The sequence below is a fragment of the Bacillus rossius genome, chromosome 1 (assembly GCF_032445375.1).
Source record: "Bacillus rossius redtenbacheri isolate Brsri chromosome 1, Brsri_v3, whole genome shotgun sequence".
Taxonomy (NCBI): Eukaryota; Metazoa; Arthropoda; class Insecta; order Phasmatodea; family Bacillidae; genus Bacillus; species Bacillus rossius.
In genome coordinates this window covers 34,125,490-34,348,825 of record NC_086330.1, presented here as the reverse complement: position 1 = coordinate 34,348,825, position 223,336 = coordinate 34,125,490, and the positions used below count along the sequence as shown (strand labels likewise).

The window sequence follows — 223,336 nt, the reverse complement described above, 5'->3', positions numbered from 1 at the left end:
GACTATGGAAAATGATTGTACACGAATTGGTGAGAATTACATTTAATTTAGGAGCTTCACCGGGGATCCGCGTGGGTACTCGGTACGCTCTACACGTTCGCTCCGCAGTTCAGTCCCACTACAAAAACACTCACCAACACTTGGCGACGTCTAGTGGTTACACAATTAACAAAAAAACACAACACTACGCGACACTGAAATGGTAACCGCGGAAGTCTCGCGGGACGTGGGTCGATGCTCGCTGGAGACTGCCAGTGCCGAAAATTAATGGGCGCAGGGGGGAAGGCTCGATGAGCGGGCTCCTAAGTTCGGCGAAACACTTACGTGAGTGATACGATACGCAGCGCGGTATTACAATAAAGACAGTCGGGATAGGCCCGGTTCTGCAAAATACGCATCGAGTCGACGTGGGCAGCTGTGAATTAATAAAAAGATTTAAATTTGAAGTAATAGTGCAGAATAGAAATAATCAGTGAAACTAACTTAAATGCTGCCCACGGACACACGTCTGTTCCCGGCGCGGAGTGGTTGGAGACTGCCGAACATGGCCGCCTCGCAAGGAAGAGAAACTTTCTCTTCTTTGTGAGTCGGCACCAAAAACTTATAATAATTTAATTTGTTATATGATGAGTAAAAACATACTCCAGGTGCTTGATTAAAACTTTGCACCTGGTAAATAGTTGCCTTAGGCTTAACAGTTATTTTAATTGATTTATTAATTTAAAAAGCGGCACCAAGTTGGCGACTGTAAATTTAACTCCAAATTGTCTCAATGAGCACTGTTTGGGTTTAAATTCCCTTAGTTTGGCTAGACCACTATCATAGGCCAATTCATTAAGGCAAGTAGCCGCTGTGGCTAGTAACGAGGATTGTTTTCTGTTCCGTGCGTGCCGCGCATGCACGGAGTCTCTACGACGCACTTGCTCACTGCTTGTGATTAATTAATTTCGTCCTAGTGCCTCGTTTGGGAATTGTTTTCTGTAATCGAGCCCCCGGGGTTTCGTGTTCTGATGTTTAATTCAGTTAATTGAGGTCACGCCCGGGGCGGTCGCTTGACTCAATCCGGCTGGGCAAGGGGCGCGCTCCGAAAAAGGGATATGATACTGGCGGTGCGGAGCACGGGCTTAACGGCCATGGTCGGTACGGCGTCATATATTATTAAATTGTTAGATACATTAAGTCTTAATGTTCAACTTGCACAGTAAAGACAAAAGTATAGCAAGTTTTTAATAGAAGGTGTGCATCTTTGTGGTTGTAAAACACCTGTTTTTCCAGGTGTGATTCAAGAGTATTAAAACAATAAAAAAGCTTTCTCACCTCAACGTACAAACACAATTCAAATTCTGGGGTTTCAGTGCTCTGTGTAAAAAGTAGCAGAATATTTAACGAACGAGTGAAGTCGGCAAGGTTCGTATATGCTCGTGTCTTTTCGGCTGTCTTAAGCGAATTTTTCGTCAAGCTAATTTGCTAATTCAAAATGGTCCGAAGCACGCAGGAGTAGGTTTGGCTCCCGGGAGTTCACTGCCTGTTGTGTTAGGGCTGACTCCCTATGTCCGATGGGCATGGCCCGCCTGGCAGGGTACACCTCCAGTGCTAGTTGTGTTTCTGAAAAACATGTGATTTTGAATTGCAAGCTTGCAACAAATATCAAAATGCGAATAGGTCTTGACTTAATTCAACTTGACGCCGTCCCCGCTGCCTGTCCTTAAATTACGTTAATTAAAATGTTAGAACGGAAATTTAGTCTCAAGGGCGGGTTCCTGGTTTCGTGGCTGCAGGCAGGGACGCGTCGACAAAGGGCCCCCTGGGCTGTTAAGGCCTCCCAGGACGCCGTATTAGTGAAATACACACGTGACTTTGATTGTTTTATTTTGGTAACATACGTTACAGAACTTATAGTCGCACAAGGCACTGTCACGCGGCTGGCCGTATCGTCGTCAACCTTCACTCCGCCCACACGGCCCTCGAATGGCGGCACTGATTAACGTCTCGCAGTGTTCCGAAGACTACCCCAGCGAGGGGTGCAGGCTATCCTAAATTACGGTGACGGCGGGTCGTGACGCGGCAAGACTGATGCCTGGCATGTGATAGTCCGAAATACACTTACATGAGAATCCGCTAGTGTTTGAACGAGTTTACAAATAACACTGAATTGAGTACAGATGTAATGATGATGGTACACACTAATCTTAACACGACAATTAACACTAAATAATTATGAGCGCATCCCGGGCTCGGAATGGATTCGGCATGTGGACCTCTGATGGTCACGTGACGCGAGACTGGTTCTCGCAGTGGCATGGGCCACGTTTAAACTGGGAACAGGCGTGACGGGACCCAGCGTGGTCTCTCGTTCATGTCCGTTGCACGTCCCAGGGATTGTGGCGTTCGTAAGTTGAGTTACGCGTTTGGCGCAATGCTGCCCTGCGTGGGCAAAGTTCTAACTCCCTGTGGGGAGATCTTGAGGCGTGAGGTGCAGGCACCTCGACGGGCTGCCTTGAAACACAATAATTAAGTAGTACGTTAAAAGACCCGTAGTCGGGTCGCACGACAATTCGTACGGCCGGTTAGGGCCGACCGGGGAGCTGTAGAAAGAAGATTCGGAGATAATTACCTATTGATGCTAAACATGGATATTGGCGCGAAAGTTGGATGCTCCCCGTGCGCGGGGCTGCCGGCCCTGGCGAGTGCTGGATGGCGACTGACGACTCTCCCTGGCAAACGGGCCAGGGAGGGGAGGAAAACCCGCGGGAAAAACGACGGAGCACGGGAAGGCGATGCCGGCCAGTTTTGTGAGCGGAAATATTTGACACAACCATTAATTAATTAAAGACAATTTTTATACTTATTAAAAGTTTTAGTTTCTGTTTGATAATTGATTTATATGTGCACTAGTCACCTGATGCGCATTGCCACACCCGGCCGGGCGCTTTGGGCATTAAGCTGGCCGTGACTGACGTCACGCCGTTCGAGGCGCTGCACTAAGACACACGCGCGGGCGTGTTCGTAGCACTAGCAATGGCTCAGGTGTTGAGGACACATAGCGGCCCTTGCTCTCAGAGGGAGCACCGACGGCGGCGTCAACCTGTAACTTTATACACTGACAGTTCCTCTATATTTAACTAGTAGTATAGAAGTAAATAAAAGAGATTTATAAATTAGTAATAAGTCCTAGCTACTAAATAATAGTCATCAAAAATATATATTTCTAAAATAATAATAAAAAATAAAATTAAAATAAAAAAATAAAAAATATTTATACTTATTATTTTAGTTTTATCTTAAGCATTGCACGTCCATCCCTGAGTTGGGTGTTGGCATATTTCTTAACGAAATGCCTAGTTTGTAAGTTATTTGTCTTTTTTCTGTCTTAGTTTTTTAGTGTTTTAGGTGCTGATTGGCGGCGGAGTGAGTGGTCAGTGTAACCACTCACCACCAGGGGCGCTTGCATCCCTGGTCAAATATTTCAGATACAAATAAAATTCAAAGCGGACCACGAGTCCAAGTGCCCAACCCCCGCATGGTAGACTCTTTTTCTACTCTGTCCAACACTTCATCTAGACCATCCTCTGTCTCCTGTAAATTCCTTTACGTAATGCATGCCAATTTGCATCCTGCATGAATGTGCCCAGGGTTTTCCCTGTGTCTATGCAGGTTTTACCTGGGCCCAACCTTTCTCTAGTTATAGTCTAGATTTAAGAATGAGAGGAGTTAGCCATGGCGCCAATCGCTGCCTTGTCTGGCGAATCCCCTCCTAGCACACAATGCATGAAACCCTCTCTCAGCATGGCTAATCCCAGCATGACTTGGCGTATAGGCTACGGCCTGAGACACATCTAGGTCCCTCCCTAACCCGGACCCCTCCAAAATACACTTAGTTTTAGTTAGGTTAGAAAAAAAATCTACGTCAAGCCTGAAGTTCGTCAAACAAGCTCTTGCTTGAGCACGGAGATTTCATGAAGAAAATCTCGTTCACGGACTACGAAACATGAATATTGTAATAGCTGCCTTGAGAAACAAGACAGTCTTCGCCAAGATGGACTCAAGAGAATGCTCAAGCACGAATATTAATACCAACCTTATAGGCTTGATGTGTCGTTCGTAGATGGATAATCTTTGATATGTCCCACGGTGTTTATTTAAACTGCCGTCACCCGACCTATGTGAAAGGCCCCGGGGGTACCTGACGGGCGCTACGGGCATCGCGGTGCTCTTGCTGTCCGGAGGGGCGCCAGGCTAACGGGCTGCTAGGCCGTTGGTGTTGGGTCGTGGGTACTCTGCCCCCGCGTGCCCCGCCAGGTACACGGCTTGAATCTACCCTGAATGGCTCTCCCTTGACTGTGAAGGCCGCTCGGCCGTGTGGAGGACGGGAGACTCTGGAAAATTAGTGTACACGAGTTGGTGAGGATTACCTTATTACCTTTAATCTAGTCCCGCTACAAAACACTCTTACCAACACTTGGCGACGTCTAGCTGTTACACAATTAACACAGAAAAAACATAACACTACGCGACACTAATGGTTACCGCGGCAGTCTCGCGGGACGCGGTTCGATGCTCGCTGGAGACGGCCAGCGCCGAACATTAACGGGTGCAGGGGGGGCTCTATGAGCGGGCTCCTAGATTCGGCGAAACACTTATGTGAGTGATACGATCTGCAGCGTGGTATCACGATGAAGACGGTCGGGATAGGCCCGGTTCCGTAAAATACGCGCCGAGCCGACGTGGGCAGCTATGAACAGTGGCGTAGCGTGCCATCTCGGCGCCTGGGGCGGGAGACCCATTTTGCCGCCCCCATTCTATAGGTGCTTACTTAAAATTAAATTTCACATGCAATGAGGTACCTTTTATTGAAGTTAAAATAGGATGAGCGGTTTTACAAGCGGATTCTACGGGCCTTATGAGCAGCGAAGTCAGAAATAACTTTGTCAAAATCAATATTAGCAGCCAATTTTTGTTCAATCGACAATATAGCCAAGTTTGATAGTCAAGCGGAGCTCATAGTAGATCTGAGGTAATTTTTTATTAGCTTCAACTTCGAAAAACTTCTCTCACAACTTGCAACACTAATCGCCAAAGTCAAATATATACGAATCAAGATGACTATATTTGGAACCGAAATTCCGAGATTCAGTTTTTGAATGAACTGGAGGAGCTCCAATGGTCCATTACCACTTATATGTTCCTCTGATTCAGAACAGGCAACAACAACAAACTGCTAAAGACGCTTCCGCTACATCTGAAACTCGTCCTTCTCGATGTCTTCTAATACATGGGAAAGATCACACTCGAACTTGCTGTCCAAAAGTTTCGCTGGCATCAAAAATCCGAACTTGTCCGATATTTCTTGAATTTGCTGGAATCGAGTCGTCATTTCTTGAATGATCTTGTCGAATGATGCGGTAATCTCTCGACGGATTTCCTGTTCGTGAGACAAAGCTGCATCTTCAGAAGATTCATCGCCATGCATGCGTTTTTTCCTGCGAATTCTTCTCGTTTTCAGTTCGATTCCGAGTTTTTCGCAGAGAGTCTTAGCAAAGTCAATTGCTTCTTGCACGAAACAGTCTCTACTTTCCACTAAGAGGGTTTTCAAAGCGCAGAGTTTCTGAGCACACTTATCCACACTTAGTCCTCGTTGCTGCAGGTAAATCTGTGCGTCATCTACTTCAGGTAGCACTGCAGCCCAAAAGCCAAGAAAAGTTAGGAAGTTAAATGACTGCATGGCTGTCAGGAGAAGACTGGCTCCCGATCTTGTTTCGGAAGTTTGAGATGAATCTGTTAATTGTTCCAGTACCTCAAGAACTACCTCAAACTTATTTTTAAGCATCTTGACAGCTACATGTCTAGCGCTCCAGCGCGTTTCAGTGACTCGTTTTAATGCTTGACCTGTGACGGCAACCAAAAGCGTTCCATCGAACAGTTGATGCGGAAAAGAAGGCAAACAGCTTCTCCAGAGTTCCAAAAAATGTCACGGAATCCACTGATTCAGAAGCAGCGTGTACCCCAGCCAAGTTTAGTGAGTGGTTTGTGCATGCAACGAATATAGCTTTCGGATTCGGTGCTTTAATCCGGGCTTGAACTCCATTGTGGATCCCTGACATTCTGGCAGCATTGTCATAAGCCTGTCCTCTCAGATTCTGTATGTCCAGTCCGTCTAATGTTATCTTCACGATTATATCGTTGCTGAGATCTTCTGCATTTTTTCCTTTTGGTTCGAAGAAGTCAATGAAAGATTCTACCACGGCGACTTTTTCTCCTTCGATATGTACGTATCGCAGAACTTGGCTCATTTGGTCATTGTGGGAGATGACTGGTGTGCTGTCGAAGATTACGCAATAATATTTAGCTTCTTGAATACGACGGATGATGGTGGATCGAACTTGCTGTCCCAGTAAGTTTATAAATTCATTCTGGGTTTCTGGAGATAGATACGAAACTGAGACTCTTGCTCCCAGCTTTATCTTTGTCAGGTGTTCCATTAGAAGAGGGTCGTATTTAGCTAGGAGGTGCACTAACTCCAGAAAGTTCCCGCGATTGCCACTATCATCTCCTCGAATGTCTTCTCGATGTCCTCTGAAGGCCAGATTCTGTTTGGCTAAGAACTGGATAATATTCAGCAACCTGTACAGTACATCCCTCCACTTCTTCTCCTCACTTTCGAAAACTTCTTGTTGTTTCTGATCGATGGTTGCTTTACAGTTCAGGCGAACTTCCAACTCCTTCCATTTCAAGAAGCTCTGTTCATGGCCCAGGCTATTTTCATGGTCTTCTATTCTTGGATTTAGCTTCCACCATTTGTTGAATCCTTCTTCAGATGCGAAGTTAGAGCCGGAATTGCCAAACAGCTTGCAAGAAAAACAATACAATGATTGCTTCAAAGGCGAGTACACCATCCATGTTCGGAGAACCTTTTCGCCGTTAGATAATGGTTTGTAGAACCACTCTTTGGTTAGTTTTCGGGTACCGCCTTTCGTTGAAGTCCCTGAGCGAACAGCATCGGCAAATTTGGAATCGATGTGCTGTACTGAGTCAGATCCGCGACATACTAGAAGCGTTCTTACTTCGTCGGTCATAGGAGAAGGCCAGCAACCTACATCGTCGAGATTCACATCTTTGATTTCGGCAGGAGCAGAAGGCACGATTTAAATTATGTCTTCTTTGGCAACATTCACTTTTTCTGCAGGCTTATGACTAGATGCTTGAGGTACTTTTAATGAGTCGACTTCGTCTTGACCCTGCTCTGTGGTGGGACCAGAACTACTTCCAACTGCGACGGCAGGTACGTCTTCTTCTTGTACCTGTAAAATAAGTTATGTATTCCCATGAATATTGGCCGGAGGACACGTTCGAATTTCAAATAAGTATTTTATCTATCACAAAACAAAAGTGGTTTTGGTGACGGCGCGGTTTGCCGGGCTTATAGGAAAATTTACAAACAAAATTGATTTTGTATGGCAGCTACCTTTTTTAGAGTTTCCCGGTAAAAACTGACTGAGTAAACCATGTTATAGATGTTATTAAAAGATAAAATGACGAGAAATTTGAGAAAAATCGTTGGCGCCATTTTTGAGCTAAATAAAAAATTATGTTTTCTTTGTATGACAGGTACCATAAATAATCAAGATATCCAAAAACAAAAAAAAAATATATTCCTAGACTACTACTAGATTTACAAAACATCCCCTATTGAAGTTTTAAATTCAAGTAGCAGGACAAAATTCAGTCGTAAACTTAAAAAGATGTACCTTAACTCAATGTAATTTATGTTAATATACTCCATACTTTGACGCCGACCGCCAATGCTCCTCTGTCGCATAGACCGCTATGCCTCATCAACGTCTCGCAAAAGCGTGTGCACCGAACGTGCCCGTGCGCGCAGCAAAGTGCAGTTCGTGCGACGAGGCGAACGCCATACAACGAGTGCTACACCGGCGCAAGGATCCGGCCGGGTGTGGCATATCCTTCCGCCGCACTACAACAAATTGTTATAATTATGTTTTTCCACAGGATTTTATTAAACATTATTTTTTATTAATTAATAATTAAGTCTTTGCAAAATCATGTTTCAATGTGCGATTTGTCCCGAACCTGGCCGGTTCAGTTTCCCGCGAAATTCACACGTTTCCGCGGGAGGGCTGGCGGGCGAGGGGGGTCGTGCGCGGCGACACCTGCAGTGTCCTTCGAGAGCTCAACCAGGCCGGCAGCCTGCGCGCAACGCGGAACCTTCAACCTTTGCATTCACCGACATGTAGTTTTCCATAGTGTAATTTCTTTTCAACCTTTTGTATAGTTCCGCGGTCGGCCTAAATTTACCATGAGGTACTTAACTTAATTCAATCAGTGCTCCGAGATGAGTGTTTTACGTCATACGTAAGTACTGTGGGGAGAGTATGTGTTTGTACGTCGGCGCTTCACGCCCAACCTAGCCTACAGGCTACTTAGTTTTGGCCCGCACGGGGCAGCCAGCAGGCAACACGTGCCATCCAACTTAATAACGATTCAGTCCCTGGGACACACCTAGTCACCACGTAGAGTCGCCGGAGACACGGGCCTACGTGTTGCTAGCCCAGTTTATCAAGTGTAATGTGTTAGTGGAATAGTTGTTCGCCTAAGTGTAATTCGTCATGTCAGGGCTTATGTATCACCGTCGTACGGCAGTGCGCCACCAAACTTAATAACGATTCAGTCCCTGGGACACACCTAGTCGCCACGTAGAGTCGCCGGAGACACGGGCCTACGTGTTGCTAGCCCAGTTTATCCAGAGCTAGGTATTAGTGTAGTGTATTGTGCTTCAAAATATCGTGTGCCATGTCAGTGTCTTTTGTAACTTTCGCGTCACGTATACGAGTCTGCCCCTCACGCGCATAAGAATCGTGAGCCGCCACTGAGGAAGTGAGCTGCGCGTGTGACTAGTCGCGTCGGGCAAACCGTTACGGCCAGAACGGGCAGCACCATGTATTGGGCTGTGCTGTATTAAATTCACCAACTATCTGAAGAGGTTTTGTGTTATTATTCAGGCGTCCCGAGTGGCCTCAACAGCTCGGGGGGCCCTACTGCGTTGACCCCTACCTCTAGCCACAAGGCCGAACCTTCCCTGAGAACACGAACCTAACAAAATCACGTCTATATAATCGGAGGTAGCGGAGACGGCGTCAAATTGGCGCCCGACTAGTGTGGCTTTCATTTTCTAAAAATTAATTTCCAAATTTTGTTTAAAATTTTTCAAATTTTTTCTCAAATTTTTCAAATTTTATACTTCAAATTAGTGTACCAGTAAGGGCTCGCGTAGGAAGTCGGGAATCGCGCGGAAACGGACGCGACGCGCAGACAGCCAAAGGAGCGGGCACCTGGCGATAGGCGCGCGTCAAGTTACACGCCAGACGCGCATCAAGTTACGCGCCAGGCGAGATAACGGCTGTGGGAGCGGAAGTCCGCGCGCCTCGCACACGGATCAGGTGGCGCAGCTGCGCAGCTGCTACGCGCCGAACAGGAGCACGAACATGAGCCGTGACGGAGCGGTAAAGATAGACATGGAAGGGGTATGCCACGCATGCCTTCTGCCAGGGTTGCCAATAAATCATGCCGCGGCAGGGGTTTACGCCACCTGTACCTGCGACACAGATAGGAAGCACAAAACAGACTTTGACGACAGAAAATCAGGGCCGACGTCTACAATTCAGTGCGGCGCGAGGGGATGTCATCGGCGGCCTGATGAGGTGGCGTTCTGCCACCAGTGCGGCACCGTGAGGCACCGCTCGTGCACCGAGGCCCGGGAGTTCCTTAACTTCCGGAATGGGCTATTCATGTGCCACGCGTGCGAGCTCGCGCTGGACAGACCGTCAGCGACGCCGGCGGCCCCTGTCGCACCGCGCCCCGGCGGCACCCTCAAGCTGCCGGAGTTCGGAGGGCAGGAGCACTAGGACCCCGCAAAGTTCCTGCGGACATGCCGAGACAGGCTGGCACGATACGCGGTGCCTACAGATGAGTGGACAGAGAAGGCGTGCGATCAGCTGAGGGGGTGTGCCCTTGACTGGTGGACCACAGCCGGAGAATACGGCATGGAGTGGGGTGACTTCGCCAACGGACTGGAGGAGCGTTTCAACGACGCCCGTGCCCGGGCCCGGTGTCAACAGTCACTGTTCTGCCGGCCTCAGGAGGCGGGGGAGAGCGCGGAGGCCTTCATCAGGTCTAAGGCGCGGCTCCACCGACGGCTGGCGGAAGGGGAGGACGACAGCAGCATGCTAGGGGTAGTCGTCCAGCTGATGCTGCCCGAACTGCGGCCATTCCTTAGGGCCGCCACCGACAAGGGACTGGAGACGTTCGTGCGGTTGGCGAACGAGGTGGAGCGCGACGTGCAAGTTGTCCGTCGCAGCCGCGAGCCGCCCACCTGACGGCCAGGTGCGTCGCCACCGATGTTGGCGGCCCCCGAGGTCTCCAGGGCTCTGGTACCGTACGTGGAGCCAGTGCCGAGGCAACAGGGGGAGCAGCCGTCCCGACGTACCGCACCCAGGGAGAACACCGGGGCACCAAACTAGGGGGCTCCGCGCTGCAAGTACTGCCGTGAGGAGCGGTACCACTGGCACGACGTCTGTCCCACGCGGGCAGCTGTCTGGCAAGCCCGTGGGGCGGGCGGCCCCACGTCGGGAAACGCCCGCTAGGGGGTAGTGCCATGGCTGGCCACTGTCCCTGGAACCCTAGCCCGGCCTCCAATGTCACCCCGGCGCGCCCCGTCAGGACGGACGGGCGCGGCGCACCCGACTCGTCAGCGGCCTGCACCGGGTCGTCGGCGAGCCGCACCGGACACCAGGTGGCCCCGGCGACACCGGCAGCACCTGCGGTGTCCGCGGACACACCGGCACGCCCCGTCAGGACGGACGGGCGCGGCGCACCCGACTCGTCAGCGGCCTGCACCGGGTCGTCGTCGAGCCGCACCGGACACCAGGTGGCCCCGGCGACACCGGCAGCACCTGCGGTGTCCGCTGACACACCGGCATGCCCCGTCAGGACGGACGGGCGCGGTGCACCCGACTCGTCAGCGGCCTGCACCGGGTCGTCGGCGAGCCGCACCGTACACCAGGTGGCCCCGGCGACACCGGCAGCACCTGCGGTGTCTGCTGACACACCGGCACGCCCCGTCAGGACGGACGGGCGCGGTGCACCCGACTCGTCAGCGGCCTGCACCGGGTCGTCGGCGAGCCGCACCGGACACCAGGTGGCCCCGGCGACACCGGCACCACCTGCGGTGTCCGCTGACACACCGACACGCCCCGTCAGGACGGACGGGCGCGGCGCACCCGACTCGTCAGCGGCCTGCACCGGGTCGTCGGCGAGCCGCACCGGACACCAGGTGGCCCCGGTAACACCGGCAGCACCTGCGGTGTCCGCTGACACACCGGCACGCCCCATCAGGACGGACGGGCGCGGTGCACCCGACTCGTCAGCGGCCTGCACCGGGTCGTCGGCGAGCCGCACCGGACACCAGGTGGCCCCGGCGACACCGGCAGCACCTGCGGTGTCCGCTGACACACCGGCACGCCCCGTCAGGACGGACGGGCGCGGCGCACCCGACTCGTCAGCGGCCTGCACCGGGTCGTCGGCGAGCCGCACCGGACACCAGGTGGCCCCGGCGACACCGGCAGCACCTGCGGTGTCCGCTGACACACCGGCACGCCCCGTCAGGACGGACGGGCGTGGTGCACCCGACTCGTCAGCGGCCTGCACCGGGTCGTCGGCGAGCCGCACCGGACACCAGGTGGCCCCGGCGACACCGGCAGCACCTGCGGTGTTCGCTGACACACCGGCACGCCCCGTCAGGACGGACGGGTGCGGCGCACCCGACTCGTCAGCGGCCTGCACCGGGTCGTCGGCGAGCCGCACCGGACACCAGGTGGCCCCGGCGACACCGGCAGCACCTGCGGTGTCCGCTGACACACCGGCACGCCCCGTCAGGACGGACGGGCGCGGCGCACCCGACTCGTCAGCGGCCTGCACCGGGTCGTCGGCGAGCCGCACCGGACACCAGGTGGCCCCGGCGACACCGGCAGCACCTGCGGTGTCCGCTGACACACCGGCACGCCCCGTCAGGACGGACGGGCGCGGCGCACCCGACTCGTCAGTGGCCTGCACCGGGTCGTCGGCGAGCAGTACCGGACACAAGGTGACCCCGGCGACACCGGCAGCACCTGCGGACCGCCTGACGGCAGCGGCAGCGCCCCGGGAGCAGTGTGGTGAGTCGTTCCAATTAGGGCAGTTGGGACATGGGGCGGGGCATTTACTCCGGATTCCCGTCAGGATGGATGGACAGCCGGTGCATGCTCTTGTCGACACGGCCGCCAGCCACACGTATGTGTCGGCTCAATGCTCGAGCGTACGGGACATTGACTCAGGGGCGGAGGAGGTACAGTTAGCGACGCAGGGGGCGACAGCGCGTATTGTCGGCCGCTCGAACATCACCCTCTCCATCAGGGACCATGTTAGTCACACAACAGCACTAGTAGTAGAGGGACTACGGGAGACGCTGATCCTAGGTCTGCCTTGGCTGGCGCAGGAGGACGCCACTGTGGAAGTCAGGGAGGGGAGGTTGCACGTTGGCCACCACGAGCGGCGCACAGTTTACAGCCTGGGCTATCGGCCACCCGCCGAGCAGGGGACACCCATCACGCTCGCGGACTTGAGGAACGGTGTGCCCGCTGCCCATGTAGAGCTCATAAACAATGTCTTGTCTCAACAGCCACAGGTGTTTGCGGCCACAGATATGCTCCGCCGTACCACAACCACGGAACACACCATCCCCACCCGACCTCACCAACCCCAGTTCGTAAAACCATACGGGTTCGGACCCACTGAAAGGCACGTCATCCAGACCCAGATCACGGAAATGTTACGCGATGGAGTCATCGAACCCAGTGAGTCGCCATACAACTGCCAGATTGTCATGGCGAACAAGAAAGATGGCTCCATGCGTTTTTGTGTGAATTTGAAACCAGTCAATTCAGTAACCATACCCGCCCCACCACCGCTCATCAACATAACAGACGCTTTGGCGGGGCTGGGCGACGCCCGCATCTTCACGTCCCTGGACCTCAAGTCCGGGTACTGGCAGGTGCCGGTACGTCCAGAGGACCGCCTGAAGACCACGTTCACTGCCCCTGACGGCCGGCGTTTCCAGTTCTGTGCCATGCCGTTCGGGCTGATGGACGCCCCCACGACCTTCCAGGCCATGATGGTGCGTGTGTTAGACGGGTACGCGGGCGAGTTCGCCGCCGCGTACCTGGATGACGTCATCATCTGGTCACGGTCGTGGGAGGACCACGCCCGGCACCTCGGCCTGGTCCTTGAGCGGCTGGCCAGACACGGCCTCACGTGTGCCCCCCAGAAATGCCACGTGGGCGCGGCTGAACTGGAGTACCTAGGGCACATGGTGGACGCGGAGGGTTGCCGCCCTCTGCCAAAGCACCTGAACCTTATTGAGTCCAAACCCGCCCCTCGAACCCGCAAGCAGCTGCAGAAGTTGATGGGCCTTCTCAACTGGCTGCGCTCGTTCATTCCGCATTTTGCCAGCGTCACCGCCCCGATGACGGACTTGCTGTCACCCAAGCTCCGGTTTCAGTGGACCAGCGAAGCGGACGCCGCCCTGGATGCGGTGAAACGGCAGTTCCGCGAGTGCCACCAGCTCGCCCGTCTGCAGCCTGACCTTCCCCTGTTCCTTCAGACAGACGCCAGTCAGGAGGGGATGGGGGCTGTCCTATACCAGGTGGGGGACAAAGGCCTGCGCCGGGTGGTGGAGTACGCCAGCGCCAAGTTCGGCCAGCCCGAACGGCGGTACCATGTGAACGAGCAGGAGTGCATGGCCGTCGTTTGGGCTATGCGCCGCTACCGCCACCACCTGGAGGGCCGCCGGTTCACGCTGCGGACGGACAGCCAGTGTCTCCGCTGGCTGGACTCCGCCCAGGGCCCCAAGTCGAAGTTTACGAGGTGGGCGTTGATGCTCCAGAACTTCGACTTCGCGGTCGAGCACGTCCCTGGACGGGACAACCAGTTCGCCGACGAGTTGTCGCGCCATCCCGACCCACACAACACGTTTCAGGATGACCAGGACTGGGAGGGGCTGTTGCCGCCAGGGGGAGTCGCGCCGCCGGTCACTCCAGGGGAGGCGCCCGCAACTTTATTCCACATCCCAAGGGCCCCCGATCATCCCGCCGTCTTGCCTGTGGAGACCCTGAGCGGATTAGTGGAATTCGTGAAACAGGCCCAGCGGACAGACGACCCCACACAGGCCGAGGTGCGGTCATGTGGGGAGCAGGTTCACCCCTACCACAGGTGCGTGGACGGGGTGTTGGAGACCCGGGTACCAGGGGACATGGACGCCTGGCGCCTTCATGTGCCGCTCGGTGCCCGCGAGCAGGTCATGGGCTTCCACCACACGCACGAGCTGGCGGGACACCCAGGTGCGCACCAAACCCAGTTAGACATCCGTAAGACCTTCCATTGGCCGGGGGTGACGCGGGACGTACGGGACCTGGTGCGGCGCTGCCAGCAGTGCCAGCAGAGGAAGACGAGGCGGTCTGACGGGGTGGAGCAGCAGCGCCCCCGACGGCCCCGCGACCCGTTTCACACCCTGGCCCTGGACATAATGGGGCCCTACCCGCGGACCACCCGGGGAAGGAGGTTCTTGGTCGTCATCACAGACATTTTCACCCGGTGGGTCGAGGCCTTCCCGGTGTCCAACGTGCGCGCCGGAACCATAGCCGCCCTGCTGGACCACGAGATATTCCCGCGGTATGGTTTCGCGCGCGTGCTGTTGACGGACAATGGCTGTCAGTTCAGCGGGAGGCGCTGGAGAGCTGACTGTCGCCGTTGGGGTCTCGACCACCACACCACCCCCATTTACCATCCCCAGGCCAACCCCACTGAGAGGCGGAACCAGGAGGTCAAGGCGCAGCTGCGGCTGAGGTTGGGGGACGACCACTCCAAATGGGACGTCCACCTGCCGAAGCTGTTGTATTGCCTCCGGCGCCGCACCAACGCTGTCACCGGTCATTCCCCTGCCGAGCTTCTGTACGGGAAGAACTTGGCTTAGCCAGGGGAAAGCAGGGTGGCCGATGTTGCCATGGGCACGGTGGCGCGCCCCAATCATGAGGAGGGGAGGGAGCACACCAGACAACGGCAGGCCCAATTCCTGGCGGCCCACACGCCCATGACTAGTCACCCCCCACCCCCCATCCAGCCAGGTCAGCTGGTATATGTCAGGCAGCACCACTTGTCGTCCGGGGCGCGTAACTTTTGTGCGTGGTTGGCGCCCCGATGGTCGGAGCCGCGGGAGGTCCTGTGGAGGACGGGCCCCTCATCCTATGCGGTCCGGACGCCAAGGGGGCGGCCCGCTAAAGTGCACCGGGACGACCTGCGCGTAGTCGCGCACGGGGTCAGAGTTGGCCCAACGACCCCCTCTTCACCATCCCCCACACTCCAGGAAGCCACAGATACGCCGCGGGAAGGAGCAGCACCTGAACCCACCACCCGGGGGGACATGCACACGGGCGACACAGACGTGGGTAGCCCTGATCAGGCACATGAGTGCAACCAACCCGACCTCCGGGACACCCCGAGCAGGTCCCCGGTGCCGCTGGCCACAGTTCCGCACGTCCCCGAGGAGGTGGGGAATCCGTTGGTCTGGTTTCCTGACGAGGAGGGGGAGGAGGTCTGTGAGGAGGAGGACGACGAGCCACTGTGGCCGCTGGACCTCAGCCTGGCGGACGCCACGTTCCGGGTATCCGTGGACGAGCCCGAGGAGGGGGAGGAGGAGCCGGACAGTAGGGATAGGCGCCCCACCCGCAGACGTCGGGCCCCGGTCAGGACGTACTGCGCGGACGACAGCGAGCCGGTAGAGTTCGCTCCTGTCCCCGCCGTGGAGGCGAGCTGCCCGACCACCCAACCGGACACGAGGGGACCTACCACACTCTGCACAGTGGAGACCCCTACCAGCACAGTCCCCACCACACGACCACAGAGGGCCCGCCGACCCCCGGCCTACCTGGCGGATTACGAGTGGTCCAGGTCCCCGTCGAGCTACTCCACCCGGGCGCGGCCCGTAAGGGGCGATCCAGGTGTGCCAACACTCGTGGCCGGACCCCTATCATTCCCCCCGCCCACGTCATCCATTCCACCACCCTGCCACACCCCGACCACACTGACCCCCCCACCCACTTGTCACCATATTGAGCTAGAAGAGGCGCACGTCGCTGCCCAGTCCCAGGGGGGGAAAGGACACGGGTCAGGGCGTAACCCCTTATCATTCATTGAGTGGGAGAGGTATTCAGGGCAGAATGTTTACATCACAACACACCACCACTCCGCCGCGTAGTGTAGGGCTCGCAGTGCGGCGAACGTCAGTGAAGTGCTCAGTGTGTGAAGCGAGGCGTTGATGCACATAGCGGTCTCAGAGAAGGGGGGGCATTTGACGCCGACCGCCAATGCTCCTCTGTCGCATAGACCGCTATGCCTCATCAACGTCTCGCAAAAGCGTGTGCACCGAACGTGCCCGTGCGCGCAGCAAAGTGCAGTTCGTGCGACGAGGCGAACGCCATACAACGAGTGCTACACCGGCGCAAGGATCCGGCCGGGTGTGGCATATCCTTCCGCCGCACTACAACAAATTGTTATAATTATGTTTTTCCACAGGATTTTATTAAACATTATTTTTTATTAATTAATAATTAAGTCTTTGCAAAATCATGTTTCAATGTGCGATTTGTCCCGAACCTGGCCGGTTCAGTTTCCCGCGAAATTCACACGTTTCCGCGAGAGGGCTGGCGGGCGAGGGGGGTCGTGCGCGGCGACACCTGCAGTGTCCTTCGAGAGCTCAACCAGGCCGGCAGTCTGCGCGCAACGCGGAACCTTCAACCTTTGCATTCACCGACATGTAGTTTTCCATAGTGTAATTTCTTTTCAACCTTTTGTATAGTTCCGCGGTCGGCCTAAATTTACCATGAGGTACTTAACTTAATTCAATCAGTGCTCCGAGATGAGTGTTTTACGTCATACGTAAGTACTGTGGGGAGAGTATGTGTTTGTACGTCGGCGCTTCACGCCCAACCTAGCCTACAGGCTACTTAGTTTTGGCCCGCACGGGGCAGCCAGCAGGCAACACGTGCCATCCAACTTAATAACGATTCAGTCCCTGGGACACACCTAGTCACCACGTAGAGTCGCCGGAGACACGGGCCTACGTGTTGCTAGCCCAGTTTATCAAGTGTAATGTGTTAGTGGAATAGTTGTTCGCCTAAGTGTAATTCGTCATGTCAGGGCTTATGTATCACCGTCGTACGGCAGTGCGCCACCAAACTTAATAACGATTCAGTCCCTGGGACACACCTAGTCACCACGTAGAGTCGCCGGAGACACGGGCCTACGTGTTGCTAGCCCAGTTTATCCAGAGCTAGGTATTAGTGTAGTGTATTGTGCTTCAAAATATTGTGTGCCATGTCAGTGTCTTTTGTAACTTTCGCGTCACGTATACGAGTCTGCCCCTCACGCGCATAAGAATCGTGAGCCGCCACTGAGGAAGTGAGCTGCGCGTGTGACTAGTCGCGTCGGGCAAACCGTTACGGCCAGAACGGGCAGCACCATGTATTGGGCTGTGCTGTATTAAATTCACCAACTATCTGAAGAGGTTTTGTGTTATTATTCAGGCGTCCCGAGTGGCCTCAACAGCTCGGGGGGCCCTACTGCGTTGACCCCTACCTCTAGCCACAAGGCCGAACCTTCCCTGAGAACACGAACCTAACAAAATCACGTCTATATAATCGGAGGTAGCGGGGACGGCGTCAACTTTTTAAACAATAATCAATGTTCAAACAGCTATTAGAGCAATTTTAAGTGTATTATAAAATAAGATTTAATGTACGAGTGTGACTCCGTACTCGCAGACAAACCTAGGTGAATAGGTTTTGCGAGACTAATGTAAGAAATATTGTAACTTTTGTTAACAATAAATAAATAATAATAATAATAATATAGGAGTTTTACTGTGTCCCGGTTTGCGGAAGTTGTTTGGTTTGCCCTGGGTTAAGGTCAAACTTTACAGTACAATGCGTAGTACTAAATTCAATGAGTGCGAAAGAGAGCCATCGACACGGGCCGACGCGTGAAACAAAAGATTTTGTATGAGTAATTAACATAATAAGGAGTGCCGCTCAACTCGGCTCGCGCGCGCCGGGCGGCGCGGCGTGATGCGATGTTGCCGTTCGTTTGTAAACAAACAAACGTTATAAAGAGCTCTGTCAGTGATTTCGCAGTTTTTCTTTTAAATAAATATTAAAAAATAGTTGGTGCGCAAAATTTTAGATAAAAATGGAACATTATAGTGTGTCTGACACATGTAATGGATGAATCATAGATCAGATCTCAACCCGCTTCACCGGCGACCCGCCCCTGCGGGTTGCCGCCCGGGGCGGGCCGCCCCCTCCGCCCCACCCACGCTACGCCACTGGCTATGAATTAATAAGAGGTTTGAATTTAAATATTTAGTATAGAATAAAATAACCACAGAAAGAAAACTTGGATGCTGCCCACGGACACACGTCTGTTCCCGGCGCGGAGTGGTTCGAGATTGCCGGACATGGCCGCCTCGCAAGGAAGTGAAACTTTCTCTTCTTTGTGAGTCGGCGTCAAAAAACTTATATTAACTTAATTTGCTCTATTATAAGCTAAAAACACGTTCCAGGTGCTCAATTAAAAGGTAGCATCTGGTAATTGTGTGCTTAAGGCTTAACAACTGTTTTATAGTAGTATTTAATTATTTGAATTGTGGCATCAAGTTGGCGACTGTAAATTTATCAACATATTGTCTTACTGTGAGCTGTTTTAGTTGGATTTCTTCTAATCTGTCACGATCATAGTCACGGGCATTTTAATTAAGGACAGTGGCCGCGGTGACTGTTAATAAGGTTTGTTGTCTATTGGGGTCACGCCCGGGGCGCTCGCTTGACTCAATCCGGCTGGGCAAAGGGCGCGCTCCGAAAACGGGATACGGTACTGGCGGTGTGGAGCACGGGCTTAAAGGCTATGGTCGGTACGACGTCAAAACAAATATGTTATATTGTTTAATGTCAATAAATGCAAACGACTTCGGCATTTACGTGCCCAAAGAAATTCAACAGTAAAAATTACTTCGTGCAATTAAAAACAGTGTAATTATTGCAACCAAAATTGCATAAACTTTTCCAGCTATAATAAATAACCACAGCTGCAAGAATCTTGGAAAAACATACTTTCTAAATGGCTAAAATATTTTTATAGCATATGCGTTAACGTTGTATGATCAGGCCTTGCCTTTCTTATGTGCTACTTAACATGTTTCTAGTTTTCTTGATGACTTTCCTATGTTGTACTGCAATATTGGTTACATCTTCAGAGGAATATTAATTTACAATTATTTTTTTATGGTGTATGATTTGTGTTATATTAAAAAAAATTCTACAATTGTTCCTTTCGCTTTCATGAAAATTTCAATTCTTATATATTTTAATTCTCTCATAAATGAAAGGAAGTAAAGAGACGGCGATTAAAACGACATGCTATTATTTAGTTATCAATATGGCAACACTGACTTAATAATTTTTAGTAAACAATAATAAAAATGTAGATTTTATAAATCCAATACTTTGAATTGCGGTTGAAACGGGTGTTAGGTGGTTTTTGTTAATAATGGCAGATCAAGCAACGCGTGGAAGACACTAATTGTGTAAACTAGGATTTATTCGATCAAGTTGTAATGGCAGCATCTTTAGCCGATCGCTGTTGTCCAGATTCATTTGATGATGGCGAGAAAGAGCCGTATGTACAGCGGACTAAAAATCTTGGTTTTTAATAAAATATAATTTTTGGGTAGATAGTTAGCGCATTTGCCAACAATGTCTTTGATAAAGACTGTATAATTCGTTAGGTTAGTTTAGTGGGTGATTGTAGAAAACAGTTGCATCTGTAAAAAAAAAAAAAATTGAAAATGGTTTTTCTTTTTTACTGATATTATTTATAATTCTGTAAACTAATATTGTCATATTCAACTAGTTTACCATTTAAACGGTTGGTTAGGATAGATAAAACCCTGTACACAGATCAACCTAGTATTTGCGCATGAATAGTTATGATAACCTTTTACACAGCACAATACAAGTACAGCTGCCTTGCTGCAACGGCTTAAGATTTCACCACATTTTTTTATTGTGGTTATTTTATTCTTTGAGAAATTAATGCTGTTATAGTTGATGGTTATAATAAGGAAAAAATATTAATATTCACAATAACATCCACAATACCACAGGAATTTTGAAATAAAATTCAGATTTTTTTTTCTCTCTTTTGGAACGTGTGCAGTAATGTTAATGGCATAACTATCCTGCAAACATAAATAAAAAAAACATAATCTCCACTATTCTGGAATCGCTCACAATTTATAGTAATTGTTCCATATCATGTATCCAAGTTTATCCCGTGATATTGATAGCATGATCATGTAACATTGAACCTGTGTTACATGATGATTGCTATATTAATTTAGTACTTCGAAAGATCTTGGGCATAACAAAAACTTGTATAACTTACAATGAATTATGTTCGTAAAATGTATGTAAAAGAAAGAATTTTCACAAGGCTTGACATAGGCCTAATTTTTTTTGTATTGTGGTAGTCAAGTTTTTTATAAGTGCAGAATCTTTGGTTGTACCAAATTTAAAAAAAATCAGTACACATCATGTACCATGGGATCAGTGTATTCAGGTTCATGCCATTAGGTTAAAAGAATAAACTTGGATAATTGATACAGAATAATTACCTGGTGTACATATATGGATGACCAAAGAAAAATAAATACTGTCCTATTGATTTGACAACACTTGAATATGATTTGGCACTTGGTAGCAACTAGTTTTCTACCACCTACTTTTGTTTTTCAACTGCTGGACATTTCAGTTTCCTCTTGAATCCCGTTGCTTTATTTACCTCAACTACCTTACCCTCATTAGTTACATAGGCAGCTCTGCGAACATCTTCCTATGCCATTCTTCTATTCCCTTGCGATTCCTCTCGTGGTTTGCTTCTATTCCTGTCGAATCATTTCTGCATCTTGTAAACATATAGGTAGTTAACTTAAAGGCTGTTATGAAAAAAAAATTAAAATTTTTTTTTTGTTGTACCAATGTTGCAAACCATAATTTTTCATTTCCATTTGGGTTCTAAGAAACTCAAAGTGGGCAAATCTATGAACAGTAGGGAAGTTGTGGGCTAAATATCTTTAAAATAAGAAAACACGAATGAAAAACTACTTTAAATTGCTGTAATGAAAACACATAACGATGGCTTAGAATGAAAACCTCGTATCTCAATTTTTGGACGAAAATACGTTTTTTTATGTTTTTGGCTGGAAAACCTCGTATCTCACAAAATGTTTGGCTGAAAGAAATAAAATGTGCATCCTACTGCTTTCTATTGGGGGAAAAAGAAACCACGTATATCAGTAGCACGGTTTTTTTGTCTCCGCTGTAAAATTTGCATTTTATGAGATACAAGGTTTTCATTCTAAGCCATCGATAAGTACATTGAAATAACTATAATATAAAAATAAGACATTAATTGCAGTGTTACTGTTCAATAGAATTTAATTCCAAGTTATCGTGCAACATGTTAGAAGACTGAAAAAAAAGACCAAATTTTTTCTCCTTTTCCAAGTATTTAATGTTTAATTTACTTTTTTTTTAAAGATAATATGTATTTTTTTATCTTATTACTAACCACAACTCACTGTAATGAACCAAAAATAATTTTTTGTCAAAACTTTGTAATACTGTTTTGAGTACCTATAAGGAATGTTTGTGTGAAATATTAAACTATTTGAAACTTAAGAAAATATCAGTCGACTGAGTAGATTGAATGCGTAGGTATGGTGGGTGGCAGGCTGTTGGAAGTAAGAACTGACGTTGCGATGTTGCAGTTACGGACAGGGGGCGGAGGCTTTGGCTGCCCAGCCAATACCAGATGCCTTGTACAACTGGGTCAACGTTACTGAAGAGTTTTTTGCATCCGTGAAAGGTAAGTTGAAAATACACAGCTCCAACCTAAATTTACGAATGGTGGCGGCTTGTTGCTTACGGTTTGTTTACTGCTATCTAGGTACAGTTTTATAGGGATAAGACATTTTGTCTACCACCCGATATGATTACTGACTGGGCCAAATCCTTGTTTTTGTATTGTGTAAAACAAGGAGCCAAAAATTCCGGTTGCCAGGATGCCATTATGTTTAACTCGTCTTTGCCGGCGACTCGTCTGCCATGTTACCAATGTACATAGTGAATGGAAAGTCGTGCACATGAAAGTGAAGGGTGTAATATGTTGTAACTTAAGTTGTTAGTTGTAACATTCTCACTAGAAGGTCCTGTAAGTGTGTAAAGAACAAACAGTCATGGCATCTATCACACTTTGGTCAAACAATGTCTGCAGAGTACCTTGGTTTCTTGCTTGGCAAACATGGTGATTTCCTAAGAGCAGGGAGTGTTTTTTGTCGAACGCTGTTTTGCCACTCGTTCGTATGCACATTTTGCAGACAATTTTCATCGGCGGTATCCGGATACTGCAATTCCTAACAATGGGACGATAACAACATGAATAAACCGTTTTCAAGAAAGCGGATCAGTTGCGGACAAGAATAGATCAGGAAAACCACTGATTTTGACGGAGGCTAACCTGCTGAAGTGGAGAGAACCATTTGGTGGTTGTCTTCGTCTGTGGGGACTTGTCAGCTGAAACAAGCATTTTGCATGGAAGTGTTCAACAAGCATTGAAGAAATTACACCTTCATGCATATTGTGTTCACTGTGTCCGTGATAAAGCCAAATGCTTAGCTTACTGTACATGGTTTCAGTCATTTGTTGACGACCTTGGAATTGTACAGCTGGATAGGGAATTCTTTATTGACAATTTCTGGGTTCATTGAAGTGCTGTGTGAACCATCAGATCTGTCAACCCACGTGTGTTACACGTGAAGTGTTCCACGACATTGTTTCTCAGTTTATTGCACTTCTGACATAAAAGTCATTTTCATGACGTGTATCAAAGTATTGACGTGTATCAAAGTATGTCATTTTATGTGCCATTGAATGTAACAAGTCAGCTTCGTGCCTCCTTACTGATAAAAAAAAATCCCTGTCAAGGGTTGGTGCTTGAGTTGGATGCACATAGGAACTTACTTTTTTTTAAAAAAAATTGAGTTATTAATTTCCACTGTATCATTAAATCCAAATACTAAATACAGGGTCATTCCATTGTTACGGGTGTGACAAAATTGGTAGATTCTGCAATGCAAAACAGTATGTCCAGAAAAATTTTAAGTAAGCATAATTTTTTAAAGTGGATGTACTCTTCTCTAAATGATTAGTTCACAAACCAAAAGCTTAAAATATATCTAAACTCTTTATTAAGGTACCGTGGTGCTAAAATTAAAATTGTTACGGGTGTGACAAAAAATACCTCTCTTTATGAACAACTGTGTTTTTGACTGGAAATGTCTGTTAATAAAATTTTGGAAAAAATAATTTAAATTCTTAAAAAATAACTTAAGTGTATTCTGATGATTAAAATTATCTGAAAATGAATTTTAAACAAGCACAACTATTTTTTTATAATTTTTTAAAAATTTCCTACATGTTGCGGGTGTGACGTTACGGGTGTGACAAAACATTTTAATGATGATAGATTTGTAAAATCAATTCTTAAAAATTATTTATTTATTTAAAATCAAAAAAACCTACTTTAACCATCCTTTAAACTTTATTTTGACTAAAAAGAAATTATTTAAATGTAAACTGTCCACGGTTATTGACAAGTTTGGGAGGTTCACTTTTATTCACAATAACAGAAATGTCCTCAGTTGAAATGTCATTTTCTTTTGGCCAGATCCACATCTTCCCACTTGGATGCATGTATTTTAAAACTGCTTGGTTAGTTTCAATGTCAATACTAAGCACTTCAGCAAAATAGTCTTTCTGGCTAGTGGTTTTGGTCCCAAGACCCATTACATTAAGTTGCACAAATACAAAGTCGCCAACTTCAATACTGTCTGTGCCCTCTATGCTGACTGATGCAGATGGGCCTGGTTGTGGAGCATCACTAACTTCACACTCATTATATGCATTTTTCAAGTTTACAACCAAACTGTTTTCACCATAAGATGTTATAGCAACTCTAACAATGCCTTCAGTCACAGGCTGGAAGCTGTGAAGTTTTTGGAGCCTTGGAACCGGATCAACATTAACCCATCTTGAGGACACAGTTTCATACATTGAAATAATCTCAATGGCAGATGTGAAGAGGATTGTTATCCCCTTTAAGGCATTCCTAGCACAGTCAAAAAAATTTTCTGCACACTGTACAACACACTGACGTGACTTGACTAAACGCCAAACTGTACGTTTCACTGTCTCTCCTACACCGTGCCATGAGATGTAGCAAAGAAGTTCCAAGTGCAATCAATACCAAAATCTTGCTGAAAATATGTCAAAGACAGAATTATGTAACGGTTCTTAAATTGAGCTGCACTTCCATCCGAAAATATATGAACCCGTGCAAGGCTGGGAAATTCTTCTTTCAAGACAGTGATCAATTTATTTAAGAAAACCCAGACACTGTATTTGTTGTGGTTCAAGTCATCACTGACTATTACAAAACAACGTCTGCAGACACCAACCCAAGCAACTGCAGTGAAAAGTGATACTTGTTGTTTGTGCCAATGTGCACTTTGAATTTCATCTTGAAACCCTGCTGTATAGTTTTCTGCGAAGTCTATTTGAAGAACAGCAGTATTTGTTGTAACTTTTAATTTTGTAGCTTCGAAATGCTGTGCTTGCTTTCTTTTAATGTAACAGTGCAGTTTAAATTGTGGAAATTGATTCTCAATTTCTTGTATGCAGTTGTGTATTTTTCCTGTATGCTCTATGAGGTTGACATCTTTCCATTGTTGCCACTTGACATCTATGTCCATGTTGTCTTTATCAATGAGCCCAATCATAGGAAAGTGTCTACACTGGTCACAGAAATTAGCCATGCAAGGGTAATTGTCTTCATCACATACTGCAGTAACTAGAAGATCATCCATTTGACAAGGGAACGTAACAGCTTTGCTCACAGCATCAATTAATAACTGCATATTGGAATGGTATTTGCAGCCACACACATTATGTGGTGTTTCTGCTACTGGCAGAACATATGGGGGTCGCAAGGAGTAAAATTTGGATATTCAGAAATAAACAGCTCGTACGCCTCTCCTATTGTTGTAATCATAATTCTCTTTTGAAAATATTCTTTTTCACCTGTTTGAAGATTTTTAATGATTACAACATCCTTTCGACCGGTTTTTTGACAACTAACATCATCTCTTACATAAAACTCCAGTACTTTTTCTTCTGTTTCTTTGTGTAAATGTTTTCCTGTTTTAGAAATATTAGCAACTTTTTTAGCTACCTCAGGTAGTACCTCTAACAAAAGTTTCTTAACCACTGCACTTTTCTTCCTTGGACTAGACGGAAGGTGCTTTCTTACTTTATTAACAGCTCTTCCAAAAGAACGGATACAAGAATATGACTCTTTATCAGGTGTCAGTCCTGTTGAAATTGTTGCTGCTCCTCTCTTCTTTATTTTCTCTCTGTGTTTTCTTTGTCTGTCTGCATCGCTCAGCCTTTTACGTTTTAATGCTTTTTTGCTTATCTGACACATTTCTCTTACTTTGTCGCGTCTTTTTCTGTCTCTTTCCCTTTCCTTCTCCAAATGTTTTTGATGTTCTTTATTCTGGTGTAACTTTTGCCGATACTTTTTTACCCTCTCAGTAGAAGACATCTAGTCGTACTATATAGGCTATAACAAAGGAAAAAATAAGCTGTCTTAGTAACATTTTCCAGTATTGACAATCAGTCATTATCTTATAGTATATTACTGTACATGATCACTGCCATAAGCACTTTAAACTTACCAGATCATTATTAAATAGTAATAAATAATTTAAATGTAATAACTTATTAATTTAATGGAAAAAATTAGCAAGGTTATGTTAATTATAGGTTAAGTTAGCACTACCAATGTATAGATGAGTATACATGTATCAAGAAAATTATGAACTTATGGGTAGGTACTCTAAGAGTATTAAGAAACACCCAAAAAAATTCTAAGAAATGTGCAGTGTATCTAAACCAAACATGTCTGATATGCTATGTACACATTGATTATTAATGTATTGTCACACCCGTAACAGTATTTTCAGCTCTTATTAGCAGTATTACTAAAAAACATTGTGATTGAAATTTGTAGGTTATATGACTGAGCTAGTGCATATAAATTTTCAGTTCCCTATTACTTTTAGTTTCATTTGTTTCAAACTTTAAGTACTAAACAGTGTTACGGGTGTGACGTGGTACAAGTAACTTTTTAAATGTGAATAAAATGTATATATTTACCTGCAATCAACTTTTATATACTGTGGAAATATTCTTCTAGCCCTGGAGAAACCATTCCAATTGCCACCTATCAGCTGTTTGTTAAGAGTTAAATTTTCAGTGTAACCAACTTCTGGGTTATTGTCAGAGTAACACATTCAGTTAACTGTCAAAACTTTGTAAATAGACCATTGCCATCAGTTTACAAATTTAGCAATACATTTTACTTTTCACATAATCTTTGAAATACTGTTATTGAATTTATATAGAATTTAAATTTAAAAAAAAAAGAAAAAAAAAATTCTATTTAGGGTCGTTTCACATGGAATGACCCTACAGTAGAATCCCGCTGGAACGACCCCTCACGGTTCCCGAAAAAACGGTCGTACTTATGGAAGGGTCGTTCCAGAGAATTTGGGCAATTTTTGGCCAATTCCCCCCCCCCTCCCCCCCACCCAACCCCCCCCCGGCCGTTTCACGGAAAGAACCGTCCTTTATTTGGGCAGCTTTAAAATAACATCGTGCTAACGTTATGTAACATGGGTAGTTTATTTTTTATCCATTTATTGCCCCCCCCCCCCCTTCCCTCTCTTTCGGCATCACCATTCGTCCCGCCGCGCCGAATGCCTGCCAGACACGTCTCTCGGCGCCAGGCGAGCTAACTGGCGGCGGACATAATAACCAACCGACGTGAGAAGGGAAGCAGACGTCAGAGTATTTTCCCTGGGTTTTAAAAGTGTGACAGCTGAGGTTGTTATAAATAAGGGTCAGGCCAAAAAGCTATTTTACATGGTACGTAACTGGGTGGTTTGAAATATAGAGCAGCCGAAACACAAAAATGGGCCGAAGCGATGGCAACGTTTTTTTTTACAGCTTCAGATAATGATAAACAAAAAATATATTTAAGCTATATTCAAGATAACCCGAAAAATTTAATTCCAAATACACGTTTAGTTCAATAAACTATGCTTGTAAGCAGTGTAGCAGTGTATACATATATGTAACAATAACAACAAAGAACAATTAAAAAAAAAAAAACGCACCAGATTACAGTATTATCCAACATGATATATGCGGCAGCTGTTAATTAATTTTTTTTAAGCATTTTTGTTCTTCAAAGTCACACATGTTAGACACGTCGACGAGACGTAAAACAAAAAAAAACATTAACGAACATAAAAAAAATAAATACACAACACCTAACACTTTATTTATCACCTTACTTTATAAAAAAGTCCTTTATCGTTGCCTGCTTTTTTTTCAAGATGGCATTTTCCGCAAACTCTTTCAACTGCGTTAAGCAGGACCACACAGCATCACTCGCACCATGCCGCCTCAGAAGATATTCATTGACATCCCCAGCTTTGAGGACGTCTCTCGTCTTCGGCACAACTTCTGGCTCTTCTGCTTCTCCCTCCCCCTCCTCCTCCTCCTCCTCTTCATCGCTCGGCTCCTGCCCCTTGACATCATCGGAATCATCATCTTGTGTACCCCAAACTGCAACGTTGTCATCCGCTGTCACGAACTCTGCAAACGTGCAGTCTGGGGCCAATTGCTGCCACGATTCGTCGTCGCATGGCAGAGTGAAAATGTGATGCTGCGGCTTCGTCGAGGGGCCCGGCTGGGACTCGGCGTCCACTGTGGGTGGGTCATCAGGGTCGTCAGGGTTTTCAGGGTTGGTGGCAGCGAGAGGCACATCGTCGACTGGTGTGACGAAGTTGGCGTGTCGGAAACAGTTGGCGATTACTTCTGGTTTCAATCCCCTCCAGCTGATAACAATCGCTTCCGTTGCCCTATACACGTCCCACTTCTTCTTCTCTTTCCCGATGTTATGCTGCAACACCATGCTCCGCACAAGCATTTCCCGGTACTTCAGCTTCACCTGCTGGATTATCCTCTGGTCCAGAGGCTGAAGCACGCTGGTGGTGTTCTTAGGCAAGAACACCAGCTCAATATTTCTGAGGTTATCGAGCGGAGGATGCGCAGGGCAATTGTCGACGAACAGGACAACTTTCCTATTCATCACACCCATTTTCGCATCAAAGCTGCGAAGCCACTTCGTGAAAACTGCTGCATTCATCCACGCTTTTTTGTTGAAGTCGTAGTCGCAATGAAGAATGTTCCCCTTGAAACCTCTCGGTTTTTTTGACTTTCCTATTACTAGGGGCTTCATTTTGTCGCTGCCGTCAATGTTGCAGCAAAGGAGGACTGTGAGGCGCTCCTTGCTCCTCTTCGCACCCTTGCATACATCCCCTTTCACCGCAAGAGTACGGTCTGGCAAGAGGTTATAAAACATCCCCAGCTCGTCTGCGTTGTAAACGTCTCGAGGCTGGTATCGGCTGAGGATGTTCTGAAGCAAGGGCAACCACTCACTTACAGACTTCGGATCAACCGACGCACTTTCGCCGACTATCTTGTGGCTGGATATTCCATGCCGAGCCTTGAAACGATTCAGCCACCCGACTGAACGCTTGAAGTCTGTCAAACCTAACTTCAAAGCAAGTTCGTCCGCCTTTGCCAACATAATTGGCCCACTCACAGGCAAATTTTGAGCTCTCAGCTCACCAAACCACTCCAACATAGCTTCGTCCAAGTTTTCGTACGTCGCGCCCATCAAATTTTTCAGTTGCACATTGCGGCCTTGCTTCTGTACTGCATTCACAATTTCTTCTCTCTGTTTGAGAATCGTGAAGAGAGTAGACTTCGGAATGTTGTATTGCTGCGCTATCTTAGTCTTGGAAATTGTTTTCTTATCCACTTGCTGGTTGATCTCATATTTTTTCTTTAGCGAAAGTGTATTTCGCTTGGCACTCATTTTCACAAATGCGAAACGAAAATCCCAAAAAAAAAAAATCAAAATCCGTGTAAAACTGCGTGTGTCGTCAACGATCGTTCATAGAATCAAGCCAATAATTTTACCAAATCAAAATCCAAAAACAAATCCGTGTGTTGTCAACAATATACGAAATTCACAAAATCAAACCACTAACCAAATCGGCGTCCAAGAAACAAAGGGTAATAAGTCGTCAACAATAATAAAAACCAAGAAATATCCGAATCAACAAGCAAAAGAAGCGTATCCACCAGCGAGCAAGATCACACTAACAAGCCACAAGACAAAGACACGGGATCGAGACGGCAACAGAAATGCGCATGCGCAACACTGTTTACCGTTATCGCTAGGGTGGCCAGTCTGGACTCTGGAGGGGTGGTATCTATTTTTAGCCATGCGTGCGCCTGCAAACAGTACAGCGCTCGCCAAGAAAAACGTGATGCGCAGCACCGTACATTGTTTTTCATCTGATTTTACTCATATTTTTTCGAATTTTTCACGGTTCCTCGAAAACTGGTCGTTCTTACGGAATGGTCGTTCCAGAGGGGGGTCGTTCGGGAGGGATTCTACTGTATACACATTCTTATACAGTAGAATTACAGGATCGGCAATGCAATTAAACAACAAAATGAGGGTGGTCTTGTGAATGTAAAGGCTTTGTAGTGTAACCTATAAACTATAATTTCTCAGAAACCAGTAGGAATTTATAAATGCTGTATTCAGGGTAAAACAAAGAACGTCTTTAGTACTGTAAAAAACAGTTTTCGGAATTTCATTATTTTGATTGTGGAAAAGCAGTGAGATTAGAATCTAACCAGTAGGTAAGTCTTAAAATGGTCCTTTCAAACAAGAAACTTTTAAAAAATATGAAAAAGTATTTTCAGCTTAAAAAGGTATCATTTAATATGTACTTTAATATAGAAATAATATCTAAAAGTAGAACCGCTTACAAAATGTATACAAAAGTTTTTTTTTTTATCACTAGCTCTTAGCTTTGTTTGTCTGACTCCTAAACTGTCCGAGATTTTTTGTAGAGGCCTGGTGTAAAAAATGATGGAACTTGCAGTTGGGTCAGTGGGGTTTTCTTTTAGGGAACTCCATCCACCTTCTCCCCTCCTGTACGATCAGTAAAATACACCATTGTATGGCCTCACAATATTTCACTTTACAGAGTATGGCGGACAGTAAGGTCATTGGAAACGTTAACACTCGGCAGTACAATTCAGGGATCTTTTAGAACGATTCTGTCATGGCCTTTAATATGTAATGAACCCCCCCATTTTTTTCACGGAGTGATTTGGGAAAACGGAAACTAGAATGAGCGGCATTGGTCGACACGGCTTCAGGCACCGCGACCACGAGTCAGTGAGAAGGGCCGTACCTGTCCAGATCTGCAGCTGGGGGAGCTGCTGCACGATGAGCTGTTCGGCCTGTTCGAGGCGATGTCGGCCATCGAGATGATGGACCCGAAGATGGACGCGGGAATGCTGTGCAACCGTGGCAGCAAGGCCGCACTCAACTTTGACCAAGCAGTGCAGGTACCTATCGCACTCACCCTGCGGTGTGCTTCCGTGCATGTTTTTGGAGAACGGGGCGGAGTTCATCGGAGACGCACTGCTGAACTAAACTTTGCTGCTAACGTCAAGTCATGTGTTCCAGCCTATAGTCTGTCTCACGCTTAGATTGCGATACAGTGCCAATTGTGCCCTTGCCACATTGGTACTTGTCAACGTAATGAAACTTGGCTTGTTAACATAAAAATAACATAAAAATTATTATTTTGTATACTAATAATAGTTACAATAAATATTAATATTTTTTCAATTTTAATATTTATTTATTTTTCTTAGACCATAAAATAGTGTCTTTTGAAAGTATTATTACAGTAGCATACATTCTGAATAAAAAAAACACCAATTATTATTTCACAGGAGATACTATTTGTAGCAGACAGTCACTATTAATAAGACAGTCCATTAATTATTGTACTATTGTTCAAACAAAACCTTAATTTTATTATAAAATTATATAAAAAATTACGTGAAAAAAAAAAAGGTTGAAACGAAGATGGTGTCTTTCAGTTAACGTTTTCTTAGAAGCAAGAATCAAATATGTATTATCAAATGATGCTCTTGGTGAAAAACAAGGAAATCTACTTTCAAAATTCTCATTTGTGTTTAAAATTAAATTTCTTTCGTATATTTTTAAAATTTTTATTACATTATAAAGTTATATGTGTAAAAATGTTGTGCCCTGTGGCATGTATCTGGCAACAGAGCACATTGAAACAAGGACAGTGTTAGTAGCATTTTAAAGAGAGAGTAAAGCCCACCGCACATAGTACAATATTTTCTACTAGTTTGCTTACTAGAATGCTTACTGGTTTCTGTACTGTGTAGGCTACCAGCTGAAACACTAGGTGTGCTACAAGTTTCTGCTGCACACGATTCTAGCTGCCTTACTAGTTTTGTTAAGAGAATATTCTCCACAACAAATTTTTATTATGATAATTCACATTTTTTACTGCATACAAACAAGGCTCTCCTTTGTATGCATTTATTAAAACGAGGAGTTGGTCAATAGTCCACTTCTTTCCGTCCATGTTTCTCACGACATGCGCGCTTGAAAGTGTAAACAACCCCTCGTGCTGTTTTCGTGAGTTCTGATTGGCCACTCCTTAAATATTGGAACACACCAAGCAACGAAAATAGGACGCTGTCTATAACGCTGTCTATAACGCAAAACCAGCAGCCCAGCTCGTACAGCTACTAGCATCCAGTTTGAATTCGAGTGAAGAAACTAGTAGTAGAGCCAGTACGACTCCTAGCTTACAATATTGTAAGGAATATTGTACCGTGTGTGGCGGGCTTAAGTGACCAGTGGAATGCACGCTGCACTCCGAGGCTGTAGCCGCGTCACGTGCGCAGAGCGGGGCCCTGAAGCTGGACGACCTGACGCTCGCCGAGCAGATCGGCATCGTCGACTGCACCCTGGCGTGCCTGGTGTCGTGGCTGGAGGGCCACTCGCTGGCCCAGACGGTGTTCACCAACCTCTACCTGCACAAGCCGCACCAGATCGGCGACCGCTGCGTCAAGGCGTTCAGCGTCAGCGTCTTCAAGATAGTGGACATCATAAAGGACTTCGTCAACAGGTGTGTTGTCGGATTGCCGGAGGAGGGATGGATCCACTCAAGCTCGTTTTCATGTTTCATTTAACTAATACATTTGGGTGAATGCTTGCTTTTTATTTTTAGATGATTATTGCGACAATATTTCTTGTCTTTATCCTTCCTCTTGAAAAAAGTAAAAAAAAAAAAAAAAACACACTATTTGAGCTAACTAAATGTATTTATTATGAATTTATGATGTGCATATTAAAAAAAATATATTTATCAAATCAAAGTACATTACATATAAATAATATATAAAAATACAGTAAAGCATCTTGTAACTGAGTTAATGTGGAACGTGGCAACCTCGGATCAGCAAACACTCAGATAATAAGGATCTAATTAGAAAACCATCTTAGATTTCAGTTGGCCCAGTGGTATCATTTTTTTTTTGGGGTAGTGTTTTTCTAGCTTTTTTTCGGTGCAGATTCTTTCACATCACTACTAGATTCACCCTACCAGTAAATGACATTGTAAAGGTTAATTTTTTTAGGTTCTAGACAACAGTTAGATCAATTTCTTGGTCATCAGGCAAAAATTTCAACAGACTTTGCTGGTAATGGTGCTTTAGGTCTGCCCGGATAAAACGGAACCTCGTTTAATCGAAGCTCGATTTATCGAGACACTACTGTATGTGTATTGTACTAGTAATTTATAAACATACACACCTGAGGGACTATAAAAATGTTTTCTTTTATTATTTTGATTTTGTATTGGGATCTGCAGATGCTTTGTGTTGCAGAGCCCTGGTGTATGAGGAGGAAGACTTTCAGCCGCTGGTGTACGGATACCGACTGAGTCCGGACGTGTCGGAGCCACGAGCCCTCGGCATGTTGAAGGAAGTAGAAGATGAATTGCACAGGAAGATTCGTAGCTCGAGCAAGCCGGTGACGGCCGGCGTTCCTTCGGAGGTAGGTGTTTGTTGTTCGAGTTTGTACATATGTTAGTGACAGCTGTTTCACTTAACCTGTTGTATATTTATTTTAGTCTGGCTTGTATGTAAGTGAAATTTTAGTTTGTAATATTTCGAAGCAGTCTGGAAGTATTTTTGTAGGCCATTCTGACGTGAAAAAAACAGCTTGGGTTGAAAAGGTAAGTAAGTATTTACAATTTTATGTTAAAACTGGTGAGATGCTCTGCATGAAAGTCACATAGCCGAGTAAACAATTAGTAAGATACATTTGATAGCCCGCACTCTTTTGTGGTTAGTGTGTACTACGATGATAGTTATGCGTTACCATGTTTTCTGCATAATCGTCGCACATTTTATTCTAAAATCAAGTTTAAAAAGTAGGGGTGCGACGATTATGCGGAAAAAAAAATTTTGTTAGGTAAAGTTATTAAAAAAAAAAAACCCGTTCATGGAAAGTACGTTTATTTAAAAAAAAGGCGGAGTATACAAGAGTACGCCAAACAATTTATATTAATAATTCATTAAACAAAAACCTTTTTTCAACTTTAAATAGAAAACCCAAACTATAATGCGAACGCAGGCTACTTGAATCTGCAACGTGAACTAACGCGTAACTATTTCCATAGTATACATTTACCACGAAAGAATGCGGGCCATCAAATGTAGTTAACTCGGCACTCGACAGAGAGCGCGCGCTGCATGCAATTGGCGAGATATCGATATTCGACTACGTGCGCGCTCTATACTGGAAGCAACATAACCAAACAGTAATGACTGCAACGAGCACTGGCTACATGTTCATAAGCGGTACACCGCGGCGACACATATGATCAACGTTTAAAAAGTCTTTAAAAGAAAATTTACACGTCAGACAACTTCGTATTTCCGTTAATTAAATAAGTAAGTGGTAATGTCCGAATAAATATTAGATTTATACTTTAAAATACATCGTTTTATACATAAAAGATACCTACACAAAGCGCTCGGCATCTAATAGCGGGACCAAAAACATAATTCGACGTTCAAGCGAGAAGTTTTTTTATCCCAATTTTGACGGCCAAAAATATAGGTGCCACCATTACGCGCGTGCGATGATTATGCGATAAAAGAGGGTTAGTTCCGGCTCACGTTCGGGCCATGTTTTTTGTTTTTATACCTAAAGTTGAATTAAATATGTTTTTGTTGCATGAATTGTTAATTTAAATTGTGTGGCGTGCTTGAGTATGCTCTTTTTTTTTTAAATAAACGTACTTTCGATAAACAGGTTTTGTTTTTATGAATAACTTTACCGCAACAAAAATGCTTTTCTCGCAAAAAAAATTGCGCCCTGACTTTTGCAAACTTGATTTTAGTTTGAAGCGTGCGAGAGAGCCTGTGGGTTGGAGGATGCAGGAAAGTGGCGGTGAACGCGGTGTTGCAGCACGACGAAATGTCGGCCCTGCACTCGCGCATCAAGTTCACACGTCTCCTGTACCAAGTGCTGAGCTGCCTGGGCCGCCGGGAGCACCAGGCGCTGGGCGACTGCGTGCGCCTCCTCACCGGCTGCTCCGAGATGTTGGCGTCCATGCAGAGGACCGTGCAGTGCGGGGTCCAGCCCGACGCTAACTGTGAGTCCTGCACCTGATGCTTCGTCACTAGGGATGGTTTTTTTTTTTTTTTTTTTTTTGGTGGGGTTGGGATGATACCAGAATAACTCCAAAAAATCACGCTATTACACCATACAACACGAAAATACAAATCAATGGATTATAGGACTGAAAAGCAACTAAAATCATATAATAGTCAGTGTTTGGTAATGTTTAAATAAAAAACTGATAATCTTTTAATATATTAAATTTAGATGTATTTTATTGAACATGAAGTTTGCAAGAACTTGTTTAGACCAAACGAGTAGGAAAAATCAAGTTTAATTTGATTTCATTGTCCTTGCACCTTTCATTATTAATTTTTTTTTTTTTTCCATTACTGATCATTTTTCAAACTCACAAATGCTTTCCATTTTTATTTTAATATGAGGGAAATTCTGTCCTTGACGTTTTTATTAGAAATTTTTTAAAATTAAAATTTATCATGTATCACAGACAACATATTAACTTTTTCTTGGTGAAATAAGTGTTGAGAAACAATTTATTATCATATTTGTCAAATGATGCAATTTATTTATAAATAAAAGAATTCATAAAAAATAAAAACCATATTATAGAAGTCTCCAGTTTTAAAAATCAAACTGTCTTGAAAATAAAACCATTCAATCTTGTCTAGTCATTGCAGTAGACTGACTACAGACGACTTCGAGCAGTTACAGGCATATGCACACCATGCCAAGATGTACATCATCATGTTTGTGTATTTTATTAATGGAGAAATCTAAGCCAAAGTATCTTCCCCAACAGCCACATTTAACTGGGACCTATTGTACGATTATTTAAGGGTTACGTCTTGAAATCCATCAGAAGAGCTTTTTACATTTCATGTTTTTATCACAAAGTTTGTCTGCAAATAGTTACTGAGTGTTTTTTAATAGCAGTAAATAGTCATGCAAGTGTTTCTGATTGTGATAACTTAAATGGAATTTTAAAGTTCACAAATAAATTGAATATTTCATAAATTACAGTTTTATGTAGTAAAATGACATGTTTTAAATTTAAAAATGTTAATTATTTATCTAACAGGATCTAAACCTTATCAAATTTCTTTGTAATAATATGGAACTTCTTATACCACATGCAAAAAAAAAACAATAAATATTCAACCTGTAATCTACAACAATTATTGCATTGTTTCACATTTATTTTCAAGAGACAGTTTTTGTTTTTATAGCTATTAAATATTTTAAAAAAATGTTTTCTTCTATAGTTTCATTACAAAATATTTCGTGTTGCGCACAAAATTGTTTAAAACAAACTGTAGTGTTCTCGTATGGGTATAGTTTGCCACTTGCCAGTCTGCCATCTTGAAAATTTCTGATCACTGGTATAGCAGAATAGAACACATTCTATTATAATTCTAGTCAAGAAAGGGGCAAAAAAAAAGTAATCCCCAGAACCAGACATCTTTAGAAAAGTGCTGTACATGGAAGCATTCTTTGAATGGTTCTTGCAGTAGGGAAGATTGATTTAAATTGTTTTCGTTGACATATGCCATTTCTAGTTTTCACTGTATTTCAGAGATACCAAAAGAATGAACAAGAAAGATGAATACACAAACATACAGAAAGCAAGCCAAAATCATTTGATCAATGTCAGATGTTAAACATATATAGACAGCACAGAGAATTCTGTGGAAGGAATTAGTCTGAAAAATACCACAAGAACAGTAAATACAGACAAACAACAACCTTGGACAACACAATTACAAGCAGGCAAACCAATGATGATACAAAACAGATTATCCTGACAACACAATGACAGCACAGCGATGCATAGGCTTCCTAACGCAAACAGTTGCAATGTTTCGGTAACTGTAATATGCTACCTTTATCAGGCACAAACCGATGGTGGATACTGGGAAAACAGGGGTATATATTAGTGATGTGTCATCTATTTTTTCCCCCTGATTCTCTGTTTGATTCTGGTTTTTAAAATCGGTTCTCAGTTTTAGGTTGACCTCCACAATTTCAACTATACCATAGAAGATACAGTCTGTCCTAATAAATGGCGTGTATGTTTAATATGAAATATCAGCACCCAACTTTAACATAATCGACCCACTAACAAGTCACCTAGCTTCTAGGTTGCACATTTGCTCTACGTCTCACTAGGTCGCTAGAACAGCACCGTACTGACATATTTTGGCACAGCAATATGTAGCAATACATATTGTTACGATTTATTAAAACAATAATTGTTGTGGGAAAATGGGAAAACTACTGGGTTCGTAAATGTATAGCCCAATTAAAGATTTTACTACACAGTTTTATTGATTGCGAATATTTACATCACTAACAAATAATCTTCTAAAAATGCCTAATAATCAATTACACTTAAAAATATTTATTCCCCAGTCACTCGGTTTTTACACACCACACACCTCGCTGGGCCGCACCTCTGGCGCAACTGTTACCACAGCACTCCTCGTGGACCTCCATCGCGTGACTCCGTCGCCGCCGTCGCACTTCCCTTCGCCGAGGTCCGCTCGACGCTTCGCTTGGAACTTCGCTCGGGACTCGCCGCTCCCGCGGCACTCTCGCCACCCAACTATTGCCGAGAAACTCCTTGCCCAGGAACTTCGCCGCACCCGTGGCACTATCGCCCAGACTATCGCCCCGCAACTGAACTCCACTCGCCGAGGAACTCCGACACACCCGTGACACTATCGCTCCGAAACTCCGTCGCACCCACGGCACTATTGCCCGGATAAACTCCCAACTGAACTCTCGGAGGCCGGCGTCCTGGGCTTATATAGGCCCAGGCGCCACTTCTAGAATTCAGGAGTGTGGCTGGGGCCAGTCGCGTCATCCCGCGCCGACCCGACGCCAGAAATCTTGAGACATGCGTCGGCGGCTCGCGTGGCGGCCCGTGGAACTCCCCAGCTGCAAGGTGTCAGATAACGCCTCAAAGGCAGAGCGTCGTTAGGGGAGCGGTGGAAAGGAGGGGGGGAAGCGACGACCCTTGTTATCTACGAGGCGCGCACGGCACGTCTCACGTTGCGGCGGCCACGTGGCATCAGTGGCCGAGTGGGGCTGCCAGCCAGCTCCGAACCTGCACGCGCCGCGGCCCTGCTCACGTTTGTAACAATATTAACAACTATTTTGGCTGGGTCAGTATTTAATTTAGGCACACCAATAAAAAATTGAAAAATGTAATTAATTTTTCCCCCTGTATTAAGTAAATAATAAATAATGAATAGTGAAAATTAATACTGCATTAGCAAGACACTTACAGCTATAAAAACTATATTGGAAAATGACAGCACCCATCACTTATGGAACTTATCACTGTATGTGTTAACACAGTTGAATTCTACAAGCAAAGAGATGGAATGGCAATGGCAATGGTTTATTCAATCTTTCCTTTCATGGCCAATATTTTCATGGAGAATTTTAAGCGTAAGCATTGAACATAACCAACATCCCTTCTAAAATCTGACTTTATTATGCTGACTACACTTTACTTATCTGGAAACATGGACCTGAAAAGTGAGAGAAGTTTGCATATATCCTCAAATTTCACTCACACCATCTACACAGTTCACATATGAAATGGAAACCGATGGGAGTGTTTCTTTCCCAGAAGTCTTAGTCTCCAAGGAAAACTGGAAAATCACCACTAAAGTATACAGAAAACTGACTCATATAGGCCAATAACTGCACTTCAATGCCAACCATCCAACAAGCACCAAAACAGGCCTAATTCACACTTAAATTAAAATGAGGAGAAATAATTTTGTTCTGACAAGATCCTAGGTGCTGATGAACAGAATCACTTTAAAGACGAACTCCTAGCAAATGGTTACCCACCTGGCATCATAAAACAGCACATGACAACTAACAAATCCCACATTATTCTACAAGAAATGGCTGAAAAATAATTGGTATATCTGTTATTCCATATGTCCGTGGCCTCTCAGAAAAAAAAATGGGGAAACAAACATGGACTAAAAAAAAAGTTTTCAAATAAAATTCTTGCTATCTTAAAGCATGATCACCAGAGTAAAATTACCAGAGACAAGTTTCAATGCAAGAATTTGTTTATCAGATGCTACTCCACTCATACAGGAAGAACACCCAATTAAAAGGAATCTGCATTGATTGTCAGCAATGACAACATAATCACTTAATCAGTCAACAAAGTATTGAATTAAAAAATATATGGATCCCATTAATAAAATTAGAAACTAATTTAGCACAAAAAAAATGCAATTCAACAACCCTCTCAACAAAACACCAGCCAATAATATAAGTTCTTAGGAGTCCTTTACATTGCCCAGATTATCTGTTTTGTATTATCATCGTGTTCAACTGTTGGTCGTTGTGTTGGCAAAGGTTGTTTGTCTGTTATTTCTGTTCTTGTTATAGCTGTCCCATCAGCCCACTGTTCATCTGTGCTGTGATATTTTTCAGACTTATTCCTTCCATGGAATTTTTCTGTGCTGTCTATGTCTATAACATTTGGTAGAGGCTATGTTAGCTTGCTTTCTGTGTGTTTTTGTATTCATATTTCTTGTTCATTCTTGTGGTTTCTCTATGATGTACAGTGGAAACTAGAAATGGCCTATGACCATGAAAATGATTAAGTCATATGTGGAAGTAGCAATGCAGGAAAAAAATAGGCATGAAAACAGTGAAGGAACTGGGCATCGTGTGGGTCTGGCTTTTCTGAATGTCAGGCCAGTTTCTTTTCTATTCCTTTAATTTGGGTTGATGTGTGTGTGTCTCGGTTGCTAACAATTTCACTGTTGATGAGAGATTAAAAAAATGTGAATTTATTAGGTACTTGATAGAGTAAGATTTATTTAGAGATATTATAGAATCCATTGTAAATTTGAAAATCGCATTGAAATTGCTTTATTCTGTAGCTACTGTTTGTGCACAACAGTTACGTTTTCTCATCTCTGAAGTTGAAAATTATTCAATTGTTGCAGCTGATCATCCAAGCATCATGGGTTTTGATCCACTGGTGAACCAGCGACTGCTACCTCCAACATTTCCCAGATACACAAAAATAAAATCGAGGGAGGAAGCACTAGACTACTTTGATGAATTAATAAACAGACTTAAGATTGTGTGTAAGATAACCAATCAAACATCATTTCACAGTGCTCTGGTGAGTAACCTATAGTAAAGACCGTGGTATCAGATTTTTTCCTAGGATCAGTTAAAATTTTTATCTTTGTTAATATACTATGTGCAAATTTGCAGTAATTATATGTAGGTATGTAAGTTAATTAAAAAAATTATTATTGTAGATGATAGTTACCTAAAAATCAAGATATTTCCTGCTAATAGATTAAATTTTCTCTGTCTATTCAGGTAGACAATAAATGCTCAGTTTATTGTCCAAAGTATTGAGATTTTCAGTTGTATTATTATTTTTTTTGCCTTATATTTTTGCAGGATTTTTTCATAGAATTCAGTTGCCACAGCCCATGCATCTTATCACGCTCCATTCTGCAACTGCTGTATCTTCCCGTCTTCAACAAGGTGTTTGGAACCCTTAGTTTCTCTGATGTTCTCAGAGAGGCGGCCAAGAATTTCATCTTTCCACCTGCGTTGATGCCAAAATCTACTTTGCTTGCTAACACACAGGTCTGTGCCTACATTTTTTTTATTCTGAAAGAATGTTTTTTATGTTTATTTGTCAGGCCAACTAAAAATAGTTTGTCGTCACCAAGATGGGCATTGTGTGCTTTTCTGTGTTTGTCCCTTTATTTTTGAGTCAGTTTATTATGTTAAACTGGTCAGTGCAGTGAAATCCTCTCCAAAAATACCTGGGTAAGTAGTTTTCATGATTGATATATTTGATTACCAAATAATTACTTTATCTAACCGTTGAACTCACAGACCTTGACCTTGTTACCTAATGATTTTCAAAGTTCATTACATATAAACTTTCTTAACAAAGTGTTCCTATATAGTAGTTGTTTATCATATCAGGTACTTTATTTTTTTCTCTGAGCCTGTTTTGGCAACTATTAATCCCCAGGGTGTTTAAAGGTCTATAAAGTCACGGAAAAGTAACACTACTCAAGGACTGGTCATGAATAAGATTTGAAATAAACTTTAATGTCCCTGGAGGACACAGAACCTCAAATTAAAGCAGGCTTTTGCTAACTTGCAGTTTGTATTGATGTCTGACTTAAGTTTATGGTCAGAAATAGTTGGAGACTGTCCATGTAAATCATGCAGCGCTGCCAAGTATGAAGTATTTTACTTGATAATTTTTTATATAGTCATTTGGTTATGGAACTATGGAGTGTTATTTATTTTTTAGAAACAGAGAATCTTACACTTATTGTGTGTATCAGTGTTTCATATGATATATTTATGTAGCTGGTTAGCTGTTAGCTGCATACATGCAAAATAAATATGTATGGTGTTCTCTGTGCTTACGGCACCATAATTCCAATGATGTGTTTTGATAATGTTTTGGTGACTGGAAAGTTTGCAGGGGTGGCAACAGCCAAAAGTATGTTGCGGAAGAAATTGCATTTTTTTTTGTGTAACATCTTAGCTCTTGGTATACTGCATTTGGTAGGAGTAATTTTGTGAATGGAATGGAAGTTTATGGAATGGAAGTCAAATGGAACAGAAATGTGTAACCACGGTGCTGCCATCTGTGGCGGATGGCACGAACCAAAGTTCACAAAGCCAAAGGGAAACTTTATAGTATTAACCGTTGAATGAATTTTAACAAAATGGGCAGTATTTTAGTAAAATTTCTTGTCTAAAATCATGTTCCGAAGCCAGGGTTTAGTATTTTGTCTCAAGTCCTTTTTCGCTTTTATTAGAGCCGTTTCATTGTATAGTTTAAAATTTTCCTCTGCAAATCAAATGATACGATACTTGACGTAGCTACTCCGGCAACGATTTCTAGCGGTAGGTGCGGAAACTACGTGTGATTCATGTCAAGAAAGTTAGCTGGAAACACAACTTGCATATATACTATTTAATTCTACGTTAAATTTTGTGTCTGAGTTTCCTACTGAGGTTAGATGTTGCACATCTCTGGTTAGTACTGAAAGCCTTGTTCACATTTTTTTTTTATTTCATCATATGTGCCTAAAGAAACTTTGGGTTTAGCTAATGCACTATGCACATAGTAGGAGAGGGAGCACTTGGTGAAAAGCCAGGTTGACTTCTGACTAGACCAGCGGTTTCTAAATGGTGTTCCATGGAAACCTTGGGGTTCCGTGAGTCAGGATGTATGTCATATAAAGCAGGCAGCCGATGGACATTAAACCTAATTTTAGGGCTATTTTAAATCAAACTATGAAAAAAAAATTTCATTGGTTACGTGCAATAAAGGCTTTTAATGTAAAATTATAGTTTATTTTCTATTCGAACATTACAACATGCAAACAATTAGGTATCACGGGTCTTTACCAATAATAATAATGTGTAAATAAAATAAATTTCGTTGAAATGTTCACAATTATTTGTCAAATAACTTTCTTTAGAGTTGGGGTTCCGCCAAAAGAACGTCAAACATAGGGTTCCCTGGTCAAAAAAATATTGGGAATCGCTGGACTGGACCATCAAGGCACATCTGCGTGATGCACTGAGCTGTACCTACAAGAAGGAATCGTAGAATGGCAGGAGACAACGAAGAAGTGACTACTGGCGGAAGGCTCCACTGAAACTGGGAAAAGGAAAAAAAAAAAAAAAGAGTTCTGACTGAATGGTGCTGCTTCTAGGCTGCACAGAGCCTGGGACTTGAGTGAACTCGAGACACTGAGGTGAGAGAAGAGACATTGACACTTCTGTCAACATGGGATGGAATAAAACCTTCAAGTGGTGGCTGTTAATGAACCTCTTGCACTCTGAAAATGTGTTAAATGTGGTGTTTGCGTGTTCAATAATCACATAATCAGACATGTTAGGGTACCTGCAACAGGGAAAATTTGGAAAAACAGGTAAAACTCAGTGAATCGAAAAGGTATCTTCAAAACCTGGAAAACACAGGAAAATAAAAATAATTGTCAGTAAAAAAACTGGATTTGTAATTTTTAATACAGCCTGTACCTCTAATGTTTTAAACCAGTGTGTATTTTAATCACAAATTCATGTATAGTTAAAAACCCATACATTTTCAACATTAATTAAAACTAAGAGACTCATTCAATCAATGAATCAGATGTGTTATATTTTAATGTATAGAGCACATTAAAATGTTAGTAATTCACATGTTCACAATCCTTATTATATTGTTTCAAAGTTTGAATAAAAAATATTTATGTTCAGACTGGCAATGTTTGTTGCATGGAGTGGAAGGAATAGTTAGTGCAAACCGTGTATTGTACAGGAAAAACTTTATTTGATATGTTATGTGTGTTTAAAGTGTGTCTTGATAATTATTTGAGTTATTACGGTATGTTATTGTAGAAGATTGATGAGACAGGGAAATAATTTTTGGTTGGACAGGGAAAACTCAAGGAAATTTTCTAGGGGAAGTGTGTGGGAGTACTAATGTCCTTTGCTGTTTTTTTAATTAAACTAATTCCTGGTAGCACGACTCACAGATGATGGACAGGCATCCCATGACGCCAGCTTCATGTCAACCACTGACTTTGTGGGGGGCCATCAGGAGAACTTAGCTTTAACCTGCCATTTTCATATGAATGTCACTATTTACAATTCCAACATTCTGGGTGTGAGCACTTTCACAACACAATTTAAATACCTAAGGTAAGTATTGTATTAACTATTTCAGTGTCCTGTGGGTCAAGGGCTCTCTTTGAGAATATCTCTCGCTGTTCCTGTGTCAGGCGAAGGAGTACGTGGATACGTTGCTGACACACTGTGTCCGCCCGTTCGGGAACCTCATCCAGCTGTGCGGGCACAACAGGGCCAGGCAGAGGGACAAGTTGGCACACCTTCTGGAGGACTTTGCCACCCTCCAGGACGAGGTAAGAAGCCGTACTAGCCGAGTTTACTGCGCACCAACTAATCACTGCCTACAAATAATAGGTAGTTACATTTAATAAAGGATTATTTTATTTCTGTCACGTATGAGGTTTTTTAGTTTTAACTTAGGGCTGTTTGAATGATGCAAATTGCAAACATATTGCATTATTCGTAGTGTTTATAGCATGGTTAAAATTAAATTCACGCACGTATACCATTGATTACTTTTATGTTATTTGCTCACTGTAAAATTTTTGAAGTGGGACCTTCATTTAAGTTTTATATTTAAACTGTATTGTGTTATGGACATCTTCATTTTATGTGAGTAATGCGTAGAGCTAAAGCTCCATAATCTTGGTTTCAAATTATCTGTGAATATAAATAGCCGAGGTACGAATACCCAGAATGTAGTTGAGACTGAGCCTCAAGCCCTGAGTTTCCCTCATGAAATAGTTCTCACAAGTAGAGGTCACCGAACTACCAATAATGGAAGCCATGACATGATAGAATTATTAGTACGTACCAATGCTTGAAGATTCATTAACAAGGACAAGATTATATGATGAGTTGCTATAAAATCAAAATACTACCGAAAAGCATGCCAAACACCACATAACACCAGAATGCAAGTTAATGCAACATAAAGCACCGGAATGTAGGTTATATCATGGAATTAAGTAGCATTTAACCAAAACTTTAGTCAATCATAAAAGAAGTCTTTTAATGTTTGAAAATTCTGGGAATGTAATTATTTCCGGACAAATTTTTTTTATGAAAGTGCATGTATCAAAAAAAAAAATTTTTTTATTGTGCAATTTTATCAAATAAATTTTAACCCACAAATGCTGGCTATTTTATTTTTATGATTGTATCTGTTCTAGACCTAATTATTTGAATTTTAAAATGTAGAATATAAATTTTACCCCTATTTTGATGGAGTAAGCATTAAAAAAAAAAGCTTTCATAAACTGAAAACAATAACGTCGACATTGGACTAAAAGTAAAAACATAAAATCTTGTCTCTACTCATTAAAGTACAAAAAAAATATTGTCAAAATATTCTTTTGGTACTAGTATTATCAGTGTACGATACTGTAAACTGTATTGCTGGTTGGCTGTGAGGCTTGAGGATTGATGCTCGTAACGCGTTGCAGGCGGAACGAGTGGATGCGTACCTCCACAACCTGTCGCTCAAGTCGGACACTCCACGTCCGCACCTGGCGTGTTTCGGCACGTGGATCCTCTACCACACGCTCAGGATAATGATCATGTACCTGCTGTCTGGCTTTGAGCTCGAGCTGTACAGCACCCACGAGTATCACTACATCTTCTGGTGAGCATCGTCACGTCGCCTAATAAGCTGCAGATTCACTTTATTTATTTTAATTATTTGTACTGTAGCTTTTTTTTTTTTTGTAAAGCTCGTTCACTCTAAGCTTTATACTAGCAGAATTCTCATTTATCAAAAGTCTCTGTACGGCAGAATGATCTGTTCAGTCCAGTGAAAGTTGCACTAAATACTGCAGTTTTCTTAGGCAGAATAATATGAATTTTTATTTTGATATAATTATATAAAATGTATAATAATAAATATTATTAAATGGGCTTAAAATTCCTCTGTATATTTTAGATGCATACGGTTTTGCAATATTTTGTATGATTAATATATTTTATTTTATTTTAGGTATTTTAAATACGCTTTAATCAAGAAATAATGAGTTCATGACTACAACTGAGAATCATGGAGTACATTAGCATGAATGAATAACAATCAATAAAAATAAATTTTAAAACATTTTCTGCATTTTGTAAAATTGTTAAATCAATATGTATATGTTTTGACGTGATAACATCTTATAAATCGATGAACCCGGCTACAGGCACGAAAAAGCATGACTCATTGTCACGTTCCACCTGAGCCGAGCGTGCAAGAACCGGCCAACCACCGTGCGAGAAAATCTTCTATAATATCAAACAGGTTAAGGCGGGCTTTTAACTAATTGTTCGTGATTATATTTAAACAAATTATTTAAATTAAATTTGCATAAACTGTAAATAATATTTGAAAATTAAAAAGTATGTAATTTTTCATCAATGTTTTCTTATGACGTTATCACGTAAAATTATCGTCCGTAAACCGACTTTACGGACAACCCCCTTTTTTTAAATTTGGAATTATAGAAGTAATTAACTATAATGATGCTATGGATATAACTTTGTACGTACATAATTTTTTGTGTGAAATAGCCAGGCTTAGCTGTGGAAATTGTGTTGTAGGTACCTGTATGAGTTCCTGTATGGCTGGCTGGTTTCAGCGTTGTCGAGAGCTGACAGTTTTCTTTTGGAACAAGAGGCTATAGCAGAAAATCAAAAAGGGCGTGGCTCCAAGAAGAGCAAGTCAAAGAAAAAGAAGATAAGGCCGTATGGGCGAGAAATCACAGTCTACCAGGCACTGCAGAACATGTGTGGTGGTTTCTACAAGGTAATCTCTACTAATTACAATTAGTAAGTTTATTGGAAGAGAAATAACTGCAGAAATAGTCAGTACTCGTAAACAGTAAGATCTCTACTTATGAAAAGATTAATTTCTTTGCATAGATCTTGATACCAGTTTTTCTTAGGTTTAAACTATAACAAATTTAAACAATTTTTATACCTAAAAGTGAAAATTTATTTTAGGTTTTGTAATATTTTAATCAACCTCTATTCTTTGAGTAATACAATAATACTTTAGAAGGGCACACATATACAAACATGACCTTTTAAAGAAACTGACCATCAAGTGTTACTAAATTTAGCAAGTTGCACAATGATGGAGGTAGAAAACTGATTGTTTTGGGACATGCCCTGCAATGGCACAGAAAACATTATTTTGACTTTTTTTTGTGAAACTTCAAGGCTTGGTGAGTTTTGTTTTTAATTTTTTAATTTTTTTACATTTTAACACATTCCATTATGTTTTCAGTGTAAAGTCTCATTCAATGTGAACTGTGTATATCTGCCAGCCTTCCAGTAAGAACTGTGCCATTCTGTACTCAAAGTCTTGCCCCCCCCCCCTCCCCCCCTTGTTTGTTCTTTGAAACATATTATCGGTTTGCATTGAAAGTATCTCCCCTAGAAGTGCTTGTTGCCAGGGGCGCAACAACTAAATTTCCAGGGGGGGGGGGGGGGCAATATACTTTTTTTTTTTTTTATAAAGAATCATCGATCCCCCCTATTGAAGCGGGGGGTCTGCCTCCCCCCCCCCCCCCCCCCCCTCCGGGAAAATTTGTATTTCAAGGTGGAAAATGGTGCTATTTAAGCAGTTTTAATATCTAAAAATTTATTAAACAGCACTTTCTTTGCCCCCGTTTGCCCTCACTTCAAGGTTTCAGAAGGGGGGGGGGGGGGGCAAAATACCCTTGCCCCCCCCCCCCTCCTGTTGTTGCGCCCCTGCTTGTTGCGTAACGAGCAAGGGCGTTGACGATGGCACTTGGGTCGATGACGGATGTCGCAGGCCATGGTGGGGTTCCGCCTGGACGGGAAGATCAAGCTGCCGCACCCGGAGTTCGACAACGAGCAGGTCCGCTACGAGCACAGGTTTGCGCCTTTCGCCAGCCTGCTGACGCCGCCCCCGGTGCAGTACGCCGAGTTCTGCGACATGACCTCGCTGCTCCGCTACGACCAGGCCCCCAGCAGCAACAACCTGTACATGGCCGGCTGCCAGAACTTCCACAAGGCGCGGACCCTCCTCGAGAGCATCACCAGCCCTGATCAGCAGGTGGAGTACCGCTGCTTGTTTTGTCACGGTGTCTTAGTCCTTCATTGGAATTGCTCTCTCTTTGATCAATAAAATACGTAGTTTTAATAATTTGTATATTATGTTTGGGGGTCATTAATGACTAGATTTGGTATTACTGTACTTAATTTGTGTTGTAAAAAAGTTAAGGTTATATTTTCTTTAAGTTTGTGTTACCATGATTAATAACATTAAAGGATAGGTCTGTGTGAATATTAAGTTTTTTTTAGGTTGAATCAAATATGAATACCAAGTTATTCTCGAATACGAATATTGAATTTGAATAGTTACAACGAGAATTGGAATCCCGCTTCAAATATATGTATATATTTTTTTATCAGTAAAAAATAAATATGTTAGTTTAGTGGCTTATGGGAAATTAGACATTTAGTACTGAATTGAAAGGTTGGTTAGATTATGTCAGCTACAATAATTATGTGTAAAATGTTAGTTAAAATATTTTAATTAAAAAAAAAACTGCTTTTATGCTGCTAACTTAACCTAACCAGCCTTTCACTTTAGTTTTTATTTGCCGCCTTTCATAAAACCAGCTATTATACATATTAATCCAGAACAATTTTTATGAACTGCAAAATACACCAAAATTAATTTTTTTTTTTACAAAAAAAGTTAATTTTTTAAATTCTTTATTTGCAAAAGAGTAAAGTTCTTATTTACATATTCAAACCCTAGTAACTAGGACCTAGTTATTCCTGCATTTTTTTTTGTTAATGGCAGCTGTAATTTTAACTTGTAATCTGTATCTCTGTCTGTGGCACCATAGCTCCCAAACAAAAGAACTGATTTTGTTTTAGTTTTTTTGTTTTGCACAGACTTAAGAATCATAATCTGTGACTTGCTATTTGGATGCCAGGAAAATACTTTACATTTATTTATAATTTAGATTCAATTCATAAAGTCACAGAGCATCTTCCCAACTACTAACAATCTTAACAATACTTAAAAGAGGAAGGCCTGTTAGCCCATAGTTGATATGATAAGTGATTAACTGATTATAAAAATAGTACTCTGTGTAGACGATTTTGTATCAGTGGGTACACATTGCAATGTAATTCACAAAGCTCAGTCAACAGTAGAAGAATTACATACAATTTTTGACACCCCTTTTTTCCAAAACCAAAATGTGTTGGTAATTTTTTTTATAAGTTTTACATTATTTAATTCATAAACATCAAACAAAGACAGCCTTTCTAAGTTCTTAGCCACATCTTCTTGGCATGTGACACTACTGGCAAGTGAAACAAATCTTAGATTTCGGTGGTGAATCTTGGGTTCAGGTTTTTTTTAGCATATTGCATATTTTGCAGGAAATCGATTGTGCAAAATTTAAATTATTTATATTGACTATTTTCCACAATCTACCTAACTTTTAACACTTATGTCATGTTCCTGTGATTAAAATTCATCGTTTTTGACTGACAAAAATAAATATTAAATGAAGATTAAATAATATCTAACATCTCTCTCTCTCTCTCTCTCTCTCTCTCTCTGTCTCTGTGTGTGCGCTTGCGCGTGTGTGTGTGAATATATTGACATCGTCCGGGGCTGCGTCCTAGCTCTATGCCACCACCTCCCTAACCACTCTCCTTCCTTCCTCGGCATTTGAACCGCCCACCGACGTCACGGGAGTGTGTGTGCGTGTGAGAAAGTGCCACGGACTACAGGAAAAGGGCGCAGTAGAGTCGGTGCTTCGCTCCCGTGATTATTATTAAGTGTCATGTTTGTTGTTTTCTTTAAAAAAACCCCAATTAAGTAAATTAAGGTTTTTATAACAGTATTCCCTTCAATTGTGTTCCACCTAAATATTAGCTGGCCACTATAGACGCAGACTTGCCGAAGGCCATTTGGCAGTATTATCTTTCATATTTAATATTTGATTAACTGAACTTTTATGTAATTGCAGTGCATGTAGCTTTACTTTTAAATGTGAAGAGGTGTTTGTACGTTTTATGTATTTCTTAAATCGGCCACGGCGCAGTCTAGTTGGAATAACGGTACTGACTGTTTCGGCGCGCAGCGCGACTGTCTGCTACCACGGCGGCCGTTTTTCGCCCAGTCTCTTCTCATGGCTGCCCGAGGTAGGACGTTTCCAGCACTCTGGAGACTTAAACTCTGCTTCCGCTGATCTGGTAATTCTGTGTGTGTAATTTTACATCCTAATCGCTTTCGTTCGTCCTCGGAGCTTACCTCGGTGGCTGACTGTTTAATTAAATATATTAACCCCGTTTGCGGGACTTTGAATAAACGTGAATCTTAAATCCTGGCCACGTGGTGGCCGGCCCTCATCTAAACTGATCGCGCCGCAAGGCTTTTGAACAACTTTCTTTCGTGAGTAGATGTAACGTGTTGTGCGAGCCCCCTGTTCCTACAGGGGCTAAAAAATCACAAAAGCTCCGAACTCGTGTTGTTCTTTTAATTGACCACGTATGTACCCTCATCGGCGGGCATGTGGGACGCCCTAAGAGCCCACTGCGTAGAAAATAGCGTGCCCGACGCTGAGAGTGGGCAGGAATTAGTGCTAGGTGTTTTCAGGGGGTAAAATCATGCCTCACATGGGCGACGTCACGCCCAGAGTTAGGAGTCTCACCGGGTCCACGTGCCTCACCACGTGGTGGCGCCCACTAACACACCGCCTTAAAGCAGTCCGAACAACCCCCGGCCGCGACAATATATATATGTGTGTGTATTTATATATTTAAGACAGGTTCTGGGTTTAATTCGTGGCTTGGTTGGGAGTTTTTTCTTTTAAAAAAAAAACCTTCCTTTCCGAGATTAGTGCTGGCTGTTGTGTGGTTGGTTCACCTCCGTACAGCGGAAGGCAATGGCAAACCACTGCAGACTTATCCTTCCCTGATTGGCTTTGCGTCATGTCTTCCACTCTACATTGTTATCTGGGTGGCAACTAAGCATCATCCAAAACTTGCAGTAAATACAAAAAAAATTGTGAGTTTTAATATTTTGTAATATACATAGATGAATTTTCCTAAATAAGACTGGTTTGTTTATTAATTTATTTACATATTTATATGCATAGTGTAAGATGCACATCGCACTCCTTAGGGAGATTGCAAGGAATGTGCACCATAAAAACAAAAATAAGTGACAATTCATACAAGATACACAGAACAAATACAACATAAACAGAAAAAAACAACATAGACATACAGCATCATTAAAATTAAAAAAAAATTAAAATATTAAGAACATGAAACATACAACAGAAGAATCAAGAATGTTATTAAAATAAAAGTTACAGACTAGTACTACAACAAGCATAAGTTAACAGGACATGAATGAAAAACTTGTTATCACATTGTTTAAATAATTATTTTTTATTATTGATTATAGTTTTCCAATAGATTCTGTGTACTATAACTAGTTTAGTCTGAATAGGATGTCATTGTTTATTGTTCAAGGTACATAAGGGGGTTATTAGACAGCTATGGAATAACTCTTAGGTCTATGTTATCTAATGTATACATATTTGCAATATTTGAAACAAAATTCTGTGGTGTTATATTTACGCCAAGTTCATTTTTAAAACAGGTTATTTTAGTGTTATTGTTTTTATTTTTTTATGAACTCTTGTTTATTCATAAAGATAGCACCATTTTCAATACTAAATACTACACTTGTTCAATGACACTAACTTCACTAAAACAGTGTCTTTTTGTCTGATACATGATGCCTTTTTACGATATAATAATTCGTAATAAGCACATCAAACAACTGGGAACAATACAAATAAATCAGGAAGTTTATGTGCATTTGAAAAATGTCCCAATGTCATCATGTAAAAATTAGTTGCTAATAACAGTTGCAATATAAAAAAGAATTCTATCTATTTAGTACATACATTGTAGTATGGATTGAGTTTTGATTAAATATGCTAATTAATTTCATTATTTTGGTTCTTTGGTGTTTTATGGTATGTATTAACTTGTATTTCTTTGTTATATGGTGTATTAACATACTTTTCGGTCTTATTTTGGTTTTAATGCAATTCACCATAAAATTGTGTCCCTAAAAATTATTTTTAAAACAACCGTTACAACAGTCTGAAGTATTGGTGTACACAATACACCGCTAAAATAAATAAATAATTCAATTTTCCTCGATCCATGCCACATAGTGTAATCATTTACCACTAGTTTCCAGACTTCTCTCTCTCAAAATATTTTCTAATTGTTTTCGAATGTGACAATGAGTTCATTAGAGACAGTAACTCACAACTGCATCAGGTCGACGATACTGAAGTGAAGAAGGGATCGGCCAAGAGCTATTGCAAGGATACATGGTAAACCAAAATCAGGATGGCTGTCCAGTGTTTTACCAATTTGTTTATTTGCTCTTTGCCCCTTTGATTGGCTCCTGGTAGAGTGTATAAAATTTGTCCATTACATTGCTGCATAAAATAAAAGATATATTATGTTAAGGGCAGTGTGTTTTAAAATAATTATACATGTTTGAATTGAATTGCAGGTCACTGATTTGCTGAAAGTCACAAAGACCAACTTTGTTGTCCTGAAGCTGCTGGCTGGTGGTCACAAGAAAGATTCATCCCTACCACCCGTTTTTGATTTTTCTGGTCATCGCCACTTTCCTATCATAAAACTACTGTAACATCTACAAAACGTAAAGAAATAATAAATACTATCAACTTTGCAAAATATTGAAACTAGTATGTTTTCTTAATTTTTGTTTTTTATTGTGAGGTTTTTGGATTTTAGCTGTTGTAAGCATTTCATGTGCATAAGTTTTTACATTAATCTTAATTAATACCCTCTGATGTTCAAAGTTTTGATAGCTTCATAAAAATTATGTTATAAGGGGTCTACCTACTTTAATTTGTAATTCTCTGATTCAGCCAACATATACAACCTCTGTCAACGAAAACCTGCACTGTGAATCACCAAAGGAAAACAATGCCAAAGAAAAATGTCTGGAATGGTTAGGTAACGTTTCTAAGTTTTAAGCGTTGGAACACTGTTAGAAAGTATACATTATTGCTCATGGAAAACTTTTAAGACTGTACCACTTACAGTATCTTGTGTAAGTCAAGGAGTAAAAAAGAGAAGGAAATGTTAAGCAGTCAATACAAATATAATCTGTGCTCAGCAAGTACTTTCATGATAGCCAAAGTTTATTTATCACTATAATTATTAACAATTATCAACAAGTACAATGCATTATTGCTTTAATAGCCTTACAGGCTTATACAAAACACTTATACACACACCTACAATTAGTACATACATTTGACATTTTTAAACTCTGTAATAGTAGCCACTTAAATAATACATCAGTATACAACTAGTTAAAAATTATTAACTACATCATAAGGTTTACTACATACTACATACTTTAGTTACGTTGTATGTAATAGCTTTACCAGTTTCCTCTTCAAAATATAAAATAATCAAGGCAGTCAATTCTTGTATTTAATGTCTGCTATCCATTATTATATCAAGTAATATTATACGATATAATAATATTATATCATGTAAGTTAATGATTAGTATCTTTATTTTTAAGTAGTGCTTGATGAAATTCCTGGTAAAATTAAAACAATTTAGCAAGCTTTAACTTACATAAACAACTGGATTCACATTATACAAGTCCTTGAGAGTGTATGGATACGCTGATCCTCTTTCATCATCACATAAGTCAGATTACTGTATTAAATTTTAATTACCACTTTTCGGTATATATGTTTTTCATTTCCCATCACTTCAATAAGCAGTTGTTCACCCACCAGGTTTACACTACTCACTATGTCATCATTCTGCAATGCACCTTCGTCTCCTGCCACTGTCAAACCAACACAACTTTGCATCTTTAAAAAAAAAAGTTTTGTGTGTGTGTATGTAAAACATCCTCCTACGAGTGCTTGTGTTCTAATACAATTTATATTTTTTAATTAGTTGCCAGGCAGCCTGTCCTTCATCTTTGACTGTACGTGACTTCTGAACATGATTGACCTAATAAATAAAAAAAGCCTTTCTAGTTTCTATGTTCTCCTACAGTAATGTAAATGTATGTTCGAGTAACTTTTTTTACCTTAACAAAAACAATAAACGAAATCACTTTTTTATGTAACTACACAAGTTGTGCTATGCAACGTAATACCGTATTTACTCGTGTATAGTGCGCCCTCGTGTATAGCGCACACCACGATTTTTGCAACAAATTCCAAAGAAAAAAAAATTAAATTTTTTCCCCATAAATAAATTTTACTAACATTTTGTGGTACCTGTTAAGTAATTACTTATGAAACAAATGATTATTTAAATTGATGTGTGGTGATGCGTCAGGAAAATACTTAAACTCTGCTGTGTAGACTTTTTAAGGACACGCAAAATGAAGCGTGCCACGCTACGTTGCTAAGCTGGCGCGGAGGACTAGATGACTCACTCACCAGTAACTGCTGGGACAAGGAAGCGAAGGAAGTGGGAGGGGGACTGGTGACAACATTCTCTCTCGCTCTCTCTCTAGCTGCTGTGCTGGCTTTCTGTAGAGGGGAGGTCTAAAAATAAACAAGAGACGTTTATGTGCGATCTTGCACGTGCACGTGTGTGTGTGTGTGTGTGTGTGCGTGCGTGCGTGTGTGTGAAAGATAGGCCTTGTTGCTTGTGCGTATGTGTGGGGGCTGGCCAGAAACGTCACCCGTCACCTGGAAGGTAATGACTTCTACTCCTCCTCCCCGCTTCCCGCCCTTACTTTTTTTTTTCCGTGTATAGCGCGCATCCTTATTTTTTCCCTTTACTTGAGGGGAAAAAAGAGCGCGCTATACACGAGTATATACGGTATATTAGTGTCACCTTGCTAGCTGTAGGTATAAGGTATGTTGATGGGTTAATTTTAGACTTCAGCATGTTGAAGGCGATTCTCGTGCCATTCTGACTTATACAATCACGGGTCATTCCGTGTGAAATCACCAAATGTTTAATTAAATAGTTGCTCGACTATTTTTAAAAAAAATAATTTTTTTACCACATATAACCTTATCAATGGGTAGTTCAAAACCATATTCATTTTATTTTTGTGTGCCACCATTTTCAGTAGAGGCTTGTTTATCTTCCCAAGTGCGTGCTCTAACAGTGGTTTGCAGTGGTTTCAATAAAAGGTCATTGTTGACATTGTATTAAAGATAGAAGGTTCTGGTCTTCACTGAAGTAAAGTAAACATTGTATGGTTACCAAAAATGTCTAGAAATAAAGATATAATTTTTTTTAACCTTATGTGAAATGACCTTGAAATTTGTCAAAATTTTTATAAAAATTTCATTTTGAACATTTTTTTAAAGTGACTTGGAGTTGGAACCACAGGGCAAATATTTTTTTGCAATAAGTATGGATGGCAGACTTTCCAGAAAAAATGAGATAATGTGTGGGTTTAAACTCCTTCCTGGTTTTCTGTTGCATTAAACTTCTAAAATTTTCATTTTTTGAGTTTTTCAAGGTCAAATATCTCAAAAGGGGGACCAGGTAAAATTTTTCTGTTTCCACTATTTAGTACACCTACTGGTACTTAACAAATTCTGCAAGTTTCATTTTGTGGTTCAAACAGGTGTAGAAGTTAAAGGCTTTGAAACTTAGGTAAAAAGTTGTAATATTTTAGCTCTAATTACTTGACTGTAATCAAATTGTGTAACAGTTATTAATGTTTATTTTATTTCTTATGAAGTGCAAATATAATATAAGGCTTTGAGTTGTAACATATGGAAAGTTAAAAATAAATCATTTTGTAAGGAGGCATGAATGGACAAGTTGTGACAAGCAAACCTGATGTAACCATCCAAAGAGCAAGTTGTGACAAGTTGAATATATGTGCATTGCAGCCAACCACTTTAGTCTTGTGTCTGCTGCCAAGGAGTAAAGATGTGTTTGTGTTCTGTGGTTTTGTATGTGCTGTCTACTCTAATATTGTTTATTTGGCTCCACACAAGTATTGCTGGTATGTGTTACAATTCTGCATTGAAGTGAGCTACTTAGTTGTTACCTGCAGTTTCTGTCTCAAAGTGACTACGTAGAACTATCTACCAGAAGTATGGAGTGTTCTTTGGGTACTTTTACACATGAAGATTGTGAAAATGATTCATATGGCAAGTATTACCTAAAATTATCATCAGACTTCACTAAATCGCAAATTGACCTTCTTAAGAAAAGAAGTAAGTTACATAACATTGTTAATGTGTGTACTTTCCACGAAAAAAAATATCTGGACAAGTATAATCATCTTTTTGGAAATTCGTGTTGCGATCCATTTTCATACCATAAAAAAGTTATCAAAAAACAGTTAAGGGAAATAACTGTAGAGTTGTCTGAAAGATGGCCATCACTGATTCCTGGCAAATCTGTTTGTTGCTCTTGTCATAAAAAACTTTCAAGTAATGTTGAGGGGAATTTAGGTACTAGTACTAGCAACTGTGATAACGAAGAACTATTCACCGCACCTGAAATTGTTGTAGAGTCTATCAATCAAGCTGGCTCTGCTTTAGGAGTTTCCCCAACTAAAATTATTAAACTTAGTGATACAAAAAAACATCTAGAAGTTAGACGAACTGTGAGCAAATTTTCTTGTGCAATTAAGAAAAAATTAAGCGACACTTTTACCATCACCTGTGAGTCTCAAGATGAGGATGATGAAGAAATAGCTGATACTGCAATAAAAGACATGGAAATTCATATTGAAAATCTCAAGAAAAGAATTAAGACCTGTACATCCAACAATGAGAAAATACAAGTCATTAGTGTAGTGCCAAAAAGCTGGTCAATGAAAAGAACTGCACATGAGTTAGATGTAAGCGAATATCTGGTTAGAAGAACACGTGAAATTGTTAAGGAACGTGGTGTTATTCCACAGCTCACATCTAAGAAAAAAGGGAAAGAATTGCCTCAAGAAACTAGAGATCTCGTTGTTCAATTTTATGAAAACGATGAAGTTAGTAGAATCTGTCCTGGAATGAAGGATACAAAATCGGTTCGTCTTGATGATGGGAAGAAAGAACTAAAGCAAAAACGTTTAATTCTGTGTAATTTAAAAGAACTATACCAAAAGTTTAGAGAAGAGCATCAATCTGTAAAGGTTGGGTTTTCTACATTCTGTATTCTGCGTCCCAAGTGGTGCATCCTTGCAGGAGCTAGTGGCACTCATTCTGTTTGTGTATGTTCAATTCACCAAAATTTCAAACTAATGACTATGGCAGTAAAAACAGATGACTGGAAGGTCCTTCTTGAAAATATTGTGTGTGATTTAAATAGTGAAGATTGTATGTTTGGAGAGTGCCCAAATTGTCCTGAAGTAGGAAACCTGAAAGTAGATGAACTATTGCAGGGTGTCAGTGATGATGACGATATCACATACAGTCAGTGGATAGTAGCAGACCATTGCAACCTTGTAACGATAGTAGAACCACATGCTGAATTCAAAGAGAAATTTGTTAGTAAACTAATGGCATTGAAGAAACACCATTTCATCTCGCAGAGTCAATCACAATTTCTGAAAAGTAAGAAAGAGAATCTACAAAGTGATGAATGTGTAATAATTCTGGATTTCTCAGAAAACTATACATTTATCATCCAAGATGAGATCCAGAGTTATCATTGGATGAATTCTCAGGCCACAATTCATCCCTTCTGTGTGTACTACAGAGATGATGCTAAGAATTTGTGTACTAAGAGCCTTTGTGTTATAAGTGACTGTATGAATCATAACACAGTTGCTGTGTACACATTCCAAACAAAGTTGATACACTTTGTTAAGTCCCTTATTCCTAATTTGAATCGAGTTGCCTATTTTTCTGATGGATCGGCTGCTCAATACAAGAACAGGTTCAATTTTTCTAACTTGTGCAAGCATAAAGAAGATTTTGGATTAGAAGCAGAGTGGCATTTCTTTGCAACAAGTCATGGAAAGGGGCCTTGTGATGGTATTGGTGGAACTGTCAAGCGACTGGTGGCTAAGACAAGTTTACAGCGACCGAAAGAAGGCCATATCATAACACCAATGAGTATGTTTCAATTTTGTGTGGAAAACATAAAAGGAATAAATTTTGTGTTTGTGGGAGAAAGAGAAGTTCAGGAGGCAGATCTTCACTTAAAAAGCAGGTTTGATAATGCTAAAAGAATTTTAAGCACTAGAGATCAACATTGTTTTAAACCGAAGAACACATCAACAATACAATACAGCATCATTTCAGCATCGTTTGATACGAAACACAAAGAATATCCAATTGATGGCACTACTGGTGTTTTTAACATTAGTGACATCTCAGTAAACGACATTGTTGTGTGTGTTTATGATAACAGATGGTATATTGGTAGAGTTTGTGAGGTTTCTCAAGAAAACAGTGATATCAAGGTGGTCTTCTACACACCAGGTGGTCCATCTACAAGCTTCAGTAAAACAAAAGATGATGTTTTATGGGTGGAGATGAAGAATGTTCTAGACATTTTGAAACCTACAGAGTTCACTACTATAACAGGTAGAACATTTAATATAACTGAAGAGAAAAATATAGAACTCTCTCAGAAACTGCGGGTCAAACTTGTAAAATAAATCTGTTGCAGCTGACATTTTTTTTTGTGGTTTGCAAATCTGGATAATGTAATAGGGTGAGTTTTATGTTTTTTATTATTAGCACTACAAATTGTTTTAACTTAAAGGTAAAATCACTAAAAGACTATGTGAACATGAGCCACTGTTAATTTTTATTTTCTACGTAAAATGCAACTTTTTACCCAAGTTTCAAAGCCTGTAACTTCTACACCTGTTTGAACCACAAAATGAAACTTGCAGAATTTGTTAAGTACCAGTAGGTGTACTAAATAGTGGAAACAGAAAAATTTTACCTGGTCCCCCTTTTGAGATATTTGACCTTGAAAAAAACAAAAAAATGAAAATTTTAGAAGTTTAATGCAACAGAAAACCAGGAAGGAGTTTAAACCCACACATTATCTCATTTTTTCTGGAAAGTCTGCCATCCATACTTATTGCAAAAAAATATTTGCCCTGTGGTTCCAACTCCAAGTCACTTTAAAAAAATGTTCAAAATGGAATTTTTATAACATTTTTGACAAATTTCAAGGTCATTTCACATAAGGTTAAACAAAATTATATCTTTATTTCTAGACATTTTTGGTAACCATACAATGTTTACTTTACTTCAGTGAAGACCAGAACCTTCTATCTTTAATACAATGTCAACAATGACCTTTTATTGAAACCACTGCAAACCACTGTTAGAGCACGCACTTGGGAAGATATACAAGCCTCTACTGAAAATGGTGGCACACAAAAATAAAATGAATATGGTTTTGAACTACCCATTGATAAGGTTATATGTGGTAAAAATATTAATTTTTTTAAAAATAGTCGAGCAACCTCAACTTGGTGATTTCACACGGAATGACTCTCACATAACTTGTCTATACTGACATGAAGTCTTTTTTTATTGAATAATTACATAAGCATGAAAATTTGTTTAATAATTTTTGCAATTTTAACAAATTATTTCTCTTTAATTTAAATTTATTAAATGTATGAATAAAAGTGCCGAATTTGGCATGGCAATATTAAGGTTACTACATCAATCTTTAGGTTAAAATTGTTAATGTAAATTGTTTTTACACAAATATCACAATTTTAAAATCGATTCAGTTATATCATACTTCATCGGCAAGATATGAAATATATAATATGGCTTCTACTGAGTTTGGATTTGTTTTATCCACAAAAGCTACACAGAGATGAAATAAATTTTCATCTAGGTACTACTGAACATTATGATTAAAATATATATATATCTGACACACACACACTTTTAAAAAAAACCCTTACTTAACAGTGACAGGTAACAATAACAATGACCTAAATTATTTAGACCATTACAACCTCAAACACAAGTAATTACATACTTTTTTTTTTTCAAGAATATTATCTTGGATTTTTATCACATATGCATGGGGTTTTACAATGTATTTTAGATGTATAGTGTTTGGAATATGTACTAGTTGAAGTACCAGTGCTTCGCTTGCATTGTACCCTCATGGGTATGCCACTGCTACACTTGGAATAAAAAAAAAATCAAATTTTGAAAATCAACTTATGAAACAAAAAAACATTGATATAACTAAGATTAACAGGAAGAAAAATATAAACAAAAGCCGTCATCTTGGTTCAACAGTTTTTAAGTTTTAAGAATATTTCCTTTAATTATTATAAATAAAGAAATTATTGATAACTAACAAAAATAGCACAGAGAAAGTATAAAAATGCAATTCAATGTAAAAGTGAAATATGCTGCAAACTTAATTTCACAATTGTAACAAATATGGTGACAAAAATCTGCAGTTTAAAATGTCTAACGCTACTTTATTTGTTAAACTATATACATGTTATAAGCATACTATGGAGTGAAAATAGCTAAAAATTGTAATAACATAAAATTAAATAATATTTTGAAAAAAATCGCTTTAAGGTGCAAGTGGACACATGGTGGACCTGTGTACCAAATTCCAGGGCTCTGGCTTTCCATTTCTGTGATATGCAAACAACATACACACACTTTAATATTATGTACTATGTACATTTACTTTTTTTAAAAATTATATTACACAAAAACTGTGTTATTACTGTTATTGTTTAATTTATAAAGTATTTAATTACTGATTTACAACAGCTATCACGAATACACTACGAGATATAATCAATCAAAATTAACATGTAGTGTGTGCATTATATGAATCAGTACCGTATTATTCTGAATCATTTAAATACTGGTACACTTACATCACTACAATTTGTAAAAAGATAAAAAGATTTAGAATAGTTTAAATTTTGCATAGTGAATTAAAAATGACCTCTATTACATAGCAAGTTTTTGGAAACATTATTTATTTTCAGTTAGTATTGTAGCACATTACATTAAAATACTCAAGTTTATTAACTCTCAAAGAAAACTTGCAACTGCTTAAGTTCGACTAAAATTTCAGGTACATACTCACTAAATATTAATTTTAAACATAACTTAAAGATATTATTACTAAACATGGTTCTGTTTGACTTTACCCAAAAATTTTCAAAGGAAAGTGGTTGAAGGGGTGACGGAAAATACTAATATGTACATCACATACATGATTCTATTAGGTTTAATAACAAAATGAGACGGAAATCGGTCATCGGACCCTAAGCTAGCCCAACACTTAAACATATTGCAGTGTTCCATTATGCTATAAGCTGGTAATTTCAGCACAGGCTTATCAACTTCATGCAGTAAATTCCTAAGTTTATATATTTTTTTATGCATGATATCTGCTGCTAAATATCTTAAATGTTTTGTTTGTTCCAAAATGATTTGAATATAGGTCTACCTTTTTTTCATCTTATTTCATCCTGAATCATGGATATTCTTGCATTCAGATCATTTATAAATTATCTACAATAAAACATATAAGGCAGCAAAATATAGTGAATAGGTAAAATTATAATGAATAATTTTAATGATGGAGCAGTTTGGGGGTGTTACTTTTCCAATTTTAATTTTCCAGTTCTTGTGTTAAAACAGCTTACATTAATCTGACCACAAACAAATCACCTAGCAACTAGGTAGCACAGTTATCTCACAGTTAATTAAAAGTAATCTGGCAGTAGCAACACACCACAGCTATTGCAAGTTATATATGTACAGTAAACTCTCGCCAGTCCGTGGCCCGAGAATCCGAAGTTCTCAGAAATCCGGGGTATTTCCGAAGTGACATGATCGTTACTGTTTAGATGTATGTATCACTATTCTCAGTGGATGATAAGAGCGACGCTCACTGATATTTATAGCGCGGTAAAAGGCTCTGAACTGGCGCGCAGTCATCTCGTTCCCGTCAGATAACTGTGAAATTTGAGCGGTGACCGTAACATTATATGGCGGGAAAATAAAGATAAAGGTGTAATGCCTTTTCCTCTGGTGCTTTCAAGAAATTTTTTAACGGTTTTTTACACCTAAAACTTCAAAACCATGCCTTTTAGCAATTTTAACTCCTCTTAATCCGATATAAAAAAAACAGTTGGGCATTAGCAAATTCTTAAATGCTTTTCGTAAACAGACTCCAGTCGGATATTTAGAGTAGGTTGGAAATCGCGTAGGTTTTCCTGAAGCTCTGGGCACCGTGTGTCAGTGTGTGAAACATGTTGCCAGTGACAAGTTTCCTAGCTGTGCGCGGCACACGACTGTAGTTGTCATGCGTCACACGCCGGGAATGCTGGCCGGAGGGAAGGTGAGTATAGTTCATTTGCGGTAAAAATAAATACTCTAACCGCCCTGCTAAATTTTTCCATTAAAGAAATTTTGAAGTTTCAGAGATTTTCCAGCAGAAATAATGTTCTGTAACTAACAAACAAATTGTATCAAAAAATTAACGGTAAATGGCTGCCGTGGGGGGCCTTAAAAAAATGTTCATTTTACCGGGAATGGACTATACAACCTGGCTTTCGTCGCATGCAGTGTGGAGTAGGGGAGGAAGGATGTTGACAGTTTCACACGCAGAAAATGGCTAGAGGGCTGGAGAGAGGGAGAGAGATGGTTTGTTGTCTGGGAGGGAGAGGTAAGCCGTATGACGTCATGCATCCGCTGCCTTTGCAGCCGCCAGCCTGTCTAGACGAGATTCTCGCACTCCCACTTACGTCGCACAAGCTACTGCTGCCGTGTTTTTAAACGGACTGTCCAATTTTTTTTCTCTTCTTATACGAACATTAGTAAGTGCACTATAAACCAACACAAAATATATGCTGCATGTTAAATAATAGCTTTGTATAAGCTTTTATTGTGAGTTTTACCATTTTTTCCCCGATTATTTTTGTTTTGTGCCAAAATTTCAGATTTTTTGATGGTTCTAGTGTACAATTAACTAATGATTTTTTTTTTATTTCTCCCGTTTCTCTTTAGTTTAACTGGACTGGCCGTGTGTCTGTGAGAGAGTGGCCTTGAGTCTCTTGCCAGCTACGTATCGCTTCTCTCTCCCGCCCCTCCTAAATTCACTTCCCCTTATCAAGGGGCTTCCCGTTTCAGCGCACGCCACATTGCTACGCCTAGCTCTTTCACATCAAAGTGCGACTTCGGGTGCCATTAATTTAATTTAAGATGACTTTAAATTACTTTTTACACAATTTACTACCAACTTGAACAAATGGGTGTGTTAAATTTAATCAGGCCAGGCTGTAAATTTTCAGGAAAAAAAATTTCTCGGGTGCTTCATTTACTATGAATGGACTATACTGGTATTGCTTACGTACCATTCTGTTAACTTCTCAAGTGTCTTGTTTATTATGACGTCCTGTGGTAGTATTACATGTTCATTGACTACCATCTTATCTTTTAGAATTTTTTTTTGTATTTTAATGAAAATTTTTCAAAAATCCTAAGTTTTCAAAAATCCGAAGGTCATAAATCCCCGACACCCACGGATTTGCGAGAGTTTACTGTATTATAATGGCCAAGAGATCACTTTTGAGTTAACAGAGAGAGGCCTGTTAAAAGAGGAGATACACACTTGATTCGGTGTTTAAGTTAAAAGTGATCTATTGCTGCAAAAGTGGTAGCTATAGTTCATACAACTATAAATAATGGAAGGTTATTTTTAAGGTAAGACTTTTGAGTGTGGGTTATTATTTCACAGGTTTACTATTAGTTGAAATGATCATCCCTGTCTCCAATTGATGGACAAAAATGAAAAAAAGGAGAAGAAAAGGTTGGATCTCACAAAAAAAATAACTTTTTTGTTTAAAATCTTTACTTTCACTTTCTCACGGAGCTTAAAGGGAAGTTAAAAAGACGTGTGGTGGATTACTAGCAATATACTTGTATCCTATACAAATGCATTTTACCGAACTCTACTGTATTTTCACTGGGAAAGGTTTACCTGTTAAGCTTTCCGTGGTACTGGAATTATATTTACGGTTCTCTGTGCCAGTCACTAAAATAAAATTTCACCACTTGGTATACTCAATTCATAATGTACTTGTAGAAAATCTTTACATAAAATTGCACCGTTATTAACAATGTATATTTTCAGATACAAAATTATGGAATTTTATGACATTCAACTAAAAAGTAACCTTGTATAATATGTATGCTTAATATGTATGATTTAAACAAAATGGGTTATTGTAAACAATACCTGAGTGAAATTCTGGAAGTTTGAATTAAAAGACTAATTTTTTTTTTTTTTTTTTTGAATTTTCAACTACAATAGAACTTATCTTAACCAAAAAAAAGGGGGCAGATATTTTTTGGATAACTAATAATTAATTTTTTTTAAAGAAACAGGTAAAATAATTTAAGGCATTTCAGTTTTACCAATATTTATTTAAAAAAAAACATGCACTGTAGTAGAGAAAATACATGTTCAACCTATTTTTAATTACATTTAAATACAGTAGTGCAAATTGTTTTACTTTTAAAAAAAAAACCTTGCCTATTTTCTGCCTTTTCTTCTTGAAGTGTTTTCGAGCAGCAATGCCACACCATTTGTTTCATGAGTAAGATGCTGGCAGGCTTAGCTTTTTCTGATTGTTACATGAACCGTAAAGAAACATAAAAAAAAAAAAAAAAACCTAATTTTTTAATCTAACAAAAAGTGCAGTACTTAGCTTAAAATCTTAAGGTTTTACGTACCACAAGGCAATCTAAAAATATTGGAATGTACCATTTTAAATGCTATTTTATCCTAACTGTAGCTTAACAAAAAATGCAACACTCATAAATCTACCTCTAAGGCATTGAAGATCTCATCAGCACTATTGTGGCTAATCTCTGCTACGTACTCATTGTCTGCTCGGTTGTCATTCGATGGGCCTACTTAGGGCAAAACCATGTTGACAATGTCTTCTTTAGTGAACTCCAATTCAGACTCATCACCGTTTACCCATTTATCTATTTCATTTTGGTTGATCATTTCACAACCTGGTATTATTTTTTCAAGTAATAACACTACCTTTCTTGCAGGTTTTTTCATTTCAAAAAAGACAGCACTGAGGATGAATTTATTTTTGGACTATTCAGTGAAAACTCAGACGACAGCCAATAACTTTTTTGACTCCTATAAAACACAGAAAAAGTATTTTTGGAAAATATATTCAATGCTCTTGGTTTTTTGGACATATATAACCACAGGCTGCAATAAATGATTTTCTGAGGCATTTTTGCAAAACAAAACCACCACTCTTTGCTTGTTCATTCAGTTTCCTAGAGCACTCTCTTCAACCTTTGAAGCAAGCAACTTTTTCGTTAGCATTAAGATTGAAACCCATATCATCTGCATTGAAAATTTGATCCTTTGAATATCCTGCTAAAAATTTGACCATCGCTGTTTTAAAAACATCTACGACATAAAAATCGGTAGATAACTTTTCCCCACAGCCATTTATGTACTTGACGTATACAACATCTATTTTAACTTTTCAAGCCTTTCCAGCACTTGCCTTAAATCCTTTACTTGCCTCACACATAATTTCTGATAGCATTTTAACATTTTTCGTGATTTATCGGTCCCGTTTGCGCTACTACCTTTTCCCTTAGTTGCGCAAACCGTAAAAACACAGCCTCTTTTACTTTTTCGTTGTGGCATGTTTTCATTTCGACCTAATCAGAAACTGTAGAAAAACCAACACCAAAATCAGCTGCAACAGTTTGCATAATCCCTCCATTTTTTATTCCTTCAATTGCCTCTATTGTTTGTTTGAATGTTACCACAACATCAAACAAAGTTGAACGTTTAATGCAAGTGACAATGCGTCAATTAACCCGACAGACGATGCGAGCTAATGAAAGTTTTAAAACAGACGGGTGACGTGCACAGATATAAAATAGCAGCTGGTGGCACAATTCCTTCCCTTCAAGGTCAAACTCCTTATGTGCATGCGCTGCTCTTCTATTAAACAAAATATGCACATCGCAGGTTGCAGCAAACTCTACCCTTCCGCTTCTTATCAACTCACTTGCTCTCTTGGCTTTATCTATAAGTATGGTTATTGGCAGAGGTCGGTGAGAGGTTTCGTCTCGCTCTTGACGGGGCCAATGAGAATGTGGTCACCGTACTGCTGCACCCTCACAATTTGCCATGACTTAGAAAAAGCTACAGTGTTTTGTGAAATACCTTGACATGAAATGAAATCGTGAAATACAGGTGTCCCTATCTATAAGCTATCCGAAAGGGTACTGACTAGACAGACAATGAATGCTTTATGCTAGTTTTCTGTCTTATTATTATTTTTTTTTTTTTTTGGTGTTTGTAGTTTCGATTGATAGAGGTTTTACTGTATACAAGTTAACATTAACACTGTAGTATTTCTAGAAACCAGTATTACACTTTTTCATCACAACTTTCAAAATGGCACTCGTGTACCTTTTTACAATAACCCATTCAACTAAATTTTAAGTTATTCCAAATTGGGAAACAATTTTATGTCTAAAAATGTCCTTTTTATTTAGTCCGTTTTCAGTCAAGATTGCCATATATTCAAGTGTATCTTGAGGTTTCTCTACAGTTGCGAGAGCCTCATATTTCGGGGCATCTCGACCTGAACACTCGGCCATATTTTTTTGGCAAAAGGTCTTTAATCTGTCATGTTTGAGACCACAGTTTAGCTGGGTTAGCAATTTGGCTGGGCTATCAAACATCAACAGGCCTGTGCGAATATCGAACTTTTCAAGTATGAATAATGGACTATTTGTATTCAATCTCAAATACACTTTGAAATAACGAATACTATTTGTTTCCTAACAAATATTTGATGTAGTTTGTGATATGCCAACGTTCACTGTTGAAGTTAAGTCATTGGTGCAATATAAGAACCCTTTTTTTGATGGTCTAATGGGTCTTCATATTCAAAAAAACTGGGACAATAAATAAAGTTTTAAACATACAACAAGTATTTAAGTCTTTTTTCACTACTGTCTCGCTAAAAAGTAACGGAAACATTGTGTGAACAACTCAAGAAAGTCATACTTGTCATTCTAAACTTGAAAACAAAATATTATTTGTTTTCAATCGTTACACAAAATATCGTGGTCACACGCATCAGAAGCGGAAAAGAAATAAAATAAAAGTTAACAACCATGGACTACAACACTGCAAAACACAGATCCTCTGTTGCGATGGCCATTAAAAGAAGTAAACGTCATAGTTTCAACGGTGTATAAATCTATAGTTACAATCTATCTAACACCATGTCACACAGTGGCTGCTTCCTTGCTGTACGTAGCCATGACTAACTAAACAAACGTTGCGAATCAAAAATATATACTAAAAAAATGTAAATAATGGCTTAAGATTCCAGATGAAATTAGCATAAATTGTGTTAACACTACTGATGAACCAAAAAACAAATTACTTGACTGCATTAACAACGAAAACGCATCAATAACTAAGGTTTAAATATGTAAATATAAGCTCATTTTATTTGGGAATAGAGCATTAAAAATTAAATATTAAATTTTTTTTTGTGAAATTGATTCCATTGGATTTCATCTATTTTGCAGTTTGCAGAAATTTTCTGTATCAACATGTAGAGTAGAAAGGTTCTGGAAAATAAGGCTAATAGGAATTGAAATTAAACGTTGGTTGGTTTATTTAAAAAATTTAAATATTTGAACAAACTTTTCCATATGATTATTGTAGCTGACTTAACGTAACCAACCTTTCACTTTATATGTTTATATTTGACTAATTTTACAGAAGTGGTTACACAATGTGAAAAAAATATTTGTGGGATGCTAACTATCATTCTTACTATTCAAATTCAATATTCATATTTGTGAATAATTTGGTCTTTGTATTTGATTCGAACTACAAAACCAATACTCGCACAGGCGTAGCATCAATGTAGTTTTAGTGGCAAAATCAAAGAAAAATTAATATACAATACCATGGTATTCAAAACAAGTTGTAACAAGCAGATCCACAGAATGGAATAAGACAGTTTAGCAATGATCTTCAACAAATCATTACGGAAATGTACCAGTGAAATGTGACCTGCTAGTAAACAGATAAACTCTTAAGTGATCTAAAAATACTGGCATCACTGTAATGCTACCTGGTGGCAGAGGACAAGGTCAACAGCTGAAATCTACCCATCTGAAAGTTAGCGGCTCGAATGGCACCAGATTACAGAATGCGCTGAACCATAGAATGCAGATCTAAAGATTTTTCACTGAAGCTAAAAACTCCCCCTTTTTTTTTTGCATTCAGTGCAGAAATTGAACTGATTCTCAACTAGTACAATAAATTCATTAAAACTAAATGAACATTAGTTGACCATTAAAATTATCAACTGGAAATTTTTTATTTCATTGGCTTTTACTAAAAGTATTTCTCATTGAAATCAAGTTTCAACATCAATACCACTAATTAATATTTGCACAACGAAGTATTTTTTTTACATTAAAATAAAGTTCATTTGTAAGATGACAGAGATTTACAATTGTGAGGATAACAATTTGGTAAAAAACGTTTCACCACAGTAAAAAAAAAAAAAAAAAAAAAAAATACAAGCAGTATTGTCTATGGTGCCATCGATATATGGACAGAAAAATTAAACAGTGAAACCTCTATTTAACAAATCTCAAGGGACCAAAATTTGTTGTGCTTGTTGTATAGGGGTTTGTTAAATGGAGGTTTCGCACAATATATTTCTAGTCATCATAAAGCTTCACATAAATGGCTAGAACTGTCTTTCTGACTGTTTAATACGATATGAGGAATTAAACATGAAAAAGCACATATAATACACTTGTTTATTGGCCAACCATTTGATGCTTGGAAAATATCAATTCCCATCCCCAGTGCTTCCTGGCATGCCTTTTCTTGAAAAATCGGCCCCGAGACGTTGATGTTAGATGCCCTAGCCGCCATTAACCAGTCAAAAAGTATCTTGTCTAAATCATCATTTTTACATACTTTCACACGTTTTCGATCTGTTCCCGGTTGGATAATATGGTCGAAACTGTAGACGCCGGGATGTCGAAACGTTTAGCTATATCACTTTTTTTGTCACCTTCTTCAACTGCATTTAAAATTTCTAATTTTATTTTAACGTCAATCTGTTGCCGCTTTTTAGGATTAGAATTCATTTTACAGTAATAACGTGTTGATTTCCGTAACTACGTGTGGAATAAATAAACAACAGTTGAAAACTGAAAAAACGGAAATTGTACTACACCATAGTTAAAAATATTTGCGTGTGCGCATCTTTAACCATAGAAACGCAAAATATACTAGTTGTTCGTCTTGCCACAGCGATGGTACGAGAGGTTTCCGCCACTAGCGCTAAATGTACCCGCCATTTTGAACAAAGTGTGGCATGTATACACGACGTGCGTTATCCATGATGCTTTGTTTATTTATGTCTTCCGCAATGGTGCATATTATTTTAAGGTTATACGCACGTATTTTTAAGCAGTGAATGCAAAAAAAATTAGTGGATGTCTTGTAGGAGATATTTATTTTTGCGTGTTTTCCAAAAGCGGCAGTTCGGGTAAATATTTACAATCGCGGTAGATGCCAAAAAAAAATGCTAAAAATCTGAAAATACTTTTATTCTGTGCCCTTTCACTTCCTCTTTTCAAAACAACCGGCGGAGGTAAGAAATTCCAAATACTTTAGGAGATATCGAATTTTTTAATTTCATCATATGTAGAGTCGCGGTGTATGCCAAAAAAATGCTAAACATCTGAAAATACCTTTATTATATGCTCTTCAACTTCCTCTTTTCATTAAAAGCGGCAGAGATTAGAAATTCCAAATACTTTAGGAGATATCGAATTTTTAAATTTCAGCACAAAACCAGCGCATTCCTGTGGCGTGAGTGCACCATTGTTTCTTGTTTACATACGAGTATCTATTTTTTTATTGGATAATGATGTCACGTGATTGTTCGTGATAGGCCAGAATTCAAATGAACTAATACGTGATTATTTAGTTCAATTATTGTTTAAAACGGTGTTTAATTACCGCCTCCAACTTACGTGAGTTTTTAACGTTTCTAATTTTAAAGTCTTATTTGTTATTTTGATATTGTTGCGCAAGTAATAAGTAACAAAAAAAAATACGTGAGTTGTTACTGTACATCCTTTGTTACGGGTTTGTTAGGTAAGGTCAGTTACATTATAAATAATTTAAAACTAAAGAATAATTAAAATTAATTCACATTATTTTTAATATCACCTTAGTTTTAAAGTATTTATAATGTAACTGACCTGACCTAATCGACCATTTTAGTTTACTGTTCACCCTCTGTCCGGGTTTGTTTGGTCAGGTCAGTTACATTATAAATATTTTAAACTAAACAGCCATTAAAATTAATTCACAAAATAATTTTTAATGTCGGCTTAGTTTGAAAGTATTAATAATGTAACTGACCTGACCTAATCAACCATTTTATTAATTCCGCATTCACGATTCACGTATTCACGAACACGGCAAAATAACAAAAATGGCGCCGCTCGAATGGTTCCACAGGTCTTGTATTGCAAAATTAAAAAATTCTATATCTCCTAAAGTATTTGGAATTTCTTATCTCCGCCGCTTTTAATGAAAAGAGGAAGTTGAAGAGCATATGATAAAGGTATTTTAGGATTTTTTACATTTTTTTTGGCATCTACCGCGACTCTACATATCATGAAATTAAAAAATTCGATATCTCCTAAAGTATTTGGAATTTCTTATCTCCGCCGGTTGATTTGAAAAGAGGAAGTGAAAGTGCATAGAATAAAAGTATTTTCGGATTTTTAGCATTATTTTTGGCATCTACCGCGATTGTAAATATTTACCGCAGTTCGTTGTAAAGGGAATTTCACTATTTCAGAACAAATAAAATTCGGTATTTAGAGGTTAAAACAGCATTGATCTTATGGCGGTTCGGCGGGACCAAAATTTTATTTCGTTGTATGGGGTTTTTCGTTAAATAGAATATTCGTTAATGGAGGTTTTACTGAATATGCTATATGGTGAAAACTTAAGGACGTGGGTATAGGGGTATAGGTTTATGGTATAATATAATATTATAAACTAGGTAATACAAACAACGAAGGCAAACTGTGTATTCTGTTTATATGTTTAATTTTTTGTGGTAAATCAGCCCAGTTTATATAACATTTTAAGCCTGCATTTAATTGTATTCCCCAGTTACTTTCATTTGAAAAAAATGGCAAAATGCAACACTGTCTTACTGTACATGTTCTTTGTTGAAAAATTTCCAGAACCAGTGAATGTAGATGACTCATCACAACCAGGAGTGTAGAACACATGAATATTTCCCATGAGTTTACAATGAACAGCAGTTAGACTTTAACAAGTAGACTTTAATCTGGTTATAAATTTACTACTTAAGCTCTGTAATGTATCTTTCAACTATAAACTGAAGCATACTTTGTCCTACCCACATTATTAAGTACATGTAATTCATAAAGGCCAAACTGTAATTTTTCACATAAAAGACATCTAAAATTTAAATAATATGTGTCTTAAACATAACACTTTTAAGAAGATTAGATGTTACATCTGAAGGTTGTATAAGATACACACGTATATGACAAAAGATTGTTACCATCATTTTCTGGAAATTCGTACGGAAAACACTAATATCCAAAAGTTTATAAATTGACAACATTAAAATCTTTCTGCAACAGCTTTAATGAATTAGATAAGAATGCTCAATAACAATACATGAACAATCTTATAGTTAGTGCAACAACATTAACAAACACAGACGTAGTTCACAGCCTTACTATATATTGTCTCCACCAACAATCTTTATATTTACTCTAATACAAACTGGGGTCACATATACTTTTTAAACAATTAGTTAAAACTACATACTGTAAAATAACATGGGTACCAAACACATACTACTTTAAGAATCACAATCACAAATGTTTGAGCAATTCACACTTACTTATACAAACACAATCCAAATTCACAGGTATACGTCAACTAGCAGTGTGCCATACATGAAAGGTGAATATATACATGATTCACGACACACAAAAGTCATGAAACCTGCTAGAGATGCAACAAAGACAACACTGAAGCATATGCAATCCACAATAACTTTACAAACACAAAACACTATCAAACATTAATAAATTAGCAGTTACTTTTAAAAAATCATAATCACAATTCATATTTAACACATTCAGGTTTTTTTTTGTTTTTTTACCAGTGCTAAGACTGTTTTTTTTTATGCATAGGTTTAAAATATGCATACACACACACTTCATAATGCAACTGATGAGGAAAAAATAAACAGATGAGTTTTACACTGGCCATTCAACTCATCATGTTTTACATTCATGATTAAAATGCTATAAAATGCTCTGTTTCATACATATGGGCATGACATAAAATACTTAAGGCTGTGAAAAAAAAAACATAGGGTCTGACACAAAAAAAATGACACCACTGCTATAATATTCGTTGGACAGTACATTTATAGAATGAGGATTGTTACTGCATATTCCTAGTTAGTGCCTCTACTTTCTCTCTTCACATCATAGCCACCGATACAATTAACAGATATGAATATAGGATAAGCTTACAGTCCTATAGGCAAATGTTTATACCCGTGGGACTGAAACAAATTTACTCGTAGTTTAGAGTAGGAATAAAGACATTCTCCAGATGATGCATTCAAAGAGCGCAGCTATCACTGGTAACTCAAGTTTCTCTATTTCTAGATAATCAGGCATAGTTTTTTTTCCTTTGCATTCCCATTTCAGCCTGGTATACCAGTAAAGACAACTGAAATAACTTGATTCAATTTGTACCACTCATGACAATAGTACTGTGATACCTACAGAGGAAAAATTCTGATTACTGTTACAGAATTTAGTTACCCTAAAATCAAGGAGAAAAGTCATGTGGTACATATTTACTTGCATAGCACAGCTATAATTTAAACGAAGCTGAAGTTGGAATGTCCTTTTGTTCCATTAAACATTAACACTTACAAGACATGTTAATAATTGCAAAGGTAAACGTACTCTTTTGAAGTGAGTACCTTCTTGTTCTTGCCTAAATAATAAACGACACAGGGCTGAAATATCATTTAAAGAATTTATAATTTTATTATGTTACCTAACTGACCAATCTAATTCGACCAACAATGTTACTCTGCGCGACAATGCGAAGCACGTCGCTGCAAACACTGGCTGGCGCACAAATCTAGCACCCATGCACGCTCAGCAGTAAGGGAGGATTGCGGCGTCACGAGTGCCGCGATGTCGCGACGCCTGCAGCTCGACGCATCGACATCCCCGTGTGGTGGGGGGAGGGTGCAGCTACGATAAGAATCCGAGAGAAACTGGCAGAACACATTCCAGCACTCCCTGCCCAGCGTAGAGCTAGCAGACCGTTCAAACGACCATGCGTCACACCATGGTCAAGGACGTGTTAAACAGCGACAGCAGCTTCTCCCTCCCCCCCCCCCCCCTGCCATAGTTTTTTTTCCCCTCACATGTTTGGCCAAGCTTGCATGATCTGGTGTGTAGTTTAGCGCATTATGTAACAGAAAAAAAAAAAAACACACACACACAACATTGATAAAAAAAACGACCAGAAATTATGTGACGACAAGGCTTATGCAAGTAAATGTGTAACTCACAACTAATATTTAAAAAAAAAAAAGCATGAGTATAAATTATTTTCACTAAGCCGATCAAATACCAACACAACACCGAATATAAAATGAAATCAGTTATTCAGAAATGTAATTAGGAAAAGAATTGGCACCTTCATATTAGTAGGGACAAGATTATGTGGCGGATTGCGATAAAACTGAAATAACACCGAAAAGCATGTCAAGAAACCATATAACACTGAAATGCAAGTTAATACACCATAATGCACTCCAGTGCAACTTAAATTATGAAATTAATCAGCATATTTATTTAAAACCTAACTCCAATCACAAAAACATGAATTTTTAATATATTAAAATTCAATGAATTTAATTAATTTTGCATGAATTTTGTACCAAAATGTATGTATACTAAATACATTTGAAAAAGAATATTTACTGGTCTTGCATTTGTCATTAGCACCTAACTCATTTTTATACTGCGATGTTGATACATTTTTCAAACACACAAATGTTTGCCGATTTTTTTTAATCATCAGGATTAATTCTGCCCTAGATTGAGAAAAAAAAAAACACTCTGTCAAAATTACACTGTTCTGGTGAAATAAGCACATATTATGAAACATTTGTATTACCTATATTTGTTCAATAATATGCTATATTTATGTACAAAAAGATTTAATAAAATATTAAAACAATAACCCCAAAATCTCCGGTTTTAAAAAAAAAATTGGCCAAAAAAAATAAAACCATAGAATCTTGTCTCTACATACTAGACATGAGGCCACTTGGACCTTGGCAATACCTTGCCTTATTAAAAAACCATCTAAAAAATTTTATCTAAAAAAATGTTTTGAGTGGCATTCTCTGAGCATGATTGTGAAAAACCTTATTCTTATGTCCAAACTTGCTCATGGGACTTGGACATTGCTAGTTAATCAAGCCCAGTTTGCTTCGAGTCACGCAGTTGGTACCTTCTCGCCAGACACACCTGATGCAGGAAAACCACCCTCCACCATGATTATGACAGCCATCTTCAGGGCATCCATGAAGGTGAAATCATAAATAAAATAAGTGCCCTAATACCATTCAAAAAATCTAACGATGTCCTGATTTCATTAGAATGCCATTTATTTATAAATTAACCACATTCAGTGTAGCAATACAGTATAAACTATTGAAATGAAAGCTAAAGAAACATTTGCTACACAGTAGTTTTATGTTTAACACTATAGTTTTCCCCCAAAGGTTTTAAATTTTTTTTATTAAGTTATAATTTTATTACAAATAACATAAGTGTTAAAAAAAAAAAACACACACACACACACACACACAACAGATTATAAAATTTGTTTAAGGTAAATTATTCTTCCAACCAATTTATTCCAATTATTTTTGGTAAGCAAAAAAACTTCAATGAATTAGACTATAGTGTCTAATGGAATGGTGAATATAAGCTAAAATTCCAAAACTGTTTGAAAAAACAATGCCAGTCAAAACCTTGACCAGATGTGCAGGAAAAATGGTCAATCAAAATTACATTCAAAAAGTATTTTGAGAACTTAAATTTTCAGTCCAGACTGTTAAAAAAATTAGGTAACACCTATTTGTTACCCTGCTTCGGTTATGACCCTGTACATTATAAGTCATATTAAATTTTCTTAAATGCTCTACAAGAGCATCACAGTGCTGATGTGGACCAAGGCGAATGCAACTGTGCACAACACAAGATGGGGGCAATAGCCCTACACAGGTTGGACACACTTGTGAAGGCCCAGTCTGCCTGCACAAGGTACTAACAATTTTTTAAGTCTGGCTCAGACTAACTAGGCCAGGCATGCACCCATTTGCAGCTCTTCAAATGATTGAAAAAGAAAGAAGAAAAACCCTTCATACCAAAGTCATCGACTCGATGATGCAACTTTTTCTGGTAACCTTTTGAGCTCACTGATGATGTCTTACATTCGCTGACTCTATTTGAGTCTAAGACACACCTATTTATTGACTTTTAGAGACTACTTACATTACTCATCAAAATCTGTGGAAGTATTGGAAAAAAAAAGCCATTGAATAAGATTTGGACAGATAGTCAACTGTTAATATTAAGATGAAATATTGATGACCCCAGGTGCACGACAGTGCAAGTGAGGCTCCAATTTATTTCAGAAACACATAGAGCACTTTACATGTAAAAAAAAACCACCTCTCCTTACTTAAGGTTGAAGCAGCTATATAATCGCAATGTCTACAGTACAGCCTGTGCACAAACTGTACTGAACGGTGCTTCTGAGTTAGTTAATTACTTAGAAGAACTAATACACCAAGGTTAAAGTTCATCAGTTATAAATTAAAGTGTTACTTATATTGAAGTGCATCTTATATTTTAATGTAAACATTTTTATTTTGGAGAAACTTGAGAAACAAAAGGGTTAGAGATGAGTAAATATGGTACATAACACATACGTAGTTACCTGCTGAATACCACTACGCACTGATTGCAAAACAGAGCACAAATAAAAAATTATAACACATGCAACCAACAGTGAGCAATCAATGAGAAGAACAAGTTGCAATAATCGTGATTAAGAAATAGGTTGTAGCATAACCTGCATTCGCAGGTTAGAAAATTACATTATTTTAGAGTAGAATAAAGAATAATTGTTGTTTACAACTAGCTATGATAAAACATTTTAAAAATGGAATATATTAAAATTTTTTTATCCTATCACAGCACTACATAACTCACAGTGAATCTCAAAAATAATTTTTTTAATTAGAAAAAAAAAATACAATAATGAAGCTGATTATTGGGTAACTGGGCCAGTAGGACTAAATCGGTGGGTGTTGAGTTTTCAACTGTCTTAGGTCTGATCAGGTCACCATCAAACCAATTTTTCTCTAACAGGCCAAAGGCATTAACCAGGAATTTTTTTCTCAAAATTATTGTTTACAGGCCACAAAGACATAAAAGGTAACTAAGCACATAAATTACTTAAGTATTAAAAATATCATAATTACACAGGTACCTCATCAACGCAGCATTTCTGGTTAAAACAATGTTTTTCAATACTTAAGGCGGATCGGTGGAATACTAGTACACAGCAGTCATCTGCTTCACAGCAGCTACAGTATAAGCAAAAGCTATGGAAGCAGAAAATAATAGATAAACCTTAAGACATTAAGACCCTTTAAAATTAAAGTAAAGAGGCATAGATAAATAAAATAATTTGGGATTAAAACATAAAATAGCGGCGATAAAGAGTCGGATTCAAATTGACAAACCACATTGGCACCATGCGCTTGGGCAAAACATCAGAAACACACACATTACTTACGCAATCTAAACATCCTTCTGAGATTAATTTTCATTTTCATTTTCATTAGTATAACAGTTTTCATATGTTTTGAATTTCTATCACACAAATTCTCAATAACAATGACAAACCATGTTACACCTGATTCACAATAAGTCAGAAAATTAAGTTTCAGGAACGGTTTGTGCCAATACAGGAATAGCACAAAAAAAAACTTTGTACTAGAAAATACAAGTTGGTAGTAACAGACAGACGGACGGATGCCTCAAACAGTGCAGATGATGTGGTACGGGAGGCTGTATCACCAGACACTGCCGCTCTTTCTTGTCCATCCATCGTCGAGAACCCGCTACTGCACGACTATCGAGCTGGGCATCAACACTTAACCGGAGAAGCTGGCCGAGAGCTGATGGTCAGATCCTTGTACTGCGAGAATATGCAAATCTGGAGGGAAAAATAAACAAAAAGAATTTTAAAAAAAATGATCTGCAATTGAAAAATTCATAGAATGATTCTGAATTAACAGTAGCAAAAAACATTAATAAATTTTATTGTTATTGTTAATTTAGAAAACTTAGGTCAACAAAATATGTAAATATATTTGTGCACTTTTACATTTTAAGGTAAACAAATAATCAATTTACAAATCCTAATTTCCACATCAGATTAAGTAACATGTATGTAATTTCAAAGCACATTTTCAAATCAAATAGCATTGAAATACAGATTGTGGCATTGCAAAACCCCATCCCTCCCTAGCTTCTCAGAGTATTCTTAGGAGATGATATTTTTCAGTAAGGCAGTATATCAGCTGATGGTGACCTATATTTGTATTTGTATTTTTACTGACATGAATATGCTTGTAAGTAATTTGGATATTTAATTACTTTATTTAGAAAAGCTTTTTAACTACATACAGTAGAACCCTGTTATAACGAATCTGAAGGGAGTAGTTTATATGTTCACTATAGAGGGGAAACTTTATATCTGGGAAAACTTTTATATTGGCAATACATACTCAAAAGCAAAATCTTAACTACACATAGGCCTAAGTCATGAAAAGAACGAATGAAAATACTCAAAGCAACAGTTTTATGAGCAAATGCAGATAATATTTTTAATGAACTACACTTTCTATTACCTAATGGTTCTTGGAAATCGGCATATTATCCTTTTTTCGGGCATTTAATACTCTGTGACGTTATCGCAGCTTGAGAAAGAAGATTGTTCAGCTTGTTTAATATTGTACTTAATGTGGATGTTGCAATTCCCAGTTCCTTTGCTATTAACACGTGCGGGACAGTGGGGTTTGAGTCTCCCTTTTCAATAATGTCCAGTTTATCTCGCACAGATAATGCCTTACGTTTTTTACCGCTTTTTCACCTTTTTTTATGTACGTATTTCTTATTGAAGCACATTTGCAGCTTAATAACACGTAATTCTTTGTACCGTCAAAAGTAAATAAACGAAAAATAACGAGTCTGGTGCATCAAAGATTACAACGTATCATTTAGTATCGCAGTTGCTGCAAAATTTGTTCGTGGTACACGGGAAAACGTATCAACATTGACAAAAGTTGTGCGCTATATCCAATAAATTAATACATAACCTCAAATCATTTTGCCGGGACTGAGATGGAAATTCACAATAAACGGGAATTCATTATAGGCGGGTTCACTATAAATGGGTTCTACTGTATATTCTATTAGTGGTTTTCACTTTTTGGCTAGGCTACTACTGTATTAGTGTACATCTTTTTCAGTATTTATTTACTTTAAATATTGTGTCTGTGCCAATTTTGTACATTTGGGTTTATTTATAAAATGATAATTATTATTCTAGAACCTTGTGCACTGTTTTGGGAAAAGAAAGGGAACATGTGCGCAACATGACAGCATCAAGTTTGCATACATTTTTTCAGCTGCCGAGACCTTGTCACTTTCTGTATAAATTCCCATGATGGGAAAATCAGCAGGTGTTCACTCCCAAGGTGGAAGCAAATTTATCACGTTTTTGCACCAGCAAACGGAAAGCACTTTGTGCTTTTTATTATTTGTTTTTTTTACAGAAAAGCCTCAATGCGAAGGCTCTGTACTTTGTATATTGTCGTGTCCTTGTAAGAGGTGTTATGTGGCTGGTCATTGAGGTCACGTGACTGCTTCTTCCCTGTGTGGTTGTAGGCTGTCACATAGTCTCGTCAGTCGTTGTTCCGAGTGCTGTGTGGTTCTCCGCACCATTCGGTGGCTCACTAAAAACAATTTGATGATATTGTAAGGACAAATAATTTAACGTATGGGTGCCAGGGCTATGCTGCAGTAAGTTTCAACCTGAGTTTTAAATTTTTTTTAAAGGTTTATTTAGAAATGAGGCCTCAGACGTGCAAAGCAGGTCTGGGTGGTGCGTTGGTCCACTGGAATGTGGGTCCCGTTTATTCGGTACCGAGCAGACAAAGTCGCTAAGAACATTCTTTCGTGAAGGCACAGAACTATGAGGAGTAATCGGCAAGAGTGAGTGAGTGAGCGTTTTCTTCCAGATATGTTGTGTATAGAACATGTATTTTTTGCCGGAAGAATACATTTCAAACTCTTTTATTTACATTCAACCAGTAACAGTTTCCAATAATTTAATAACCATGCACAGAACCTTACAACCACTACCTAAAACTTCAGATGGAATATTTAAGTGTTTTCTGCATCTGCAAGGAACAAACGTTGTCTTAGCTGGGCACAATTGTGACTTGTCACAAGATCTATGCCATAATGGCAGCTGGCAACAATTTCTTCATTTCACACATGTTTAAACACATGATGAATGTCCTGAACAATTTCTTACTCAAAAGAAATACCACTAATTCCAAATCACACGTTCTTTTGCTCTCAAATTCTTTCTTTTTGTTGGTGGCAATGATTTTTGGACCACCCCCCTTCACCAACACCTTGAAAGTGAGAGTTGCTAAAAATGCATTACTACTTACAAAACTAGCAGAATACCAGAAAAAAAAAAAAGGAAACGTAACTGAAGAATTATTTAGTTAAATATGTCCAATAATTTTAAAAAGACATGAAATCTGAACTAAACTTCACCTAATAAAAACAACAGAGCTGCGCCGATATGTATCGGCAGAAGTCGATTTCGCAGATACTTAGGTGAATTGGCGTTTCTGTTGATTCACAATATGGTTGTTAATTTTCGGCCAATATTAGTGAAAAATGAAAGTGTCTTCCATAACATAAAAATCCATGAGTACCTTTTTTTCACTTTTCATAGTACTACATACTATGAACTAGCATAATTTTTTAGCTGTGTGCCACTTCCCCTCTCCCCACACGAATAAGCACTATCTAACGAAAATACAAAGGAAAAGTGTTTCCCTTCCCAGGGTGGCTACCAAACTGTAAAGAATAAATTCCCTGACTTTTCCCTGACTTTTCCAGGAAAATCATTTTTATTCCCTGACCATGCCTAACAATCTCATCAATTTTTTTTAAGCGTAAAACCTTCTTATTTTTACATATTATAACTAACTTATCAGATAACATACACAAATATATGTCAAAACAAAATCAGACAAACAATAATAGCTTTTAGAAATTAAATTTTTTCGATTATAATGTATGTTAAGTGATGATGAACTTGCTAATATTTAGTGAATTATATATAGGTACTAATGAACATACACATTCTTAAGCAATATTAGCAAACAATCTTACTTAAAGAGTTTTTATTAGTTTTTCTATGTCTAATTGTAAGGTAACAAATTAAAAGAGTAATGGGTCTTTTTTCTTAATAATGTACGTAATTTTGTTGCCTGTAAATAATAACGCATTTTTTGTTGATTATTTCTAAAACTTAAAAAAAAATTAAAATTTGTATATTTATAAAACTGAATTTTATTCACTAAAATAAACACATTTCATAAATAATATTTCTTTTACTAGCTATAAAATAAATCCTTTTATAAATTAAAATTTTTCGATTATATTATATGTTAAGTGAAGATTAAAAACAACTGTTATATACGCCATTTTACCCAATTATTTAAATTATTGTTTTATTTACTCATTTGATGTATAATAACCCAAAAAAGGATAATAGTCTAGGCGTTCACAACACTGATCATTATAAAAAATAACTACTATAACATACAAAGAAGATCGCCTGCAGTAGCGGTAGCAAAGCGAACGAACTATCTGTGACCTGTCTTCTTTGAATTCGAAATGGGAGCGGACGAACTAAAAGAGCGACCTAGTTCGCACGTGTGTGCTTTTTTTTTTTTTTGTTCCCAGTCGTGTAGTGCTTCTCTACGTTTTACTTTTCAGATGTACTATTTATTTTATTTTGCTGTACTCTTTGTGTAAACGTTTTTAATAGGAGCGCTCCCGGTCGCGAACTATTATGCGCAAGTCTAATGATTAGCTACTCTTAATATTTACCTTTCACTTTTCTTATCCTGTATTGGAATTCATTTTAAAAAAAATGTTTTACTCCATAAAAGTAATGGGCTAAAAATTTGAATATAACCGAATAAACACTTTAACTCATTAATCACCTTTACTCTTAGCTTTCAGCAACGGCAATATTCTTCCCAAGCCCACACGTTCATATCTGATCCCGCGCACATTTTTCCCCCCATCTTTGTCTACTACTTCTATTCTCTCCTTTTTATCTTCAGAACAAAGCCCGACTAGCTTACTAAATAATACTGAAAACATGTACACACCACTATTCAAAACGTTTACACAAAGAGGACAGCAAAATGAAATAAATAGTACATCTGAAAAGTAAAACGTAGAGAAGCACTACACAATACGACTGGCAACAAAAAAAAGCACTCACGTTTTCATCCCAAAACGTTCGTGTACTTGTACCACAGTTGCCAATAATACGAGAAACAAAAATAAAACTATTTCGGTCATCTCGGTGTACTATGAGCTATAAAACTAGTAAGCATAGAATAATTTGGTACACGTACCATGACTATGGTGGCAATACAATGCATGCGTGCGCACGCCAGCCAGCCAGCCAGCTGTTATCAGCAACGCAAACACAGCAGAGTTTTTCATGGGCCCGCGACATCAAAAATGGCTTCATTAAAATGTTAAACTTTGTATAAAATATAGTATTCAGAATTTCAGTTAATAATTCGCTACATACAATTAACAAATTAACAAAGACTATGAATAATATTAAGCTGTAAAATGCTGCAGCAGGAACTTTAGACAAGATTTAATTTTTTCCCTGACTATTTGAAAAATTTCCTAACTTTTCCATGACTTTTCCCTGCTGGCAAAATTCCCTGACTTTTCCCGGTTTTCCCGGTTGGTCGCCACCCTGCTTCCCCCATATATTATTTTTTTTTTACCTGATGTTTTCTCCAAGACAGAAAAGACTGCCGTTCTTCTATAATAACAAGCACACTCTTTAGAGCAGTTTGGTCATGAATAAAATGTTGTAGTAGAAAGCGTAGGAAATCTCATGCAAAAACAATTTTTGGACAAAGTTGCATCACAAAAACCTGTCGAGATAGAAACATGATGTAAATATACAAAAGGCCTTCATGTTGCATTATTAATGAGTCAATTATCGTGTTGTTACAGGCCGAATTTAAAGCCGTGATAATTTTTGTGCTGTATAATAAGTAGTATATAGTATTTACTTCTTAAATGCACGTAAAATATGATAAGTGTAAAGAATTTTCACGCAAGAAATATTTTTTTATACTCAACTTTAGCGAGTCTGTAAGTTTTCCCTGTGTATCGCTGTGGTGTTCGAAGGCACTTGCTTTGTTTTTGAATCTCAATTGGTAAAAAAATTGTTGTGTGCCATTGAACAAGGCCTTGCTTAAGCTTAATTGCATCTTCCTTAAATTTTTTTTTTGCAAATAATTTTTCTGCTTTTCATTTTCCGGACACCTGCAGAGTGAAACAGCACATCTAGTATGTATTACTAGGAGGGGGTTCCCAAAGTGTGGTGGTTTGTCCCTGGGAGTAAAAGCCCCCGCACACTGACCTTGTCCTTGAGCTGCTGGCACTGCTGCAGCGCGACCGTGAAGAGCACGAGCACCTCGTTGAGCCACGGCACGGAGCACTCCGCCTGGTGGGGGTCGAACTTCATGACGCCGTGGTCCACCGACAGCTGGTACAAGGCAAAGACCAGCTTGTGGCTCTGAACGTAGAAGCTGATCGCCAGGTCCTCGGGCAGCGGCGGCGTCAGCGTCTTCTGCACAAGCCATCGACAGTGACAACCTGAACGGACGTCCGCAATCCGGTGCTGCCGAGTATTGCCTACTTTCCGTAATAATCACTGTTTTAGACGTACGGTTATGGATAGAGACCTGCAAAATTCGCGGGTTCAATAACCTCCAGGATAGACTCTACTACACTCTACACATTTGGGCAAATGCCACCTGTTCATTGGCTGCTGACTTGTGAGTCGTCTCGACTGAGTGTCTGTGAATCGACACTTCTTTGAGCGAGGGTTTCTAATTGGCCCTCAATAATCCAGATTAACAGTGAACCAGTGGTAGAAGCAGCGCTAAGGTATAATTATTTGAATTGTAGCATATCACGTTATGAATCCACGAATTTTGCAGGTCTCTAGTTATGGAACTACAGAGTGTTAAATAACTACTACTACTACAAAAACAGGGAACCTTAACAACACGTCTATTATACATTATGTGTATCAACGATTTGTACTATCAAATAACTCATGTAGCTTATATGATAAGAAAGTAAATATTTTGTAAAGTACCAAACATTAAAAATTAATCTTCAAATTGATTTCATCTTTTTAAATAGTTAAGTTGTTTCCAAACCTCTGTAATATTTAAATAGATCAGCTCGCCACTGAATAAGGATGTGTTAATTATTTTGTGTAAAGTCTTAATAGGCATTTGGCGTAATGTTCATCGAGTTTGTTTTACACGTGTTTCATTGTATGCATGAATGTTATCACTGATGGATGTGCCTGGAAGTTGGTAGCACTGAAAATGTAGCTGCAAGTCATGATGAAATCTGGTGATGAGATGAGAATGGATTGTTGCTGTAAAAAAGGGGTGAAAGAAACTGGAGTATAGAAGAAAGAAAGAAATTAAAAAGCAGCTCACAGTCACAAGTAACTCATGACACACGTACACACGTGGCTACCATTTACATAAAATGTCGCAGGAACTACAGAACAGGAACATTTGAAAATGTTTTGGTGAATCCAGATCAGAACAAGTCATTTGGAATACTTAAATGGTGGGTGAGGAGAGTTGTTGACGATGCACAATACAATTGGGCTACAACACATTACTTAGGGAATAGGAAAGGTTTTTGAGTATTTGTGTAAGTTTCTGAACTAGGTAAGAGCCAACCAATTGTGTGTTGTTTTCATGGCATATATATATATATATATATATATATATATATATATATATATATATATATATATATATATATATATATATATATACACACACACACACACACACACACATACACAGACAAAACACACACACATATATAAAACACACACACACAAAAAGCTTTTCTCCTATTATCACCTAACAGGAGAATTGCTTTCCACATGAAAAAAGGTTAATCATAGATCACAATCATAAATCTTTTCACTTACCATATTCCTGCTTTTCAAAAGATCATCAATAGTTTTCTTCCTAGGAACAATAAGACTGGTACGACCTCGCTGCAGACAACTTAGAATGTTCCCCAGTAAGTGGAGGACTTCATCAGATGACCTGCACAGAAATGTCCTATGAAATCCTAGTTTACAAAATACAGTAAAACCCCTTCAGGAAAATTTACTTCACAATAAGTTTCAACAAATTGAGCACTTGACCTAAAAATTTTAGTAATTTTACCCTTTAAATAAGTTTTCCCTGTTAAGTCTAAATTTATGAGAACCTTGAGAAACATCTAAACAGGGTTTTACAGTATTTTAAATCTATATGCAAACAGTACACGTAAAACCTCTACATCCAAAATTGAAACGAACCAATTATTATATTGTAATGGGTGTTCTCCACATCACATTACTTTTTACACTGCAGGATACGAGAAGAAATTATGTCGCAAGTCAGGTAAGATACAACCTGCTGTGTTTGGTGGTTAAGCAACCCTCAGAACTTTGGTGAGGAAAGTAAGGAATATTCTCGTTAAAAACGACTGTTGCTTGTACGACAGTATACATATACGTATATCCCATATTTTGCAGAGCTAAGGATGCCTGCCGTCGTGGCATGAGACAACACTGTTACTACAGGGGCATTGAGAGAAGGTGTGCTTAAGTCACAACACACGTGACTGGTTCAAGTCAGGAACAAGCGAGTAACACTCGCTCTGCGAGTAATCGGAAGAGTGAAACCAAGCAGATTAGAAAGAACAACTGCAATTTGGATTTTGGTCGACGAGCAACAGAAGTCGCATGCTACAGTCCGGCAGCTGCGAGCAACACTCGCTCGGCTAGTAACCGGGCAACAAGAGTCGCTGAGGAGTTAAGAGGTGATGGCTCTTTGCGATACCGTTTGGCTCTGGTCAGAGTCCCGCTGTGCCTCTGAGGATGGCAAGTGTTCAGGTCCTCTCCTGGAAGCGACGGGCCCAATATCTGCAGTGTGACACCATAACAAAAGCGAGTACTGACGACGATGGCAACTACTATACCCGGCAGTGTGAAGACTAATCCTCAACTTAAAGAATAGATACGATCATAAATAATTTTAAAAGCCATTTTATTTTAAGAAGTATTGAACAATGTTTAAAGTCCCGCTTTAGTGAGGAAGACTTTGAGAGAATTTAACGGAGACCCCTTCAATAATTGCCAAGATTTTTCATGTTAGTAATATTTCGAGGTTGCTTTTTAAGGAATATATAAAGAATGATTTCTAGTCATTTTTAAAAGCAAATAGTAAATAAACTTTAACAAAATTAAGAAAATAACACATTCATACACCATAGGAAGGATCGGTAATTACTGTGTATTCTTGTCAGTGTTTTGTAACAATATTCTAGAATGTGTGTCCAAGTTTTGCACCTTTAAATTTAATCATGAATTTAATTTTTTAAAATTTAGACATGAAAATTCTGAATGTATTAAGCTTCAATAAATATTTAAAACAATTATTCAGTCATAAACACAATTTTGTATACACATATTGGCTATTTTAACAAAGAATTATGTGAAAAGTTATTTACTGGTTTATAATATAAAGGAGTTTTCATCTGAACGATAAGAAAAATATTTGTTGAATCAAGGTCAAAATGCCTCGTTTTGGATACAATTTTAACTGGAACTTAGCAAACAGTAAGTCACTAGAGTTATAAGTCATGATACGCTTGAAGAATTTGTTGGGAGCTCTCATTGATGATTTTGCGAAGTTCAGTATTTATAATGACTGAAATTTTGCAAATGAATAAAAGATTTTAGATAAAGTTTGTTGATATTTATTTTTCCCGCGATCTCTTGCAATTCACGGTACAAACCTTCCTCAGCCATCGTTTGGCCCGGACCAGAGACATGATGTGTTTTCTCTAAATTACATAAAAACAATATTTGGTTTCAAGGATAGCAGGCTGTGACCATTGTCCAAGATTTTTGGCTTGTGAAATTACTTTGAAATTATCTGTGCTATCTACATATTTAACATTCTCAGTGTTGACGTTTTCCTAAGACATAGAGTATAAAAAAGCCATGTGATGTACATTCATGAAATCATTTTAAATAGGACCAAAAAGTTTTAAAAGCTCAAGAACCCAGTGACTGCAATTACTTGAACGTGTAGTCCTTGTCGATGCTCTCCACAAAGCGAATGGCCTGCTGCAGATGGTTCACAGCATCCTGAATCTGCTGAAGCTTCCATGGGTTCTCGCTCAGGATAGTGGTCCGGTACAAGACCATCTGCTGCCGCTGCACCTTCACGTTGATCTCCTGCACATGCAGGCTGGCGGTTCAAGAAAGTGTAAAACTGTGATAAATAACGCAAGACAGTGAAAGAAATTACAAATACAGTAAACTCACAATTATCCGGACCCGGATTATCCGGTTCTCAGGTTATCCGTGCTTGATTTTATTTAAATGTATCCTGATGCTGGAAGAAAATAAAAGATGGCATTGCTTCGGCACACTTCTTCGCTTGTCGGTTCTATATTTTTAACTATCTTGTTAAGTACCAGAAAGATGTTTGGTCCTACAGTTTGTGTCGCCCACCCCGTCAACTGTCACATTTGTCACTTTAAATCCTAGGGGATGCCCTGACTGCTGCTTCACGTCTCCAGTCCGTCTAGTTTGTTTCACTTGCCGCTATGCTACTTACCTTCCCGCCTGACAGCCCGGCAGGCGCCTGATGTAACTGGCATTTGGCTGGAGAAAGAGACACTACGAGGGGAAAAGGGGAAGCCAGAATTTATGTGTGCAGGGTCTACGCGATCTTATCTTGAGCTGGGTTCCCTCTTCGGCAGTTGTAAATGACCGTGAACTAGCAACACACGTGTAGACAATCTTAGTGTCTATCCCGACAGGTTTTCTCGATGCCAAAAATACAGTTTTCTCTTGCTGTTTATTTTCCACGCTAGTAACTGCAACATTTCTGAGGACAAACACTGTAGCCACGGCTACGCAAGATGCGAACGTACTGCTGCATTCAACTTTGATTTCCTGTGGTAGGTCTGCTTATATATTCCTCCAACCTGGCAAAAGACTTTCTGCGTGCTAGTTTTATGAAAGGACAAAGAACTGGAAAGAAAGATTAACTTGCCGGAATAAAAAGAAAAGAAAAACACGGGCTGGGGAGAAGATGGTGACTGCCGCCTCTCCAGCAAAGACTGCATGGTGACAGTACACAAATACTTCACTTGTGCTCAGAATTCTATTGAAGACAAATATGGTGCGACCCAAATCCGAGGGCAACACTTACCGTGAAACGGATAAACGTGGTATTTTTTTTATAGGATTAAAATTACCCAGGCATCGGTAGGTCCCAATTAACACGGATAATTGAGGGTTTACTGTACAACTAAAATACACAACTGAGTTAGGGGCAACAGTGGTTGGGTGGTCAGATCACTTGCCTGTTATGCAGGTGATCTGTGTTTGGTTCCCAGTTAGGCCAAAGTGAAAAACGTACCACATTTTGGCACACGTCAGAAGGCTTTCCAGGGGTACTCCTATTTCCCTCACCAATGCATGCTATAGCTGTTCCATCTAGTCATTTCACCCCACATACATGTCAATGACCGTAATGTCAAAGAGATGTTAAAAATCATAAATTAGAATGTAATCGATTGGGCTTAACATCTTGTGTGCGTGGAAGTTATTTTACTTTTACAAATAGATCACCAGATTTATTGGATACAGGAGAACCCACACAAAACCCACCAGCTTACGGCAATGTCTGACCGATGAATTCTTCACAATGAAGCAACTGTGTAAAGCAACAAACCACAGCAAACAGCAGCATCATTTCTAGCCACAGGTAAGCGTAGATATTGATGAAACACATTGAGATTGCAGCGCTGGAAGGCTGAGTACTCATGTGTGTGCTCAGAAAAGGTAAAAAAAAAAATATATGATTTAGGATTCTTTTTGGACATACACCATTATTGGTCATACTATAAAACATACATAGAAGATATTTAAGCATCCACAATTTTGTGCTTAATTTGTTCCACAGCTCTGTATAAAAAAAAGTTATCTGTTAACAGGATAAGGAGCTGGTAGCAAATTAATTTAATGTGCTTGTATTCCAGGTAACAGAAAACAAAACTATACTGTAGGTAATACAATGTACTAAAAAAGAGATTAAAAAGCATGTATGTATATGACAATATTGTATAAACTTTTATGAAAGATTTTTCCTTAAATTCAACTAAAGAGTAGCAAAGAAGACCGGGGCGTAACCGGGGGGGGGGGGGGGGGGGAGGGGGGGGGTTTTAGGGGTTAAAACCCCCCCCCCACCCCCCTTAGCACCAAATATTTAATTAATTTCTTATTCATCACTCAAACAAATTTCATATTAAAACTAATAAAAATTTTACCATTACAATATTTAAATTTAAGTACCGAAAACTGCTAAAATAGCACTATTTTACACCTCAAAATCCAAATTTTCCCGGGGGAGGACCCCCGGACCCCCCACTTTAATATGGGGGGGGGGGGGGGACACATGCTTCTTAACACCTCCCATACACAAATCCTGGCTACGCCACTGAAAGAAGATAATAAAATTTCATCACATTTGTTTCTATTTCCTTTCCAATAACATGTGTCCTCTTGCAAAATGCGCCAACTTTTGTTTTTGTCTTCCTTCTTGTGTTGTGAAACTTTTTTTTTTCCTCAGGTAGAAAATGATACTTTCCTGAGCTGTCCAATGGTAAACACTGCTGACTGTATCTTGGGGGGGGGGGGAAAGGGGGGGTTAGGGCAGACATGTATCAGGTCGAAAGGTTTGTCACTGTGTATTGTGCATGGTAAACACAGTTTGCAGATGCGTTAATGTTATTTATGGCCCTGAATTACCATATAAAATCAGACTCTTAACCGTATTCTGCTTTTTTTAAAATAAACAAAATCTAAAAAATCAGAATCTTGAGATTTCTGAATTTTTTTTCATATAAAAATAATGACTCTTTGAATGAACTTTGATTTTTCAAAGATTATACACCCATATTATTCATTCAAGCAGAATTGCCACGAGAAATGTTGATGGTAACTTGAGCGATGAAAAATCTGAGAAAAGTTTAACAATATGTGACTGTTTAACTCACACCAGTATTTTATTAAAACACCCTTAATTTATTATTGGACTACATCAAAAATCTGGCTTGATAAAAAACCAACAGATAATAAAACTCTTTACATGTTCATTTTTAACTTGACCTACTTTTTCCTGCACCATTTTAGTGTGAAAGTTTTGTTCTCTAGTAAATTTTAGAAAAGACCTGAGAGCTTGTTGCTATATAATATTGCGTGTTCAATTTAACTTCCGGAATGGTGAAATTTACTGAAAGGTAATTTTTTTATTAAATTTGTAATCATCTAGATGTTGTAGGGGACTGCAGGGTTTCTCGTTAAATATTCACATTGGTGCTGCATTAAGAAAGATTTTTTTTAATATGACTGCATGTTGATGAGAATGATACAGGCAAAAAAATATTTCATTATGTAAGTGTGTACGTACACCAAAAGTTTTGGAAAAAAAAACTCTGCAAATAATTTCTAACTCTCTCTGCTGAAGACATACAGGGGAAACTTTTAAGACTCTACTAAGAATTAACATAATTATCTTTAGCTTTAACAAACTAACTTTCACAAAACTGGCTCCAGCCTCGTGGAAGCAATGCGACTGGTATTTACAAAACTAGATGTTCAGTGGTTCTGAGCACTCACCGCTGAGGTGATGCTGTCGCCAGCGAGCGTCACCACACACTTCACATCCGGCGGCGATGAGAGCACGAATTTTTCCATCTTGTTAGGGTTGTTGTCGTTGCTCAAGCGTGTCACAGGGAAGCGCTGCACGCACTCCTGATCACGCAGCAAGCGGAAACAGCCACAATCAGTTTTATTGTTTCCTGGGTTCGTCAAATATTTACACCAACAATTTGTTATTTTACCAAATTTATAACATTTAAAAAAAATTTTATTTAGGGAATTTGTGAAAAATTTTTTAAAAAAATTGATTTCAGCTTAAAAACTTTCTAAAAATACTTCAGAAATCCTGTCATGGTCCTTAGCATCTCACACTAAATTTCATTTCCCCGAAAATTTCCACAATTCAGGTGATTCTTTACTAAATCAATATTATGAAAATCACTTAAGGCTCGGTCAGGACAAATGTTTGATGAGTGGCCCCTTTGGATCTGGAATTCTCATCTGAGATATCTGAGCGCTTGAGGTCCGGCATTTATTGAGTGAACCTTTTTTCTGACAACTCCCCATAATAGTTTTTGATTCTTACTTAATACAAATCGTTTAAAACAAGTACACACAACACACTTTCCAAATAATTAACTCTGAAAATTTCAACCAAAGGTAAAGAAGGATGTGTTCATTTAAATGACGCAGACTTACAATCTGGTTGGTAGAGATGTGTTCATGTCACAGCCCCAGCGCACTGAGAGATTTTCCAATCCATCTTGTGTTTTTCATGCAGGTCCACATACCCCATTTTTCATAATTTCACAAGATTATGTGTTAAACCAGTTCGCTAAGCCACGAGTGTTTCCCGTTTGAATTGCTACATACACTGGTCAGTATGTTCCAATTGCATTTGGTGCCAAAAACAGAAAACTTCAAGATGCGTCTTTTGTCCTCCCCTCCCCCTGCTCTTAAGTCTGTGCAGTTTGCACGCTAGAATTGCACTGAAGGGAATGTAACCCTTCTCGTTATTGTCAGGTATTTAACAGCAGTATTTAGTTGGGTGATGCAGTGACTGCAAACCAGGTGAGTCACGGCAGGAACTTAGTTTGTTCTTGTTTGTCTTTGTACGGACGTGGCGGTCGTACCAGATAATATAAATTGTAATATCACTATTTGTCTAAATTCTAGTTTCAGCATCAAAATTAATGTCCTGGCTGAAGGGTTTATTCTGCCCTTGTGGCCTTGAAGTAGTGTAATTTTGCCTTGCTTGATGTTTTTCTATGATTAGCCTCGGTGCATTTCCTTGCGTGTGACCTTGATCTTATCCAGTATTAAAGGTTATTTTCCCCCTATAAGGATGTTGATTTCTTTACTCTCTCTCAATTGTACACTTAATTATTTAAGGGCGCTTACATTGTCATGCAGAAAAAGCTCACCTTTTTGTAGAATATTAATGTTTGCTGTTTTAAATTAACGTTAAGTTTTGTGATCTGTCGTACTTGGTTGATGACCACGTTTCTGAATTGCATCAGTATTCTATATTGTAATATCTTTTGTAATAGTCTTCAGCATGTAAGATGCTTGTCAAGTGTTTTGTTCTATTTTGTTGGCAACCCATGCCATTTCAAAGTTCTGTATATCAATAAATTTGTTTGCCTTTCGGTTGTGTTTGACCTCTTTGATGGACCTGTAATAATTTTTCCCTTACACAACCTTAACTTCTCCCCCATCCCTGTAAAATAACAGGGTTTCCTGCCATCTAATGTTTATGCTATGTTCAAGTAAGAGATGTAACTTACTGGGATCCCTGATACCCACAACACGTTGCTAATTTCTGCGCTACTCCGGTGTGCTATTATTTAAACAGTACATACCAATATGCAGAAATTAAATTATTGACTAATGTAAATTAACCATCTTAAATTGTGTAAATTTATGCTGGTAATGGATAAAATGAAATTTTCCATAAAAAATGTTATATTTACCCAGAAAAATTTCTAAAAAACTCTATAGTCGTAAATACTGCATTAAATATTCTACACCAAACTGTCCGCATACACCCTCTGGGACCTCTCTGCATGCCCTGAATCACTGTTTCCTACCTGACAAAATGTGTCCCTACATCGCATCATGCTGTGGGTGGGGGATGTTTTGGCTTATTCGCCTATTGCTCTCAAACTTCCTGTGTAAAATGTTGTCCTCCTTGTTATCCCCCATCCTTTAGTTTTTTAGTACTTTTCATTTAGAAATGGACAGTTTTGGTGTTTGCTCATACTGTTGGAAATACACCTAGTATCCGTAAAACTTAAATAAATTTTACGTAGGAAGTATTGATCAATTTTTATAACTTTTGTCAATAGTTTGTGCAAAATTTATGACATTTACATTTCTGAATCACCTATATTACGTGTCCCATTGTGGAAAAATGTATGCCAAATCAAAACCTACATAGTTCTGAAATACCATGGAAAAGTGTTTGGTCTAACCAAAAATTGGCACAGAAAATGCTGCTCATAATCTTGTATTGCCACTTCCTTTCTTTTTCACACTGTCAAACCCAAGGACAAATAAACATCTGGTCACATTATACAACTCTTGCTACGGACACTAAATATTCAAAAACATTTGCAAACCTGGAAGTACTTACGAGCAGTATAGTATGTAGTTGCGTCAGAACAGAGTGTACTTCTTGATGCAGGATCCACTCAAACTCCATCTTCTGTGGAAATAAATTAATATTTAATTTTAAGTACATATAAGGTAAATTTTGTGATGAAAGATCAACATAGATACCTACGTTAAAATGATTTTTCTGATAAACTAATTTAAAGGCAACAAGTAAACAATGTTCTGAACCCGAATGATAAACATATTCCCTCATCTCGCAATGTTAAATAATAACACCCATGTGTTAGTTCCCTTTTATAGTTTGTACAAGTTGATTTCTTTATTAAATTTTTTCAACTAAAATATATATAGTTACTTGAAAATTAAAATTTACTAATATTATTTAACATTATAAGTATCAATTTACATCATGTAATTACATTTTACGTATATGTTTTCAGTGTGGTGACGGGAGATGTGTATATAGCACCAGTTGGCAAAATGTAATTCAGTAAAAACTGTACTGCATGTATACACGTAGTTGAATAATGATTGCTTTTGACACGTGACCTGACAGCACAGATGCAACCACACCCTTTCACCGGTGAAAATAAGAAAATCGACATGAGGCAGGGTCTACGCGGATGGAATGGAGGTGCGGTGGTCGACTGGTTGGAACCCTCACCTCCCACCAAGGTGACCGGGGTTCCATTCCAGTGTGGTCGAACCCAAATTTTCGTAATTGGGAAACGTGGCGGACGTTGCAGTGGCCTGTGGGTTTCCTCCGGGTACTCCTGTTTCCCCCACCAATTCATTCCATCGCTGCTCCATACCACATCTCATATCACCCCTTTCACCAGCACTGAGTGAAAAAAAACATAGTAGCTTGCCATCTGTACGATACAGAGGGAGCAAAGGTGAAAAATAAAGAGGAAAGCAGTAATTCCTGGTGAAGACACAGCAGATGTGGAATGAGCGTGAGGGAAAGGTAATGGAAGTGAGAACAGCACTGGACATGCTAACAAAGCTTAAGGAAATGGGAGTGTGATGTAAGAGGAGGAGTCCTTTCCACCAGGTGGAAGCTCACTTGCAGATGTAAAATATTTATTTTATTTATTTAACTTTTGTCACATGCCTACAAATGGTAGCAAAACCTACTTGGAAGTAGGCACAAACACATACAAACAGAAACACATCAATGTTATAACAAAATAAAAACAGATAATGAGAAAATACTAATTACAAAGACAACAAAACAGACCTAAACAACAGAGAAAAATAAAAATAATTATTAAGGATGGTAACATAAGCAGGCACCGATATAAAATAACATAATATGTCAAGTTCTAAGCACAGTTCACAACACTTATAAATTTGAAAGGTTTTTATGCCTTCAGGTCTGGTTTTGTAACATTTTTTGCCTGTAGGTTTTTTATAGGTGTTCACTAACAGAGACTTGACATTATATTTTAAGATGATTTTAATTTCAATGTACTGTAATTTGGTAATTGTCTAGCATAGGGGTACCACTCTAAAAAATGAGGGGACATACCTGAAAAATTTATTTATTCAGTACCTTGTTTTATTTCTAATGATTCTGTCAAGGCAAACTCAGATATTTTCCAGTACTTCAAATGTAATTAACCATTGTATGTTCGCCTATGCGGTAACTTGGTCGCCGCCATACTTGAATCCAGGAATTGGTGGAGGCAGTGGATGAGGGAAAACAGGTAGATGCAATCTTAATTGATTTTGAAAAGGTGTTCAATCGGGTTCCACACAAGAAGGTGATGGAGAAGGTTGATAGTAAACGTTTGATGGTATTTTTGGGTTAAGGGGAGGTATAAAATTACTGAAAACATTACTTTTAATGTAATTATAGTGATTTAAATTTATTTTGTGCTTTAATAGTGTAGTCGAGACAGTTTTCAACGAGACAGACCCTTGATCTAGTTGTAGCCGCCCTATTGTTTCTTGATACTAGCTACAACTTGATCCTGTCTCTCCAAAAGACAGGGCTGTTATGTCAGACATTACGGCTGTGGTAAAGGCTGTTTTATCACCTAAATAGTTTTCCATTTCAAGTGAATATTGATCATATCAAAGAAATGTTTTTAAGTTTATCATAACTTCAGTTCTCTGTAGGCTCTATTGCAGAAAACAGGGTCAAATTTATAAATTAATTACAATATACATACACAGCAGACACGTAATTGGCATTAGTCAGATATATAACGTGTTAAATAAATTTAAGTAAATAAGAAAATTTTTGAAAAAGGTTATGTTAAAACGTTGGTTGGAGTAGGCAATCATGTTGCATTAAAGTAAACATTTCTAAAGAAATTAATTATAATTATTGCATACAATACATTACCAAATTTGAGTATTCTTCCTTTTCACAATCCGTCATTTCTATTCCAAGTAATATAAATGTTGCTAACAAACCTACGAATGTGAATAATTTACAGTTTTACACAGCAAACAGAAACGTCGAGCATTGGAACATCTGACATTAATAAACACCATAGATGTTATGGTTATGTAATCTGTTTGCTGTTCCTCTAGGTCTAAGCCGCTGATGTGTTAATGTGTTTCACAGCCGCAATGTAATAGCATCGTTGCTTTTGGAGTAATATATTTTACTGTAAGCACTTACATGCTTAGGATATACATCTATGTTTGTCAGTGCATGGAGAATTGGCGGTTTGTTTGGGTTGTAGTAAAATGTTATGTTTGATTTTGAATTACTAAACTTATTATTTTTTCCAATATGAATGTTGTCAAAGCATTAAGAGTGTTAAATTTAGACCTTTTGGACGATGTGTGGGTTAATGAAGCTCTAGATTTCCATGCCACAGAACTCCCAGACTCTTACTTCGAATTCCTACAAGAAGTTGATATTAACTTGGTAATAAGAGAAGCGTCAGTTGCTCTCAATGAATGGCTCTGTCAAACCCCTAGCGAAGATGGAATTCTAACTAATTGGAGTATACTATTACAACATAACCTCAAACGCAAAGCATTGGTTGCGTTGATAGGTTTCATGCTTACTACAGCACAAAGCTCAAACCATGATCCAGCATCAAGATTATCTTCTTTACTTTGGTCAGAATTTTACTTTCTTCTTTTGGCAGTGCCTGGCAGTAGTGCCTGCAAAGTTTTTGATGCCATTGTGTACTCAAAATCTTTGGCAACTTTTGAACTCGTTAAACTTGCGCTTGGGAATAACAAGAAGAGTGCCAAATCTAAGAAAAATCGCAACCATCAGGAAAGAGATAATGAAGATATTGAATGTGAGGCAAGTGAAAATGTTTTAACTTGTGATGAAAAGAATAAAACAATTCAAGGAGTGAACTCTTTGTTCAAATCATTTTCATTTATGTTAAAAAGTTTTTCTCTTAGGGTAAATGAAATGTCACTTGTTAACACAGTAGAAACACTTTGTAATTTAACAAGAGTAGAGGGTGAAACTTCAAGATACCCAAGAGATTATGAGTCTCAAACTTGCCTTCAAATGGTTTCATGCAACTCATTTTTATGTCTGCAATGCATTTGTTCTCAAGTGCATGGTCTAGTGCAGGAAAATTTCAAGTTGATCACAAAACATATCTTGCCTAGTATACTTTTGAAAGGAGCATATGGTTTTGAAGCAAATTTCACAGAACTTAAAAACATTTGCAGCAAAGCTGTACATTTCCTTCAATTTATGATCGAAGCACTTGGGGAACCAGCTTATGAAGGCATATTTCTACTGGTCAAGCATACATGTCTGAAAACAGTCGAGAAAGCAGATTACAGGCACCAAGGTTCTGACACGGTTGTGCTGCTGCTTAGGTCTTTACCAGCCAAACCCCACAAGGAACTTGTCAAATGGTTGTTTGTGTACTCACATCAAGATAAAGCGAGCTACCGTCTTTTTGGACTGGAAATAATTAGCAAACTTCTGTTCGACAAGGAGCGTTCGGACGAGCCTCCGACCAGGTCCAATGCAGCTTGCAGCATGCCTGAACAACAGGCTGTGGATAACTGTAACAGTGAATGTGGTGAGAATTCAGCACTTGACATCCTCTCAAGCCAAGAGCGGCACAGTATGTTGGACAAGTACTTTCTGGCCATCATCTTTGGTCGTTGCAATGATGCTTCTAGCGCAGTCAGGGCAAAAGCTCTGGCAGTTATTGCTGATTGCATGACCTTGGAATATCCAGACGCCCGGGACATTATGTCTGCAATTTTCGTCACCCCGTATGAAAATGTTGTTTCAGCATATGAGTCAGACATTCAGGAAAATGGCTTCATGGATCATGCTTATTTGATTCAGTGCTTTGATGGCGTTATGAACATTGACCCATTGCCAGGTGGTAAAGCAGTCATTTCTCTGATAAAGAAAATTGTTGGAAATACAAAAGTGCAAGTAACAAAGTCAGCTTTGAAAGTACTGGAAAACATTGTGTTGATGAGCGAGAAGTGGATGAGCGACAATATTTTGGAGGTGAGAAGCTGATCTTTAGTGTGATAAATTTTAAGGTTGGTAGTACTTCAGAGTAGCAGCTTCTGAAAGTTTCGTTAGGCTATGTTAGCTAGTCAATAATACATACAAAAAATAATTGTAAAAATGTAAAAGTTCCATATCATGTAACCAAGTTTATTTCTTCATTCTGATGGAATGACCCTGTATACATTGATCCTTTTGTAGATCATGCTTCCTGTTTTCATTTAGTATCTCGAAATATCCTGGATATGACAAAAAAAACTTGTGATAACACAATGAATTATAAATGTGAGTTGAATACAAACAAAAAATCTTCAATAAGACTTGACATAATTTTTGGTTCGTATTGTGATATTCAAGTTTTTGTTACATCAATGATATTTTGACATAAGTACTAAATTAAAACAGCAAGCATCATGTACCACAGGATCAAGGATTATACCATCAGGATTAGATACGTGATTCGTAACAATTACAACCTTTGCATTTAGTAAAGTTTTTCCTTTCCAAAGTAACACTTATTTTATGTAATGTTAAATCAACAAATGGTTTTTGCTTTTTCTTTCTGATTTTTATGGTTTTATTTAGTCTTAGATGGTTTGCTCCAGTATACTATGTAGTGCAAAAAATATTCCTTAAGTAATATTTTTTTTGAAAAAGGAATTGAGAATGTGAAGTATTTTGCACATAATTTACTGTCTCTGTGACATAAAAACCGAGGAAATGTTGGTGATTTGACGTGGCTGTGAATTAACTGAGAAAATGCAGTGAATTTGTAGATAATCCCAGGAATGTTTTGTTTTGTTGGGAATGCTTTCCTGTTTATGACGGGCAAGACTTGGTTTTTTTTTTTTTTCCGTTCCATGTCACCAGGCCAACAATGATTTTGTGTGTGAGCGAATGCATGTTGCTGGAATCACAGTAGCATGACGCATTGGATGCTATGGAACAGTAAAATAACTAGATGCACACCCGCTCCTTACTCTTAAGGCAATCATCTTTTCCCCTGGGTTGACAAAAATAATTTATTGCCTTATAGCGTCGAAAAAACTTGCCCCTTTTAACTGTGTGTGGCACGCTTAGCACAGAGTGCAGCTTTCGTAACATTCGACGTTACACCTGCCAACAAAGCTATGTCAGTGCGCTTGATTTTCTTGACCTCTGTGGGGCCATATGTAGTTAAGCTATGGCCCACGTCTAACAAATTAACATTTTAGTGAACATTTGTTTCATTTTCTTCATTAAATTGGTGTCAAATGGACATATGGTTCTTTAAAAAATACTTTTGGTATTGGTGATAGTAGGTGCTCCAATATGCTTTACTTTGGTATGTTCCTTTTTGGTAAATGTCTGCTATTAAATAGATTTATATTTGATTTTAGAAACTTGTTGATGAACGTGGACTTAGTGCGAAAAAAATGGCATCTTTTGTTTTATAGGGGTTGGGGGTGAGTCAATCCATCCAAAATGTTTATTACGACCTTATTTCCGAGAACCGCGAAGTGTTCTAAAAACAGGGTTTTATGTATTAGTTTTCTCTGTATCCATCAGAATTAAAGTAAACACAAATTGTGTACATAACAGTTGCTTGCTTGGCAGTTTGTTTGAGGTCAGCGCATTGGAATACTAGTGAATGAAAATGATAAGTTGCACCAGTTTTATCCTTTTTGCAATGATAATCTAAGTATATCAATACAAATAATCGTTATCTAGGCTACCAATGTTGCTTGTGGCTCTTAGCGTGATTTAAATTTTAGATCTTATCTTTTCTTACCTTCGGAACATACATCCTATCTAGTTAAATGAAAGGTTACTTGGGTTACACCCGATGCACATTTACATTAGCGAAGTTTTCATCTATCCAGATAATCAAATAATTGTACATATTTTCATGCAAGGAAAAATGTTTATTTATACCATGCTGAATAGTTTGTCATTCATAAATTTTTCCACATGCAATGTGTTTTATATGTGGCTTCAGGAAAGAAAACACATAATAAAAATTTGTATTTTGCAATGAAATGTGGCATAGGGTAATATTGACACAAAGTGTGTATCGCCTGCGACATTTAGTTATTTTGTGCAACATGTACCTCATGTTTCCCTCAGTTGTCAACTATGTTTCCTCCTCCTCACTAGAGAAAACCACCTATTATTCCATCTGGTCGTAGTGTAAGGCAAAGTTTCACTATATTACATGTAGGATACGCAACTCATGGCAATTATACTGATGTAATGTACAGCATCAATAAGCAGTTGTATATGGTTCCATGAAGATCCAAGAATCTCAGAGCTCTATAAAATATTATTGTATAATTTTATGTAAACAAACTCGCTGAGTTAGGATTGTCGTATGAAAGAATATATTATTAGTGTTTGTTGTATAAAACACTGCAGCAGTCTTTCCTTGCACATATGCTGACCATCTGAGAAGCAAGGCTGTAGTTGGGCCTCTGTGACGATTGCTTGTAACCGGTGATGCGACACTTCATTTGCGGTGATGGCCGAATAGTTTCTCAGAGAGTAAAAGGAATGCAATTTAAATCATGTTTCTTTAAATTCGCGAGATAAAATTCTACTTATTTTCATTTGGTGACTGAATAAGGCTCAACTTTGTACATGCAACAAGGGGGTATAACTTTTGCCTTACAAATTATCAGTTAAAGTGAAATAAAAAAAAAATTTTAATCCGGAAAATCCCATGAAATTCAAAACCCTGGTTTGGTAGGCACCGTGACAAGTTTTGTCATCCAGTGCTTTTGCTCTCCCAGGTCATGTGCCAGTTCTGCCGCAGCAGTTCAGTCGTCATCCGCAAGAACATGATAGACTGCTTCACGAAACTGCTGCTCAGGTATCCTCGGAACAGCCTCCTGGCCAAGCTGTGGGTGAAGAAGGTGTTGATGCAAGTGGACGACCAGGAGTCCACAGTCAAGGAGAAAGCCGTCCAGGTGAAACGGCTTTTCCAACATGGTGTTTGTCTAAAAGTTTAAACTTTGATTTGGTGAAAGGTCTTTAATCCGGTATTTTATGGTTCAATACGTTCTGTAATCCGGCACTAATCGAGTCCGGTCGCGTCCAAATTTTTTTCCATGTATTTCGGTTGTTGACCTTCTTGGCTCCCAGGTCTCTTTGCTGCTCTGCCAGCGTTTTTAGTTCACTCGGAATTTATTGTCGAGGTCAGTTTTCATTTTAGTACAGTGTTTCCTGTTTTCTCACTGATGAAATTTCACATTTTACTGTTACATAATGACTTTTTGAAGGATACGAATGCTCATAACAAGCTTATTACAAGTTTTTTAATACTGTTGTACTGTATATTAATTTTTCTTTGGTAATCACGATAAAACTACGTTGACATTAAATAATCCATGTCCGTTGTTCAGAATGTACTGGATATAAGGCCTGCTTTTCTGTTTACCCTTTTTCATTCATGCTGTAATTTAGGCAGGTAATAATAATGTTTTCAAGCAAACTCTTTAAAATGCAAAAAATTATGTATCTTGTAAAAGACATATAAAGGGCAACCATGATAAAATTAAATTAATTGAAAATTTTGATGTCCCAGCATGTTAATTTGATTATGTGTAGTCAGAAAATTGGTGGTTTAAAAGTGCTCCAATAACCATTTAAATACTTTTGTGCTCATTTCTTTTCAAATGGCTTGGACGACCAATGATTATGTATTTTTACTTCTTTTGTTTTGTATCTGTTGTGATGCAGGCAGCTTGTTCTGCTTTGATCACCAACATCGTTTCTGCCGACGTTTCGGAAAACCCTCTGAGCATGTTACCCTGGTCTCTGCTCAGTCACATAGTGGATCTGAACATGAAGAGTAAATTGATTTCGGTGTGTTCCTTGTGGTTACGAGAGAACAGAGCACAAACTCGGCCGTAAGTAATTTATGATACACTTACTTGCTTGTAGCAATGCGAGTTCCTTGGCATGTGTTTGTGAGCAAGCACAAGGACTGAACTCACATTGCGGAGAACCTGGGTTCAAATCCTTGTCTGGCCGTACTTATTTCAGTTTTATGTGTTTTCCCCGAGATTGCTTCAAATGCAGGCTACTGACTATTGCCTTCTTAAGACTCAGTCTCTCACATGTTAATTTTTTTTTCATTTTCATTTTCTTGTCATTGCTATTATTTAAGGGCTTTCCCTGTAAATCCAACCAAATACTTCTCTTGAATTTGTTGTTCTGTCGCAAATATTTTCAACAGATATTGAGCATGAATAAAAGCTCATACCCCTAAAAGAATTTGAAATAATTACGTAAAATTCAAAGCCCAGTCTTAGGAAACGTAATAGTGGAGCAACAAATTAATGTTAATATTTTTATTTGAATAAATCATGCGCACAATATGTTAGTTGAAGAAAACTTATTTAAGAATTTTACTGTTTATTCCTATCCCTTCTCTCTCTCTCTCTCTCTCTCTCTCTCTCTCTCTCTCTCTCTCTCTCTCTCTCTTTCTCTCTCTCTCTCTCTATATATATATATATATATATATATATATATGTGTTTAAAAGCTATTTACTTTTATCCACACCCATTTGATGTGAGAGCAGGTCTGAAAATGCTAGCGGTTTTTAGAATTTGGGTGAATATTGATTCATGATAGTGCTGCACGGTTTAGATGCTGCTGCCGGCGTGGTGTGAGAATTGTGGTCGCTGTCTCAGATCGGGTAGTGCCTATAGTATTTCTTAAGGGTAATATAATGGGTGTAAAAATGTGCACAAGTGATAAAAATTACTAACACTTGCATGACTTTTTGCACCCATGATAGGAATTATAGTGAATGGCTGTTGAACATATTTTTGACAACAAAAAGTGCAAGACAGGTATCGTGTTAAAATTTGCAGAAATATATATATACAGAAATACAGTAATACCCTAAAATGAAAATATAATTTTTCCAGTGTAAGCCCTGGAAATGCTTGATTGATTTTGCTTGTTTAATTAATTTATTTTGTATATTTATTATTGTGCTAATTTTTAGTATTCTGTTATATTTAAATGAATTGAGCTAGTAACCCAGCCAATACTGTAGATAGTTTTCTTATAGTGTCATTGTTGTTCTCAGAGGAATTATATTCAGGGTATTATATTTCATCAGTTTTAATTCCTTTTTAGTATGTGACCACGGGAAATACATTTTGATTTTACTGCTTTGCATTTGATTCCAAGTAGAAATAGTGATTGAAAATTATTATTTTTTGCATCAGTTCTCCTTGTTAAAATAGCAGGATGAAATCTGGAATATTCGTACAATAAACAGATTGTAGCTCTAGCTGTCGATGAGGCAAGACAGCTTTGGTGTGAGGGGCAGTCTTGGGCCCTTCGAGATCCCGCTCAGAGACCAAGAAGATTTACCAGCTTCTGCGACGTGTAGTTAGTGGTGTTGATTTAGTTCCAGGAAAAAATTTGATTTAGTAATTAGTATTGTCGTAAAGTTAAGGAGTTTGACAATATCTGCTGAACTTCCACGCTGTTCGTACGCCAACTATGTGTCAATGCAAAGTCATAGGTAATGCTGTTCCTGCCCTAGTCAGTCATCAAATTTGGATTTTTCATCGGTGAGATTGATCATTAGTAAACTTTTTAGCTGCCGAAGGAAATGCAGTCATCTGACCCTTGTTTCAAAACAACGTTGGTAGAATAGTTCATTTCAGTTGCTTCACATGCTTTTATGCTGAGATGAAGCATCCAGTGATCCTTTATGAGTACTTGTGAGCCGCCAGAACGATGATGATGTGTAGTAATGTGTATGTTAATGACCTGTCTGCAAAGATCTTACCATTTATATATTTTTTTTTTTTTACAGAAACCTGTAGGGCTGGTGTCAGGTACTCTTGCACTAAGGTACATGGTTAGGTTGCATAAGAATCACCACTGGCACATAAATCCATAGTTCTGAACTCCTCACTATTACATATTTTTTGGTGATTGTAAACATTTTAGATCAAACTTTTAAATTCAATTAAATATTGATTCCTGTACAATTTTAACAGGTTTTGTTTTATTCAGTAGCTAAAATAATAATTTTACTAACAATATAAGTAATATTGTTCGGGGTGTTATCAATCGATAATAATAATAATAATAGCCACCTGCCATTATTGTTTTTCTACTAAACATTAAATCTAATTATATTTGTTTCAAGGCGCCTACGTATTGTTATAAACGCAAGGACGGTGATGCGCGCCAGATTCGAAGTTGGCTGGCGGGCCTGCCAGGCACAGACGTCACGCGCCGTGTCACGTGCGGCCCACTGATGTAAGGCATACCACGCGTGCCTGGCCGGATTACAGGGGTCATCGCTACCCCCTCCCTCCGCTCCCTGCGTGGCGCCCTGCCTCGGCGATGTTATCAATCGCTAAGCGGCCTTGGGAATTCCGTGAGCCGCTGCGTGAACGAGCAACGTTATTCTCGACGCTTCAGGCGTCGGGTCGGCGCGGGATGACGCGACTCGTCCCAGTCACACTCATCGGTTTCAGAAGGGTGCCACAGACTATTTAAGCGGCGACACTGGCCTCTGCGTGATTGGTGGCGAGAGTTCCGTGATGGGTGCCATGTGAGTTCCGCGACGAGTTTGGCGACTGAGTATCACTGCGGTGAGTGCACCAAATGCGGCGAGAGTTCGGTGTCGAGTTTTGGCGATAGAGTTCCGCGATGGGTGCCGCGTGAGTTTGGCGACAGAGTGTGGCAAGAGTTCAGCGATTTTGTCATGTGAATCCCGCAACATTTCCGAGCAGATCCCGAGCAAAGGGAAGTGCAATATTTGCGAAGAGGGTGAGAGACCCCCATCCTTCCCCCGAGAGGGCGCGATACGGAGTTTGACTGAATCGGGAGAGTGCAGTGACTGAGTGACGTGAGACTGTGTGTGGACAGGTGCTTTTGAGCCTAGCTCCAGTAAGGAGTGCAAACTGCAGAACTTGACAGACATTGGGTGACTTGAGGACAAATATTTTTAAGTGCCAGTGATTTGAGATTGGACATTTTAAGTTACAATTATTTATTATTAATGTAAATATTAGTAAACAATAAAACTGTAATAAAACCTAATTAGGCTATCCCTTACGAACCCAGTTCTCCCCACATTATAAAATCATAATAATATTAATCACTGTCATCACGATAGATAATGTTCTCATATTCACATTATAATTATAACTACATTTCTACAGATTTGTCATATAATGTACATTTACGGGTTCAGAAAGAAGAGCCCAATTAATCAATTAGTTGTATTTATTAATAATATTCACATTATTAATTAAATTACAATAACTTAAAATGTCCGTCCATATATTAATCACTACTTTGTTCATTTCACAGTTCTCTCTCACCACTTGAGCTCGGCTCGACACTGGCTCTTTCAACCACTCGTTATTACCTCGCACCTCTATCCCAACACACTGCCTCGCACTACTCACTCGTCCGTGCCGTGACGCAGTCCCCGATACACCAGTCTATGCACATGAAGCGCGTCACTTGTCGTGTTTGGTTATCACTCGCCAAGGGATCACTCCCACTTCACTTCACGGAGACTGGCGTCGCTGCTTTTATACCCCTCAGCCCCTCTTCTGGAATGGTCTGCACCTCTTTGACAAAGGGCCGAGGAAGGAGAGGTAGCGGGGGAAGGAGGGTAGCGAGAAGGAATGTGCCATGCATCTCCGTGTCTCCGGAAGCCAACAGGCCAGATGACCGCTAAAAGGCCTATTGGCTGCGCCACCAGTACATTCGTAACAATACGTATCTGTCCACTAGACCGTCCAAGACCGAGCATTAAAATTTCTTATTTGTCTGATTGTGTGTGACTGTTTCAAATGACCTACCTCCTTGATAAGACAATGGTCAACTTAAAAAGTAATGAGTTACCCAATTAAGCTTTTAAGAACTTATGGGTTGTGTACAGATGTATGTTTTGTGATTATTTTGCTGTTCTTTTGATTGCAAATGTGTGATGCCGTATTTTTCTCACTTTTTAGATACAACCTGTTGCATGTGCTTCAAACACATTTACATACCGAACACAGGGCCGCAGCATGGACAATGATTCGCTGCTTGAGTTCGGAATTCTCATCAAGCTCTCTTAAAATTCCGAATCCAACTTTCCTTTATGAATGCTACATGACTGAAATTGATGATCTGCATCGACCGGTGAGTTTTTATTTGTGTAATGCATGTTGAGTACTTACTGCTTATATAGTTAACTGTTTTACGTGTTAGCCGTTTCCAGCGTTTGATTTCACTTTTCCTATTCTCAGCCTAAATTTGCATTTTCTTAATGATATTAAGTCTAAAGAAGTTGTATAGCCAGAGAAACAATTAATATGTGTTGCTCTTCCTTGAAATTACTGCAGATGTTTTGTTGGCTGGTGTCTATGAAAGTAATTTTTAGCAGGTAATGAATAAATGGTCTAAAATAAGTAATTAAGTTTACTTGAAGGTTGATTGTATTATAGCATTCATGTTTGAGGTGGCTTATGTTGGATCTTCCATTGATACAGTGTGTATGTATTTACATTCTTTTACATGTTTTCTTTAAGGAATTGTTTCTATACCTGCTGAACTAGTTATCACTGTGCACTAGTATTAAAATTTACACCTTTATCATATGGTTGGCAAGATTCAAAGACAATTTCTCCCTTTGCTCCCAAAGACAGTTAAAATAGATTAAGGGAATTGCATTTAGTAATGCAATTTTTTTTTCTTCCGTTAGAGTGTAAAATAGTAATGTTTGGTGTTTGAAGGACTCGGAGCTAGTGTTCGTGACGATCCTCGAGATAATGCATGCATGGTGGAAGGTTCTGCCGGAAGAGCTGTGGACGGCGTTGTTGGATGACATGGTGGCCAGGCTCGAGGTGTTCTCCATACCAAACGGGCTCATATCGCCCATGATGGAAACAACGCAAACCATGATGGAGAACAGCAGTGAGGACGGAAGAGAGAGATCTCGGGCTTTTGCCGTCAGACTGATCGATGTAAGTGAAAAACAATTAAATCTGTTTGAGTTTTTATTGTTTCATTAAAATTATATGCAATTTAATTTTTACTCAAGTCATCTTGTATAGTTTCTAAAAATATTGTTTCTCTTTTCCCTGAATCTAATTAGGCATAATATTTTTTGAAGTGTCTTTAAGCCCCTATTTTATTTTTCAAAAAGTGGTTTTGAAAAGAGTTTTTTTTCCTTTGTATTAAAATAGTGCAAGTGAAAGAGTTACATTTTTAAAAAATAATTTTTGGGTCATATAAAAAAAATTACACATTTTAATTTTGTGCCTGGCCAACAGTTTGAACATTCACTGGGCTTACAAAAATCATACATATTAATAAGTAACATTTATAAATTCTACTTAAATGATATTTGACATCAAAACCGTCTGTATGCAAAGTAAAAACTGAAACTAAAATCAAACATTAGCAACCACCTTGAACCCTGACCCCAACAGACTGGACACTGGCTGTATGCAGTTTCCCATCCAGCTGATGGTATCTTCAAGATTAGCTGCAGGAAATGCTGAGTTATGTACAGATTAATTATAAAAGAGCTCTAAACTTGTTATATTATTACTACCAACGATGGGAAAAACTACAGATGGTACATGGGACAATGGCATAGTTTCAAAAAAACTTTTGGATATCATTATTTACACGTGATTTATAGATTTCTCTTGATGCAAGGCTCACGCAGCACTTCCAAAAAATTCAGTAGTCTTCGCGGTCCTAAATGAACATATCAAAGTTACAAATACATCACATATAAATTAATAAAAATTTCGAGAAGTCTTTACTAAAAATTATAAAGGCCATGTTAAGCTGTGTCATCAATGAATGCTAAACAAATGCAATGTGAGATTCACTGAATCTCAAAGTTAGTAGAACTACGTATTTCATTATTAGTTTATTTGCTCCTTTTCTCACAAAATGTAAACACACTAATAATGTTAAAGTTACTCTTTGGGTTATCAAGTAGGTGCAGAGAGCCAGGTGCGTCTCTGCCAGATATCAATATTCCTGATGTGCACGCTTAACGAATCTTCATGCCCCACTGACTGCGCGGGCAGAAAAGCTGTTGTCTTCATGCCTTATTGATCATGCTAGTTGACCTACTCGGTGTGGCTCACTGCTTGGCTCCTCGCTGATGGAACTGGAGAGTATGCACTCGCTCTGGTGTCTTGTGGAACTGGTGCGGCGTGCTCGCTACCCTCCCGTGTTGCCGCGTCCTCCCCAGCGCACGAGTTGGTGCAGAGTGGACGTCTCCTGATGGTCACCCGCTCGCACACCATCTGGGGTGCTACGAGCCACAGCCACAGTCAGGGGTAGCGAGTGATAGCTCTTCAATGTAACCCAAGCCCCTAAGCCTGGCTCGGCTCGGTACCGTCGGTGCCCCATGCTCCTTGGATTGACGTGTCGTGACGTATCGTCTCCACCCCCTGGCCAGCTACACTCTACTGGCCTAGCACCCACTGACCCGGGACTAGATGACGGTCCATAGTTTTCCATGATTCTTGCTGGGAGAGGTTTGCACAGACCTCCACTCCCGGATGACATTGCTGAAGGAAGCCTTTTTATGCTACCAGTTCCGTGTAACAGAGTTGTACAATAGTGAAAATAATCTTGTCATCCTTAAAGCATTAACTAATGTTGGTAATTATTTGAGGAAGATAAACAGGTTGTTGGCTACTATTGCAGATGTGTGATAAATACTTGAAGACAATCATGGTGGATTTTGTGTTTTGGAAGAACGCCAATAGTTTGGAAACCTGCTTGAGGCATATGATTACATTGGGGTCCGCCATTCTTGTGTGTCCAGATGCTGTGAAGAAGGAGACCTACAGAATGCTTTTGCAACTAACATTTCCACACACATGTAAACTACCAGGTAAGTAACATTGTAATAATAGTATTTCGTTATTAATTTTAATTCTCAGCCCCTTTTTTGTTTTTCAAGTGAAATATTTGAAGTTAAAATCCATTCCATTGAGGTTAACTGTTTATTGTGGTTTGCTGTTGAATGCAGTCATGTTGCAAGATTGCTGTTAGTGTTGCAATCCAATCACAAGAGATATTTGCTTGTTATTTATGTCCAATTGTTGCTTATCCTGATTTAATTTTCTTCATAATTTTAATTCTGGAGGATAGGAATGTTTCTGCCTTATGCCTGATGGCTTAATGTGAGATTATCTCACAAACTAGTCTTGACTTCTAGCTGGAGTCATTTCTACCTGGTTTAAAACAATGTTTTTTTATTCCCTATTTTTATTCTTTAGTAGCTAAGATTTTGTGTTCACTTAGAATTAAAACTGAACTAAGTTCACATCGTATGTTAAGGAATATAATTTTCGCATCCTAACATTACAGATACTTTCTCGTAGGAAGAAATATTAAATTGAATAACTTGGCAGTTCATGGGTAGCATGTATTTTGACATAGAATTATGTTACAAGAATGTCATATGATATGATTATGAATTCAATTTGTTTCACAGCAAGTTAGTTTTCTAACTGATTTAGCTTCACCCTGCCTGTCTTTGATGTAGGTACATATTGTATTTCTTTGTACTTGATTTTTTTTTAGGTGCAGTTGAATTACTGCAAGCACAGCGTCAGCTTGCAAAAGTACAGATAAGTGGAATGATTGCTTTGGCCAAGTACGGCCTTGTTAATGACACCAGTGTGAAACAGATAGCGAGATTGCTTGCAGACTTGCTGTCATCGAGTAAGAATGCTGACGTCAAGCATAACACAATTCTCATACTGACAGATCTCTGTGGAAGGTATGTATTGTTATTTCATTGCCTCTGGTATTGTCAAGTTCTTTCTGTCTTTGTAAATGTCTTGTGTTTACTTATTGTCTTGATTTATACAAAAAATAAAAAAAAATAAAATTGGTATTAACCCTAATTCACTGGTTCTCAGTGAAACACTCATTAGTTAAAAAAAATTATAAGAATAACATTTTGCTGCTTAAGCCTCTCCTAGACACATTATTTATATTTAATTATTTTCATACCATCACCTTTGTATTAATTATTATCTATATTACGTACTTATTTCAGATGTGTGTAGGTTTTTAAATTTATTTCATTACAATTCGTTTGTAGTGCATGTATAAAGGTTGCTTGTAAACTCACCCAAAATATTTTTTTAGGTGATTCCTTAGAGTTTACACAAGGCACATACAGCTTAGCTTAGTTGCCAATGGTTGTACTTACACTTGAAAATAAGTTTTAGAAATGGTCTTAGTGCAAAATTTAAATTATAGTGCAATTGTAATTTTTTTAATGTTTATTTTTAAATAGTTCCACACCCTTTTAATTTTTTAGTTTTTTAAATTAAACTCATCTACAAAGTCAGCTTGACTTTGTCAGCATGTATGCTGGACATATATTCCTCCTTAAGTTTTGAAGGAAAAAAAGTGTGAGGTCTCAGTGAAGGCAGTATTTTATTTTGTATGATGCAAGGTGAGATGTTACAACACCTAAAATCACAAACCATAGATGCTGTTAATCATTTTGAGAATAATAATGTAACTTTCCAAACCCTTTTGTTGTTGGTGTATGTTTTTTGGAATACAAATTTTTTTTATTTTTTATTTTTTCAAATCCCTTTCTTAAATAAATTCCTGAATCACCACTAATGCTGGGCATCATCTTTGTGCTTCAGCCATATTTTCATTAAGTTAACGGCAGGCGGGCATGTTAAATCTTCCAGGTACACATCTGTAGTGGAGCCGTTATTGCCCAGCCTGTACCTTTGCCTGAAAGACGGTGACCGCCGGATACGGCGGACGATGCTCATTTCTTTCATCGAGTTGCTGAACACCGAGTACCTGAAGCCGAAGGGAGCGCTCTTCCTGTACCTGCTAACCATGCTGTGTGATTGCGATGAGGAAGTTAAAATGTACATCAAGAGCTACATCACAAAGTGCTTGATCCTGAAGAATAAAACTGTCATGTCCTCTAATTTTCCAGAAAGCTTGTTCTTCTACAATGATTATAAGGTAAACTTTTTTTTTCAGCAGTAATTATGGTTGTTATCTATACAGTTGTTCATTTAAAATTTTTATTAGAAATGGTAATTTTTAACCATTAACAACAATTTATTAAAAACATGACATCGTCCCGAGCTTCGCACTTCTGAGCCCGATGTGCCACCATCTCTCCCCTTACATGCTGCGAGCCCCCCCCTCCTTCCACCACCACCCTCTTCGACCGCCCACCGAAGTGTGTGTGTGTGTGCGTGCGTGTGTCGGCCCACGCCCACCGATTTGACGTCAGTGCTCAATTTAAATCTTGACCTCTCAAGCAATTCTGTACCTTAATTGGTGCATGTTGCTCCACGTAAGCCACACGCGAATACATCCACTCCTCCCCCTCTCAACAAATTCAATCCCTCTTGACTTGTTTTCAACACAAATATTCCCGCGCAATAGATAACACATATTTCTGTAGTCCGCTTAACGCAAGAGCTTAAAAAATCATTTTGATGCCTATCACAATTTTTTGTAATGAAGTTGTGACGTTCTATGAAGTTGTGACATTCTAGCTGCTTTTGAAAAATGCCTTCCTGACAATTTTAATTATGAAGTTTTAGATTCTACCTGCGAATCTTCGGAAATATTTTCGTGTGAATTAAGAGCGAACTTGAGTTCTGATAGTGATTTCTCCAAATAGCTTGAACAATTCCAGTTTAAAACTAACATAAAATGGATAGTGAGATCAACTAGAAGGTCTAATGAAAACAGTATGTTTTCATTTTCACGTGATTATGTATGTCACTACTCCTACAGAAAAAATTTAAAGGTATGTAATGTTGGCCAAGATATTTGAATAATAGCAGAAATATGTGACTGTAGCCACAGATCTTTGTATAATTATGGATTGTTGTCATTTGTTTATTAACCTTTTAAATAATATGATTTAGGTTTCTTGGTTAACACAAACTTGGGTATAAATTTTTTCTAACAATAAGTTAAAAATAAAAAAAATTGTTAAATATAAATTTTAGTCCAAACAAGTAAAGAGTTTTACACAATAAGTGTCATATGGAAGGTGTACAAGTATTTAACTGTTGAAAGAAAAATACTTTGATTTCAGAAATGTGCTAATAATATGCTTCAGTTAAGTGATACATAAATATTTAAGACATTCTCTGCTGAGAAGCTTTACGAGGAACCAAATCAGTGTAATAGAAGAAGCTGATTTTTCTATCAGCTGTACAAAGTATTTTACGAGCATAGTTAAAAATTAAGAAAGTGTAGATATATTTTAGAAAATTAATTGAATGGCAGAAATACCAATTTTAAATAACTGAATAAAGCAAGTGATACACTAATCAACCATTCTTAAACAAATTGGTTTAAATTTTTAGGCCATGATTGTCTAATATATTGTTTATTACTTCTAAGGAACTAAATTAAATGTAAAAGCACAAATTTTGTACTTAGGTGCATTTGTGTGGAAAGTAAATATTTTGTTCTCTGTTGGGAAAAATATTTTACTATGCAGGTAAAAAAAAAAGTGTATAGTATAGGATGGTTGGTGTTCACAAAACATGTAGAGCAAGGGATTTCAACTTAAACCACATTTTAGTGGGTAAAGGTGCTACTTCTGAGCAGCTGTTAAAAAGTGCAGCTGGTTGAAACTTTTTATTTAATGAATCACAATAAAAAAATTATTTCACAAGAATCAAAGTTTTAATAATTAAATAATTATTATTGTTGTCTAAATATGACTTTATGATAATGAATCAAAGTAATATTAGGTAGTATGAATTGGGTAGTGTTAGACAGTATGAATCTGTGTCACAGGTAATTACTAAACTAAGAGAGAAATTATTTGATTACCTTGCACAATTAGGGAGACTTTACAGAAAAACACCTTTTTTATACTTTTTTATATGCTTTTATGTCAGTAAGTGTTCACTTTGGTGATGGAAGAGTGCAGTGTAAAACTTAGTCGAAAAATTTAAGTTCATACATTAAGGCTCAATTATTATTTCCTTTTGTGGTATTAATATTTTGATAATTGAAACCGAAACATATCCAGGGTCAAGATGTACCAACTCAAAAAAACAAGAATTGTAAAGCATCTCTGACTGTCAGAATTAAGAAGGACAGCAGGAACACCAGGTACAGGGATCCATATATCAAAGAAGGACTTCTGGCTGTCATAAATATTGACTTCCGGCACAGTCACTTGGTGAACGTAGCAGAAGCATGGAAATGGCTAAAGAGATCTACGGATACAAGAGACACATTTCTGGGCTATTTCAGAGATGGTAAGTGATAAAAAATCATTCAATGTTATATTTATGTAAATGACAGTTACTATATTATAATATTTGTAGACTTTTTTAAGAAAGAATAAAAAAACATTTAAAAAAAAAAATGTTTAGTGCCAAGCTGTTTACAATCACCTAAACAAATATTTTAGTTAAGTCAAAGTAATAAGTTTTATTATTACTTATTCACTGTAAATTAAAGTAGGTACTAGGTACATACAAATTTTCCTCCAACCATAAATGTTCTGCCAGATCAAGCATGCACTCTCGATTATTTTTATTTACTATTTATAATTTGCAACAAGCTAATCCAAAATAAAACTATGATGTTCTAGGATACAGGTTTTGTAACACATACACTCATATATACATTAATAATTACTTTATTTATTCCTTATGCCAACAAAATTCAGTTCCAGACCTTAACAATATATACAAAATGTATACAATATGTACAATTAATACAAAATTAACAAAAAAATAGTTCCAATGAAGAAAGTGTCATAAACACCAAACAGCATTTTATAACTAATATATTCAGTGTGTACCATATACTGATAGATATTCATCATGTGAACAAAAACAGAAATAATTCCTAAACAGCCAAAAATAAAAATTATTTGTTTCACAGGCATGTCACCAAATACTGCCATAATGCATCATGAAAATATTTTGATGGCAGAGGGAGTTGAACAACTAATGAACAGCCAAAGGAATCCCCCACAGGACTGGGTGTATAGAGAACATGATAAATGGCAAAAAGAAAATTATGGAAATCTTCAAGATGGTGACACATTTTCAAGGTTATTTAAAAAGAATGGTTATTAAGTGGTTTAAGGTTCTAATTGCATTAAGTTATGTATGCTCAACAAAAAAATTAAATGAAAATGTTCTTTTTTAATTAATCCCGGTGTACTTTTTGAAAGAGCATTCATAGTGGCTGCAAATGAATTTTTTTTTAAATTTATGCATATCTCTAAAAAAAAAAAGGTATGAGATTAAATTAGAGAAAAAAAATTTATTTATTAAATTTTACTTATTACCTTAGTAAAGTATACAAATTATTATTTTTTGTTTCAGGGCACTTGCAGCTAAGGAACAACAGTTCACTGAGGAAGGCTGTACTTTGATCATACAGCATCAACCCCTGTGCATTTCAATTGTGACACCCATGATGAAAAGTACTCTAGAGCAGCTGAATGATAGTCAGTCGCTATATTTAGATTCTACAGCTTCCTGTGATCAAACCAACACTTATTTGACAGTAGCACTGGTTGGTTGCAACTAAAGCTGGAGCTGTGCCAGTTGGTATAGCAATACATAGTGGTCAGAGTGAAGAATGTTACATGAAAGTATTTCAAAATCTAAACACAAATTGGAATACTGTCAAGCCCATTCAAATAGAAAACTTTATGACAGATGACAGTACAGCCCTGAAAAATGCCCTTGAAAAGGTTTTTCCAAGTTTAAGGCAATTACTGTGTCAATTCCATGTATTGCAAGCACTCTGGAGATGGCTCTGGACCAGCAAAAATGCAATTTTTCAAGGGGACAGAAAGACATTGATGAATCTTTTTAGAAACTTTTTGTATTCAACCAGTAGGGATGGTTTTGAGAGGGCACTGGATGTTTTACAAAGTCATCCTACTTCTATTAAATATCAAAACTTCCTTCTTCACGTGGAAGTTCTCATCACAAGAAAAGATGAGTGGTGTCAGGCATACAGACTCAATGTAAGAAACAGAGGCAATAATATAAACAACTATGCAGAAGCAACATTTAGAATCCTGAAAGATATTATTCTGACACAATTTAGAGCATACAATCCAGTAGACTTAATGGACTTTGTTTTCAGAGGAATGGAGCAATATTTTGCTAAACGTCTGGCAGAAGTAGCCCTTGGCCGTAAACGTAAGCCTCATCTTTTGTTCCAGAAGTGTGCAGACAAGGGACAAAAGGTACCACAGATATGTGACATCCAGAAAACTGATACGGACTATACTGTCCAATCAGAAACTGACAAGTCAGTTTATTACCATGTAGATCACGATGTCTGCACCTGTATTTCAGGGTCACAGGGAGCATTTTGTAAGCATCAGGCTGCAGTACAGCTGAAATATGGCATCCAATTTCCAAATGCTCCTTTGCTTACTGAAAACGATAAGAAAACCCTTTTGTTTATTGGTGTTGGGCATGTCAGTTTACCTCCCCAGTTCCTAGTGGGAATGATGGGATGTGACCAAAACGTACATGATGGAGAAAGTGCAGAGAAAGAAATATGTATTCCTGTAAAAAAAAAAATAATAATGTTGAAGGATTTATTTCAGAGCCAACCTGTTCATATAAAACAAATGATGTGATGGCTATGTGGGATGAGCAAATGGGTAAAATGAAAGGTTTAATCAGTGAACATGCTTCGGACACCACCTTACTGCATAAAGCAGAAAAGTTTCTAAAAACATGTAAAAAGATTTCAACTCCAATGCAGTTATATCGATTATTTGAAACATTGTCTAAAAGAAGTACAGGAAAAAGAATTAAAGTACAACCCACTTCAGTTGTTAGACGAAAACCAGGAACAAGCAGGAGTAGTTCACGTCACCCAGCTGGCAGGCCAAGGGCTGGAGAAAGACATGTGGCTAAGAAACGATTAAGAGCTCTGGCTTTGAACATTAGACACAACCAACCCAATGCGAAAACACGTGGATCTGGTCACTAATGTTAGTGTAAAATGTTTAGAGAAATATTTGTATTTTAACAATTTTGTTTCTCAAACAATACGTTCATAATATGATATATATATTTCAATTAGGCCCCTACATGAAACCAACATTACTTATAGAAAACTAAATTAAATAATAATCTGTTTCATATTTTTGATGTGCGTGTTTATAAATATATAAAGTATAGGTTTGTGTAAATTTAATTTTCTGTACTGTTTGTTTCATGTAATCTATTATCATATAATGAATTTGGTTTTTCTAATATAACATATGGCCTCTGTTGTGGGCATGAGTACCTATATAAATTAATAAAAGAATTTACAAATTAATACACAATGTAATGTTTGAGAAAACTCTCTCTCTCTCTCTCTCTCTCTCTCTCTCTCTCTATATATATATAGTATGCAACAGATTATTATAAGTTATAAGTATTATTACTTACAGTGTTTGCAGTGGCGTAGCCAGAATTTGTGTATGGGGGGTGTTAAGAAGCATGCCCCCCCTCCCCCTGTATTAAAGCGGGGGGTCGGGGGTCCTCCCCCGGGAAAATTTGGATTTTAAGGTGTAAAATAGTGCTATTTTAGCAGTTTTCGGTACTTAAATTTAAATATTGTAAAAGGTAAAAATTTTATTAATTTTAATATGAAATTTGTTTGAGTGATGAATAAGAAATTAATTGTTGATTTGTTTGAACTCCTAACCCCCCCCCCCTCCCCCCCCGACTGCACCCCTGCGTGTTTGTACACCATTTTATGCAAAGTATTAATCAGTTATTTGTGAGCTCTGGTTTAGTAATTGTAGTAGCTACCATACAATGGAAGAATTTGTTTAGCAATTACTTTTTATGATAGCATTAAAAATAATTATGAAATATAAATTCATGTTGAAATACATGAAAAATTGTTGGGTTTTAGGCTCCATTGTGAAAATACTAATATTGACATTAAGTCTATGTAAATTATTTTTGTGTCTAGTGTCATTGTGTGTTATACATTTTTCATAGATATATTTGTTCATATAGTAACACACACAATATGGAAAATATGTACTGGCTTGATCCCACTTCTACGGACAAGTAAGGGGTCGTCCATTAATCACGTGATGTTTTTTTAGCAAATTTTTAACCCCCCCTCCCCCCTAGTGATTTGTGGTGAGGTTTCAGGCTATCCCCCCCCCCCCCCCCCAAATAAATCACGTGTATTTTTTTTGTACAAAATGTTTTTAAAAATTTCAGAATATTATCTTTAAATATAGGTATAATCTGCCGTCGTCCGGGGTCTCGGGCTCGAGTCCCGGTGTGGCTCCTAGTGGGAAAAGGCGGTTCTTGATCTGTGTTGTCCGGGTGGGCGCCAGACTAGCTCGTTTCTAGTCGTGAATTTGGGGTCGTGGATGTATGTGCCCCTGCGTGGCCCACTAGGGCCGGCGGCGGTGTTGCGTGAGATGATTTTAAATAAGAGACGTGGAGTTGAGGTGGTGGTGTCGTACCTTTTATTCAGAGGAGCGAGTCGTACACGATACAACACTCTACAGAGGTCCCCGGGGGGTTTTTACTTGTTATTCCGTGGCGCCTTATTGTTTGTGTTCCGCGTTACGTGGCCTCGGATGCTGTTATGTCTCAGACGTCTCACTGGGTACGTAGGTAACGTAATTTCGTAACACAAAGGCGGGACACAAAATACACTGAATTAAGGGGGCGCGTACAGGTTACGTGGCACTCGTTACTCGGGTAACGTAAGTTAGCAAAAAAAATACGGGATACAAAAATACACTGAATTAAGGTGGTGCGCACAAGTTACGTGGCACTCATTATTCGGGTAACGTACGTTAGCAATACAAAACACGGGATACAAAAATACACTGGATTAAGGGGGCGCGCACAAGTTACGTGGCACTCGTTACTCGGGTAACGTAAGTTAGCAGTACAAAATACGGGATACAAAAATACACTGAATTAAGGGGCGGGCGATTGGAGACGGCCAATCCCGTATGCAAATGTCTCGGCGCGGGTGTTGTGCCCACTGTGGTGAAACACGCACCGCAATTAAGTTTGTCCAAGTTCCCTTGCGGGTTTGTGGTCAGCGCCGTGCGCGTGACCTTAAACAAAGTTCTGTACGTTGCGGGAGACGGCCCGTGCCGTATGCTGAAGAGCAGCCCCGTTGACCAAGTGTGGTGCGGGGTGTCCTTAAGTTGATGCGGCCGGATTAGGTCCGGGACCGAAAAAAGGGACCGGGTACTCACGGAGAGGTTAAGTAATAAAAGGGGTTTGGTTAATTAGTGGCTATAGTTACCGGACGTTACTTTCAATGTAGACAAAGGATGTTGCCTCTCCGTGGGACGTAGGTCCGCCCCGGTCCATGAGCTGCGCTGAACTGCCGAACTGGCATGGCGTCTGAGGGAGGCTCGGCCTCTCTCGCGCCAGGCGTGACCTCATTACGCTAGACTCCAAACGGGTGTGTCTGGAAGAGATTTTATTGTCGCTAAAATCCTAATTTAATGTTTTAGGAGGAATGGGTACGGTTCTTCTCTTGTCTACTCAGGTTTCCGCGGCTTTGTCTTTGATTGCTGTTCGGGTCGCCTGACTCGGGTGGGCCATGGCCAGGGGTGTGTTCCGTTAGCGGGAGCGTATACTGGCGGGTGCAGGTCGGGCTCTGGGGTGGTCGTCGGCCAGACGACGTCAAACGCCCCCCCCCCCTGTGAAGCCCGACCTTGCGCCGCTTATGGTCCCGCTAACATGGGGCCACCCCTAGCTCCGGCCGCTCCATCCCGGCGTGGTTCGCGGCTCAGCAGCTGGTTGGCTCCGCGTACTGGACCTGGTGATCAAGGCCGACTGGGCCAACGTGCGCGCCGCCCCGGTTGCCGTCGTGGCAGGCGTGCCGGGGGCGGCGTCGTGGCGTCTGGGTGGGGTCAGCGGCTGATAGGGTCAGCGCACTGGACCTGGTGAACGTGGCCGACTGGGCCAACGTGCGCGCCGCCCCGGTTGCCGTCGTGGCAGGCGTGCCGGGGGCAGCGTCGTGGCGCCTCCTAGCTCCGGCAACAGCTCCACCCGGGTGGTGCTCGCGGTGGCCGCAGTTGGTAGGGCCCGAGCACCTGTCCCGGGTCGTCCCACGCCGAACATCCGGGGGTTGACTCGTCGAGGTAGCCTTGTGGCTGACAGGCCCTGCGCCCTGTTCCCAGGTCGAAGTCGGCCAGGCGAACTGGAGGTCTGTGGGCCCGTCGGGGTCGTTCTGCGGGCTCGCTGGCGGGTTCGCTTGTCCCCAGTCGATGTCCCAGTCCGCGGAGGTCCTCCTTCGGCGGCGGTTGACAGTTCGTGGACTGGTACGGAGTCCGTTCCCGTTCGGGTATGGCGGCTGATGCTGAGGCGGCGATCTCCGGGTCGGTCTCTCCGGGTTGCGTGACGATCGGCGTTGGCCCGTCGTCGTTGCCCGCATCGGATTGACCTATGCTGTGCGACAGCTCGGCGATCTCCACGGCCTCTGCTTCATCGCCCCGTGGGTAGCATTGCGGTGGGGGGCTCTCGTACACCCCGCTTCCCTCCCAGGGTACCACTGCCGTCTCCGGTGCGTTCTCGTGGACCTTTTCTGGTTCGTCTGGCACGTCGTGGGCGGGGTCGCCCCCGGTGTCCCCCGTGGCCATGCTAAGGGCATAATCGTCGAGGTACGTGGGCGGGCGCCGCCACCGCCGTGGTCGTGGCCTCGCCTCGTCGTCTGACGCGGCCTCTGCGGGTGATGTCCCGGGCGTGTATGCAAGTTCGTCGCGGGGCCTGTTGGACGTGGTGTTCGTGAACACTAGGGTGCGGTATGGGCGCGGTTCGGGTCGGCTCCTAGCGGGGGTCGCTTCTGGCGAGTTGTCCTCTTCCTGGACGGCGTCGCTCTCCGGCGTACGGCGTCCGTTGTCGTCCGGAGTGGGGGGTCCTGCGTCCCCGTCTGGGTTCCTCTCCCCAGGCAGGGCGGTGAGCCGGATGTCGTCCCTGTGCACCTTTTTCAGGCGCCGTCCCTCCGTGCGGACTAAGTACGTCGTCCTGCCTAGTCGTCGCCGTACCGTGTATGGCCCGCCCCAGCGCGGGGCCAGGCCCGCGCAATAGTTGCGGGGTGCGGCTGAAAGTGGGTGTAGTCGCGCGAACACCTGATCGCCGACCTGCACGGCGGGTGGAGGATGATCTGTGATTGGGGTGATCCGGTTGGCGTACCTCTCCTGCCTACGTCTTGCCTCGTCGTGCAGAGTCACCCGTCGTTGGTCGCGTTCCTCCGTCGTCTCGTCGGGGTGTGGAGTGCCGTGTGTGGCCCATTCTCCCGGTAAGGGCAGGTTGTGGCCCTGTATCATTTCGGCCGGTGTGCGGCCGGTTGCGGCGTTGGTGCGGCGTCGTACACAGAAGAGGGCGTCAGCCACGTGCAGGTCCCACTGCGTGTGGTCTGCCCCCAGCCGGATCCGGAGCTGTGCCTTCAGTTCCTGGTTCCGGCGCTCTGTCGGGTTCGCTCTCGGGTGGTAGGCGGGCGTCGTGTGGTGCTCGATCTGGTGTTCGTCGCACCAGCCCTTCCAATGTCGCCCCAGGAACTGACTGGCGTTGTCCGTCAACACCGACTGGGGGTATCCCCAACGGGACAGGAATTCCCTGGTCAGCAGGCTGATGATGGTAGGTGTGCGCACGTTCCCGCATGGATACGCCTCCGTCCACCGCGTGAAGAGGTCCGTCACGACGAGGAGGAAGCGTTTGCCGCGCGGCGTGCGGGGGTAGGGGCCCATTACGTCTAAGGCTATCGTTTGGAAGGCGGTGGTGGGTTCCCTGGGTCGCTGTTGCTCCTCGCCGTCACGCCGCCTCGCTTTCCTCGCCTGACAGACCTCGCATTCGCGCACGTACGTACGTACGTCGTACGTCGTACGTGACGCGGGGCCAGTGGTAGTGCCGGGTGACTTCTCGTCGTGTCTGATCGGTCCCCGGGTGTCCAGCGAGGTCGTGGTCGTGGAAGAACCGAAGGACCGCTTCTCGGGCTTCCGTCGGGACGTAGGTCCTCCAGTCTTCCTGGTGTCCGGGTGTGTGAGTCTGAATCAGGCCGTCTTGCACGCGCCACGCCTCGTGTCCGGCGGTCGCTTGCTGGCGGCGTCTTGCCGCGTCTATTGACGTTTCCTGTGCTCGACGTACCCGGTCCTGGACGTCGGCCACGGTGTTGGGTGGGTCTTCGTCCCCGTCCGCGTCGGCCGTGATTCGCGCGCATGCCGAGTCGTGCGATGCGTGTCCGTGTGGTGTGTCCGGGGGTAGAATCTCCTCCCAGTCGTCCTCGTCCGTCAGCTCTGTTCGGTCGTCGGGTTCCCGCGACAGTAAGTCGGGGAGCTGGTTTTCCGTGCCGGGAACGTGCTCGACGTCGAAGTCGAACGACTGGAGGAATAGCGCCCATCGTATGAGTTTGCCTTTCCGCCCCTGCATCGTACGCAGCCAGGTGAGGCAGCTGTTGTCCGTCCTCAGTGTGAAGCACTTCCCCTCCAGGTGGGGCCGGTACTTTTTCATGGCCCAGACTACGGCTAGGCACTCTTGCTCGTTGCTGTGATACCGGCGTTCGGCCGGTCCGAGCTTCGCGCTAGCGTAGTCGATGACCTCGCGGACCCCGTTCGGGTCCGTGTGAAAAAGCACCGCGCCCACACCGAGTGCGCTGGCGTCGGTCTGAAGGTAGAGGCGGCGTCCGGGGTCTACTCGTGTGAGGGTGTGACAGCGAGTGAAGGCGGCTTTTATTTCTTCGAAGGCGCGTTGCGCGGGTTCGCCCCAATGGTACCGTGCCCGTGGTGACAGGAGGTCGGTCAGTGGTGCGATGGTACGGGAGAAGTCGGGGATATACCCCCTGAGCCAGTTCACCAGGCCGATAAACCGTTGGAGTTGCTTCCTCGTCCGCGGTGGTGCCGCTTCAGCGATCTTGCGCAAGTGAACGGGTTGGGGTCGGTTGCCAGCCGCGCTTACTAGGTGGCCCAGGAATTCGACCTCCTGGGTCCCGATATGACACTTGTGGTGTGCGGCCGTGAGATGGTGTGTGGCCAAGCGTTCTAGGACCAGCGCCAGGTGTCTGGCGTGGTCCTCCCACGTCTTGGAGAAGACGATCACGTCGTCGAGGTACGCGATCGCAAACCGGCCCAGGTACCCCTCCAACACTCGGGTCATCATTCCCTGGAACGTGGCCGGTGCGCACTTTAGCCCAAAAGGCATGGCGCGAAATTGAAACTTCCGCCCGTCTGGTATCGTGAACGCGGTTTTCCCCCTGTCTTCCGCCCGTATGGGCACTTGCCAGTACCCAGCCTTCAGGTCGAGCGTACTGAAGACTTTCGCGCGGCCGAGTCCGGCTACGGCGGCGTCGACGCTGATTTGAGGTGGGGGTGAGCTAATCGTGATCGCGTTTAGCGGCCGAAAATCGACGCAGAAGCGTAGCGAACCGTCTTTCTTTGGGGCTAATACGACGCAAGCATTGTAATGACTGTTGGACGGCTCGACTACCCCGTCGCGAAGCATGTCCGCCACTTGCTCCCGGATGGCCCTCTGCTCCCGGAACCCGTAGCCTCTCGGGGCCTCGTGTACTGGGTTGTCGTGGGTGGTCGGGATGTGGTGTTCGGTGATGGTGGTGCGTTTCAGTGGGTCGGCTACCGCGAAGACGTCCTGCCTTTCTGCCAACACGCGTTCCACTGCTGCTCGGTACTCGTGGGGGACGTTGTGGCGGAACTGGTCTAAGGTTACTTTCTCCCCCTGACTCTCGGGGGTAGTGCCTATGGCGTACACCGTGAGCCGCTCGCGGGTGCCAATGTAAACTCGTCTGGGTTTCATTTCGATCACCGCATCTTGTCTCGCTAACCATGGTTGGCCTAGTACTATCCCTTCGTGTAAGTCCTCTACCACTAGGGCGGTTACCGTGGTGACGTCGTCCCGAATGCGTACCTCGAGTTCGGCTTGCCCCACTGTCCTTCCCGGTTGCGTGCTGGTTGCTAACCGTAACTCGGCTTGGTGGGGCTGCAGCGCGCCGGGGGGTACCAGGTGGGGGGCCACGAACACGTGGCTCGCGCCCGTGTCTACCAGGGCCGCCGTGGGTTGCCCGTTGACTTCCACTGGGATACGGAGTAGGCCGTCGCGAGGGCGGACTAGCTGGTTTATCTGCGGTGTGGCTGCTTCCGCGGCGGGTGTGGGTTGGCTCGGGTTATTCGGAGGCGCGGTTTTTACCGCCGTGCCCCCGGGTGGGCGTTTCCCGACGTGTTGGTGAAGGGTGGTGTTTGCCGGCGTGGGCAGTCGACATGCCAGTGGCGGGTACCTGCGGGGCAGCCCAACTGGCATCGCGGTAGTGGGGGTTCCTGCTGTGTCGATGACCCATCGGGCCTACCAGGTGGTGGTGCGTCCTCGATGGCTCGTCGCGGGCGGTCGGGTGGGTAGCCCCCTGCTTCCCGGTTCTGGACGCTGGCTATTCTCTGACCCATTGGGCGTCTGGCCAGGTCCCGGTCGGTGTTCGGGGGGTCGTAGTGTCGCAGTCCCCGGATGTTCCGTTCCGTGTCTATGGCTTGTCGGACGTAATCCTCGACTTCCTCTGCGCGGTAACACCGCATGAACGGTTGCAGTTCATTGTGTAGGAGGGTGGTAATGGTTGCGAGCGCGGTGGCTGGCGCGGCGCCGGGTGCTACTCGATTGAACAGTTGCATTTTCTTGGCCAGAAACTGCTCGACGGGTTCGCCGTCGCGTTGGCGTTCGCCATAGAACTGTGTCGTGCATTGGACCAGTGCGTGTTCCGTGTCAAATCGGCGGTTGAATGACGTGGCAAACTCCTCCCAGGGCATGCCGAAGCGTCCCCAGATGGTCCACCATTGGCGGGCGGTCCCCTTCAGCTGTTCGCTCGCTCGCCCCGACCATTCATCGGTCGGTATTCCGGACCGTGCCAGTCTAACCTCGCAGTGTGTTAGGAAGTCTCTGGGTACTTCGTGCCCTATTCCGCTGAACTCGGGTAGTGCTAACTTCCCTGTGTAGCACGGGTTGCGTGTATGCATCCCCGTGTTTGGTCCGGTGATTGCGCTTGGTGGTGGGATGTATTTGGGTGCCAGATTGGTCCGGGCACTCGTGAGGCCCATAGTCGGTAGTATGCCTCCCAGTGTGACGTTAGCTTGTGCCTCCGTCTTAAGCGGTGCCCATGACCACGGTAATTGGGTGTGCGGCTCGCCGAGTAACATCTCGCTCCAGGGCTTGCCCCAGGTCTGTTCGGTGACGTTGTCCCGGGTGTTCGCGCATTGGCATGTCCTGTACCACGGCAGTGATCCCGTCAATAGGTCTATTTCCCTTGGTAATAGGCAACGCGTGCACACGAGTTCTGTAGGTGGTGCCTGCATGTTGAGCTGTATGTTGTACGTTCAAGTTCGCCGTCTGTGACGGGCTGTTCGTAGTCTGGGCGCGTGTTGTAGCGCGCGGGTTTGAGATCGGCGGCGGGCAGGTGCCCGGACAGCCGCACAAAGAGGAGGCGAAAACGGTCCGCGCGGAGTGGGGGTATCGGGATGGTTGCCCGAAGCGGAGAGCGTGAAGCGGGGTGACGAGGTGGGGGTAGGTGCCCGGACAGCCGCACAAAGAGGAGGCGAAAACGGTCCGCGCGGAGTGGGGGTGGTGACGTCGCTCCGTTGCTCGCCTCGCCGTGATGACGTGCGGGGGTGGGGGTGGTTGGAGTGTCCTTTGTCCGCTCGCCTCGTCGCGCCGGTCTGTCTGGCCTTCGACCCTTCCTGTGTCCAAAATGGCCGTTTCGTGTCTCCGCTGTCGCCTGTTGGTGAATTTATTTCGAAAATGTCCAGAAGTGAAAAAAAAAAATTTTTTTTCACGTTATTTTCTGCCCCACGCAGCGGGCGCCAAATGCCGTCGTCCGGGGTCTCGGGCTCGAGTCCCGGTGTGGCTCCTAGTGGGAAAAGGCGGTTCTTGATCTGCGTTGTCCGGGTGGGCGCCAGACTAGCTCGTTTCTAGTCGTGAATTTGGGGTCGTGGATGTATGTGCCCCTGCGTGGCCCACTAGGGCCGGCGGCGGTGTTGCGTGAGATGATTTTAAATAAGAGACGTGGAGTTGAGGTGGTGGTGTCGTACCTTTTATTCAGAGGAGCGAGTCGTACACGATACAACACTCTACAGAGGTCCCCGGGGGGTTTTTACTTGTTATTCCGTGGCGCCTTATTGTTTGTGTTCCGCGTTACGTGGCCTCGGATGCTGTTATGTCTCAGACGTCTCACTGGGTACGTAGGTAACGTAATTTCGTAACACAAAGGCGGGACACAAAATACACTGAATTAAGGGGGCGCGTACAGGTTACGTGGCACTCGTTACTCGGGTAACGTAAGTTAGCAAAAAAAATACGGGATACAAAAATACACTGAATTAAGGTGGTGCGCACAAGTTACGTGGCACTCATTATTCGGGTAACGTACGTTAGCAATACAAAACACGGGATACAAAAATACACTGGATTAAGGGGGCGCGCACAAGTTACGTGGCACTCGTTACTCGGGTAACGTAAGTTAGCAGTACAAAATACGGGATACAAAAATACACTGAATTAAGGGGCGGGCGATTGGAGACGGCCAATCCCGTATGCAAATGTCTCGGCGCGGGTGTTGTGCCCACTGTGGTGAAACACGCACCGCAATTAAGTTTGTCCAAGTTCCCTTGCGGGTTTGTGGTCAGCGCCGTGCGCGTGACCTTAAACAAAGTTCTGTACGTTGCGGGAGACGGCCCGTGCCGTATGCTGAAGAGCAGCCCCGTTGACCAAGTGTGGTGCGGGGTGTCCTTAAGTTGATGCGGCCGGATTAGGTCCGGGACCGAAAAAAGGGACCGGGTACTCACGGAGAGGTTAAGTAATAAAAGGGGTTTGGTTAATTAGTGGCTATAGTTACCGGACGTTACTTTCAATGTAGACAAAGGATGTTGCCTCTCCGTGGGACGTAGGTCCGCCCCGGTCCATGAGCTGCGCTGAACTGCCGAACTGGCATGGCGTCTGAGGGAGGCTCGGCCTCTCTCGCGCCAGGCGTGACCTCATTACGCTAGACTCCAAACGGGTGTGTCTGGAAGAGATTTTATTGTCGCTAAAATCCTAATTTAATGTTTTAGGAGGAATGGGTACGGTTCTTCTCTTGTCTACTCAGGTTTCCGCGGCTTTGTCTTTGATTGCTGTTCGGGTCGCCTGACTCGGGTGGGCCATGGCCAGGGGTGTGTTCCGTTAGCGGGAGCGTATACTGGCGGGTGCAGGTCGGGCTCTGGGGTGGTCGTCGGCCAGACGACGTCAAATCTAATTTAATTCTGGAAAATTAAGCACAGTGATAAAAATGTCCAGACACACATTAAGGTTGCAGGTTTATTCTCACTGGCATAAAAATAATAAAGGAAAGGCTTATATGTGATTTACGCATGTATTCGGCGCCAAAATCACAGTCTTACTGGCGACTGGCAAGCCGAGCCGGGTGGTTCATGTTGCGGCGGGCGGGGATATTGTTGCCTGGCTATGGCGAGTCAAGGTCACGCGTCGCTTTTCAGTTTAGTAGAAAAGCGCGAAAAAATTAATACACGTGATATCTCTCTAAACCCCCCCTCCCCCCTTGTGATATTTCGTGATTTACCCCCCCCCCCCCCTTTTTTTTTTCGAGCCTCACATGATTAATGGACGATCCCTAATTCATAAAATAGCCCCCTGGCTATTAAAAATCATAGATTTAAAAATATATTTGAGGAGTAACAGAAAGCTAAACAAATGAGATTTTTTTATTTATTTTTTATTAAATATATATATTTTAGATAAATTAGTACGAGTGTAAAATATTATATGTTGTTTTAAGTTGTCACTGTTTGGGTTACTTTAATCACATGTTTTAAGTTAACAACAGTTGAGTTTCTACATGTGTGGACATGCAATTTTATTTATTAGTAGTTCTGATTCCAATGGCACAAGTTACATTTTCTAAATGTAGAATGTTAACTATTATGTAACAAAAATTGTTATGTCCAACAGCTTTACATTGTGCATTTATCCTTTGTGAAGTATTTATATAATAGACCAATGCATTTAAAAGTTTAATATATACACAAATGTCAATGTTTGTATGTACCTACAGTATTTTTTGCTTTTTATTATTGTCCATGCATGTACCTAGATATATTTTCTTATAGGTTAACTAAGTGCAAATAAAATAAATAAATAAATAAATAAGCCATTTTGCAATTGTTGATATCCAGAACACATGCCATATACCAAGTCAATGTTGGTTCACATGAAATCAACATACATAACTAAAATTAATAACGTTTTTAAAACAACACTATTATAATGTAGTAGGTATCGTATGTAACACATAAAACATTACAGTAAAGCATTTGGAAGAAATTTGTTTTCTGCTGTCTTTGACAATTTCCTGGTAATTATCTAGAAAAGGGTCCAAGTGAAAAAAATTAATATATCAATAAGCTAACATTTCTTCATTTTCTTGCAAAGTATTTAAAATGTCACTTACATAACCTAACAAAACGTTCATAAATTTTTTAAGTATTTTTGTGCAGCTAACCTAGTATAACCTAACCATCCACACTATTGTTAGTAATTTTAATGTAGCTAACTTAACTAATCAACTCTTCACTCAATATTACAATATTTTAGTTATAACTAACTTTTACCACTGTAAAAATTTATAAGCGGAAAAACATAGTTTATGATGCATTAATTATTTTTAGTCCAAGTAGAAAACGTCACTTGTCACATTTTTAAATAAAATTGCTTCTATATTCTTCTCGGAGGCTTTCTTGCAAAGTGTCACTATGTAGATTACACCTTGAATTCTTGGTTGAGACCACGTCTTTTGAAGATAAGTTACCAGACGTTTATGAATTTCCCGTTGAAACATAAGAGTGTAAGCTGCTGATAGCTTACTATCACAATATTTATGATAGTCTACGCGACATAGGTTCACTTCCTAAGACGGATCATGAATTGCATGTGCGTGTCCTGTGGAAAGCAATTAAATGAATATTGTCGATTCCTAATATCATAAATACCGGTTAACGTACCCTCTAAATTCACAATTCACAATACATCAAATAAAATAATCAAAACCAAACCATCACGAACGTAAACATGTTGCATGTTTTCTGTTACACTAACATTAAGTACATTAGTATATTACCAACGACCTAGGTTGTATATTACACACTTCTTTTTGTGTCATGAAGCAACCATCTTGAATGTAGGTACTATACTATACAAACAAAAAATATTAACCAGTTACTTTGTACGTATACCTTAAAAAATTTATATTCAGGATTTCCAACCGTCATTCCTCGTATAAGGTTCCAATACGGTTCATTCTCCGCGGATACAGTTATTTGGCATTATAATTATAATGCCAAATATTTACGCACTTAGTGCTAATGCGAATTTACATTAACAGCCCGTTCATTAAACTATAACTACAATAACATTAAATTCAAACCAGCCCAAAACATTTAATAACATTCTTCCAAATTATTTCTATTTATTGTAACATAGGTCGTCTAATCTTACGATTATACTATCTACGTACCTACTTCAAAACAATTTTGAATTTATTATTACTTAATGTTACTAGGTCTAGAGCAATTTCCACACTAAAAAAAATCCCTTTCGGCACAGCCTACATGGATAGGTAGATTTTAAAGTATTACTTATTTCTTCTGGAAATATTATAGAAAATTTTATAGAATTCTGGAGCATTTAACAATTTAATGTGCGTAACATGCTAATAAATGTTATCTACAATATTCCAAAATGATCGAGTTAACATATTTTGTATTACATGCAGCGAATATATTTTGAATGTTTTTAACGCAACACATCCAACATTGAATAGCTTAGAACTATATTCACATTATTATGCCTACAGAGGTAACTTATTATGCATTTCGGACCCTCAAACAATTTTTCATCCCTCGCAGTAATACGTGGTCCTATAAAAATTGCTTTCGACCAAGGTTAAGATTATATTAAGATGGTTTAGTATAAAATCAAATGAATTTGATAGTCTTGCCAAAAAATGTTGTAAGTTTAAAAATATTACAAACAGATTTTGTAGTTTACTCACTATGGGAATTACTTTTTTTTTATATCCAGAATCTCCTGTTATTTCCCACCTCTTGCAGTAATGGTTAGTCATGTAAAGATTATTTCAGACGAAAGTTGTTGATTTGATAATAAAAAAGAACGGATTGAATGGTGCGTAAATTATTTTTAAATTCTACTTTTTTTTTAACTCTAGAATATATCTGCATTTTTATAATGGCATAAGATTTTTTATAGAACTACACGCAGTGTATTTATATAAATAGTGTATGGCGTATTTTCATGCATTTACGTGTGTGCGTGGATGGTGGTTGGCGCGGGCATGGCTTGGTGATGTCACGCGCTGCTCAGGTTGGCTGACACGGCGCAATCTGTCGCTCCGCGTGCACTTCCGAAATACGCTTCCCGGAGAGGGAGACGCAGTCACAGATCACCGCTCCGCGCGCGACCGAGTCCGCTAGGCGGTTATTCGCGGAGTCGGAGGCAGAAGACACGCCCTTCCATGGGTTCCCTGAGGACACCCCCTGACCATTAGTCTGGACACCGGACGATGAGGACGAACGGTCCAGAAAGCCCGACCACGACGAGATGCTATGGCCTTTCCACTACTCCATAGAGGACTCAGACTTCAGAGTGACGGTAGAGGGACCCGCCGAACCCCTAACGAACACGCCAGGAGAAGGGGTGCCAGAGTCGACTTCCGGGTACAACTTACGCCCCCATCGGGCCCCACAGGACCCGAGCTGTTGTACGTTACGAGGGACACAAGACACGAGCAGCGCCGGAAAGCAGAAGTAAACAGTGTCACACCCACCCAGCTGCTAGCGCGAGCTGTTGTCACACGACCTTCTTTGTTGGGGGGGGGGGGGGGGGGGGGGGGGGGGCAAACATTTATTGAAGATTCTAACAGACTTTTATTTCCTGTTTTCTATTTCCTTTTGGTTTTGATGTATTTCTTTTCGTTAGTAAGAATGGTACTTTACAATGGAAGTTATAAATTAGTATTTATGATTCATATGTATGATATTAATTTTTTATAACTTTTAAAGGTTTGAGTATTACAAAACTCTGCCTTGTCAACTTTGACTAGTATTACTTTGCCACCGGTGTGTATCAAACTAAATAAATTATTATTATAGTTTCAGTAGTGACAGTATGGGTGGGGCCCTATTGGCAATGTTGAGGGTTCAATCTTGCCCTCAAAATATTTATGACTTATTAGCAACTAATCAAAACCCACCTGGTTTATGAGCAGACTTGAATCCTGGAGGTTTGTAATTTTTAAGACATATGTAGCTGTATAAATCCTACAAATTTTGTATTGAAGTGAGTCAAAGCATTAAGTAGACGTACCAGCTAAGGATATTTCTTGTCATTTTCATTGTATATTTCCAAGTAAGCAGATTGAAAAATTTGCAGAAAAAAGTTAATGTACTAATTTGTCCTGGTTCAGACTCACTCGACATATGGAAAATTCCACACGTCTGTGGAAAACAAGTATTTCAAAATGAGTGGGCCGCAAAACAAGCAGAAGCGCCAGCTCGTGTATCGCTTCATGCTCAAGCACATGACGGATGACCAGCGCTTCACGACCGCTCAGAAGTTGTGCAGTGACATCTTAGGTGAGTGCGCAGTCTCTAGGCACAAGATCTGATGGTATATTTTCAGGCCAGTTTTATTTTCAAAAAACGGGATCATGTTGAGACTGTTTTTTTATTTTTTATGAATTATTTTTATTCATAAGATAGCATATTATTACACATATATAGCACTTAAATGTTTCATGACACTTACTTCCACCAAAACAGTGTCCATTTCACTGATAAAGTTTTACAATATAATAATTTTTGTAATCAGCATGTCTAGTACAGAAATCTTCAGAACAGTAAAAATACCTAAATTTGCAAGTATTTGTGTGTTTGATAAATGTACTAATATTGTAGTTTAAAAATAAGTAAGTTACTTATGACACTTTTGTAAGATAAAAAAAGTAAAATGTATGTTTTCCCAATAAATTAGGTATATTTTAAAGAAATAATGCCATTACCATGGTGCAACTTACGGAAAATTTTTACATAGTGTTTCATTTTATGGTCCATAGACCACAATACCATTTTTATCTCAAAAGTTTATATGTGTATGTATTTATATCACCTTTTTTATGGACACGATAACTGCCATAATTTTGCAAAAATCATGCAATATAGTGACGACAGTCGTCGTACCCTCCCAGATACAGAGGCCGTACCTGGCCACCGACGCGGGCCTGAGGGGGCCTGTTTTCCCCCCCAGTGAACCCCAGTGTGTGCGACGGCCAGGGACGCACCCGCGTGCGCCCTAGCATGCCAACGAGTGTTTTTTCTATGTGACTTTATCTTTTATTTCAGTGTGTATATATTTGTAAACGATTAAGGGATTTGAATGTGTGTAATTAACTTATTTTATTTATTATTCATTGTGCAAGTTCGCTGTGTAATTAATGTCTCGTGTATGTCTTTGTAAATAATTCAATAACTTTTTCTGAAGTGTTTCGCCGTAGTATGTAATTGCAGCCTGGCGCGCCGCGGGACGGAGCTCTCTCCCACGCCGGCCGATTTTCCCCTCCCTCCCCGCCACCCGCGGGCGCCGGCCCGCGGGCGAGCGGGGAGAGGCAGTCGCGTCCTGGTCTCGAGCGGAGACAGACGTGTTCGTTGCTCCGCGAGCCGCGCACGTTGCGCTCGGGATTGAACGTTCGCTCAGTCCGCAGCCGGTCACGGCAGCTGAGCTGCCACCGCGAATCAGCTTAGCATTGTTAACTTACGAGTCATCGGGAGACGTGTCTAGCGGGCAGTTTCTACAACGCGAACGTGGTGCTACGAGTCTCTGAACTTTTCGCCGTCCACGGAACATTACGTAACGGGCCGCGTATGTACAGCGTTCCGTCTTCGGGCCCTTTCTCACTGGGTCAGCCTAGCATTAATAAACTTTACGATTCGCGCCGAAACGTATTTGAGAACCGCCCCGTCATCAGGGAGTCCGTGTCGCCGTGGTAGGGCACTTGTTCCGCGACGGTTCCGCCAGGCTGCGGCAGGACTTTATAAGCGTTAATAAAAGACGGCTCGTGAAATTCGTTAATGCCGTGTTCTGCTTGCGACAACCTACCAACATTCCTCGCAATCACTTCACTCTCCCTCCAGGTCCCGCCTTTCCCGGTCCCGGCCACGTTGGCCTGGACCCACACCTCTCCGACGAGGGCAGTACGGGCATAACAGGACATTTATTTCAACGGGAAAACGGGGACCTGAAGCCGAGGGACGTCATTTGGCGCCCAACTAGTGTGGCCGTAAGCATACGCAAGCGCACGCAAGCGCACGCAAGCGCGCAGGTGCAGGACAGAACGGAAGCAGGTGCGGCTGCGCGGCGTGGGAGCGGCTCGAATTCGAGACGTCGCGCCGGCGCGCCGGCGGGAGATAACGCAGCGCGGGAACGGCGCGAACACGAGACGTTTCGGCGAGAGATAGCGCGTCGTGGGGGACAGAAATACAAGACGGCGGTGCAGCGGTATCCCGGACTGAAGATAACGCGCTGGGGAGGATCGTATTGTATTACTGGGGGAGATTGTGTTCACGATCCGCGGATCAGTAGCACAGGAGGACAGGATGGCGTGGAAACAGGCGGGACAAGAAAGATACGATCTAATCAGTTTCGAAACGGACTTGTGTGAGGAGGGAGACTCCGCGAAAATGGACGTAAAAAACGAGGTTTGCGGGTCCGGCGGCGCGGCCGAGGGCGCAAACAGCACGGACAGCACAGTTGAGGACAGTAAACGGGAACAGGGGGACAGGCACGCGGACGCAGATGGGCCGGTAGTGCGGTACGTGAGCACGCAGTTTGAGTTGCCAGAGTTTGCGGGGAGAGACAACGAGGACCCGCGGGAGTTTTTGCGGGAGTGTGAACACCTCCTAAAACTGTACGAAGTGCGACGGGCGGAGTGGACGCCGCGAGTGGCGGGACAGCTCCGCGGCGAGGCAAGGAACTGGTGGTCAATGGCCGGGAGTTTTGATACCGAGTGGGGACATTTTGTACGCCAAGTCAAAACTAGGTTTGATAACGATCAGGCGCGGGCAATGTGTTTGCGGACATTTTATTGCCGAAACCAGGAGGAGGACGAGAGTGCAGAGCAGTTCATTTACGAGAAGTTACGCATGTTCCGCCGATTGGGGACAAGTGGGGACGTGAGTGCGGCGTTGCCAACCATTGTCGAACAATTGCTGCCAGAGTTTCGCCCCTTCATGAGGACGGCTGCTGGTCGTGACACGGAGGAGTTCGTGGCCCTCGCCCGCGTGATCGAACGTGACATGTCGCAGTGGAGGACGGCACTCAGGGGCGCGAGAGCTCCCCGTGCTCGCTCGGGGCCGCGAGGGGTCACCGTCACAGAGGTCACGGACAGTGACTTGACCGTGGTGAGCTACGCCGGCGGCGCGGGACCGCGCAGGACAACAGACCGCGGTGGCACCAGGGAACGCCCGGAACCAGCTGCGACAGGAGGAGGACGTCACGAGCGGACAGATACGAGAGAGAGGGACGAACGTCCGCCGCGATGCCGTTTTTGCCCGGACGCGTACCATTGGCATCGCCTCTGCCCCACCAGAGCCGCGTGGGAGGAGGCGCGCGAAGGCAACACGTCGCAGGCGGGAAACGCAGGACCGGGGGCGGAGGGACAACTGGGTGCCGCTCCCCGGCCCGCCAGCCACCGGCAGTCCCAGTAACTGACAGAACACGTCGACCACCACCGGCGCCTACCGCACTAACGTCCTGTATGCCGCCGGGAAGCAGGGGACAACGGGACTACTCCTCATCAGCTGTCCCCATGCCGAGGCAACTGCGGGGACAGCTGACTGCCGGCGCCACCACCGCGGCCCTGAGGCCGGGTGTACCAGGGCCGGACCAGCCGCCTCGTCGACACGCCGTCGACGGGGTGGACAATCAGAGCATCAGCGCAGGCATCCCGCCGACCATCTCCGGGCAGGGACAGCTGACTGCCGGCGCCACCACCGCGGCCCTGAGGCCGGGTATACCAGGGCCGGACCAGCCGCCTCGTCGATACGCCGTCGACGGGGCGGACAACCAGAGCATCAGCGCAGGCATCCCGCCGGCCATCTCCGTGCAGGGACAGCTGACTGCCGGCGCCACCGCCGCGGCCCTGAGGCCGGTTATACCAGGGCCGGACCAGCCGCCTCGTCGACCTGTCGTCGACGAGGTGGACCACCGGAACGTCAACACGTCGGCGCCGGAGCGAGCCGCGGACCTCGCCGCGAGTTCCCCACGCCCGGACGGCCAGGTGGCCGGGGGCGGTGGGGGGACAGACGACTGCACAGCTGGGGCAGGTCGGCCCCGAGGAGCCGGAGCTGCTGCGAATTCCTGTCCGCGCTAACGGGCGGGAGATGCTGGCCCTGGTGGACACCGCCGCCAGCCGAACCTACATCGCGGCCCACCTGGTGGGAGCGGAGGCAGTGACACCGCGGAGGGAGCTGGTGCAGCTGGCCACCAGGGATGCCGTCGTTGCAGCAGGGGGCATCACTCAGGTAACAATGAGCATCGTTGGTCACGTTAGCCACGTCGAGGCCTGGGTGGTCCCCGAGCTCCGCGAGGGGCTGATTCTGGGGGTCCCATGGCTGCACGAGGTCGACGCCACCGTGGAAGTACGAGCTGGCCGGATGCACTTCGGCACCCAGGGGCGCTGGACGGTGTACGGCGTGCACCAGGTTCCCCCCAGTCCCCCTCAGTCAGTCATTCGCCTAGAAGACCTTCAGCACGGTGTTCCAGAGGAGTACGTCGATGTCATCAACCATGTCCTCACCTCTCAGGCACAGGTATTTGCGGCCGCGGACCGGCTACGACGGACAAACGTGACGGAGCACCGGATACCGATGGTACCGCACCGCCCTCCCTTTGAGAAGGTATACGGATTTGGCATCCGGGAACGGGAGGCCATACAGACTCAAATTGACGAGATGTTACGTGACGGGGTAGTGGAACCCAGCACCTCCCCGTATAACTCACGGGTGGTGCTGGCCACCAAGAAAGACGGAAGTCTACGCTTTTGCGTAAACTTCAAGGCGATAAACAAACTGACCATTCCCGCCCCGCCCCCGCAGATCAATATCACAGACGCACTGGCAGGACTGGGGGACGCCACTATTTTCACGACACTAGACTTAAAATCAGGCTACTGGCAGGTGCCGGTATGTCTGGAGGACCGCCCTAAGACGGCATTTACGGCACCAGACGGTCGACGTTACCAGTTCTGCGCCATGCCGTTTGGTCTCATGGATGCCCCTGCCACGTTCCAGGCCCTGATGGTACGTGTTCTGGATGGGTACATTGGTGAGTTCGCCAGTGCCTATCTGGACGACGTTATCATCTGGTCCAGGACGTGGGAGGAACACGCGCACCATCTGGCATTGGTGCTAGAACGTATGGCCAGACACGGACTGACGTGCGCCCCAAAGAAATGCCACATTGGGGCCACGGAAATAGAGTTCCTAGGACACATAGTGACGGCGGAGGGGTGCCGCCCCCGACCTGAGCAGTTGGAGCTAATAGAGGGAAAGGGGGCACCGAAGACCAGGAAGCAGCTCCAGAAGCTGCTGGGGCTGCTCAACTGGCTGCGGTCCTTCGTCCCCGACTTCGCCACGGTGACGGCCCCGATGACGGACCTACTGTCGCCGAAGACTAAGTTCCGGTGGACCCCCGCCGCGGACGAGGCCTTGCGACAGGTGAAGCGCCGGTTCAGGAACTGTCACACGCTCTCACGCCTGGTGCCCAGCCGCCCCATCTTCATCCAGACGGATGCGAGTCAGGAGGGGATGGGGGCGGTGTTGTACCAGATGGATGACCGGGGCGAGAGGCGCGTGATCGAGTACGCCAGCGCCAAGTTTGGGCAGGCTGAGCGGAAGTATCACGTGAATGAGCAAGAGTGCCTTGCGGTGGTCTGGGCCCTACAGAGGTACCGTCACCACGTCGAGGGCCGCTCATTCACGCTGAGAACCGACAGCCAATGCCTCCGCTGGTTGGACTCCGCTCAGGGCCGGAAGTCTAAGTTCACTCGGTGGGCCATGCTGATCCAGGAATTCTCGTTCACGGTCGAGCACATTCCTGGACGTGAAAATCAGTTGGCCGACGAGTTGTCCCGGAATCCGGACCCTGAGAATGAGTTCCACGACGACCAGGGCTGGGAGGAAGTGCTCCTCCCTGAGCGTGAGCGCGGGGTAGAGGACTCGGTGCCGCGACCGTGCGCGTTGTACGCGCTGACAAGCCCCACTGCTCCTGCACCTGACGCGCGACCCGAGACTATGACTGACCTGCTGGCGTGGGTCCACGCGGCGCAACTCCGGGACCCCGACACCCGGACCCGACTGACAGAGTGTGGGGAGGGGGTGATACCGGGCTGCCGGAGCCTGAACGGGGTGCTCCAGACCAGGGGGGCTCACAGGTCGAGCGGGTGGCGGACCCACGTGCCGCCCGAGGCCAGGCGCTGGGTCCTGAGCTACCTGCATGACCACCCCCTGGCGGGACACCCGGGCGCGGAGCAGACGCTGCGTGAGGTCAGACGGACGTTCCGCTGGCCTGGCGACGCGGCAGAAGTAAGACGCTACGTGCGGGCCTGCCTGCGTTGCCAGGAGCGGAAGTCCAGGCGACCCGACGGCAAGGAGCAGCAGGTCCCACGACGGCCCCGGAATCCCTTCCACACTGTGGCGGTGGATATTATGGGGCCGTATCCTCGCACGTCCCGTGGTCGGCGATTCATTGTTGTGGTCACGGATGTCTTCACCCGCTGGGCGGAGGCGTTCGCAGTACCAAACGTGAAGGCCGGCACCGTGATTGCCCTGCTCGAGCGCGAGTTCTTCCCGCGATACGGGTACCCCGCGGTCCTGCTGACGGACAACGGGGTGCAGTTCACGGGGAGAAGCTGGCGAGTGTCCTGCGCGGGTTGGGGGGTGGAGCATCACACGACGCCCACCTACCATCCGCGCGCGAATCCGACCGAAAGGCGGAATCAGGACATTAAAACTCAGCTGCGCATCCGGTTGGACGAGGACCACACCAAGTGGGACCTGCACCTGCCGACGCTGCTGTTTTGCCTGCGCCGTCGGACGAACGCGGTCACGGGCCATTCCCCCGCTGAACTGGTGCAGGGCCGGAACCTCGCCCTGCCCGGGGAAGCGCGCGCAACCCCCGACTTGCACAACATGACCACGGACGATCTGCGCGAAGACGCCCGACGTCGCCAAGCTGACTACCTGACTAGACGTACGCCGCAGACGCACCAGCCCCCAGCACGACTAGAGCCTGGCCAGCAGGTGTTTGTTAAGTGTCATCACCTGTCGGCTGGCGAGCGGGGCTTTTGCGCCAGTCTGGCTCCTAAGTGGGCGGGGCCACAGGAGATCGTAGACAGACTGGGCACCACCTCGTACCTCGTGCGTCGCGCCGACGGACGGACAACTAAGGTGCACAGGGACGACATTCGACTGATAGGCGACCCGCACGACGAGTACGACCACGACGACAGCGGACCAGTGGACGGTGACGAGGCCGAGGATGACGTCACCGAAGGTGTACTGGCCGACCTCGGCGCCCCTGTGGTGGTACCGCCGGAGCCGGACCTGGGACGTCGACGGGGACACGCCCACCCCAGGTCACTGCGGGGGGTTGGCAGGAACGTTGACAGGGACGACGACACACGGGACGGGACCGATGACAACGTCGCAGTAGGAGTCCTGGTCGACCTCGATGACCCCGTGGTGACGCCACCGGAGCCGGATCAGGGACGTCGACGGGGACACGCCCACCCCAGGTCACTGCGGGGGGGTGGGCAGGAACGTTGACAGGGACGACGACACACGGGACAGGACCGATGACAACGTCGCAGTAGGGGTCCTGGTCGACCTCGGTGACCCCGTGGTGACGCCACCGGAGCCGGATCAGGGACGTCGACGGGGACACGCCCACCCCAGGTCACTGCGGGGGGTGGGCAGGAACGTTGACAGGGACGACGACACACGGGACAGGACCGATGACAACGTCGCAGTAGGAGTCCTGGTCGACCTCGGTGACCCCGTGGTGACGCCACCGGAGCCGGATCAGGGACGTCGACGAGGACACGCCCACCCCAGGTCACTGCGGGGGGTGGGCAGGAACGTTGACAGGGACGACGACACACGGGACAGGACCGATGACAACGTCGCAGTAGGAGTCCTGGTCGACCTCGGTGACCCCGTGGTGACGCCACCGGAGCCGGATCAGGGACGTCGACGAGGACACGCCCACCCCAAGTCACTGCGGGGGGTTGGCAGGAACGTTGACAGGGACGACGACACCTGGGGCACGACACATGGACGGGCCCCCACGACGACACCGACTCAGCCTCCTACGGGGGGACAGCAAAAGGGGAACGGTGGTTGGCAACTGGCAAGAGGGGGCGGGGAACGGACGCCCGTCAGAAGGGGCGGAAGGGGTCCGCGTGGCGCAAGCATGGCAGAGCTGGAGCGCTTTGTGGACCGGGTGCTCCCGCCTGATGACGTCAGCGCCTACGCCAACGACACTGATGGACCGCTCATCGAGGACGTAACACATGACAACACTGCTCAGGGCGACCTGGTCGACCTGAGTGAACCAGTGGTGACGTTGCCGGAGCCTACCCAGAGACGTGGACGGAGGTACGTCCACTCCTGGGAACGGCGGGTGACGGGGACGGACGTGAGCAAGGACGTGACAGACGGGGTAACGGTCCGGCTCCTCAGTGGGGAGGGCGATGTCGACAGGGCCCAGCAGGTGGTCCTGGACTTGCCTTCCGGGGAGCCGAGGATGACCGCTCACGCGGGGAGGGGACCGGCGTTGCGCCGGTCCACGCGTGAGAAGACGGCCCCCCACTACCTCCGGGACTACGAGTGGGGGAGTCAGCGCAAACCCCGCGACGTAAGACAAACGACCGACGGGGGGTTACGCTGCAGCGTGATGCAGCTCCTGCCCCAGTTTGCCCGACCCGGACGGAATGACGTGACGAGCTCCGACGACCAGACAAGTGGCCGGACGCGGACGCGGCTGCCGGTCTAGGTCGGCGTCGGGGGCCAGGACGGCCTCGGGAGAGGGGGGGCATATGACGACAGTCGTCGTACCCTCCCAGATACAGAGGCCGTACCTGGCCACCGACGCGGGCCTGAGGGGGCCTGTTTTCCCCCCCAGTGAACCCCAGTGTGTGCGACGGCCAGGGACGCACCCGCGTGCGCCCTAGCATGCCAACGAGTGTTTTTTCTATGTGACTTTATCTTTTATTTCAGTGTGTATATATTTGTAAACGATTAAGGGATTTGAATGTGTGTAATTAACTTATTTTATTTATTATTCATTGTGCAAGTTCGCTGTGTAATTAATGTCTCGTGTATGTCTTTGTAAATAATTCAATAACTTTTTCTGAAGTGTTTCGCCGTAGTATGTAATTGCAGCCTGGCGCGCCGCGGGACGGAGCTCTCTCCCACGCCGGCCGATTTTCCCCTCCCTCCCCGCCACCCGCGGGCGCCGGCCCGCGGGCGAGCGGGGAGAGGCAGTCGCGTCCTGGTCTCGAGCGGAGACAGACGTGTTCGTTGCTCCGCGAGCCGCGCACGTTGCGCTCGGGATTGAACGTTCGCTCAGTCCGCAGCCGGTCACGGCAGCTGAGCTGCCACCGCGAATCAGCTTAGCATTGTTAACTTACGAGTCATCGGGAGACGTGTCTAGCGGGCAGTTTCTACAACGCGAACGTGGTGCTACGAGTCTCTGAACTTTTCGCCGTCCACGGAACATTACGTAACGGGCCGCGTATGTACAGCGTTCCGTCTTCGGGCCCTTTCTCACTGGGTCAGCCTAGCATTAATAAACTTTACGATTCGCGCCGAAACGTATTTGAGAACCGCCCCGTCATCAGGGAGTCCGTGTCGCCGTGGTAGGGCACTTGTTCCGCGACGGTTCCGCCAGGCTGCGGCAGGACTTTATAAGCGTTAATAAAAGACGGCTCGTGAAATTCGTTAATGCCGTGTTCTGCTTGCGACAACCTACCAACATTCCTCGCAATCACTTCACTCTCCCTCCAGGTCCCGCCTTTCCCGGTCCCGGCCACGTTGGCCTGGACCCACACCTCTCCGACGAGGGCAGTACGGGCATAACAGGACATTTATTTCAACGGGAAAACGGGGACCTGAAGCCGAGGGACGTCAATAGTAACGGAAAATGTTTCTTGAGTTCGTAACTGGGCATAATCTGACCAAAGAGGTAGATATGGTGAAGGTAATTGCTATAACTCCCTTGATATGAAAAATATCACATTGGTGTGAAGTTGTTATAGCTCATTAGAATACTACCAAGAACTTTTGTCAATCAATTTTTTATATGACCAACCATAACTGCACCCAAGGGATGAAAAAAAATATGGGTTGGAGGAAAAAAAAAACTAACTCCCTTAGTAGGCACATCATCAAACCTTTTCAAATTGTTTGTAAACTTATACATATTATCTGAAACTTTCGTCTGAAACTATTTTTTATTAGACCAACACTGTTGCAAGGGGTAGAAAAAAATGTGTTGAAACACAAAAAAAAAGTCATAATTTCTGTACCATGCAAGCTATTGAATGTGTTCCTTTTTATTATAAACCTCTTAAATATTATCTACAACATTTGTCAGAAGTAATTATTCACATGACCAGCGATACCTAGCTTGGAGTGACTTGCAGCTGTTGGGGTTTGAGGCCCAACAAGAGGAAGAGAGGGCAAAGTGGTGCTGGTGGCTGAAACGTGGTCAGTGACCCTGCTAATTATTTGGCAGCCAACCTAAAAAAAAAAGGATGGATGACAGAGGAGTCCCAAGTAAGAAAAAAAGTGCTTGGGTGCCATGTGCATTATAAGTGAAACTTCGCACTTCAATAATCCATTTGAAGAATAAAACAAAATACTAATTCAATAAATGATAAAACTTAACAATAAAATGGAGGTTTAACAATTGTAACAAAATTGGCAACAAAAAAAAAACAGTTGTATGACATTCCACTTTATTCCTTATTCCCCCCTTTTTCAAGGCAATTAAATTCCTGAATGGGTCAAATTTGAATTTTCTGCAATTGGGAAATGTGGGGTAATGTGGGCTTTCTTTGGGTAATTCTCCCCTCTCCCTCCTTTTTCCAATCATCTAATGCAAAATAAAACTCTCTTAAGAAAATCCCACTTAAGAAAATTTCCTCCATAATAACTATGTATAAAAATTAGCACTGGACTTATGCATACATACAATTACATACAATACATACTATAATTACATACAATATATTAAATTCCCCTGTTAATAAGTCAACATTTCTGAGTGCCTTGAGAGTTTTTGTAACGTACTGTACTTCACTGCTGCTCCATCACTGATACACTCATCATCTGTCTCAAACCTCTTCAGTATCGACAATACGTTAAGACCTAATTTCATCCCGTTCCTTTGCACTGTGCCGTGGTCAGTCTCTGGCCTGGCAACCTCTGTGCTCTGTCGTTGAAGATGCCAGATACTCTAGCCAGAACCAGTTAAGGGTTCAGCTATCGAACAAGAGCCTAGAGATTGCAGCTTCTGTTACTGAATACTTGTATCGTTCATATATTACACCCTGTCAGGGGAGTTTGCTGGAAGAGGTTGAGGGACAGCAGTTCATCAAGCACTATTGAAACTTTTTTAAAAATTCTTACTTGTAACTATAATATACTTTGCACTATGTTACTAACTGTTTCATATGCAAACCCCAAAGGCTGCAAGTGACTCCAAGCAAGGTAAACTCTGCCAGGCAGGTGGGTGATGGTAGAGGGGAACTGTTAGCCCACCATCCTACCGATGCACTGCCTGACACAAAATTGACTTGAAAAGATCCTACTGTGCTTGATACACATAAAAAACAATGGACTATGATGTGATTACAAAGTATGTACGTAATAACAACAGATTGCTAGGGATAAGATATATGGTGGGTTGTGATAAAGTCTAAAAAACACTGAAAAGCATGTCATGACATCATATTATACATAAATGAACTAAAAGTAATGAAATTAATCACCATTTTTAATCACAACATAATTCAAATAAAAATTGTTATCTTTTAATATATTAAAATCAATAAATATAAATTATTAAGCATGAGGTTTGTACCAAATGCATGTACCATGTTTACCTGAAAATAATGTGATTCTGAATTTAATGTGACTACAAACTTTTTGATTATGAGTTTATGAAAAATTTGTGTGTTGACCTTTTTCATCAAAAAGTTTTATGGAACTATTAAAGTTCAGGATGTGAAACAATAAATTTGTAAATCTGACTTAACTTTACTTACTTTTTTGCAACTTTGAACAACAGCCCCCACCGAAAAAACTTCCTGGGGCTGCTCCTGTTACAATCTTAACTCCACGGTCAGTGGATTAGCTATGATATTGTGAGTGTTACGGTGTTTTCTTCCTGTTAGATGCTGTGGGAGAGTCCATCACGCTGGACGGGCCGGGACTGTTTGTCGTCCAAGACACGCTCTTTGCTCTGCTGAGCGACGAGATCCGCCTCAACAGGCAGCGCTGTCAGCTGGAAGACGACGATCCGGCCGATGAAATGGAAGCAGCGGCTGCCACAGAGATAGCTGCACTCAAGAACACTATTTCAGAGGTGTGTTACGTGTCTGGAGTGTCGCTGCGTCTGTTCAGAATCACTGGACCGCTGAAATATGTCACGAGTGCCAATTTCAGTTGCTGAAGCCCACTGCAAACAGGATGATACATTCTGTGTTTACGTTTGGCACATTCTGTCATCTGGAACTCATCAAGCCACTTCCCAGGGGGATTTGGCCGTTTGTAGACGTTACCCATCAGTTCATCCCACAACACTAATACTAAAACTTATGTGTACGTACTCGTGCTTATTACAAGTTGTTTTGTATAATTTTTCTTTGATATTTCCATTTAAACTATGTTGATTTTCAATTGACCAGCAAATCGTTAATGTGGCACGCCAAGGTCCTGAACCTGTGTATTAAGGCCCCTGCTTACCTGGGCACACTTACTGTGTGCAGAGCTTCAGAAAAAACCATGCATTTTAAAACTATTCAAGATATCTCAGTGGTGTTAGTTTACAAAAAGCATTAAAAAATTTGGTGAGGGTGGATGGGTAGTTCAAACTGTGTTTTTAGACGAGTGAAAATGGCTAAAACGTGTGTTTTCAGAATAGTTTTTGGATGTGAAACATCCGGTTAAGATTCTTGAAATTACTCAAGAGACTCGATTTAACAACTTTATCTTCATTTCTTCACCATAAAATGTTATGGTACCTACTGAAATCTCTGCCCTATGCATGACGAGAAGACTGTGTGTCAGGTCACAGCCTTGCGCTTAGAGGTGATACAGCGCTAGAAGCACCAGCGAGTGTCACACTTATCATCCCTCTTCACCAACACAGATACACCGGACTAGGCGGGCCCTTTAAAGAGCCTTCAGTTTTTATTTTGTGTATGCTCTGAGAACTCGGTAATGGTTGACTATGTGGCAGCTTCTTGGGTTCACAACTGATGCCACTGCACACGGGACTGGTGCTATTGCATGGTCCATCACCTCGTGAAATCAAGGAATGCATGATGATGGTTGCTTTGACTGCATGCATACCTAGAATAGCTGAGAACTTCTCTCGGTTAAACCGTTTTGTAGTTAACAAGCGGAAGCTACAAAGTTTGAATCACTGTTTTTATTCAAACTTTGTACACTTTAGGACAACATAATGTGCAAGCAGTAAGGCGTACTACTTGTGCGTTTTCGAGAAAATCACAAGAGATGTTTTAGGCATTGTGCAAAAACAGTGTATTACAGATGGTTTTTAATAACTTTTGTTTCCAGTATTTTACATTTATTACTTTTGGCATAATAAACAGTGTTGTGTACTTGAATTAAAGCAGTACCTATGACACCCTGGACTCTATGCACATTGTTGTTCCAACGCTAACACAATTTCAAAAATTCCCAATTCTTAAAATCCGTGATCTGAACATCATAGCTTCTCTTTGTAAGTTGTAAAGTTCTGAAACAGCATTGTTTGTGGTTTAGACTAATGTTAACACTTTGCACTTCCCTTTGAAACAAGTAGAATACAGCAAACTGCCTTTCCTTTAGTTATTGAAAAATTTTTTTCAAATGATTAATAATACATAAATGACACTTTAATTCTTTAAAAGTCGTAAAGCTATTATATTTTATTGGCGTAATTTTGAGCCTTGGCTCTAGTTTTTTTCTCAGTGAAAGCCTAACATTATATTCAAGCATTATCATTTTTTCTTTTAATGTTTGCTATACAGCATAAAAGAAACATGAATTGAAGGATGCTTTATATGTTATTAAAACTGACGTCGTCTGGCCGACGACCACCCCAGAGCCCGACCTGCACCCGCCAGTATACGCTCCCGCTAACGGAACACACCCCTGGCCATGGCCCACCCGAGTCAGGCGACCCGAACAGCAATCAAAGACAAAGCCGCGGAAACCTGAGTAGACAAGAGAAGAACCGTACCCATTCCTCCTGAAACATTAAATTAGGATTTTAGCGACAATAAAATCTCTTCCAGACACACCCGTTTGGAGTCTAGCGTAATGAGGTCACGCCTGGCGCGAGAGAGGCCGAGCCTCCCTCGGACGCCATGCCAGTTCGGCAGTTCAGCGCAGCTCACGGACCGGGGCGGACCTACGTCCCACGGAGAGGCAACATCCTTTGTCTACATCGAAAGTAACGTCCGGTAAATATAGTCACTAATTAACAGAACCCCTTTTATTACTTAACCTCTCCGTGAGTACCCGGTCCCTTTTTTCGGTCCAGGACCTAATCCGGCCGCATCAATTTAAAGACACCCCGCACCACACTTGGTCAGCGGGGCTGTTCTTCAGTATACGGCACGGGCCGCCTCCCGCAACTTACAGAACTTTATTTAAGGTCACGCGCACGGCGCTGACCACAAACCCGCAAGGGAACTTGGACAAACTTAATTGCGGTGCGTGTTTTACCACAGTGGGCACAACACCCGCGCCGAGACATTTGCATACGGGATTGGCCGTCTCCAATCGTCCACCCCCTTAATTCAGTGTATTTTTGTATCCCGTATTTTGTATTGCTAACTTACGTTACCCGAGTAACGAGTGCCACGTAACTTGTGCGCGCCCCCTTAATTCAGTGTATTTTGTGTCCCGTACTTTGTATTGCTAACTTACGTTACCCGAGTAACGAGTGCCACGTAATTTGTGCGCGCCCCCTTAATTCAGTGTATTTTTGTGTCCCGTACTTGGTATTGCTAGCTTACGTTACCCGAGTAACGAGTGCAACGTAACTTGTGCGCACCCCCTTAATTCAGTGTATTTTGTGTCCCGCCTTTGTGTTACGAAATTACGTTACCTGTGTAACCAGTGAGACGTATGAGACGTAACAGCGTCCGAGGCCACGTAACGCGGAACACAAACCATACGGCGCCACGGAATAACGAGTAAACCCCCCCCCGGGGACCTCTGTAGAGTGTTGTATTGTGTACGACTCGTTCCTATGAATAAAAGGTACGACACCACCACCTTAACTCCACGCCTCTTATTTAAAATCATCTCACGCAACACCGCCGCCGGCCCTAGTGGGCCACGCAGGGGCACATACATCCACGACCCCCAAACTCACGACTAGAACCGAGCTAGTCTGGCGCCCACCCGGACAATACGTAGCAAGAACCGCCTTTTCCCACTAGGAGCCACACCGGGACTCGAGCCCGAGACCCCGGACGACGGCATTTGGCGCCCGCTGCGTGGGGCAGAAAATAACGTGAAAATTTTTTTTCTCCACCTCCTGGACATTTTCGAGATAAATTCACCAACAGGCGACAGCGGAGACACGAAACGGCCATTTTGGACACAGGAAGGGTCGAAGGCCAGACAGACCGGCGCGACGAGGCGAGCGGACAAAGGACACTCCAACCACCCCCACCTCCACACGTCATCACGGCGAGGCGAGCAACGGAGCGACGTCACCACCCCCACCCCGCGCGGACCGTTTTCGCCTCCTCTTTGTGCGGCTGTCCGGGCGCTCTCGGCCATCGCCTCACACGCCCATCCGCACCCCCGCCCATGCCGCGGCCATTCTCGGCCTCTGTTTTGTGCGGCTGTCCGGGCACCTGCCTAGCCGGCGAGCGCGACCCCGCGCGCAGACCTGCACAGCGCGCACAGAGCCACGAGTGAAAAACACGACTCGACACAGCTGAACACGCACGATAACAAGAGATGGATGCAGACGAATGCAGTGGGTGTTACCACCTCTACCCGAGATGGTACTTAAACGGCAGGATCGCCGCGGGGTACGAGTGTGGCTATTGTCAAGAGTATCGCACATACGGGATGACGATGTGTGGAAGCCGGTCGTGTCCTGGAGGAAGTAGCATGGGCTACCACTGCGACGAGTGTACCGACCTATGGCATCGTGACTGCACCAACGAGCGTGAAGGTACTTTGAGGCGCGAGTCCTTCACGTTCACGTGCGCGCGATGTACCGCAGGACGAGCCACCCAAGTGCAGTATTCGGGAGCAGCGCTACTAATTCCTCCCCTACGATACGCCGCGACAATTCACGACATCGAGACGCCACTCACGCAGACGCAAGACGTATCACGAACTCACGCCCCGACGACATCCGCACCGTCACGTACAACCGTCCCGACACCGACACTCACGCAGACGCAAGACGTATCACGAACTCATGCCCCGACGACATCCGCACCGTCACGTACAACCGTCCCGACGCCGACGACCTTCATCATGCCGCCAACAATCCCGCTCCCGTCGCCTCCTGTCCCGGAGCCACCAACCTCGGCATCCCTCGTAGACCTGACGCCTCCCGACCCAAGTCCGGAAACACCGTCACCAGCGAGACCACGCTACATCAACCTGACGCCACTCACGCCGACGCACTACGCCTCACCAAGGACGCCTTCCGTCCCGACGCCGACGCTCGTCACCCTCTCGCCGCCAATCCTGCTCCCTCCGCCTCCGGGCCCAACGCCACCAGCCTCAACACCCCTCGCAGACCTGACGCCACTCAACATGACTGCGACGACGCTTGACCCGCCAAAGCCGACCGAACGACGCACGACGCCGACCGTCCCACCGCAGTCTGCCACGACGACCCGAATCCGCAGCGTGTCGGAGACACCTCACGACGCCGGGATGGCCTCGCCACCGCACCTGACCACTGTCACAGTGCCGCGAAGGACCGTTCCGACGCAACCCGCGTCGTCTACGACACACGCCTCATCCGGGACGCCACCAGACTCGGCACCGACACGTCGCGCCACACCGTCGCCACCGCCTAGCTTCAATTACATGCAGCCGTCGTCACTGCCACATGAGCGCGCGGTCTCAAAAGGGACGCTGGAAAACGGAATGCCCAGGGCCACGACGCCGAGACGCCTGTGCGAGGCCCCGCCACCGGGACTCGCCCCGCGGTGCCCGCCTGGCTTCGAGGCACAGGGGATGGAGCCCACCAAAACGAGACAGACGCGCACGACATCGACGTCGACGCCGTCTTCGGCACCGCCTGAAACATCAAAAACGCTAGAGGCGCCACGACGCCGCCCCTCGGACAGCCTGCCACAGCAGCCACCGAGGCGACGCGCACTCTGCCCTCAAGAGGCGCCACGACGCCGCCCCTCGGACAGCCTGCCACAGCAGCCACCGAGGCGACGCGCACTCTGCCCTCAAGAGGCGCCACGACGCTGCCCCTCGGACAGCCTGCCACAGCAGCCACCGAGGCGACGCGCACTCTGCCCTCAAGAGGCGCCACGACGCCGCCCCTCGGCCGGCCTGCCACAGCAGCTGCCGAGGCGACGCGCGCTCCGCCCTCAAGAGGCGCCACGACGCCACACCGTGACGTCACCGCGGCTACCGGGTCGCCTGAGCTCCCTGCATCTGCCTGACGCAATGCAGGTCGACGCCACGGCACCTGGACGCCCGACCGCCCCCCCACCGCACGTGACCGCCACTCGGCCGATGACACCTGTCATCCGTCTGGCACGACGGGCCGCGAAACGCCCGCATGTCGGCAAGGCTGAGCCGGGCCGTGCCGAGCGCCGCCCGCGCTTGCAGCCCGCCTACCGAGAGCCACCTGACCTTGGTCGCCGCCGCCCCTGCCGGCCGGCACCCTGGCCACCACCGCACCGCTGCACGCTGCGAGACACCGCAGCCACACTCGGAACCACTGTCACCCCCCGAGAACGAGTCCGGGGAGGTGCTTAGGGCACAACCGCACAACGACCACGCCGACACCACCCTCATGATGATGGAACTGGACGACGGGGACGAGGAGGCCTCTACTCCAAACCCGCCCGGTACACCGGAACGGGAGAGGAGGCTGTACCCATCCACGCCGTACCAGACGCTGAGGGCCAACGTCAACAGGCCAGCACCCGGATGTTCGGCGTGGGACGACCCGGGACAGGTGCTCGGGCCCTACCAACTGCGGCCACCGAGAGCGCCACCCGGGTGGAGCTGTTGCCGGAGCTAGGAGGCGCCACGACGCCGCCCCCGGCACGCCTGCCACGACGGCAACCGGGGCGGCGCGCACGTTGGCCCAGTCGGCCACAATCACCAGGTCCAGTGCGCTGACCCTATCAGCCGCTGACCCCACCCAGGCGCCACGACGCCGCCCCCGGCACGCCTGCCACGACGGCAACCGGGGCGGCGCGCACGCTGGCCCAGTCGGCCACGTTCACCAGGTCCAGTGCGCTGACCCTATCAGCCGCTGACCCCGCCCAGGCGCCACGACGCCGCCCCCGGCACGCCTGCCACGACGGCAACCGGGGCGGCGCGCACGTTGGCCCAGTCGGCCACAATCACCAGGTCCAGTGCGCTGACCCTATCAGCCGCTGACCCCACCCAGGCGCCACGACGCCGCCCCCGGCACGCCTGCCACGACGGCAACCGGAGCGGCGCGCACGTTGGCCCAGTCGGCCACAATCACCAGGTCCAGTGCGCTGACCCTATCAGCCGCTGATCCCGCCCAGGCGCCACGACGCCGCCCCCGGCACGCCTGCCACGACGGCAACCGGGGCGGCGCGCACGCTGGCCCAGTCGGCCACGTTCACCAGGTCCAGTGCGCTGACCCTATCAGCCGCTGACCCCGCCCAGGCGCCACGACGCCGCCCCCGGCACGCCTGCCACGACGGCAACCGGGGCGGCGCGCACGTTGGCCCAGTCGGCCACAATCACCAGGTCCAGTGCGCTGACCCTATCAGCCGCTGACCCCGCCCAGGCGCCACGACGCCGCCCCCGGCACGCCTGCCACGACGGCAACCGGGGCGGCGCGCACGTTGGCCCAGTCGGCCACAATCACCAGGTCCAGTGCGCTGACCCTATCAGCCGCTGACCCCGCCCAGGCGCCACGACGCCGCCCCCGGCACGCCTGCCACGACGGCAACCGGGGCGGCGCGCACGCTGGCCCAGTCGGCCTTGATCACCAGGTCCAGTACGCGGAGCCAACCAGCTGCTGAGCCGCGAACCACGCCGGGATGGAGTGGCCGGAGCTAGGGGTGGCCCCATGTTAGCGGGACCATAAGCGGCGCAAGGTCGGGCTTCACAGGGGGGGGGCGTTTGACGTCGTCTGGCCGACGACCACCCCAGAGCCCGACCTGCACCCGCCAGTATACGCTCCCGCTAACGGAACACACCCCTGGCCATGGCCCACCCGAGTCAGGCGACCCGAACAGCAATCAAAGACAAAGCCGCGGAAACCTGAGTAGACAAGAGAAGAACCGTACCCATTCCTCCTGAAACATTAAATTAGGATTTTAGCGACAATAAAATCTCTTCCAGACACACCCGTTTGGAGTCTAGCGTAATGAGGTCACGCCTGGCGCGAGAGAGGCCGAGCCTCCCTCGGACGCCATGCCAGTTCGGCAGTTCAGCGCAGCTCACGGACCGGGGCGGACCTACGTCCCACGGAGAGGCAACATCCTTTGTCTACATCGAAAGTAACGTCCGGTAAATATAGTCACTAATTAACAGAACCCCTTTTATTACTTAACCTCTCCGTGAGTACCCGGTCCCTTTTTTCGGTCCAGGACCTAATCCGGCCGCATCAATTTAAAGACACCCCGCACCACACTTGGTCAGCGGGGCTGTTCTTCAGTATACGGCACGGGCCGCCTCCCGCAACTTACAGAACTTTATTTAAGGTCACGCGCACGGCGCTGACCACAAACCCGCAAGGGAACTTGGACAAACTTAATTGCGGTGCGTGTTTTACCACAGTGGGCACAACACCCGCGCCGAGACATTTGCATACGGGATTGGCCGTCTCCAATCGTCCACCCCCTTAATTCAGTGTATTTTTGTATCCCGTATTTTGTATTGCTAACTTACGTTACCCGAGTAACGAGTGCCACGTAACTTGTGCGCGCCCCCTTAATTCAGTGTATTTTGTGTCCCGTACTTTGTATTGCTAACTTACGTTACCCGAGTAACGAGTGCCACGTAATTTGTGCGCGCCCCCTTAATTCAGTGTATTTTTGTGTCCCGTACTTGGTATTGCTAGCTTACGTTACCCGAGTAACGAGTGCAACGTAACTTGTGCGCACCCCCTTAATTCAGTGTATTTTGTGTCCCGCCTTTGTGTTACGAAATTACGTTACCTGTGTAACCAGTGAGACGTATGAGACGTAACAGCGTCCGAGGCCACGTAACGCGGAACACAAACCATACGGCGCCACGGAATAACGAGTAAACCCCCCCCCGGGGACCTCTGTAGAGTGTTGTATTGTGTACGACTCGTTCCTATGAATAAAAGGTACGACACCACCACCTTAACTCCACGCCTCTTATTTAAAATCATCTCACGCAACACCGCCGCCGGCCCTAGTGGGCCACGCAGGGGCACATACATCCACGACCCCCAAACTCACGACTAGAACCGAGCTAGTCTGGCGCCCACCCGGACAATACGTAGCAAGAACCGCCTTTTCCCACTAGGAGCCACACCGGGACTCGAGCCCGAGACCCCGGACGACGGCAAAACAAAAGATAATTATATGTATTAATAGCATTTTTTGTCGTTCTGCTAGTGTAGGAAATTATATATTTTAGGTATTCAGTAGAGATTTGTTCTCATACAGTTTTTTTCCCCTTTGTTTCATACTAAAAGATATAGAATGCCAATGAGGAATAATGTAATTTGATGTTGATGTTAGAAATCAGTGAAGAATTGGTATTTAGACTTACGCAAATAAACATACACTTTTGACATGGAGATCTCTCGTCACTTTGCTAGTAGTGGCAATCACAGTTTTTTTTTTATGGGTGGTTGAAAAAGTTTTGGAAGCTCATGATTATGTATGATAGGAAAACAAATTTAATTTCCAAAAACTTCCATCATCATATGTAATAAATTATTTATGTACAAGTTTGCTAATTGTGCAGCTTTCTTTAGTGATCACATTATTCTTAAGTGTGTTCTAAACTGTGTTACTGATAAGTAGTAATATTGCCTTTTTTTTTAGTTTTATAATTTAGGTATGCAATTTAAGTGTTCATGGTAGGAATGTACTTGGATAATGCCATGAAGTAAAAATAGTCCAATATGTTGGTTTAAGCTGTAAATATTTAGTAACTATTACTACCAATTTATATCTCAACGATATATTAACCATGTTTGGATGCTTTATTTTTTTCCCAAATATTTCAAACCCATTCACTTAATATTAAGTATTTACATTATTTATGTAAGTATTAGACTGGTTAACTCACTCAATTAAGAAACAATTTAAGTAGGTTAATTTAATGGAGTACGTAATATGTTTCTTTGCTTAATGTTATAACTTTGCAAGCTGGCATTAATCTAACAGTTATTTATATGAATTGGAAAAATCAGTGTTGTTACATAAATTGTGTGTTGTTTTCGCAGGTTCACAAGAGAAATGCCATTGAAACCATTCTTCCAGTACTGAAACATTTGAAAGAAAAGTTAGAAAATAGTCTTTCCCCACTTGTGGAAGATGTCAACTTGTGTTTAAGGAACATGATGCTGGACTACAGAAAAGAGGTGAGGTGTTACGCTGTCATTAATAGGGTGTATTATTTGATTGTTCATCTTTGATGGACTGTGTATTATTTTAAATGTAAAATTTGTCTGGGTTTGAAATACAGTGTCTCGCTTACAAACGGGCCGTCAGAACATTGAATAATTGGAAATAGGCTATCTTTAATGCCAAACTATGTTATAATTTTACATTTTACGAAGCTACAATTATGTTTTACAACAAAACAGAAGAAAAAATTAACTGAAAAAATGGGCTATTAATTAGCTGTGGTAGAGTTAGGAGGAATATCAGATAAGCGAAGATCACATAGATGATACTCTACTGTAGTAAGAAGTGTAGAAGAAAACAATCATGGCAACATGCACGAATAACAACTCATAAAATAAGAAAATGCTTTAAAATCATATAAATTTCAAATTAATTGTTTATGCTGAATCACAGTACAATAAGTTATTATATCCTTTTATAAGATGTTCTATTTTAGTGTACAGATTTGTTTGTCTGGTCATGTGGATTTTTCAACAGTTGACTGGTCTAATTGTGTATCGCTGTCTTCATTATTTGTGGGATGGATAATCTTTCTGCTTTGAATAAATTTGAAACAGAGAGCTCTTCTTTGTCTGATGGAATTCTAAACTGGACAAATGTGATGGCTGAATGTTAGTGGACTCCAGCATGTTTACAAACAAAGCCTTCTTGATTTAGTACTGAACTAATATGGGAGTGTATTAGTTCGTAAAGATTTTTTATTTTATTTATTTAATATTTGTTGCATGCCTACCTACAGCTTATGGCCTTGGGTGGTAGGCACAATACAAACAACACAGATACATACAGACAGAACAAAACAATACAAAATACAAGACAACAGATGTTGGGAGACTTTGACTCATATTTTGTATACCTGAATACTTGTCTTCATGTTTGGACTGTTACAATTATCATTCCTTAAACTTAATTTTAAAATTTTTGGATATCGTAGGGAATCAAGTGTTACGCTATTTCATGGCCAAGATCTTGAGTTTTTTTCATAGAAGCAATAGAAATACACTTGAAGTTCCTATATTCTCAACAAATAAAATGAGCAGTTTATTTGTACAATTAAATTTTACATTGCACTCTTGCAAAGAGAATAATGCATGATGAAATTTTTAAAAATGCTGCTTTATGACATACAATAACAATAATTTTGTTTCTACCTGGAAGTATGTTTTTTTTTTCCTTTAAAAATAAATAAACTTATAGTAAATATGTTTGTAGGCCTTAAATGTCATGTAGAGTTTAGCATTCAAACTTTGACAATATTTCATAAATATTATATAGTACTAAACTTCTTGTCACTTTGCATGTCCAACATCCAGCAGCAACATCTGAACTGCACAATTTTAGTTATTAGCTTATGATGGTGAATACATTGTGTGTTCAAAATTTTTAATATGAATAATATTAAATTCTGGTTTTATATGATAGTGTTTTAGTTCCATTTATTTCTACATCCTCACTTTATATTGTGTTCAAAATAACAGTTTGTGTAGGTTCTTTAAGGTATAATAAATAAGTTTTTAAAATTTAAATATATTTACATTTCAATATTTCAGCAAATTAGGTTTGAATAAAAAATTTACATATTTTGGAACTTTATTTACATTATTGTAGACATTATTTTCAGTGTCTACAAAACTGTTGAGAACTTATTGTTTATTTGTTTAGTAATCAAATAAAAATTCCATTTAGACCGCCAATATTGCTACATTCATGAGACATAAACTACACTCTACACTCGTTAAGAGACCTGAATCTGCTCAGTTTGGATAATATGTATAATACTTCAAAAACTAAATGTTCTTCATTTCACATTAATTCTTTACTCATTTATAATCGAACATTACTTTTCAACAAATGAATAAAAAGGATAATTTGGTAAATCGAGTTAAAAATCAAGAGTGTAACAACAGACTTATTGAATGGTAAAAAAGAACTCTGGCCATGCCGTATGCATCCTTCCTCCAGGAAACCATCTGTACAACCAGACCTCGTCACAGCACTGCCCCAGGGCCACAGGTGCACGTAGTGGGTTCATGACTTCATGGCTGTCTAGCACTGGCAAGAGCCCTGCATGCTTGCTTCTGTCCAAGGCTACATGCTCATCACGCACAAAATTAGAACTGCCATTGGCATAGCCCAACTTCATCCTTTCAAAGTTAAAATGGAGCTCTTCTCTCAATAACTTAAAATTTTCTGACTGCACATACTGGACCCAGTATATAAGAGTATCAGTTTTGTGTCCCGCATTAAATAACACCAGTTATTAACCATCATTCTTTTTTTTTATATTTTTTTACTAATTATGTGTAGTAACATTGTGATGAATGTAAAATTTTTCCCTGTGTTGAATTTTGTTTTTTACTGTGTCAAATGTTTTAATAATTGTTTAACCTTCAATTTTTCGTGAATATTTTCTTTTCACCCTACAGCAAAGGCGCTTTCAACTGGCATGTTCGGGACCCAGCCTTGCTGGGTTAGCAACACTACAATGACATTTTTAAAAATTTGTAAAAAGTTGCTCTATGTCAAGAAAAAATATATACATGAAGTTACTGTTTGGAAAATGTTCCTGTAATATTGTTGCATCCGTGAACAAGCTTCAGAGTAAAAAAAAAATCCAAATTCGGGCATCTCAATAAGTGTTCAATTACAGAATTTGCCAAAAAAGGTTGCCAGATAAAGAATGCCATTGTATTTTTTTTTTCACTGCTTCAGTACATATTAGTTTACAACTTTGTCTTGCACTAATTTAAATTAAATTTTAATAAATATATTTTAAAAATGTTATGGCTGCATTGACGAGAGTGTGGTACTTTTTTCTTTAGGTTGAAGAATATTTCACGGCCAATAACGACTTCATAACGCTCGGCCAGATCACTGAGCTGGTGAACCAGTTCAAGAAGCCGCAGCGCAAGAGGGCTGAGAACCTCAACCAGGAGGAGGCGGAGGAGGTGGCCGAGGCGGCTTGCCCGAGAACCGGCGCGTCGAGGAGGTCTCTGCGCAGCCGGGGAAGTTCCGCTCGCTCGCCGTCGGTGCAGAGAGAGCCGCGGGTCGGCGGTGAAGAGGGCGTGGCCCGACCGGAGGATCTCTGACTCGAGCCAGACGAGACCTCGCCGCGGAGAGGCGGCGGTCGGAGGCGGCGCGTGGTTCTTCCTGCAAAACAGGAGAAGGTGAAGGTGCAGAGCGTACGATGGAAGTTGAACCGTCGTGAAGTCTCATGGAAGCACTCTTGCACGTAATGTATTCACGGATCGACAGGGTGGTGTTAAAATTGATCTCAGATTAGTGGGAGGATGTATTGTTGTTAATTGTCAAATTCTATGGCTAGAAAAATAAGTGTTGTGGTAAAGATATGATTGGTATGCACAGGGTTATTGAACTTTTAAAAAAAAACTAGGCAACTTCTCGTTTAGTTAAAGGCTTGTGGAAAGACTCAGACTATTCAGCCTATGAGTACTTGTGCTGCTGTCCATTTCATTTTATATTTCCTGGTGTTTACAGGTCATGGAAAAGTAATGAAACTGAAGGACTGGTCATAAAAAGCCGAGGAAAAGTCCCGTAATAAACAGGAATGGTGGCGGAAGTCACAAAAACTATAATTTCCAGCAGTATTTTGCCAAATTGCATTTTGTATTTTTATGCATTATTTTAGTTTGTAGTCACACATTAATAATACCGTGTTTTCTCGCATAAACATCGCACATTTTATTCTAAAATCAAGTTTGAAATGTAGGGTTGCGACGATTATGCGGGAAAAAAAATTTTGTTAGGTAAAGTTAGTCATAAAAACAAAACCCGTTCATGGAAAGTACGATTATTTTAAAAAAGGTGGAGTATACAAGAGCACGCCAAACATTCTATATTAATAATTTGGTATCTACTAGTGGGACCAAAAACATCATGGGAGTTTACGCAAGAAATTTTTTTATCCCAATTTTGAAGGCCTAAAATATGGGTGCGACGATTATGCGATAAAAGTGGGTACATATTTGGAGACAGTCCACTTAAATCATGTGGCATTTACCTCTAAAAATTGAAGGAATAGGACGTTAGCCTTTAACATAAAAATTAGTATGTTTCTGCAACTAGTAGGTCTATTTTGTATTGTTTTTTTTTAATATCTGTACCCCATAGGCAAAGGACATTATGTAAAAATGGGAGGGCAAGATTTCTGTTGGTTTTATTTTTATTTTTCTTCAGTAGTATAGAAATTACTGTATGAAAAAATGGACATGATATCTTTTACCACAGGGGTACATATGTAAAAATAACCTGTAATATAAAATGTAATACAAAATTTTAGTCAAATGTTCTGAAAATGTCCTGAAATTGGTTCAGTGAGTATTTGTAAACGTACTATATTATACACCTTTTGTATTTTGGATAGGCTGTATTGAAAAGTCTTTAAATATATTTTTTTAATGTTTTTTTTTGTAATATTTTCATAATTATTTTCTGTATTTTAATGTTTATGCACTCTTTCAAAAATCCATTACAAGAAATTTAGGTATGTATAAATATATGTATATATAATGTTTTGGATTGAATGTGTAAATATAGGTTTTTCTACATTGACAGATAAAGAAATAATAATTTATATTTCTATGTAAATATTTATATAATAAGAGGTGAAAAATAATAAATATGAAAGTGTTTGAAAGCCTGATAATTAGCATAATTTTATTTCTTTTTTCCTCCGTTGTTTGGAGCTCGGTTGATGACAATATGATGCATTTTTCCAATACTTGAAGTGGCAGGATAGGAAGTATCTGTTAATAATATTTTATACTAACTGACGCCCCAACACTTTGCTACGGCAGTCTGCCGGCAGAACACACTCAAACTGTGTTCATCATACATGCCCCTCCTTGTGGGTATGCCACTGCCGTGTCTCAAAACAAAAACGAAACAAAATAATTGTTAGATAAATTGATAGATAAATGGGAAGGGATGTACCAAAACAAAGATGCCATCTTGGATTTGACAGTTTTTAAAGCCGTCAAATACATATTTATTTAATCAATACTGTGTCAATGTGGTAGTAAAGATGATTACAGAAAGACTGAATTATGGTCGTAACATGAACGAGGCTGTAGACATTGCCATGGAGAGGTGTAAAATCATCAACAATTGTATAGCCATTGCTAGGAGCATCAACAATTGTATTGCCATTGCTAGGAGATGAAAAAAGCATTAACAGTGCAACAGCTGTTGCCTTGGAGATAATCTGCAAACATGGTCAGAAATTGCTGTAAAAATACCTCAGACGAATTTTGAAAAAAAAAAAGAAAGAAAAAAGAAAAAAAACCTCTTTGAGGTTCAAACAGACTCCTCCTGTAGGAGATTCCGCGTACCAAATTTCACGATTCTAGGTGTTGTCATCTTCGCGCTGTGCAAACTACAAACACTATCTTTTATTAATGTAGATTAGATACATTTACATACATTTATACATTGTTATATGCACATCATCACTCAGATTGAGTTTCATGGATGTGCACAACAGACAAGACAATAATAACAAATAAAAATTCAAATAAGAAAACAAATAGAAATACAAACCACATAGTACAACACAAACAAAGGACAGACACAATGATAACAGTATAAAAAAAGTATTGAAAGGATAATATTAGGGATGGGGCGACCGAATCCAATATCCGCCGAATCCGCCGAATCCTAGGGATTCGAAGATTCGGCGGGTCTGATATAGGATTCGTCAAAGGATTCGGTTTTTTACTATTTACGGGGAAAAAAATACAGTAAAATTCACGAGGTCCCGCATGGTAGGTTTTTCCGTATAAAGCGTTTAAATTGCCCGAGGTCTCATCATTTACGCCATTAAATGTGTGACATAAAGTCCGTTAAATTTTTTTCTGAAACTTTCTGTCTAAATAATGGCGCACGTAAATATGAAAAAAAGACAAATGAACAAACCATTCGAAGAAATATGGATGATGTACCATAACTACAGTACAAACCCAATAGATATTTTAAGATAATTACCATAATAAGAACTAAAGATTCTTTGTAGATACCATAATTACTACAGAAGCATTAGAGGTGTAAAAGTAACGAAAAAATGTGTACCCGTATGTATTCGTTACTATAACAATTAGTACTCGTTACTTTCGTATCGTTACTCGTTACTTCTGATACCGCATGACATGGCACATGCTATGTTATGTAACCGAATCGAGTCGTATTTCGTACGCGTACAGTATGACGTCGCGTAAATAAAAATAAATCGAATATAAACAATTAAAAATATTTGATAATTAACAGCTTTTGTTAACCAAGAAACAATAATTAACTCTCATAAGAGCGGCTTTATTATAATACATCTTTTAAGATAAGAACATAAAACGTGAAAATACGCGATTATAAAAAACAAAAACATACATATTTATAATTTGTAAAAAATACTTTCTTACGTTGTTTCTGTTCGAATCTAAAACTTTGTCTACACACACAATACCTTTAATAAACAGTAAAAAACTTGGACGACGAATTTCCAAATTATACTTTTATTAATAAACAAACATCGTTCTTTGTAACGAATAAGCGCGCGCATGCGTGAAACATACGAAAGATGCGAGTAACGAAATGCATTCGTGTGTAACGTTTCGTTACTCGTTACTAGATGCCGCACCCGTTACTCAGTAACGAATACATACGGTTTGCTACAGCTCTAAGAAGCATGATGGCTACCATATTTGCACTATATTTACCGTAACAACCGAGATGTATATTTACCGTGATAGTAATGTATTATTTATTTATGACATATTAAATTAAAGAACATTGTTGAAAAAAAAAAAGGATGTTAAACTTTGATATGTACGGTTGGCACATTTTGCTAAGAAATAATGTGATGTGAAAGAATGCAGTACTACTACGAAAAGTGAAAATGGTACTCGTGGATTTTTAGGTTATGTCAGTCTCTTTCGTTTTTCAGTAATATCGGCCGAAAATTAACAAGCGTACTGTATCGGAGGTCGGCAGAAATGCCGATTCAACTAAATATTGGCAAAATCGGCTTCTTCAATACAGCTCTACATTTAATGACATGAGTAAACATATTTCAGATTTCAGGATATTGAAAAAGACTTTAATTTCCATGTAGGTTTATGTGTGTATGTTTTTTTTTGCAAGTGTAAATTGAATGAAGTAAAATGCTTTTATTTTTATTACTTTCAATTGATTAAACTTTAATGACCAGTTACAGATATTTATGACACTAATTTTGAGGTTAAGCAATTTTACTAAAGCATTCCAGCCAAGCAGGTTGCCAGCGATAGACGCTTCTCTTCTGCTGGAAACACTATCTCATCTCCAATCGTAGAGCTAATTTAACTCCTGAACGTGCAGAACAAATTATTGTTCTGCATGATAGATTAAAGAACAGAATTTAATACTCTGTGACAATCTCTCTCAGAATTATTGTGCTGAAAAGTGGAAATGTTGAAACAATGTGAATGTACTTTTCAAACAACATGATTTTTGGTGCTAAGTTTGTTGAAGCTCAGTAAGGACTCCAGAAAAATTGACAAGGATGAAATTTTCCCAAAGATATGTTACATTTACACAAACATATACTTGGTTATGTTAGTTGGATGATATCAGTTACTAATAAACCAATGGAAACAGGTAAGATTCAATGGGGAAAAAAATGTTATTTTTTTCTAGCAGTGCAAAATGTAAACACACACTGTCAATACTTACCCAAAATTAATAAGCCCACTTCATTTTAATACTTTATTCAAACATTATACTAAGGTTAAGATAAAAATAATTTCCCAAAAGTGTAACTGTACCACAAAAGCTCGAGCTCGGCTCGAAGTAAAATTCTTAGGCTCGCAGACCTCTAGCTTATTTATAGAAGAAATCCTAACCGCTAATCTGTACTGAAACTGAAATTTCTCAAGAAAATATTTTTGTCTTTATATACACTTAGGCTATACCAGAAATGTACCAAACTACATGTGATAAAGTCAAGGGACTTTTAGTGCAAGCAGAATACATCTCACTTACATTAGATATGTGGACATCATCTGTTAAAAGATTCGGATTCGGGTTCGAGATTCGGCAATTCCAGTCGAGGATTTGAGTTAGGATTCGGATTCGAGGAAATCAGGATTCGCCCCATCCCTAGATAATATAGGTATCAACTGCAAGGAACGTTTCTTATAACAATTAATTGTAATATTATTTATAATGGATTATTTAAGTACATAAAAATATTTTTATATTATTAACATTTTTAATTGTTTTTTAGAAAATCTCGAGTTTATTAAATTTGGTTATTAGTATGTTTAAAATATCGCTATTTAAGGTACAAAAAGTTGAAGTCAGGCGGCTATAAAATATAAGGACTCTTAAACCAGTGTTATATAGCATGTATTTACAATTAATTAGGGAATTATAACAATTTTTTTTTTTACAAAAATAGAATCTAAATATATATTTGTCTGTCAACAAAAGCAGGTAAATATGGATGAGGAAATTTTTTGTGAATAATAATTTTGATTAGTTTATTTTTGATACTTTCAATTTTATTATTATCAGTTGTGTTAATACTGTTCCAAATTATTGAGACATATTCAAGTTGAGGTCTAATTCAATACATTTAGTGTGATAGAATAGTGCCAGCAATCATTGCATGAAAATTAATGTATTTAATGAGGGCAAGCCTTCTTTGGGTGTTAAAGATTATAGAATCCATGTATCATGGAAGAATAATTTTAGTATAAAATAATTCCCAAGTCTCTTAAAGACTAGTATTTTGGAAATGGAGTAGTGTCTAAAAAGTAATCATACTTGATTGGTAGATATTTCCTAGTGAAGGAAATAATTTTAGTTTTTTTTTATTTGTTAAGTGCTGCTTGATTTAATTTACACCAGTTATTATTTTTATTAATATCAAGTTGAATTAATGAGCAAACGTTCAGGGAAGTAATTTTCCGGTGAATTTTTATCTCATCAATGAACAGAACACCAGTGTAATGGTTAAGAGCAAGAGAGAGGTCATCAATGAATATATTGAATAATAAAGAGGACACTATACCACCCCGAGGAACTCTGTAAATAGCTGTAAAATGTGCAGAATTACATTTACCAATAGAAACAAAAAACTTTGATTTTCAAGATAACTAGCAAACCAATTAATTAAATTATTGCTTTGGCCAAATCGGAAAAAAACCCGGTAGAATTAAGTAATATTAAAAAATAATCTTTATACTTGGTTAACTCCCTTGAAAATGTACTGCAAACCATGTAAGTTAAAAAATTGTCTAAAACAACTTTTGATACAACCAACTGAAACAATTATGCTTGCTACACCTAGCTTGTGGTAGCCACTGTAATAAACCTCCTTGCTATTGTATTGATGTGTTCTCACGGGGTTCTTGGCGTCTACCCTCGTTGCAGTAAATACCAGGACCGCTACTGCTGGATGGTCTGCCCAGACTGATAGTCCAGCTAGCACGTCACTGCCCTGGGTTACTGTATGGAGAGTAATTATAAAAATTAAATTTAGTGGTGTTACGTGAATAGTGGAAATTTGCGTATAAATGAAATAATAATAATTGAAAAACATATGATTTTAATGGTTCTTAAATATTGGTGTGAAATTACGTTTAAAATGAGATTAATTGAGAAACAACCAAGGTGTCAAATCTAGGTGTCGGAAATTAGATGCAAATGACGTCACTAGAACACGTTGAATATCCTGCCGGGTCTAGCTATCCGTCGTCGGAGGCTTGAGGCTCTCTTCACAGGACCTCCAGGTGGTCTGCTGCTACACTGGAACTCTGGATGCTGTAATGCTGTAATTAGCGAACTACAGAGGTGCTGAGGTCGCCGGGTATCAGCTGAAGACTCGACATCCCTCTCGTACTGGAAAGTCTGGTTGAATTCTGGATTGGTCTCACCAATCTTCGTGGTCGAATCTTAGCTGGCGCTGCCCTCAGATGTCTGGAACCACTACGAGACGAAAACGGGACCGACGCGGAAGTTGGCACTCGAAGTCGCCGATACTCCCTATCTAGGATTTATTTAATCCAGATACAATTTTCTCAACTCGTAGAGAGGAGAATGCTAAGCAGGACACGATCGCGGATGACGCGAAATCTTCTATTTCTCGGGCGGCAACCAAGGCTTTGGTTTGCCCCAGCCCGAGAAACGTCTTCTTTCCGCAAGATGGCGATGGCGTCTCCCTTCTTCCTACTAATATCTATTTACTGGCCTCCCTAGCAACCAAGGAGCTATCGATATCAGCAAACAGAATAAGCTGCATAGTGAAATAAAAACGTAGATGTTGGAGTGTAAAAGAATCGAACTAAGACCAAATGAATAAAGTTTCCAAGGAATAATTCTTAGAAGACCCTGAAGTTGAAAGTATGTCGTCTATGGTAATAAGATGTGTCATATTTGTTATGCCTTGGTTGTCCTCTTTACAATCAAAACAATTAAATACATAATATTCCCTCATGGAATATACAATTAATATTACAATCATAATAAAAAATAATAATATATAACTGTAAACAGTTGTACTGGTTACAGAGCCGCTTCAATGTTTGTTGTGATCTTTTCTTCCAGAAAAATCAAAATAAACTTTCTAAATATACATAGAATTAACATGACTATGTTTTTCTTGAATAACAATTCATAAATTTCTCACTTCTGTTCGTTGAAAGTCTATCAGAGTCTGTGTGAGATAAGTTTCATGACGTTACATTCAGCATATCATAAAAGTAATAATTATTAACATAATATTCAAGATAATAACATTAAACATATCCCTTGTTTTAGACTAATAGGTAACATGTTGTTATCTTTTCAATCAACATCAATTAATTATTTAAAACAAATCAAATTCTCATATTATATATACACAATATCACATATCATCAGTATCTAGTCCGGAATAAAGTGACTTAGTGTTTTTGTTTTCTTTTGTAGATAAAGATTACCAAAATATTGTAGCTGAGAATAAACATGTACAATAGACACAAGTACGTAGAAATGTTATTGACAAATTCGTAGATCGTTGACAAAATATCTGACAATGTTTTCAGTTCAGATAATGCACGAAGTTATGAATCACAAATAAAACATTACGTAGTTATCACGTATACACACTCGTGTTCTTGAACACTTTCTCGTTGTCGACGAAAATGCACTCACTAGTGTTCACTTCCTTTAGTTTGTCTGACAAAAATATTTTAAATAAATGGTTGTTCTCTGCTTAGGCAAAATTGTTTATAATAGTATTGAAATGTCTTTATTATAAGCTCAATACTAATGGTTGAGTGTAATGATTCTCAAAATTAGCTCATAAGGCAAGCTTTTGCTTTTGTAAGAAGCATGTGTCAAATGACAAATTCAGTTAAATGAAATCTCATCAGATTCATATATTCCATAACCAGAGTAATGAAATACTATCTCTTTGTTTAGCTTAGCGTGTAGGGTAGGAACAATTCCTAAATAGAAAATAATATGAATGTCGAAGCTAGGAGAAATGAAACGAAGTAGTGTACGTGTCAGTGCAATAGTGACAGAGCTGTGTTCAGATATGTAAGTTGGTTGAAGGAAGAACGGTAACGTGAACTATATCTCAAAAGAATCTCAGGTATTAATAATAGTGTATGTGACAGTGACGTGTTTCGCCTGACTAACAGCTGGCTCTTCTCTCTTAGATGAAGCCTCTCGACGAACGCTACTGGATCTTAACGAGTTATCTTCATGATCTTCAAATCTTCCATGACGTAGACATACAGTAGATATCAAATTCTTCAATAATTTCAATAATTAAATAATTATGTGGCATGGCTCAAATCTTACGCACTGGCTAATAAAATTTCACACCACCTATAGGTGTGACAAACATCGACGACGAAAATCGCATATCCGCGACAAATGTCCGCACTGGCCTACATGCTCAGTGGACAAAAACAAATCGTCGGTAAGTGCTCTACGCACAGAAATGTCCTCACTGGTACTCCGACACAGTGGACACTAAATTAGCCTCAAGCATGCGTGCTTGTTTTAGCGATGCAACATATTGTTCCCTTACTGTTGGGATAAACATTAATTAAAGCCAAACAATAAATCTACTTCACGCCGAATGTCACTGATGACTTGACCAAACATCATCTCTTAAATATACGTTATAGATCAGCGTATCTAAGACTTAGGTTGCTTACAAAGCCTTAGCTGTGTTAGATTAAATCTTCCGATGACCTTGTCACTGTCAGTTTCCTTGAGAGTGTAACAGTTCTCATTTATTCGTTCACAAACTTGAAATGGCCCTTCGTATAATAAAAACAACTTCTTCGTCACCTGTTTCCACATGTCACTAACAGGATTAGTTCGTTTAAGCACTAGGTCTCCTATATTTAACTTCGTTATTCGTTTCGGCTTCTGTAGCTTACTTCGACGTTCTGCAGCTAGATGTAGACGAGCTGTAACAAACTTCTCAATTTGTTCCCTCATATCTTCGCTTATGGTTTCTGGTTCTTTCGTGTTCTTATCGTGGTCGGGTAATATGGTAATCGGTAACGCCTCTGATCGTTCCGCAGTAATAATTTCATGGGGTGTTAATTATGTCGATTACCGGCGCTAAAAGTCACGAGTACTGGACGTAGACTTAGCCAGTATCGGTTCTATGCCTTGTGGATTTGCATAGTAGGTGATAGGAGTGACGGGTTCTTGTCTCGCAAAATACCCTGCGTACTGTGATGACGATGAAGGTTGATTCTGGAATGTATTCTGTGAGAATTGAATAGCTTCATTACCGGCGGCTTCACTTCTCAGTTGGTTAACCGATAACTTGCTAGGGGAGTTTGGTTTGTGTGGCTGTCGGTTCCGCGGACTACCGGATGACTTCGCTTCTCCTCGATTTTCGTAATAATGTTTCGAGTTGTCGTAGTTCTTACTCGAATATTTGGGCGAATGTCTGTCGTCCTTATAGCGCGGCGACCTGGGTGGCCGTCTCGGTGAGGTAGGCGGGGTTCTAGACTGTTCGCCCCTGCCTTCTCGCCTAGGCGTTGAATCATAAATAATTCCTCCGCGTCTCTATTCTCCGCGTTCCTCGCTGTTACGCCACGAGCGGTTGTGTTTTGAGCGTTCAAACTCGCGTGACTTCGAACCTCTATGGTAAACATCGTTGTTGTTCCGGCCTGAATACCAAGTGTTTCGTCTATGGGCCGGCTTATTCTTGCCCCAAATTAGACTGTTCACGTGCGGCTGTTTACGTTGGTTATTGTCCGGGTAATTTTCATTACGCCGCTGATTCCAAGGCTGATACAACGGTGGTTGTCTGTTTACCGGTGATATTTCCGTTTCCTCTCGCTGGCTACTTCTACTTTGACGGTCGAGCCTGTCATATGCGAGTAGCTGTTCCCGGAAATCTGCTATCCCGTCAAAGCTTCTACCTGTCAGATGTAATTGGTAGCGCATCGGAAGTTGGCCTAGAATCATTGCCACGAATTCATCGTCGCTCATGACAACGTCTAGATAGCGGGTACGCTCGAACATGTCGCTTAAATGAGCCTCGAGTGTCTTGTTTTTCTTAGGATCATACTTTTCTCCGTGTAACTGAGCGCGTAAATTCCCCTGAATTTTTAAACTCCAGTGTTGTTGTAGGAAAGCTGCTTTAAACTGTCCAAATGATGAGATGGAAGTTTGGTGAACTTCCCACCAATAATATGCGGTACTTTTCAAGCAGTTGTTCAAACATCGCAATTTTTCTGTGTCCGAAAGATTGAATCTCTCCGCGTATTCTTCAAATAATTTTATAAATTTACGTGGATTTTGAGGAAAATACAGGCATTTCCTCTGACCAATGCCTAGCAGGGTGGTTTAAGGCTGCTGTATCCACTAATATTACTTGTTGTCCAGTTGCAGTGTTGGTAATCACGTCTTGTGAACGGTAAGTAGGCGTAGCCTGGTGTGACGACGCGGACGGGTCTCGCTGCGCTGACGTCATCGTTTCCGCCGCAGACGCGCTCGTTGTGTCAACGTTTATCGGTGTATGTGCTGCCGCTCCAGACAATGACAAATGCTGCACGCAGTTCTCGAGCTGGATCAATTTTCTATTCACGGTTCGAATGTCGTCTGCACTACTCGCTTCATGTCGTTGTAGCGCGGTATTTACATTTGCGAATTGTGTTTCGCTAAGCTGAACGTAATGGTTGAACTGTTCCTCTGCAGCACGTTTTGCTACCTCTATGCACGTAGTTTCTGTGTTAATTACGTGTTGCTGTAATTCGGTTACTTGCGCGTCAATTTCCTCAAATCTGTTCATTACTGTTTCACGAATGTTATGAACTTCCTCCTGCGTGTCGCGAATTTGTGTCGCTAGTTGTCTGGTTACGTCACCAATTTTAGCTTCTACTTTATCTATCAATTCAAGATGTTGTAACCTGTTTTGTTCCGCCGCTTCGGACCTCTGTCTAGCCATCTCGTCAGATAATGCTTTTGCCTGTTCCGCCGCTTCGGACCTCTGTCTAACCATCTCGTCAGATAATGTTTTGGCCTGTTCGAGTTTCTGTCTTGTCATTTCATTAGATATATGTTTGGTTACTTCTACACGCTGGGATTCTAACGCAGTATTAATTTGTATAGTAACCACATTCAATACTCGCAATAAATCCTCCATGGAAATGTTATTCGTGTTTTCTTTAGCTGCCTGCATAACTGGTTCGGAAGCGTTACTTTCCTCTATGCGCGCGGGTTCGGGAGCAAAGCTAATTCCCTGACCTGCCTCAATGCTTAGTGTGGGTGTGTCCTCTTTGTTTTCGCTTTCCACAACGCCTAGTATTTCCTTCTGGCCCTCGACTGACGTTTCCTCCTTGTCGGAACTGGGCCCTATTTCATAAACGTTACAATTCTACAGGTGACAGGTGACAATGAATTGTCAGACATATTTACAATTCGACATATGTTCGTTTCATAAAATTTGACAAGTCTACACATATGTCACGACAAATATGTATAAATGTATGACAATTTGACATATAACTGTTTCATAAAAGTTTAAAGCTGACAGGTAAAAATGTGACAAATGTGTCACATCTGACAGGTAATACTGTTTTATGAAACACAGATATGTAAATTGTATTTAACAATTTTACAAATTTGTAGAATTGTCAGAGTGGAAGTGACAGGTAAACCATTTAGTGTCACCTAATGATTGGTAATAACAGCAGTGCAATAGTGTGTTAAAATATTGGGTTAATTTGATGTGATTGGACATAATGGACAGTAGTAGCAGCATTAGCAGTAGCGGGAGTGATGAAGAAAGAGAAAGACGAGTTCGTAGAGTTTTTAGGCCACGGATTAACCTAACCTTCAATTTCAGTGACTTTGTCTTCAAAGAGAAATTCCGCGTTAGCAAGGTAACAGCTGAATACATTATAAATAGGTTAGGGCAACAGTTGCGGACAGAAACAAAAATAAATCATGCTCTTACTGTTTAAGAACAACTTTTGTGCGCATTGCATTGGCTGGGCACAGGAGCACAATATCATGTAAATGCAGATGCACATTGCTTATCAAAAGCCACTATCCACCGATGTGTAAATAAGTTATGTCACTTATTGGTTCACACCTTTCTTGGAGAAGAGGTTCACTGGCCAACTGAATCTGTCCAAGCAATTCCACAGCTTTTCATGAGTGTAGCAAACATTCCAAGGGTTGCTGGAGTTGTTGTTGGGTAATTGTTCAAGATAGATGCCCCACATGATAGTGAAGTCTCATTTGTAGACAGGAATGGCAACCATTTAATCAATATAATGGTAGTGTGTGGACCTAACCTAGAATTTTTGTATGCCAGTGCTCGGTGGCCCGGTTCAGTACATGATGCACGAGTAATACGATGTTCATCGTTGTCACAACAGTGGGAAAATGGACGGAGACCATTTCCACATGCAATATTACTGGGAGACAGTGGATATGGATTAAAAAAGTGGCTTATTACACCAAATATCCCAGTACAAATACCTCGGACAAATGCTCTTACAAGTTTTCTTCGAGCCTTTAAATCTACGAGACGACTGGTGGAAAATGCGCTTGGTATTTTAAAAGAGAAGTTCCCATTCCTTAATCATCTGAGCATACAGCCAGTGTCAGCATGTAACATTATGTTGTGTTGTATAATTGTGCATAACATTGAGAAACGCCTAGGATCAGAGGTGTACGAACCATATGAAAACAATGAAAATGTAGAAGTCTAGGATGGGGAAGCTCATGAGGATGTTGACGCAGCTGATCCAGAGGCTATTGCAGTATTGCAAGAACTGATACATGTGTTTGAACATTAAGTGGTTTCTTTGTTTTTAGCCATATACATATCAATGAGTTTGCTTTGTATCATGCACTGACATTTCCATTATAATTAAATCAACAAATATTTATCCACGATTACAAAAACTGAAACGAATAATTAGGTACAAAATATACATAACTAATGAAAATTAACATAAGCTTGTCTTGAAATGTAAGTTTTATTATTTTGGCCACATCACTCAAAAAAATTTTGACCTACAATTAATTGTCACATACGGTCGTGTTTATGAGACAGTTGTTTTTAATTGTAGCTTTTTAAGATTCTTTGCCTGTCAACCTCGTTTTATATGAAACGTACACTTGTAATTACAAATTGACATATTTGTAAATTTTGACATAATTGTCGCATATGTCACGCCTGTCGAGTTTTATGAAATAGGGCCCTGGTCTTTTTGTGCCTCAGGAAATACATACCTTCGTCGGCCATCTTGTTGTGGTTCCGACGTACTAGTATGCAAAGCTACAGCAAACTACACAATTTCACTTTGGTAGACGGTCCAGTGAGCGTAGACCCTCGTCGATGCCCCTAAGTTGGCTCGCCACTGAAACAATTATGCTTGCTACACCTAGCTTGTGGTAGCCACTGTAATAAACCTCCTTGCTATTGTATTGATGTGTTCTCACGGGGTTCTTGGCGTCTACCCTCGTTGCAGTAAATACCAGGACCGCTACTGCTGGATGGTCTGCCCAGACTGATAGTCCAGCTAGCACGTCACTGCCCTGGGTTACTGTATGGAGAGTAATTATAAAAATTAAATTTAGTGGTGTTACGTGAATAGTGGAAATTTGCGTATAAATGAAATAATAATAATTGAAAAACATATGATTTTAATGGTTCTTAAATATTGGTGTGAAATTACGTTTAAAATGAGATTAATTGAGAAACAACCAAGGTGTCAAATCTAGGTGTCGGAAATTAGATGCAAATGACGTCACTAGAACACGTTGAATATCCTGCCGGGTCTAGCTATCCGTCGTCGGAGGCTTGAGGCTCTCTTCACATGACCTCCAGGTGGTCTGCTGCTACACTGGAACTCTGGATGCTGTAATGCTGTAATTAGCGAACTACAGAGGTGCTGAGGTCGCCGGGTATCAGCTGAAGACTCGACATCCCTCTCGTCCTGGAAAGTCTGGTTGAATTCTGGATTGGTCTCACCAATCTTCGTGGTCGAATCTCAGCTGGCGCTGCCCTCAGATGTCTGGAACCACTACGAGACGAAAACGGGACCGACGCGGAAGTTGGCACTCGAAGTCGCCGATACTCCCTATCTAGGATTTATTTAATCCAGATACAATTTTCTCAACTCGTAGAGAGGAGAATGCTAAGCAGGACACGATCGCGGATGACGCGAAATCTTCTATTTCTCGGGCGGCAACCAAGGCTTTGGTTTGCCCCAGCCCGAGAAACGTCTTCTTTCCGCAAGATGGCGATGGCGTCTCCCTTCTTCCTACTAATATCTATTTACTGGCCTCCCTAGCAACCAAGGAGCTATCGATATCAGCAAACAGAATAAGCTGCATAGTGAAATAAAAACGTAGATGTTGGAGTGTAAAAGAATCGAACTAAGACCAAATGAATAAAGTTTCCAAGGAATAATTCTTAGAAGACCCTGAAGTTGAAAGTATGTCGTCTATGGTAATAAGATGTGTCATATTTGTTATGCCTTGGTTGTCCTCTTTACAATCAAAACAATTAAATACATAATATTCCCTCATGGAATATACAATTAATATTACAATCATAATAAAAAATAATAATATATAACTGTAAACAGTTGTACTGGTTACACAACTCTTACTGCAATGGCAATAGGGTGGAACAAATAGAGCTTAAAAGACAAAAAAAAAACACATCTTCCTAGTATGCACACAATATTAAATCTGTTAGTAGTTTTTTTTTTTAATTTCACAAATATATTTTTAGTTCTTCCTCGTGTTTGATTCAAGTGTAAGCATAGCATGAAAAGGGCTTTTCAATGCATCGTTATACAACCCATCTCATTTTACCTTTAATTTTCTCTAAAGTACTTCTTGTTAGAAACCGATGTAAAAAATTGCTGCCATTAATGTTTTAAGGGGAAAGAATAATAAACAGATGACACAATGTTTATAAATGAAACAACCAAATGCATTTCTTGAGAAGTCTCAGTTAGTGTAAGAAGAATATGCAGCATTGACTAGAGTTCATCAGTTTGAAGTACTGTACAGTTGTGCACCTAGACATCTTTGTCGTAGCGGAGTTGCGGTGTTCCTGTGGGGGGGGGGGGGGGGGGGGGGAAGTTTTATGCGAACAATTTGGCGGACGCCACGATAGCTGATGAGTTGGTGATCGATGTTTGTGCAAACATGTTAAGACTGCTGCAATAAACACAATTATTTCTCCACAAGTGTGTTTACCCTGTTTATACCGACGGACAGAACTCAGAAGTGCCAACACGGCGCAGTTTCTACGAAGACCGAGGAGTAATCCGAGATGAACGACTGTTGGTTTATTTGCTGCAGGGGCGCAACAACTAAATTTGGAAAGGGGGGAATATACCTTTTTATAAAGAATCTTCGATCCCCCCCTATTTAACGGGGGGGGGGGGGGGGGTTCCGGGAAAATTTGTATTTCAAGTTGAAAATGGTGCTATTTAAGCAGTTCTATTATCTAAAAATTGATAACACAGCACTTTCTTTACCCCCGTTTGCCCCCACATCAAGGTTTAAGAAGGGGGGGGGGGCAAAATACCCTTGCCCCCCCCTCCCTGTTGTTGCGCCCCTGATTTGCTGACCTGTGGTCTGTGACGGCTCGCGCTCAGCCCAGCATCCTCCTGCAAGCGCCGCCGCGGTCCCTCTTGTGGTAGGGCGGGCACATGCGCGGGGTGCGGATGATGTCCTTGGGGACCCTCTGCCGCGCCCCCTGCCCGTCGTCGCCTCCGTCATCCGCGGCGGCGGCGGCTCGGCGGGCCTGGATGCCCGGCACGCGCCCCTGCGCTGCCGGTAACACACACACCGGTCTCTTCAACCACCACGTGTCACGCCTACACAGCGTACACCGCGTTCCACGAACCCAGCGTCAGGCCGAGAAAAAAAAAAACAACTTGATACGCCAGTTAATGACGGTTCTGCATCAAAAAAAAATCTTTGTCATAGTTTTAGAATCATCCTAATTCTTAATCGGGTAACTTTTGACTATTCGTACTGACGCTGAGTTCTGGGACACGGTGTATACTCGCAAGTAAGTGAATCTGTGACACTCGCGTACTCTCCGGTTTGAAAAGCGTTTTTGCGCGCCCTAGCAGTAACAGGACACGTAAAATAATTTAATTTTCTAATCGGCACATCCGTGTGGCGCGTGTGTACCTGGCCTGCGCGCGTGTGTACCCGCCTGCGCCGCCGCGACAGCGCACAGCGCGCACGCCAGCAGCACGCCGACGGCCCCGCGGTGCATGGCGCACTGCCGTCTCGCCGGCGGCGGCGGCGGCGGTCCGCGGCGGGCCCCGTATCTCGCGCGCCCGATAAAACGTGCGCCGCTGCTCGCCGCAGGGTGGCCGGCTTCCGAACAGCGAGGACACGTCCTCCGCCTACGAGGGCCCGCGCTGCGGCGTCTCCCGCTTCCACAGTGCACGGACAGACACGTAACGAATGGCAACCGACGAGCTTGCATTTCAAGATTGCGAAATATTGATATTATTAAAAAAATTGGTTGTCTGTGAAGTCGGTTTACGGACGATAGTTTAACGTGACAACGTCATAACAAAACATTGATGAAATGATTGCATACTTTTATGAATAAAATTGAATCATTTTTATTGTATTATCACTATTTTCTATGGATTCAAAGGAGTGAAATGAAATCTACAATTTAATTGATCAATTTACTTTTATTTGCACTCATTAATTCAAATATGTTTATTACTTTAACGAAGAGATTATTTTAACTATAACTTGTATACGTGTTTGCTATTTAACTTCAAGATCGTCGAGAATGTTTTACGCTTTTTCGCAATTACACATTTAACGAAGACGTTTGTTCGTCGTGAAATTAAACGTAGAATTTAATCAAAATTGCCCTTGCAGTTAATAAAATAAGTATTAGTAAGTTTAAGAAAGAATTTTGGCTTTAATCTCCAACCCAGACGATCGTGGTGCGCTGGGGCCGAGATTAAAACTCGTCGAGAATATTTTACGTTTTTATGTCTTCTAGTGCTCAAAATGATATGCAATTGTGGCCCTGGGCACGAGATTTTATTTATAATTCATTAATTATAATGCCCCTCGCGATAAACAAAGGAAAATATGTATTAACGAGTGCCTGGTTGCCGCGGAAGGCTGATCGATAGCGCGATTCGTTCGGTTCGCGTCCGTCACCGTAGAGGGCAGCACCGTAGGGGAATAATATTATTTCGTTTTTATAATACGATTTTATAACAAATACGCATCCCAAATACACCAAACTTATTTATAATGTGTTATAATATTTTTCAAAACATTGTGCAAAAGATCCCGGGTGTAATTTGAATTATTATGTGTAACTGTAAAACACTATTGTTCGCACAAAAACGTATTTGAAAATTCAACATTACTTTTAAATAACCCTACCGATTGTGCTGAAAATCGTTGGACGATCGTTAAATTACATAATATTAATAATTCAAACGACGAAAACATGATTGAAAAGTCAAATCGATGGTTGTTCCAATCGAGTGGAAGAGAGATGCGGCGCAAGCGTACAATGAGCGTAACGGGACACATCGTAGTGGGACAATGTGCGTAACGGGACACTTTCGTGCGTGCAGCTTGCGTTCATCGATTTATTAGACGTCATGTCAAAAAGTCTGAAACTATCCTAAAAAAAATTATGTTTTAGGCATCACGTCAGTGTACCATAAAAACATAAAACTTTTATGACTATTTTACTAATTTTAAGGTACTATCGGATGACTTCTACTGAAAAAGTAGTGAAACCTCTGAAAATAATAACCCTGAAAAGAAACTCTGTTGGTACGCTACGTTTTGAGGCTTAAGACGTTGCTACGTGCCATTGCGAGCTTTATTCCGTGACTTGCCAGTAAACAGAAACTTGAAACGACCATTACATTTGACCTACTATATCCGGTCAACATTATTGTATGGCTGTTAAAACACGCGTTATATGCGTTACGACAATGTCAAGCGCATGACATCAGTTCAGCTGATGATTCAGAAACTCGAGTAGAAAAACACAATAGGCTGTTAAAAATATATCAAGTGCATCCTTCCCCCTTACCCCCACCAAGGGGAAACCTTGCGCACGCCACTGTGACTAACGCTCCTCCTGACAATGTTTGGATCTTTGAATTAGAACTTACTATTTAACGCTTTGCCCTTTATGATCTCATGAAGACAACTCATGCTAATATAAGCGCATTTATTATTCATTCTTAAATATGTATATTATTTATTACATGTTATAACAAGAAAATATATTGAAACATATACAAGTTTGTTAAGTGTTTAGAAGCTTAATATTATTTAGAAAACTAAATTAATACGTACTTTACCCATGTTAGTATAAAGTTTAGTATAGTATATTAATGCATTATATGTTAATGAATTTATTAAAAAATATTATCTTTGAAATATTTGTGCAATGGGAGTGCATGACTTGATGTAAGCTTTTGGACATACGCCATTGCTAAGCACATGTATGTCTGTAGAAGAAAACTACAAAAAACCCAAAATACAAAAACACAAATTAAGCAAAAAATTGCTGTTGTCAACAGGATATAAACACTACATAATATTCCATAATAGGAATATGGTCAACAAACAAAGAAAACTATTGTGTTTGTTTCGTCTTTTCGTTTTGTCGTGTTGTTTTCGTCTCGTTTCAACTGTTGTGCTGAATTTTTTTAGGTTCAATATTTTTGTGCTGTCATCATTTGTGAGGGTTTTTTCGTTCTGTTAGTCTATTTTTCTTTGTTTTTCTTTGTTTGTTGACCATATTCCTGTTAGGGAATATTATGTGGTGTTTATATCCTGTTGACAACAGTAATTGTTTGCTTGATTTGTGTTTTTGTCTTTTGGGTTTTTTGTAGTTTTCTTCTACAGGCATCTACATGTGCTTAGCAATGGCGTATGTCCAAAAGCTTACATCAAGTTATTAAAAAATTTTAATAACATACATATAACTATACATTATATGTACGGTAATAAATATGTTATTTATAGACATAATTACATAACATAAATATAAATATACATACAAATGTTAATAATTTTAGTTTTATAAATATTAATATGTATATAAACATCTTATAAAAATTTTCATATATTTTTATACAAATCTAAATACGCATTACGTATTGTTATGAGTGAGGAACAACAGGTCCGCAAAATGATAGTTAAATTAAATATAATGTTTTATTACTAATATTTACATTATTAATTAAACTACAGTAGGTACTTAAAATGTCTGTCCACGGACTTCGTTAAGATCACAGTTCACTCTTCCCACTGGAAATCGACTCGGTTTTTGTTCAGAAACATTGAAGATAGCAGCCTATTCAGTAACATACAGCTCGATGCGAAATTAAAGGCGACCATTGGATCAAGGAGAAGATATGGCGCGTGCTTTTAAACAAACAACTTGCTGGCTTGGCAACTGTGCGAAGTTTTTTTCAAGGGGATTATTCTAGGCAAGGGCACTCGAAAGTTGATTCCCCAGGATGGGAGAGACGCCCAGGACAATCAAAATAAGCTAACAATCGCGATTACAATAGTCAACTGGCACACACAATAAATGGGAACTCTGCAACAAGACTTGATTCTGCGCGTGGTATTGGCACGGTTGCCACATGATTCCGGAAGCATGCTGTTGCTGCTACACATATTCAGCACCTGAACTGATTGGCTTGGCTGCTAGAATAGGGAGTTAAAAAAAAAAGTATAATCCACAAAATAACAACAAATAGAATAAAGTTAACCGTCTACCAACAGGAAGTGCCTATCCCTGTGTTTTGAGTACGTAGTGAAAGTCAGCAGAATTTTTTACGACATGACATTGAGCTTTTATAAAATAAGTCATAATGTAAGTCAGTCATACAGTACTCGCAAGAGTACTATCCCAAACGCGACTACATTTTAGCGAAATATTTTTACATTTTTTATATAAATATAATTGTTAATTTTCGTTCGTTCGAAATCTTAAATCTCCGAAAGTTCTTCACCTATTGCTCTGAAATTTTGACACAACTTTGAATTCGAATACGCGCATGTTTTACTATGTACCTATGTCACACCCGTGACAGGTATATAAATAGATAAAAATATAGAAAGGTAAAAAATTTTGCTAAAAAATATTATATAAAATTAATGTTTGAGTGTTCGTCTTGTGATTTGTAAAGATAAAGATATAGTTAGGAAACTATAGACATAGAACGATAGAGATATAGGTTTTCTCGATAATGAGAAAAATCACGTGTTTTCATGTTTCAAAAAACGCTTATAATACGAAATTCGAATACGAAATTTAAAGTAACATTCTTTAAAATAATGACGAGCGTGCTAAATATATACGCAAATTGTGTTTTCAAATACATTTATTGACGCGAATCACGTAGTTTCTACACCCACCCCTATAATTCGTTTCCAGGAGCAGCTATGTTAAATTAATATCGAGTCATTTGTTATGCAGGGTGAAATTTTAAACTATACGATGAAACGGCTCAGTTAAAAACGAAAAAGACTTGAAAAAATACTAGGATCCGGCTTTGGTCCTGATTTTCGACAAGGAATAATATTAAAATACTGCCTACCTTGACGAAATTAATTTAGCAGTTAATACCACTAAGCTTCCCTTTGGCTTTATCAATTTTGATTCGCGTCATCCACCACAGATGGCAGCACCGTGTGGTTACACATTTCCGTTCCATTCGACTTCCGTTACATTAACGAAATTACATCTACGAAAAGCCGTCTAGCGACAGCCAAAATATTTTTATAAGTACGGAATCTTTAATTCACAGGAAATATTTTCGTTGGGTACACATTTCTTTAATACGCCGTAAAATGTCAATGGTCACCATTAAAATTTACAGTTTTCTCACTGCATACCATTTCAGGGTCTCAATATTTTTGGTACTAATTGTTCACATGTTATACATACCAGCGAGCGTCGCAATTATTATTATTTCGTCTCACTTTTACAAACACACACTTCTAGCTAGGTGACTATGTGCGGAGAGGAGGTAGAACAAGAACATTAGAGAACATGGTTAGCAAACATACATTTCCTTGATATAAACTATATTCACAAAATATGCTTTTATTTTACGAGTCCTTTGCTAACTTTAGTTAAGCGTACATCAATTCCAAGCTGCAGATCTAAATGCTATGCTAGGCTACGCTGCCATAAATAACAGCTATTCAGGTTGCATACCCGTCAAGAGCTAGAAAATGTTCGTACATACGGCTTGGCGTCTTCGTCCTATTTCCCCCTCCTTTTCCCTCCCCACCGTGACGTTTTTTTTTTTTTTTTTTTTGTGGTGCTGGTTTCCCCTCTTGTGCTCGGCGCCTGCGCGTTGCTCGCGGCCGCCGGGCATAAAAGTTTCGGGAGCCACCAATATCAACCTTGTTCTCGTATGATTTTCCTCGGGTATTAATCATATTTAGTGTACGGCGATGTAAGCGTGGGGCTTCACGAGGCCATGCAAGCATACGTCATAATTCTTGTAATCGACAGGAGGTGGTCCTGTCCTTTAATGTGATCAGCGCGCGAAATAATATTTTATTACTATCTACATTTCTATTCGGCCGCCATATTTTAGATAGCGTATTTTTTTTTTAGGCGTAGGCCTATTACGATTTATTGTGGAAAATAATTTATTGTCTTTGTTGCCTTGTGGAGTCTTGACCGGTGGGGAGGGGGGGGGGGGAGGACGGAAGACTGCCATACTGGAAAACTTCCATAATGATAGGATTCCGCCTGGGAGCGACGAAAAAGTGCCATAAAGTACTTTAAGTTAAAACGCAAACATACAGTTCTAATACTCGAACGACATGAGTAAATTATGTCTGTTATCTTAGAAAGAATTTGTAGAAATAAGCAGCATAAAAAGTCTTGTGATTCTAATTCATGTGTTAACTTTAGGTCGTCTTTATTTACTATTCTAGTTGCTACTATCTCGTGCTAGTTAGCCCACTTTGTCCGTCTGCGCTATAATAATACCAATTCTTTCTACGTAATTTTCTGTGCTATCTATGTTTTATATGTTTTGATGTTCTCTGATTTTCGCTTGTTTTCTGGTCTATTATTGAGGTTTCTTATAGCATACATTGTAATCAGTAATGGTGTATGTCCTAAGGTCAATATACCGTATTGCAATAATAATTTAAAAAAATTATTTGGTATTTGAAACACATAGGTTTGCAAAAAAAGTATTTAAAATAAAATTACATATTTTTTTCGTAATAATCTCAAAATATCAAGCGTAGTATGCATGGAGTATTTAATTTCATAGCGAAATTATCACATCTACCTACTTAAGTTGTTAAACTGAAGGAAAGGTTCGAACTTAATAATTTTAAACAACAAAATTTTATAAGATACTGTAACAGTTAAAACATAAAACATGTTTTATACTATTACACGTAGAAATATTACAGAACCAAAATATTAATTTAAAACACCGAATTCAAACTATTGTTACCTACAATTGAAATTACAAATAATTAAATAGCGATGTCACTGCGATGTGCACAATTATTAAAAAAAAAAAAAACTTTCTGTGGTTTTGTAATCAAAGAAGTTTATGTTTAATAATACCAATGATTTAATTATGTTTCTGAGGGTTTCATTGTATGAAATAAAACATTTATGCTCCTGCTTAACCCTGAAGTAAGCTATTACCAAGAATTCTGTACTCAGGAGTACTGCAAGTTCCAATAAAATATAGTTTTATTCAAATAATGTGAATATTTATAAATAAGTAAGCTAATCTCACTAAACTAGTGACTTCTAAATTCTTAGTCTTCACAAACTGATTGATTTAAGGCCAGTACTATTATTAACTGAAATTCCGACGATGTCAGTATGAAAATGTATATTTTTATTGACATTTCCTACACTATCATGGATGTGTAGTTAGTACTTGATTTAAGATTTTGAAAACTCCTTTTTGCAAACAGTTGATTGTATAGCTTTCCAGTATTAGCTGTGCATATTAAGCACGGTAAAACAAAATAAAGCCAAAAGTGATATAAAAAGTTAACTTTTCTGGGGTTTAAAAACCAAATAAACAAAACGTTTATACAATTACTTTATGCTTGTAAGCACACACATATTTTAACTGAACACATTATTTTAATATCTAAAATTTATTTCAAAATAACTCTACCATCTATAGTGCAAGCTCTTACATATTTTTTTAACTAGTTTATATTTCTATATAATTATTGTACAGCGGACTGTAAGTTTGTTTGCAGGAAAACAACTAAAAAATTTCCATACTAGTTATACAAATTATATTTCACTTTTATGAAATTACACAATTCATTCTGAACGAACAACATAAGAACACATAAATTTGTACGTAACCGATGTTAGATGTTACTGCACGTACTGCACGTATTAACGACACAAGAAACTACAGTAAACTCGTGGAATAACATCATGTCACTGTTAAGAAGACTGCAAGTATCCGCTCTACCACTCTGGTTCTGGGGTAGAGCGCCTGCCTTGTGACTTGTAGGACCCGGGTTCGCGCCCCGGCTCCTCCAAGACGGATTGCCCAGACAAAATGGCGGTATTATTCTGGTAAGAATACAATCCCTTGCAACAAGTCAGGCTACCAAAGAGACTGTTGGTGGTCAAAAATTACCTTCTAGGGTGGCTTCCAAATGGGGTTCCCGTTTCTTTTCTTAGGGCTCCCCATGCAGTGGCCATTCCGGGGGTTTCTCCGGGGTCGCGGAGTTTAGCAATTTTTTTTTTTTTTTTTAAGTTTTGTAGCGTTTATATTTTAGCAACTGTAGCATTTTCCATTCCACCATGTTATAAATAAAGCTCAAACAAACATTTAATATTTTTTTTTTTCTTTTGTACATAAAATATTTGAGTTGAGTGTGCATCAGTGAGTGGTTGTATACCGATGTTGTGTGTTCAACCATTTATCGGTATACATTTTCTTGAAGTATTATTGACAGTTAAATTTTAGTCACTAACTATTGACCTTTGTTATGTAGTATTTTAGATGTTTTCGACGAAAAAATATTTATAGACACAATAATTTTAGTCCTAAAAATATTATTTCTAAAAAACCACATCGTTTTCAATCAGGAAGATCGTCTTTAACACACACATAAATAAAATATTCTAGTTATTTCATCGTGAGCAAAGCCTTTGATACTTTCCAACACAATATTGTGATTAAAAATTATCAATTTTAGGCCTCGTCAAGCAATGCGTGTTATACCTATATATATGTTTTAATTATCTTACTTTTCAGTCAAATTTGCAAATGCAAAGTAGTAGTTTATCCAAACTACTCTTTAATATTTAATAAATTATATTCCAACTGTAATCAGAATTGATCGAGAAAAGATGGGAAATATATTTGTGAAACTATTCAGCAAGATATTTCAGCTGTCCAGATCTGATTTTCAAGTTAACAATTTCGATAGCATTTATTGTATAACCTTTAGTAAAAAACTAATTCAATTAATCAGAATTATCACATAGTAAGTAATGACATTAAACGTGGCGTCCTCTTTTAAGACCTCCGAGTTATATTGCATGCCAAGCTTTTTTACACCAACATTTAGATAATACTATTAGCAACGCATAAAGATCTTTAGGTCTTATTAAATTTATAACTTTCTCTGCATCAACTAATTTTAATTAGAATAGAATTGAAATTATACAGAAAAAAGGTCTTAAATTAATATGTAAATATTTTAAGGCATTTAAATTATTTTGAATATGCTACATTAATATTTAAACTATTTGCATTTTATATTTATTAGACGTCCAATCAGTGACGCACTCTTTATTATATACATTTGGTACCATTTTTGTTGGTTCCAACATAATATCTCGGTTTGGGTTAAGAATTCCAACTTGTAATAATTACAGAATTAGTGACACTTTTAAAACCATTAGTAACTATAAAATGTGTAAAAAATTATAACTCTTTTAGAATAATCTAGAAAGATTCATTGGTAAAAAAAACTTACGAAAAAAGTTATTTTAACTTTTGTAATCTACATATTTATTTTGTATACACCATTTTAGTTTAGATTTTTGTGAAAACCAAAGTAACCAATTAGTTAACATGAACTTTATCAATCTTTATCTATCTGTGTGTTGTGTTTTTTAGTGTTTTGTCGCAAAGTTATTGATATGTTATCAGTGTATGTCTTGTGTTAATGTGTTTGTTTGTTGTTATTTTATGTGTCATATATTGTTTATAAGTGCTGTAGACACAAAAAACTGAATTTCAATTTGAAATGACAGTTTTAATGAAGCAGACGAATATGCTATGCATATTATTATTTTTTAATTTCCTAATATAAAAAATACTAAAATTATAGTACAGTTTATTTTTGAAATACTCCAAGTCTGTGCAAAGCCCATCAAAATTCTATGTACGAACCTATGTATCCCCTAGAGCGCCTGTGCTGCTTGACCTGTGCCTTCTACACTACACAAAAAATATTTTCCTCACATTTCAGCATCTTAAAAATACATTTAGTAGACTTTAAAAAATTTGATATGGATATAAAAAACTTAAATATCTGATTTTTTTTGTGTTCAATTACCCTAATAATGAAAACATTACATAAGGAAACCCTTGAATATTTGCGTTGGATTTGCACTCATTAAATACTGATATGCAATTATTTTAATTATTCCAGCGTGGGAAAATGTAAATTATAATGAAGCTAGTTACAATATGATTTTACGAGTAAGGCCGTTTTCTTCATTCCGTAGAATGTATAAGAAATTTTGGCAGAATTCCCCTTTGTCCTTTTAAGTTATGGCAGTTTTCCGTCGCCTCCGTCAAAACAGGAGGAAAAGTACCATAATGGAAAACTACGATTTTTTTTTTTTTTAGAAATAACATATTTTTGGAAACATTTCTTTCTTCTCGTGCGCAATCTATGCGGTGATTTGTGATTGCAACTATCACAGTCAGAAGCGTTATCTATAGCCTTTAAAGTTAACCTGAGAAACAGCTAAACGGTTGACAACGCTACCTACCGAGTATTCTATACACTACTTCGAGAGTATAAGAAAATATTGCAGAATTCAGTCTTGTTATGGCAGATTGCCATTATGGTACTTTTCCGCCATTTTCGAAGAGGCCAGGCGGAATTATTTCTTTATGGTAGGTTTACAGTATGGCTGTCTTCAGCGCCCCAATGCAAGGGAGGTGTCGAGTTAAAATTTTATAAATACCCCTTTAAAAAAAAATTTCCAGCAAATTAGGTTTGAATAAAATTAAAAAAAAAATAATGACGCAAAAAAAAAAACGAAAAAAATCGACACAATATGGTTTATGAGTTACGACGATCAATCTCAGGGTGGAAATGATACGATGGAAATTAAGATGACCTCTGCTTCTATTGGTCGCACAGAGCCACGTAAACGGAAGAGCTCAGTACCTACTGTCGAGACTGGGGCGACTTTATATTCTTTCAACTCCGACCCCCATCCATTTCCTTCGGATTCGATTCGTCGCCATTCGATTCGACTTTTCAACTTAAAAGCGACTCGAGTCGAACGACACGACTCGCTTTCGATTCGCCGTAGTGTGGACAGGGCCCCCACATGGCCGGTGCTACCGTTGCTATGACAACGGGGCCCATGGGTCTAGGGGGCCTGCGAAGGAAAGGAAAAAAAAAACTTAAAACAAAAAAGTAGACAGTTTAAAATAAATCATAGAAAACAATTAAACAGTAAGGCCTAGATTTATTTACCGATGAAATATTACACCAGAGTAATATTATTCGGAATATGATGCTGTGCGTACAGAACGTGTCTGAATCTGCAACTGTGAGTAACAAAACCACCACCAATTGACGTGACACCATGTTGACAGAGCAGAACACTTACACTCACATATTTGCCATTATTCAAAATCAATTTACGTTGGCATACGAAACACTGACTTAAAACTAGTTTTAACGTGTTTTAAAAATAATTTTGTGAAAAGGTTAAAAAATATATATATAACTAAAACAATATTTTTTTATCTCTTTTAGAAAAAAAAGGGGGGGGGGGAGGGCATCATGACTTCTAGCAACGGGGCCCACAGAATGATGTTGGGGGGTGTCTGAGTGTGGATGCGCCTTAAACGCAGAACCCTTGGACGCCGAAGTCGGCAACCGCCGAGGACCTCAGTTTTCTTTTGGGCTGTGCTATCCGCGGTGGTATCTGCACGGAGATACAGCCCGGAGGGGGTATCTCTCCGGGCACTCACTTCCCGGCCGGCCGGGGTGACCACATCCCGCGCGGTAGCGATAGCCGTCGACACGGGAGCAGGGGGTCGGCGGCGGGCGGCGGTTGACGGGCGGCATGGCGACGTGCGGCGGCGCCTGCGCGCTGGTGGCGGCCGCCGAGGGCGGCTCGCCCGACGACGTGCGCCGGGCGCTGGAGGCGGCGGGAGACGCGGCCGCCGACGTGGTGCGTAGCCTATACTCGAACACCCCGGGGGTCGCCCTTGCGCGGGTCACCGCCCGGCAACTGTATGGCCCTCCGCAGTGGCGTAGCCAGGATTTGTGTATGGAGGGTGTTAAGAAGAATGCCCCCCCCCCCCCGTATTAAAGCGGGGGGGGGGGGGGGGGGGTCCGGGGCTCCTCCCCCGGGAAATTTCGGTACTTAAATTTAAATATTGTAATGGTAAAAATTTTATTAATTTTTAATATGAAATTTGTTTGAGTGATGAATAAGAAATTAATTAAAGATTTGGTGCTAAGGGGGGGGGGGGTTGAACCCCTGAAACACCCCCCCCCCCCTTGGCTACGCCACTGGTCAATCCTCCCGGGAGCAAGTCCATCTACTGCTGTGTCCGTAATGATTTCAAACACATTAACTTATTTATCACGTTACACATAAACATTATATAATTATACTTTGAATAAATAATTGTTTTTAAACAGGTTATGTGGATATTATACCGTTATTATGATCTTATGTTTATACACATGCAACATAATAATAATCACGTAGTTTTTCATTCGGACAAACTTTTCCTGCAAGGTTAAAAAAAAAAAATTAAACCTCAATTCTTCTCTTGCCAACAGTTTTTTTTTACTTTTGTCCATTTGCTCCTAACTCTCACATCTCCTATGGAGCTAAACAGAGGTAAGATGTTTCGCGTCCGATCTTGGTCGAGACTTTGGTCCCCACCCAGCAGGTAACACGTGACGAGTAACACGTGCGGTCCGTTCCAGAGAACACGTCCTTTTTTTCCAAAAAAAAAAAAAAAAAAAAAAAAAAAAAAAAACATTCAACCTTGGGCAGCTGACTATTGTGATGTAATAAACCAAACAATCAGCCGTCCATGAAGCTCCGGATCAAGAGGAGGGACAGCCGTTTCGCCGTTTCTTCCTCTAGGAAAACATATAATAAAACAAAAATAAATGGAAACAACACATTATTCCAGTATAAAATATTACTAACAGGTTGGTTTGGTATTTCATTAAATTAAAAAAAAAACTAACTTCGAAGTAGTTATCGGTGAGAAGTTTTATGAACAACAACCTCTCGATTTCTCATAAGATTTTGTAATTCGCAATCCGTACTTTTAAGTGCCATATAATGCTCATAAACTATATATTAAAAAGCTGTTATTTTTAAAAGAAATTATGTTCTTCCATTTGTTTTAATTTTACTATCGTATGGCACCATGAAAGACGTTGTATTCGCAAAATAAAAAAAAAATTCACTTCCGTTTTGAGCTGGACATGCCGAAATATTTATCAATATTAATTGTGTTGAATTAAAAAAGATAAAAAAAAAACATGGATGCGTGGCTGCTACACGTGTTAGAAGTGACACTTCACATGTGGGGGCACAAGAATATGTAATAATGTGTGCAAGTAAGCATAAGATATGCGGTCATGCCACCGACTACCCCATTCCCGACGGCCGCACTTTTCGTTCATCTCTGAACGTAACATTTTTCGTTGCACTCTGAAGCCGTAGTCGCCAGGAAATACCCTACCAATTACGCATCTTAATTAAAGGGAACGGGGAATACGGGGAAGGGGGGAGCCTAGTCAAATAAAGGGGTCAAATGTAAGTCTAATATAAGGAAAATATAATTTTATTGTATATAATGATGGTATGTAATTATGACTTAATTACCTAATTTTATATGTAGGCCTATATAATCTTATCATAACCACGGACCTTAAAATATGCATTCAGGTTAAACTGCAGTAAAAGTAAGTTTAGTTTAAGATATTTGATAATTTTTTTTCAATATTATTATTATTTTAAAAAATAACACAATAAAAACTATAAGAGTTTTAACATCTTTTTCTGTGGCCATTGAACCTTGAAAACTACGTTATTTCTTCCAATACAGTACGTGAAATAAAAGTTGAACTTAATAAATGGTTAAGTACACCAGGTACGACATGCCAAGCGGAAAGCGGACGCGGAACGAGCAGGGGGTGGGGGTGGTGAGCGGGGAAGTGCCGACGAGGCCGCGCCCGGCGTGTCGCAGGCCAACACGGCGCGCGGGCGGCTGCGCGTGACGGCGCTGCAGCTGGCGGCGGCGCGCGGCGGCGGCGCGGGCGAGGAGGCGGCGCGCCTGCTGCTGGGGGCGGGCGCGCTGCCCTCCGCCGCCGACAAGCTGGGGCGCGCGCCGCTGCACCACGCCGCGCAGGCATGCGCCCCCGGGATCGTGCGCCTGCTGCTGGAGGCGGGCGCCGCCCCCGACCCGCGCTTCGGCGTGGCGCGCGAGGAGCCCGACGGCGGCGAGCAGGCCTGCCCCCACGCCTCCGCGGGATGCCAGGTGGGTGCGTCGGGATTCCCGGTGTTGGGCGGCTGCCGCAAGTCACCAAGCACACACAAACACACACAAACACACACAAACACACACAAATATCAATAAACTAGCTGCAGTACCCAGCGTTGCCCGGGCTGAACACAGGTTGAAGGGGAACTGTTTAGAGATCAGATGTAGTTAGTAATTGTCTTCTTAATTCGAATGTCAAGTGTGCAAAATCATTTATATCTCTTTCATATCCCGACAGACGTTGTTCTGCCAGTTTATAGTTATTTACCTGGTCCGTATGTAATCTAGACTCTATAAAGCAATATAGAAAAAAAAAACTGAAAAATAAGGGATTACTAATATTGAAAAGATTCCATTATCTAGCTAATGCTCGGCATGCATTGCAATGCCTCATTCAGGTTTGTTTTGTAATATGTTTGAAGTAGTTACACATATAGATACAAATAATCTATCCATGTCTCTAAATATATATTTATCTCTATCTACATCTATAGTCCTATATATCTATGTATCTCTCTATCTGTATTTATTTCTTTATATCTACATATATACCTCACACTATCTCTATGTATTCTATATGAGGGTACTGATTGCTTCGTTGTTAATATCACACGGGTGTTTTTTACTTGTATGGGAAAATTAAGAATGATAAGGCATCTAGTGCGTGGCAACAATGTTAATAGGCAATATGAAATAAACTTCTAGCGCCTGCGGCATTGTCAACACACACTTCGTACGTGTACTGAATGTTGTATCTAACCCCATCCAACGCATTTGATTCTAAATTTGACTTTTAGTAAGGATCCCTAATGTTATTGATAATATAATATAGCCTATAGCCTTCCTCGATAAATGTACTATCCAACACAAAGAAATTTTCAAATCGGACCAGTGGTTCCTGAGATTAGCGCGTTCAAACAAACAAACAAACTCTTCAGCTTTATAATATTAGTATAGATGAATAAGAAGCCTTCGAGCCGACACGCAAATATTCACCTGCACGCTGCAGCACTTGTTACATGCCCATACTTGTCACCCGGTAACAGTTCACCAAGACCGACACCATAGACACAAACGCGCTCACTGTCTCTACCGGCTTGAGACCCCTCATTCCTGCCCCTTCAACGGATAGTAGCGATGGGCGTAGCCTTTGAGAAGAGTAGCAGAATTGCGTGAGCGAGGGGGGGAAGGGTCGGTTGAGTTGTGAAATTGTCTCCAGTAGGAAGTAGGACAGAAATTACAAGTCTATTGCTAACAAAAATTCATTGTAAACCTTGCAAGTAATGCAATCCGCGATGGTCACATTTTCTGATATGGCCAAGGTGACGTTTACATTTTTTTTTTGATTGCGGGGTTTGAAATTTTTTTTATTAAATAATTGGCAATCCTGGCCTTTCACAACGCTAGCTTCGATGACGTCTTTTAATAATTTTAGCGCTGACATTTTACACAGTTAACTTAAAACAAATCTTATGAGCTTCCAAAAACAGTTTTACTGTTTATTTGAATACCTGCGTAGAAGGATGGGTTAAGATATATAGTTTATGAATAACACGCGTCATTTATCGACTTGCGACGCGTTCGTTGTAAATTGAAAGCCGTGACGATGTACGTGGAGCACAAGTGCGAGGGGCAGTGGCGTAGCCAGGATTTGTGTTTGGGGGGGGGGGGGGGATGTTAAGAAGCATGGCCGGCCGGCCCCCCCCCCCCCCCCCCCCGTTTTAAAGCAGGGTGTCCGGGGGTCCTCCCCCCGGGAAAATTTGGATTTTAAGGTGTAAAATAGTACTATTTTAGCAGTTTTCGGTATTTAAATTTAAATATTGCAATGGTAAAATTTTTAATTAATTTTAATATGAAATTTGTTTGAGTGATGAATAAGAAATTAATTAAAGATTTGGTGCTAAGGGGGGTGGGTTGAACCCCTAAAACCCTCCCCTGGCTACGCCCCTGGCGAGGGGGAAGCGCTGACTGCTCGCTCCGCAGCAGCAGTAGTAGTAATGGATGAGCTGCAGGAGGCACCTGGTGCGCGCAGCTGGCGCTGCCCGAGTGCTGGGGCCGCACTCCGCTGCACCTCGCGGCCCGGGCCGGCGACCCGCCGTGCGTGAGGCTGCTGCTGGGCGCCGGAGCCGACCCCCAGGCGCGCGACGAGCAGGGCTTCACCCCCTTGCTGCTGGCCGGCGGCCGCGTCGCGCCCGACGACCCGGCGGCCGTCTCCAGGTGAGGGTCCTCTGTCACTCCTCCTCTGCCCGTCCTCTGTCTCTCTCTCTCTCTGGAACCTTCACTTTCCCCTCCCTGGCTTACACTTCTCCGGCTGTTTGGAACTTTTTCTCTCTCTGTCTCATCAGGACGAGAGAACTTACCGTCTGGCCTTTCGTAACTTGAAGAGTTTTAACTCTATATATCTATGGCTGTCCGGAACGAGAAACCTTTGGTTTCATCTCACTGACTGTTTGGAACTCTCTGACTGTCCGGGACACGGTGCCTTTACTTCTCTCTTTCACTCTCTCTCTCTCTGTCTTGGTTGTTTGCAACTTGGAACCTTTACTTCCATCTGTCTGGCTGTTCTGTAATTGAAACGAATATTTACCCTTGAATGTGGTCCATTGTTAAAAGCATTTACTGTCCTCTACTTGTGCAGCCTGAAACTTAAAGCATATGGAAATGTCTACTTGCAAGAAGGTTGGTAAGACCTGGTGCCCGGGTGTAAGGGGGGCGGAGGCCTCACGAGGGTCGCGTGCCACAGGTTCGAGGAGGTGGTGTCTGCGCTGCTGGCCGCCGGCGCCGACCCGAACGCGCGCGCCTCCAAGGGCGGCGGCACGGCGCTGCACGCGGCGGCGGCGCTGCGGTCGGAGGCGGCGGCGCGGCGCCTGCTCGCGGCGGGCGCCCGGGCGAGCGGGCCCCCGGGGGCGGAGACCCCCCTGCACGTGGCCGCCGCCTCCGGCAGCCTGGCCGTCGCCAAGGTGCTGGTGGACCGCGGCCCGGCCTGGATCGTCAACGCCGCTGACGAGGTGGGTCCGCGATGCTCTCTCGCCATCTCGCGTGACGTCACTCCCCCATCCCGCATAATCATCAACTCCTTCACTATATCTTTGAATATATATACTGTATATAAGACGCCAGCCCAGGTTAAAATTTCTAATACGGTTTTGAGGTAGTTGGTTAATTCACCGCCGCAATCGCCACCATCTCTAGGGCATCGACTTGTGGTGGTCCCTAGCGGACAAGTGTCGAACTCTTCAAACACCCCTTCCCCCTCCCGTTGAACGACCTTGAGCTGCAGTGAATGATAGGTGGGGGGGGGGGGGGGTGCGGGGGAATGACAGTGGGCGACAGTGCTGCGCTCTATCGTGTACACAACAACTAAGACGATACAGGGCGTTACGGCAGCGCACTGCAGCGGCGAAGTTCCCAAGCTGCTCTTCATACGCTTCTGAAAAACGTAGAGTAAACCCTATCCACTCGCGATTTCTATACAGTATATATATTCAAAGACTATATTAAACCAAACCAATCCAATAACAGGTCACACTCTAAAAAAAAAAAAAAAATTGTACTTTTACAAGGGAAATTCTTGGAGACCCTGTTTGCCAAGGATATTTCTCGCAAAACTACAAGGCAGAGCCTTGCAAAATCGCACATGGCACAAAGCTCTGCCTTGTAGTTTTACAAGTAATATCCTTGGCAACAGGGTTTCCAAGGATTTTCCTTGTAAAATATACAAAAATTTCTTTCAGTGCATGTATATGGAGTATGAATATACAGGACTATTGTTTGTACGATACGCCCTCTCGAAAAAGAGTCCCGAGTACAAAATAGCACAGAAAACAACAACAACAAAACATACCTGCAATGGGTTTACAAAGCATCAGTTACCAAAACTATCGACACCAAAAGAAATTGGCCACGTGTCCGCGCGTTAGACGCGAAACTTCACAGATGGAGAGGGATAAGAATCTTGTAGGGTACACAAATATTTGAAACATGTGCACTAGAGTGCAAGTATACGAACGTACAGGTGAGTGTGCTGATATGAAAGTGCATAAGTATGCGAGTGCGGAAGTATGTGTGTGCGCTGCCACTACCATACGTGTTTTCGGAATTTGTCAAGTCAGTGACTTTTAAAGAAAGTCTCACATCGTGGAAATGTATGATGATCGCAAAATGATGTTCTTTTTTAATTGCGACCGCCAAGTTGCATGAACGAACGGCGAGCTCCGCATGTGTCCGGGACTGATCGCAGATCAGTGAATCTCATGCCTTTTTTTTAATACCTTCTTAAAGGACAATTTAGCCTAAATGTTCGTTGTAAAATAAATTTTTAAGGATGGCAGCCGTTTCTGTTGAAGTACCGAACAGTTTCAAGGGTCCTTGGAATATTTACCGATGCAGCATTTCGTGAAAGGACGAGTCATTCGTGTCATTTCGTGCATCCTTGTGACCACGAGGGGTTCGTGGTGGATAACGATAGTCCTTGTGACCACGAGGGATTCGTGTTGGATAACGATAGTCCTTGTGACCACGAGGGGTTCGTGTTGGATAACGATAGTCCTTGTGACCACGAGGGGTTCGTGTTGGATAACGATAGTCCTTGTGACCACGAGGGGTTCGTGTTGGATAACGATAGTCCTTGTGACCACGAGGGATTCGTGTTGGATAACGATAGTCCTTGTGACCACGAGGGGTTCGTGATGGATAACGATAGTCCTTGTGATCACGAGGGATTCGTGTTGGATAACGATAGTCCTTGTGACCACGAGGGGTTCGTGGTGGATAACGATAGTCCTTGTGACCACGAGGGGTTCGTGATGGATAACGATAGTCCTTGTGACCACGAGGGATTCGTGTTGGATAACGATAGTCCTTGTGACCACGAGGGGTTCGTGTTGGATAACGATAGTCCTTGTGACCACGAGGGGTTCGTGTTGGATAACGATAGTCCTTGTGACCACGAGGGGTTCGTGTTGGATAACGATAGTCTTTGTGACCACGAGGGGTTCGTGTTGGATAACGATAGTCCTTGTGACCACAAGGGATTCGTGTTAGATAACGATAGTCCTTGTGACCACGAGGGGTTCGTGGTAGATAAGAATAGTCCTTTGCCTAGCCAGCCGACCGCTGTCTTCACTCGTTTATGTTTATCAATTACTGTCAAGTGATTCACTAGAAAGTGTAAGAGTTGAACATTGCCTGAAAAATAGAGTAGCAGAGATTTGAGACTGCCGAAATAGTATTTTTATGTTGATCAGAGGTTTAAATAGCGTTGAAAGAAATCTGATAGCTCACATAGCCTTTTAACGCTAGTTTCTCACTGAATGCAGCCTTGGAACCAGAGGATCCTCGTGATAAGACTGCATTGGTGAGTGACACGTCCTTGCTTTTGGAAAAAACCATCAGTCCATTGTGGATCACCTTGGGAAATTGGTTTGAATTATTGGAATAATATTATTGCAGACAGCCACACCGAATTTGTATTTGTATTTAGCGAGGTACTTTAGTTGTGCACTTCTAAGGGCGCGGCTACACGGAACGCCGAACTACTTCAGGTGAACAAACGCAAAAGTGTACGGTCTCACGTCAGTTGGTATAAAGTGCGTTCAACTCCAAATCCGACTGTCTACTGTCATCGAGTGAATGTGCTGTGGATCCTATTTATTTTATACTTAGAAATAAAAAAAAACAGCAATGCAATCTCAGATTGACTTTACTAGGCGGACACAAATGTCAAAATAGTTAAAGAAGACGTCGTCAGCAAAATTGTGTTTTATAACCATAATGATTCGTGTCAAACACCATTTGCAACGACAGAAATGGTTGAAGTTGGTAAAATGTTACAAGAACCTGTGCCAGAAACAATCTCCCTCTTGGGAGAGGATACTCTCAACGGCCAATCAAAGGCTTGTGTAGAAGAGATGTCGAGAACTTATTTGCCATCCTGTTGAGGTTGAATGAGAGATGGCACGCCGAGGTTCGCCTGCAGTAGTTGGTAGTCCCGTGTCCTCGCAGGAGGGCCGCACGCCGAGGTTCACCTGCTGTAGTTGGTAGTCCCGTGTCCTCGCGCCGCGCAGGAGGGCCGCACGTACACTAGGCGCAATATAACTCCGAGCTTGAGCTACGTCACACATGAGGAGTGTTGACTGCAAAACGTGTGGGGGGGCGGGTGGATGAGGAGGGGGTATAAGCAGATACGGCAACCTTGCACAGCAGGTAGAGAAAAGCAGAAAACATTGACCACTTACCACTGACGTTCCAAGCACTACCTCAGTTCTTCAACGCCACTGACTGTTCCATCCGAAGAGTCTGATGTGTAAACGTCACTGCTGTCACTGTTTGCATCACCTAACTGAACAATCGCTTTATCAATTTCAATGTCAAAACGCACATCCTTATCCCAGTATTCGTTCTCGAGTGTCTTGACGTGATTGCAAATCGGTATCCAATCTTCTGGACCCATTCGGTTAAATATTTCCTCGCAAAGTTTTTTTACATTTGCCAAATTGCAAGTAACATTTCTTGAAGCGACTTCTCCTTTAACTTTAGCCCATATGCTTTCTATCGGATTCAAATCCGGATGATAAGGGGGCAGACGAAGTAATGTATGGCCACTATTTACCAATAGTCTGTCTGCCGAGTACTGCACTTGCGAAGGTTTGTGCTTCATTATGAGGTTATACAAGTTTGGTTTGAGCATGTCGCTAGTAAAGGAAATATTCTCCTTACTTAACCACTGCTGCATTTCCAATTTTGTCGAGCTGGAGGTAGGCGTTTTATTTATTTTTACATTGTGATAGGGAGTATTATCTATCACAACAACACTGTTTGGTGGAAGATTTTGTATTAATTGTTCGGTGAGCCATTTTTCATATTGTTTGTACAGTCGTGCGAGACACACCCTTCGCATTAGCTGTTCTCAGCTGTGATTTCTCTAGTGAAATGGAGGGTTCCTGCAATCGCGCTTCATTTTCTATAAACTGCAGAACGTTATAGACGATTTCCCGCGCCTGCGAGTGCAGTTTTTTACTCTTAACTTTTGACAACACTGGAGGCATTTTATGTATAAAGTTGTACTTTACTGAAGTACTGCACTACATATGTAACACTGGCTCTGAACAAAAGTGATACACTACACGCATACAAACCTCAGATCCAAACTGTAAACGAAAACGTTTAGTAAGTACCAACGTATTCGTCGGATTTCACCGAAGGACTAAGTTTTCACTCTGTGCAGTAGCGTGTAGCCCCTGTTATCAAGTTACGCATTATCTCTCACTGCCGCGCCACGTCTGCCTTCTCCAGTGTCGGGACTCACATACACACAACGACTTTCTAACCGTCACCCAGGCTCGGAGTTATGTTGCGTCTAGTGTAGAGGTGGGTTGTTACAGCAATTTTCGGTATCTGTTCCAACCTGTTACTGATACAGTAATGTACTAGTTACAAGTAGCTGATACTTCTGTATCAGCTAGAGCAGTAGCGATTCCAGGAAGCAACAAGGTATCAGCATTCTCGTTACAGGTTACACATCCTCCATGCCGTCATCACCAGCGTAAAAAGGTATCGGTGTTCTCTTTCCACGCCTTTCGTAATCTGCAGCCCCCCTCCCTTCTTCTTGGCATACTTCATTCCCCCCTTTCCGACGTTAAGGCGATTGGTGCATGGAAAATATTACGACAAAACTAATTTAACTGTACATATTTATTTTTGATGCTTCTTTTTAAGACATAATATACCTAGGATATTTTTAATAAACTTTTTTTACTGAGTTATGTCATTTTAAATGCATTTATTTTTATTCCAAGCCAGAATTATTTAGAAAACACATAATTATGTTAAACTTAAGTATAGTTCAAGAAACGAGTGTACGAATAGGTTTCTGCACATATAAAAGTAAGAAGAAAAAATTTTCATCGTCAAAATTACAGTTTAATATTGACATTTTCCATTGATCACTGCTGGACTACTTCAGGAGCGATTTAAAGAATAAATTAAATGAAAATGAAAACATAATTGACAGAAAACTATTGAGTTATGTATATATTTTCATATCCTTTTGTTTTTGATACGATCCGACTCAAAACATGCCCTCTGGAGTGACAGTTCTAGTGCTGCGTGTAAAACTCTCGCCGCCGGGAAGAATGTCCCCGCGACGTGGCGCTGAGGGCGGCGCTTGTCGGAACCAGGTAGTCCGGCGGAGCTCCGGCCGGCGGGCCGCAGCCTGCGGGTGGGGAGGGGGAAGCATGGGGTGTAGAGGGATGACGAGAGAGGAGACCGAAGAAACGATCTGTCAAGGTCGCGCTCATGGAGCTAATATACAGTAATACATCTGGAGAGGACAAGGGAAGACAAGCAGAGGATGCGAAGTGAAGCCGGGTATCGGCTTCCTACGCTGAAAGAAAATGAAAAAGACCGAAACATGCCTGGCGCGGCCGAAGAATCTTCCAAACTAAACTCGCAACAGCTCCGAAACTATCAAAACAATCAAACTGAAAATTTTACTGGAGTATCTATAAACATTTTTCCCCACATCGCTTTAATATTTTTTTCGAAACATGAATGCTTTCATTTTTAAAAATTAAATACTTATTTACTGCCAAAATTTTTTGTGATTACGCAGAGTAAATTACAACATCGAGGAAAAATTTTTGTTTGCAATTGTAAGTGGGGGACACTAGCGTATGAAATAAGGAAGAAGCCTCAAATTTTATTTATGTACCCCTTTTGGCGCATTCAACCCCATACTTTTATTTTTACAGAGAGTTGAAGTGGGAATAATGTTTCAGTGGGTAACACTACCGAAATATGTCTTCGGAACGCACTTCTTTTTGTTATTATACATCTCAAAATTTATAATTTCATACACAATGTTTATAAAACGAATTCTTACTTACCTCATTTAATCTATTACAAACCTCTTGTAATATACGTGTATTAGTAGAATAACAAACGTAACATGCAAACCTTAGGTAAACACTGGTAGAGAATTGTTTGGAATAACTGTAATGCTATGCATATACTGACAATGTAAGAAACTTCCAATTTTATTAATTGTTTGCATAAGAATTAATAATTTAAAAAAAAATCATAGAATATGCCTTTATAGACTGAAAACCTTTCACGTAGTTTCAAGTCGCGTACATAAAAGTTTTTTAATATATATAATTACCAAATATTGTTGAATATATTTAACATTTTTATACATGTTACAATACACATATAATAACAAACCTATATAGTATATAAAAAGACAAACGCCAAATTTTAGCATTTTGTATTTATTTTCTCTGTGTGAATAAAATGACAGTTCTTAACGTAGTTGCTAATACTGTACTATATTTCTAAAAAAAATTACGAAAACCCCTGACATCGTCACCATAACAATTGTAAATTTGCAAAATAATTAAGGCACATTTTTTAATGCTACGAAGCACACTCTTAAGAGAAATGTTTTAAACTTATGTTGGGATGTAACTAATATCTTAAAAGCATTCTGAAACCGTTACTTTGAGGGAAACCTTAATATACCGAACACCATACCATCCTTTAATCGAGTACGATTTTCGCTTCTTAAGACCCATTTGTCTTCAAAATGCACTGTACTGTGTAAGTAATAAATCAGTCTTAAAATCAATTAATTATTTTATCTTCCTATTTCGTATTCTAATTGAAATAAATATCAGATAAGCATGTGTTACTTGTATCACGACATCAAGGTATTATTTATCAGTAATTAATATTTCATTTTATTTTTTTGTTAACTAATGTGCATAGGGCAGTGCACTAGACATCACTACCTGTGTGTAGTGTTGCGTTACACTTTTTAACGCATTAGAGTTTACATAAAATGATAAATTCAAAATTTCGTTTAAAAGTATAAATATCAGCGATCAATTTAATTAATGTCCAGTATAACTCAGTCAGTAAAACATTCGGAAATATGTATAGGACCTGTTAACCTAAATATTTGTTAACAGTTAAACTGAACTAAGATGTGTTAGAGTGGTTTTTTCTCTGTCCGTATATTAGAGGTATGGAACATCAATAAATATAGTTTAAAAAACTAAAGAAACATGCTTTTAAAGATTATCAAACTAAAAAGTTAAAAATAATTTTAAAATTTAATTTATGACAATAGTATATAAGCAATACTAGTATAAATGAGAAAAAAAACTTGAGGCGCTTTGTGCCATATTTTTTGTATATTAAGCGCCCCATGTTTTTTTCTCATTTATACTAGTATTGCTTATATACTATTGTATTAAATTAAATTTTAAAATTATTTTTAACTTTTTAGTTTGATAATCTTTAAAAGCATGTTTCTTTAGTTTTTTAAACTATATTTATTTTTAACTTTTTAGTTTGATATTCTTTAAAAGCATGTTTTTTTAGTTTTTTAAACTATATTTATGTATAATTATCATAGGGAAATGAGTTACCGACACTACCTATTACCATCTGAGATAACTATTTGGAGTTGCAACGTCACAAAGAAATGGTAAAGTCTCTCCGAATCATTTACAGTTAGATGTATGGATATAATCTTAGAATTTACCAGAAAAAAAAAAAACATTTTTTTTCCGGCGTGGCCGGGAGTAGAACCCACGATCGCTGAATACGAAAGCTGACGTCTCAAATTCAAATTCAAATTCAAAAGCGTTTTATTGACATGTTTGTTTACATTTTACATTGACAGTGGTTCGCATAGTGGAACGCCAGCACATTGTGCTCTTTTTCCATATATTACATACATTTTACAACATTTATATACATTTGCAGGTGATAAATAACTGTTATTGGAGGAAAAGTTTAAAGTTGCCTTAGACCGTTCGGCTAACGAACGTGATGAAATTGGTGGGACATTTTACACTGATGAGGCACTCACTCTTAGTCGAAAGAGTTACAGACGGACAGACAAACAAACATACAGGTGAAGCTAATATAAAGCATGTAATAAAATACGCATCTGTCACCCATTTACTTTAAATACAGAATTATAAACTACATAATGTGAAAACATTCTGCAGCAGTTTTTGCTGAACGGAAAAACACGGATGAGAAGACAGACGAAATGTGTTTGGTAAGTGATTTTTCGTCAAATGAAATGGAACAGGACAGTGCTTATCAGAATGAAATTACAGAACTACTTTTGTGCAAGGAAATGTATTTTACAAAGACATTTCAAGAGAAATCACCTTTAAATGAAATAGATCTTGCTGACATGGAAGAAATAGTCTTAGATTTAGAGGCCAGGTCCCTTTCAAGTGACGAAATTTCTCTTGAAGGGCTGAAATATGTTTCTGGCTATATAGCTCATCGTTTCAGAAATAAATATCCTGACCTTGGCCCTACGGATTTCAATTCGGAGGACGATAGCTGGATACATGTACAATCAAAGGGTAACTTAAAATGTCCCACTAATGAATTTTTGGAATTAATAAAGATCGCTGAAATGTGTTTTGATAATGTTCATGGCAACAATTTGTGCAAAAAAGAGCGGATTTTTGAATCACTGACTAAAATTATTTGCGGAACTACTGAAAATAAATATCCAGAATAAGTTATATACTGTTTTGTCAGGACAAGAACGTATATGCGTATCAAGTATTTGAACATGAAATATTTTAACGAACAAGACCAAAAACGCAAAGAAAGAAATAAGATGAGGAAAACTACCCTCTAAGATTTTTCAGTGTGATAGTGTCCACTTTCCTTCACCATAATATGTATGTTCATAATTTATTTACGATGTTTTTTGATTACTATATTTAAGAAAAGCATTTATTGTGAATATCGCAGCAATTATGTAGGGCTTAAGGTATTTATTGTATTCCAAATATTGAGTATGCCATTTTATTGCCTTTATTAAAAATAATATATATGTTAACAATGTAACAAAATTGCGATATTTTTGTATTGCTATTGCAATTTCGTTTCTTGTAAACATTATTGTAGACTTTTTCATATTGAAATTAAATTTGCTATAGGGTTGTTTGTATTTTAATTTTACAGTTATAAGATTTTTTATATGTTGTTTACTGTTTACAAACATTTGAAAAATATTTCCTTAACCATATTTCAATTTCCATGGCAATAGTCTTGTTAGCTTTTCGGGTAACTCTTCTACATGGATGATAAGATGGTGCGACATCTAAAACATATCACACCACCTTTACATAACTATAAAACTAAGAGGTGTTTTCTTTACATAATATTAAAGCACAATGTTTCCTTGTTGCGTAGGTGATTTATAATTTCCATTTATCTAGAAAAATGGGCTTTCAGAATGTTTTTTAACACACAGTGTTTCGGAAGGTTTTTGAAGAAAAAAATTGACTACCCGTTTTATTTTTTTGCAGCTGGATTCGGGCACGTGCATGAAATATAATTAATCCGTAGGAAGCGCAATGGTTTAAAGTATTGATGTTGAAGATTTGAAAAGATTTATTGAAATAGTGTGAGAGAATGAGTGAGTTGAGTTAGAAGATGTGCGCTCTCAGCCACATGACGTGCGCAGTTGCGAACAAATAAATAATCCATTCCGCCTCTCCATGGCGAAGGATGAGTGAAAGAGAAAACCTGCTAACCCCTTCCCCTCCTCCGGGCACGATAGAACCGTATCGGCTGTGTGTTAGAGGGAGAGGGAGATAAAACCTTCGAGGTTCTGTTAGTTCCTCCTAGATGGCAGGCCGCAGAGCGACCACCAGCAACACCCTTCCCGTATGAAGGCCATCTCGCCACTGACGAGCTGGAACTAAGCTCCTGACCTCGTTACATAGTAACAGTCACCCACATAGGCATCTAGACTCTTTAATGATCATATGATACAAAATTCATTGCTTTCGGGCCTGTGACCGTTTTTTACCGTGCACCAATCGCCTTAAAGGAGTATTTCTCACTCTCTTCCAACCTCCCCTCCCTGTTCTTACTTCTCTCCAACAGTAAAAAAAAAAAGCTCCGCGTATGCAGACCGTGCGACCGTAAGGAGAATCTGATACATTATTTATCACGCCCGGTAATTCTCTACCTCTGTTACTCTTATGCCCGCCTGATACAGCCAGTATCAATCAGTTCAACATTCACTGCAGTTCGTCCTGGCCGTGTATTAATTACCACCATGTACATTGTTGCGGGCTGTCATGCTTTGTAGTTAGTATCTTTATAGTGAAATAAGGAATGTATAAGTGCAGGATGGTCAACTGAGAATTTATTTGCATTTTCATAGCTGTTAGGTGCACAAATATAAATATTATATCTTTTATTAATGAACTTTTTAATATTAAAATTGCATTAGTTTTATTATTGAACGAGACAGTGTTTTAGCTTTGCTCCCTAGATCGTTGATCCACATATCTATCACCTAAGGATGATGGATCTAGAACCAGTGTCCTTGGTATTGTATCGCTATTAGCGTACTAACTAGAGTATTCAGTCTTCGCAAGAAGCACGCACTGCGCACTGAGCGTACTTTGATGTGGGACAATAAACAAAACGACTCGTACCAATTTCGCTTTGCGCCTCTCCTTCAACGCCTTCCCCTGCGCTTCCTCCCCTACATTATTTCCCTTCTTTATCCTTTATTCGTCGTGCCGCTCCCTCCCCTTTCACAAGCTCCGCCCAAGTGACCGTCATCTGCGATCGGGTTCTGCGAACATTGGCAGTGGTGTTGTTCCAGGCGAATTCTGAACTGATACTAAAGTACTCGTTTGCAGTACCTGATACAGGCGTGTATCAGTTACAAAGTAGCAGGTTGATACTCTGCAACCCACCTCTAGCCGCACGCCAATGTTCGCCTTCAGTAGTTGGCAGTCCCGCAGGAGGGCCGCACGCCGCTGCACCGCGCGGCGACCGCCGGCGCTCGGGACGTGCTGGCGCTGCTCGCGCGCCGCAGCGGGGACCTGTCCGCCGAGGACAGCTGCGGCCTCGCCGTCGTCGACGTCGTCTTCGCCTGCGTGCCGCGCCCCGTGCTCTTCCTCGCCGAGCTGCTCGACTCCTGCGTGCTCGCCAACTCCGCCTCCGTCAACGACAACTCCTTCGAGGTGCGCCGTTTCTTTCTTCTTCCTAACCTAACTTAAAGCTGTGAGTGTGCGGGAGGGGGTCTGGGTAGAAAAGACTCTTCAGGCCGAAGCCTATACGCTCTAATCATACAGGTTGTCAGTGGCGTAGCCAGGATTTGTTAAGAAGCATGCCCCCCCCCCCCTCACCGAATTAAAGCGGGTGGTCCGGGGGTCCTCCCCCGGGAAAATTTGGATTTTAAGGTGTAAAATAGTGCTATTTTAGCAGTTTTCGGTACTTGAATTTAAATATGGTAATGGTAAAATTTTTATTAATTTTAATATGAAATTTGTTTGAGTGATGAATAAGAAATTAAGTAAAGATTTGGTGCTAAGGGGGGGGGGGGGGTTTGAACCCCTAACCCCCCCCCCCTGGCTACGCCCCTGCAGGTTGTTAACCATGCAGGAGAGGTAGCTTGCTTCATGTGCTAGGAGGGGGTTGGCCAGCCATGGCTGCGAGTGGCACCATGACTAACTCCCCTCACTGACTATCCTAGACTAAAACTAGATATGTTGGGCCCAGCTAAAACCTGCATGGACACAGGGAGAATACCCTGGGCTCGTTCATGCGGGGTGCAAAAGTAATGCATTATGCGTGCAGGTTGGTTACAGAAAAACAGGAGAGGTAGCTTGCATCATGTGCTAGGAGGATATTGGCCAGCCATGGCTGCGAGTGGCAACATGGCTAACCCCCCTCATTGACTATCCTTGACTAAAACTAGATAAGTTAGGCCCAGGTAAAACTTACATAGAGACAGGGAAAACCCTGGACACTTCCATGCGGAATGCGAAATTTCATGCATTAATATCAAGCAGGTTGGTTAAGGGAAACGGAAGGATGGATCTGGATGAAGAGTTGGACAGAATAGAAGAGAGTCTACCATTCAGGGGGTTGGGCACTTGGATATTTCTGTCCGCATTGGTTTGGGTGTAGCTGGTTGTTTTGAGGGCGACTTTCGTCGTTTCCCGCCAGGCTGCCAGTCAGCCTTCGAGGTGCGCCCTCATTGTCGCACATTTTCACCTTAAATTTACGAAGAACGTCTGGTTACAAATCATCCAACGATCTTCGTAAATTTATCGTTGGCTGTATCGGAAAACACACGGATGCGTCCATAGCACACACATCTCGACATCCCTCAGCAAATGCAGTCACATTTTAAAGGACGCATTTCTAAGGGATGGATAAAAATTTACTAAGTCAACTTAGGTTTTGCCACTTTTTTAGTTGGTCTCTTTTTGCAGTATACCCACGATAGGATTTTATGGTAAAATAACATTATGTGACTACGCCTAATATGTCTGCACACAAAAGCTGTAACTGATACGCAAATAGAGAATCACAGATGTGTTGTACCACCCAGTAGTTTAAGTCTTATTCGATTAATAGTGGGCGCCATTTAGTTGCTCGCAAGCGATTTAGAGAGACATGTAAAAATCTATTAAAGAGTTTCACAAATTTCTCACAAAGCGCAGTGTGGTAGCTGTCAATCACATAGAATTATATCTTGCCACTGAGTCCGAGGCGGAGAGCCACTGGCTCGTGTGACCCTCATGAGATAAAACAAAATAAGGTTTTATATTATGTAAATGGTTAGAATATAAGACTTCTCTAAGTTATTTATTAAAAAAATTAATTGAATGTCCCAATTAAATGAAGACAAAAAATGAAAAAAAAAATTATAAGGGCAACCTAAGATATATAAGATGTGCACTGAGAGAAAGGTTTGTCTGCCTCAACCAAATATTTGTTTATATATGGCGAGATAAATATATTTTGTTAATTCAAACAAATATTTTGTAGTACTGTTCACCCAATAAAATGATTTTATCAACTAAAATGTATATTTGGTTAGGTGTAACAAATTTTTTTTGTTACTTACCGAGTTCGGTTAAGTTAACAAAATATTTTGTTCCACCAAGTAAACATTTGTTTCGCCATATATAAACAAATATTTGTTTGATTCAAACAAACCTTTTTTCTGTGTGGTTTTCGTTCTTATTCTGAATCGAAGACTCTCACACTCTTGCGTATTGGCGCTGATCCTGCTAATGCCCCCAAGTGTCTTCTCAGCGAAGGCCTCCTTTGTTTACGTCCATATAATTTTCCAACCGGAATGCAGATTTTTTTTCCCGACTAGCGCCCACTCTTAAACGGGAACTTGGAAGGACATCCCGGAACCCCTTGCCCCTCGCCTTTGAATATATTTATATATATATACTGTATAGAAGTCGCGAGTGGATAGGATTTACTCTACGTTTTTCAGAAGCGTATGATGAGCAGCTTGGGAACTTTACCGCTGCAGGGAGCTGCCGTAACGCCCTGTATCGTCTTAGTTGTTATTTACACGTTAGAGCGCAGCACTGTCGCCCGCTGTCATTCCCCCGCACCCCCCCCCCCCCGCCCATCATTCACAGCAGCTCAAGGTCGTTCAACGGGAGGGGGAAGGGGTGTTTGATGAGTTCGACGCTTGTCCGCTAGGGACCACCACAAGTCGATGCCCTAGAGATGGTGGCGATTGCGGCGGTGAATTAACCAACTACCTCAAAACCGTATTAGAGATTTTAACCTGGGCTGGCGACTTCTATGCAGTATATATATATATATATATATATATATATATATATATATATATATATATATATCCAAAGCCCTCGCGCTAGAGGTGGGTTGTAACAGCAATTTTCGGTATCTGTTCCAACCTGATACTGATACAGTAATGTACCTAGTTACAAGTATCTGATACTTTTGTATCAGAGCAGTAGCGGTCCCTGGAAGCGATAAGGTATCAGCATTCTCGTTACAGGGTACACATCCTCCGTGCCGTCATCACCAGCGTAAAAAGGTATCGGTGTTTCTGATACATTATTCATCACGCCCGGTAATTCTCTACCTCTGTTACTCTCATGCCCGCCTGATACAGCCAGTATCAATCAGTTCAACGCTGTCATGCTTTGTAGTTAGTATCTTTATAGTTAAATAAGGAATGGATAAGTGCAAGAAAAATACTTCATTTGTGTGGAATTTTTTTACGGAAAATAATGAGTTTGCTGATTGTAATTTGTGTAAACAAAAACTGAGTTATAAATCATCATCGACTAATCTGAAGAAACATTTGAAACGTAAACATTGATATAGTATGCTCACTAATGTACGTATCTGTTTTTTTTTATTTTTTATTTTTGATAAAATCGTAATCTTTTAATGTATGAAAACACTAGTTACTAATTGTTTTCGAAAAAAAAAAGTCCATATGTTGATTACATCTGTTATTAGTGTCAACTGAGAATTTATTTGCATTTTCATAGCTGTTAGGTGCACAAATATAAATATTATATCTTGTATTAATGTACTTTTTTAATATTAAAATTTCATTAGTTTTATTATTGAACGAGACTGTAAACGCACTGCGCACTGAGCGTACTTTGATGTGGGACAATAACCAAACGACTAGTAACAATTTCGTTTTGCGCCTCTCCTTCAACGCCTTTCCCTGCGCTTCCTCATCTACATTATTTCCCTTCTTTATCCCTTATTCGTCGTTCCTGCTCCCTCCCCTTTCACAAGCTCCGCCCAAGTGACCGTCATCTGCGATCGGGTTCTGCGCACATTGGCCGTGGTGTTGTTCCAGGCGAATTCTGAACTGATACTAAAGTACTTGATACTTTTCAAGTGTACTCGTTTGCCGTTCCTGATACAGGCGCGTATCAGCGACAAAGTATCAGGTTGATACTTTTCAACCCACCTCTACCTCGCGCAGGTGGAGCTGGACTTCGGACTGCTGGCGGCGGGCGGGCCGACGCGCCAGATGGCCGTGCTCATGGCCGCCGCCTCGGCCGGCTCCACGCCGCAGCTCACGGAGCTGCTGCAGCACCCGCTGCCGCGCGCCTTCCTCTGGTTCAAGTGGCGCCGGCTGCGCGTCTTCTTCTTCGCCGTGCTGGCCGCGCACGCCTGCTTCGTGGCGTCGCTGTCTGCGCACGCCGTGGCGCGCGTCTGCGGCCCGCACTCCGCCGCCGAGGTGACGTCACCTTCCCCCACTCCATCTGCCCCCTCCTGGGACCGGCGCGTCCGTGTAGGCGAACTAGGCGACCGCCCAGGGCGCCAAGTAGCCGGGGGGCGGCGCAGCACGACACATGACAGCCGATACGATATGTTTAACGATTATTGAAACTAGATTTAAATGGATTTTTTGTAACAGTTTGGAATGTTTATATTAATATAAGCAATTATTTAAAGTCCACGGTGACCTGTTTATGATTTTTTAATAAGTAAAATAGATAAAAAAAACGCAAGGCTGCTTACAATTGATTGTTGACAAAACCTTAGGCTTACACGATGTATTTTGAGGCAAGGACAATTTTTTTTTTGGGTGTCCAGCCAGGGGGGGGGGGGGGGGGGGGGGCATTAAGATTTTTCGCCTAGGGCGCCAATTTACCTTGCACCGGCCCTGGGCGAGAGGGAGGGGAAAAGGGGCAAAATCCCTGGAGGTTTTGGTTCACCCTGATAAGACAAAAATTACAAATATCTATTTGTAGGAAACCAAATAACAAATGCTAACGTGCAGATCACATATACAGTTATGGCACGGTAATGTTTACAGTCTTTGGTTTTTTTTTTTTTTTTAACTGTGAGGTTTTGAAAAGTTTTACATTAAATGATGAGGGGACCCTGACAAAATTATTTAGCCCCTGAGACTTTGATTTCTCTCGATGGTCCTGCTCACTGGCTCGAATCATCGAAGTCAAAAAAACTACAAGAGTCCATGTGGAGCAGAGTTGCCAACCCGTACATTAATTGTGGGAACATACGGTAATATAGGTATTTGTACTGTGAGGCTTGAGCGGCAACTGCCAAAATCAAACGATACTTTTGGCATTATATATATATATATATATATATATATATATATATATATATATATATATATATATACACGGGGTCCGAAAGAATAGCCCAATCAGTTAAATACTCTTTTATTAAAAAAACTAATAACTACACTGTTTCTTAATTCAGAAATATATAAATTTTCCTCCACAAATTAATTGCACCTTTGTACGTCCACTTTTTAATCTCCCCACAGGAGCTCGGCTCGACAGTGGCTGTCTCTACTGTTCGTCTCCTACCGGGCACCGCTGTCCCAGCACACTGCCTCGCACTACCCACTCGTCTGCGCACACACAACACTGTCCCGATGCACCAACCTTCGCACACGAAGCTCATCCCTCGCCGTCCGCTATCGCTCACCAAGGGGTCACTCACCCATCTTCACTTCACTGCTCTCACCCCACCAGCCTCTATCACTCCCACACTACTAGCCGCAGGTCTGCTTCCGTCTTTAATACCTGCCAAGTCCCTATCTGGAAAGGTCACGTAGCCCTCCGAAGTGTAGCGTCAACAAAATCCCCGAATTAACAATCGAAGCCACGAGAACAATGGCGTTCTAGTTACGTCACTTCACGCAGACGGGGCTCTGGGAACGCGCCGAACCTTCGAGAGCCACAGAAAATTCTCCGGGCTCAATGGGAAGGGGAAGAGGGGTAGCGAAGCGCCACTGCCAATCTGATTAGACGTGCAGCGGTAATGGAGGGATGGGCGCTACATAATATCAGACCCTCCCGCAGGCTGGCGCATGGGCTAGCTGGCCTGCCTTGTCGCTAGAGACCTCGTAACAATATTTTTTTTGCATAACACTTAATATCTCATATTAAATATTTTGTAAAATGTAATAAGTAAAAACCAAAGTTATATTCGTTACTATGAAGTCTTCTTACTTATTAGAGATTTTGTACTATTGCAGAAAATAAGGGATTTGCAGGATAGCAACGGGCAATTATAAAAATCTTTAAATAAATCACGAGGAATTTAATTTTTAGTCATATTCAAGATTGCAGCGAGAGTAAATTTTAACATTTGCCATTATTATTTCTAAAAGAGGAGAGGTGAGTTTCAATCCCATACGGGATGTTCCAATTGTAGACTCATCACGTATCCTTAGAATCGAAACTTTAATTAAAAATAACTTAAAACAAAATTCTATAATAATAAATATTTACTAAGACAATAACTCGAAAAGAAGATTTTTAAACTTACAATGATTTAATTAAGAACTCACGTTACAGAAGATAAGTACTACTTGTACAGATATCAAGGCTTAAAAAAATAACAACTTATACTCGACTTCGTACTGAGGAAGTATCAGAAACTTTTATTAAATCTTAGTAGTTTTCGACTTACTCAATTCTCGGGACCATAACGTTTACATTAAATCTCCTCCGTTAGAGCTACGCCAATCAGTTTTAGTCTGCATAAATATAGTGAACTCCATTAGAGTACCTCAAAAGCCAATTACACGAACCTGTTAGGCCTCAACCGACTAAGTGAAAAATTAGACTTACTTCATCTCATCATAAATCTTCGCTTCTTCTAGGAGCATCAAGCCCCAAAGACTCCCCCGCGGCGAGAGAGCCAGACACGATTCTCACGAACTCGTTTCCTCCAGCTAGAGGCATAGCCTCCACCGCAGCGAGCCTAAACACGACTACATCACGAACTAAGGTACTCGTCACCACTGGAGAGAAGCATAGCCTCCGCCCGAGTGAGCCCCCCCCCCCCCCCTAACTCTAACTAATTCCTTCTTTAATCGCTACACACCGCCTACCGGCACAATCCACGGTTATTGAAAGCAAATTCACGAACAACAAACCGGGACAGCTGATCAGGCTACCGCCTCCACCCAGACGTGCGTGCCGCGCTAGAACGACCCAGTAACCGCGGCCAGAGACTGCGCAAGCGCGCAGGGCCGGTCGTACAAACTACCAAAGAATTGGGTGAACTCTGTATTTCCACACCGATTACCCGTCATGCCTTCCGCGCTGGGAGAGGACAGAGCAGGTCCCATCAGTAGAGTCATGAAATTTAATTTCAAAAACCCTGTGAAATTTGTTACACCCAACAATATAATAAAAATAAACGACAAAAATAATAATATAACTCGAGTTTATTCTTGAACTTGTAACAATTTTCAACGTATTTAGAACATGAACAAACATGGCAGTAGTGTACAAATGTATGTTCTGGCCCTAGGTTCTGGCTGTGGTATTAGACAGCAATCTTGTATTGTGACGTCACGGCGGCCTTCTTGGATGGCCTTGACATTGAGCGGTCGGCCAGAAGCCAGGGACCAAACACTACTCGTGGCTGCCGCAAGCACTGAAGAGCTCCGTCCACGTGGCCCTGCAGGTGCTGGTGTCCCGCCGGCTGCTGCTGGCCTCGTCGCTGCTGCTGCTCGCGCACCTGGCCGGCCAGGTGGCGGCAGTGCCGCGCCGCACGCTGCGCCAGCCCGAGACCTGGCTCAACGCCTGCGCAGTGGCGCTGGCCGCGTGCGTGGGCGCGTGGGGGGAGGCGCGCGACGGCGGCGGCCGCCTCGCCCAGGGACACTGGGTGCGCCACGTGTTCAGCGCGCTCGTGCTGCTCGCCTGGGCCGAGCTCATGCTGCTGGTGGGCCGCTTCCCCACCTGGGGCTACTACGCGCTCATGTTCTACAACGTGCTGCAGAACGTCGTCAAGGTAACGCGCCGCGCCGGTCGTGGGGACGCACCTCAACGCCGAACGCACAATAACGCCGAATGCCAAATTGACTACAACGCCGACAGCTAGAAAACTGCTGTGTACCACAACGCCGAAATACATTAACGCCGAAAAATGTAATTGCAGGACTGCCACAAAGGTTAGGTTAAGTAAGGTTAGCAGCACACAAATTCATTCAGTTGTTTTTCATTTTTGCTCCTGTGGCCAGCCCCCCCCCCCACCTCCCCCGCGGCAACATTTTTCGTCGTTACTGTATTTCGGCGTTGTGGTACACAGCAGTTTTCTAGATGTCGGCGTTGCGTTTAAATTTGGCATTCGGCGTTATGGTATTCGGCGTTATTGTACGTTCGGCGTTGTGGTAACGACCCGTCGGTCGTTTTAAAACCGTCCACACCGTGGCCGGTTATTCCAAGACACGAGGTAATGAATATGCCACACCTGTACCCTAACCGTATACACAGTGTTCGATAGGACACGGCCAGAGAGCGTGTTTTTTGTGTTCTATCCGTTGCCAATCTGTTGCCCCGAAATTCCGCGCATGCGCACAGCTCACTTTTTCGTTGATTTGGTCCAGATGGCTGAACCGCATCTGGCGCCGTTAACTCGTATATAGTAATTTTTTGATCATCGGGGGACGAACCAAGCGTGTTGGTGTGCCAAATGAAACTTAACGATAGCGAAACTATCCTGTAATTGTACACTTTAATTCATAAAAACAAATAATCGTAACACCATTAGTACATAAGAAAATTAAAATGACACCATATAATTCGTGTGATAGTACTGCTATCTGTAGGATTTTTTTTTATTTATCGTAGCAAATGTATCAATGGTTGCAAAATGTCCGCTAAGTTGCATTGAAATCAGTTTCTAGCACCGTGCAGAGCATAGTTTATTAAAACGGTTGCTTTTTCGTTACCTAACAGGGATTGGGTTTGGTCACGTTCTGGAACACAATCTGCGAGGTAGTGCAGTGCTTATTCGCTACCTTACCCAAATGTCCTGGAATACCGCCCTGGGTATTTTTAGTGGCGCGCGAGAAGGGAATCCAGCTCCCGGCCAGCGCAGCCGTACGCCGCGGCAAAATAAACTCGTCGCTGTGATTAACCAACAAACCAATCTCCACAAAATTTTAAGGTTCTGTTCCTTAATTTACATAGCCTCAATTAGTTCAATTCTTAAAATAATTGTAATAGCTATAATGCGGCAACAAAAAATGGGTACGCGCATTCAAGGGCGTCGCCAGGGGGGGGGGCAGTTGCCCCTCCCCCCTAGAGCCCTAGAGATTAAAAAAAAAAAGTAGCCAAATGCAAAAAAAATACATACTTTTCCCACAACTTGCTCCTTCCCCCCAGGCCATCGGCTGGTCATCGGCTGGCAACGCCCTTGCGCGCATTAACATTTATACTTACTTGGCATAATAAAATACTAACTTTCATTTTGCATGTAAATTATTAATAGAAATAAAATAATAAAAGAACTGGGGTGAAAACTATAAATACGGCTGGTAAAGTATAAGTTCAATCAAATTAAAAATTCAGTAATCTTTATACTAATGGTCTCGGAAAGTTGCACCTAAATGTTAAATGCGATCGAGACAATTTTATTGAAATTTATTGTGCTCGTCACCAGCTAAACCCAGCGTGTGACTTTTATGTTAGATATTTGCACTTAGTGTGTTTACCAAGTGATGTACTGTTTCTCCGTGATTATTTACAATTCCCAGCGTCAGAAGTGCAACCTCACACATAAGAGGGATAGAAAATTTTTAATCATGCGATGAAAGTTAACTTTAACTACTAGTGTCTGTCCATGTCTTCGATGAAATGTAAGAATGAATCAGTGTGATTATGATAGTTAAAAATATGGATAATAACCCAATTTGAAAATTTCTATACATATTGTTACAATTTTAATGCTAACGCTGAATCCACCAACAATTGAGAAAGTATGTAAACATTTACAAAAGTATTTGAAAGTATATGAAACCATACGCTGTTGCTGCCGTTAGTAATAACCCCGCACCACCAGCTCTCTCTCTCTCTCTCTCTCTCTCTCTCTCTCTCTCTCTCTCTCTCTCTCTCTCTCTCTCTCTTCCCCCTCCACGTCAGAGTTAGGAAGTAACGCAAACGTTTAACGCAAGAAACTCGTATAAGAACTATAGCTTCAACATCTTCAATAACGCACCGCAAAGCGTTTTCAAGATATGTAAGGTCACTAGTACAGCTTTCTTTCTTGAAGGACATTTTTTGTTTCCGTAATTTATTTGGGTAGGTAATGTATGCGTATGAAATGTGCAGTAAGGAACAAATATTAAATCTATGTGTCCTCGCAATCGTCCTGGAAGTTTTTATGTGTTCGTGTTTTCGCTCGCTCTCGGCCAGCTCAGCCGTGCGTAGCGGCGAAACAAATACGTCATTGTGAAGAAACTAACAGACTCTATAGTATAAAACTTTAGTGGTTTATTTTCAAAGGTATAATGTCTTCAATTATTAAAAAAATATGTATATAACACTTAAGTCGTTATAATAAGCTGGCAAAAATAAAAATAAATCAACAAAAATTTTCTAAAGAGTTATCAAATGTGGGCAGTCCATTTTTCGTCACCACATATTTATTTGCCTTCAATTACCGTAAATAGGTAATGTAATAGCATAAAATGTGCATGATGTGTATAATGATGTGTAGGCATTGAGGAACCGTAATCAGCAATGACACAAATAATAGGTAGGTACTTATACAGCATCACATTATAGAATATGTATATAATTGTTACCTTTTCCAAAAAAAATTCAATCATTAACATTATACTATTTGAATCACAAATTTTATGGGATCTCAAATTTATTAATGGTTGTCAGACATATTAATTCATTTAAAAACGTTCACAAATTTAAATTACATATTTGCAAGTTTATGGTCTCAAATACTGAATGTTTTTACAACACACGAATCCAAGTATTTAAGTAAACTTAAATATACCCTCAGAAATGAAAATTAATAAAATTCGGGCTTGGAAGGGGAACCACGGTAGGAAGACATCTTTCTCAGGCAGAAAAATGTAGGCCTACTTGGTTGAGGAGGTAGGGGTGGGGGGAGGTTAAATACTTTGTTTCATAACTAACTTTTGAAGCCTAGCACATTATTATTTTTATCGTTATGGTTTTGGGGGTTGCTTCTACTTAGAGGCACGAAATTTCTTTTGGCCACAATGTGAACTCTAATTTACGACTGCGAGCCAGTCAACATCCAGCCAGCAGGACAGTGACCATTATGGCCCGTCTACAATAGCAATGTCCTAAACTGTGTCCGAAGGACACTCGTCGCTGATTGGTCCAAGTGACCCTCTGACGTCATGCGTCAAGTGGGCGAAGGTCCGAACCTACCTGGTCCGAAGACATTCGTCAATTTGAACTTTTTGTCCCAACCTGTGTACTTCGGACACAGAAAAAGAACAGAACACTCACGATATTTGAATTTTTCCGGTTCCCGTTTGAAAACGTGGTGTTTGTTTTTGTTATTGAAGGAAATGGAAGGTGTTGTATGTCACTTATAACTTACATAACTTCAATCTCAAACTACAAAGCATCAAAACAATAAACAAAAAAATTTGGTTTGGCACATTTACTGCGCTCTGGTGGCAACTTTAGAAATCATTACGTTCGGACATCGGACATCGCAATTGTGGACAGGGCAGTTTTCGGTGAGACAATGTGACGTCACTCACATTCGGATAAGGACACGGACCACGCACAGGTTCGGACTATTGTAGACGGGCTCTAACGCACTCAATAGAAGGGGAGGTTCTACAGTTAGAAGCCAGCCAATAAGAATGCAACTCTTAAGTAGAATGTACATAGGACACCAAATGAATCCGCGAAATTTCCGGGTCTCTAATTCCATCCATTACGTTATAAATATATTTGGTGATTGATCGCAGGTGTTGCTGACGTTCGTGTGCCTGGTGATCGGCTTCGCGTTCAGCTTCCTGATCCAGTTCCAAGAGGACCCCCAGTTCGCGAACCTGTGGAGGTCCCTGGTGAAGACCACGGTCATGATGACCGGCGAGTTCGACTACGGGGACCTGTTCGCCGAGCCGGACGAGGCCGCGGGCAACTCCACCTCCGCCGCGCGGCGACTGCCGGCGACGAGCCGCGCCATCTTCCTGCTGTTCGTCGTGCTCGCGTCCATCGTGCTCATGAACCTGATGGTCGGGCTGGCGGTCAGCGACATTCAGGTGCGCGCGACATTCCGGCCACGTTCATTCCATCCGTCACTATTATCCGAGGCGGTGATTCCCAAACATTTTTCAGCTGGCGACAGTGGCGGATCCAGGATTTTGGTTTTGGGAGGGGCTTGACCCAGCTGAGGCTAGGCTTTATCAAGGCAAACACTAAAACAATAGTGGACCCAGATGCTTTTGGAGGGGGCTGAAGCACCTTAACCCCCCCCCCCCCCTCTGGATCCGCTACTGGCTGGCGACCCACCTTTCCTTGTAGGAAGACCTCCACGGTCTATCGATCCATGGTGGAGTAAAAAAAAAACCTTATTTGTATCATAGCCCTTCCTTATGTATATATAATTTACCATCAAATATTGCATATAAGTATGCTTTTTTTAAAGATACCGATTGATTGTTGATAAACAATTTGTGTTCTGATTTGAAAATGGTGGACAAAATATAAGCACCTTGTAGCAAAACAGTTATTTATTTAACAATAGATATTTTTTTGCACACAATTCGATTTGTTTCAATTTTTTCTTATCTTTTCTGATGGGTTATTCGACGGTTTCTGATAGTTTAAGGTTCGAGTCGCGACCCACCTGTAACCCTTCCGCGACCCACTAGTGGGTCGCGGCCAGCCGTTTGGGAACCGCTGATCTAAGGGTTACTTGTGAAATTTTAACGCGGTACCCCATTTGCCTTTGTAGTTACGTCACTAATATTTTCAACACTCTCTCACACACACACACGCACATAGTGTAATATAGCGGGTTTAAAAACTCGCTCAAGTACCTAACAATAATTACGAGCAATTGCGAAGGTCCCTACCGCAGCGACCCGCCTATCCCTGCTGCATGGCAGGGTTCAACCTGAGCCGCTCGCCACCACGTGGCGCCCACTCAAAGCTTTGGAGCCTGACAAGTTCTCTGCACCGTCCGCATCCCATTCTCGGTCCTTTTCGCGTCAAATTGAAAAGAAGTGCTGACTAGCAGCGGAGTGAGTGTTCAGTGTAGCCACTCACCACCAGGGGCGCTGGTCACTAAATCCAGTCCTTGACAAAAAGCGAACCACTAGCCAAAGTGCCCAACCCCCCGCATGGTAGACTCTTTTCTACTCTGTCCAACTCTTCATCCAGACCATCCTCTGTCTCCTGTATTCTCCTACACTTAATGCTTGCATATTTGCACCCCGCGAGACAGTGCCCAGGGTTTTTTCCCTGTGTCTATGCAGGTTTTACCTGGGCCCAACCTATCTCTAGTTTTATTCTAGATTTATGAGTGAGGGGAGTTAGTCATGGCATCAATTATTGCCATGGCTGGCCAATCCCCTCCTAGCACACGATGCATGCGACCCTCTCCATGCGTGGTTAATCCCAGCATGACTAGGCGTATAGGCTTCGGCTTGAGACGCACTTAGGTCCCTCCCCTAACCCGGACCCCTCCCAAATACACTTAGTTTTAGTTAGGTTAGTAAAAAAAATTGGTTGTCTGTAAAGTCGGTTTACGGACGTTATTTTCACGTGACAACGTCATAACAAAACATTGATGAAAAGATTGCATGCTTTTATGAATAAAATTGAATCATTTTTTTTGAATTATCACTATTTTGTATGGATACAAAGAATGAGTGAAATGAAATCTACAATTTAATTGATAAATTTACTTTTATTTGCACTCATTAATTCAAATATGTTTATTACTTTAACAAAGAGATTATTTTAACTATAACTTTTATACATGTTTGCTATTTAACTTCTTCCGATCTGTGTTATTCTGTTGAGGAATTGACGATGATAGGAAAAGTAGGAAACGAATGGGAGTGTTTCAAGTTTAATGTGCCTCGAAAAATTCAAATCGATGGTTGTTCCAATCGATTGGAAGAGAGGTAGATGCGGCGCAAGCGTTACAATGAGCGTAACGGGACACAGCGTAACGGGACAATGTGCGTTACGGGACACTTTCTCGTGCGTGCAGCCGGCGTTCATCGATTGTCACGTCAAAAAAATTGAAAATATATTGTTAAAATTCGACCTTGAAATTTTAACTCCCATCGCGCCCAAAGAAGTTTCACTTCAAAGAATACTCATTTGAAACTTGTTCCCCGATGCAATAAGCCACGCGCTCATCACGTGACCGCAGGCGCTGCAGACGGAGGGCATAGTCCACCGGCTGCTGAAGCAGGCCGCCTTCGCGGAGCAGCTGGAGAAGATGAGCGACGGGCTGATGCGGGCCCGCTACATCCCGCGCCTCGTGCGGCGCGCGCTGGACGCCAGGCGCACCATCCGCACCAAGGTGGTGATCGCGCCGAGCACCAACTCGCGCTCGCCCGACCGCCTGCCCTACGCCGTCCTCGAGGCGGTCACGTTGACCGGCCTGCGCAACCGCCAGCTCAAGGAGGCCGCCGCCTCGCCGGCTCCCAGCGGCAGGTGGGGGCCCGTTCCGCTGGAGACGGGCCTTATCATACGGGAAGCCTGAGATGCGCATAAAGTTCTGCCATTCCCGATTACACCCGAACAATTCACCTTCGGCCAACCTCGACTTTATATATATATGTTTATTTTAATGTAGCTATACTAACCTAACTAACCATCCATAGTGTTTTAAAGTGTTTTAATGTAGCTAACCTAACCGACCACTTTTAATATTTGAATTCATTTTTCCTGCGCAAAAAAAATGAAACAGATACCGAAGTTGGCCGAAGGTGAATTGTTCGGGTGTAATCGGAAATGGCAGAACTTTAAGTGCATCTTAGGTCTCGCTTATCATACCCTCCAGGGGAAACAATGGGAAGCCTGCGATGTACATTCTGTATTGCGCAGACCCGAATACTCACGTTGGCAAGCCTTCTTTCAACAGACGAGAGAGCCGAACGTCCGATAGTGCATCTTAGGTTGTTTTTTTTTGGTTCATTGTAAATGAAAAAAAAAAAATTACAATTCATGATAACTAATGGTCAATTAAGGTTAGGTTAGCTACATTATAAATACTTTAAAACATTGTGGACGGTTGATTTGGTTAGGATAGCTACATTAAAGATACTGTGAAATCATGTAAACTGTTTCCTAGCCCTGGATAGCTACATATTAAAAATGTATTTGCTAAGCAACCATAAAACGATTTTACAGTATTTTTAATGTAGCTATACTTACCTAATATAACCAACCATCCACAATGTTTTAAAGTAGCCTACTTATAATGTAGCTAATCTATCCTAATCGACCGCAAAATTTAATGCCACACCGATTTATACAATAAGATAGAACGAAAAAAAAAAAAAAGCGAGCATGAATTTCGGGGAACTTCGGGTGTGGGTCTCTCGTCTGTGAAAAGATGGCTTGCCAACGTGAGTATTCGGGTCTGTGCAATACAGAATGTACATCGTAGGCTTCCCGGAAACAATGACGCGTCAACTTATTTACGCGCGTTAGAGTTATACTTACTAGGAGTAACAAAACACTAACTTAATTTTTCATGCAAACAATAACAAATAGAAATGAAATCATAAAAGGACTGGATTAGTAAAGTATAAATCGAAGCAAATTAAAATAATAAAAATAAAATAAATGCTGAGTATTCGATATTATTATAAACACGTGTATAAAACTAATAATTTAGTTTAGTAAAATAATCGAGATAAATTATATTTAATTAATAAAAATAATCAATCATTTATAATTAAAATAAATGACACACACGGGGAAATAACCCCACTTATATAAATACACCAGAAAAATTTTACAAACGCAATTTCTATCTTTAATATTTGCAATAAATAAATGGTTTAATGATAACTAAGTTTTCAATATCAATCAATAAATAAAATTTTTAAAATCATAAATATAATATTTATTTGTATGTAGCCTTTTTTCATCCTGTAAAAAATTTCGCTGCTATTTGCGCGCTCATCGTAAAAAAAATTACTCTCATCATTTTTTTTAAATGTGCCTTAAAGAAGTATAACTTCAAAAATAATTATTTTAACCTTATATTAAAGTCAATCAGGACCTAAAATCTCAACGATGGTTTGCCAAATTATTTGTAAGCTTAGAATATAAAAATAAGTAAAAACAATACCGATCAGGTTAGCTTTACTAAATTCTAATAAATTTAGTTTACATCTTATAACGAATAGTAGAGGAGAAGGTCCAAAAACGGGCTACCACTTTTATTTTTTTACCTACAGATTTACCTGCTCACTAAAATGAATTATTTTAGTGTCAGTTAGGTACTTTTAAAACATTCCTGAAAGTGATATCAATGTTCAAAATGCAAATTAACAGTTTTATTTATCCAAAACCACATGTTTATACAAAGAGGTAAAAAGGTTAGTTTTTCAGTGGTGGTCCAAATATGGGCTACTCCTAAAGAAAGAAGAAATAATCACATAAAAAATTTAAAAAAAACACAATTTTTGTTCAGAAACTCTATTAACTACTGTCTTTAAACCACTAAAAATTTTAATTAAAAATAAAAGCACATTTTTCATTTTTATTACTTGCAGAAGTCACAGATGTATATGTCTTTTTCCATTCCAGCACAATCAGAATGTGCCCAATCTTCACAATTGTAGCACTGAATCCACACTTCCCCTCTAACGTCATCTGAAAAGAGTCCATCACAGAAAATACATGCTGCATTGTCGTCGCCAGGTTTATCCCCCAGAGGAACCGCTAGCTGGTCATCACCACTGTTGTCATCAATTGGAGGGTGCCTGTGGTCTTCTTCCGAGTCCGACACATCTTGTTGAGCTTTCCTCTTTGACCTTTTGGGTTGGCTTGTTGCTTTTGACTTCTTTCTCTTTGCTTGAGCACTTGATTCCACGTTCACAATTTTTCGACTGTTGTTCAAGGCTGCACGCTCCACACTTTTCTTCAGTTCTTCTTTGTAGGGAGATCCAGTTATGATGCAAGTCTTTGCACTCTTACGACCTCGATTGCTCTTTTTCTTTGCGACAATGGGAATCGGAGCTACTTCATATAGACTAACCTGTTTGGATGTTGAAGCTTGAGGGTTTGGTTGTTTATCCGGGGTGCTAAAAAGTTGATGCTTATTTATTGATCGTTGATCCACTTTTTTGTGTAGTGGAAGGGTCAGGAAAATTGACAGAAGTTGCCGCAGAAAGTGATGGGCTGCAAGTTTTATCAGCTTCCTGTGCAGCAGCCAAAAATTCACTGTCTGAGAAAATATGCTTATCAAGAGGGTATATCCCCGTTGCTCTGAAACCATTCACAGCAATCTCTCCAGTCTGAACTTTCAGGTAGGCTTTGCCAAAGAGCTCCATTGTGTCATTTGGTGTGACAGGGCGGTTAGAATGCCTTAACCATTTTCTAATTTCCTCACTGTAGTGAGCCTTCAATGGACCCATGAAACTCTTGTCCAGTGGTTGGAGTTTAAGGGTTGAGTGAGGAGGGAGACACACAATGGTCACAAAGTTAGCCCTTGCCAAGTCAATTACTTCAATATTTCGCACATGGCTGTAATGGCCATCCAATACAAGAAGCACAGGGGATTGTTCAGTTGGTTTAGTGCGTTCAATAAATAAAGACAGTCATTCGGTGAACAGATGAGTTTGCACCCAGCCAGATGGGTGGACCCTTCCAATAGTCCCAGGAGGAGCACCTTTCATAAGCGTTGTGGCCATATTCACCCTTGGGAAAATCACATATGGAGGAATGAAAATCCCAGAAGCTCTCATGCAAGCAATAACTGTGATGGTGCTACCTCTTTCAGCAGATGTCAAGGCAGCCACTTGTTTTTTACCTTTTCTTGAAATGACTGAAGGATTTTTACTCTGAACTATTGTCAAACCGGTTTCATCAACATTGAAAACTCTGTCTGGGGGAAACTTAAATTTGTCATAGAGCTCTTCCAACATATTGAAGAAGGCTTCAACATTTTCTCCGTTGAAGCCAAGGGCTCTAGCAAATGAGGTCCCACATGGTTTTCGTAGAGATAAACGATCTCTGTGTCTTTTCATGAACAAATCAAGCCATGACCTACCAGCTTCCTCAGAATCTTTCCAGGGTGTTTCCAGGCCATTCCGAATGGCTAATTCAGAAGCCAGATGCCTCAAATCTTTAAGAGTGCATCCAAAAAAATGTTTCTCCATGTCGAGCAAGTAATCCACAATCTCAAGTTCCAACTCTTCCCCTAATAAAGTTTTCCTGCCCAGCTTGACTTGAGCAGCTTGGGCGGGCTCAACATCAATTTTTTTACTCAAAGTTTGGAGAGTAGTTCTAGGAACATTAAAAATTTTACTTGCCTTCAAAGTTCCCATCTTGCATTCACGAACAGCTATGATGGCTTCCTCCATGTTGTGTGCATCCCATTTCAACCTCACATTCTTTTTTTCATATTTGTCCTTCGTTCTGGGCATCCTAAAAACAGATTAAAAAAAAAATTAAAAAAGTTAATTCTCCTACTTTGTGCTATAAATTGATTGTAACAAAACATTTTTTAAAACACAGATTTGTCTATATTTGCTCAGAATCGAAGTTAATATTTTTATATTAATTCAAGTCAATATTTTTTTGCCTTCGAATTCATTTAAAATTTGCGACTGCATGGTCTAAAAATGGGCTAACATTGTTGGTCCAAAAACGGGCTAGCCTGATTTTAGACCATCAATGATAGCCCGTTTTTAGACCATCCACTACTTCAAGTTGGCATTACTGGCAGCCATTAAAAAACAAACATATCAAGCACAGCAGCTGCTCTACAAAAAGCTTAGATCATCTACTTTCAGATGAGGTTGAATTAATATACCTAACTGAATAATTAAGAAAAAGAGAAATTTAAATTCACCTACCTTGAAAAGTTTGGAGTTCCTCAAAAGTAGGTTTTTTGATTAAACAATTCACTACAAACCACGTGGGCCAAGGGCCGCGGCCATTTGCTCACTACTGTTTTCCCGCTTCTTACTGTTTCTTTTAGTGCCATTCCCGCGCATGCGCACAACTCTCTTCCCCCACTTTCAGCAGGTAGCCTGTATTTAGACCCTAGCCCGTTTTTGGACCTTCTCCTCTATTCTTCAGTGTAATGAGAAGCATTTTACACGAGTAGTGCGTGCGGCCCTGGGCGATTGTCCGGCTTGCCCAGCCCAGGAGCCACCCCGCGGAGACGAAGCTTTACGTGACGGAGTATCTGCAATGGCACGCATGCGGACCAGGAACGTACACATAATTTATTTCCGGGGGGGGGGGGAGTGGGAGGAGGTGATAGAACCACTTTGCCCGCTGTTTGCTTTCAAATTATTTCCATTTTTTTTTTTTTTAGAGAAAATAGATTTTTTTTTAGGATTTTGGATTAGGGGGTGGGGGGATATATATCACTCCCTCCCCTCCCTCGCGTACACCATTGATGCGGATCCGAACTGACAATGCCCATCTCTTCGGCTTACGTTACTACCTGCTACCAATAGAAGCAGTAGCAGCCATGTTTCGTTACGTTTTAAAAATGTTAAAAATTTGTGTTTAGTACAAGATTAACTAGTGTCTTACCATTGCTTAGCGTTTTATTTTTATTAGGTATGTATGAAATTCCGACCGTGTTATGATCTGGTATCTTATTATTTTTTTAATAGATATATATTTTTACCGTGAAATTAAATTTTATCGGTCGCCATTTGTTACAACTCTGTACACTGCGGAAACGTAGATGAATGTAGTAAAACGTAAATACCGATCTTGCGATACCGTGATCCGTTTCCGTTTTTACGTTTCCGTGTCTTTGTGGAACTGGCGTAAGTGATGGGTGACGTAACTTGTATTTAAAATGACTGTTCTCAATAGTACTTACCAGTACAGTGGTACCCATTTACCAATTGTCACTTGCAAAGCAAAATTATGTTTTAGAGCATACAGACAACCACATTAAGTTGTTTATAACTGAAGGATAAAAAATATATTGGGAATGATTTCAGGAATCGTCATATTTAAGAGAACTTCCATGAGACAGGTTATAGCTTACTGATTTGTCGTTAAGATAGTTTTTTTTCTTTTTCAAAACGACGAAAACAGTAGATTATATTTTCCTTGCGTCTCTCTGCAGATAGTCGTGCAGTGCCCTCTAAAATCAAGCGGTTATTTATTCCCCACTACAGACCTTCAGAAACAGTCCTTAACCATAAACGATAAACTTATAGTGTGTTCCAGTTAATTACCATGTTTAGGAATTGAATTGGGCTGTTATTTCTTGTCACCAACTGCAGAAAATTCAGTTTTATCCGGGCCTTCGTCTTACTCATTTTTCGATAAGACGACTTAAAAATGGCAATATTTTTGATCCTTGTTGACTAAAAGAAAGCACTTAGAAAATATCAAAAAAGTGTGTTCAGACTAGCTGAAACGCATCATAAATGCTACCCTCATTGTAAGTGGGTAAGTTGACTGAGTTACTTTGCTAACAGCAATTTATTCTTAGGTAGCGTACACGATACACTGTCTTGAAACCTTCATATTTACAATTTATCACTATATGATTTAATTAACTGTAAGGTCATTTATCAGCAAGTGTAGGTATCTACATTGGCCAGTTTCTAACAGCGGCTACAAAAAATAAAAGGTAGACCACGTGGTGTTATTCTTTCGAAAATCTCTTAAATGTTTAAAAAAAAAAATTTCATTCTTTAGTTATATTGTTGTATTATCTCAGTCAAAACCTCTTACAGTTAGATAAAAGGTAGTAAAATATATAATTATAAATATTTAAAGATTCTCTCAACCACAATATTATGATTGCGTCACAAACTTACGATTCCGGTGTAAAAGATCATGTGGATTAAACATATAGGTACGTGTTATTAGAACCGAAACAGTAATCGCAGTGTTGCTCGCACGTGGTTCTATATGGTTCTGTATTAGCTTTGAATATATATACTGTATAAAAGTCGCGAGTGGATAGGATTTACTCTACGTTTTTCAGGAGCGTATGATGAGCAGCTTGGGAACTTCACCGCTGCAGTGCGCTGCCGCAACGCCCTGTATCGTCTTAGGTTGTCATTTGCACGTTAGAGCGCAGCACTGTCGCCCGCTGTCATTCCCCGCACCCCCCAGCCAACATTCACTGCAGCTCAAGGTCGTTCAACGGGAGTTTGTGCGTCACAAAACTGTAAGGAATGAGAGGTGGGGTAGAGGGTGGGTGGAGGACAACGCGTGTTTGAGGGAGGGTTGGAGAAGGGGTGTTTGAAGAGTTCGACACTTGTCCGCTAGGGACCACCACAAGTCGATGCCCTAGAGATGGTGGCGATTGCGGCGGTGAATTAACCAACTACCTCAAACCGTATTAGAAATTTTAACCTGGGCTGGCGACTTCTATACAGTATATATATATATATATTCAAAGGTATTAGTGATGACGACTGAAAGTGGGGAATGTTCCAGCACCGCAGCGTACGCCGGCATGGAAGACGCGAGCGTCGCCGGCGCGCTGGGCAGCATCCAGCAGGAGCTGTCCGAGATGCGCCAGCTGCTCAACATGCTCCACGGGGTCCACCAGCGGAGTTCCCTGCCGGCCGCGCCCCTCGCGACCCGGGGCCGCTTCTCGCAGGCGGCGGCGGGCATCCACGAGGCGCAGGGAGTCCTGCGCAGCATCCGGCACGGCAGGAAGACGAGCCGCGCGGCGTCGCGGGTGTGAGCGACAGACGTGCGCACGTGTGTTCCGAAGTGGCGGCAGTGGCTTTTCCTTGTGTCTCGGGGATCTAACTATCATCAATGTGCGAATTAAAAATTTAAATAAAACACAGTTTAAAGTACATGTGAAGTCCTCTGCAATATCAGTTTGTGATAACCGCTAGGTTTTGTAAAACGTGTGGACATATGGTGTTGCGTACCCTAGGTATTAAATAACACTTTTAAAAAATTACCCGTGCAAGTCTGAACTGAACTACACCTACATTAAGTACGGTAATCCTCAGGAACATAATTGCAATGTTATATATATATGTGTGTGTGTGTGTGTTAAGGATAATTCTAGAAGAAGATTAACCAAGTTTGTTCGGTAAAGTCCGAATAATCACCAAAATAAATTTAAAATCTGTCTTTACCCTTATAAACCTAGGTCTGCCCAACGCTGACTGGGTAATGTTAGATAAAACAAATGATCGATAACTTTAGTTTAATGAAATGAATTTAAAGACTGACAAAACATTGATACCTACCTTAAGTAAACATACCTAATAAAAATATTTTGAATATCAAAATTCGTAATGAAAACTGAAAAGTAATAAAATTATAATTATGACAATAGTTCACAAAATGGCACTTTCACAAACTAGTACTTATTTTGTTATTAATAACAACGAAATGGTTATTTCTTTGAGTAAGACTAACTGCCGTGACACTTCGAATTGCAAAATGTTCCTGCAGCCTTGCATTCACACTTCTTTGTAGCAAAGTTTGTTTTATAATTTCACCTTGACCTCCTGAAAGCGATTTTTTATTTTCAAGTTGTCATAAGATTTTTTTTTCAGGCGATACATTTTAAATATAAATCAGTTTATCCTGACAAACAGAAAACTGGTTCCTTGAGAACATTTCCTCGATAGTTCTGTGTTTTTTAAATGTTATTTGCAAATACGGTTCGTTATTAAAGTAAAAGCAATTTGATCCTTTCACAGATAATAACTCTTGAAACATTTTATAAAAACGCTCACAGAAAATCCGTACGTTCACTCTTTTCGGCCGCCATTCTGTCACTGAGTGGTATGTGAACGGACGAGTGATTGGGGGGGGGGGGGGGGGGGGGGCGATCGGCGTCCGCGCGTTTTGTACCACGTGACTTCACTTTTTCTTCTAGCATTACCCGTAACACACACACACACATAAATATAAATATATATAATGTTTGTGTACGAGAAGTGATGCTTCAGTCTGCTATCAACACACACACAAACTCATCAGCTTTGACTAAATTCTTACTACCCAAAACTGCAATAATGGAAGGTGTCTAAAACTGTTGTGCTCTATGGCTTATATTTGGCAACAGTGCACGCTGAAAAAATTACAGCGCTAGTGAAAGTAATCGTGTATAGTAAAGACTGAGTGAATTTCATTACATTGCAATCTGCAAACTAATGATGAGACGTGCTATAGGTACATGGTTATCACACATACATCATACTTTGTCGTGGCACTGAGGCTCGAACCTGGGTCGTTGATGAGAAAGTGCCAAACGGTTTGCGGGCGCCAGCTATCGTTGGACGGACTGCAATAACTAGGTCAATGATACATACATACATAACACGTGGGAAAAAATAACAAAATGGGCTTAGCAGTGGTGAAATCTAAAACTATTGGTTTAAAATCATTTACGTACAGTACCTTAAAAAATTTCAACATAATCCCACAGTGCTCGTAATCCAAAACAAATATAGATGTATTTGAAATAAATTAAATAAAGATCATTGGTAAATGTATTTAAGACTAAGATTGCAACTGCATTAAATTAAACAATTTATAGCCATAAAAAAACGAAAGGTGTAATAACATTTTATGTGACTACAATGCATCGAATAGCCTAATTTAATCTGTTCATTAATCATTCCATATTCCTAGGTTAAACTGGACTGTTGCGTATTATGTATTATTACAATAATATGTCGCTTATGTTCAGGTATCCACTGTTTGTTATGTACTATATGTATCCACCTTTTATACATTATAAACTGTTTATTTATTCTTGCTTGTTTGACGTCGTACACCCTATGGCATGAAAGCCGGGTCTACACCCTGCCAGTAGCCAACCCAAGTCAAGTGCAAAACCCCACGTGACGTGCAAAAAGTAAGCATTACCCCTGTGTTTTGTGTGACCAACCCGTACAGCTAGTCCTCAGATATTCACGTCAACACCCAGAGATGTGATACCGCCACAGTTTTGCCCACAAGAGATGATGCGTCTTACAACATGTGTGTTGGAACCTTAAGGGCACTGTGTTTATTGAACCCCATTAATTCGTGAAACCATGGACCTTAACTGAAATACAGAGTCGTTTAATCATGTTTCCAATTTATAATACAATGAAGTTTCTACGGACAGAGTAAAAATAAAATTAACGAACAGTCTTCAAATTTGATTCACGTTTTTAAAATAGTTAGTACAGTATTTTTCACTACAAACGTTTTTGGCCCTGTAACCATTATCACAGAAGCCTTGTTTTTATTTAAAAGATATTAGGAAACAGCTGACAAGTGAAGTTAAGGTAGAAAAGGAAACGTATTTCGGGTAAATGATGGAGCGGGAAAACAAGAGAAACTCGCAGATGTTGTACAGGTTTATCAGGAATATGAAAGATACTGGGGGCAGGGATACCATTATTAAGGAATCAGGCTGGGAAAGTTGCAGTGGGACCTGAGGAGAAAGTAGGCATGTTGGCGAAACAGTACCTGTCAGTGTTTGAGGAGGGAAACCAGTGGTAAGGGATAGAAGAAGAGCAAGGCACAAGGTAACAGAATTACAAACTTTTAAACTGTTTCCAAAATGCAAACACTATGCTTTACTAAATTTTTGGTTGTCATGCAATTATGTCCCAGATCATCGGCTGGAGAATAATGGCATTTAGTTGTTTACGCATTGCGACCCTTTGCCTCCATTGGTAGCACTCCTTAAAAAAAAACTACATGGGAGTTAACCACCATCAAATGAAACCATAAAATCATACGTATTAAATATTCCATTGTGTTATGTAATTATGTCTTTGGCTCTAGTGGAGATGTGGTAACTGTCTCCAGATGGAAGTTTGTGATAGTTCAGTTTGCCCCGCACCAAGGGCAGATA

The 223,336-nt window shown here is 41.4% G+C and overlaps 5 protein-coding genes across 12 annotated transcripts; 3 read left to right on the top strand and 2 right to left on the bottom strand.

Annotated features, from left to right (window-relative positions):
* Positions 1-19,360: 19,360 nt before the first annotated feature.
* Positions 19,361-52,427, top strand: LOC134534197 (N-alpha-acetyltransferase 35, NatC auxiliary subunit). Its single transcript, XM_063372399.1, has 13 exons — positions 19,361-19,833; positions 21,986-22,083; positions 30,694-30,842; positions 32,232-32,455; positions 33,216-33,384; positions 34,807-34,993; positions 39,969-40,150; positions 40,441-40,632; positions 43,812-43,952; positions 45,105-45,283; positions 46,228-46,432; positions 47,447-47,710; positions 52,232-52,427. Exons 1-13 carry the CDS (start codon positions 19,772-19,774, stop codon positions 52,370-52,372), a joined length of 2,193 nt encoding a protein of 730 aa, XP_063228469.1. The 5' UTR covers positions 19,361-19,771; the 3' UTR covers positions 52,373-52,427.
* An 18,987-nt stretch (positions 52,428-71,414) lies between these two features.
* Positions 71,415-95,183, bottom strand: LOC134534198 (protein rogdi). Of its 3 annotated transcripts, none has more exons than XM_063372436.1 (7): positions 95,024-95,183; positions 92,690-92,761; positions 90,073-90,207; positions 86,459-86,616; positions 84,310-84,430; positions 82,699-82,908; positions 71,415-77,133 (listed from the first exon to the last, which is right to left on the bottom strand). In XM_063372436.1, the coding sequence occupies exons 1-7, from the start codon at positions 95,057-95,059 to the stop codon at positions 77,065-77,067; spliced, it is 801 nt and encodes a 266-aa protein (XP_063228506.1). In that variant the 5' UTR covers positions 95,060-95,183; the 3' UTR covers positions 71,415-77,064. The 3 variants fall into 3 exon arrangements, with proteins under 3 accessions (XP_063228506.1, XP_063228485.1, XP_063228496.1); XM_063372415.1 differs by having other exon boundaries at positions 84,310-84,445; positions 95,024-95,181; XM_063372426.1 differs by lacking the exon at positions 95,024-95,183 and adding an exon at positions 93,335-93,810 and having other exon boundaries at positions 84,310-84,445.
* Positions 95,184-95,306: 123 nt separating this feature from the next.
* Positions 95,307-156,147, top strand: LOC134534191 (condensin-2 complex subunit D3-L-like). 4 transcript variants are annotated; one of them, XM_063372384.1, is made up of 12 exons: positions 95,314-97,138; positions 99,910-100,086; positions 100,859-101,028; positions 105,128-105,299; positions 105,893-106,123; positions 107,835-108,024; positions 108,720-108,918; positions 109,856-110,144; positions 129,657-129,825; positions 141,705-141,895; positions 151,187-151,324; positions 154,193-156,147. In XM_063372384.1, exons 1-12 carry the CDS (start codon positions 95,420-95,422, stop codon positions 154,457-154,459), a joined length of 3,912 nt encoding a protein of 1,303 aa, XP_063228454.1. In that variant the 5' UTR covers positions 95,314-95,419; the 3' UTR covers positions 154,460-156,147. The 4 variants fall into 4 exon arrangements, with proteins under 4 accessions (XP_063228423.1, XP_063228434.1, XP_063228443.1 ...); XM_063372353.1 differs by lacking the exons at positions 129,657-129,825; positions 141,705-141,895; positions 151,187-151,324; positions 154,193-156,147 and adding exons at positions 112,192-112,423; positions 113,058-113,229; positions 113,507-113,787 and having other exon boundaries at positions 95,307-97,138; XM_063372364.1 differs by lacking the exons at positions 129,657-129,825; positions 141,705-141,895; positions 151,187-151,324; positions 154,193-156,147 and adding exons at positions 112,192-112,423; positions 113,058-113,259 and having other exon boundaries at positions 95,308-97,138.
* LOC134534999 (uncharacterized) lies at positions 154,331-182,261 on the bottom strand. The gene is made up of 4 exons (XM_063374238.1): positions 182,161-182,261; positions 171,066-171,286; positions 170,495-170,696; positions 154,331-154,520 (listed from the first exon to the last, which is right to left on the bottom strand). Exons 1-3 carry the CDS (start codon positions 182,259-182,261, stop codon positions 170,518-170,520), a joined length of 501 nt encoding a protein of 166 aa, XP_063230308.1. The 3' UTR covers positions 154,331-154,520; positions 170,495-170,517.
* Positions 182,221-220,426, top strand: LOC134534176 (transient receptor potential channel pyrexia-like). Of its 3 annotated transcripts, none has more exons than XM_063372322.1 (10): positions 182,221-182,367; positions 184,418-184,708; positions 186,744-186,928; positions 187,455-187,719; positions 198,520-198,741; positions 202,515-202,772; positions 205,994-206,320; positions 210,282-210,578; positions 212,705-212,987; positions 219,946-220,426. In XM_063372322.1, the coding sequence occupies exons 1-10, from the start codon at positions 182,260-182,262 to the stop codon at positions 220,356-220,358; spliced, it is 2,649 nt and encodes an 882-aa protein (XP_063228392.1). In that variant the 5' UTR covers positions 182,221-182,259; the 3' UTR covers positions 220,359-220,426. The 3 variants fall into 3 exon arrangements, with proteins under 3 accessions (XP_063228392.1, XP_063228401.1, XP_063228410.1); XM_063372331.1 differs by having other exon boundaries at positions 212,705-212,991; XM_063372340.1 differs by lacking the exon at positions 182,221-182,367 and having other exon boundaries at positions 184,594-184,708; positions 186,724-186,928.
* Positions 220,427-223,336: the final 2,910 nt, after the last annotated feature.

What these genes read in the sequence shown, in the direction of transcription:
- LOC134534198 (XM_063372415.1), bottom strand. Translation starts at nt 95,059, where the DNA reads ATGACGGATTGTGAAAAGGAAGAATACTCAAATTTG. An exon ending in GCGACAGCATCACCTCAGCG is followed by an intron (nt 86,617 to 90,072) that starts GTGAGTGCTCAG and finishes CTGCATGTGCAG; the next exon opens with GAGATCAACGTGAAGGTGCA. An exon ending in GCCAGCAGCTCAAGGACAAG is followed by an intron (nt 77,134 to 82,698) that starts GTCAGTGTGCGG and finishes TTTTCCCTCCAG; the next exon opens with ATTTGCATATTCTCGCAGTA.
- LOC134534999 (XM_063374238.1), bottom strand. Translation starts at nt 182,261, where the DNA reads ATGCCGCCCGTCAACCGCCGCCCGCCGCCGACCCCCTGCTCCCGTGTC. An exon ending in CCCGGCCGGCCGGGAAGTGA is followed by an intron (nt 171,287 to 182,160) that starts GTGCCCGGAGAG and finishes GGGCCCTCGTAG; the next exon opens with GCGGAGGACGTGTCCTCGCT. An exon ending in TACACACGCGCGCAGGCCAG is followed by an intron (nt 170,697 to 171,065) that starts GTACACACGCGC and finishes TGTTACCGGCAG; the next exon opens with CGCAGGGGCGCGTGCCGGGC.
- LOC134534197 (XM_063372399.1), top strand. Translation starts at nt 19,772, where the DNA reads ATGGCAGCATCTTTAGCCGATCGCTGTTGTCCAGATTCATTTGATGAT. An exon ending in GTTTTTTGCATCCGTGAAAG is followed by an intron (nt 22,084 to 30,693) that starts GTAAGTTGAAAA and finishes GTACCTGTCCAG; the next exon opens with ATCTGCAGCTGGGGGAGCTG. An exon ending in ACTTTGACCAAGCAGTGCAG is followed by an intron (nt 30,843 to 32,231) that starts GTACCTATCGCA and finishes TCACGTGCGCAG; the next exon opens with AGCGGGGCCCTGAAGCTGGA.
- LOC134534191 (XM_063372384.1), top strand. Translation starts at nt 95,420, where the DNA reads ATGAATGTTGTCAAAGCATTAAGAGTGTTAAATTTAGACCTTTTGGAC. An exon ending in TGAGCGACAATATTTTGGAG is followed by an intron (nt 97,139 to 99,909) that starts GTGAGAAGCTGA and finishes TTGCTCTCCCAG; the next exon opens with GTCATGTGCCAGTTCTGCCG. An exon ending in TTGCCGTCAGACTGATCGAT is followed by an intron (nt 106,124 to 107,834) that starts GTAAGTGAAAAA and finishes CTACTATTGCAG; the next exon opens with ATGTGTGATAAATACTTGAA.
- LOC134534176 (XM_063372322.1), top strand. Translation starts at nt 182,260, where the DNA reads ATGGCGACGTGCGGCGGCGCCTGCGCGCTGGTGGCGGCCGCCGAGGGC. An exon ending in GAGACGCGGCCGCCGACGTG is followed by an intron (nt 182,368 to 184,417) that starts GTGCGTAGCCTA and finishes GGCGTGTCGCAG; the next exon opens with GCCAACACGGCGCGCGGGCG. An exon ending in TCGTCAACGCCGCTGACGAG is followed by an intron (nt 187,720 to 198,519) that starts GTGGGTCCGCGA and finishes GCAGTCCCGCAG; the next exon opens with GAGGGCCGCACGCCGCTGCA.